The sequence below is a fragment of the Arvicola amphibius genome, chromosome 2 (assembly GCF_903992535.2).
Source record: "Arvicola amphibius chromosome 2, mArvAmp1.2, whole genome shotgun sequence".
In the NCBI taxonomy this organism is placed as follows: domain Eukaryota; kingdom Metazoa; phylum Chordata; class Mammalia; order Rodentia; family Cricetidae; genus Arvicola; species Arvicola amphibius.
The window spans coordinates 160,087,469-160,375,826 of NC_052048.2; the positions used below are offsets into that span (position 1 = coordinate 160,087,469).

The 288,358-nt window shown below is 37.5% G+C and overlaps 2 protein-coding genes and 1 long non-coding RNA gene across 3 annotated transcripts; 2 read left to right on the forward strand and 1 right to left on the reverse strand.

The window, feature by feature from the left end:
* Positions 1-38,652: 38,652 nt before the first annotated feature.
* Ndufa4 (NDUFA4 mitochondrial complex associated) lies at positions 38,653-46,423 on the reverse strand. Its single transcript, XM_038320452.2, has 4 exons — positions 46,266-46,423; positions 45,141-45,229; positions 44,254-44,314; positions 38,653-38,863 (listed from the first exon to the last, which is right to left on the reverse strand). The coding sequence occupies exons 1-4, from the start codon at positions 46,305-46,307 to the stop codon at positions 38,807-38,809; spliced, it is 249 nt and encodes an 82-aa protein (XP_038176380.1). The 5' UTR covers positions 46,308-46,423; the 3' UTR covers positions 38,653-38,806.
* A 302-nt stretch (positions 46,424-46,725) lies between these two features.
* LOC119808113 lies at positions 46,726-49,249 on the forward strand. The gene is made up of 3 exons (XR_005284402.1): positions 46,726-46,922; positions 48,488-48,527; positions 49,057-49,249. It is a non-coding gene; the product is annotated as an uncharacterized LOC119808113 (long non-coding RNA).
* Positions 49,250-71,712: 22,463 nt separating this feature from the next.
* On the forward strand, positions 71,713-201,824 carry Phf14 (PHD finger protein 14). Its single transcript, XM_038319737.2, has 18 exons — positions 71,713-71,899; positions 72,356-72,466; positions 78,749-79,503; positions 86,467-86,611; positions 98,034-98,193; positions 103,795-103,906; positions 104,775-104,912; positions 114,438-114,584; positions 116,118-116,388; positions 116,702-116,808; positions 117,973-118,068; positions 119,825-119,928; positions 121,811-121,942; positions 127,104-127,272; positions 139,000-139,050; positions 139,176-139,297; positions 171,378-171,495; positions 201,622-201,824. Coding segments are annotated over exons 1-18 (2,814 nt in total). The 5' UTR covers positions 71,713-71,898; the 3' UTR covers positions 201,697-201,824.
* Positions 201,825-288,358: the final 86,534 nt, after the last annotated feature.

Here is a 288,358-nt window from a genome sequence, read left to right on the forward strand (position 1 = left end):
GAAAGAGATCAAAACTGAGTAACTTAAGTATTACAGAGCCATACATCACATCAGGGAGAGACAGAGGCAGACAGACAGAGAGAGATCAACAAAATACATTTCACAAAACACTACTCTCTTTGAAAAGCTTTCATACAAGCAAAAAAATCTATCCTCATGGTCAAGCAAGCTAAGGTTATTTTATATACTACATATCTTAATGTTGGTATATACTGAAGGCTCCAGATAAATGGAATGATAAAGAAATATGTTTCATTTGAAATACAAAACCATTTTTACACACAACTACTGAAATTCACAGAAATTAGTACTTCACTATACCCATTTTGTGACAGAAATATATTTGTATCCAAAAGCCTAAAAGTCAAATTGGTAACAAAATAGGGCAAAATACACTTTATCAATGAATCAATAAGCAGTGTTTGGAAATTATGGTGAAACCAGACTGCTCTAATTGGTCATATTTTGTTATTTGATAAGATATTGCAATCAACTTCCAAGAATAAGTAGACTAGTTTTGACCCATTCCCTGTCACACCACCCTGATCTGCTTTTCTCATACTTCTCATCTTCATGTGGGTGATGATATTATATGCTTAGAGATAAGAACTGTGGAATACACCTTTAATCTCAGCACTCGGGAAGGAGAGGACGAAGATCTCTGTGCATTCAAGACCAGCCTGATCTTCATTGCAAACTCAAGGTTGCCCAAAGCTGCAAAATAAGACTTTGTCTCAAAAAAATCTTGTTATTGCCCACCTGCCACTCCAAGGTAAGCCTCATAACAGTATCTCATCTGTATTGTGCAATATTTCATCTCTAGCAATGTAAATATAATTAAAGTAGCATATAGGGATCAGAGAGATGGCTCAGAGAAAAAAAATGCTTGTTGTCAAGCCCAAAAATCTGAGTTTAGTCCCCAGAACCTAGAAGAAAAAAGGAGAGACCAACATCTGAAAGTTGTTATTTGACCTCTACACACATGTCATGGCATGAGTGCATATGTATACACAGGAACAAACACAGATAGATGATAGATAGATAGATAGATAGATAGATAGATAGATAGATAGATAGATAGATTGATAGATGATAGATAGATATAGATAGATTAGATAGATAGATAGATAGATAGATAGATAGATAGATAGATAGATAGATTGATAGATGATAGATAGATAGATAGATAGATATAGATAGATAGATAGATAGATAGATAGATAGATAGATGATAAATAGTTAGATAGATAGATAGATAGATAGATAGATAGATAGATAGATAGATAGACAAATGTAAGAGGAAGACAAATTATTTGTAAAAAAACTAAATTTCTTTTTTAAATGCATACTAATTTCTCATTAAATGTTAGCACAAATCTAATTCTTTTCTCTTTGCTACCAAAGTAAAAAGAGCATATCCTATACGTCTCCTATTGTCTCCTACCTGGTCCTGCAGCCATTCATTCTCAAAGAGACACACAGAGGTCTACATTAATTATAAACTGGTTGGCCTATTAGCTCAGGCTTTTTATTAACTAACTCTTACATATTAACCCATAATTCTTGTCTGTGTTAGCCAAGTGACTTAGTACCTTTTATCAGTGAGGCATTCTCATCTTGCTTCCTCTAGGTCTAGGTTACAACTACAGACTGAGCCTTGTCTCTTCCCAGAATTATTCTATTCTGGTCACCCCCAACCTATACTTTCTGCCTAGCTACTGGTCAATCAGTGTTTTATTAAACCAATAAAAGTAATAAACTTTACAGGTTACAAGACCATTTTCCCACAGTATTCTCTGGTAACCTTAGTTATAAAGGGATACTATGTTCTAATTTACTAGCTATGAAATCAAGAAAATGACTTAACTACTCGGTACTTCACTGTCCTTAGGAATACTGAAGTTGTTAAGATAATGAACTCCTATATATAAAATGTTTAGGACATATCCTATATGATAAGTATACCAGAAGGCTTAGCATGAACAATAAAGTGCTGTAGGGATAAATAACTGAGTTTTGATGTGATAAATACCTTATAAATTTAAATGCATTTTACTGTATTTTCAGAGGCCTTAATAAACCTCTGTGCTATTAATATACCTCTGTGAATCTGAAAAGAGAGACATAGTTGGGAGAGTTGCAAAACAATCCCCAGACATTCTTTAAAATAATACATATTATTATTATTTCTTAGAATACCAGCATTCCCAGAAGCATACTTTGTGAAGAAGAACTCAACTAGAATTATTTCCTAAAGCAAACACATACAAAGACCAAACTCCACTAAACTCCCAAAACACTCACAACTTCCTGTGAGTAAAATTGAGTGGAAATGAAAGGTATTTATTAATCCTTCTTTCTTTAAATATTTCATTTTATTCTTTTAAATTTTCATAGATTTATAAGAATTTTGTTTTTTTATATTTTTATTTTTATTATATTTACATCATTAACTTCTTCCTTTTCCTCTCACTAATCATTGCCATGAATCTCCCTTGCTCTCTGTCAAATTCATAGCCTCCTTTTATATATATATATATATATATATATATATATATATATATATATATAATTTAGGTAATATATATACCTAAATATTACCTAAATTCAAAAAGAAAACTTGTTCTGTCCAAATCATGTTACATGTGTTATATAAGCTTCAAGCTGACAACTAGTCAATGGATAACCAACTAGGGAGCTTTATCCTAGGGAAGAATATCTCTTCTATTTTCAGCATTTTCTAGTTGTTCCTTATACAGTGTATTTTGATTGTACCCATCCACCATTACCTCCTTCCAATTTCCTTTAGTACCCTTTCCTTGACTGTCCCACAATTTCATGTGGTCTAGGTTTTGTTGTTGTTGTTGTTGTTGCTGTTGTTGTTAATAATCCCAAGTCCAATCAGTGCTAGCTATAGGTACATGGATGTGGGCCCATCTTCTAGGGCACAATCAACCTACCAACAGCCATGTTCCTTAAGAAAAGTGACAGTCTCTCCTCCAGAAGCTATAAGTATCTCTTTTAGCTAGGAGTGGGTCCTCCCATAGATCAAAAGAGATCAAATCGCAGGGACCAATAAAGGTAGCTCCTATCAACAGGATACAGAAGAAAAAGGTGAATCAAGGTGGAGCCATGAGGTATCAAGAAAACATGAACTAAAGCAAAATTCAAAGAAACAAAGCTTTCATTAATACCACCTCCCAACTATAGGCATCTCAGAATCTCTATATCTCTATCAACAAAATCCCAAGACACCATATAGATAATATTCATACCAGTCATTGAGTGTTAACTAGGAAGAAGTCATTATTCTTAGATACCTTACACTTAGTAATATTCATTTCTATGTCCATTCCTATTATTCCAGTCTACTTTGCTCAGTCTAGATATGGGAGGGAGAGTCTTGGTCCTGCCTCAAAGTGATGTGATGTGTCAATCTTTGTTGACTCCCCATGGGGGGTCCTGTCCTTTCTGAGGAATGGATGGGGCAGTGAGGAGGTGAGAAAGGTGGAGTGGGAGAGAGAAGGGAGTGAGGATGGCTGTGTGAAAGGAGAAAAGATTGTATTAGATAGATAGAAAGGAAGGAAGGAAAGAAGGAAGTGAGGGAGAGAGGGAGAAAGGGAGGGAGGGAGGGAGGGAGGGAGGGAGGGAGGGAGGGAGGGAGGGAGGGAGGGAGGGAGGGAGGAAAGAAGGGATGGAAAGAATGAAGGAAGAAAGGAAGGAAGAAAATGGAGGTAATTCTATAACCAGGATCCTAATAACTCTTATTTAGAAGACAAAATGTTCAAAGATAAACTTTAATATATCAATATAAAGAAGTTTTAGTCAATCATTTAGTCAAAATAGGGGAGTTCTTAGTCATTTTGTGGCTTAAGTATGTGCTCAGATATGATTATAGAAGGGTTTTAATTTGACTTGATACCTCAAGATTGCACAGTGGACTTGGCTGACATTGATACTTTATGATTTTGTCGTTTTCTTTAGGCAAAATCTGACAACTCAGACACTAGGATGAGGACAGTTTCCAGCAATATCATGGTCCAGCTCATAGGGTAAGATCATTCCTAGATGTCATAGCAACTTTTGTTTATTACTGATAGCCCTATTATGTTGTTACTATTCATCTAGATCCTTTATTTTAGTGAACAAAAGCATGGCATACTTACATAACAGCATATTTTAAAATATACATCCATTATAGAATAAAGCAGCTACATTGGGTACCTTATCTCATAAATCATTTCTAAGTAAGATGGTATAAAATATAATCTATGGGTAATTTCAATATAATACACTGATATTAATCGCAATTACTTTGCACAATGCATAGACTGAAGTATTCCTGAATGTTATACCCAGTGACCAACATTTTCTTTACCCTACCAACTCAAGTTCTAATCTCTGATTTTATCTAAAATACACGGATGGGAAACAACACATCTACTTCATCAATAATCAGGAAGCATTGGTTCTGAGTCTAGCTAGGTACCATTCTCTGTGATCCTGACTAGTACTGCTAACATCCAAGCTATCTGACCTCCTGATGGACAGTTTTTTCCACCCAATGGGATGCTTGTAAAGACTGCAGTTGATGTACAGACACAGGGACCAAGAAAAGATAGTGACCCAAAGAAGATTGGGATGTGTTCCTATTCTCATTAACAACAACAACAAAAAAAAAAACCCTCTGGCACTTCAAACTTAATTTCTGTTCTCCATTTTGCACTCACCATCTACGTAAGCATGAAGTACAGATTTTTACATAACTCTGCCATGTTCCATCTCCTAAACAGGATTAAATACCGTCAGTGAAAGTGATCTGACTCTGTCTTTGAAAAACCCTTCCAGATAGTCTTTAAATACAACATAAACTAAAATCAGAATGAGCCTTTCCATGAAGGATCAGTTTTGTAGCGGTGACTGCAATGTTGGAGGAGTCTTAAGAAAGGGTTGCATCGCTTTCCAGTATGTGCCCCTCTGTATAGGCTTTGCTGTCTTTAGAATAGTGAAGATACTAGAACTAACTTTAGGAAATTTTTTAATAAAACAAAACATTTTTCTGTACAATTCCATATATATTTGTGTATATCCATCTATAGCTCCATGTGTATTCTATATGACATACTCATGTATTTTTATTACCCCTAACCTATGAAGTACCAGAGTTCCACTACACGGTCCCAGGTAAGATGCCAACAGCTTCTTCTTGTTATTGCTTGACTGACTGAGAGCCACAGCTGGGTTTCCCTGCCCCATGTCACTATCATACTGTATGTCACTAGCCCAAGAGATCAAATTTCAAAATCTGAAGTGCAGGTACAATTTTTGCTCAATGTACATTATTTGTACATCATCATAAAATTGAAAAAAGCATGTCTGCAAAAGGAGAACAAGAGATTTTAAGGAATCAGGAGGCAAGACAGTCCATGTGACATGAAAAAAGGAGGCTACTGGGGGCGGCAGGGTGCACAGTAGGATGAAAACTGGAAGAGAAATAGGGAAGAAGAAGAAAGCAGTTCTGAGTGAAAATGCCGTGATAAAGTCTAGTACTTTGTGTGCTAAGAGAAATCAATAGATCGTCGAAAGGGGGAACCATAGTTGAAATCACTGCAAGGTAGGGGCCATTTGTAATTTCCTTGGAGTAGGTCTGTAAGAAACCCGTAGTTATTTCCAACTTTCCTGAATCACAGCATCATGCATTTGTTCACAGTGAGTCTTGTTATTATCCTTATTATACCAGGATGTTTAAATTTGGTTGAAATTCATCAATTGAAAACAGTGCTATTGTTCAGACCATGCTCAGCAATCAACAGCTGTGTGTGCTTTTAAATAAAAATGAGGACCCCAGTTATCATTGGCCAAGTGCCTTTTGTGAAAATATACACACAAAATTTTATAAAAGTTGAATTAAAAGAAAGGTAATTAAAAGAGCCTTTGGCAGTAAAAGACCAAGACCCACTTGTCCTAGCTGATGTCTTTGGTATATTGTACCTTTAAAATTCAGTTTGGCACAGAACTGAGGACCTGGCTCAGTCTGCAAAGTGGTACCCACGCAGGCATGAAAATCTGAGTTTGATGCTCAGCGCCCACCTAGGAAGTGGTGTGGCAGCACACTCATGTAGTCCCTGCGCTGGAGGCCGGGCACAGAGATAGGGCTAGCTGCCTACCAGTGAGAGATACTGTCTTTAATGATGATGATAAGGGGCAAGTAACCTGGCATTGACATCTGACCTTCAAATATACAACATACATGTGTACACACACACATAGATACACATGCAGGAGCACACCCAGCTATACTAACCAAACCAAAAAAATCAGCTTGACTGTGTTATTTTCCAGCATAGTTTGTTTTCACTAAATTAGATGAAAAAGAATTAGATTTTGTTTCCAAACAGTTTCTAAGTTGTTTGGTACTTCAAAATGCTCCCATTTTACATTTCCTCACATACACTTGAATAGGTGGCCAAAATATTTTTGGTATAATAACCATAAGCAATTTCATCAAATTGACCCATTTTTTACACTCTTCTATAAAATATAAAATTGAAATAGCAGTAAATTCCATTTTAAGGTAAATTTTATATATAAATTTAAAATAACGGAAAACAAATAAAATGCTTTTAATAATGTAATGATACAAGAAAGCCTGATTCAGAGGAACAAACAAGTTGTCTCTTGTAGCTTCCAAGCTGCCCATATTCCTGCCTTAACGTTTGTTGCCCATTGCCACTCTTGTATGTGGCCTGTTTTAGTGGAAGGTCTGTTCAGATTTTGTCAGAGGACAAATGACTTATCCTCAGACAGCCCAAATTCTTCTAAACACGCCTTTATTCAATAATGTGTTGACTTTATACTTTACTGCCACTTAACTCTTCCATCTCCTTCATGGGGTACCAAGCCCTGGCTTTTGATTTGCCAGTCTTCCCTTTGTTTTAGTTCCAAAAATGGTTCAAAGAGAGTGAGTGCTGTTTACTTAAACCTTTAAAGCACTCTTGTTTATTTTGCTGGACTCTCCAGTTACTGAATAGAACCTTAATTCCAGACCCCTTGAACTTAGACTTCTGTTTCTGTGCTGACTATATGGCTCTCTAGGCAAAGACAAAGCACTTCTCTTGTTCAAGTTAAGGCTTTTCTTGCCTGTCCCTGGTTTCTGCTGCCCTCTAGCAGCCGGTAACAGAATGGCAGGACAAGAAACAATGTTTTTACTGATCTGAATTACTGGATAGATTGGTTTGATTTAATACAGCTACAACCTCCCCTGATCTTTATGAGGCATGTTGCCTTCTTATATCTACTGGCCTTCAGGCTATTCCTTTTAATATCTTGGAAACTTGGAGATCCTACAGACTGCCTTCAACACTACCCACTCCATACTATTGACGATTCCAATGTCCACATAGATGGTGCCCTATAATTCTGGAGTCTTAGTTATTTGATGTCTCCTTTTCAGTAATCTTATTCCTCCTCTGAATGTGCTTTCTGTAAGCATATATTTTAATTTTGGGTTTTTTGCTTTGTTTTGTTTTGTTGAGATAGGGTACTGTGTCACATTGGCTGTCTCAGAACCCAGAGATCTCAAACTAAGAGATCTGCCTACCTCTGCCTTGTGAAGTGCTGTGATTAAAGACATCCACCACCATGCCAGGATTTTTAACGTAGTCATATATATATATATATATATATATATATATATATATATATATATATATATGCATCACTAAAAATCGCTGCCACCTATCCCAACTGCCTGAAACTCCAGATCCAAGGAGATAAGACACCTCTGGCCTTCTGTGGCACTTGAACTCACATGTACATACTTATATACCAATTCATAGACATAATCAAAATTGAAATAAATATTTTTAAATGCAACTCCCCTCACAGTTTTGGTTTTATGCATTCCATTCTCTAACCAAGACTTCCTTTTTCTCTTCGGCCTACTCTTTCCAATTTCCTGACACTTTATCCCATAGAGACTGAAGTCAGTCAGTCTATGCCTCCTCACTCCTACTTTCTCAACTCAAATCTTTACTTTCATATGTGCCTGAATTAAATGGCATCATTTTGTATGTTTCTTGGTTATTTTTCCTGTTGCTATGATAAGAATACCCTGAGAAAAATCATCTTAAAGAGAAAAGGTTTTGTGTTGGCTCACCGTTGGAGAGTCCATCATTGTGACAAAGCAAAGTTTGTAGAGGGTTGTCACAGTTGTCACTTGCTTAGCCAGCTTCTCCTTTTAATAAAGTCCACAACCACAGCCTAGGGAATAAGGTTGACCTTCTTTATTTTGGATCTTCCAAGTTCAATCAACCTAATCAATATAATACCATGTGGCATGCCTAGAAGTGACTTAACCTAAATAATCTCTCACAGGTGCACTTGGAGTCTTGTCTATTTGATTATTTCAGAAACTAGCGAATTAAAAATCAATGCTAACCATCCCACTTTTAAATGTTCTATCAGTCTCTCGATGTCTTTTTTTTTTCTGTTCTGTTTCTATATCCACTTCATTGAACATGAATAGACACAAACACACACAGAAACACACATACTTGCACAAGCATACACTTATCTTGCTATTCCAATTGTTCTGATGCTTTAAGTTTGTGACAACTAGCCTCAAAACATTGCTTAGCTGCCCAGGAAGGAAGCTTCTAGTTTATCTTGATTTCCCTGTATTATTCAACCAAGGTGTGTGGTATCTGGTCCAAAGATGTTTGTTCAATCTGTGTTGTCCCAGAGATTTGATGTTTTCTGCCTTTAGGTACAGAGTGTGTGTCAGTCATTGATCAAGCATGTGTGCAGTGTCAGGAAGGCAGTTCATAGGCACAGTTCCACTTACTGACCTACAGAGAGAAAAATCACCTCTCCAGCGGAAACACTTTTGAGAATAAAAAAAAAAAAAAAAACAAAAAACAACCCTCACACTCTTAGGCAACCACTGTGTTTCCCAAAAGGACAGTCAACCCTCTTCGAGTCTCAGATTCCCCAGGTCTTCTGATTTCTTTGACAACTATACATCACAAGATGGTACTCAGCAGGATTTCCAGAACAAAGAAATGTTACTCTGTATCAACTCAAGTTAACTCTTTCTCAAACCAAGTTTAAAAGCAAGTCCTTCTGTGTTAATTTGGACAAATATTACAACTTTTGTCAATTTCATTGAAGATTGCAATGTTCTGAGATTAAATTTAGACCATGATCTTATTGAATTATCTATTTATGTTTAAAATATACACCTGTAAAAAAATTAATAAATTTTCCATTTGAAAAAGAACTAATCCAAAGTAACTTCTTACTTTTCAGGTTTTCTTTATTAGTACAGTTCTCTAGAGTAGAGTTGAATGAATGGGGCAATAACAAGCATCAGAAAAACATGAATCTCACAGACATCTTTACCCATTATCAGCACTGTAATCTTGGGCAAGTGTTTTTTAATCTTTCTGATTTTCCATTTCCTTATCCTAAAATTTGCATGCTTAATGAAATGCTTACAAATATTTGTAGAAAAAGAGAAAGGGGCTGTGGATGGAGTTCAGCAGTAGAATGTTTGACTACCATGTGCAAGGGCCAGGATCAAACTCTAGCACAGCACTAAAAAGAAGGAAAAAGGAAAAGAATCCAGAAAATTGCTAGCCAAGGTTGGTGGAGCATACCTATGGCCCCAGGACTTGGGAGATAGAGACAGGAGAGTCAGGAGTTCAAGATCATCCATACCTACATAGTGATTTCAAAGCCATCCTGAGCAATGAAATAGTCTACCTCAGAAACTAACAATATTTTAAAGGCACATAGGCCAACAATCAAGATACAGATAGAAATTTTAGTCCTTATTTTTACAGGTAATTCAAATGTAAACTCAATATGAAGTAAACTTAATTAAAGAAGAATATATTTTTGTAGCTTTCCTTCCAACTTATATTTTGGTGAAGTCTTACACATAGAATCTCATTTTTCGATTTTGCATTAGTTTATTTTGAAAAATGATATTATAGCATAATGTCAATGTAAAGATCTGGGTTTGACTTGGCATTGTTAATATTTATAGGAAGCATGGATTGTATAAAGAAATGACATTATTTCACTCTGAAATTGATTTGTATCATATGACATTTTATTTTGTTTGTGCACATTTTGTGCACATTGATTATATAATTTAGCTTGGATCAAATCAGCTTGGATTTTTTAGCCCTGCTCATAACTGAGGATAGCCACCAAATTGCTTTAAATTAATTTACATATTAAGTGTAAATAATTTTATTCTATATAAAGTATCAAATATAGGCATCTAAAATTTTAAAGAATTTAGCAATGTAAATTGCTTATGAATTACATGTACATTTGTATTTAAACCTTTTACTCTTTTATTAAAAATATATTATTTCTCCTACAATATACCCTGATTACAGTTTTCTGTTGTGTGATGTCTTACTCTTTTTGCTTTTGGGGGGCCCACAAACCAGGTTCCACACAGAGGCTTATTCTTAGTTATGAATGCCTGACCTTAGCTTGGCTTGTTTCTTGCCTCCTTTTTTTAACTTAAATTATTCCAACTACCTTTTGCCTCTGGGCTTTTATCTTTATTTCTGTATACCTTTCTTCACTTCTTTCTTCATGGCTTACTGTGTAGCTGGGTGACTGACCCCTGACATCCTCTTCTCCTTCCTCATTTCTCCTTCTATTTATATTTTCTGTCTGACAGCCCTGCCTATCCTTGCTTCTGCCTTGTTACTGACTGTTCAGGTCTTTTATTAGACTATCAGTTATTTTAGACAGGCAAAGAATCACAGCTTCACATAGTTAAATAAATGCAGCATAAACAAAAGCAATGTAGCCTAAAATAATATTTCCCAACACTCTATGAAGAAACACCATGACAAAGGAACCTTATAAAAGGAAGTTGATAGCTGGAGACTGTTTACGGTTTCAGAGAGTAAGCCCATGAGGCAACAAGTAAGAGTGTGGTAACAAGCAAGCAAGCATGACAGTGGAGCTGTAACTATGAGCTTATATTAAATCATAAATTTCAGGCAAAAATTGGGCCTTTTGAAACCTCAGAGCCCATCCCCACTGACCTCCTCCAAGGTACCACCCCCTAATTCTTCCTAAACATTTCCACCAAGTAGGAACCAAGCATTCAAAGATATGAATGAGTCTGGCAGAGGTAGTTCCCAAATTTTAATCAGAAATATTGCATCGCTGCACACATGACATTGATCAAAGACCCATCTGTCTTCAAACGTTTAAGAAAATACAGTCACACCATGGACACCACAGAAAGGATGAAGTAGAAAGGTTTTTTAACAGCAATGATGACTGCCCTATATTTCCCCTAACAGTTCTTCCACAAGAAAAAATATCTTACACCTTCCACAGACACAATCCAAAAGACATGGCTTGAAGCTCACAATTCAGTATATTTGACGTATATGACTGGATCAAGTATGTGGATTCTACTGATCAAAGAATGTAAGAACTAAAGAGTCAAAGTTATTTGTCCCACAATTCCAAGATTCAATTGTGTAGTAAGACAGGTTTTCCCAAGCAAGAACTCCCATGCAGAGGGTACAACTGGGAAACTGTCTTAGTTAGGATTTCTGTTGCTGTGAAGAGACACCATGACCACAGCAACTTGTATAAAGGAAAACATTTAATTGAGGTGGTTGCTTACAGTTTCAGAGGTTCAGTCCATTATCATCATGGTAGGACCTTATCACCAAGCAGGTAAGCATGGTGCTGAAAAGGAAGCTGAGATTTCTACCTTTTTCAGGCAAAAGGAAGTGGTCTGTCTTACTAGGCATGGCTTGAGCATATACGAAATCTTAAAGCCTTCCTCCACAGTGACACACTTCCTACAACACCACAGCTACTCCAACAAGGCCACCTCCTTTGAGGGTCATTTTCTTTCAAAGCACAACAGAGACTTACTAGAAAAGACACTGGTATTCAATGTCCCAAGGCAGAACTGTAAAAATCTTGGGTGATGATTTGACTTCTTGAAAATAATGCCCTTCTCGTTTTTCATTCTTAGCTTCACCCTCTGGGATGTTTCACATATACACACAGTCACACCTTCAGCACACATGCAGTCAGCACCAAGACCCCAAAGTCTGAGTTACTTTAATCCTGATGTTAGATGACAATTCTATTAAGTCAGAAACTATTTTACTATAAGCTAATGGTTTATCTGTATGGTTTTACATTTAAAACACTGCAGATTTTATTTGTTTAGCTGTAGTTTCCAGGAGACAATAGCCATTCCACAGTTTACTTCTAGACATCCTTTAATTTGTTTGTCCTGTGTTTTGGGCTTCGTTTTCTTACTGCTATGCTGCAATTGAATAATGAGAGCCAGGCTGTAAAGACTCTCTTGTAAACCACGTGGTTCTCTTTTTATCTGAGCAATGTTCAATGTAAAGGATTTGCTGAATTCTCCATTCAGGCATTCTTAAACTATAGCAATAGCTATAATGAGTAAACACTTGGATTGACACTGATCACATGGTTGGATTTTAATGGCTGTGTTATTTGTACTTAGTAGTTTAGACTGTGATGCAGTTGTTCTGTCCAGCCCTTCAAGTTCCTGATTCCTAGGTTTAATTCTGTTCCCTTTATTCCTCACTTATAAACAGACTTGTTCCTTTCTGAACTTCTAATGCCTTGATATCAAACTTAAATTAGGAGCATGATACCCTTATGTGGTAAAGGTGATATAGTACAGCCAGCAGCTTAGTGAATGACATCACCTCTTTAAATTAAGAATGAAACAAGCACCTCCCCTCATCCCTCTTTTATTCATCATCATGTTTGAAACCTTAGTAAAAGTAATAAATAAAGAGAAAGAAAAAATGTCATGCTATGAGTAGGTACTATCTTATATTTCTAATACTTTTTTTAAAAAACTTTCTCCCTGGGAGTTATAGAGTTATTTCATTTGTGGTTTCCCTTCTACATTGTTACTTGTAAGTTTCATTTCAATTCCAAGTGCTTTATTTGGTAGTGGGGGACAATGGAAGAAAACAATAAGTATGTAGCTCAGGCTGACCTTCAATTTACTACATAACTAAATCTGACTTTGATGGCCAGTTTTCCCAAGGATGTTCCCATTGCAATGCACAGATTATTATAGATTGTTGTCCTCCAGTTCCTAAGCCAGTACCATATTCTTTAGATCTTTATGTTGTAACAGTTTTGTTTTGGTACCAATATTCTATAGGTTAGAACTAGTTTCTGTTTTAATAACAAATTTGTTCATGAAATGAGATATATTTCTAAATTGTGTCAAGTATTCAGTGGCTTGGAAGAGAACTGATATGATTCTCTGCCAGACAGCAGCATCACCATGAGGGAGCTTGAGTGGGAGATAGGGAATGGACTCTTCCTGGATCCTCCTCACTCAGGGATTGTTGCTAACAGAAGTCTACTTGCACTTTTCCATCTTCCAAAATAGGAAAGAAAACTGTATAATATGCCCTAGAAATGAGTAATTTCATATCATTATTCAATACAAGTTACCCCATCTTACCTATAAATAAGAATATTCCATGAAAAGAAAAAATTAATTACTCTTTCAACTGTTAAAAATAGTCTTGAGACAAAAAAAAAAAGCTGCAGAGAAACCCTGTCTCGAAAAACCAAAAAAAGAAAAAAAAAATAGTCTTGAGATATAGAGATTTAAGGGCTACCTCTTTTTGGACATTCAGTTCTTCACAATTATTACCCCGGACTAAGTGTCTTATAGACAGAGTCTCTGTATCGTTCTATGCAGCCTGTCTTTAGAACTTCTATGCTCCTGAAGAGGAAGATCTGTAAGACGGAAGCCAACCTTATCTTGTCTTTTAAAAGACGCTATCTATATCTATATGATTCTGTGACCCCAAAACAGTACTAACTGCTTACTCAAAACAATCTTAAAAACTGGAAACAAAGAGGGGTCACACTCTTTGTCTCCAAAACTGACAGTAATCCAGACTACTGTAGTAAAAATGAGAATTTATTAATAAACTCATGAATTCTTGGACTAGCTGATTCTAAACAAAGGTTCCAAGACCAAACAGTAATACTGCTTCCTGCTTCCTGTTTCCTGGCTCACTGCCATAAGAAGACTCTGCCATTTGCTCCCACTGAACTCTATAATGCTTTCCCCTCACTACAGATTGAAATCTCTGCAACAAACCTGTCTTTCCTTAAGTTGATTTGGTTGGTTAATTTTGTCACTTTAAAATGGAAACAACTAATCCAAGAATTATTCCTAAATTCATAGTTAGCATGATATGATAGCAGCTATCTCCATGATAGCAGCTATCTCCATGATAGCTGCTATTCTGTAAGCTAATTAAAGTGTGTGTGTTACTTAAAAAATAAAATAATAAAAATATTTATCAACCTAGTTCAACATAAAATTGTTTTATGTCATAATTGTACTATAATGACATAATAAAAACATTAGTAAACTAGGCTTAAGTCCAATGACCAACCATTCCTTGGATAATATTGCATATTTCCAACTGTATTCTTACTTTCTCTAAAATTATTTGTCTACCACTTCCAATTCTCAATCATGTATGCTCTGTCATTTATACAAATTCCCAAAGTACCATGTCCTAATTGAGAATGTAATCAAACTTCCATAAGTGAATATACAATCTTGTTTCTTACCACATTCCATCAGCAAGGGATCTTACTTCCAGTTATAAGAAAAGCAAAACCACTTATTATGGAATGAATTGTGTTCTGGCAAATTTTCATTTATTGAGACAGGCATGGTGGTGAAAGTGTTTAATCCCAGCACTCAGTAGGCACAGGCCCAAAAGTCTCTAGTCTGATCTATATAGTGAGATCCAAACCATCTCAGACTATATACACTCTCTTTCCAAAAGCAGTTCATATGTTGAATCTCTGTTCCATATCCTATGACTATATTTGCAAATAAATCCTTTAAGTTAAGGTGATTAAGGTTACATGCCATTACAAGATGAAAAATCTAATAGGATTGGTATCTCCAAGAAGAAAAAGAGACCAGTGAGATTGCTATCCCCTCTCTGTCTGTAACAAGAAAAAAAATGTCATGTGAGACTACAGAAAGGCACCCACAGTCTATAAGGCAGGAAAGAGGACTCACAAGAAATCCAGTGTACTCAGTGGAGTATTACTCATCTGTAAAAAACAATGACATAATGAAATTTGAAGGTAAACAGATGGAACTAGGGAAAAAAACATCCTGAGTGAGCTAATCCAGAAACAAAAAGACAAACTTGGCATGTACTCACTCATAAGTGAGTACTAGATATAAAGCAAAGGATAATCAGACTACAATCCACAGCTCCAGAGAAGCTAGAAGACCCTAAGAGGGACATAAATCACCCTGGGAAGAGGAATTAGATGAGATCTCCTGGATGGGGAGGTAAAGGAGAGGGGAGGAGAGATGATAACATGAGGGAATGAGAAGGTGGAGGTGGGGAGAGGGACTGAGTGGGAGAGTAATGAAAGAAAGATCCTGATAGAGAGAGCCACTGTTGGGTTAGGAAGAAACCTGATGCTAGGGAAAATCCCAAGGTTCTACAAGGATAACACCAGCTAAGACTCCTAACAATAGTGGAGAGAGTTCTCGAACCGGACTTCCCTGTAATCAGATTGGTGAATACCCCAACTATCATCATAGAACCTTCATTTAGTAACTGATGGAATCAGATACAGAGATCCACAATCAAGCAATAGGCCGAGCTCTGAAAATTCTGTCCAAGAGAGGGAGGATGGTATATATGAGCAAGGGAGGTCAAGATCATAATGGAAAAATCTACAGAGACAGCTGAAGCAAGCTCGTGGAAACTCATGAACTCTAGACCGATAGCTGTGGAGTCTCCATGGGACCCAACTAGGCCCTCTGTATGTAGGAGACAGTGGTGAAGCTTGGACTAACTGAAGAACCCTGGCAATAGGACTCGGGTCTATTCCTGGTGCATGAGCTAGCTTGATGAAGCCCATTCCCTATGGTGGGATGCCATGTTCAGCCATAATGCAGAGGGGAGGGTCTTGGTCCTGCTCCCACTTAATGTGCCAGACTTTGTTGACTCCCCACGGGAGCCCTTATCCACTGGGAGGAGTAACTGAAGTGAACTTGGGGGAGGTAAGCGGGGCAGGAGGAGGAGTGGGAGGGAAAACTGCAGCTGGAATGCAAAATGAAATTATAAATTTAAAAAAAAAACAGGAAATAAAAGCAAAGAAAGAACAGGGTCAAAAGGAGAGGACAACAAAGGACAGAAGTGAGAAAGAGTAGATACAGTGGACACATGCAGGCTGCAGATTAAGAGAAAGGAAGGGAGGGAGGGAAGAAGAAGAGAGGGAGGGAGGGAGAGAGTGAGGAAAGAAGGAAGGAAGGAAGGAAGGAAGGAAGGAAGGAAGGAAGGAAGGAAGGAAGGAAGGAAGGAAGAGAAAGAAAGAAAGAAAGAAAGAAAGAAAGAAAGAAAGAAAGAAAGGAAAGAAAGAAAGAAAGAAAGAAAGAAAGAAAGAAAGAAAGAAAGAAAGAAAGAAAGAAAGAAAGAAAGAAAATCCAATGTACCAGCACCTTGAACTTGGACCTATAGTTTCCAAGACTGTGAAGGGCAAGAAAGCAATGAATAAACCATTCTGTGTATGGCATTCTGTTGTGGCATAAGGCTTACCAATAAATCATTTTAAAGGAATTCAGTCAGAATTCACACTCAGTTATATATTTGTTGAGTCAGTTACATCCTGTCTTGTTCTCTTGCTTCTTATGAAAAAACTGAAAAAGAAAAACCCTCACTTTCAAAATAATCCCTATTAATTGCCTTTCTGACACTACTTTCTATCATAAGTCCTTTCTGTTACTCCTAGTTTCATTGCCTTCCCTCTGGAACTAAGCCAATTTAGGACCCTAGCTTATTGAAGAAAAGGTTGTTTGACTAGCAAGAAATCAAAAAGATGGAAATATTTAAAGGATGTGGGACAATAGTGAATCTGAACAATTCTCCTTGCCCTTCAACAGTGGGTTCTGTAATGAAGAAAACAGTCTTTCCCACCAGACCCATCGACACTCTCCCTCTGAGCCAACTGCACTTACCTCACTGGATTCCTGGACTTGGCTTCTCTGGATCCGACGTTGACTATCATTTCCTGTTAATTAATTTCCATCTAGAGATAAGTAATGTAATTATAAACTGGTAAATATTCCATTTACTCTAGTATATGAAGTTTAAATTTAATTATGTTACAACTGTTTGCTTTATAATATGATTATGCTATGCCTGGAGACTCTTATCTGAATTCACTGTCTCTTTTTTCATTGTCCACTCATTCCTCAGCCAACTCCACAGAAATCGTTGCCATGATTGACAGTTTGCAAGACTTCGCAGGCTAATCTTTGTACTTTCTGATTAAATATTTTTTGCAGCAATAAACAGCCGCCAACACTAAACTTTCTTGAACAATTTTCCCACTCCAAGTTCACTAAATTACAAGGTGTCACCCTAGTGGCACTTCTCAGTATCTTTCCACATTGCTTTTCTACCACATCTCTAAATATTAGAGCACTTCTGAATCTGTCCAGGGTCTTTTCTTCTCTTGTTCTCTGTCTCTGTCATTCTGTCCTTCTCTGTGTCTCTCTGTTTCTCTCTGCCTCTCTATTTATCTGTCTCTCTGTTTCTTTCTCTCTTCATCTCTCTTTGCTACCAACCAATAACCAACTCATAAATGCCACCAACATGTTGATGTCATAAACGGACACCTCTAAGCACTCCTCTATAGAGTTAAAAATCTGCACAGCAATTGTTTACTTGACATACCAACTTAAATGTCTAACAAGTATATTCTATCGTAACTACTATAGTATGACTTCTGGCTTATACAAACTATTCCATGTGTTCCTGATCATAAAGGTAAGTATGTTAGCATTCGCTATATTTATGGTGTTGCTCTCTTTGTCAACTTCTCTCTTGTATACAAAGGGTTGGTTACATTTCCTTCTTCTTTGATATTAAGGGTAGCCATGTGACTTGAATTAGCCAATGAGAGAAAAGGAGACATGGAAGATCTCATCATTGGATAGAAACCATAAGAGGCACAATTCCTTCCCACTCCTATAGTGATTATGTAGAGTGAGCAATAATCTCACTTGAGGAATTCTTAGGATACAAGCTTTTTTTTAATACACAACAGGCCCTGCAAATCTCCTTGTTTGGACTGAGACTATTAAGATGTAGAATTTTCAGTGACAAGCCTAGAAAATACCTTGGCAAGCTAAAATGAGCTGGTCATCCTCTGAATTCAGAGGATGTTAATTATTTAAATAAACCATGAATAAGAATATCCCCCATAGGCTCATATATTTGAAAGCTTAGTCACCAGGGAGTGACACTATTTGAAAGGTTTAGAAAATGTGACCTTGTTGGAGAAGTGTGTCAATGGAGGTAGGCTTTGAGGTTTCAAGAGCCCATAGCAACCAAGTCCAGGTGCTCCTGCTCCCTCTGTCTCTGTCTCTGTCTCTGTCTCTTTCTTTCTATTTATTTATTTATTTATTTATTTATTTATTTATTTATTTGCCTGAAGATCAGGATGCAATGCTTTCAGCTACTGCTCCAAGACCATACTACCATGCTTCCCTTCAAGATAACGGACTAAAGCTCTGAATCTATAAGCAAGGCCCCAATTAAATTCTTTCTTTTGTAGGAGATGCCTTGGGGCAGGGCACAGGCTTCAGTCCTGAGAGAAGCACTGTCTTGGTAAAGCACTGGTACTAGCAGTTCGTGTTCAAAGTGAATGTCTATAGATACATCATGTACTTTTTTGTGTTGTTACCACAGGTTATGCTGATGCCTGTGATCTGAGCTCCACAGGAGGCCATGTGGATGTCCATGGTTCATGGTGACAGTGGAAACCATGTGGAAGTCCAGAATCTCTGCTACAGTGGCTATTATGGCAAGGAAGCTTCTTTTGCAGAGGTATCGATGACTGCAGACTAATAATTGAAATTAGAGGTATTAAAGGTTTCTGTGACAACCTAGCCCTCCCCCCCACACACACACCAAAGAAACAGCATAACAGTATAGACAGGAAACCACTCAAGAGAGTCCATAAAATTATAATAATGATGCTGAAGCCGTAGCTCTTCACCCTTGATGGCTTCTAGTGGCTGTGGGAGAGGTGGTGGTGACAGTTATCTTTAAAGGACAGGCCACTGGGAGTTTGGCAATGCTCCAGAGAATATATATAGGCAAGACAAATTGGATTTGGTCTATTTTTCCTTTTTTCTTTTTCTTTTTCCCCCACTGTTAGTGGAGGGCACAAGGGTGGAAGGGTGAACTTGGGAGGAATGGGAAAGGAGTATGATCAAGGAAAACTGTATAAAATTGGCAAATAATCAATAAAAATATTATATTAAAAAAGAATTGCCTTGGTCACAGTGTCTTCTCACAGCAATAGAACAGTGACTAAGACAAGATCATTAATGGCTTAAATTAAAGCATGAATATGATGAGGAGAAAAGCAAGCCATTGTGATTTTGCTGGGATCTGATTATGTTGGGATCTATATCATAAACTAACATCTCTCGAGAAACAGAGAAATTGGTACTTGCCAGACAGGTGCTTCCACAAGAACAAAACCTAACAGTGTGGCATTGGATCAAGGCAACAAGACATAAGGAAACTTTTTTCAGAGACTGAAGACATGGTTCCACAAAACCATACTATGATAACAAATAATCTGTTTATTCTTCCTTGGGTTATCTTAGAGTGAAGATGCCACACTGATGTATTAGAAGTCCTGAAGAAAAGGGCTGTAAAGATGAGTTTACCATAATTTGGTTACTTTTGTCCTCATTCATTGAAGTGTAATAAGTAAATAAACTCATGAAAATAATTACTTTATAGCGAGCAAGAACAGAGATTTAGAAAGAATATACAGGTTGAGCGGTAAGAAGTAACACTCCTCAAATTCAAGTAGTAAAGGATGAAACAGAGAAGACTGCTGGAAAGGTAGGAGTGACAAAAAGAGCTTTCCCATGAAGAACAAACCCGAAGTTCATAACGAAAATGAACTGGCCCCACTGTCTTCTTTCAGTTGGTCAAAATGGCCCAGGGAAAATAAACTTGAGGGTGCAGTTTAGTCACTGGAATCTGGTAAGTCCAAGATACATCAATTAAGATGAGGTACAGAAAGAAAATGATGAAAGTGAGAAGAGAGAAAAGGAAGGAGAGGAAGACAGAGAAGCAAAACAGGTAGTGATGATTTTTAAAACTGGTAAAATCTAAGTATGTCTGAAAGAGAGAGTGGGTACATCATTGACTCATGGAATAACTGGACTCAGAGTTAAACACTGTTAAGTTTTCAGAAACATTTTTATGTCAAATAAACCTGATCTTAACCTAGAAATATCCATAACTGCTTGAGGTTTAGAACAATCCCTGACTTTTAAGTCTTCTTCCTGTAGGAAGTAGATGAAGATAAAGTTACTCAGCCTCCAAGGATGGCACACTCTTCTGTGACCAATGTAGATGAAATCAAGAAGGGGACTGCAAAGGAAAGTTAATTATTCAGAAGGAAGACTAGAGAGCTACATCAGACAGAACACAGGGCTGTGTATCCTGGAGTATGTATCCAACCTAATCAAAGAACACCTCTACTCTAAGGTAGGGAATACTTGCAACATGAAGAAATTTCATGATATAGATATTGCCATAAATCTTACTTTCTGTATGGTTACTTATTATTACTAGTTTGCCCGTCTTCTACAATGATACACTCAGTATGTGAAATTAATTGCCTTATGGTTAATGTGGTTAATTATTTAAATAAAAAGAAGTTACATTTAGACCTGTTTTGAAATCCCTAATAAGATGATACCCAATCTGTCATGTCTAGAGTTAAGTGTAGTTCAGGCATCTTATGTTTAGGACACAAAGGAGGTCAGATGAGACCTCTGAACCAGTGTCTGAGATCTATGTGTGACTCCCATTGACACATTCCCTCCAACAAGGTCACACCTCCTAATCCTTCTAATCCTATCAAATAGTTCCACTTTTCCCACCCCTCTACCCAGCCTATGGGGGCCATTTCTGTTCAAATTACTATAGTCTCTGTGTTCTGTCATAAAACATATCTAATATTGGAGTAGGGGTGAGATGTTCCAGGACCAAGGCTGCCTGCTGCAATTTAGAAATTGTTATTCATTCACTCAGAGCCAAGATTCAGCTTTAAGATTAATTCCATATCTAGTCATGAGATAGGCAATGCTGACTGTACTTGAGAGGAAAGTGAGCCAGCCTTCAAAGTACCTTCAGAATGGGGAGCAGAATGGCTTTATAATAGACAATGTTTCCCTCAGTGACCTATTCAGAAAATGTTCTATAGTAAACACAAATATCAGTTAGAAAAGCCTATAAAGTTTGGTATTGTGCTTTAGCAGATGCAGCTAAAGTGCATATTCCAGTCTCTCTTACAATTAGTTTTGGATGCATGAATGAATTACTATATAAGGAGTGTGACAGAAGTAATATACTTGAACCGTTTTCAGGAATGGCCTATAAAATCTCCCATGCATGCTCTTCCTCCATTCTCCTTACCTGGTTATCAAATAAATATAAAGAACTTTAAGGTCCTATTACAGAGTGGAAAGAAGCATAATACACGTAGGTCCCCAAATGAGTCATTTTTTAAAAACTTCTTGCCATTTAAAAGAGCCTGTTTTATACTCCACTAAATCTTTTGTGTTAACCATGGAGATTTGAGGTTTTAGAGATTAATGTTTGTGTCCTTTACAGACTCATATATTGAAACCCTAACCCCAGTGTAAAAGTATTGGAGATGAAACATTTGGAAAGTAATTAGGGAAAGATGACTAGAAACGTCGTTCTTATAAGAAGGGACATTAGGAGGGTGTGATGGCACACACTTTAATCCCAGCATTCAGGAGAGAGTCAAGTGGATCTTGGTGAGTTCCAGGACAGCCAGGCCTACTTAGAGAGACCCTGTCTCAAAACAAACAAACAAACAACAAAGAAGGGAGACATTAAAGTTCTCTCTACATATTTCTGTTTCTCTCTACCTTATCATGTCTGTTCTCTCTTTCTCTCCTATGAGATGACACTGGAAGAAGGAAGACATGTTTAAACTAGGAAGAGGATCATGAACCACAAACCAACCATGCAGTTACTTTGATTTTGAACATCAAGCCACGCAAAAGTGTGACAGTAAATTTCTATTATTTAAGCTGCCTTCTGTATTATATTTTATGACAGCCCAAGATAACACAGAAGAATGTATTTTCTTTAGCAATGAAAACCCCTAAACACATATGAAGGGTAAAGTATTTTTCAAGAGGCCCTTCAACTAGAAATTCTTCCTCCAATATTTCTTTGTTCTAGTATACTACATCAAATTATGTCATGTTAATCCCCTAAAATCAAGACTACAATTTTATTCAGTCCATCACTAATAATCTTCAACTACCACAAATCCAATCTTGTCTTTTCTTTCTTTCTTGATTTGTCCTCAACATAAGTCCTTCCACTACAAGTTAATATATCTTATGCTTTAAACCATACACTTTATATATTCTATATACTATTTACTACTGATTAAACATATCTTTTGTTTTAAGAAATAAAAGTCTACTTTCCCATCACATACAAAAAGCATATGTGTCATGAAACAATCAAGATAATGAATTTAAAAGAATTAAATATTAGATTCCTTTCCGTACAGCTAACATGTACACACCGCCCTAGATGCCTTTCTGAATGGCACATATATACATTACAAGGGGAAATTTGCAATAAGGAAGATAACACTTTTCCACTACATGCAAAATGTGTAATATTTTAACATAGTGGTTAAGAGTGTGTACTCCAGATGATGAATGGGCTGAGAAAGAAATCAGAGAAACATTGCCCTTCACAATTGCCACAAATAGCATAAAATATCTTGGAGTAACTAACCAAACAAGCGGAAGACCTCTATAACAAGAACTTTAAATCTTTGAAGAAAGAAATTGAAGAAGACACCAGAAAATGGAAAGATCTCCCATGCTCTTGGGTAGGTAGAATTAACATAGTGAAAATGTGAGTCTTACCAAAAGCAATCTACAGATTCAGTGCCCATCAAAACCCTAGCAAAATTCTTCACAGACTTTGAAAGAACAGCATTCAATTTCATATGGAAAAGCAAAAAAAAAAAAAAACCCAGGGTAGCTAAAACAATCTTGTACAATAAAGGAACTTCTGGATGCATCATAATCTTTGACTTCAAACTCTTCTACAGAGCTACAGTACTGAAAACAGCCTGGTATTAGCATAAAAGCAGACAGGAAGACCAATGGAACCAAATTGAAGACCCAGATATTAATCCACACACCTATTGATACCTGATTTTCACCAAAGAAGCAAAAAATAAAGTGGAAAATAGAAAGCATATTTAACAAATGGTGCTGGCATAACTGGATATCAACATGTAGACGAATAAAAATAGATTCATGTCAATCACCATGCACAATACTCAAGTCCAAAGGAATCAAAGACCTCAACATAAAGTCAACCACACTGAACCTCATAGAAGAGAAAGTGGGAAGAACACTTGAATGCATTGGGACAGGAGACCACTTCCTAAATATAACACCAGTAGCACAGACACTGAAAAAAAATAATAAATGGTACCTCCTGAAACTGAGAAGCTTCTGTAAAGCAAAGGACATGGTCAACAAGATAAATTGGCAGCCTACAGAATGGGAAAAATCTTCACCAACCCCATATCATACAGAGGACTGATCTCCAAAATATACCAAGAAACCAAGAAATTGGTTATCAAAAGAAGAAATAAACAAAAAAAAATGTGGTATAGACCGAAACAGAACATTCTCAACAAAATATATCTAAAATGGCTGAAAGACACTTAAGGAAATGCTCGATATCCTTAGCCATCAGAGAAATGCAAATCAAAACAACTCTGAGATTCCATCTTAAACCTGTAATGTTAAACCTGTAATGTTAAAACCTGTAATGGCCAAGATCAAAAATACTGATGACAACTTATGCTGGAGAGGATGTAGGGTAAAGGGAACACTCCTGCATTGCTGGTGGGAGTGCAAATTGGTATAGCCCCTTTGGTTATCAGTGTGGAGTTTTCTCAGAAAATTAGGAAACAACTTTCCTCAAGACCTAGCAATATCACTTTTGGCTATATATACAAAGGATGCTTAATCCTACCATAAGGACATGTGCTCAACTATGTTCATAGCAGCATTGTTAGTCATAACCAAACCCTAGAAACAACCTAAATCCCCTTCAACCAAAGAATGGGTAGGGAAACTGTGGTATATTTACAAATGGAGTACTATACAGCAGAAAAAAATAATAACATCTTGAAATTTGCAGACAAATGGATGGATATAGAAAACACCATATTGAGTGAGGTAACCCAGACCCAGAAAGACAAATATCATATGTACTCACTCATAAGTGGTTTTTAGACATAAAGCAAAGAAAACCAGCCTACAATTTACAATCCCAGAAAACCAAAACAACAATGAGGACCCTAAGAGAGACATACATAGATCTAATCAACATGGGAAATAGAAAATGACAAGATATCCTGAATAAATTGGGAGCATGGGGATCATGGGAGAAGGCTGAAAGAGAGGGGAGAGAAAAAGAGGGAAGCAGAGAAAAATAAGTTCAATAAAATCAATTTAGAAAAAAAAAGTAAAACAAAGTCATTCTTAACTTCACTCCCCATAGAATTTTGTCAAGTTATGTAAGAACTAAAAAAACAGCTTTGTTCACAGAAAGAAATCATCTCAATTAGGGTTCACTTTATTGCATTCCTAGAGTTGGGATTGTACTTTAAGAGTTAAGTCTGGGCTCAGGGAATATCTCCCCATGTGCCTGGCATCTGAAGAACAGATCTAGTTGGAAAATGATATTAGATGGTAGATTATCATTAAGGGATCAGTTTTCTACAACCCTATGTCATAATATGAGCACCGTGTTGTAAAAGAACCTGAGTCCCCTTCACCTAGTTTGGAGCGTGTTTGTTTGGCTCAGACTTATGTGTATCGGTAGCATGCAGATAAAGGAATGTCTAACGAGTGAGAGACCTAATGTCTCATCTCACAAGACCAGGCTTTCTCCTTTGCTGACTTATAGTCAGACTGAACTGTGATACAGGAAAACACTAGACATTTTCCGTCAACATCTGAGAGTCAAAGGAGTACCAGTGTCTCGGGATGCACTCGAGATTACATATTGAAGAAGGGTACTTACACAATTGAAAAAAAATTAAAAAGAAAAAAGAAAAAGTGTCCCTTAAAAAAAAGTGTTTGCTCAGGAGTGACCATAACTTGTTTCACATTTTAATTCATGAATGTCTGCTCTACATAAGCAAATGCAATTATTGAACCTCAGTGATCTCATTTCTTTTTTTTTGTTTTGTTTTGTTTTTTGAGACAGGGTTTCCCTGTAGTTTCTAGAGCCTGTCTTGGAACTAGCTCTTGTAGACCAGGCTGGCCTTGAACTCAGAGATCCGCCTGCCTCTGCCTCCCGAGTGCTGGGATTAAAGGCGTGCGCCACCACCGCCCGGCCTTCATTCTTAAATTGTGAAAAGATAAATTTAAAATGTCCAAAGGTGATTTTTTTAAAAGCAAGTTATATCAAAGTTCAGACACCCCATAAGAATAGAAGGTTTAGAAAGTGAAAAGATATTGCTAATGCCTTCAGGACTCATAAGTGATAACTCTTGGGCTACTCCAGCAAACACAGCCACAAGTGCAGAGGCTTCCTCTTGTTAGAGAAAGGGCATCGTGTGGCAAGAACTGAATGGATGTGATAGCTTGATGCAATTGGACACAAATAACTGCACTTTTAAGCTGATAGTATAATTTGAAAACATTTCTTCAGTTAACCACTTTAAATATTATTTTTCTACATTGAAAAATCACCCACCCAATAGCTCTAATATAGGAATAAAAATTGGCATAACCCTTGTAAATAGCATTGTGCATTTTAACACAAGCTATTTCTCTTATTCTATACCTTCCGGAAACAAGCACAGAATTAATTTCACTATTTCCTTAAGCTTTATTTGTTATTATTCATTGCCTGGTTACTCAACATTTTTCCCTTGCTTGCTTTCTACACATCTTTTTCTGATATAGTATTTCATAAGATTTGTGCTTTTGAGAAGTCATATAAATTGGTTATAGTGTCTATTTTCTTACTAGTGAATTAATTCTCACTGTATTCTAATAAATTTATTATAGTGCATTATTTGTGTTTGTTGATGATCTATGATCATGTATATATATTGATGATCCAGTAAATGCACAGTCATTTCTTATTCTGGAAGCATCTACTTGAACTTAAAGCCATATCTATTTGAAACAATATTTCAAAAACAGGTCAAAATTGCTTTTGGATTAGCCAGTAATAAATGTTCTTATGTTTCTGAATCTGAAAATTATTAATGGGCATCCAGTTCTAATTTCTCCATGATGTGACTTATTCTCCTTATCCATATGTCCTTTGTTTCATTTGCTTGCAGTAAAAAAATGAAAGAAGATGTTTTATTCTCATAACCATTTTGCTTCAATATGAAAAACAAGTACATAAATTTATTCATGACTCGTAGGCACTGTGGGGATCTAGTAAAGCAAAGGGGGAATATTGCTACATTATAATGATGAACTATAAATGCCTATATACATTATTTTTCTAAAGTAATTCAAATTAATAGCTTCCATCTGCATGTGTCATATAAGGTGTTTATGTGGTAAACAACTGTCAGGAATTCAGCTTCTGTAACAGCTACTTCATTAGTGTCTTATATATGATCCCTTAGATGCCGAAGAAAAACATCTCACTGAATTTTATTTTCATTTAATAACCTATAAGTACTTGATTTTTTCTTCTAATCGTTTGTTCAAAATTCAGTTGTCATCTATGCGTTAAATTATGCCACCACTGAGAAAATGCCTCACATCAAAGGTCTCTGCAGTCCCATTGTGTTCCCTGTTCCACACCAGACACTGTCAGGATTAAAGGATACGCTGGGGAATGAAGAAGGTTACAATTTGTAATATGGATATATAGCAAACCTAAGTGCTATGCTCATGTGTGTGCAGTGTGGAAGCAGGTCTCATACATCAACTCTTCAGAGCTTTCGTAAATAGGAAATCTACGGCCATGTGCTTTGGGAAGTGCAAGGAAAAACATATTCCATATTGGTTGAAAATAAAATTTTGCATCCTAAAGAAGAAATAGAATGTAATATCCAATTCATAAATTCTCCTCTCCCCAACCCTTTAGGTGCATTTTCACAGCCCACATGGAATTTCTGAATTGAAAGTGAAATTTTCTCTCTCTCTCTCTCTCTCCTAGTCAAATACCCCAAGACACTTACTTGTCTGCCTACTAAAGTTTTGCTTCCAACCCAAGTGACTTGATACCTTAGTTTACATACCTAACATTATAGTATGTTTATTCATTCATTTATTTGTTCATTTATATCTTTTTAAGTTAGCATCTTTCAATATAACCTAGACTGTCAGAAAACCCAGAATTCTGCTTCTGTACCACAAGTGCTGGGATTCCAGCATGTACATTATCTATGATGGAAATTTTATAAATGAAATATGTATATAACAATTGTGTCTCTAAAGAAGGATGGCAATGTTGTTGGGGCTAGATATATGTACCAGAACAGCATAATATTAACTCATTTCACATGATATAAATATGTTTCAAAGTGATAAATTCACAATAGACCATTAAAAATTAGAAATTGTTAAAGGATGAAATTATGGGAAACCATTGGTTTTTCCCATTAAAACAGTTTGGAATTATTTCAAAATGAACCAGACCACCAGTGTAGCTAAGCACAGAGATTCCAATATCCTAGTAATCAGTTAGACTAAAACACCCATACATGCTGTGAGATATAGGTCATTGAAATTAAAAGTCAATGATGGAAACTATCATTGACTGGGTACTCATTTTCTGTTTTAATACTATTGAAAATCTATTCTTTCCTCATATAGTATATCCTATTATAGTTTCCCCTTCTTCTAATCCTCTAAATTCTACTACACCTCCTCTCCCTTCTGTAATCACTCCCTTCTGTCTCTTATTAGAAACAAATAGGCTTCTAAGATATGACAACCAAACATGAAAAAATAAAATATAATAAAAGGAAGCAAAAACTGTCTTACTGAAGTTGGACATAGCAATCCAACAGGAGAAGAGTCCCAAGAGCAGGCACAGAGTGAGAGACTCACTTGTTCTCACAGTCAGGAATCCCATAAAAATACTAAACTAATATCTATAATACATACAATATGTAACATATATGCAGTGGAGCTAATGTAGACCCACGTAGGGCCTGTACTTGCTGCTTCAGTCTCTGTGAATGCATATGAGCTTGTTTCAGAGGGCCTAGCTCTCCTGGTGTCCCCCATCAGGCTTTACAATCTTGACACCTCCTCTTCCACTGCATTACCCGAGCTCTGAAGGAAGAGATTTGATGGAAACCTCTAATTTGGGTTCTTTCTCACATAATGTCTGGCTGAAGGTTTCTGCATCTGTTTCCATCTGCTCTCAGAGGAAGACTCTCTGATGATGACTGCATACAGCACTCACTCATCTATGACTATAGCAGAATATCTTTAGGAATCATTTATTAAATTTTTTTAGACACGTCATATTTGATTTTGTTTGTTTGGTTGGTTGGTTGGTTTTTGTTTGGGGGGATTTTTAATTTTTTAATTGAAAGTAGAATCTTTTATTATATAATATATCTCAACTACAGTTTCCCCTCCCTCCAGTCCTCTTAGATCCCCCACCATCCCCCTTTCCCCCAAACCCACTCCTCCTATATTTTCTCTTCAGAAACTAGCAGGCCTCTAAGAGATGATAGTCAAATAAGACAAAACAAGATACAGTAAGACAAGGCAAAAGCCCTCATGTCAAGACTGAATAGGCATCCCAATCAGAGGAAGAGTCTCAAGAGCATGCAAAAGAGTCGGAGATACATCCTCTCCCACTGTTAGAAGTACCACAAAAACACCAAACGAACATCCATAACATATGCAGAGGAGCTAGTGCAGACCTATGCAGGCTTTGTGCTTGCTGCTTCAGTCTCTGTGATCCCTGCTTAGTTGATTCAATGGACCATGTTTTCCTGGTGTCCTCCATCCCCTTTGACTCCTTCAACCTTTCCTTCCCATCTTCCATGGGGTTTCCTGATCTCCTGGGAGAGGGATCTGATGGAGACCTCTGATTTAGACTTTCTCTCTCTCTACATAATGTCTGGTCATGGGTCTCTGGACCTGCTCACACTGCTTCCAGAGGAAGTCTCTCTGATGACAACAAGAAAAGGCACTGAGCCATGAGTATAACAGAATATCATTAGGAATCATCACATTGACTTTTATTTTTCTTTGCCAATCGTGTTTGGTTCTACCATAAGTATTTGGACCATTCAATCTCTGGTTTCTGGCTTTCCAGGCAGTGTAGGGCATGGGTTCCAGGCTACAGGCCTAGTATTTGGTTTTATTCTAGGTCATGGGTAACACAAGAAATCTCAGGTGTGGGCTCTGTCTCGTGGAATAGGCCTTAAATCAAATCAGACATTGGTTGGCTATTCCCACAAGTACCACCTTTAAGCTATTATATTTGCAGAAAGGATACATTGTAGGTCAAACATTTTTGTGGCTGAATTGGTATCCACATTTCTTTTGGCTGTAACCTGCAGTGTACCTTCCCAAAACAAAGAGTATAGAACATAGGGATGAGTATTCTATGTAGGAAGCAGCTTGACTTTTCAATGTTTGAGGTCTGTGGGATCCACGGGAGTTGTGGGCAGGGGGTGGGGGGCTACAGCCAGGGTTCTGTTGGAGCATTAGGATGAGAATAGGGGATTGGGTCTGGGGTGACTGAGTGCCTGAATACTCATTTCATTGCTTCTATCCTTTATTAATCCTAACAGTAAACAATTACTGAATTTCCACATAAGGCAAAATATAAATTGTGAAGAAGTATACCCAGACCAGTAAGAAAATGAGAACTAAGATGTGTTATAACTCTGGAAATAGAAGTTTTGAGAAAAGAAAAGAATGCACAGGATCTGAGCCTTTGCCTATCTTTCCATGTTTCCCACAAAAAAAATATAAAATAAAGCAAGAAAATGAGCACGATAGGACCAAATATCACACAGATATTAATGCAAGAAACAAAACCACAAGAGCAAGTGGAATGATGACCAATTTACAATAAGGTTAATACAGACCTCAGAAGAAATATGATCATCAGGGCAGTAGAATATAAACCATATAACCTGAAGAATAAATGTGTAATGAGAAAATGAAAAAAGACACAGTCAACTCTTTCAAATCGTGCCCATATTAACTGTTGATATTGCTACCGAAAATACTGTATTGACACTGCACTGGTGGGTACCACTGAAGCGTACAGGTGCAGATGAGTTTTCAGCTCAAATATAATTCCCAAACCAGATTCACCTTGGATTCACTTAATATTCTTTCACCTTTCTCTTCCTCAGCCACTGCTGTAGCATTCGATTCCAGGCAGTCGTCAATCAGTTTGGCAGAAGCGCAATCTGAACATCATATGTATATTACCTTGGACATTGTAAAATACATTAACTACATTTCTATTTCTGTGATAAAACACCATGACTAAAACAACATATAGAAGGGAGGGTTCACTTGACTTATACTTCAATAAGGGTAGGAGTCCACCATGAAGGGAAAGCCTGTGGGTAAGGGCTTGCCATGACATCTGGAACACAAGCTTAGAGCTCCCATATTAAACCACAGATAAGAAACAAAGAGTGAATAGCAAAGCGTTTGGCATCTCAAAGCCCACCTCCAATAGCTTACTTCCCCCAAGGTCTCATCTCTGAAACCTTCCCAAACATCACCAAATGGGGAGCAAGTGTTAAAATCAATGAGCCTTTGGTACATTTTTGTTCAAACAGAGACAAGAGGCATCACTTACCTATACGAGAGGTTTAAAAAGGGTACTTAGTTCTCACACATGCACAACTCAACAGAGTCGAAGGAATGGTCTTTACATCACCCTTGTCTGCAGAGAAGCCAGGGGAGAGAGATTTCTAGTCCCTTCATTCTATGACCAAAAGTTCTGTGAAGCACTTCGAAGGTTTCCCCCAAAGGCTTCTGGTAACATTAGAAACAGTCAGAAAAAAGAAAACAAACAAACACACGCACGCGCACACATACACACAACCCATTTTTTTCATTGACTTGTCTTTCTTCCCCATTTCACTACCCTTCTTTGCCATTTCTGCTCCTAAATCTTGCCCCAGGCTATGTTTTCTAGAGAGTTCTGAGCAAGATCCTACCAAAGATAAATACCTACTCACAGGAAACTCAACATAAAACCTATTCATTTCTAAGCCCCACGCTTTTTCCTCCTAGATTTTGACTTCTAATTGAGAAAATTAGTTCTCATTAATGATTTAAATTTCCAGTAGCTTGTTACTTCTGCACAATCTAAACACCTGCTGAAGAAATGCTTTTCTCAATTCCTAGGAACATCTGTTTGATTGTCTTCATAGAAAGGCTTCTCAGTAGACCTGCCTTTCTGTCTGACTTGGTATTTTGAGACAGGGTTTCTCTGTAGTTTTGGAGCCTGTCCTGAAACTAGCTCTTGTAGACCATGCTGGCCTCAAACTCACAGAGATCTGCCCACCTTTGCCTCCTGAGTGCTGGGATTCAAGGCATGCACCACCATGGCCGGCTTCTGTCTGACTTCTTTTCCCTTCCCTATTTCTCACTTCCTGCCTTGCCCTTCCTAAGATAAGGCGAAAACAAAATTCCATGGGGAAAAAAAGCTTAATTATGCTATCAAATATTGTTAGTCTCTTTTCTTTTTTAGTCTGCTTTACATATATTCTACAAAAAATATTACAAGTTGTTTTCTTTAAAATTTATTTATGTATTAGTGTTCTATCTTCATGTACTTTATACCAGAAGAGGGCATCAGATCCCCCTATAGATGGTTGTGAGCCAGCCATGCGGTTGCTGAGAATTCAACTCAGAACCTCTGGAAGGGTAGCCAGAGCTCTTAAACACTGAGTCATCTCTCCAGCCGCTAAAATACAAGTTTTAAAGGGGATCAAAACTTTCTTATAGAGTAGACCTTGGGGTATGTTGGATTTAGCTCCCATCAGCTCTTGACAGTCATGTTCTCATTTCTAGACAACTTATGGTCAGTAAGCCGAGGTGATAACATTGTGCCTTATCACCTCTGGTTTGTGATTTTTCTGTACTTCCAATTAACAAAATAACATAAAACTGTTGCTTAAGATAATACAGGTTTATTGTCTTAGAGTTCTATGGGTTAGAATTCTTGGTCTCATTGGACCATACTTCCTTTTTTATTTTTCTGTCTGCTACCTTTTTTCCTTTTTTAAATTTATTTTTTAAAATACAAAACTATCCTCTCATTTAGCATGCCAAATCCAATACCCACTCTCTTCCCTCCTCCTGCTCCCTCTACCTTCCTCACCACCCCTCCATTCCACCTCCCATCCACTCCTCAGAGAGGGTAGGTTTCCCATGGGGAGTCAACAAAATCTAGCATATTACTTTGAGTCAGGTCCAAGGCCCTCCCTGTTGTAATCTGTTGGCCTGGTCTGTCACCTAGATACCCTGTCCCTTTAAGAAACAAGCTCCGCCAAGTCTCAACCTCCCTCCCTTTCCCCCTTCCACCTAGACAAGCTGATCTCCAGCCTCCTCTCCAACCTGTGCGCTCTCTCTCTGTCTGCCCTTCTTCCCTTCTTCTGGAGAGGCAGCTTCTGCCTCTCTGCTCTCTCTTTTTTTCCCTTCTCCCTTTCCTCCCACTTCTCCCCTTCTCTTCCTTCTCCATAACCCACTAAATAAACTCTATATCCACACTCTCTTTCTGCATGGTGTATCTGTCTGTCTCTCACCCACCATAATCTCCCACGTGTCAAAATGACCCTCCAAGGTCTGCCGCTGCCTTTCATGGGACCAGCCTCCGGTGATCAGCATTATAAATGATAACAATGATAAGACTCCCCACTAAATCTAGGTTGAGCAAGGTATGGGTTCCACACCTCACTTCAATAAATAAATGAAGAATAATTCAGGAAGATACTCAATATGAATTTCAAGTCTTTGCATACATGTGTACACACATGCACATACATTCATATTACATAGAATATTTTTTTATTATTTAAAATGTTTGAATATGCCAGAGGGAAAAATAAGTGACCCGTTGGATAGTTTAAAACAGGTAAGTTTGCAATATATCATTACTAAGGATATGAGTCTAAATACCTCATTGTATTAACTCAGTTCTTTTCCTGATTAAATGCACAAAGAAAACAAAAAGTTATTTTCACTGGTGTGGATAGGCGAGAAGCATAGCTCATTTCTCTCACTTGCAGTGATTTGAGGAGTTCCCCTGAATGTTTAGGGACTTCAACCCAAGCCAAACCAGGAGTTTTGCTTTCAAACAAACAAACAACAACAACAAAAATCAGGGCTTGGCTGTAGGAAACAAAGCTGAGATTTAACAAAGATGTTTTAGTGTGGACTTAAGGACATTGATTAAGAAAGGAGTGAGACAGAAAGCAAGCCTGACATGCTTCCTGCTCTATGGGCACAGGCTTCTCTAAGAGAGTAGCATGGTACTGTTTTTACAATAGTATTCTAACTATGGAAGCTAAATTATCACTGGAGTAGCATGGTACTGTTTTTACAATAGTATTCTAACTATGGAAGCTAAATTATCACTGGGTGGTTTTGGAAAGCACCTGACAGGATTAAAATTGGTTAGGGAAAGTACAAGTCACCCAGATGCAGGAAGTTGGGAGTTTTTTTCCGTAAATGAAGTTGACAGTCCTGTTTGAGCTTCTGAGATAATGCGGAGGCAAAGGAATAGGCCCTGCCCAAGGTCATATACATACAGGTCTTAAACCTGGCTCATTGTTATTTTAGCCATAAACATCTATGAAATAATGTTATAGCCGGGCGGTGGTGGTGCACGCCTTTAATCCCAGCACTCGGGAGGCAGAGGCAGGCGGATCTCTGTGAGTTCGAGACCAGCCTGGTCTACAAGAGCTAGCTCCAGGCCAGGCTCTAAAAAAGCTGCAGAGAAACCCTGTCTCAAAAAACCAAAAAAAAAGGAAAGAAAGAAATAATATTATTTCTATGTCAAATAGCCTTCACAGCAAATGTCGACCATGTTGGAATTCTTGTTTTTTATTTAGCATGAGACTCAAACTGAGCTCCTGGGTGAGGGGCCTCTTTCTCTTCTTACATCTCCATTATTTTTTTCTATCTTTCTGTCCTGTCTTGGTTATTAGGTCACAGATGCTTGACTTTGAAGAACGAAAAACACAACATGAAGTGGGATTGAAAATAAATTTTCCCAGCTATTTGTCTTTCATATAGCACCATTTTTTCAGCATCAGGCCCAGGCTAATTCAGTGCTGGTTTCAACATAAAGAGATGACCAGCATGTCAAGATTTTCAGTCACTGAGTCATAATGTAAATCAAAGGGTTTAGGACATTGTTATGAATGCTATGTGTATAGACACTGAGGTAGCAAACATAGGGAGAAATACAAATCACACTTTTTAGTAACACAGCTGTGGTGTAAAAGGCAGTCTCTCCTTGTCTGTATGCCGAAACCAGTAATATATCATTAAATTTAACTGATGCCAGCGGGTAAACTTTTACCAGGACACAAGAAAGGAAGCAGAAACCAAGGAACAAAACAGTCATCCAACAAAGATAAACTCAGAAATCAGCACCTAGACCTATAATCACTTCAAACCTAGACACCAGTGTAAGAACACAACACTCAAGGTAATATAGCCCCATCAGAGCCCAGCTATCCCACTACAGCAAGCCTCAATAGTCCAACACAGTTGAGGCACACAAAAAAATCCTTAAGACAAACAATTTATGAAGATGATAGAAGTCCTTAAATAGGGAATGAATAAATCCCTTAGAGAAAGTAAAGAGAAAACAGTTAAAGGAAATGAATAAAACTGTTCAAGGCCTGAAAATGGAAATATAAACAAATTAAAACAAACAAACAAATCACACACATAAACAGGGAATTCTGGAAATGGAAAACCTAGGTAAGGGAACAGGAACTACAGACAGAAGCATCAACAAAAAGAACACAAAAGATGGGAGAGAGAATCTCAGGCAGATATGAAGCCTCTGTCAAAGAAAATGTTAAATCTAAAAGACACAGAACATCCAGGAAATCTGAGACACTATGGAAAGTCCAAGGAATAGAAGGGAACCCAAAGAAAAACAGATAGTTATCCTCGGGATATTGGAAGGAGACAAGATTGCCGGGCAAAAATTGGGAACTTGGAGGTGGGGTGGGATGGGACTAAGGGGAGATGGGGAGAGAAAAGTGTGAAGGGGAGGATGGGGAGAGCTTGGGGGAATGGGATGGTTGGGATAAAGGAAGGGTGGATATGGGAGCAGCGAAGCATATATCTTAATTAAGGGAGCCATTTTAGGGTTGGCAAGAGACTTGACTCTAGAGGGGTTCCCAAGTGTCCAGGGAGATATCCCCAGCTACTTCCTTGGGCAGCTGAGGAGAGGGAGCCTGAAATGGTCCGATCCTATAGCCATAATAATGAATATCTTGCATATCACCATAGAACCTTCATCTGGCGATGGATGGAGATAGAGAGAGAGCCCCACATTGGAGCACCGGACTGAGCTCCCAAGGTCCAAAGGAGGAGCAGAAGGAGGGAGAATATGAGCAAGGAAGTCAGGACCGCGAGGGGTGCACCCACCCACTGAGATGGTGGGGCTGATCTAATGGGAGCTCACCAAGGCCAGCTGGACTGGGACTGAAAAAGCATGGGATAAAACCGGACTCCCTGAAAATGGCGGACAATGAGGGCTGCTGAGAAGCCAAGGACAGTGGCACTGGGTTTTGATCCTACTGCATGTACTGGCTTTGGAGGGGCCTAGCCTTTTTGGATGCTCACCTTCCTAGACCTGGATGGAGGGGGAAGGACCGTAGACTTCCCACAGGGCAGGGAACCCTTACTGCTCTTCGGACTGCAGAAGGAGGGGGAGGGGAGTGGAGAGAGAGGGAGGGAAATGGGAGGTGGGGAGGAGGCCGGGAGGAGGCAGAAATTTTTAATTAATAATAATAATAATAATAATAATAATAATAATAATAATAATAATAATAATAGGAAAAAAAGAATATTAAGTTACTGGACAAAAAAAGAATCCCAGCTCAAAAACCCACAAAATATTTTCAATAAAATAAGAAATGTTTCTGAACATAAAGAATGAGATGCCTATAAAGGCACAAGAAGATTACAGAAAACCAAATAGATCAAACCAGCAAAGAAAATCCACTTGGCACATAATAATCAAAACACTAAACATATAGAACAAAGAAAGACTATCCTCCCTCCCTCCTCTCCCATTCTTTCCCGCCTTTCCTCTATGCCATCACCACTCCACTCCTGTTTCTGTTCAGAAAAGGTGGCAATAAAGCATAGCATATAAAATTGAGATAAGATTAAGCTCCACTGCCGGGCGGCGGTGGCGCACGCCTTTAATCCCAGCACTCGGGAGGCAGAGGCAGGCGGATCTCTGTGAGTTCGAGGCCAGCCTTGTCTACAAGAGCTAGTTCCAGGACAGGCTCCAAAGCTACAGAGAAACCCTGTCTCGAAAAACCAAAAAAAAAAAAAAAAAAGAAAGAAAGATTAAGCTCCTCTCATTGTATTAAGGCTGAGCAAGGCAAGCCCATATAATGAACAGGATCTTCAAAGCCAGCCAAAGCACTGAGGACAAGTCCTGATCCCACAGTCAGAAATCCAAATAGAGCAAGCTACACAACTGTCACACATATGTAGAAGGCCTAGGTGGGTCTCATATAGACTCCCTAGCTATGGGTCCAGAGTCTGTGGCTTCTATGACCCCGGTTAGTTGATTCTGTGAATTTCCTTGTGATGACCTTGACCTCTCTGGCTCATACAATCCTTCCTCCCTCTTTTCCAAAGTATTTGCTGAGGTTGTCCCAGTGCTTGGCTGTGGATCTCTGCATCTGTTTCCATCAGTTACCGGGTGAAGACTCTGATGACAATTTGGGTAGTTACCAATCTGATTCCAAGAGATGGCCACTTCAGGTACCTACCCACTATTGCTGAGTCTTACCTGGTGTCAGTAAAACAACTTCTGGAGATACCACCATGCCTGACTTTAAGCTCTGCTACAGAGATATAGTAATAAAGACAGCATGTTACTGGCATAAAAAGACAGATCAATGGAATCGAAAAGAAGACCCCAACATAAGTCTTTAAATCCACACACCTATGAACACCTGATTTTTTTACAAAGCCAAAATTACACAATGGAAAGAGAGCATCTTCGACAAATAATGCTGGCAAAATTGGATGTCAGCATGTAGAAGAATGCAAATAGATCCATATCTAGCACCCTGTACAAAATTCAAGCCCAAGTGGATTGAAGACCTCAACATAAACCCAGTTACCCTGAACCTGACAGAAAAGAAAGTGGGAAATAGCCTTCAGCACACTGGCCCAGGAGACCACTTCCTGAATAGAACACCAGTAGCACACTGACAATAAATGGGACCTCGTGAAACTGAAAAGCTGGGTGACCTGAGGCTAGAGAGCGCAGGGACCTAAGGCAAAACCAAATAACAGCCTAAAATATTGGTAAAATGTCTCCTAATGATATTGTTATACTTGGAGATAAGTGTCTTATTCAACCACCATCAGCAATGCTTCCTTCTGCAGCAGATGGGAACAAATAGAGACCCACAACCAGACATTTTGAAGTGGGAGATCAGGGAACACTCATCCCTAAATGAGATGTCTCTATCAAATCCTCCCCTGAGCTAAGGGAACCTGGAGAAAGAGAATATAAGAGTCAGGGAGTATGGAGGACACCCAGAAAATACGACCCTCTAAATCAAGAAGAGCAAAGCTTCTATGAACTAAGAGACTGAAGCAGCACTCATAGGACCCTCACAGGTATGCACCACGTTTCTATATATGTGCATGTGCACATGCATGACTTCCAGTTTTGTATTTTTATGGAATTCTTGTGTGCAGAGAAGTGGGTCTCCCTTATTCTTGGGCTCTTTTCCTTCTTAGTTTGTCTTGTCCACAAAGGAATGATAGTTTTTGTCTTGTATTTTATTTTGTTATATTTAAAGATAAACTTAAGGTAAAGGTTAATAACTCAATTGTAGCTTATACTTGTTGGAAGTGGGAAAATCAGTTTTCTCCAATGGAGTGACACAGGATATATCAACCATTCCACAGTAGGCCTCATGTTCAGCAGTACTGACCAACATGCAGTGAACTCCACAGTTTAACTAAGGCTTGAATATACTTCCCAATATCCCTTTATTTCATTTCCATTTAGAAGTTACCATGTGTGGGTCTACACACACACACACACACACACACACACACACTAAAGCAGTATAAAGTAAAATGCTCAAATACATAGAAAAATCCAAGAGATGGTTTGAATTTTAGTATTTTATTTCATATACCCTAGCCATAAAGTCCCATATGGATTTTCAGCATTAATTAATGACACGTTATCAAGTTTCAAAGATTTATTCATCAGTTTAATAAACTCCAAAAAATCAACATGATTTCATGCATTCAGAGGAGTATTTCCTGGTCAAGTGGAAAATTGTGCGGATGCTTCTGAAAGACCTTCATTATAAGCAGCTTTATGGTGAGCTTCATGGTTTAGAAGTCAGGGCCTTCTTTCTTCAGTTTGCTGTAGTCCACATTCACTGAGTAGAACTTGGGGGAAAAATATATTTTAGATCACCAAAGACAAACATAACACAAAAGTTTTATAATTTGTTTCATCTTTTTCAAATAAGAACTCAGAAAAGAAAATTTTAAGAATACTTAATTATGTAAATGTAATACACACACAAAAATACATTATCTAAAATTTTAGTGGTTATTCAAGGAGATGATTTTGGCAAAGTAAATAAAGCATTCAATCTATAGTTTAAGTATACTCTATACTAGTTAGATCTATAAGGATTATCCATTGCAAAATGAATAATTATTCTTTCTGATGCACATTTCTATCTCTAAATTTTTAGTTTGTATATATTTGTGTGTGCATATATAAACACCCTATGTGTGATATGTGGGACCCCAAGTCAACAGGAAGCAGGCTAGTAATAATAGTGTTTTGTTGCTTATGCAACTCTTCAGCTCCAGCTGTCCTTTTCTCATGGGTTTTCTGAATGCTAAACACTGCCAGTCACTTTTGGTGATAGATTTTAAGTAGTACGGCACACTAAAACATGTCTAAGATTTCCAAATATTTCAATTAAGATTCATCTTAGAAATATATTTTACTTGAGTACTAAACAATGTCTAACTCCTAGTGAGTTTGTTGCTGTTTTGTTTTTTGGTGATATGTTTGAAACGGGTCTAGAATTTCTACTGGAAGAAACAAAAATTCTAATTCTTGGACTAAAGAAAACTAAGAAGATAATGCTATAATTCCTTGAAAATGAGTTATTTATCTGTAAAAGAATTATAAGCATTTTCTCAAGAGTCTGTGTACTGGTTTGAATAAGAATGGCCCCCATAGGCTCATATATTATTAATGTTTAGTCACCCTGGGAATGGAACTCCCAATACTGATTAAAGGATTAGTTGTGGCCTTGTGGGAGGAGTGCGTCACTGGGGTATTGGGCTTTGAGGTTTCAAAATCCCATGCTAGACCCAGTCCTCTTTCTCTGTTTGTGCATCAGGTTGTAGCTCCCAGATACATTCTCCAGCACCATGCCTGATTGTTGCCATGCTCTCTGCCAAGATAATAATGAACAAAGCCTCTAAACCATAAGCAAGCCCCCAATTAAGTGTCCTTTTTCATATGAATTGTTTTGGTCATGGAGTCTCTTCACAGCAATGGAAGACAGACTGCATTAAAGGAGACTTCAGGGCTGGTATCTAGCTCAAAGTCACAGCAGTTGCTTATGTGCAGCCCTAGACTCATTCCCTTCCACTGTAAAAAAACATACAAACAAATGGTTCACAAATCTGTTCCCACAGAGATTTCTTCAAACTCCCCTTTTCTTCAAATATATACTTCTTTACTGTAAGAGGCAGGATCTCACACAGCCTCCATGGTGTGTATGTGAGGATGATCTTAAGAGTTTATACTCTCCTGCCTCCTCCTCTCCAGCACTGGAGTGACAGGTATATGTCACCACACTGTTTTAAGGGTGCTGGGGACTGCACACAGAGCTTTGTACATGCTAGGCAAACACTTTGACAGTTGAACCTCATCCCCAACTCCTTACTTGATTTTTTAAAAAAGAAAACTCTCCAAGTTATAAAGCATATCGCCATGTTATCCTTAGGTTTATAAACACTGGTCTACAGTTACTTGGACAGATAAATGTAAATAAACAAGCAATATTCTTTGCTCTGCCTTGTTAAAAATCAATTCACCTAGACAACAGAACAAGTTATACTAGTCTCTAACATGTTTGCATATTAGGTTATACTGAGATAAATATACAAGTATAATTATGTGTTAAGCAGAAAATAAACATCTAATAGATGCCAACATGTAGCTGCGGTTTATCTTAACCATCACCATCTTCTGCATTCTTATTGCTTTATAAAAATCTAATTGAGGATCAAATTATAAATTACTTAAAACTGACTAAACTAAAAGGCTGGAGAGATGACTTAGTGGCTGAAAGCAAGTACTGTTAATCTAAAGGCTCAGAGTTCAGGTCCCAGCACCCATGTTGGGTGGCTCACAAACCACCTTGGTAACTCCAGCTTCAGGGCTCTGACATCTGTAATCTCAGCAGGCTCCTGTACTCATAAATGGAATTCAAAGCAAAGAGAACAAATATTCAAAAACAAAGCCATTGCTAGGTGTCGTGGTTGTTACACACCTTTTAACCCAGAATTTTGAGGCAGAGGCAGCAGGATCAACCTTGAACAGGTTGAAAATCAACCTGATCTACATATCAAGTTTCAAGACAACCATGGCTACGTCCTTAAACCCACTATTCTGCCAAAGTAGTGATGCATGCCTTTAATCTCTCAGCATTCTGGAGGCAAAAAGGCAGGCAGGTATCTGAATTCAAAGCCAGCTTTGTCAACACAGTGAGTTCCAGGTCAGGACTATGTAGAGAGACCTTGACTCAACATTTTTTTTCCCTCAAAGCTAGTGGGCTTTTGATGTATTTGCTTTGTACTTAAAATTCTCTGGAAGTAATTTTGAAATCTGCTTTGCTTTTTTTCACATGCCTCTGCTGCTTTTCTCAACAGTGGTCACCTTGAAAGCACCCTAGATAGCGAATCTGATCCTAGCTTTGAAGCATTTCTTTCAATGATGTATTGCTGGGCCTCTAATCCTTAAACCTCATCTTTTCCTAATCTCTTGTAGTTTTATGAGTTTTTGCTTTGGGGAACCAGTAACTTCCCTTTATGAACTGAATATTCATGTCCTCCTAAAACATCTGGTGAAGTTCTAGCCCCAATAAGAAATGACATTTAGAAACTGAGAATATGGAAGGTAATCAGGTCATAAGGGCAGAGCCTTCACAACTAGGCTATTTTGTTTATAAGAGAAAAACAGAGCCAAGTATCCACCTCCTTTTCCTCTTGTGAAAGCATCCAGTAATCTTGTGAAAGATCCAGGATCTTCGGGAGAAACAGAACTAACTGGCTCTTTGGTCTCACATTTCCCACAATGGTGACACATTTCTGCTGCCTAAGCTTCCCTATCCATGGTACTTTTTATCATAGCCACCCCAAATCTTAGTATCTTAACACTATTAACTTTTAGTTTTTAATCACATTGCTGTTTCTAAGTCAAGTGCTCCACACTCATTTCATTCCAGTCTTCAGTTTGATGAGAAGCCCTTATTTGCCACTGTGGTTTGATGTAGGTGTGTCTTCTATCTATCTGATGATTTCATTGGATAATTAATAAAGAAACTGCCTGGCCCATCTGATAGACTGGCCCTTAGGTGGGTGGAGTAGACAGAACAGGAAGAAGGAAGTGAGGTAGATGGCTCAGTCAGATGTCACGCCTCTCCTAAGTTAGACAGACCACCGTGCCTCTCCTCAGAGAGAAGCCAGACGCAATGAAGCTCCAGCTCAAGATGGATGTACGCTAGAAACTTCCCGGTAAGGCACCACTTTGTGGTGCTACACAGATTATTAGAAATGGGTTAAAGCAAGATGTGAGTAAGAGGCTGAAAATAATGGGCCAGGCAGTATTTAAAAGAATACAGTTTCCATGTAATTATTTCAGGTAAAGCTACCCAAGAGGGAGCCGGGCGGGACGAAAAGCAGGCCTGCCCGCCGAGCTCCACACTACAGTGGTTCTCAAGGGAAATGGAAAGAACAGGGGGTCAAAAACTAAACAGTTTAAAAGTGGTAAATATCATCTTCCTACCTCATAGCTTGCCACATAGATAGATGATAGATGATAGATAGATAGATAGATGATAGATTGATAGATAGGTAGGTAGATAGATAATAGATAGATAGATAGATAGGGCGTATGATACGACTGAGCTCTACTGGCCAAATAAATATAATTCATTTAGATGAAGCCAAGAGTTTTGCACATGCTTTTAATCCCAGCATATAGGATGTAGAGGCAGGTAGATCTCTGAGTACAAGCCCAGCCTGGTCTACAGATTGAGTTCCTGGACAGCCAAGGCTACACAAAGAAACCAGTCCATCCTCAAAAAAGTTCTCTTTAGATAACAGAAAAATCACTATGGAGACAATAACCTCATTGCTTGGGTTTAAAAGCAAAAATAAGTAGACTTCGTCCATTCCAGGCTTAATGAACATCTAGATTGCGTTCTCTTCACTCTTACTACAATATAACAACATTTTTCAGTTTCTACCCTCTATGAGCCACAAGCACTCGAGGCTCAGGCTATGCCACAAACACCAGGGCCTTAACACAGCAACGTTCCACTTTCAGTTAACAGGGCCTCACATCAGCCCGTCATCAGTAACTGCACAGTAACTGGCACAACTGTTGGAATCATCTGGAACATTTCCTAAAATACCTATATAGAATATCCCAATATGCTCTTTGATCAAACAACCAAATTCTAGTTCTTTGTTCTCCCTTTTAATGCTTTTTTTACATTCAGATACATTTCCCCCTAGAATAACTGGTGCTTAAATTCCTAAAACAAAATAATGAATGAGAATGCCTGTTTATTATTTCTTGAGCACATAGAAGATGGTCTAGTTCAGCTTGGTTAGTGAATTTCTACTTCTACCATTAGAGGACAGCAGCTTGTGTACTTAGAAGCCAAATTAGAGTTGGGTTAAGCGAAAGTGAGTAAAGAGCCCGGTGGTGGCGGCACACGCCCTTAATCCCCACTTGGGAGGCAGAGGCAGGCCGACCTCTGAGGTCAGCCTGGTCTACAAGAGCTAAGTAAAGGACAGCCAGGGCTGTTACACAGGAAAACTCTGTCTCAAAAAAAATGAACAAACAAAAGGAATAAAAAGAAAAAATAAAGTGAGTAAAGAATAATCTTTAAAGTTGCTACAAATAGTAATGAGAACACGTGTCTACCACAGACACTTTCCCCAGGTCTTAGTGAAACATGGCTCAGCGTGACTCTTCTGGGGGGCTAAGGCTAACTGCTAGGTACTGGGGAACAACTGGATGCAGCAGAAAACCTAAGGGAGAATTAGGCACGTTAGTTAAATAGATTGTTTGGCATGAAAATTGTACCCGAACCCGAACTCTTGACAACAGAAGGTTTACATGCACAAATACAATACATAAGAAAGGTTAGGTTTGAGAAATCAATAGTCATGGTACATGAATACATTCTTTCAAAGAGTAGCTAAATAGACCACTCTTCTGGGAAGCTGTTATAGCTTATCTATGAGGCTCATGGCAAAATTTTATGTTTAACTGACTTTCATTTCTTCCTACTAAACCTCACCAAAAATATTTGAACCATACCAAGAAGAAACAGGCAGCCAAACCACCCAAGACCAGGCTGTCCATACTTCAACAGCAATGGCAGCAACTCTTCAAGGTTCATCATGATAATGGAGTTTTGCCTGCACATCCCATTTCAAGAAAAACAACCACACAGCCATAGATCTGTTACAATATGCTTTCCAGCAACGTTAACAATGTTGTACCTTACCTTATATTGTTCATTGGGACCCAGTTTGTTCCAAGGCTCTGGGTTATTTTTCCTGTCCCAGCTAAAATGAATAAAAGAGTATAATTATTATAGTAATAAAACACTACTTACAATAGTGTTTTGAAATACTTCCTTAGAAGTTAGTGTTTTGAAGAAATCAAACTCATTTTCTAGTAGGTATAGGATAGTATTACTTTCACTATGAGCTAAACAGAAGTAGAATTCATAGTTAAACAAGCATGCAACTGGTAAAAATCACAGTAACAGCCATTTAAGTTACCTGTCCTCATCCCTGTCTTTATAGCGGGAATGTTTGTATTTGGCTTTTATAAAATCTTCTATTTTTATCATTGAGGTAATATACAAAAGTTTATAGACTCCCCATTAATCATTTCCAACTGCAAAAAGAATCATTTTATTGTTCAAAAGATAAAACATTCACACAGGACAAGAATCACGGTTAAGTATTTTATAAAAAGCAATTATTCCCAGGCATGGTGGCATACGCCTTTAATCCCAGCACTAGGAGGTAGAGGACAGATCTCTGTGATTTCAATGACAGCCTGATTTACACAGTGAGTTCCAGGACAGCCAGAGATACATAATGAGTCTCTGTCTCCAAACAACAACAACAATAAACAAACAATTATTACCCCGAGCTTCAAAATGAAAGACTTAGCAATTCTACTTTACCAACAGGAAACTAAAACTCAGGGAAATTGGGTAAATTCATGAGACAGGAAAGGTAAATGTCAGCAGCAGAAAGTCCTGGGGCTGACTGCATGGCTACAAAATTGTAGTTCTTTCTACTGTGCTACCTCTCCCAGGACTGTGGTCCCCAGGCCAGCTTCCTCAGCCATCCAAGCTTTAAGCATTGGGAGACTCACCTGACATCTGGATTGAACAATGCCAGGCGCATCACATACAGTGCTGCTCCAGTACCTCCTGCTCCAATAAATACGAAGAGAGGAATCAACTAGAACAAAGAATAGACAAAACATAGTACCCATCATCACATTCCTTGATCTTGTCCAAAATACATACTACAATGGTTCCTACATGGTAAATTCCAAATCCATTTCGCTAACTTGTCCTAAAATGTGAACAAAGGTTGATTTTAGAAGGAAGCAATGTTTCTTTTCAATTGTATTCTAAAGGCATTAGGATTATTTTGGTTTTAAGAGTCTGACTTCTTGCTTGGCAGTGCTGGTGCACGCCTTTCATCCCAGCACCCGCGAGGCAGAGGCAGGCGGATCTCTATGAGTTCGAGGCCAGACTGATCTTCAGAGTGAATTCCAGGACAGCAAAGGCTATCCAGAGAAAGCCTGTCTAGAAAAAACTAAAAATAATAAAGATAATAGTAATGGTAGTGATAAACACACAATCTCTGTGGAAAAAAAAAAGGAGCGTAATAAGCTGGCAGACATGTCTGTTACAAGCACTGGTTTTAGGAACTAACTCTGGAAACGGATTTCTATTAAATTTCCTAAGTATTTGGAAAACCAGACTTAAGGCAAATATTAATTATCTTAGGGACTGTCATAGGGGGAGTTTCACTGAACGAAAACGCCATGTCAAGAAAACTTACATAAATTTTGCAAATGCAAGGTATCCAAGAAAAGTAAGGATTCCAGGATGAAGATTCCTTACATTTCAGAAGGCGTGGAGATGCAATGCAGTGGACATAAATGCCTCAAACGCCAACCTGACCTTTCTTGGATTCTAACCCACTCTGTGTACCATCCAACCCTCTTTGGAGCAACCAATCTGCAAGAGCGTGGCCAGCGTTCCAACACTCAGAATGTTTACCTTCCTCCCTGATGTGTGCCACCTTCTGTTTCTGGCAAAACTCCGCAGCGGAAAACAGTCACAAATAAAAAGGCTTCGAGCAGCCGGGTCATGCCAACCACAGACAGGGTAAACCCCAAGAACAGTGAAAAGGGAGCGTCCCCAGGGGACTGAGACAGGTGCACCAAATACAGAAGCCACCCTGGAAAAGACCATGAACTTACGCTGGGATGCTTCTTGGCTTGCCCGATGATCTGACGGAGCATGTTTGCGGCAGAGGCCTACCTCCACGGAGACAGGAGAACGAGCGCGGGACACACACCAAGCGGCTTCTGCAACCCGGCGGAGCGGACGTCCAAAGTCACCCAGGACCTCCTACCTGAAGGACCCCTGGCTCGGAGGGCAGCTTGCGGCAGGAAAGCCCGGATGCGGCTGTCCTCCGCAGTGCCAGAATGGCTCAGCCTTTGCGCGGTCGTGCTAACCTAGCCCGACTTCTGCATTCCACCGTGAAGCCCAGAATCCTTCAGTGCTTCCCCATGCATCCTCTCTGATGGCTGCATTTCGGCGTGGAAACCAGAACTTCTCGACTGATGAGACAGGCACGTGTTAGGACGACACGCGCATGATCAGGGTCAGCGGGCGGGCGCGGCTTCCCTAGCGGCGCTTCCCGGCCGGGGCCGCACGCGAACGCGCTTGGGGGCGCGCGTGCCGTGCACGCGCAGGGCCGCCCGGAGGGCCCGGAGGGAGCTGCAAGGCGCCTCAGTGGCTCCCACAGGACGCAGGTCCTGTCTGCAGCCGCCAAGGTCAAGGGCTGTGGTTTGAGACTGCTTGCAGCTGCTTCCTGTCCCCCACTGCGCTGAGGGACAGATGTTAAAAAACTGGTCAGTGACCTTCGTTTCTTCAGTGTGATCGCTAGACTCCCAGGTCCTGACACTAGCCTCAAAAAACTTCTGCAACATGCCACCATCCCTTCTGAGTCCAGCTATTGCATCTTCACTGGTCTGGTCATGTTCCTGAACTTAAGCGTTTCTACTACCCTATTTTCAATTTTCATATATTTCTTTCTAAATTTGCTTTCACCCCAAAAAGTCCTCCTCGGGACAGGGTTTAATGGGGCACATACAATCACAACTAACAATTTGAACCTTTTCCAACTCCCTACATATATTACAGTTTTCAAATAGTAAGACTAAAAAGAGGAGACATCTTCACTGGAATTGCTAAACTGAAAAAGTAGTATTAGCCGAGAGAAAGTTTCCAGTGGAAGTGTACAAGGAAGACAATTCAAGTGAAGGTCTGAAGCTCACTACCGCTAACATGCTGAAGTCTGTTATAGCTGGAACTTAAGACCGAAATCCGGGACTGGAGAGACGGCTCTTAACACTGCTTTTTTTCAGAAGTCCTGAGTTTAATTCCCAGCATATAGATATGGAGAGAGTAGACAACCTTGTCTTGTTCCTGATTTCAGTGGGATTGCTTTGAGTTTCTCCCCATTTAGTTTGATGTTGGCTGTTGGCTTCTGTATATGGCCTTTATTATGTTTAGGTATGTTCCTTGTATCCTTGCTCTCTCCAAGACCTTTATCATAAAGGGATGTTGTATTTTATCAAAAGCTTTTTTGGCATCTAATGAAAGGATCATGTAGTTTTGTTTTGTTTTGTTTTTTAGTTTCTTTGTATGGTGGATTGCATTGACAGATTTTACATATGCTGAACCATTCTTGAATCTCTGGGATGAAGCTTACTTGGTCATGATGAATGATTTTTCTGATGTGTTCTTGTATTTAATTTGCCAGTATTTTGCTGAATATTTTTGCATCAATGTTCATGAGTGACATTGGTCTGTAATTCTTTTTCTTAGTAATGTATTTATGTGGTTTGGGTATCAGGGTAATTGTAGCCTCAAAAGAGTTTGGCAGTGTTCCTCCTGTTTCTATTGTATGGAACAACTTGAGGAGTATTGGTATTAGTTCTTCTTCAAAAATCTTGTAGAATTCTGGGCTGAAACCATCTGGTCCTGGGCTTTTTGTTGCAGGGGAGACCTTTGAGGACGGTTTCTATTTCTTTGGCAGTTATAGGTCTACTTAATTTGCTTATCTGGTCTTGATTTAATTTTGGTAAATTATATTTACCAAATTAAAATTAAAAAGGAAAGTTGTCCATTTCTTTTAAGTTTTCCAATTGTGGAGTACAGTTTTTCGAAATACGACCTGATGATTCTCTGGATTTCCTCCATGTCTGTTGTTGTGTCCCTCTTTTAGTTTCTGATTTTGTTAATTTGGATATTCTCTCTCTCTCTCTCTCTCTCTCTCTCTCTCTCTCTCTCTCTCTCTCTCTCTCTCTTGGATAGTTTGGATAAATAAAGGTTTGTTGATTTTTCTCAAAGAACCAACTCTTTGTCTCATTGATTATTTGTATTTTTTCTTTGTTTCTTTTTTTTATTTCAGCTCTCAATTTGATTATTTCCTGCCATCTAATCCTCCTTGGGTGAGTTTGCTTCTTTTTGTTCTAGAGTTTTCAGGTGTGCTGTTAGCTCACTAGTGTGGGATTTTTCCAGCTTCTTCATGAAGGCATGTAGTGCTATGAACTTTCCTCTTAGCACTGCTTTCATTGTTTCCCATAAAATTGGGTATGTTGTGTGGTCATATTCATTGAATTTTAGGAGGTCTTTAACTTCTTCCTTTATTTTTTCCTTGACTCACGGGTGACTCAGGTGAACATTGTTTAATTTCCATGTGTTTGTGGGCTTTCTGGAATTAGTGTTGCTGTTGAATTCTAATTTTAAGCCATGGTGATCAGATAAGATACATGGGGTTATTCCAATTTTTTTTTTTGTCTCTTGAGATTTGTTTTGTTACCGAGTATGTGGTCAATTTTTGAGAAGGTTCCATGAGGTGCTGAGAAAAAAGTATATTCTTTTGTGTTTGGGTGGAATGTTCTATAGATGTCTGTTAAGTCCATTTGAGTCATGACATCTGTTAGTTCCCTATTTCTCTGTGAATTTTCTGTCTGATAGACCTGTCCAGTGGTGACCATGTAAGAGCCATGTGAGAACCATGTGAAAGCCATATGAAGACCATGTGCAGATCACATGAAGGCCACGTGAAGATCATGTGAAAACAACGTGAAGGCCACAATCTCTTGTTCATGGACACCTGCAGTTTATCCAAAGTCATTTATCATTATTTTCTCAATAATAAACCCTTTTTTATATGAAACTGAAAGGACGTGAAAATTTCCAATCATTTCTGGTATTCCATTGAACTACAGACTACCTCTGTCCATTTCTGTGGCCCTTGACAAGGAGCTATACCTGTAATGGGAAGTTGAAACAATCTCCATCTACTCTTACTCTGAGGATAAAATAAGAAAGAAGAAAAGACAGCTCAATTAAACCTAGATTGTTGCAGGAGGAGCAGGCTGCTTGTCTTCTGACCACCCAGCTAGCTTACACCTGAAATAATCACACAGAAACTGTATTAATTTAAACACTGCCTGGCCCATTAGCTATAACTTCTTATTGGCTAATTTTTACATCTTAATTTAACCCATTTCTAGTAATCTGTTTATTGCCACATGACTGTGGCTTACCAGCAAGATTCTATCCAGCGTCTGTCTCGGGCAGAAGATCCATGGCATCTGCCACTCTGCCCTTTTTTCCAAGCATTCAGCTCTGTCTACTTCGCCTCCCTAAGTTCTGTCCTATAAGCTAGGCCAAGGTGGTTTCTTTATTCATTATCCAATGAAAGCAACACAACATACAAACAGAAGGAACTTCTACACCACTAGATTAATTTTATTCAGGGAAAGAGTTCATATTTGAGTGTAAATTAATAACTGTGTTCTTCATGATGGATAGAACATGCCTGGATTCATGACCATAAATAGACACAGTAACATTAAGGTCACTGAACACTAAGAAAAGTCTATATCTAGATTGAAGTTCCAGGAATCAAGCCTCCTCCTCCTCCTCCTCCTCCTTCTTCCTCTTCTTCCTCCTCCTCCTCCTCCTCCTCCTCCTCCTTCTTCCTCTTCTTCCTCCTCCTCCTCCTCCTCCTCCTCCTTTTTCCTGAAACAAAAACTGGAATTTCATTCCTGCCTGAAACAACCTAAAGATACAAAATGTGTACAAGTGTTTCATGGCAGCAGATTTCAGCCAAGAAAGATAATGGTTCCAGAGAAACTGACAGCAAATGAGGTGTTCCATGACGGTCTATATTAACTTCTCTGACAGAATTTGTAAGCTTGGGACACAGAAGCCAGAATTAGTAAATTCAACATGTTATAGGAAAGTGAACAAATTCTTTGAAAGGCACAAACTCACCTGTACCCTGTGTGAACCTGTATGTATTAAAAAAAATTAAATTAATTCTTGAAACCCATCTGAAAATGAAAACTCTAAGACAAGACAGAGTCAAAGTACTTATAAAAACATTTAAAAAGAGGTAGACTCCCCAGTACATCCCAAATAAAAAAGTATTATTCATGTACTAACATCTAATGAAAATATAACAAACAGAAAATTGCAGAAATGAAACATGTTTCTGAAACATGGGCATACAATTTTAATCTGAATTAAAAGCTGAACCCAAAATTATATAAGTATATAACACAAAATGAATTTTTTTTATTTTTAACCTTATGATTCTTTATATATATATATATATATAAATAAATATATATATATAAATATATATATATGTCTTTGCAGGTAGTGTAGTATGGTGTGTGTGTGTGTGTGTGAGAGAGAGAGAGAGAGAGAGAGAGAGAGAGAGAGAGAGAGAGGGAGAAGAAGGGGCCATATCCAAACCACACACCACTCACACAAGGGTTTTATAAATCTCAGGACTTTGGAGAGTTCATCAAGAAGATTCTGTGGTTGAAAGATTTGCTTTAAAGAATAGAGTAGATGTTCAAAACATGAAAGAAGTGTGTGTGTGTGTGTGTGTGTGTGTGTGTGTGTGTTTGTAATGATTGGGTGGGGAGGGAAAAATCCCAGAGAAAACTATGTAGTACCAGCAAGACCTGATGGTTTGATGGATATGGGTAAGGAGAAAAGTTAAGAATGATATCAGAGCCAGGTTTGGTGACCCATTCCTTTGATCCCAGCACTCAGGGGGGCAGAGGTAGGCGTATCTCTATGAGTTTGAGGTCAGCCTTGTCTAATGTGCAAGTTCCAGGACTGCCAGGGCTACATGCGGAGAAACCCTGTCTTGGGGAAGAAAAAAAAACCAGAAAACAGATGTAGGAGTTGTTTTATTAATGGGAATTAATTTGTGACTGGAGATGGATTGAGGAAAGACTCAGAGATCATCAAACTGAAAAACTCCAGCATGTAATGCTTGTTTGGATAAAACCAACAAGTGATGTGGGACTTCCCTCTGTATGCTGTGATTACCATTAATGAATAAAGAAACTGCTTTGAACCTATAGCAGGGCAGAGCTTAGCTAGGCGGGGAAAACTAAACTGAATGCTGGGAGGAAAAAAGGCAGAGTCAGAGAGAAGCTGTGTAGCCCCGCCAGAGACAGGAGCTGGTTGGAATCTTGCCAGAAAAGCACAGCCACATGGAAATGCACAGGTTACTAGCAATGGGTTAAATTAAGATGTAAGAGTTAGCCAATAAGAAGTTAGAGATAATGGGTCAAGCAGTGTTTTAAATAATATAGTTTCTGTGTGGTTATTTTGGTTCTGGGCAGCCAGGACAAACAAGCGCTCCCCTCCTTGCTACAAACAAGGAGGGGAACATGGATAATATGTGGCGAAGGTTATGAATGTAAAGACTGGTGTGGTTTTCTTTCTTACTTTTTTGTCATTAATTCAGAAAACTTTTGCTAAGTGACTACTCTATACCAAGTACTGTTGCTTTTGCTTTTTTTTTTTTGACTGGCCTCTGACTCTTGTCTTAGCCTTCCAAGAGCTGGTATCACAGACATGTGCCTTCATGAACATCACTTAGCTTCTAGACATTTAGCATTGGAGAAAAAAAATACTGTGACCAAACAGAACTACCGTGTTGACTAAGAATGATAAGTAATGAACAGATAAGGTAACTTTAGAGAGTTATAGGCATGCCAATAAACTAGACCAAGAGTGAGAAGTGACATGGGCGAGAAGGGAAGGAGGTTACAATAGCTAGAGTGGGCGAGGAAAGAGCCTTTTGAGGATATCCAAGTTGAAACCTAAATGAAAAGAAGAGGCAACCAGTTAAAGATCTAGGAAGAACAGTCTAGTTAAATGAAGCTGCCCAGAGACTATAAAAAAAGAGCAACAGATCCAGGTGATGGCACACGCCTTTAATCCCAGCACCTTGTGAGGCAGAAGCAAGCAGATCTCTGTGAGTTCAAGGCCAGCCTGATCTACAAGAGCTAGTTCCAGGGCTGTTACATAGAGAAACATAGAGAAACCCTGTCTTGAAAAACCAAAAAAAGAAAAGAAAAAGAAAAAGAAAACATCAACAGAAGAAAGTACACAAAAGTAACTGGTCCATGCATAAACGAGGAGAGAAAAATGAGGTCACTTACAGATAGCAATCTTGCTAAAGTTTTATATACTATGGCAAAGAGTATGATCATTTTAAAAATCAGTACATAAAGTACTCAGGTATAAACAAGGGATCTACAATAGTGAGTGTAGCCAGGCTGGCAGAAAAAGAAATTACAAGATGGGGAAACCTTTTATTGAATATTTCATTTGGAATAAAAAACATTGGTAATAAAAAGTAAGTAGATACACAGAAATACCGTAATTCAAAAGAAAATAAAGTGCAGTAGTTTGCTCTTTTTTTTTATTTTGTTTTTTGTTTTTTTGCTTTGGACCATTGACCTAGTTCCAGACATAACAATAATATGGGCAGCCAGGTCTATATTCAAAATGTTAATGAGGCAGAATTGCATGATACTAACTATAACCAACAGGTCAAATTGTCAAAATTTAAATTTTGCATGTTAAATTTAGAGGAAAGAGAATGTGGCCTGTATGTTAAGTAGGGCTAGAGAATAGAGGTGACAGTTTAGAAAACCATGACAGAGGAGGCATTAAAAAATTCAATGTGAGTTTCAGAATAGGGATTTTCTATGTGGTAGATTATATAATTTCCAAACTCCTCTGGCCTGTCCTTAAAAAGAGTGGTCATTTAATTGCCTCATTAGCATCAGGTTTGGTAAGATGACATCCTTTAGTAGTAAAGGAAATGTGAGAAATTGCACTTGTCATGCAGAATTATTGGCCCCCTTGTGTGCTGTTCTCTCTTCTCTTTTCCCTCCATGACAAGATCAAGTTTTGGTCTAGACAGTGGTTGCTTTACTAGCTCGGGTGTGAAATTGAAAGCTATTTGGAGAAGAGCCATTGCTTACCTATGATGGGCACGTTTTGAAAGTAGGGAAGAGAATTTTATTGTTTCAAGTCATAGTACTTGTGATTAGCAGCAGAGTCTATCTCAAAAAGAATTACAGGTTTGGTCAATGATGCAGAGACTTGAGTAGAATCAAATAGAAGAGAAGTCGATTATATACTGCTGAAAAAATAAAACAAAAACAAAAAACCCTCTTAGCTTTGGGTTTTAAAAACCGAGATGTAAATTGATATTTCATTTCCCCAATCTTCTGGAGAAAAGAATCAGATAAAAAGATATGCTTGTGCTTATGAATTCCTTGCATGGATTCAAGCCAAGAATAGAAGAAGAGTGCTGAGAGAATCCACAGTAGTCAAAGACTATTTCCTACCTTAGCTCTGTAGCAGCTTACACACGGTGACATTTCAGAACCCGTGTACAGTTCTCATTCTCTTGCTGCATTAGAGCTTCACTATAGTTATCCACTCTCCAGTCTCTGTTCCACTATAGAAATTTGTTTTTTTTTCTTGTTTAGGACAATTAAAATAGTTATGAATTCATAGATCTTCAGACCAATCAAACGCAACTGTAGAAAACAACCTAGAAATCACAGTTTTGGACCGGCGATGTAACTCGGTCCTGCATTCCTCATACTTTATGTGAGGGCTGCCATACTTAGCGCTAAAATGGAAACAACAAGAAGATAAAATGTGTGGCAAAACAAGGAAGGGAAGAAAAAGTAGGTCAGGAAGGGCAGGAAGAGAAAAGATTTAAAAAAAAAAAGAGAGATTCCACAGCATCATTTGTGGATCATAAACTCTGAGTAAGAAATAAGGACAGGCAGGCGTGAGTGTTAGGGTCTCAGAGGTGAGTGGATTTGGAGCAAAAACAATCAAGACCTGAATATCTTGAATGAAGAGTCCTAAATGTTTGTAATGAAAAAGACAGACTCTGTTATATTGGCCATTTGTTCACATAAATATATGCTTTTTCTAGGAAAAATTATGTTTAATTCTACTAGTGACAATCCCAGAAAAGGTACTTGACTTGGAAAATGAGGCATGCAAAAAAAAAAAATAGTGTAAAAAAGATCACTGGGGAGATGGCATAGCACATAGCAAAAAAAAAAAAAAAAAAAAAAAAAACAACCTTACCTTTCAAGTATGAGGGTCTGAGTTTGGGTCCCCAGAAGCCATGGAAAACCATTTGTGGTAGCATGCATCTCTAGTACTAGTGCAGAGAACAGACAAACCCTAGAAGTTGAAAAGACAGTTGGTCTGGATATGTAATAGCACAGAATAAGTAATCCTGGTGCATGCCTTTAATACCAGCATTTGGGAGGCAGAGGCAGGCAGATCTCTGTGAATTCAAGGACAGTCTGGTCTACAGAGTTTCAGGACAACTGGGGCTTTTACAAAGAGAAACCCTGTCTTAAAAAACTACAAGAGAAAGAAAGAAAGAAAGAAAGAAAGAAAGGAAGGAAGGAAGGAAGGAAGGAAGGAAGGAAGGAAGGAAGGAAGGAAGGAAGGAAGGAAGGAAGGAAGAAAGAAAAAAGGAAGGAAGGAAGGAAGGAAGGAAGGAAGGAAGGAAGGAAGGAAGAAAGAGAAAAGAAAAGAAATCCTGTTTAAAACAAGGTAGAAGACAAGGATCAATCCTCGAGGATGTCCTACAATCTCCACATGGCAGCCAGAATTCATACACTCACATACATGAACCTTCACATACTCGGAAATATAAAAAGAGCAAATAATAAAGAAAACATTAAAATTGTGGCAAAGTATCATATCACATGGTATTATCGGGGAAAAGGGAACTTGTGGTTCATACATATAAAATATTCTTAACAAAGCAGAGAGGAATGAAAACTTATACTGTGAGTTCAACGTGTCTAGAAGGGGCTGAGTTTGGTGCCGTGGAACTTGGTTTTCATAGAGAGGAGACAAGGGAAATGAAGATAAAAGTCAACTCAAATTTGAGTGAGTTTAAGATTTGGAATTTTATCCTTTAGTTGGTGAAGACTCAAACAGTATTTCTAAACACAGAATGAAGTAACTACATGGCATTAGATCTTAATAATGGATTGGGTGCCTTTCAACCACTTCACTTTGAGATTTGTACCATGCTTATTTCTTGTTCTTTTGTTTTAATTTTTTGATTGATGTAAAAATTTAAAAAGATATAAATAATAGTTGTTCAAATTAAATGAAACTGTAGCCAGACATTGTGGCCTATCTCTATAATCTCAGCATTGGAGAGGAAAAGGTCAGGAGGTCAGCCTCCAGGCTAGCCTTGTCTACATAGTGTATCTGAGGCCAATCTAAACCACAAAAGATTGTGTCTCCAAACTAAACATCAAACAAATAGATATCATGCGGTAAATACCTCTAAATCCCCATCAATAGCACCCAAGATAAATTAATGCTCTTATATATAGTCCTTGAAGATGCAAGCCTAGAAAATTCTGGAAGTTATGGTGATTATGTGTTGTTATTAATGCATGACAGCAAAGAAATAGCTTCTTTTGAGAAAAATAATTTAATAAATGAGCCATAGAATACAATTATATTAATGTAAATTGAAGACAGAATCATATTTTTGTTCAGTTTGCATTTAGAATTTTAATTATTTTTCTAGTAGATAAATTGACAATTGGAGTTATTTTTTGATAACACAAATGCAAATACCTTCTCTTGTTAATAAAGATTCTGCAGCTATCCTTAATCTAAAAATAAATATGTTCATCTACTAGTAAGACAATTTAACATAAACTACCACTAATTATAAAATTTCTATTAGAAAACTGAAAGCATTTTCAAGTTTACTCTGACTGTTATAAATCTCAAAGCTTCACTGCTATAGTTTAAATTAAATACTTGAAATACTTTATGTGTAAAATTCAATGAATATTAAAAAGCTGAGCCACAGTAATTTAGCAAGTACTTCTTTTCAGTGAAACCTTATGACTACATAATATTTTAGAGAAAAAAATGTGTGTTTGTCTTATTTGGACTAAGACATCAGATATCTAATTTTTAGATATCTGATAATTTTTAGACTTTAGATTATCTCATTTTCATCTCTCTTCTTTGGTGCTATTTATTATCTACTTGGTGTGGGAAGTCCTTCTGTACATGTGTTGCTTTTATTGGTTAATGAGTAAAGAATCTGCTCTTGGCCAATGATTTAGCAGCGTATATCAAGTCTGGAAAAGACACGAAGAGAAAGAAGCAGGAGTTGCCATAAAGCCACCAGAGGGGGAAACATGAGCAGACAACTGGAACCTTGCTGGTAGGCCACGAGTCTCAAAATAAAATATAAAATAATGGAAATGGGCTAAATTAAGATGCAAGAGGTAGCCAATAAGAATCTAGAACTAATAGGCCAAGCAGTGATTTAAATAATATAGTTTTTGAGTGATTATTTAGAGTCTGAAAGGCCGGGAACGAAAAAAAATTGTGGCCTCCTACATTTATCTTCAGTTTTTATTTCCTCTATGGATTCTTTAGTTCAGTCAGTCATTTGCTCATGAACGTATATTGAATGCTTGCTAGGTACTATTTGCTGTGCTGAGTGGGTGGCTGATATACAATAACAAAGCTTTATGAGAAATACCACAACAAGAATTAGTATATAATTTAACTTCCTTTTATGATGTCTACTTAATTTACAGAAAATGAAATAATTATCTGCTGGCTGTGTGTATGGATTTGTGTGTGCAGGAGTATCAGAGGTTAGTGTCTAGTGTCTTCCTCAGTCACTGTGCACTTTAGTTTTTGAGGTACTCTCTCACTAGACTGGAGCTTGTGGATCTGGCTAGACTATCTTGCCAGTAAGCTCCAAGAGTCCTCCTGAACTTGCTTCCCTTCCTCCGGAACTGATAGGTGTATACTACTGCTCCCTGCCTTTACAAGGCTGCTAGAGATTGACTCGGGTCCCCATGTGTGTGCCGCAAGCACTTTGCCACTGAATTATATTTCCAGGTCGTGAAATCATTTTTGAAATCACTGAATCCATGATACCTGTTAAGTAACTTCAATTAGAGACATGTTAAATCAGGTAAGATGTGTATCATTCATGAAATCAATAGAATTTGAAAATGAAGAGCCTATGGATGAGAGTTAATACTGTGAAAATTTAGCTGGGCGGTGGTGGCGCATGCCTTTAATCCCAGCACTCGGGAGGCAGAGGCAGGCGGATCTCTGAGTTTGAGGCCAGCCTGGTCTACAAGAGCTAGATCCAGGACAGGCTCTAGAAACTACAGGGAAACCCTGTCTCGAAAAACCAAAAAAAAAAAAAATACTGTGAAAATTTGGTGTGGGAAGTCCTTCTGTATATGTGTTGCTTTTACTGGTTAATGAATAAAGAAGCTGCTTTTGGCCAATGCCTTAAGAGAATATAGCAGGCTGGAAGAGATATATAGAAAGAGTAGGTGGAGTCAGAGAGATGCCATGGAGCCACCAGAGGAAAAAGACACAAGCTGTCATCCAGAACTTTGCCAGTAGGCCGTGAGCCTCATGGTAAAATATAAAATAATGGAAATAGGTTAATTGTAGATGTAAGAGCTAGCCATTAAGAAACTAGAGCTAATAGGCCAAGCAGTGATTTAATTAATACAGTTTCTGTGTGATTATTTTGGGTCGGGGAAGCTGGGAACAAACAAGCGGCCTCCTACAACACAAACTGGTGAACTAGTTCACAACCAATATATAAAAGGAATGTGTAGGAGGAGAAGACACTCTGCCTAAGACTCTCAAGACTATGAACAAATGAAAATCAGGCCAATAATGATACAGTATAATAATCGGAACTGAAGTTCAATACATCAGTCAGGAGTCAACCAGAGACGAGGAACACCTAAGCCACATAGTAAAATATTTATCATAGGAAATTGCTCTGATACAGTCTGTGGAAACTAGCATTTCCTGTTCTACCTGAGGTAAGCAGAGGAGTCAGTAGGGATGGGATGAGACCTTCCAAACAAAATGACATTAGACACATGATAAGCATGACCACAAGAATAGAAGCCACAACACTGGTCTCCTGTTGCCTCCAAATTTCCGATATCAATATCTAATCCTAATATTATGGGATTCCCATGGAAGAATCTACAGCTCTTTCTAATAAAACTAAATAAAATTCCAACTAGAAGGATATCTAAGGAAGGAATCTGTCAGGGTGAGAGTACTAACAATTGTCCTAGGTGATCTCAGCATTCCGGATGTGCCCCTCCTTAACCCCATTGAGTTATGTGTCCCAATGTCCTCTTTGCAAACAGGTTAAGCCACATTAACTAAGAGCACAACACCCTATTTTCCTGTTTATTGACTGGCACGAATGGCCCTAAGTGAACAAGTAGCAGTCTAAGCTTTTAGTTTAATAAAACCATTGTTGTATATGCTGATAGAAGCATCCCTCCATTGAAACGAAAACGTCTATGCCAGCAGAGCTGTGTTACCAAGTTAAAAAGTGGTGATTTCACAGTGAGCTGCTAGGGTTATAGAAACAAAAACCGCTTTCATATATATGCCCTTTGTTTCTAGCAAATAGTAATAGGCACCATTTACTAACTTAGAATGTACATTATCTAGAGAAATGACTCTACCTCACCAAGGTATTGCTCTCAATTTGCACTGTAACTGTGTCTTCAAAATATAATCCCACCTATTGTATTAGGTGACTTCTTTATGGGGATAAATCATATGTTAAAGCTACCAAATTACACGAGTTTGATCCAATTTTCATATTTTATTTTTTAAAGTGAATTTATTAGAGAGAAACAATACTATGCCAAGAGGGAAAGCAAGTCAAATCCATGACTACAGTGTCAAGGCATTAATAACAAAGCAGGGCTTCTTTAAAGACCATTCATTCTTCCTTTTTCTTCCAACTCTTTGATGAGCATCCATTTGAAACATTTTCACATTCTTTGTCGATTTTAAAACTTTTTTTCAAGATAGGGTATCTCTATGTAATTGTCCTGACTGTCCTGAAACTTATTCTGAGATCAGAGAGAGCACAAACTCAGAGATCTGCCTGCCTCTACCTCCTAAGTGCTGGGATTAAAGGTGTGCAGGAACATTTTACACACACACACACAGAGAGAGAGAGAGAGAGAGAGAGAGAGAGAGAGAGAGAGAGAGAGAGAGAGAGAGAGAGAGAGAGAGAGAGAGAGAGAGAGAGAGAGAGAGAGAGAGCACGTGCACACACACACCTGGATGTTTTTCCGTCTAAATGGATATGGTAGGCCACTGCTGTAAGTGCTGCTTCTGGGAGGGTTATCTTTCACTATTGTTCAAGGCTAATCTAGAGTGGGACTATAATGATGTTGCTGCTTAGTTTGAGTTTAAAGATAATGTTTCATACAGATGATCATCTGTAGGTCACATTTCTTCCTTGGATTTTTGGAAATGGGAAGGTAGTAAGGGAATAGCCCAATGGCGGAGCCTTTGCTTCATCTCTCCAGGGCCCCGTGTTTAATCTAAAATACTAAAAACAAACAAACAAAACTGCATGTGGGAAACTGTTTATAGGCTCATATGTGCAGACCAAGAGGAGAGGAAGCACTGATAAAGGAGTATGGACTGTAGTTAGCTGGGGCATTTGCTCACCCAACTCATTCAAACTTTAAAAGCTAGAATTGGCTTTTTGCTTCTCTATGGTACCTGAATGCTGTTGTTTACATATAATCTTATGGCTTTATTTTCGAACAACACCCAGATTTTGATTTAAAAACATATGTGAAATGTTGTGGGTATCAGTGGAAACTTTGAATTACACATAGCAATTGAAGAACAATCTACATTGCTGCCTAGATCTATTGAAGAACTTTTATTTTGAGTCCTTTCCCAAACTAGCAGCATTTTGGCTTGCTCAGTGAATGTGTTAGCATACCACATTCAAAAGAGGTAAATGCTACTCAAATCCAAAAGAAAAATGAGGATTAATTTGCAAGGATGGCTCAGCAGTTAAGAGCACTGACTGCTCTTCCAGAGAACCCAGGTTTAATTCCCAACACCTATATGGCAGTTTATAACTGTCTATAACTCTGTTTTCAGGTGATCTGACACCTTCATACCAATGCACATAAAATAAATTTAAATTTATGAAAAGAAAAATGTGGATTGACTGATAAAGAATACGGAGTTTCTTTGGGGTGATGTAAATGTCCTAGAATAGTGGTGATGGTACTCTTGAACAATTCTTTCACCATTTTTGTTTTGTTTCGCTTTTGTTTCTGTTTTTGAAGACAGGGTTCTTCTGTGTAATAATCCTGGCTGTCCTGGATTCAATCTGTAGCCCAGGCTGGCCTCTAACTCACAGAGATCTGTTTGCCTCTGCCTCCCAAGTGCTGGGATTAAAGGCGTGTACCCCTCTTTCAGTATATTTAAAGCCACTTCACTGTATACCAGAAAAGAATTAATTTTATGGTATGTGAACTATATCACAATAAGGTTATTATAAAATCTCAGCCCTAAGTTGAGCACCCTCAAAAGTGAATCTTATTTTTCTAAAAGAGATGACTGGCTGGCTATGGCATGGAGGTAAAATGAAAATGTAGTTTTTTTTATGACACTTGTTTTAGCATTTGAAGTTTTATCTATCCTATGCATAAAAAATTGAGTTCTATATTTTTCAGTATTGTTCCTTTGATATATATGTTCCCAATCTCTCAGAGATGAGGCTTGAATCTTTTACTTGACCCTAATTTCTCTATCATTGTAAATTTCATGTTATTTCTCTCTGAAAGCACTTAGGATTTTCTTGAAGTTTAGAAATTCCAGCACACTCTGCTAGTTCCCTTTTTTTGGGAGAGGGTTGCTCTGTGTAGTCCTGGCTGCCCTAGAACTTACTGTGTAAATGAGGTTGGCCTTGAAATCACAAATCTGCACATCTCTGCCTCCCCAATGCTGGGATTAAAGGCCTGTGCCTTCACTTTGTTATTGTTCCTCTTGAATATCCCTGAAATACTAAATACAGCATGATTAAATCAGCTAGAGATTTGCTGGAAAGAATTTGTCTTTAGGGGTTTTGGAATGATAGGGTTTTTTTGGCTGCCTGCTGCACTTTGGGGTTGTCAAATTAGCTTAGCACTGTGAGGTTAGGGGGAAGAAATTATTTTGAGTGATGAATGTATCTATTTTTTTTACAAAGATTATCACTATGTAGTCCTGGCTTCCTTAGGAATTCAGTATGTAGACCAGGATAGTCTTAAACATAACACCAGTCTGTCTGCTTCTCCCCTAAGTGCTGGCATTAAAGGAATGGGTAACCATATTCATCTGAAAAAGTTTAATTTTAAAAGATTGCCTATCAGACAAGATATAGTGCACTATAAAGATGAACACTTAATGTTTAAGAAAAAGGATTTAATACTTTGGAAGTAGATATTTTAAAAAATATATCAATGATGTCACCAGAACAAATTAAGGAGTTTCCTCAGGAAAGTTGGCGTGAAGTTTACACAAGTGCCTTTGTAATTCACCTGTCAGGAAATTGGTTCATTTACTGCTTTTGTAGCTGCCCATATCATAGCCATGTATCAGCCAGGACACTCCTATCTTGGCACAGGAATAAATTCTTTGGAAGCTCCATGCTTGGTGTCTTGCCTGGTACAGTTTGCTGCCACACTACAGGAAGTTGGCTACTCCTTATTTTTTCAAGGTTTTTCTTATGGCCAAACATAAATCACATCTACAATCCCATTTCTAAGAGACTCTGAGACCTGTTATACAGATGAAGCGGAAAGAGATGAGTCTAATTTCAACTAGAAAGGAAGATCTAATTACATTGACAAAGAGAGGTTCTCTGATGTTGCAACCCATTTTCAATTCTTCAGGTATCTTTATCAATCAATATACTCAATGTTCACAAAGTGTCTACAATCTCAATCTGTGGTTCCAGTTCACTGGCTGTTGGCTTTCTTCATTGATTTTATAAGATGAGATTCTTTTAGAGCAATGATTCTCAGAGGCACAAATGGGGACACTGCTGTTGACTTTTCTTTCCAAGGGATATTTGGCAAAGTGTGGATACATTTTGAGTTGTCACAGCTTGAGTGAAGCTGAGCTGTTATTGGCATGTAGTGGGTAGAGGGAAGGAGTTGGAACATCTTACAAAAAGGGTCACCTTCTACAGCACACTATCTAGCCCAAAATATCCATAAGTGCCCACACTGAGAAATCCTAGTTTTGAGTAACAGAGAATCTGTACTTCTTTTTTTCTTTTATTATTATTATTATTATTATTATTATTATTACAAATTTTCACCTCCTCTCCTCCTCCCATTTCCCCCCCATTCCCCCTTTCCCTCCTTCTCCAGTCCAAAGAGCAGTCAGGGTTTCCTGCCCTGTGGGAAGTCCAAGGTCCTCCCCCCTCTATCCAGGTCAAGGAAGGTGAGCATCCAAAAACAGACTAGATGGGGTGGTGAGCGCAAATGAATCTGTACTTCTTGAAACAAGTTTTGAGACAAGAATTTAAAACTCATCATATAAACATACAGATATATTTAATATTATTTATTATTTAAATATATCTAATATTTATTATATTTGAATATATATTTATTCAATAAATATATATTTGAATATATATTCAAATATATATAAAGTTCTTAGAGTTGCTTTTCATTTCAGTTCAGAACACTTATTGTTTTTTGTTATTGTTGTTGTTGCTACATCTTGATGTTCTATTATAAGAAGTAATTGTTGCCCCATTGACTGTGATCAACAGGCATTTTATTTCAGGTGATCACATGTGATATTTAAATAATTATTTCTCACAACAATATTTTTTTCCATTGGTAATAAGATTCTTACTTTGTTTCAAGACAAACTATATCAAATGAATCTTATTTTCAAAGTGCTGGAATTTTATTTCCCTTTTCTTATTTTAAATTTTTAATTTATTCTTTTCTAATGTATTACATCCCAAACTCAGTTTCCACTCCCAACCCCTCTGCCACATACCCCACCTCCATTCATTCTTCTTCAGTTTCTCTTCAGAAAAGGGCAGGCCTCCCATGGATACCAACCAAACATGGCATATCAAGTTGCAGTAAGACTAAGTAGGCACCACCCTTCCTTTTAAGGCTAGACAAGGCAACCCAGTATGAGGAATAGTATCCCAAAAGCAGTCAAAAGAGTCAGAGACAGCCACTTCTCCCCTTGTTAGGAGTCCCACAGAGACCAAGGCACACAATCATAACATAAATGCAGAGCCTAGACCCATACAGGCTCTGCGATTTTCAGTTCAGTCTCTGTGCACCCCTATGATCCCAGCATACTTGATTCTGTGGTTTTTCTTGTGATGTTCTTGACCCTTCTGAATGCTACAATCCTTGCTACCCTCCCCCCCTGCCCATCACCTTCTACAAGATTCTCTGAGCTCTGCCTAATGTTTGGCTTTGGTCTCTTTTCCATCAGTTGCTTGATGATGCTCCTGATGATGATTGTGCTGGGCTCCTGTCTACACATATAGCAAAGTATCATTAGAAATCATTTCATTGACCCTACCCCCAACTCCCCACCTTGGTGTTTGGTTCTTTCCTGGATCTCTGGGCCATCCAACCTCTGGTTCCTGGTCCTCCAGGTAGTGTTCGGGATGGACTCCCTCTCATGGTCTGAGTCTCAAGCTTTATCAGCCATTGGCTGCCCACTCCTCTAATTTCTGCACCCCCTTTATTCCAGTATATCTTGGAGGCAGGACAAATTGTAGGACAAAGGTTTTTGTTGTTGGGCTGGTGTTCCAATCCCTCCACTTGTAGTCCTGCCTGGGGACAGGAAATGACTGGTTCAGGTTCCACATCCATCAGTAGGAGTCTTCACTAGGGTTACCTGTTGACAGAGGTTTCTGTCCAGCCCAGTTCTACAGCCATTCAGCCCAAAAAAACCCACAGAGGTCTATATAAACTGGTTGGTCTATTAGCTCAAGCTTCTTATTAACTGACTCTTGTATCTTTAATTAACCCATAATTTTTGCATGTGTTAGGCACGTGGTTTGGTACCTTTCATCAGATGCTTCCTCAGGATTTGAGTGACGACTATAGACTGAGCCTTTTCTCTTCTCAGAATTCTCTTATTCTAGTTTTTGCACCTATACTTCTTGCCTGGCTACTGACCAATCAGCATTTTATTCAACCAATAAAAGTGACAAATCTTTACAGGGTACAAGATCATTATCCCACAGTAGTCACTCTTATAGATTCCTGGAGGTTTCCATTATACTGGGTTCTAGTTTGCTCCCAAGATGTTCCCCTCAACTCCAGTTCTCTCTCCCTCTATTCGCTCCCTATTTGTTCTTCCTGTTCCCACCCTTACCCACCTTCAGGCCCAGGCCCCCTTTGATTTTTACTCTATTTACCCTTCTCAGAGAGATTCATGTGTTCCCCACTTTGAGCCCTCCTTGGTGCTTAGCTTCTCTGTGGACTATAGCATGGTTCTCCTTTACTTTATAGCTAATATCCACTTATAAGTGAGTACATACCATGTTTGTCTTTCTGGGTCTGGGTTGTCTCATTCAGGATAAATTTTTTTGTAGTTCTATTTATTTTCTGGGAAACTTCATGATGTTATTATTATTTTTTAGCAGCTGAGTAATTATTGTGTAAATGTACTACATTTTCTTTAATCCATTCTTTGGTTGAGGCACCTCTTGGCTGTCTCCAGTTTCTGGTTATTACAAAGAAAGCTGCTATGAACATAGTTGAGTAAGTGTCCTTGTGATAGGATGAAGCATCCTTGGGCATATGCCCAGGAGTGGTATACTGGGGTCTTGAGGTAGATAGATTCCCAATTTTCTGAGAAACTGCCATAATGATTTCCAAAGGGACTGTACAAGTTTGCACTCCCAACAGCAATGGAGGAGTATGTTCACCTTTTTCCACATCCTTGCCAGCAAGAGTTGTCACTTGTGTTTTTTATCCTAGCCATTCTGGCAGGTGTAAGATGGAATCTCAGAGTCGTTTTGACTTGCATTTCGCTGACGGCTAAGGACGCTGACATTTCCTTAAGAGTTTCTCAATCATTTGAGACTCCTCTGTTGAGGATTCTCTGTTTATACCTGTACTCCATTTTTAATCGTATTATATGGTTTGTTGAAATCTAGTTTCTTGAGTTCTTTATGTTTTGGAAACTAGCCCTTTGTCAGATATGGGGTTGATGAAAATATTTTTGTTATGATTTTAAAAAATGGCACAAAGAAAAGTCATATCATAAACAAGGTTCACATAGGAAGTTTATTGGAAAAGGAGAAAGAAGGGGGCAAAGAAGGGGGCAGACAGGGGAACAAAGACCGAGCCCTGGGGATAAGTGGGGCAGAAGAAAAACAGAGAGAGAAGGAGAAAGAAAAAAGAGAAAGATAGCAGGAGAGAGAGAGAGAGAGAGAGAGAGAGAGAGAGAGAGAGAGAGAGAGAGAGAGAGAGAGAGAGAGAGCGAAGAGGAAGATATGGGAGGTGGGCAGGCCCACCTTTTAAAAGGAAATGTAGCAAATATGCACAGAAGGTGCTCTTAGTGACTGCAGCTGAGGACATACCCTGTCAGGACCCTAAGGGCAGGCCAGTATGGATTCCTATATACTAACACTTTTTCCTTTCTGTAGACTACTGTTTTATCCTATTGACAGTGTCCTTTGCCTTACAGAAACTTTTTAGTTTCATGTGGTCCTATATTTTTATTGCTGATTTTAGAGCCTGTGCTATTGGTGTTCAGTTTAGGAAGTTGTCTCCTGTGCCAATGCATTCAAGGTTATTCCCCATTTTCACTTTTATCAGGTTCAGTGTGTCTGGTTTTATGTTGAGATCTTTGATTCACTTGAACTTGAGTTTTGTGCATTCTTCTACATGCCAACATCCAGTTAGACCAGCACTACTTGCTGAAGATGTTTTATAGTTTTGGTTTTTTTTTTTTTTTTTTTTTTTTTTTTTTTTTGTTTTTCGAGACAGGGTTTCTCTGCAGCTTTTTTGGAGCCTGTCCTGGAACTAGCTCTTGTAGACCAGGCTGGCCTCGAACTCACAGAGATCCACCTGCCTCTGCCTCCCGAGTGCTGGGATTAAAGGCGTGCGCCACCACCGCCCGGCTTGGCTTCTTATAAAAAAAAAAAAATCGGCTGTCTCATAGGTGTGTGGATTTATGTCTGGTCTTTGATTTAATTCCAGTGATCAACCTGTGTGTCAGACATTGGCATGTGAACTTGTAATTACCCAAACTCAGATGCCTAGATGCCAGTGTAAGAACAGACCTCGCAATATGGCATCACCAGAGCTCAGTTATTCTACAGCAAGTCCTGAATATTTCAAGACAGACGAAGCACAAGAAAACGACATTAAAACCAACTTTATGAAGATGATGGAAGTCTTTAAAGAGAAAATGAATAAATCCCTTAAAGAAATTCAGAAAAACACAACAATGGGAGGAAATGAATAAATTCCTGAAAGAAAGACAAGAGAAACCAAACAGGTCAAGGAAATGAATAGAACTGTTCAAGACCTTTTATTTCTTAAATATTTTTTTTTTTTTTTTTTTTGGTTTTTCGAGACAGGGTTTCCCTGTAGTTTCTAGAGCCTGTCCTGGAACTAGCTCTTGTAGACCAGGCCTGCCTCTGCCTCCCGAGTGCTGGGACTACAGGCGTGCGCCACCACCACCCGGCTTTTTCTTAAATATCTTAATGTGCCCATCAGGTTTTCAGTCTCAATGTGCTCTGAGACCTGGGCATTTCTGCTTTTAAACATCTCTGCCACCAACCCCACCCAGTTTAGATGCATACTTAACCTTTTGTGTCTGAATTGAAATATAAATTCTTCTAGAAAACTTTCCCTGTGTGTGTTTCCTTCTCTCTTAGTATGCATATTCTTTCTCTGGTTGCCCAGAGTAACAAACAGTATTTACCTGATTGTACATTCAACTGTAGCTTAAGTTCAGGCATGGGAAAGACAATAATAATTTTTTCATAAGGTACATATTCCCTCATTTTTTTTAAATAAAATTTTGAGACAGGGTTTCACTATAACTTTAGAGCCTATCCTGAAACTAGCTCTTGTAGACCAGGCTGGCCTCAAACTCACAGAGATCTGCCTGCCTCTGCCTCCCGAGTGCTGGGGTTTAAGGCATGTGCCACCACCACCCGGCTCATTTTCAACTTTTCAAAACACTTTATTTCCCATATTATACATGCCACCATTCAACATATATTTGTAGAATAAATGAATGAATATAGTAGATTTATTTCAAACCTTTGTCTAATATCAATAAAGAGTAAGTTAAAAACTCTTATACTGAGACTGCTTCAGATCCTAATATTTTAATAGCTTCTTTGGAATAGAATGTGACTTCTGAAATTGATAAATGGCTGCTGCATCTAGTACATATTTCCCTAATTTTTAATGGGCTTAAAATAATCTTAAACAATTTCCATAAATAGATGCCTGATTCTATTTGCTATCAGCGTAGACACACAGCCTGAGAAACTTCGCAAACTGGCCACGGTGGCACATTCTTGTAATCCCAGTACTTGAGAGGTTATGGCAGGATATTTCCTGTGACTTCAAGGTCAAGTTGGACTACTTATTGGCCAGACTGGCCCTCAAAAAACAGACAAACTCATGATATACTTGTGAGAAGAATTTTCTTTTGGTTGTGTTCTTTATGGTTTGTTTTTTCTTCTAATAATACTGAGTGTTGTGGTTTATTTTATGGAATGTCTTCCAATCAAAAAGTGGTTGTTCAGCCCCATTCCCTTCATGCCACTTTTGCACCAGTATATCTTACAGACAGGTTGCTTTTGTAGATCACAGTGTTTGTAGCTCTGTGATATTGATGATTACCATTCTCCCTGGTAATGGACAGAGTACCCTCTAGGACTGTGAACCCTAGCCATTAGGGGTGAAGCTTCTAGTTTAGCACCAGCTTGAAGAATCTGTGTTCAATAATATAAGTAAATGGTGTCTTCAACAATAGGGACTTCCCATCAGGTTGTAGAGGGCAAGTAATAATCTGTGATATTTTAAGGGTTCTTGGAACCTATTTTGCCATGAATCAATAAGATGTAACCCATTGCTAGTATTAAAGTTTTTACTTGGTGGAATAAGATACTAGTTGGGGCACTGTCTCCCTCACTTTATGGTGACTCCATTTAAACTCTTTATATACTGAGTATATATTAGTGTGCTTCTATAGTGATAGGTTCTATCATAACATAGCCCAAGTCTGTGAGGAGAATTCTGAGTCCCTGTGAGAATACTGTTTAAAGAAAAAAAGATGAGAGTCTTGTGACCTCTGTTTCTTCACTAACATGGAATTGTTTTTGAATTTATTTTTTTGTGTGTTCTCCTCCCAGGTGTAGTGGATAGGAGTGAGTTAACTTCAGAGTATACATTACAACTGGCTATTGTTTTTATGCCTCCATGGGAGAACATGTTTTTGCCATATGTGGATGGTCCTTGGGATTGCACACTACTCATGTGATTGCTTTTTACACCTCAGAATATAAATTGTCTGATGCTCTGAATAAGGTTGGCAACGGCATGAGACTTTAGTCCAGTTCATTTTTAGGTTTCGTTCTCCCAGATCCCACCACCTCCAGAGCAGTAAACAGGTTTCTGTATGCTTTTTTCAAAAGGCCTTTAGTGTTAGTTGTCCTCTCCATACTGCCCTATTTATCCATCTTTCCCACCCCCTCCTCATTTAATCTTCCCATTTTACTTTCCCCTTTATCTTTCTATAACACCATATTCTATTTGCCCTTCCTTGGGAGACCTCCACACACCCCAATCCCTTACTAGGTATAGAACCTCTGTGGTTATTTGGATTGTAGCATACATTTCAAAAGCTTAAAAGCTGACTACTACTTTGCAGAAAACATGGCCTATGAGCTGTAAGGTACTTGGTAATTAGGATGTCCACACAAGATTTGTCTTTCAAATGTATGAGGTTTAGTCATACAAATATTCCATATAATATGCTATTATAAGAGTTAAACAGACATCTCACCAAGCAGGCAACAGCAGTTTAGGCAGAAATTCTCTCAGGTAAGAAAGCTTTAGAAACTCGCACATTTGATCCTCTTTGACATACTTCAATTTTGGCAGGCTGGAAAGATGGCCCTGATGAAGGGCCAGGAAGCCTTAAGACTGATGCCCAGCAACTAGATGTGGGCCCAACAATGGTAACAAGGAGTTCAGCTGTGACCAAAGCCAGGGCCACAAACAGCGCGCAAAGTTCAAATTTTTGTAACATTTCAACATGCTCACAGCTCAGGGCTGGTTCACTAGCACTTTGAGACCACCTCTGGATTAGTTCATTATCATATCGAGTCCTGTCCTGGGTTTGGATTCTGTCTGAGCCAGGGGCTTGCTTCTGAGGCACAGCTCTTAGCAGATCTCTGCCTGGTGGCAAGCTCAGGTATCATGACTATTTCAAAGTCATATAAAATGGACTTTTTCTTTTTTTTCTTACCAGCTGAATAATATCCCATTGTGTAAATGTACCACATACTCATTATCTCTTTATCATCTTATGGGCATCTATGTTTTGAATTTCAGGCTATTATGAATAGAACAGCAATGACCATGGATGAGCAAATATCTCTGTGGTAGTCTGTAGAGTACTTTGGGTATATGCCCAGGAATGGATCTTGAGGTAGATGGATTCTCAGCTTCTTGAGGAGCCTCCACGCTGATTTTCACTTCCACCAGCAAGGACTAAGTGTTTCCTTTTCCCACATCCTTACCAGCATATGCTGCCATTTGTTTTATATCTTAGCCATGCTGAAGGGTAAGATGGAATCTCCAAGCAGTTTTAATTTACATAAGAGTTAATAGTAAAATGGGTAAATTTTCTCTCTGAGATTAATACTTCTTAAAACAGCAATTAATTCAAGTCTAATGTAAATTTTACATTTAATGGTCATGCAAAAACATAGCTCTCACCTCAAAGAGATCAAGAGATAGTTTACTCTGGGACTAAATATGAGTGACTATTATTATTAATGGCAATAGTACATAAATTTAGGTCCCTCTAAACACCATGTTATCATGTTCCAAAGAGGTAGTGATTGCATGAACTGCTTTTAGTAACAGAAGAAAGCCATACAGCAAGACAATTTTCACATACTTTGGTGGGTGTATCAGGCATGGCAAGATGGAGGGAACTCTGTAACACGCCTTGGATGCGATCTATCAACAATCTTAGCCCCTTGATTGTTGGAAAACTAGTGTTTTGTTCAGTTAGCCCACACCAAAATAACTTTTATCTGTTAGTCACACATTCTTAGATCTGACATGAAGGTGCAAAAGAAATGGCTATTTAGTAGCCCAAACATAGACTGGGTTAGTTGGTAATAAAGCTCTGGAATTAAAACTTCCCAATCTCTCCGGATTTTAATCAATTTTAATAAAATTATCTGAAGCAGTCACAGCTTTTTTTTTTTCTAGGAATTCTTGTTCAGGGTTTACCCTATTGGATAGACATAAAATTTTGCACATATGTGTGTGTGTGGGGGCATAACTCATTTATTAAATATTATAATGCCCCTTGTAGCTTGGAAGGCTTATTTATAGGTTCTGACAGAGTAGAGGCTGAGGGATAGGCAGGACAATTTATCTTCAGGAGAGAGGAATAGCTGGTAACCATAATTAAGAAACAAACTTCGAGGACACAGCAAAAGAATTAGTCATGATCAGGATCTTACTTATAAAACAATAACAAACAAGCAAAACCCAAACTCCTTTGTATCTGACATAAAATTCCCATTCACAAACCTTTGGCAGAAAACACAATTTTGCGCATTCCTATTTAAGAAGAACAGTTCAAGGAAGCAGTAGGAGGTGATGGGGTTGTAGATAATCAGTTATGGTTTTTAGTAGTCCTTTAACGAAAAATTTAAAATTTTAAAAAACAGAAACCAGACTCAGCATTGGTCTTACACGACTAGAAGGAGATGGGAGGACAGTTTCAGAGAGGTCTAGTCTCTCAGAGGCTATGGGCAGAGTTTCGGGGCTGTGCGCGAACTCAGTCTTGAAATTCCTCGGCTTCACTCGGCTTTCCTCGGCTCCCTTCGGCTATCTCCCGGGAAGGAGCGCGCCTGCGCACGCGCCCTCCGTTTCTGCCGCTAGTAGCGGCCCTTTAGCTCGTGGTTTTCACTTCCTTCTCCTCAGAGCCGTATCCGGGTCGTTGCTCTCCCTATTGTTTCAGCCCCTCGGCCTCAGACTGTGGGGATTCTGGGTCTTTTGTTGCTTCTGGTGCAGGATAATAAAGTTTTCTGTTCTTTTTATTTCTGTTTTTTACGGAACCCGCTCCCCTCGCACGGCGCCGGCCGGGCCAGGCGCCGCTGACCCGGGAGCGTGGGGGGAAGGGGCGGGGTGGGGGTGGGGAGGAACGGTGGCCCGCCCCCGGGGTCGCCCCTGCTCGGCCGGCGCACCGCCCCGCTTAACTAGCTGCTCTCGGACTGGTCTCCGTGGTCCTCCGCGCGTCCCCGCTGCCTCGCCTCCTGCAGCCTCTCCCTAGGTCTCCTCCAAACGACCACCTCACGGATTCCTTAGTAAGTGTATTTGAGGCCTCGGTTGGCCCCTCCCGATCCTTCCAGAAGTCAGGACTTGCGGAGCAGGGAGGACTGGGTGGGTCCTGCCTGACAAACGGACCCCTGGTAGATGCTGCTCGCTGGTCCCCGGGAGTGAGCCCTGGCTTCTGGGTTGCAGTGGGTGTACGTTTTTGTACGTTGCGGGGTCTAAGTGGGATTGCCGAGGAGTTACAGAAGCCTGTCCCTCGAAGGTGTGTTAGGCGGGGGTCTGCGAGGGTTGTCTGGCTTGGCTAGGTCGTGTTCGAACCACAGGGGCAACCTGGCCTTCTGCAGTCAGCGTCCACAAACCCAACTTCTCCCCAAGCACTGTGTTGAGAACTCAGAGCCCTTGCACGATGTCACCCCTACCGTCTTAAGCATCCCAGCTCTCCCTGTTCGGTGAGGTTGTAAAATGACTGTCATATTTTCTCTTAACAGTGGATCGCAGCTCCAAGAGGAGGCAGGTGAAGCCTTTGGCAGCTTCTCTTCTGGAAGCTCTCGATTATGATAGTTCAGATGACAGTGATTTTAAAGTTGGAGATGCTTCAGGTAAACGTTTCCTTCCTCCTGCCCCTTCGCAGCTTTTTCCGGTTCCGTGTATTTTTAACTTTAATTTTTGAACCAGTTTTGATTAAAATGCTCATTTACAGTAAAAGCACACATTCCATTTATTTTGTTCTTTTGATTTCCCACATTTTCCCGAGATCCTTTCACTAGATCCTGTTATGGTTATCTTTTTTTTCAAAGATGCAAAAGCATTTTTTTCTATCCTATACCCTAAAATGCATTTCTGCTTATATATTTCAGTGAAGAGTTGAGGTACCCCAGATATAGAAGAGTATAGATGAATACTATGGACCATAATTAGCCTTGCACGGGGTTATTCCCTTTTCAGCTTACATGGCACACACATGGAGTTCTATTTTGTGCCTTAGCTCTCTTACCCAATAAATTTAGTCCAAGCAAACCTTCTGCTTTAAAATAGATGCAATGCCTTGAGGAAAACATACACGCTTGCTCTTTCTAGTTAGTGGTTTAAAAGGTGATGAAAGTTGTTTGTACACATGTATAGAAGTAGAACATTATGGTTTTCCTGTATGCGTTTTCTTCTGTGTACTTAATGAGTACTTACTATATTAGGGTTTAGTTAAAGGAAACTGAGAAACATAAAATTATATCTGAAAAAGATCAGCAAACACATGAGCAGTGAAAAGTTTTGGTATTTCTGCACCTTTGATGAACATTTAGATAAAGCGAGAACCTTTCTACTTTCATCCCTTTCTCTTGAAGTAGTGGGCTCACACTCAGGACCTGGCTCGTGCTCTCCGGCGGAGCAATCCTCCAGGCCCTCTGACGTGTTTTTAGTATCCCATCATGCAGTTTGGCATTTTGAAACATCTTGCTCCCTTTCTCTGACTCTCCTCTGCTTCTAAAGGTAGTGAGAAGGCATGGAATTAGTTTGAGTTGTGTTACTTTTAATGGCATCAGCAAACAGTTTGCAATTATGCTTTAATGCAGAATCTCATTTAGATTTTATAGTAGCTCTTCGTGGAGATAGTTCTTTAGAGCCACAGGGTTCTGTACAGGGTATAGCACTGAGTTTGAACGACTGCTCAGGAGGTTATTCATAAACGGATGGACCCGCTGGGTCTGACTGTAACATTTCATCTTTTCCCTGTTCAGAACCTAAGAGTGGGTTGATGTAATCTCAAGTCGCTTGGAGATTGCCATAACTGATGAGTTCAGTCCAGCAAGCAACATTTGATAAGCTTGTCTTGATTAACTGTTCTCTAACCTTTCCTTTGCAGCTCTTTATCTCCTGTTTAGTTGATTCACTGGTGTTTGGTACTTTCAAAGAAGGAAAGGGGAAGGAGGTGAAATGCAAAAGTCTTCTTCCTAGAGAAGACTAACAGGAATATGCTTTACTAAAAGGTAGCATTAGTGTGTCAGGGAGACTCTAAACCAACAAAAATTCTTACCACTTAGAAGGTAGGAATTTATTAAACAAACTCTAAAACTTTCTTTAAATGTTCAAAAATGGTTTTGTTTCAATAAATTCTGACTTGATAGGTTTATTTTCTCATTTATTGAGGTGGAGTCATGCACAAGCATTCTCTTTACAAGGCATGGAATAATCCAGTTACGTTTATAAGATCCTTTAAAAATAATGTTTCAAGCCAAGTCAAGATTCCCGAACTTGATAAGTACTAATACTTGTTGAACGGATGTTATTATTTGGCTAATGTATATCTCCTAAAACCACTCAAATTTCATACATTCTGTTACTTGTCATATAATTCCCAGTTTTTTTTACTGCCCTGACTCCTGGCAGCATTATATACATGATCTTAAGATTTCAGGTCACAGATTTGTTTTTGCAGTTTTGGAAATGTTATTGTGAAAAAGAGCTAGTGGTCAATGATTTTATTTAAAATAATAGTCAGCGGCATGCAAGTCTTCTTCCCCATTTTTGCCTCAGGAATGTTGGTGCTCCTCACAGCTGAGATGTTGACTTACCTAGATCAGCACTACTTTCTCTCATTGTTGATTGATGGCGATGAAATAAACATGCTCTAAGACAGGGCACAGGCAAAATTATGGTACTAGCCACCAGAAGAACCGTATGTGGAAATGCTAGATGGAACTGCATACAAGTGACTGATTTTGTAGTTCTAAACCAGCCTAATACTGGACACAGACACTTTCTTTAGCTTAAGTAAAGCGTTTGATTTGAGTTGTGCCTGGGATTAGGGAAAATTTTCTGTTATCTGCATTGAAAGCTTTTTGAAGATGTGTGTATCCGTTCATTTTACTGACAATATAAACTAGTGGGTGTTCTGACCTTTCCCATTTTCTTTGCTATGCAAAACAAAATGGGTTACCTTTAGATCTTGATGGGTTATTTAGTTAATATAGTGAGGCCATTTTGCCTGGAAGTAATCTAACTAGAAGAGGCAGGTTGAGACTTCAGTAATAGTTTCTTTTGGTAGTGCTTTTTTGCTTACTCTGTGTTTGTTGATCAAGTTGTATTCATTAGCATTTAATTTTAACACTTTCCTGAATGTTACAGGGAAATCACAGATAAATAGATTGCACTTAATAAATGATGGGTAATACAGGGAGTAGTTGATTATGTATGTGGTTCAAGTCTTCTGGAGGAGAAAGGGTTGTTTTTGACTAGGTGGATAGAGGTCATCTTCATTGAGGAGCTAGGGAAGGAGCTGTGAACTAAGAATAGTAAAGAGTAAAACAGTCTTGGTGAGAGAAACAATAAATGTTAAAGATGCAGAGACATGGACATGTTACTTCTATTTGGGGTTAGGAAGAAACATGCCTAGAGGACAGTGAGACTATTGAGCTCTTATTTTAGATGTGGGTTTCTCAGAAAGCCTTGGCACTCTTGGCATTTTGTGTTGACTATTTCTTTGTTGTGGAGGTTTGTCCTGTGTAGTATAGTGTCAATGTTTAGAGTACCTTTGTCTTGTGTTTGATGCCAGTGTCTTCCCTACTTGTACCTACTGTATAACTGCCAGCGTTTCCAGGAGCTAGTGCATATTCTTGGAGAAAGAGTTACCCATCCCAGAGAAGCTCTGCTTTGGATTTACCCTGAAAATGCAAGATGGCACAGCCTGTAACTAGAGTCAGGAGAGAATGAGTTGTGTTGAGTGATGGGCTTCTATGAAAAGAAACCGAATTATTGAAAGATGATTCTAGGCTTTGTTAGTTACTGTGTTAGTTTATGCTGCTAATTCTTGCCAATGAAAAGAATAACTAAGGTTATAGAATTACTGGACAAAGGCTATATTTCTTAGTTGGAAATCTCTAAATTGTACTGATTTTATTATTTAATATTCATGATTAAGAAAATGAATGTTGTTGTAATGATACTTATTGCTGATTATTAAATTTATATTATCAAGTGAATATTGTCAAGGGAGTTTTGAAGTTTTGTTTTTAATTCTGTAACTAAAAAAATTTCCTTAACTAACAGTTAAAATGACTGTTTCTTTGAGTGATCCTGATATACTGTGTGTTTTGAAGGGTTATTTTCTTAATTCTGTAAATGAAGAATTGAATTTTAATTTTAAACTCACTTATAAATGTAAAAAAATTCATTGTAGATGTGGGTATTAAATAACTCTGTCCTTATGCTTACGATAGCTTTATTTGCAATATCTGGCTAATTTCTTCACACTTTTAATTTTCCTTCCTTCTTTGCCTCCTTCCTCTGTTATTTCCTTTCTGCTATGCAAAATGATAGATTTGGAAGGCAACATGGGGGATAGTTGTTCTTTGATGTTGTAGTAATAGCAGTGCTTTTTTTGCAACCTTTAAATATGTAGCCAGGTGTGGACCTCATTTCTCATTGTTGTTTTTTTCATCTGTGCTTATGAATAAATATATCTGTTCCTCAAATGAATATGTACCAAACAGAAGTAATGGCTAATCAGATGAAAAAGTTATTTTTCCAGCGATCCTGGCCCTGTTGTTAGACTATGACTAAGATGTTACACTTGGTGATGAAAAAGTTTGGCAATCACCTAGTATTTGAATTTGAAGAAAAATATAAAACAATTAAATTTTAAAATTGCACTGTGCTCAAACATGGTTATAAAACAAAGCAAGATCAAAGAACATTAGCTTACCCCTATATTTGAAAATAATTAACATTAGTATTGACATTAAAAATAAAATTACAAACTCTATGACATTTGTCAAATTTACCAGGTATTACAAAGTTTATTCTCATCGGGAACCCATACTCTGTACCAGGAGCTACTAGGAGAAGTTATGTATCTTCTGTTATGTTCTTGGTGTTAAAATACCTGTAGAAGACTGATTTAGAAGACTAGGATCTTCCCCTTTAGTCTTCACCTTTTAGCTTCTTGGTTGCGGTGTTACTTGTGAGGTGCCATACTTTTCTTTAGCTAATATGCACACGGGATCCTTTTCTGCCTCTGAAGTATTTAGTGAATTCTGCTTATTTCTTAGAGTACCATTATTTAGAAATTTGTAGAAATCATTGTTGATTTTAGCTAGGATTGATTTTTCTTTGTAGGTTAGATTCAGTTATTGTGAGTGGTTTTACACCAAATTTTCTTAATGGTTTATAGAACTGTTCAACTGAAATCAAGTCACTCGTTGGGAATGATATTGAGTCCATGCTCTTTAAATCTAAAAAGCTGAAAGATCTTGAAGAATTTCTTCAGTTTGGCAGAAACTTGTTTTACAGTAAAACCGGTCTAAAACAGACAGTTGATTTGTGTCATTTCTCACATTGTGAATATTTGTACTTTACGTTGTTTATTATATTTGATAGCAGGTTAGGTATTAATGTGGTATTAATGTAATATATTATTTATATTTCAAATTACCTTTGTAAAATGTGATCTTTCCTAAATTTTAGCACATATATCTAGCTCCAAAGGTCTGAAACCTAGAGAATTGTTAGCTTGGATGATAGTGCGTGTTTGCCCTGTGTAAGATTATTTAGAATAAGGGCAGTTTTTGTTTTTTTGTTTTTTTCCTTCAGAACACTACTGAATAAGCGGATAGTCTTGAGGTTGATAGTGAATTCATTGGGTCATTCAGCATCTGTTGTTTTCATTTCTTGCATGAGTTAACTAGCACACAGGATAGTTCTGTTATTAACCATGTATGTGGGGCTTCTGAGATGATTGAGCTGTACTAACCTTTGCACCTTCAATTCCCAGTTAATTTTAAAGGTGAAAGAAAGTTAAATTCATTGAAATTAAAATTATATAGAAACAGTAATTGTCTAACAGTTAAAACAATAAAGTAATGCTTTGCACTATTTTATCATTTCCATTTTCTTGACTATAGATGCAGACAATTTACTTTCCTATAGATTTTATAATTGGCATAAAAACCGTTTCTCCTTCTTCTTTCTCCATTTCCCTTTATCCTCCTGTTCAAATATTTAAAAGTTTTACTTTTGGCTTGTGTGCAGACAAGACTAGCGGAAGTGCTGGGTTGAGATGGACTCGGCCGCCCTTGGTGGGCATGGAAGCAGCTTGCTAATTGTAAGCTTGCGTGATCTACCCAGTAATCATAGTTCACTTGTTCAGTAGCAGGGAGCTGGGCATTTTAGGATCGATTCATTTCTTCATGACCATCTTCCATTGTAGGACACTTAATAGTTAGAACTTAAGAAAGCTTGCATGACACATTTATTGATATGGACAATATTCTACTAAGCAGAAAGACTGAAATTTTCTTTCATCTTCCATTTTCTTATGTGCCATTGGTTTTGTCCATTTTCATCTTTGTACTTGATGTAACATTGTCTGCCACAAGTTCACTATCAAATGTCTATGCGTGTTTTGATAGAAAAAGGTTTAATAAATCAGACAATTTTAGAGGGCTAAATTTTTCTTGCTTGATTTCTGATTCATTAGTTTAAGTATACATATTTTATGAAAGAAGGATATAAACAAAGATTATTTAAATTACATTATGATAAGGTTATAATCAAGTGCCCATTAAAACATACTTTTAGACAATAAAACTATCTCTAGGACATTATACTGTTATTAACTTTGATATAAAATGGTAGTACTATTCTTATAGTATATTCTAACTTACATTTCACATGTCATCTTCATTAATTCATTGGATTAAATCATATATCAGCTTTGTTGACTTATTATTTAACGAGGTTGGGAATGTCTACCATCCTTTGCTGTAGATTTGTTTATATTGTTTTGCAAGTTATTCACGAGTTTTGGTGGTTTCATTTGTGTCAGTGTTGTGTGTGTGTGTGTATGTATATACATATGTGTGGTTTTTTTTTTCTCATATTTTCGACAGATTCTGAAGGGAGTGGTAATGGAAGTGAAGACCCTTCAAAGGACAGTGGAGAAGGCTCCTGTAGTGATTCTGAGGAAAACAATTTAGAAGAAGAATTGAGTGAAGATATTAAAGTAAAAGAAGAACAGCTTAAAAATTCTACAGAGGAAGAAATAGTGCCATCAGATAAACAGTTACTTAAAATGGAAAAGAAGGAAGAAGAAGAAAATGGAGAAAGACCTAGAAAGAAAAAGGAGAAAGAAAAGGAAAAAGAGAAAGAAAAGGAAAGAGAAAAGGCAGCAGTATCTGATAGCGCAGCTGCTTCTGCTGCCACCACCACAACCACAAGTCTCCCTGCTGTCACCTCCCCTTCTGTCCCTGCCACCACCACCACCGAGGAACAAGTCAGTGAGCCCAAGAAATGGAATCTTCGTCGCAACCGGCCCCTTTTGGACTTTGTATCCATGGAAGAGCTGAACGATATGGACGATTATGACAGCGAGGACGACAATGACTGGAGACCTACTGTAGTAAAGAGAAAGGGGAGGTCGGCGTCTCAAAAGGAGGGCAGTGACGGAGACAATGAGGATGATGAAGATGAGGGAAGTGGGAGCGATGAAGATGAGAATGACGAGGGCAATGACGAAGACCACAGCAGCCCTGCTAGCGAAGTGGGCTGCAAGAAGAAGAAGAGTAAAGTTCTTAGCAGAAACAGTGCTGATGATGAGGAACTGACCAATGATAGCCTGACCCTATCTCAGAGCAAGAGTAATGAGGTAGAGCAACCCAATTTTTATGATATCTGTCTGTCTGGGGAAAAGGGAACTCTCTCACTACTTATTTATAGTAAGTGGCTTCCTTGAATTTTTATTAGTTGTAGGTATGAATGAACACCCTAGATGTAACATTTATTCGTTTGGTCAACAAACTTTTAATTACCCACCATTTGTCGACATTCGCCAGGAGTTTGTAGTTTCCATCTCCAAGGAGAAGAATATGTAGAGAAACATTTTTATATCTCTAGACTTGGGAAACGATAGTTCTCTATTCTCATTTTTCTCATCTTCCTGTTTATAGATGCTAACTGGCACTGAGTGCGTTATATTAGGAGAGACTTCTTTTAGCATAATTTTGTCCATAGCCACATAAAAATAAAAAGCTTCTGAATACTTTAGAAGAGAACAGCAAATAGCTCATTTTTTCTCAGATTTGTAGAGTTGTATTAAAGGGTTAAGTCATCACCTGTAACAGTCATCAGCATAGTCACCAATGCTTTGCTTTATGTGTGTGAAGGTAAAATGTACTTTTAAAAACATATTTATTGAACAAATTCTCTGCAAAGAAGTAAAAATGAAAGCAAATATTTCCCCCATATAACAAACGTTTCTATCCTGAAGCAACAGTAATGACTTCAGTCCTGCCATTGAAGTTCTACTGCACGTTAGGTTTATCCATTGGTCCAGAGGTGCAACGTTCAAGACTTCAGTTAAATATATCTGTGTCTCTGTCTGTGTGCCTATATGTTTTCCTTCCAAAAGAAAGATTGAGTTGCTGTCTTACATGTAGATGTATCTGTTACATCACATGTAGAACTGTATTAATTCTGTCATTTCCGTTACTGTGTTTATGTCAACAAAATTTTCTTCATCATTTTTTTTGTTTTTCATATCATTGAAGTAGATTAAACTGGTAGATTTTCTTTATGCTTTATTTATTCTTTCATATTTTTCTGCTTACAGATTTACAGAGTAGTATTTATCTATTTTAACCAGGCTTATTATCAATTTTGTGGGTTTCTTTTCCTCTTAAATAATATATAGCAAACTCAGGGATTCCATGTCAGCAGAGGTGAAATAACATCTTATTATTTGCCATATAAACACCGGTTAATTTCAGGTTTCTCTCATTCCTATGAAGAACATTGCCTGCTTCCAATGCTATGCTAATTTTTATCTTTAGGTAAAGGAAAACTCACTTGAGGAGATAGTGTGGTACTTTTTAAGGTTGTAGCATAAAGTGTTCCATATTGCTAATGCCATTTTGGCTTATTTATTGTTATCTGTTAATATTTAGATTGGGCATTTATTTGTTTAGTTTATTTTTATAGCACTTAGCACTTATTTTAGGTCTATTGATTGAACTTACTTTTGGTAGCATCTCTTCATGTTCCATGTTTATTAGGTTAATATCCACAAAAGTAATTTAACGATAGAGGGCACATGGAAGGAGATTCATAGTAATTTGTGGGGACACTTGCATATGTGTAGAAATGTATTTATCTTTTTTTTTTTTTTTTTTTTTTTTTTTTTTTTTTTTTTTTTTTTGGTTTTTCGAGACAGGGTTTCTCTGTGGCTTTGGAGCCTGTCCTGGAACTAGCTCTTGTAGACCAGGCTGGTCTCGAACTCACAGAGATCCGCCTGCCTCTGCCTCCCGAGTGCTGGGATTAAAGGCGTGCGCCACCACCACATTTATCTTTTAATAACCTCTACTTGACAGCAGTGTTTTAATAGACTTAAGTTTTATAATACATTTCAAGATCATATATGTAGGTTAGTTTTATTCCCTTTTGGTGAAAAAAAATTAAAAATTCTGGTAATGGGGCCTATATTTAAGTGTCCCAAGATATTTCTGGGACAAGATTCCAAAGTATTCTCAGGAAAATGCCCATATAAAATAACTTGCAGAAAGCTGATCTCTGTGAGAATAGCCTCCTGCTTAAATGCTTAAAGACTTAAATGCTTTAAAGACTTAAAGTCTTTGTCTTTCCAAATATTTTAATTCTTTAAAATTTTTTGATGATTTTAGTTATATTTAAATCATGTTAAACTAAACTAGACATTCAATTTTAGTTAATAAATTAGTGTTTAGATTTTTACTTACAAGTCTAAATTTTCTATTTATATGATCTTGTATTTATAGAAAGATGTTTGAAGTTTATTCTTGCTGCCTTATGGGTCAATCTTACTAGTCCTTATAGCTAACAAGTACGTATTTGAGGTTTCATTTTTTCCATTTTCCCTTTAAGTGCCAGATTCCCCTTTGTAGTAGAAACAGCAGAAAGTATGGCTTTAGAAATACAAACAAGAATATCATACTTAGTTTTTAACTGAAAACCTTTTCTTGGTTGCAATGTCAGGTGGATTTGTAGAGAAATGGTGTGTGTTGTCTATACTTAAACGGTGCTCTGAAACCTTAACAATTTTCAGTTTTCATAGGGGAATTTACATTTTTTGACCAGGGGCCCTTTTATAACTCATTTTTTTTTGGCTTTAACATGCCTCATGCACATAGAGGAATGCTTCTAGAACATTTAGGTTTTTGGATTCCTTTATCTTAGATGTTATTGAAGACTTGCTGTATTATTTAGGTTGACAGTGTCTATTGACATTTGCAGTTTCAAATTAAATCTTAGAAACTGTAAAGAAAACATAATAGAGAAGCAGACAAGCTGTTAAGTTGGTAACACTGACTTTAGGTAGCTTCTTGAACACTTCACTCAGTCACAAGAAAGAGGAAAAAAAGCAGGTAGTATATTAATAGCATCATGAGAGTAGTCTTTACGTGTGCACTTCCTGCAAGAGAGCTTCCTGGGACACACCTTTGCTGCTTGAGCACAGGTACTTGGAGTCACATTTTCTGCAAATTGGTACCTGTCTTTTTCCCTGGGCATTCACATTTGCATGTTTTAAATCAGTACAGTCTGGATAACGCCATTGAGGTATGGCTCTGTCCTTTTCAGTCCTTTATTTTGAAACTTTTAAGTGTCACTAATAGCATTTTGCCCACCCATTGATCTTCTTACCTAAGTTTTTAAAAGAAGGGTAGTGGCCAGGTAGTGGTGGTGCACACCTTTAATCCCAGCACTTGGGAAGCAGAGGCAGGTGGATCTCTATGAGTTCAAGGCCAGCCTGGTTTATATAGCAAGTGCCAGGACAGGCTCCAAGGCTACACAGAGAAACCCCATCTCAAAGGAAAAAAAAAGAAGAGAAAGAAAAAGCAAAAGAAGGGTAGTGTAACATTTTCAGAAAATGTTTCTCATTTTGAAGACTTTGAACCTAGAGTAGATGAGAATTTATACAATGCAGAAATTCTTTCAATAGAAATGGCAGTCTTGTTTTATTAAGGGCCCAAAGCTGCTTTCTCATTGAAGATCTCTAGAACAATTTGGCTTTTGGACTACTGTTTTGATAAGTACAGCCTTGTATTTTTGGCTTAACAAAAGTTTTTTTTTTTGTTTTTTTTTGGTCATACAAGGCTCTTTAATGACAAATGTCACCTAATGTTTGGCCAAATTTATAAATACTTCCAATGGGAAAATATTAACTCTTTCTCTTGAAAACATGATTTGTGTTTTAATAGAGCAAGTATAATTCTAAGAATTATAAGTACTTTCATAGAGTAAGTAATTCAAGCACACTTAGGATGAAATGAATATAAAAACTCAAGTTTATTATCAATTCTTTCTAGCATACTTCTGAAGATATGTATCTGTTTGGAATGTCTGGATTATTAATTAGTTATCGCTGCACATTTTTGAGAAAAAAATTGTTTTAAGTCCTGTTAAAAGCAAGTGTTGTAATATTTTATAAACATTTGAGAGCCTTATTATTTTTATTTTTTCGTGTTTTTGACATGGGGTTTCTCTGTAGCCTTGGAGCCTATCCTGAAACTAGCTCTTGTAGGCCAGGCTCGCTTCAGACTCATTTGAGAGTCTTTGAAGGAAATCATTGGTGAAGAGTTGTTGATCACACTTGTGGTATACTATTTTTTCTCATCTTTTAAAGCTGCTTTCATGTAAAGTATATCGGAATTTTTTCTATTAAATCTTAATACAACAGGTAAAATTTAGTGCATTTGTGTATGTTTTATAATCATCTTAGAGAATACATGGCAAGTGAACACTAAATATATTTCAGAATGCAAGAATATTGGGCAATGCTTCATTTTTAGGCTAATGTTTGTTTGTTTTCAGATTGGTAATACTAAGCATTGGGGTTTGACCTAATATCTTCAAACATGCATGCCATTATACTTAAGTTCTCAGTTGCTTCCCTCTCTATTCTGCCTGGTTCCTCTCTTCTCTCTACCTGTGTCCGGCACTTCAATTCTTCAGCTTAGCTTTTACTTGTAAAACCATTGCCCTGTGAATTCTCACCTTCCTTAAGTTCTTTTCTTTAGGATTAACTTTACATTCCAAGGGGAATTATCGCTATAGTCCCCCTTTTCCCTAATTTCTAGGTGAGTTTTCTTTTGTCTTCCATAACTTTCTTTCCTGATTTCTATTTTTGTATAAAACTGCATTAAATTTTTTGTTCAACATTTTAGCTTGTTCTTTGAAAGAGGACACATATCTTCAGAAACATGGTAACAAGTTCATAGGAAACTGGCCTCTATTATTTTGATCATAATGATCATAAATCATACTTAAACATTAATGTATGTTTGCTCTACTAAAAAAAAACTTAGCTCATAATTTTTTCAAAATTTGGTTTAGATGTTTCTGCTGAACCATGGTGGCCAGCTGTTTGTTTAGGTGGACACTGTAAGGTTACTGTTCTGCTCTCCTCTGCATTACAGTTTGAACAACTGTCTCACTGGGATTGGAAGGCCAGGAACAGCAGTCCCTGCTATTGTCTCATTCTCGTGCATTAGAGAAGAGTACATGTAGAGAGAAATTGGTGTAGAGAGACAGCTTAGATAGATACTTTTTCTGAACAAAATCAGAACATAGTGGAATTAGATCCTCCCATTGATTCAGTTTCTACTTCAAGAAATTCTCTTTTTAGTCATTCACAGTTTTACTCATAGAAATTCACTTACTTTCTGTATTAAAAAGCCATTTTCAGAGGCTTAGAAGTAAATCTTTCAAAGAAAAGTTGACAGTCCATTAACCCAGGTAGCCTATTAGTTGGCAAACTCTGCTTTACTAGGTCATTTTCTAGTCTGTGATATTTAAAAAAACAAAAACCAAAAACAACTTAGAAGTGATAGTCTATGAGATAGGGTGGGATTACCAGTGCCCATTCATGCCTGTAATGTGGTTTACCAGAAGACAGCCCATCCCTTGCCTCATTGTTAGATGCCAGTCTATGTTTCTCTTTTGAATCATCTGCAGGGAGTGTAGAGGAGAGCAAGAACTACGAACAGTGCAACACTGATTACCTTTATTATTTCATTAAATCTTTCGACAACCTTTCTGTTGCATTTTATTGCTGTCATTCTCATTTTTACAAATAGGAACATTGTATGTTCAACAGCTGTGAAGTGAAAGCTGAGAGTTAAACCCATGATTTTCATGAACTATCAAATACTATGAAACTTGAGTTTTCTTTCAGGATAGTCTCACCTTGCTTGGCAGCCATTTTTTTTCTAACTTGTTTTACAGCTGTAATTGTAGATGTTATCCATAAAATCTATTGAAAGAACTATTTATTGAAACCTGCAAGGATTTTCAGTGGGTGTAGTGGCATGTGCCTGTAAGCAGAGCCTTTGGGAACTAGAGGCAGGAGGATTAGAATATCAAGGCCATCCTTGGGTACATAGCAAGTTCAAGGGCATCTTGAGTTACATAGTGAGATCTTGTCTCAAAAAGTTCCTCTCCCTCCCAAAATTTGAAATGTCATTTACAATTTGCATTGAAATGATGGTTCCAAATGTTATCTTTGAGAGTGTAGATAGAATCTAAAGGGATAGAAAACAGTAAAATATTAAATATATGAAAATATATGAAATTAAATATATTTAGTGACTTTGGCATAGAACTTACAACAGTTTTGTTTTTACTGTGGTTAGGTTTATAAATGAAAATATACCAGAATGCTACCCTGTAATGTTAATTGTTATTTATAAAAATAGCAAAAATTTTTGTCTTGTTCTTTGAGGTAGGGCCTTTCTGTTTCACTCAGACTGGTGAGTTAAACTTCCTAGCCTCAAGTTGTCATTTTGCCCCATCCACTCATGTAGCTGGAGCTATAGGAATGTGCCACTATGCCAGAATGAATTTTTTTATTAAAGTTTACATCCATAATGCACAAGGTTTACATTAAAATAGATAGGCCTCCTTTTCTTGAAATTTTATCTTTTTTATATTTGTCTGCTATTAAAGCTTTCCTCTTTTATGTTGTTAGTAGCTGGCTGTCTTTATTACCACTTTGCACTAGATCTTTCTTGACATAAATGTAAGGAACACTCTTTTCCTAGCAACTACTTTTTTTTGATAGCTAGATATGAAGATTATGTGTTCAGGCTTTTTCAGAGTAGTTGGGTAACTCAGGACCTTTTACACTTTGGAGTCTAGAGTCTCTCAGACATCATATTTACACTTGCTCATACATTATCCTTAACTTACTCCCTCCTGTTTTGTATATGTGTGTCATGTCTTTCCTGGTAGTAACTTTACCAAACATAACTACAAAATAACAAGAGCTACCTACATCTTGTTACTTTGAAAATGTCTATGTAAGATTGGTGATTCCTAGAGGATCTGCTGTTTCTTTCCCCTAATATGAGGGAGAAGTCAAGTGCCAAAGCCGATTTCTCACTTTGTAGAGGGAACGCATGGCACATGGAGGGAAGTGGCAGACAAGACGCATAAAAGAGGCGGAGCGTGCTTTGAGGCTCCTAATAGAATGCCACATAAATTTGAAGTATGAGAAATAGAATTTTAAAAAAAATGAGAATTGTGAGTATTAAATTACTTTTTTATTAAAATGTGATTTTTCTGATGTATTTTATATTAGGACTCGCTGATTCTTGAGAAGAGTCAAAACTGGAGTTCCCAAAAAATGGACCACATTCTGATTTGCTGTGTTTGTCTTGGAGATAACAGTGAAGACGCAGATGAAATAATTCAGTGTGACAATTGTGGCATTACCGTTCATGAAGGTAATCTTGCTGTTTTTCTTCTGTTAGAAATGGCTGGTTGACATCTTGTTTAAAGGAAGTTTGAACTTTTTTTCATTTATGCTTGTATAAGGTTTTACTATACTATTAAATGATGTGATGGTTCAAATGAAAATAATTTGAGTCCTGAAATATGTTTATTTTGTATGTATATGTCATATATGCATGTGTGTGTATGCACATATGCACTCATGCATGTTTGCCTGTTCATATGTGTGTAGAAGACAGAAGCTGATGCTGAATATCTTAGATTTTGAGACAGGGTCTTTTACTGAACCTGATATTTGCTTATTCCACTAACTGTCTGGCAGTTGAGTCCCAGGGACCTGTCTATCTTTGCCCAACCATGGTGGCAATACAGGCATGCACCACAAAGCCCAGCAAACATCTGATACACAGAGTCACCACCATCTTTATTTTATTTTGTGTTTGTGTGTGTGTTTGAATCAGGATCTTATATAGTCCAGGCTGGCATTGGGCTTGCTAAATAGTAGAGAAGATGACCTTGAGCTGAGATTCCTGCCTTTGCTTCCTAAGTACTAGGATTACAGACTTGGTACTCCACACTTTGCCTAATGGGCAAGAGGGTAATTTTTATTTCTTAAATTGAGCCATATTTTAGGTTAGGTCATTTGTCCGTGGATATAGTTTTTTAAGGCCATGACAATAGTTTAAGAAATTGAATTGATTTCTGACATTCTGATGCTAGGACATTTTATTATATTGTGTAAATTTTAAAACATTTTATTGTTGCCATTATCATTGGCTTTTTTGAGACAGAATCTTAGTAGTCTAGCTGTTTATCAAACTTACAGCCTTTCTCCTGCCTTAGTTTTCTGAGCGCTAGAATTATATGCATGAGGTATAATTCTAGGAAATTCTCTTGTACCCATTTTGTATTTGGAAACTCTTTGAAAGAAGTTCTGGCATTACTTGGTCCTCATTTTCTTATGTCAAAAATCAGTTGCAGCTTAGTGTATTCTACAGTCTTTAATTTCCTCTGACTTACTTAATCAGCTACCTAGTCTGTGGAGGTGAGAGAATATACAGCTTCTCATTTACTCTGTACTTTGAGGGTGAAGATGCCTTGAGGTTTCAGTATTTTACCTCTGTAATTCTAACACAAGTTTTGGTTTTTCTGTTTTCAGGGTCTCAAGTAATGTAGTCCAGGTTGGTTTTGAACTCCCTGTAGTTGAGACTAGCTTTGATGAACACAGATTTCTGTACAAATACCATGTTAGTCCTGCTGACATCTTTAAGGTTAATTAAAGGTTCATAATATGATCTATGTTTTAGATGAGTATCCTCATTAAAGACAAATGTACCTTTCTAAGGTAGCCCTGAATTTTAGAAACAAGTAAAACGCCAGTCTAAATCAAGGCAGATAAATTAGATGATCAACATAAGTAGCAATGCCATACCCATAGTGAGGAAGTCAATTACTACAGGAGCTATGTTTTATCAGCAGTCAGGGGCCAAACAATGAGGAATGCTTGTAACCAGTTTATTTTCTCATTTTTATTTAGTCCCAGTCCCCAGCCCATGGAATGTTACTTTCCACTGTTAGGGTACCTTATGTCTTCCTACCTCACTTAGTTACTATAGGTACTCAGGGTGGTTGAGATCCTGTGTAGTTGGTATCAGTGTAACCCCTATTCTTCAAGTACATGCTTCCTAGTCACAGTTCTGTTTCCACAGATGGAAGAGGGGCACAAGAAAGCATTCAGAGCTCCTGAACTGAGAGCTAGCTACTATTTGACTTATAAAAGGAGGACTGTAGTTTTCTACTCTTGAGTAAATCTTCATGTTGCATAATTAATTAATTGATACTATGTTTGAGCATCCTAATTGAACAATTTTAAATGCAATATAATCTTTTTTCATTATATTTTTTATTATTAACACTTATGACTTGTACAAATTAAGAATATTCTCTGTGTGTTTCCAGGTATGCAGAAATACTCATTGATTATGCCCATTTCTTCTGATTTCTGCCCTCTGGTACCTTGCTCAATTCCTGTAAATTCCTCTTCTATGTTCATTCCAACTTCTCTTAAGTTTCCACAGATGGTTAAGAGAACATGGTCATTCTGGTTTTGGCTTATTGCATTAAATATAGTATATTTCTTTTCTATCACATTAAAAGACTTTTTTGTGACAGCTTTTTTCATAGCTGAATAGTACTCCATTATACAGATATATCATAGTTCCTTGCTGTTAATTTATTGACAGGATCTATACAGAGTATATATTAGGTATTGTGACTAGTGCTATAATAAACTTGGCATACAAATAACTCTTGATGCTGACCTCATAGTCTTTGGATGTATAGGTAGAAGGTGGGTAACTGGATTATATAATAGGTCTACTTACAACAATATAGAGTTGTTTCATTTGTTTCAATATCCCCACTGTATTTTCTTTAGTTTATTTTATGAGACAGGATTTCTCTGAGTTGCCCTGGCTGTCTGGATTCTGCTTTGTAGACTAGGCTGGCTTCAAATTTAGAGAAATCTGCTTGCCGCTGCCACCCAAGTCTGAGATTAAAGGTGTGCACCACCACCAACTGACTTTATTTTATCTTTTTATTGCTATTTTAGCTGGCATAAGGTGATACCTTATTGTGGTATTTGCACTTTGCTATGGCTAGTAAAATAGAACATTTCTTTCATATATTGATTGGCTATTTGTATTTCTTCTTTAGAGAAGTTTCTATTTATGTCATTTTCCTATATGTTTTAGTTAGAAGTTGGATTACTTGGATTTTGACTGCTGATTTTTTTATATTATGGCTATTAGACCTCTGTCAGATGAAAACATTTGGCAAATATCTTCTTCCTTTCTGTTGATTGTCTCTGTACTCTTATTTTATTGTCTCTCTTTGTGTCAAGAACATTTCCTTTGATGTAATCCTATTTGTTAGTTTTTGCTTTTGGAGGTGTTGGACTCAGTCTTAGTTATTTTTCTGTTGCTGTGTAGAGGCACCATGTTCACGGCAGCATACAAATGAAAGCTATTAATTTGAGGCTCATGGTTCCTGAAGGTAGTAGAGTTCATGGTCATCATGACAGGAAGCATGGCAGCAAGCGGGCATGGCTCTGGAGCAGTGGTTGAGATCTTACATCTGACCCACAGGCACAATGCAGGGATGGGGGAGAGAGGAAGAGAGTGTGCACTAATTGGGAATGGCGTGAACTTTTGATACCTCAGAGCCCATCCCCTGTGATCCACTTTCTTCAGCAAGGCCACACTCTGCTAATCCTTCCCAAACAGTTCCACTAACTGTGGTTCAAACATTCAGATATATGAGACTATGGGGCCATTCTCATTCTTATTCTCACAGACTCTTGTCCCAAAAAATCATTGTATCACTATCTTAAAGTGTTTCCTCTACTAGTTTTTAGTTCTGGGTTTTGCATTTAGACTTTTGTTTTGAGCTGAGAAGTAGGAGTCTGGTTTCAGTTTTCTGCATGCATGTTTGTATCCTGTCTCTCAGCAACATTTATTAAAGATGCTTTTTTCCCCTATTTTGTGCTATTGAAACATCGGAGAATTAGCTGAATGTAGTTGTATAGCTCTACAACTCTTCCTTCTGGATCTTTGTATCTGTTTTTAGGTCAATCATGCTGTTCCCATAATTATGGCTCTAATATATATTTCAAAATCAGATATTGTGATGTCCCAGCTATAATCATTATACTTAAGGTTGCCTTGGCTATTTAGGGTCTTTTATATTTCCATATTAATCCTGGGATTTTTTTTTTTTTTTTGGTAACTCTCTGAAAAATGTCATTAGAATTTGATGGGGGATTGTATGGAATCTGTAGTTCACTTTGGGTATGACATGCTATGATTTCTCCTGTACAAAATCCATTGCTGGTATGTAGAAAAACTATTGCTCTTTGTGTTTTCATTTTGTATCTTGTTATTTTAATGGAGTTTTTAAATAGTTATTGTTGATCTCTGTAGATACCTTTATATAGAGACATTTTATATGTCATATAAAACATAATTTTATTCTGTTTTTCTATTTGTATAACTTTTCTTTCTATTTCACACATAGTTGTTCTTCCTAAAGATTGTAGCACTGTGTTGAATAGAAGCAGTGTTTAGATTAGACACTTTTGTTTATTCCTGATCTTAGAGAAAATAGTATTAGTTTTTCCATATTCATTATGATGTTGACTGTTATACTAGCCTTTATCGTATTGAGTTGATCCTTATATAGCTAATTTTTTATAGAGTTTTTGTCATGAAGAGATGTTCATTATTTTTTTCTATATCTGTTGGAATGATTTTATGATATTTTCCATTTTTTATTAAGTTGATTGATGTTTATTTACATGTAATTGTACCTGGGATGAAGCCAGCTGGGTTATGGGGTATGAGTTTTTTTGATATGCTCTTAAGTTTGCTTTTCTAACATTTTGTTGAGGATATTTATATCAGTGTTCATGTATATTTATATCAGTGTTCATGTATATTTATATCAGTGTTCATGTATATTTATATCAGTGTTCATGTATATTGGGTTGCAGTTTTGTCCCCCACCTTTTTTCTTCTTCTCCTCTCTCTCTCTCTCTCTCTCTCTCTCTCTCTCTCTCTCTCTCTCTCTCTCTCTCTCTTGCTGTGATCTTATCAGGTTTTAATTTCAAGTTAATTGTGTTCTCATGAAATGCAATAGATGTCTACCAACAGATGAATAGATGATGAGAATCTGGTACATATATAAAATGGAATATTATTCAGCTAAGTCACAAAATTTGAAGGAGAATGGATAGACTTAGAATGTATAATAGTAAGCAAGATCACTCCATTTCAGAGAGAAAAAAACCTACATGTTCTTATTCATATGTTGATTATAGCCTATAATATATATCATGTATATATGAAAACATATGTAAGTATGTGTATAGTATGACATTTAGAAAGAACAAGAAAAGTTAGTATTAAATGATGAGGAAAGACATAATGTAGGTAAAAGTGCATAACAATTTAGTTGATAAAGGAAGTGTGAAAGTACAAGGGAATTTCTATGACTTTAAAATGACTATTCTAACTACACAGAATTCCATTGAGATATATAGAGTTTGGGTCTAGGAGAGGGCTTATTGGTGGCTACATTAATTCAGCTACATGGTAATTTTGTTCATGAGTTCATTATAATAAAGCAAATTTTACACATAAAGTATTGAAAAAATAGAACCAATTTGGGAGAGTTCTCTCCCTTTCTATCAGTTTTATGGAATAGTTTGAGAAAACATCAGTGTTATTTCAGAGTATGGTAAAATTCGTCAGTGATACCATCTAGTCCTAGTCTTTTCTTTTTTGGGAGACTATTTTTGCTGTTGTATGTTCATACATGTATATGTAGTGTATGTATGCATGTGAGTTTGTGTGTACATGTTGGTGTATGTGCACATGCACTTATATCAGGTGCACATATGTATTTTGTGTGTGTGTATGTGGGCCAGAGAGCTACACTGAATATCTTTCTCTAGTCCATTCCAATTATTTTAAATCCGGATCTCTTTCATACTGAACCCGGGAGCTCACCAGTTTCCCAGTTCAGCTAGGCTGGATGACCAGCAAGCCCCAAGATCCCCCTATATGTGTTGTTCCAACATGGGGATAGCAGAACTGATCTGCTCTGCGTGGGTGCTAGAGTCTGAGATCAGGTTCTCGTGCTTGCTATGCATGTACTTTATTGGCTGGACTATCTCCCCAGCATTATGACACTTAGTATTATTGACTTAATTTCTTTCTTTGTTGGTCTTCTCAGAACTTTTGTATCTTCTGGATTAAACGTTGGCATTCACATGTTTCCAGAAATCTTTCAGTTTCTTCTGAATTTTATTTATTACTATATGTTTTTTCAAAATAGTCCCTAATACTGCTATGAATTTCTATTTTATCAGATTAATTTGCCCCCTCTCGTTGTGAGTGTACACTATAAATTTATCTCATATTCAGTGAAACTCAACTTGCCATTTCATCTATCCTTTCTTTCTTTTGTTCTTTTAGACCTGATTTATTTTTGTTTTGTTTTTATTGTTTGTTTCTGCTAATTCAATGTTTGGCATGGTTTGGTTTCTTTTCTAAGAACTGAAGATGACCATTTGCTTTTTTTTTTCTTGTCTTAGTTTGCTGTGTTTCCCTTTATTTCAAGGACTTCTGATTTTATGTTCTGATTTCCTCAGTAATCCACTGTTCTGTTTTGTTTTAATATGTTGTGCAGGGCCAGCAAGACTGCACAGTTGTTATGGATGCCTTCTGTAAACCCTAACAAACTGAGATTGATCTCTGGGATCCATATGTTTGAAACATAAATCTAATTAATCTTATCAGTAAAAACCAGGAGTCAGATATTGGGATAAAAATCTAAATGACCAGAGAAGCACAGAGAGAACCACAGTCCCTTCCTAGCTCTTCGGTTCCTTTTTCCAAAAAGGCTGAGATCCTTTCTATGCCCCACCTTATCGAAACTTTCTGTCTCTGTACAGACATCCAGACTTCTATGGTTAACTAGTGACTAGCCCTGCCCTCTGAAGCCATGCAAACTTTATTTGTCACAACATAAACAAAATATCATACAATATGTTAGTGGAAGAGAACTTACTCCATGGGTTGTCTTCTTACCTCCACATACTTATCATGACACATTTATGCTCCTGTACATCTACACACACACACACACTCACACTCATTTTCAATAAATAAATTTGATTAACATTTTCTGTGTGTTGTTCAGACTCTATATTTGTAATTTCCTGTTCTTGCTGGTTTTGAGTTTCATTACATTGTAATTAGATAGAAAAGATACATGATTTCAGTGTTTGAATTTCTCAAAATAGACTCTTTGATCTAATTAGTATTTGGTTTATTCTAGAGAAAGTTCTAAATACTGATGAACAAAATATACATTCTGCAGTTGTTGGAGAGTATATTCTAAATCTTTAATAATGTCATTTGATTGTAGTGGCTTTCTCCCAATCTGTAGGCTGTTTCTTTGCTTTGTCAGTTGTTTCCTTTGCTTGCAGAAACTTTTTAATTTCATTCAGTCCCATTTGCCAAGTCTTAGAATTCCTTTCCATGCTTTTTGGTGTATTTTTCAAATACAAGTCTTGCTTGTTTTTCTGAGCTGTCCTTCTTCCCACACTCTAGCTGTCCTGTCACTTCCTTTGTGATTTCTGATGCTCCTCCAGCATTTCTGTGTGTGGTGCTCTCTAGTTTTGCTACTCTTTTTCTTGTTTCCTGAGTATCTAAGAAGATACTGCCTAATTCTCCATTTTACCCCGCAATACCATCTGGTACATTTTGATAAGTTAAATGTTTGCTTTCATTTACTTCACAATATTTTAAACTTTCCTTGAGATTCCTTTTTTACAAAAGATCCACATCTTTGAAAGCATGCTGCTTAATCTCCAATTAGTTTTCATATTTCCTGCTGTCTTTCTGTTAATGGTTTGTAGGTGTATTGGTTAGTGTTCTCTAGCGAAACAGAATTCATAAAATGAATCTGTCTTAGTTACAGTTGTAGTGCTGAGAAGAGACACCATCACCAAGGCAACTTTGCTAAGAGAAAGCATTTAATTGGGGGACTTGCTTTCAGTTTCAGAGGTTTAGACCATTGTCATCATTGTGGGGAATGTGGCGCCATGCCAGGTGCTGGAGAAGTCGCGGAGAACTGTGCTCATCCACAGGCAGCAGGAGAGAGTCACTGGGCCTGTCCTGGGCTTTTGTTACGTGAAAACCCACCCCCCAAACACATTTCTAACAAGGCCACACCTAATTCTTTCAAATGGTTCATCAATGGGGGAAATACGCATGTAAATAGAGACCTGTGGGGGCCATTCTCATTCAGACCATCTCATTCTCTCTCTCTCTCTCTCTCTCTCTCTCTCTCTCTCTCTCTCTCTCTCTCTCTCTCTCTCTCTCTCTCTCTCTCTCTCTGTGTGTGTGTGTGTGTGTGTGTGTGTGTAAAATAAGCAAGGTTTATCAGAGAGGCTTACAGGTTGTGGTCCTGCTAGTGCAGCAATGGCTGTCTCCAGACCAAATCTAAAACATAGTAGTTGCTCAGTCCAGGAAGCTGGATGTCTCAGCTAGTCTTCAGTATACTGCTGAATCCTAAAGACATACCCTCTAATACCAGTCAGTTAGAGCAAGAGCAAACAGGCAAAGAGAAGTTTTTTCTTCTATGTTTTTATTTCGCCTACCATCAAAAGGTGTGGCCCAGAGTTAAGGTGGATCTTCCTACCTCAGAAGATTTGGATTTAGCATGGGTCTTCCCACCTCAGATGATTCAATCAAGAAAGATCCCTCAGAGATACACGAGCTGCTCGGGTTTAGTTAACTCCAGCTTTAGTCAGGTTGACAACCTAGAGCAGGCATCACGTCACATATGATATTGGAAACTAAGTGTTCCACTCGTTTTCTCTCATATTCTGGAAAGAATTCTGAAGTGTTTGATTTTCCTTGTCTTTCCTGCATTCTCCTCCTTGGGATTTCTAGTTGTTGACTAGGCTTTAAATTTTTTCACAGTTTTTAAATTTTTATTTCGTTTTCAAAAATATTTTTCAGCAGCATAAACTACTGACTTTCTGTATTAAAGAATATTTCTTATTTTTTCTTCTAACATTTTGTTGCTCTGAACAAGGTATTGCAGCTATTAATGTTTTTCTTTTTCCTTTTAATTTTTTAAAATAAGATTTTTTTCTTTATTGAGAATTTCATATAATATAACCTGAGCATAGTCTTTTCCCTCTTCCAGCTCTTCAGAGTCTCTCCAAACTTCCTGCTTACTTAACTTTGTGTTAGTTCTTTCTCTTAAAAAAAAAACAACAAAAACGATAAAACATTGGTGTCAAGTTTGTGTTTGTTGACTACTCCTGAACATAGAACCTGCCATAGAGTGTGATTAATATACCCATCCATTATTCTCTCCCAGCAGCTATTAATTGCAAGTAGGAAGTAGGTTCTTTTTTTTTTTTTTTTTTTTTTTTTTTTTTGCGTGGGAATGGCACTTTGTCTTATTTCACTTTCTTTATGCTGGGATTTTTCTTGTTGGAGCTTGTACAGGTCTCATGCATGCTGTCACAGTCTGTGAGTTCCACATGTACATCTGCTTTGTTGCGTCTGGAAAATACCATTTCCTTGAAGTCATCCACCACAGCTAACTCTTACAGTCTCCTACTACCCTCTTCCCCATAGACTTCTGAGCCTTTAGGGATGTGTGTGTGTATGTGTGTGTGTGTGTGTGTGTGTGTGTGTGTGTGTGTGTGTGTGAGAGAGAGAGAGAGAGAGAGAGAGAGAGAGAGAGAGAGAGAGTACTAAGCATTCAGAATTCTCTATTCTCTGCACATTGAGCAATTGTGGGTCTCTGGTAATTACTGTCTACTGCAAAAAGAAGCTTGTGTGATGAAGTGATCTGTGAGTATAGTGAGATATGGAGTTATTTTACTGCATGTTCATTTAACAGAATAATAGTAGTAAATTACTCCTATATGTGGTTTTTGGTGTATGTGGGCGGGATATGTATATGTGCACATACATATAGTAAGTATATTTGCATAGAGGCCAGGGGTCAATGCTAGATGTTTTTCTTAATTGCTTTCCACCTTATTTTCCAGACAGGTTTCTTAGTCAGGAGCTATTGATTCAGCTAGATTAACTGGCCAGTGAGCTCAAGGGATCTTCCTGTGCCCACCTCCTCAGTACTGGGATCATAGACATGTGCTGAAAGACCCAGCTTTTTGCATGATGCAGATTGGGACTTAAGTCTTCATGTAACTAACCCATGTTATTTGAACAATGTTATTTATTTAAAACGTTTTGGAGGAATATGGATTTTGTTGTTAAATGCAGTTTTTAAATACAAATTAAATTATTGTGACAACTTTTGTGTTTTTTTCTTAGTATCAAGAGATATGATAAATGTTGGTAAATAATACACGTTACCAATAAGATTGCCAACCCTCAGAGATTCAGTCTGTGCAGAGCTACATGGCTAGAAGGCAGAAGAGTATTTGGTCTCTTTAGAAATCTGAATTCTACTAATTTGGGTCATGATCTCTGTAAAATTAAAGACAATTAGACATTTTATATAATACTTTCCTTAAATGTGGTTTACATAGATTATTTTTATTAAATGTGTTTTTGAACTTGAAATTAGTTAACATACATGAGTTTTTGCTTATAAATGTTTGAATTTTAACGTTTTACCAGATGAAAGAATAGTTTTATAAGCTTATGTTTTGAATGAAAGAAACACATATTTTTAAATCTTTCTAGTCATGTATCTAGTCATTAATTGGATTGAATTAGATTGTCTTGGTATAAAGTGCCAGAATTTTGGTTTAGAGCTCAGTAAATACTAAGAGTATGACAGAAAATATGGCGGAATAGCAGGTCAAATGGTAAATGCTGAACTCTGAAGACACTATGCATCAGATTTCTGGGACAGTGAGCCTGACAGAAGCTCTTCTCATGTACCGGATGTCCTTGGACTAGGAGAGTGCCAGTGTTGTGGGCCACAAAGGAAGACTGTCTGCTATGAAGTGCAGAGCCATCGGCATGAGTGCTGTAGGTGTTTGAGAACTCCGCAGATATTTGCTGCATGCAGCATGCATCTTTAGAAAGAATTGAAACCACGTTAAACATGTGGATTGCTGCGAAGTGTCCTGATTTTACTGAATAAAGTTAGTAAATTTGATAGCCTCTGGTGGCCATTCTTACCTTGCTAATTGTCTACTTTGTATACAGATTTCTTCTGGTTTGAAATAATTTGCTTTAAAGGAACACAATTTTGTAAAGAAAGTAGATTTTTCTCCCTGTAGCTTTAGAATGCTTATTGAGAAATAATTTTATTTTTATTGTTTCCTTTATGATGTTTCTTTGAATAGATTTTAGTTATTGCTCTTTTTCAGATAACAGTAACTGTAGCAACTAGGAAATCCTAAGTCTTTTCAGTTTATGATTTAGTTTTGCAAAATTGTGCTTACACATAAGCAATGAAAATGGTGGTTGCTGACTGAAATTTAATATTAAAGAAAGGAATAAGTTTTGATCCCTTTGCTTGTGTGCTAACTTAATTCCTTTAAAACTGTTTCTTTGATACTCTCTTATAAGACTTTGAGTATATTGAAATGTGTTATTATAATACTTTGGGATAGCATAGGGCTAACAATTTTTATTTGAGATGGATTATGTAAGTCATAACTGTAAGGTGAAATAGTATTTTTGCAAAACTATTTTATTTCTATTTTTATGCTAGTTATAAACCATTGCTTTTTCTGGAATTTTTTTGTACTTCCCTTTTTCTTTTTCCTTTTCTTTGGATTTTTACAAAAGTGAGTTTAAAAAATAATCCCTATTGAATCATAACTATTTCTTTTCTTTTTTGTAGGATGTTACGGAGTTGATGGGGAGAGTGACTCTATTATGAGTTCGGCTTCTGAAAACTCCACTGAGCCTTGGTTTTGCGATGCCTGTAAATGTGGTGTTTCTCCTAGCTGTGAGCTGTGTCCTAATCAAGATGGAATTTTCAAGGAAACTGATGCTGGAAGGTTGATGTCCCATTATGTTGTATTCATATGCCTTCTTTATAACATGCCTGGTTTGGAGCTCGCTTTTCTTCCCTTTATGACTTTTGAGTCACACACTTTTCGTCCCATCTTGTGAATTGACCAGTAGGTTATAGATTGATGAGGGGAATAAGAAAGATGACCTCTCAAGTACTTGGATTCGTTCTTTTTATTCATCATCCCAATTATTTTTAATGAGCCTGTGAAGAAGCAGTGGTTGTTTCTCAGATTATAATGATAGTGTTCAAGACTCACATCATTTAAATTCTGTATAAGCACAAGTCTACAATCTGGTAAATAGAGAAATCTGAACCCAGATCTGTCTCACTTCAGGAATATAACATACAATGGTTAAAAATGGAGAAATTTAATAATAAGCATTATTAAAGTTATGCCCTAAAAGTATATGGAAGTTATAAATTAGCTCCTGAAGGAAATTCTAGGGATGACATAGATCAAGTAATGCCAAAATGAAAGGAATGACCTCTTTCCTGACATTGGAGTTTGGACTTTGTCCCAAGGACTAGTTGTAGTCTACTGGTTGCCAGAAAACTTTTCTGCTTTATCTGCCAATCTTCAGCTCTTAAAAGTAGGTGCCTGCAGGGGGAGCTGCAACTTTGTTTTGAAGCCTGTTATGTATGCTGAGAGGACAGTGAAAAGTGATCTCAAGGCCGGGCCAGGCTTGTGAGGTCATCAGGTCTGAACATGTGGCTATACTGTAGCAGATGTACCCTGTCTGTCCTGTTGAGAAACTCATCCCTTCTGCTGTGCTCTGTACTGCTGGGTTCCAGTGCCCAACTGTAGTGATAACAAATCACACTCTCTGAATGACAAGTGCTGAGGGAATTCTGACCATCACTGCAGAGTAAATACTAAAGCATAACTGTGAAGCCGAGCAACAAATGTCCTGAGAGTTGGCACAAAGACCTGCGGCCTTTTTTACTGTAATCACACTCACGGTCACTGCCGCATTTGAACAGTTATCATAAAAGTGTCGACATCATTTATATTTGTTTTCCCTATGAGACTAGGGGTGATTGACTACAGTATAAAAGTTATTCCCAGTCTTGTGTGTTTTGAAGATTATCTACCTCAATGCTGTCAATTAGAGAAGAGACACTCATGTTTTTGTTTTTATTTTGACAAGGCATAAGAATTTTAAAAACTCACTTTTTTATAATTTGAAAATTATGTATATTAAGTGTCTGTAGGTATGTGCACATGAATACACATGCTTGCTGAGTCTAGAAAAGGGTTTCTGATTCCTTGGTGCTGGAGTTAATATAGATGGTTGGAAGCTGCCTGATTTGGGTGTTAGAAACCAGACATGGCACTTTTTCAAGAGCAGTATGTGCTGAAGTGCAGAGCCAGTTCTCTGTCACCTAGGATGTTTTATATAAGAATGTTTAATATTTTAATAACAGCAAGAATTACCAAACAACATAATATTCATCAATTTTAACACTGAAAACATATATATAGTCCACAAATAAAATCTAGACTTCGATGTAATAAGTTTACTTTAGTGAAATTAAGAAAAACAACTTTCTCATTTTGTTTCAATTAGTAACCAGACTCTTGATAAATATAGCCTTGATAGATTGCTAAGATAACATAGAATCTACTGTGAGATCTTAGTGGACCCTGTGTGCTCAGGATCCAGACAACTCCTCATCTCCTAAGAAAAGAAATGAACTAAAATAATAGCAAGTACTTTTTATATATAGACTAGAACTTGTTCGTTTTTATACATGGAATTTTTGGACTGTGACCTATAACTGTGGACTTAGTAAAGCATTAAGAAATATGTGTTTTCCAAGTAGTTTGGCCTTATTTAGATTTATTTGTTTGCTTGTTTTTGTTTGTTTTTATCCTACCATGACTTTAGGCGAGTTCATTAGCCTTGTCGCTATGCCTTAGTTTTGTAGTACCTTCACAAAGCTTAAGTGATACCACTCCTGTAAGACAGTTCCTGATGTAGTTGGTGGACAGTAAATGTCCCCTTATTGACTATCAGTGCTGCTGCTACCTCTGCTTTCTTCTGAATAGGCGCTGCAGTATACATGTCATTTGGTAACTTCTATCTTGAATATTGAGACTTTGAATACTTAGTTGTGGTGAGCCATTTTGAAAAAAGAAAACAAGACAAACAAAAAACAACAGAGCTTCCTTTGAGGAAGAGAATTCATTTTACTTGGTTTTCCTGTTAATTTAAAAGTTGTATTGACAAAGTGTCTTTCTGTGCTGTCATGCTCTGCAAAGTAACATGTAATGTTTTCCAAAAGAAGACAAAAGAAAGCACTTTAAGCATTGATATTAAAGGGAAAATATTCATATTAGCGACTGTGCATATTTCATATACAGATTAGGTACTCCATGGGCAGAGAGGTACAGTTCTGTAGTAGACTATTTAAATGCTTGTGTGTTTTGTTTTGCATATATATATATATATATATGTGTATATATATATATATATCTCCAAAGTCTCATGGAGCCCAGAGGCCAGAATAGAAATTTTGGGCATTTATGTATTTATGTATTTTGCAGCATGTAATGCCAGTTTGATTTAAGACCAAAAAAGAGAAAAAAAACCATATAAATTGGACATGTCCTTTATTTTTATGGACAGGCTAAAAGAGTTTTGAAATCAATTTATTGCGTGGATTTAACTATACATTCTCCTCTACTGATGTGATTCATAATATCTATGTGGAAAATGATTTAATGTGAGAAAATAGCTGTGGAATTCTTGAAATAAAAATTAAGTTTTTACTTTTTTTGTAGTTTTTCGAGACAGGGCTTCTTTGTGTAGCTTTGGTGCCTGCTCTGGCACTCGCTGTTTAGACCAGGCTAGTCTCAAACTCACAGAGATCCACTTGCCTCTGCCTCCCGAGTCCTAGGATTAAAGACGTGTGCCCTCGCAGCCTGGCTGAATTTTTACATTTCTTAAATAGAAGATTTTGCAGATCAGTGGTTAAGAGCACTGCCTGCTCTTCCAAAGGCCCTGAGTTCAGAACCACATAGTGGCTCACAATCTTTAATGAGATCTGGTGCTTGAGAAAGAGACCTGGTCAGTCATCCTCATCAACTTAAAAGCAGGAAACCCAATATGGACAAGTTCAACAGAGCCACCATGTACCAGCTGCCCATGCATGCTTCAGCATTGCCAGGACATAAATTTCATTCATTCGTTCATTCAATTATATGGACTCCATTTTGTGAAATATAAAATATATTTATTTTCCTGCTTCTACTTTAAACAGAAGTTTATTTAACAAAGCAAAACAAATAATATATACTCTAAAATGAGACTGAGTGGCTATTGTGGAAGAAAGAGCAACCTGTATCTGCAGCCTCTGTAGGTTGTCGTCCTCTGTGTGTGGAATGCAGGATGACTCTGAGCCATTGGCCTTTTCTCTGTGCAGTAAGCATTGTCATACATAGCAGTAAGAGACACTGGAATTCTTCAGCCTCATTGTTTCCCTCTACTGGATTTGCTGTATTTGAAGACATCAGTCCTCTGAAAGCATGATTTGCAAAATGAGAACAATTGCCACCCATAGGAAACAGTCAGACGTTTTTATTTTTCTTGAAGTAAATGTTCCTTGATGAAGACAGTGAGCTTCACACTGCCCTAAGCACTTGAGAAACATCTGAGTTCCAGATTGTCTATGTAATGCCCTGTTCCTAGGAGAAACTTAGTCATTGGCTTTAGAATGAAGGAATGGAAGTAACATGCTGTCGATATTTTTAAAATATTTTAAAAATATTTTTAAAATATGTTGTACTACACAAAAAATGTACTTGAAAATTATTCCATCAGTGTAGTTTCTACTGTGGGATAAGAGTTTTTCCAAGGAAGTTTATTGCTACTTACAGTTGCCTGCCTATAAACAATATAGGAATGTAATTGGACACTTTGCCGCTCTAGAATGACAGCCTGCCTCTGTCTTTTGGTGGTTTTATGATACTTGTTTTCTGCTCCTTTTCCCAATCAACATCTGTCATCATAGCTCCAAGCAAAATGGATGATAAAGTAATAAGAAAGATTTTCTTGTTGTTTTGATTTCCCAACTTTATTACATAAGTTCTAAAATATGTGAACAAAAAAGTGCTTGAAGGGCTAAATTGTTTTAGTGATTTTCAGTGATTTTGCTGCGTGTTTTAATAAGGACTCATGTTGGTGTCCTCATGTGCATCTTGGGCAGAATGATACATTTGTGTGCCAGTCACACAGAAATCTCCACTACTTCTGTGGCTTGTTCCGATGTATGCTAAAAAGGTCAGTATAAAGCAAGCAGCCAGCTGTTGGGTTTATCAGAGATAAACTCCTGTAGAGAACAGCCATATTTGATACATCACTAGAGCGTGAAGAAACCACACAGATTAAATTGAGAAAGCGGCTGCTTGTTGAGATGCTATCTTTATATTGAACTCCACATAATGAATTTGGGAGATTGGATTAAAATGTTCTATCTAAAAAAAAATCTCAGAACTATAGATAGATTCTCTTTTTGCAAAAAATGATAAAAAGTTAAAGATTTATAACTTTTTAAAATACCTTTATAGAGTGACTCTTAGTTGTTTAAAACACATTACATATTAAAACCAGAACTTTTAAAGATGAGATAAAGCAAAATTTGTTAATATATTCACAAAGTTCATAGAGACTTGCCATCTAACTCTTACTCTTTTTCTTACACACACTGCGTATCTGCTGTTTAAATTTCAGGCAGCTATTCAAAATTTTGTTTGACTGCAAGCAAACAGATAGATATGTCATCATGTAATAATAGCTGAGAGCAGTTTAAAGAAATCAAAACTGACTTATTTTTCTTTTTCAGTATGCTAAAGTTGAACATTTTTTAAAAGTGTTAACAGCTTTGTGCAGAATTTATACTATTCGTTGTAGGTGACGCTTGTAGACTTCAGGTCTTAGGTTATGTAGGGAACAGATGAGAGACATGAAAACATGGCACTCCTCCATTATTCTCACTGTGCCGTGTGCCTCTTCCCAGCCACCCTTTCATCCTGAGATGAAAGTTAACGTGCTACCAAAACTGTCTAAAAATAACATCCATAGGGATATTTAACGACTTTGTGGGAACGGTAGCAGTAAAGAACAATTAATCTAATTATTGCAAAATAACTTTGTAGTCCTTAAATTTGAGTCCTTAATTCTAAAAGTGCTCACAGTAATGAATGTGAATATCTTTCCTGGAATATGAGAGCGATGTTTTGTTATCCTTGAATAGCAGTCTTATGCAAATATTTAAGAATACCAGGTAAGACCAAAGTGCAGTGAGTTGTAAGAGCAGAGCAGCTATGGTTGCTGGACCTGCATTTTGACTAGACTGACTTCTGGAAGAGCACTGATCATGGCACGCATGTTTTCCATAATGGAGCATCACTCTATAGGTGTTCTGTGTTTTTCAGTTAAGAGTCTGAGATGAATTTTTTTAAAACCATCTGGTTGTTGAATGCTTTCTGTAGTATTTTGAGGTGGAGCATAGTTTGTGTTCAACTTCTGTGTGAGAATTTCAGGAAAGCATTTGATAGCAGAATTGCATCTTTCTCTTGCAGATGGGTTCACATTGTTTGTGCCCTATATGTTCCTGGAGTAGCCTTTGGAGATATTGATAAGTTACGACCTGTAACACTAACAGAAATGAACTATTCTAAATATGGTGCCAAGGTAAGATCAACTTTAAGATTAGCTAAAATTGATAATTTTATTTGTTTCTTTACATAGCTTTTTGAAATAATTGCGAATTACTCCAGAGGTGTTTAATAGCAAGCACATTCCCCAAGGAACTCTTAGCACTAAGTCATTTATTATTATATCATTCAGTTATTTTGTTTTGCTTTTGTATTTTTGAGGTAATATCTCACTGTAGCGTAGGTCAGCCTCAAACTTACAGTAGTCAGCCTGCCTCTTCCTCCTTAGTTCAAGGATCAGGTATGGTCATCATGTTTGAATAATTAGTTGATAGATGCTTCCTCAGAGGACTAATTTATTGATTTTTCCATATGGTATAGCTTCAGATAACCTAAGTTGTAAAAATGCATATTAATTGATACTGTTTCTGTTCTCTGGGACCCAGAGAATACCTTGTTACACAGTTGGATTAAATAAATTTTATAACTTTGAAATGAATTTTATTAAAATTAAGAAAAAGAATGTAAAAACCACACTTTATTTAGAACAGGTGTCAGCCCATTATTACTTCAACATTTTTAATGTAACAAGAAAAATTACCAAATTGATTTTATCTCTTAGTATATGTAAAGCATTAAGACGACTAAGTGCCTAACACCTAAGAACTCTTTTAACATTATCTCTTCTTATTACTACTCTGTTAGTCTACTCAGGCTGATTAGAGCTGTGTAAAGAATTCTCTTTTTTATCAGAACTTGATCGCCTACAGTGTTTTTTTTTTTTTTTTTTTTTTTTTTTTTTTTTTTTTTTTTTTGCATTGGTAATATTTAGGGGGTGCTTCATGAGAGGATAGTTTTGCTTCAGAAATACTTTTGATGTGAGAGTTTTCCTGTTACTTTCATAGGAGTGTAGCTTTTGTGAAGACACTCGCTTTGCTAGAACTGGAGTTTGCATTAGCTGTGACGCAGGGATGTGCAGAGCCTATTTTCATGTGACCTGTGCGCAGAAAGAAGGCCTGCTTTCCGAGGCAGCAGCAGAAGAGGTATGTTTATCTACCCCATAGTTGCTGTGTTCAGAAGACTTCTCATGTCTGCTGTGCCCTGTAACAATTGCAAAGTTTAAGGGAAATGTCATACTCTATTCTTAAGTATTTGACCAGACCACTATAGGTGGCATATTTTATACAGGAATACGGCATTTTCTTTAAGGTAGCTCATTCTCTGAGTTTAGTTTTAGCTTCCTAGCATTTCTTCCAGACTTACTGACTTTAGATTAGGACCCTATGCTTCAATTTATTTTTATAATAATATAAAATATGTATTTTTATGTTCTAAGCTTTGGAGGTCTCTAGAGATTACATGCAACATAACAGTGTAACCTTGCATTGAAATTGTTTTGCGAATCCTGCTTTTACATTATGATATTAGTGTTGCAAGAAAACTACAGCCCTTCCCACTAAAATTTCTTGCATAATGCCATAGTAGCTATCTTAATTAAAAATACATATTTACTTAATAGGTTTAAGATAAGTTAACTAGTATTTAAGAGCACTGAGAGTTTTAATTCTTGCAATAAATTTCTAAAAGCATAACTCATAAATTCTTTGGCATTCACAAATACACACACACACACACACACACACACACACACACACACACATAAGTATTGGTTTTTCAAGACAGAGTTTCTCTGTAGCTTTGGAGCCTGTCTTAGAACTAGCTCTTGTAGACGAGGTTGGCCTCAAACTCCCAGAGATATGCCTGCCTCTGCCTCCTGAGTGCTGGGATTAAAGGCGTGCACCACCACTACTTGGCAGCATTCACAATAATTTTAAAGAATTTTAAGGAATCCCAAGAACAGGTGTAATTAATTCCTTAAGCAGTTTTTCTGGAGAGATAATTTAGTAAACTTCTCCTTTGTATTCATGATGCTTTATGATAATATAAGCCATTTCATTTATTTGATATATAAAATTTTATTTTCTCAAAAAACATTCGATATACTTTTAGCTAGGAAATAAGTAATCTAATGAAGAAAAATTTTGAAAAACACTTGTAGAATGTATTTTATTTTAACTTAAATAGATCTTAATTATGAAGGTTACATTTTAATATGTGCCTGTTTTGTTTTTTGAGTTCTGATTCTGAAGGATTGTGCTTTGATGGAGTACTGGATGAACCTTGAGAGTTTTCACCGCTATGGAGCAGACACAGAAGTGTAGTGGCAGTGTAGGGTTATGTGGAGTAATCATGACTGATGCTCTGGGTGATGGGCAGTGGTCCAGAGGGGCAGTGCAGTAGGATTAAGAGGGCTGCATAGGTCGCAGGTGAAAATGAGGGAATTTGTAAGTTCAGCTCACTTGTCTCCTTATGGGTAACTGAACTTTATAGTCAGGTTGTTCCTTTTGTAGACACTTTCAGTTTTATTTTTGAGAGATTGACTCTTATATTAACATCATTTATGTGTAAATGTTCCAAACATTGGGATGTGCAATGATTTGGAGATTGTGTCTCCCTATCAGAAGGCATGCAGATTAATCCAAAACCAAAATCAAGTCTCTAGTCGCTGTACCTAAGAGCTGCTTTGGGGAAATGTACAGGGCACCCTGAAATAATAAAGTTGGTAAACTGGAACCTGAGGCCTCTTCCTGCCCTGTTGTTTTCTTTTATCTATTTGGTAAATGTGCTGGATGCTTCCTTGCTCAGTGCAGAGGTTTTGCTTTTGTGGGGTTTTTGTTTTGTTTTGATTTTTTTTGAGAGGTTGGCATTGTTGTTAAAGCACATTTTTGTAAGTTTCTAGTTTCTTGTAAACACTTAAGAGAATTGAACTTCTTTTGTTCTTTGCTATAGGAACTTACTAGGTATTGCAGCTGATGTGAAATTCACTGCACAGCCCAGGCTAGTCTCAAATTCAAAATCTTTCTGTCTCAGCCGTCTCAGTGCTGTGATTACAAGTGTGTGCCACTGTAGCCAGTGAGAACTGGAAATTTATAAAAGATTCCTTATAGAGTTTCAAAACTCCTTGAATTGTTAATATGTCAGTAAGATTTGCTTTTGACAATATTTATTCTATTAAAATGGAGGAGTTATTTGTAATAGTTGTACACTTACACGTTGATACATAAAAGAAACCCTCTCTGAGACTCGGTCTCATTGTGTAGTCCATGGTAGTCTCAGTGATTCTGTTCACGCCTCTGAGTGCTAAGATTATAGGCACGTGTGGCCACACACACTTTAGCATCTTTTAAATTAAAGTGGATCTATTGTTTATAAGGACATTTTGTCTTCTGCTTTAGTATTATGTTCCCTTTAAGTTTCCTAGAAAGCTTTTATTTTCTCATTTATACTTGTTTATCAAGTTGGATATCATACTTTTCCAGAGTTATTTTATGTAGATCGTAAAAGAAAGCCTGAAAGTAGAATTAAGCACCTCAGTTTCATCCAGTGATATTTATCATACTGTCAAAGTTTTGAGAGCCTTTGGATGTATTGCTTTCCACATTGGTGAAGATCCATTAGAAGTTTGCATGCTTTTTTTTTTTATCTACTTTGTTAAATATTCCAAATTACAATAATAGTCAAATTGTGTTTTAAACACAGCTTGCATTGTTCATAGATGTTAAAACAGATACCTACACCACGGAAATTTATGTTTCATATTATGTCTTAAAGTTACTTGTTGTCTAACTAAACATAGTAATTTCTTCTTTGGTTAAAATATGGTTTTTGCTAGTGCTAAACAGTTATTTTTTTGAAAACAGTCTCTAAAGCAGTATAAATTGTTTATAGATTCTATTGATTCTTAATACATATTTTTATTCTGAGAATTTCATACATTGTATTTTGATTATATTTGTCTCCCTTCTCCTGAAGCTCCTCCAAGATACACACTTAATTCCATAACCACCCAATTTTGTGTCTTTTTTTTTTCTTTTTGAAAGCCCATCTAGCCCATACCAGTGGTTATATACTCTTTGATGTGCGGCTGTGCACTGGAGCACGTTCATCTTCCAAAGGCCATGTGTATAAAGAAAACTAACTCTTCTTCCAGTTGCTATCAGCTACCACTGCCTTCTCGTCAAGAGTTGAGGTCCACTCCCCTATCCATTCTGGGATTTTTCTGGCTTGTTTGAAGTTTGCAGAGGCTTGTGCATTCTGTTACTGCTATGAGTTCCCAAGAATAGCTACTCTCTTCTGCCTGGGAAATGCATCGACTGCCTCTTTTATTCTGCCTCTTTTAGTCTTTCTGCCCCCTCTTCTATATGGTTCCTGAGTCTTGGGAGGGAGGAGTATGCTCCAGATGTCTAATTAAGGCATGCATAATTTGCAGGTTCTTATTCTCTGTGCCTTAGCCAGCTGTAAGCTCTTTGTTAATTCCTAGCTATTAGAAAAAGAAACTTCTTTGATGAGTTTTGAGAGGATGCACTAAGTTATGGATATGAGGATAAGACATTAGGAGTACATTTAATATTACGTCCTATGAGCAGAGTTAATAGTAGTAGGTTTTTTCCCTACAGCCTGCAACCTATCTAACTATAGATTCTTGGCAAGGTATGGATTCCGTCTTGTGGGGTGGACCTTAAATGAAAATAGAATTGGTTGGTTATTTTCATGGATTTCATTCCACAGTTGTAGCACAGGAATATTTTGCTTGGCTCTTTGTTGGCTCATAGGATTCACAGTGGGATAGGATTAATGTATGAGGCTTTATGACATATGCCTTTCTTATTCATCTTTTTCCAGAGGTTGTATGCCTCCCAAGTTTTTAGTCACGTAATAGAATCTAAATTACTGTGGCCTAAATATTAAATTAATTATTTCAGAAGATATGAAGTCTAAGCAGTTCATAGGTTGACTTATCCACAGTTTTTTCTACAAATACTTTTCTCTCTTTCTTTCATTCTTATCTCTATCCTCCCCTTCACTCCTTTCCTCTTTTTCTCCTTTATGTATTTTTTATTGCTTTTGTTGTTAAAACCTTCTTGTTTCCTGTTCTCAGTATGACTGAAGTAGCTCTTAAGTATTTTATTCTTACTTGGTAGCATTTAAAGCAAGCAAGCAAGCAAACATAGAGATTATTTCACTTGGAATGAACGTTTCTCTTCCACAGTCCAGGGTGAATAGCTTTTGATCACCTTGTATCCTAGAATGTAGGCACTGTTGCTATGAGAAAGATGGGAAAGTAAAATCTACACTTCCAGCTTCTGTCACTGGAAACAGTACAGAGAACCCACAGTCAGTAGCTGACGCAGCTCGACACAACCAGCCTAGGAACCTGTCAGCTGACTTCAGTTCATTTGTCATACCCATGTGCTTATGTCAAATGACAAGTGTTTATTATGGGTATTAAGAGAAAAAAATGATGAAATAGATAGGTATTAAGAATAAAGAAAAGAAAAAGTTGGAATGTCATATTTCCTAGTTTTCTTTTGGATGCTTCAGGATAAACCTCTTCACTTCTCGGACATTATATACCTGGGCTTCACTTTTTAGGGTGTTGAATTTAAGAAATCACAGCATTACTCATTTATTATTCTTGATAATTAATAATTATGTTACAATGGATCACCTAAACACTAGTATGACTTTAACTTTCTGTGCAAGTAAACAATGCTCTTGATTGAAAAAAGTTCATTGTGACTTACAACAGTGTCCTATTTTTAGAATCAGCTTCTAAATGGTTATATAATTCTACACAGACCCTCAAGGAAAAATACACACACACACACACACACATCTTATATATCTGATTTGATATATATCTTTTCCCCATCATTTTATTTTTTTTTTTAATTTCTCAGGATACAGAGTCGTTACATTTCTTACTTAAATTTTAAAATTAGTAGGTAAACATTAATTAAGATTATCTTAGTGCTAGGGTGATGGCTTAGTTTTTAAGGTGTTTGCCATGAAAGTCTGAGAACTTGAGTCAAATCTCCAGGATTTTTGGAAGAAGCTGGATGTGGTAGCACATGCCTGTAATCCTAACCCTGTGTTGCCAGCTAGTCTTGCTGAGTTGTTGATCTTTAGAACCCAAGAAGAACCCTTTAATAACAACAACAGCAACAAACAACAAAGCAGCAGAAGCGTCCACACACAAACATAGACATGTGCACATGCATAGAATATACAGCCTGGTTTTGGATGATTTAAATATACATAAATAGCCTTATTAGGTTAAGTGTAGCTAGGATAAACACATGTCAATTCTGTTGTTTAAAATAGTGATTATATTGTTGTTTTGAAATAATTGTGTTAGGTGTTGTATTAGTGTTCAAATCGCTGTCTACTTATTCAAATTTTTATCTTACACAGTGCTATATACTTTAGTATCTGTGAGTATCATATTCCACTTCTTTTCTCTCAAAAACAGCTATTATTTCTTTAATGTGTGCGTGTGTGTTTGTGTGTGTTACTAAATATGTAAATATAGCCTGCTCCAATATGGTTACTTGTATGTATATGATTTCAGGGCTGATTACTTGGTATTGGATAACCAGTTTTGGGGCACTTGCCCAGGGAAGACTAATTCTCCTGCTCTCAGTATTTCCTAATGCTTTTTTTTTTTTTTGTCTAGGGTTGAGGCCTATGAGGTTTACTCCTGTTCTCTTTAGTATGTCTGTGTTATCTTTGTTTAGGTCTTATTTAGGCAGCTGTATTGATGAGACTTCACAGGTATTATTTCTAGGAGATGAAATCTTATAACAAATTATCCTGTTCCTCTGTTTCTTGCTGTGTTTCCTGTCCCTCTTAAACTCTGATCCCTGATCAGGTACAGGAGTTGTGTTGTGCGTGTATCAGTTGGGGGTATGGTTACTTGTTCTCTGTATTTTTATTGGTTGTAGTTTTCTGCAATGGCCTGTTGTTTGTTGCAGGGAGATGTATCTTTGATGAGGGGCGAGATCTCAACTTGGCTGTAGGTATAAATATTTATAATGTAGTTAGGATTATACAGGTTTAGTAAACTGGTGCTTTTAGGTTCTCTTCCAAGATCCATGGCTTCACTGCCCCTGGTAGTTGTCTAGGTTTCTAATACCAGGCATGGTTCTCCTCTTGTTGAGTACACGTTACATTCAATTAGAGCAGTGTCAGCTATCACTAAGGTATGCATGCCATCATTGCGCCCTTTGGGACCCTGCTGTCCTTGTTTTAGTTTACAGGTGTTACAATTGGGTAGGTCTATTGGTTGCTTCTCTCCTTTGGAAGCTTACATGGTACTATCTTGTATCATGAAAGTTAGTCCTCAGGAAGGAGGCTTTCAGGTCAGAACCAGCTTGAACTGTTTGGGTTCTCTGTCTGAAGTACAACCTCTAAGAGACAGTCGAGGGCAATTAAAATAGTCTGTGTTTTCGTAGTCTCTTTGACCACCCTGACCAGTGTATTAAAATGTACCCTTTTGGGTTTTTTTTGTTTTTTTTTTTTTTTTTTTTTTTTGTTTTTTCGAGACAGGGTTTCCCTGTAGTTTCTAGAGCCTGTCCTGGAACTAGCTCTTGTAGACCAGGCTGGCCTCGAACTCAGAGATCCGCCTGCCTCTGCCTCCCGAGAAAATGTACCCTTTTGTAAATGGAGTGGCTGGGCTGCATCCTGCCACCCGGCTAGCTTTACACCCGAAATAATTACACGAAAACTGTATTCATTTAAACATTGCCTGGTCCATTAGTTTCAGCCTCTTATTGGCTAATTCTCATATCTTACTTTAACCCATATTTAGTAATCTGTGTCGTACCATGAGGTGGTCACTTACCAGGAGAGATCTTAACCTGTGTCCATTTTGGAGAGGAGAGGCATGGCGACTGCATATGGCGACTGTCTGAAGCGTCTGTCCCACTGCCTTCTACCCAGCATTCTGTTCTGTTTACTCCGCCTACCTAATTTTCTGTCCTATTAAAGGGCCGAGGTAGTTTCTTTATTAACCAATGAAATTAACACAAAGACACTCCTCCATCACCCTTTGGCTAATACCATGTTCCCATGTGAGATATTAGTTATAAAAGGATAAAAGGGGGAGTACCTGAATTTTGTTATTGACAGTGTCTGGCCTTCCTCATCTATTTTGTACAGGATAAATATTGACAGAGGTTTTCTGTCATACCCAGTCCTGCAGTCGTTCTGTCCCAAAGAAATACACAGAGGTCTACATTAATTATAAACAGGTTGACCTAGTAGCTCAGACTCCTTATTAATTAATTCTTACATCTTATATTAGCCCATTATTCTTATTTATTTTAGCCATGTGGCTTGGTACCTTCATCAGTGAGGCATTCTCATCTAGCTTCTTCTGCATCTGGGTGACGACTGCAGAGTGAATCTTTCTCAGAATTCTCCTCTTCTTCTTGCCCCACCTCTACTTCCTGCCTAGTTGCCCCGCCTATACTTCCTGCCTGGCTACTGGCAAATCAGCATTTTATTAAACAAGTACAAGAAACAAATCTTTACAGGGTAAAACCATTGTCCCACAGCACTTCCCCCCTTTTTTTTCAAAATAAGAACTCTGTATTGAATCTCCCTTGTTTAGCTTTCTTCCTGACTATTATCTATACAACTTGTAACCAACACTCTAAACAAAGAAAAACATCCATAATCCATTTTTGGGGAATGCGGGCATAGTTTTACAGGTTACTTCCTGCTGATTGGGGGCGCTGATAATCTTACAGGGACCTAAAGAAAATTTAGAATTACGGTTAAGTACTGACTGGAAAATTCTGTGAGGCTTAATCATATCAGCTTTCACTCTTGAAACTGTTCTGGTTGTAGAACTCAGAGGAAACTCCAACAGAGGTCCTCTGAAGCGTTGTATCATCTGGACCATCCACTCCTATCGGAGATTTCTCAGGGGGTCTTCCTTGATCAACTTGTTATTTTTAACCCAGAATGAGTCGAGAGCCCCTCATTTCCTGTGGAAAACAAAAACAAAACTTCTTCTCCAAAGTAAAATATCTTTTGACTTAAATGTTGAAGTCCAAGCATTTTCAAAATATGTATGCTGGATTAATCCAGCAACATTTATAATCAAATGTCTTTTAGCAGCTGTTGCTCCTTTCTCAACAGTCATACAATTCAAAGACACCACATTAACATACAGTATTCTCTGTGTGTTTTCCATCTTTACATGGCTTTGTTTTAAACTCTATCTCTTATTTTTATTTTTAATTTTTGTGTTTTTGAGACTAGGTTTCTCTGTTCATCTTTGGCTGTCCTGGCACTCACCCTGTAGACCAGGTTGTCCTTGAATTTACAGAGATCCTCCTGCCTCTGCCTCCCAAGTGCTGGGATTAAAGGTGTGTGCCACCACACTCAACTACTCTCTTTCTTTCTTTTTAAAGGACTTTATCCTTTTTCTTTTCTCTCCCAAGTCTACATATGTTTTTATACACACTGTAAACCATTTAGATGTGTTCTTTGTCTTTGAATCTATCTTTACTGTATATCTCTCCTTTTCTGACCACAAGAGTCTTTAATTTGTTAAACCATATAGCTAGGATTAAAGCTGTGGCTTTGACGGCTGGATCCAGCCCATTCCTTAGCTTTCTAGCCTCATGGTGGAGGTACCAGCGGGAGCCATGTTTATTGCCACAACTCTATGGCGTTTCAAGGTCCCTGCCACCACCAAGAAGTATACTGTATGCTATTCATAAAAACCATTTAATTTTTTTCTAGTGGATCCTCTTAAAACAGCTGAAAGGTTTTAGCAGTTAATGCTAAATCAGGAAATCTCTCTTAAATGAGACATGCTTGCCTCAAGCAAACAGAGCCCACCCAAGTAAAACCTGCTACCAAGAAGCCATGTTTAACTCTTCTTTTGTGTGTAGAATTACTTCCCAAGCTCTCTCAGGTTTTATATGGATGCAGTTGTCCGCAATGGCGCCATTTGTTGACAGAGTTTTCTGTCATGCCCAGTCCTGCAGTTGTTCAGTCCCGAAGAACTACACAGAGGTCTACATTAATTATAAATTGGTTGACCTAGTAGATAAAATATATGTGTACAATGCCAGTGGGTTAGGAAGGTTTCACTTACTTGTATTGGCTTGTCTTTTATACACACACACACACACACACACACACACACACACACACACACACAAATGCATATATGTATTCACTGTTGCTTTTATTACATTTATGTAACTTTAGTATTTGCTCATGATTCCTCCCTAAGGTTATTGAAATTTTATGTATCGCACAACAAATTTTTAAAAGGTACACAAACATACCCAAATAACAAAAGTTTTTTTTTAATCAGTATTTTGTAATACATATGGACCTTTATTATTTTGCATTGCTGGAATGAAATCCATCCAGGTCTTGCTCATGGTAGGCAAGTGTTGTATGGATAACCTGTATTTCCAAGCACAACAAAGGCCTTTAGAGAAAAACAAATATTGGTAATTTGAGGCTGATAGATTGCATTTCAAATGCAGTAAGTAATTTTTATCATGATGTATGAAAATTACTTACTTAATATTTTATTGATATAACTATCACTAGCAGATTTGTCAAAAATATTATTTGGTGATTGTTTGATTTTGAAATGACCCACTGGAGTAAAAATTTTTAACTTTTTTTTTTAGGATATAGCAGATCCATTTTTTGCTTATTGTAAGCAACATGCAGATAGGTTAGACAGAAAGTGGAAAAGAAAAAACTACTTGGCTCTACAATCTTATTGTAAAATGTCTTTGCAAGAGAGAGAAAAACAACTGTCCCCTGAAGCACAGGTATGGAAATCACACCAAATCTTACTGTTTTCTTTTCAGATCTCATGGGTGTTTTTTTGACATGTGATTGACACTGAAATCTAGCATATAAATGTAGCTTTAAAATTTTACTTAAGCAGTGGTTTATGATTAAACATAGTAGAGTTTCTTTCTGAAGTTATGTTTCATCATATCTATGGTGTAGTCATTTGGAAAGTATTATTTCCATGTTGAAAAATTTGGTTGAAGACGTTATGCAGAGGGGTCTAAATTAGAGATCTCCATCAAATCCCTCCCTTCAGAGCCCAGGGAACCCTGCAAAAGAGGAGGCAAGAAGATTGTAAGAGTCAGAGGGGATGGCGGACACCAGGAGAACAGGCCCTTGGAATCAACTAAACTAGGTGCATATGAGCTCACAATCCTGAAGCAGCAAACAAAGGGCCTGTATATATATTATAGCTATTAGCTTAGTATTTTTATGGGACTCCTGAATCTGAGAATGAGTATGTCTCCACTTTTTTACTTGCTCTTGGGACTCTTTTTCCCCTTGTTGGGGTGTCGTGTCCAACTTTGATATGAAAGTTTTTGCTTCATCTTATTATATTTCATTTTGCCATGTTTGGTTATTATCTCCTGAAAGCCTGTTCTTTTCTAATGAGAGGCAAAAAGTGTGTTGATCTGGAAGGTGGGATGGAACTGAGAGGAGTGCCGGGAGGGGAAACTATTATCAGGGCATATTGTATAGGAAAAGAATCCATTTTTAATAAGAGAAAATAGTCTTTTTTTAAAAAAGAATACAAGATTCTAAGGGATTATAATATAATAAGACAAAATAAAAACTAGCACTCTGAAATAGGACAAAACAAACAGAAGAAAAAAAAACCCAAAAGAAGGCATAAGAAACATCCATTTTTTATCACACACAGGAATCTCAAAAAAGCTAAATTGGAATCCACATGCCACTCTGTATATGCAAAGGTCCTGTAGGGTGAAAAGAGAGATGAAAAAAAAACATATATATATATATATATATATATATATATATATATATATATATATATATGCATGTATATATATATATATGTATATATATATAATTGAAATTAAAACATAATACAAAAACTTTCTTTAAATAAAGGGAAAGATCTGGCATGGTACTATAATACAAGAATCCTTTGAGTTTGTTTGACCTTGGGTGTGTAGCCTATCCTTACAAGTGGTTTGTGTCCTCAGTGAGATTGCCTTGGAGCAAACTAGGTTTTCATTCACAGTGGTTATCAATTGGAGATTGTTTCTGGGTTAGGGATGCAGGCTCCCGTCCACTTCTCCTTCAGCTCTAGGACCCCATCTGAAGGCAGCTGTTACGAGGTGTGAATCCATTTAGTACATCTCTGGACTTACATGATATATCTTCAAGACCACTGATGAATCTCATTTGCCTTAATTGTAAGATTTAGTAAGATTTTAGTATTGTTACCTTCTCTGAGCATAAATGTTAAAGTTATGGGGAATGTATTCCATTTTTTCTGTCCAACTTTCTGCATTTCTTTATAGGCAAGGATCAATGCCCGACTACAGCAGTATCGTGCCAAGGCAGAGTTGGCTCGATCTACCAGACCGCAAGCCTGGGTTCCAAGGGAAAAGTTACCCAGGCCCCTTACAAGTAGTGCTTCGGCCATTCGTAAACTGATGCGCAAAGCAGAACTAATGGGGATCAGTACAGATATCTTCCCAGTGGACAATTCAGATACTAGTTCTAGTGTGGACGGAAGGAGGAAACACAAGCAGCCAGCTCTCACTGCTGATTTTGTGAATTACTATTTTGGTCAGTATAGACACTGATGCATGCACAGTTTCCCTCAGAATAATTTATTGATGACAGAATTTGATATACTAATAATATTTTAGAAAATTGTTCTTATGTTGTATATGTCAGAGCCATGTTTATTTTCCTAAGTTGTAGCATTTTGTAAATTCCAGGCTCATGTTTTGTTTTCTTCTTAAATATACTTAAAATTGTTTGAAAAAATGTAGGTTTATCCAATTGATCATCTCTGTTTCTAGTTTGATTCTTTGTGTATGTTTTATATTAGCCTTTACTTTATACTGAAGTAAAATTGGATATTTAATTTAAATAGAGAGGAATATGCGCATGATTCAAATTCAGGAAAATATGGCTGAACAAAAGAATATAAAGGATAAATTAGAAAATGAGCAAGAAAAGCTTCATGTAGAATATAATAAGGTACGTTGGCTATACATACACGGTATTTAGTAGATTGTTTGTAGTTCTTTTGTTATTTTATGCATTTCTATGTTTCAGTGTGAAATTCTGTAGCCCGTAGGCTCTTTTCTGACCTTCGTCATCATTGTCATTATTGTCATTCTCTTACTCATCACCTTCTTATGCCAGGCACAGTTCTGGTCTCTACACATAGTAAGTCATTTAGTTCTCTCCTTGTCCTTAGTGTGAGTCATCATCATTATTGTTCCTGTTTTTAGGGGTCGGAACTGAGGTCTGAGGAGGTGACGTGATTTGCACATGGCTTCATAGTCATCTGGTCTCAGAGGTCGTGTTTGTTTCTTTATTCTTAAGTGCACAAAGTATTATAGACCTTTTTAAAGATAGGATTGAAATTGTAAAACCCACTCTTAAATTAGTAGTCTTTCTTTTTTATATTTTGTTTTCTTTTTAGCTTTTCGCGAGACAGGATTTCTATGTGTAGCCCTGGCTATCCTGAAACTCACTCTGTAGACCAACCCTTGAATTCACAAAGATTTGCCTGCCTCTGCCTCCAGAGTGCTGGGATTAAAGGCGTGTACTAGAAGTCTTTCCTAAATTAGATGGTATTTTTGCTATAAATATTTTCTAATTTAAAATTTTATTGTATCTCTTTGTTTAATAATATATATTGCTGAATTATTAGGTTCTCAGTTGCATGGATATTTAAACTGGTATCTAGTTACTGTTCAAAAAACACTTAAAAGAGTTGAAACTAGTAGGAAGTAACATCTACTAATTGCTAAAGATTGTGGGGAATAAAGATAGGAGATCTGGAGATTTTTGCTAGTTATTTTGATCTTAGGCAAATCAGCCTCTGAGTCTTAGTTTTCTCATGAGAAAAGTGATGGAAATATGAATGATAAAGCAAAGTATGTGTCAAATTATTATGTGCCAAACTATAAAGAAATATATTGATATGTAATTATCATCATAAAAACACTAGAATAACAGAAAATGTTTGTCCTCTCTTGAACATATCATCATGCTAGCTAAGAATAATAATATATCTTTGTCTTTCAGTAGTTATCTGACTTGAATACATTCTATATGGAAAATAAATGTGAATATTCTTGTTTACATATTTGTACATATAAAAACTTACTAGTTTTACTTACTCGTTTTTAGCTCTGTGAATCTTTAGAGGAACTGCAGAATCTGAATGGGAAACTTCGAAGTGAAGGGCAAGGAATATGGGCCTTACTTGGCCGAATTACAGGGCAGGTTAGTTTCTTTTAGTAACTCTCTTCAATTCTTACCTTCTTTGAAATTATCCTTAGTACATATTTCCTACACAACAGCCACTTTGCTAACTAAATAATTCTGTTCGATCAGAGCCTACCTAATTCCCTGGAGTAATGATTTCTATCTGAAATACTTCCAGACTACTGGCAGCCACTGCCTGCTGAGAACCTGTAGCTTAATTTGGTTCTTTCATCAACTCTCTTGATGGCATTTTTTCCCACTTGCTCAAATTGATTGACCTGTCATTTCTGATGAGCTAAGATATGAAGCATGAGTTTTCTCTAGTATATTCTTTATTCAGTGGTTTTAGATTCTTCGCCATAATTTTTTCTTTTCCATTCTTATGCCCTACTTATTTCTTCAGTTTGTATTTAAAATTAAAAATTCAAACCACAGCCATGATTTTCATGTTAATTTGGTTTTCATCTGAACAAGAGATACAGTATTTGAAACTTAGATATTAAAAGTGTGCTTTTTTTTTTAATCCGTTGGTAACTATTAGTTGTAGTTATAGGGCAAGCAAAAGGAAGGCCCTTTCTCCTTGAGCAATTGTAGTTTGTTCATGTGCTTCATATTAAAATGAAAAACATAATAAAATGGAGGTTTTTGGATGTCCTTTTATATATTGTGCAATAAATGATAAGATTTTTGTTTCAGATAATTTCAGTTATTAAAAATAGGTGATAGAGACTCCCTGTTTGTGGTTCTTTTTCTGTAAAAGTAGTTTGTAAGACTTTTAATTGTATTCATCTTAGACACCTGTAAAAATCAACTTCCGGAGATAGTCTATGTAGATCTAAAGTAATTCATGTTGAATTGTATAGTACCCTGTTGACTTTGAAGAAACTTCTTTTGTGAACAGATTGCATCTCAGTGGAACTACAAAGAATAATTCATTTTAAAAGGCAAAGAGGAAGAGTTGCCTTTGGACTTATTAACTCTTGTTTATGTTAATAGGTAATTAATAGATTTTAGGAAGGTTATGGTATTTGGGGAGTGTAAGAGGTTGCTTGCCAATCTAGCATTTGTTTTGGATTGGTTTATATTTTTTCCATAAAAACGTCCTCTACAGCTTAAAATATTATCTACTATAAAGGACATTTTTATTTATTAAATAACTTCATAGAAGATTGCAAACTGCATTGTGTGAAGGTGGCATGCACAGACATAAAATTCACGTTTATCATTTTGTGATGTTTTTCCAGTTGGCTGAACAGATGTGGGCTCACTGGGCCACTAAGAAATGACTTTGATAGATGGTTGCTGTCTCTGAAGCCAGCATACTATAGATTAGTAGGGAGCCAAAGAGAATCTCCTCTGCTTTTTTACAGGGTTTGGTCCAATAAGATAATTTTTCTAATTAACCTAAGGAACAGCAATATAGCTTGGAAGTTACAAAGAAACAACACTATGTTTTTGCCAAAGTGTAGTGTGTTAGTTAGGTTGTTAAGCCTTCTCTACTGAGCCCCTATTTTAGGGTTTTCGAGCTGAAGTAGTATAATTCTCATACTATCAAGTGTGTTTCTAAGAACTGATGAGATTGTGCAGTTAGAGTTTTCTAATAGAAGCAGTTGTGATTTAAAACTGGTTTTCTTTCTCTTTGCTAATGTATCTGGTAAAGCAGATTTGCCTCTCTGAACCCTAGCTTATTTAGTTACATCTAGTAGCAAATGGGGAAGATGTTTCTTTTACTCATCTTTAAAGCAGCATCTACTGCCTTTGTTCATATCAATAGAAGCTGAATGTACCAGCAATCTTACGAGCACCCAAGGAGAGAAAACCAAGTAAGAAAGAAGGAGGCACACACAAGACATCTGCTCTTCCTACAGTACTTTATAGGCAAGTAATAAAATCATAAAAGATAATATTGTTTATTTTTCAACTAATATGTACTAGTCAGAAGCTGCTTTACATATCTTGAGAGCGAATTATGGTCCATTTCAGAATTCCAGCTAAGTGTGTTTCAGGTTCATTTGATCAAAAATGCTTTGTAGGGTGGATGATACAAGAGATATTTGTTATTCATCAGAAAGATAAATCATGTTCTTAGGAACTGAGAATAAATTTTTATATGTCCCATGGAACAGAATTCTTTTTAAGAAATTAGAAAATACCCAGATGAAATAGCTCAGTTGAGAGAGTGTTAAATTTGAAGAAATTGCAAAATTAGGTGTTGTGCCTGTTATGTTAAATTTAATCTTTTAAATTTACTTATAATCAATAATTAAGTAATTATTATGTTAATGAACATAATAAAAAAAGTGAACATTTATATTTTACTTGAATGAGTTGTAAAATTTTGCTTTTATTTAAGTAGGGATGAATGATAGTGGATAAAGATGATTACTTTTATATTTTAATCTGTTTGTACTTTTTCTCTCCCTGATCAGTTGTAATAATTTCTTTTCCAAACATACTTTTCTCCTTTATTTCCTTTACTTAGTATTTTAACAGTATTGATCATTGTACTTTTTCATGACAATTCCACTTTCTATAAATAAAGTCCTCATTTTTTCTATATTTAAATAAGATATCACTTTTTCCTGTAACGTATTAATCACAATAAGTGAGAGTTTAGAAAATGCTGTATTTATATCTATTTATATGCTCTAAATACACATATTAATAAAATGCCTGTATATGCACATTTACATGTATGTATATATGTGAAATATAGAAAAGCACATTGTCTTAATTTTTAATGTGAACGTTAGTGTATACCCAGAACTGTTTTCCCAAGTGTGGTTGGTTCTTTTGAAAATATTAGGCATAGCACTAGACTTCTGGGTTTTATGACTACAGTTACTTTTTGCTTCAGAATATGTTTAAACTGATTTTTGTTTAAGATCAGGCATTTTGTTTTTTGATTACTACTGTTCATTTGTTTTATTATTACAGCTTTACATAGGTGTTTTCTAGGAATATTGAAAACATCTGACATTATTATTCTTCAATTTGCTGTGCATTCCTGTTTTTCTTATGTTCTCAGACAACTTTTCCATCATTCTGTATGTCCCCAATTTAAATATATGCTAAGTTTTCAAGCCATGGTGCTCATTTTCTTAGAAGTAAAATTTTGTTTTCCCATGAGAAATGTTAACTAAAATTCCTGTCACTTGTGATATTATCACTAATATCAATTAGTATTTTTATTTTAATTCAAGGTCTGGCGTTTGTGAAAAGAGACATAGAAGTGTAGCTTATTTATATGTTTAATGCTATATGAAAGGTTTGCAGTTAATAATAAAAAATTGTGAAATAATTTTTTGACCTTTTGGGTAGTTTTCAAAATTATAATACTGTTTTTCAAATTTTTGTTTCATAGTTTATGTTTCTAAAGAAAAATTGAGCTAATAACATAAATTTTAAATGATAATCAAAAGGCTATGTTGAGAATCTTTAAGTATTCCCATTCTTTAATGAGTTTAGTGTTAGAAAACTTTAAGCGTATATTAGAACTAAGCTATTTTTAACATTCTGTATTTAGCTCTAATAGTTACTAGTGTTGTTAAAACAATGGGTACTATGAAAAACATAAGTTGACTGCAGGGTCCTTCAGCATACACCTGTTGTTCCTACATGAGGTCAGGGCCATATAGCAAAATTCAGTCTCTAAGGACAGAAATAACGTTAACAGAAGACGGTTGAACTCAGAGCTGCTATAGTGAAACTGTTTCCCTACGGATATCAGTGTAATTCTTATTTGCTGCTTTTATTGAAGTTGTGGAATTTGTAAGAAGAACCATGATCAGCACCTTCTTTTACTGTGTGACACCTGCAAGCTGCATTACCATCTCGGGTGCCTTGATCCTCCCCTTACACGGATGCCAAGAAAGACCAAAAACAGTTACTGGTGAGTGATGCAGACTGCTTGTGGTTGGAATTGGTTTTCTATATCACTGATTCATAGTAAAGTATTTTTCATACTTTTGAATTGAATATTTAAAGTCTTTCTATTACATGAATAATTTTTGTAGAAATTAAATTTTTAATCTTAGCAGTGTGTTCTTTCTTACATAAGCCACCAGGGATTTTTCTTTTTATGATTTGGTATTTCTCAAATTCATTAATTTTATTTTGAAGTTAAACAAGTTTTAAGTTTCATCAGCCATTCTTTGAAAATCCAGAAATTTTGAAACCTTTTTTTTTTTTAAGACAGAATCTCATTTTCCAGTCCTATATTGAAGTCATATATATCTGGAGATAGCCATCAATTTCCTAGCCTCCTGCTTCTCCCTCCTGAGTGATGGTATTATTGGCGGGGTAAACATGCTGTTTATGTATAAGGGACTGAACCCAGGGCTCTTGTGTGCTTAGCAAACACTCTACCAATTTAACTACATCCCAGCCATGACAACCATTTCTTAATTATCTTTTCACTGACTTAGTCATGTTGGATCACTACAGATATTTTATTGACGTTTGTTTTCTTGTTTCTGTGATGTAACACCCTGACAAAAACAACTTAAGATTGAGAGAGGTCCTATTTGCTCACAGTTCAAGGTACAGGCCCTCATGGCTGTGGTGTCAAGGCAGAGAGAGCTTTGTCTCATGCCTAGGTAGTGGTCATGCAGTAAGATGGGGTTTTCTGTGTCACTTAACATAATCCAGATAGTGCCCACAGGTGTATCCTTAGAATCTCCCAGGTGATTATAGATTCTGTCAAGGTGACTGTTAACAGTAACCATCCCAGATGTAGATAATGAATTTTATCCTAGGTTTATTGTAAGGAGGAGACAGATGCTCAGATTTTAATAGACTGATTGTTGCAGTATTTCAGGAAGGGAAATGCAGGCAAGGAAAAGCTATAAAGTGAATATGAATATTATTTTTACGCAAAAGTAATTGTTCTGTGTAGGCAGAGGCTGCTTTTTTGTTCCAGGCCACCCAGATCCCCAAATAATCACACAAAAGCTATATTAATTAAAACATTGCCTGGCTTATTAGCTCAGGCTTCTTGTTAACTAACTCTTACATCTTATGTTAACCCATTCCTTACCATTAGACTCATGGTTTACTAGTAAGGTTCTGGGGCATCTGTCTCCTTAGGCAGCTACATGGCGTCTCCTTGACTCTGCCTTCTCTCTCTGTACATCTCTGTTATTTTCTGCCTAGCTTTATCCTGTTAAGTTATTGGCCAAAAGCAGCTTCTTTATTAACAATGGCAATAAAACAAATTCACAGCATATACAGAGGGGAATCCCACATCATTTCTAGTTTTAGAAAAGAAAAGGACCTGAATCCTAGCATTGCAATCTATTAAAAGGCTCTGGCTTTAGGGGCCAGAGAGATGACTCAGTGGGCTACAGTGCTTGTTGTACCTGCTTGAGGACCTGTGTTTGCATCCCTACAGTCAGAATAAGAAGCGCTGTGTGGTTTCAGTGTGTGTAATCTTAGCCCTTGGAGGCAAAAACATGAGACTCCTGGAAGAGTCATAGCTGGACCTATGAGTTCCAGGTTGAATGAGAGAATCTGTCTCAACAAATAAAGTGGATCTGGGATGAGCTGGGGGAGGGGAACACATGAGCAGAAATATATTGTATGAAAAAATTTTTTACAACAGCAACACAAAAATAAAATGGAAAACGGTGGAGGAAGACACAAGGTATCTGCCTTCCTCTGGCCTTCACCTACACACAAACAACATGTGCAAAAACATATACAATTTAGACATATGCATATATGGGAAAACATGTGGCTTTTGTGAGTTGTGTATTTTACTTCTCTTCTGTGCATTCCAGTCTTTTTTTCTGCATTTTTCAGAGGTCTGGTCATAACTTTGATGAACTTCTAACTCTCTTCTTTTCAGGGTATATGACCCTTCCTCTTAACTGGTCATAGGCGTGCATCTTTTTGTCTTCTATCCTAACCAGAAATAACCATTGGTGATTATTTGAGGATTTTTTTTTTCCAAGCCAGGATTTCTCTGTATAGACCTGGCTGTCTTGGAACTCACTCTGTAGATCAGACTGGCTTTGAACTCAGGCATGTCTCTGCCTCCCGAGTGCTGGGATTAAAGATGTGTGCTACCATGCCAGAGTTGAAGAATGTTTTTTAAGAGATGATTTGATAGTGGTGCTGGACAGAATGTGTAGCAAATTGAAAAGGTTATATTGGTATTTCAACATGAAAGTGAATATTGTTCTTTTGCATAATTCCTCACATGAAGTTTTGTTGTTCAGTGTTCAAACTTTATTTTATTTAATAGTTTTTAAAAATATTTTTCTTTTATTTTTGGAAGTATAATATAATTAATCATCTCTTCCTTTTTTCTCCTTCCAAACACTACTCTTGCTTTTCGGGCAAGGCGGCTTCCAGGTCAGCCCCAGCTTGGGAGCCTCTGAGCCCTATGTCTGCAGTGCTTAGTGTTTTCAGCAATAGGGATTTACCTTCCACCTCCAGGACAACTGTGGGCAATAACAACCCATATTTTTGAAAGTCCATTGTACAACCTTGGACTACAAATCAAAAGAGGGCTTCCCATTCATGGTGTTGGATCTTTGAGGGGGCAGTGTCAGCTAATAGTTTTGATTACTTCAATTATTTTAAGATTTTTTTTTTTGCACAGGAATTACAAACTGTAGGACCTATCTCTGATAGAATGTATGTATTAATATATAGATGATAAGGTGAGTTTGATTAATATGCTTATGTATCATAGTAGTGCCATAGATTACTAAATGAATTCGGGTACATGCCTTTGACATTCCAGGATAATCATCACATTCCAAGTGTTCTGTGATCTCATTGAATTAGATATGCTGTGACTTTTATACTAGACTGTTACGTAGATATCTTAAAGGGTGTTTGAAGGTGTATAATGCAGTGTATAATATATTGTCACAAGTAAAAGCTGCCCATCTGTGTTAGGTGTATATGGCATGACTCATGGCAACTGCCTTAAAATTGGAATATATGTTCTTTATTGTCAGCTACAAAATTTTCATGATATTTTGAGATTTTTGATGTTTTGGGGATTCACAGCATGACATTTTTTTTTGTCTGAGTCTTCTAGAACAAATTAATTTGTCACAGTTTTTAGTGGGTTTGAGAATGAACATAACAGAATGTTGTAATGATGAGTAGTCGTTACAGAAACAGAAATAAAATGACATGTTTTCATTTACAAACCTGATTACACACTTTTGTACCTGTTTTCATATTGTAGGGACGTATGCATTTTACAGTTATATGGGTGACAGGGGAAAGGCTCAGTTTCTACAGTGCTTACTGCGCAAGTCTGATGACCTAAGTTTGATATCCCTAAGCCATATGAGCCAGATCTGATGTTGGTGCATGATTGAAATCTCAGTATTGCTCAGGCAGAGACTGTGAATCTTCAGGGCTTGCTGGTCACACTGTGTATCCTAATCAGTAAGCTACAAGCCAATAGGAGACCTAAGGACCAACCCTCAGGTTGTCCTCTGCTCTCCAAGTGTACAGGTCACTGCCCATGTGTATACTCGTGAGTGCTAGCACATGTGCGCACACACATGCACACACATACACACACACACACACACACACAGACACAGGGTTGGAATGCTTGAGAAACTTTGACATTTCAGTGATCCGATGAAAATGATCAATTTGTTATTAGTTTGTATAATTTAGAGATATAAAGAAGAAAAATGATCCATTTGAGACATAATTTGATATTGTTTGCAGACTTATTTACTTAAATGGCTGTGGTATTTTATTATTAAAAACAAAAACAAAACCTTAGCATTTAACAGTTTTTCATAATTTTATTTTTCTCTTAGAATATAGCTACTATTTAAATTCTGGAGTTATGTAAGGTATTTATATAGTACCAATATCAGTTACTGATGTCTTTATTTAGAGAAGTATAAAGGCACTTTAGTTTATTATTGATTTGTTATTGTATAAAACATCTTTAGTTGCCTAGTAACATACGCATATGCATTTCTAAGTAATTCATTACTTAGAATAACGCTTTGTTTTTCTCACTGGTTATTTTGAATTGTAGCAGTTAATATGATCGCATCAGCAAAACAAATGGTACTTTGTATTTATGTTGTAGAGCCGAGAATTTAAATATCTCAGTTTTGAAAATAAAGCTTCAAAGTAAATCTGTAGTATTGATATATCAAAAATAAAAATTTTGATGGAGAGCTAATTAAGAGATAAATGTTTAGAGATGTTTGAAATTTTAAGTTACATTCAATGGTACAAACACCAACACATAAATATCATATCATATACCACAAATCAAACTTTTGGAAATATACTTTTTTATTCTTTTACTTTTAATAGATGGTGGTATTGTGTTTTGCTTGTTTGTTTTATTTGTTTGTTTTTTTGAGGCAGGGTTTCTCTGTTACAGCCCTGACTGTCCCGGAACTCTGTAGACCAGGGTGGCTTCGAACATTCAGAGATCCTCCTGCCTCTGTTTCTCAAGTGCTGGGATCAAAGGCATGAACCACTATGCTCAGCATGGTTGTAATGTTTTAATGGGCACATACATCTGGCAGAATAAATATTTCAAGGTCTTCAGTGACAATGTAGTTTTTACTTGATCTACCAAGTAAAATGCCTACTCTCCCCCAAATTCAACAAATCTCATTTTTTTTTTTCCAAAATAGTATATCCAGCACACTGTGTCAGTAAATACAATGAAAAGGAATGGTAAAGGAATATAAGAATAGAAGTCCATAAAAGATTTTTTAGTATATGTCACATTAAAAAAAGGTCATCGTTTCCAAAGAGAAGATGCCTTCTTAGTCTGTGATCTATGAGTTATTTGGTTCACAATAGCATTGTTCCATTTGTTTTTGTAGTATGTGGATACATTGAATTGTTTCTATAATATAGTCCTGTAGTCATTTTCGCAGGGGTAGAGGTGGGTTTCTGTGTGTTTTCATTATCATACTACCTGTGTGTATTTGTGTATGTGTGTATTTGTGTACGAATTCTTTCTGTATTTATAGAATTTGTTGCTAAAATCAGAAGATAATAAATATGTGACCTCATTTTAACAAAAATTTGTTCAGGCAGTGCTCAGAGTGTGACCAGGCAGGGAGCAGTGACATGGAAGCAGACATGGCCATGGAGACCTTGCCAGACGGAACCAAACGATCAAGGAGACAGATTAAGGAGCCAGTGAAATTTGTTCCACAGGACGTGCCACCAGAGCCCAAGAAGATTCCAATAAGAAACACGGTATTTATTCTTCCTTTATTTGTCTTAGTGACATTCTGATGCAAAATTTACAAAGGTAAAGGATTTATAGCATAAACATACTCTCAGAAGTCAAACAGGTGTCCATATTGTGCTTGGTTGTTTCTAAGAATTCAGTATTCAGTAGCATGTTGTATTTACTGAGAATCTAGTTTATGAGTTCTGGTAAAAGCTTACTGGCGAGTACCAGTATATCTAACACTCCACTTAAAAATAGGACATTACTGAAGCCTTAGACTCCTATGCCTGCCTCAGCAAGCTCACAGGTATAACAGATTACCCTTCTTCTCAGTTTTGGATCTCTCATCCCTAATCTTTGGAATTATATTTCAAACCTGTGTAGTCATGAACAGTACTTAATTTAGTCTGTCAAGTTGGGAGTTTTGTGTGAATGGAGAAATCAAACTTTTTCCTTCTATAGCATTATGTTTGTTTTAGCTAATTCTGTAAATGCCCCCTGTAGTATGGTACTGAGCATTTAGAGAAGATATAGATTTGTTGAGTTGCGGACTGTTTGAAATTCGCTAAATTTCATTCCTGGCACTCATGAGATGGAAAGAAAGGAAAGGACTGAACCACAACACAACACACACACACTCAAACACACAAAATATAAAGACAAAGTAAATGTAGGTCTTCCAGGAGGTTGGAGGCCAGCCTGGTCTACAGAATGAGTTCCAGGATATCCAAGGCTACACAGAAACTCGCTCAACCAACCAGCCAACCAATAAACAAACAAACAAACAAACAAACAAATAACTTTTCAAATAATAATAAATTGTTATGTGGGGTTTTTTAGTGGATTTTTTGAGACAACTTAACTTTAAAATAGTAAAGGCTCTTTGAAACAAATTTAAATTAAAACAAATTAAAAATAAAAACAGTCCATGAGGAGCAGAAGGAGAGAGAACATGAGAAAGAAAGTCAGGACCACGAGGGAACCTCCACCTGGCGATAGATGAAGAAAATGACTGAGCCCCACATTGGAGCACTGGACTGAGCTCCCAAGGTCCTGATGAGGAGCAGAAGGAGAGAGAACATGAGAAAGAAAGTCAGGAACGTGAGGGGTGTGTTCACTCATGGAGACAGTGGGACAGAACTAATGGGAGATCACCAACTCCAGTTGGAATGGGACTGATGGATCATGCGACCAAACCCGTCTCTCTGAATGTGGCCAACAGTGGGGGCTGACTGAGAAGCAAAGGACAATGGCGCTGGGCTCTGATTCTTCTGCATGGACGGGCTCTGTGGGAGCCTTCTCAGCTTGGTCGATCACCTTCCTGGACCTGGGGGGAGTTGGGAGGACCTTGGTCTTAGCATAGAGTAGGGAACCCTGATGACTCCTTGGCCTGGAGAGGGAGGGAGTGGAGGTATGGGTGGAGGGGAGGGGAGGGAAGGGGGAGGAGGAGGGGAGGAGATGGAAATTTTTAAATATAAAAAAATAAACCATGAGAAAAAAAATATAACAATACAAATAAGAACACTAAACCTAAAAGTATATATATCCCTCAAGGATAAAGTTTTTTATTTTCTTGAAAAAAGGTATGTCTTGGCACAAGAGAAAAAAGTAAAAGATATCTCCCCTAAAAGTCATAAGTGCAGGTCAGCCCTTATGGGTCTGTAGAGAAAATGTATACCACTGATGTAAATAAAAAACATACACAGAACCCTTACTTAAAACAGTTGCCTGTTGAAAGAGATCCTCATGCACCTAGTAATAATAAATAGAAATGCTTTATAAATAAACTCTTTAAATTTTGAACTCAGAGTATTTTCAGTGAGCTCAAAGAATTGGCAAGAGTTATATATTCATTCATTGAAAAGTAAATATAATAGACTAAAACCATACAAACAGATGCCGAAAGTCATCGGCAGTGATTCATGTGATTGTGCATATATTTCCATGCATCTGTTTGGAGAGTAGTACAACAGTGGGCACAACTGTGAAAGCATGAGAACACTATCCATTCTAGCACAAATACAAACGTGAGAAGCACAGGAGAAATCCAGTCTAGGCAGTCTGAATTAATTTCTCATGTCCTCTTTTGTGGTCTGCACAATGGAAATATAAATGATATGGTTCTTACACATTTGGTTATTGTTTCCCTTACTTAATAAGTGAGATATTGCTCTCTCTTTTTTATTTTTCAGTTGTTTTTGTTTTGTTTTTTTTTTTTTGGTTTTGTTTTTTCTTCTTTTGTTCTTTTTCCATTTCTTTGATACAGGCTCTCTCTAAGTAGTGTTGGCTGTCCTGGAGCTGACTGTGTAGACTAGACTGCCCTGGAACTCTGCCTGCCTCTGCTTCCCTAAGGCTTGCATTAGAAGTATGAGATATTAGTTCTTTTTCCTTTGATGCTATATTCTGATACCAAGATGGTATTTTCTTTGGTGTCCTTAAGAGTAGTGTCAATGTGAAAGAAAGCCAGACATATGTTTCTTTAGATGGTAATTCTAGTTAGCTTTAAATGAGTGAATTGACAGAAAATATTTCTAATTTGTAATGTGTAATGAAATTTGTTATAACTTTTACTAAATTTAAACCAGAAGTAGCACTTCACTATGACTGCTATAGGATTCTTACCTATATTAATTTGTGTGATTTTTACATATTTAAGAATCTTGTTCTCCTGGGTGGTGGTAGTCCTCATCTTTAGTCCCAGTACTTGGAAAGCAGAGGCAGGCAGATCTCTGTGAGCTCCAGGACAGCCAGAGTAGTTAACAGAGAAACCCTGGCTTCCCCCTCACCCCAGACAGGGTTTCTCTGTGGCTTTGGAGCCTGTCCTGGAACTAGCTCTCATAGACCAGGCTGGCCTCGAACTCACAGAGATCCGCCTGCCTCTGCCTCCCTCGTGCTGGGATTAAGAGCAACCCTGTCTTGAGAAAGAACAACAACAACAAAAGATTAAAAAATAGAATCTTGTTCATGTGAATCATATAAATATTATTTTTAAATATAAGCAATATTTTTGTTAATAGATAGTCACTTTTAACTGCACCATTTACAAATATTTTTGAGAACAGGGTTTCCAGTCTCAAAAGGCTGACCTTGAACTTTTGAACCTCCTATTTTTAACTCTCAAGTGTGCACCACTGCTTACTGCTAGAGAATGGAGCCTAACAATGAGGTGGACTAAAGGCTCACGCAAGTCACCTTTATCCAGAGCAATAAACAATTTATACTTCAAGGGTTAAGAAGAATCTTGTGAATAAAGTTCTCACAAGTTCAAGCTGTACAAAATCTCAAGGACAAACTGAACGTGGCAAAAACATGCTTCTCATAGAGGCATATAAGCAAATAGCAGTCGCCAGTTGTAATGAGTAATCTAAAGTCAACTCACTCCTTTCTGCTACACCTGGAAGAAGCACGAAATCCATTCTAGGAACATTTGTGTTATTGAAGAAACTGGGGTCACAAGATTCTTGTCTTGTTTTCTTGGAGTCTTCTCACAAGCACTCAGAATTTCCTCACATGACTCTATTCCTGGACCATGTTCAGACATTACCACCATTCCTAGTTTTATATGGTGTTGAGAACTAAACCAAGAACCTTCCATTATGTTAGGCAAGCACTCTGCCTACTCACTTATATCCTGAATGCCCATTCTGTACATGGTATGATACCTTTAACCATGTATTTAGTATTGCATTGGAGTCCTATAGTCTATTAGGTAGAGAAATGACACACCTGCCTCAAAATACTCAAGATGCAGTGGTTAGAACTTGTGAAAACATTCCCTTGGGAAATGGGCTTTTACAGATACGGTTTTGTTAATAGACCTTGGGGTGTGGGGATTAACTGGGAATATTATGTTGTTCTAATCTAAACAAATAAGTACCTGAAAATAGAACTTTTGCCATCAGTCTAAGAAATGTGGTCACAAGCAAGGATTCAGAAGGGAAACAATGTTGCCTCTGATGGTGGAGGAAGAGGATTATGAACTAAGGAATATAGATGATCTCTAAAAGTTGAAAAAAAGAGCATATATTGTTCCCCCAGCATCTCTCTAATAGATTATAAACTCCAAAACTTAGATTTTAGCCAAAGAAAATTATGTAGAAATCTGAGATACTGGATTTGTTTTACTTTAAGCAGTGATAGGAACAAGTATATCTGAATATCTTTATATTTCTTTTAACATTTGAAACAAATGGGAAATTATGATAACACTTGATGATTTTTACTTGAAGCCATATATATATATATATATATATATATATATATATATATATATATATATATATATGAATGAGGCAATTCTAATAGGGTTGTAGTTAATTTATACTTATAAAATGCTTTCCTGTTAAGAGATAGGAGATATTAGATGGATTTTATAGTCCTTAATTACTTTATTTTATAATTGATGGAAAATAGAACCAAATTTGCAACTTGTCTTTTAGTTTTTATATATATGACTTAAGTATAAAATTTAGCCATTAAGCAGTAATGGGAGATTATTTTATTATATTTTAATCTTTATAACAGTTTACTGTTTAGTTTTGGCTGATTTAAAAAATAATAGACCAAATGAAATATTCAAATGCCATTAATTCATCTATTTAAAATATATGTAATTCAGTGGTTTCTAGTACATTTATGGAGTTATGTATCTATTACCATAATTTCAGGCTCACGTTTATCATCTTACTCTTCAGAATTCTGTATGTTTTAATAGTGACTGCCTTTTCTCTCTTGCAATCTCCCAAAACTGTGCAGCTACTCGTCTGATTGATATAGACTTGTCTATTTGGGAATTCTATGTAAATCACAGATTAGTTTCTTCAACTTAGTGTGCCTTCACCTTCAAGATTTATTCATATTTTGGCATATATCTATACTTTAACTTCTATTATTAACCAATTCTCCCTCTGTAATCATTTATAGGTTTCACTTAACTGTTGATGTAAATTTTGGTATGTTTTGCTTTTTGGCTGGTATAAGTCAGGTTACCATGAATGTTCATAGATTTTGGATGGACCAAGGACCCATTTTTAGATATTATCTACAAGGTGGTTTCTTTTTTTTGGTTTGTTTGTTTGTTTTCCTTTTTCGAGACAGGATTTCTCTGTAGCTTTGGAGCCTTTCCTGGAACTCCCTCTGTAGACCAGGCTGGCCTCAAACTCACAGAGATCTACCTGTCTCTGCCTCCCAAGTGCTGGAATTAAAGACTGCCCTACGAGAAGTTATAAAGCGTATTATTAATTCTCAGGATGCTTCTGCTTTCTGTTAGGAGTAGCTGAGGTCTCATTTCATATTCTAGCCTTTGTTATTATCTGTCTTTTTAATATAGCCATTAGGTGTATAGTAATATTTCATCCCTTCCTTACCAGTGTTGATTTACATTAGTGTTCCTATTGCTTATTGATATTTTAAGAGAAAATATTTTATCTCTGTTGTTTTTACTGTGTGACATAGTTCTAAAATGACATTTCTATTTGTGTTCCTTTTTTCCTTTCATTGAAAATAGAGTTTTTCTTACATATCTTGATTATGGTTCCCCTCTTTCCACTCCTTCCAATTATGTTCCACTTCCCCTTTCTCTGACTCATTAGAAAACAAAACGGCTCCCAATGGATTGCAATAATACAATACAATATAAAAAATTAATACATCAAACAGGACTGAACAAACACAAGGAAAAGAGTTCAAGAAAATTAAAAAGAAACAGATAGAGATATAGAGATCCACTGGTTCTCAACTCAGGAATTTCATAAAACAGTTTAGTGTTTTTTACATTAAGCCATAATGTATACACAAAAGACCTATAGGGGAAAAAGAGACTATGGGGCAAAAGAGAATATGTGTGGGTGTGTATTCTATGTATATATGTACTGTATATATAGTACATTCACACACATATAATAAAAATTTTAAAGACTTTTTTGTATTTTATTTTTATTAAAAATTTCCATCTCCTCCCCTCCTCTCACTTCCCTCCCCTCCACCCATACCCCCACTCCCTCCCTCTCCAGGCCAAAGAGCAGTCAGAGTTCCCTACACTATGGGAAGTCCAAGGTCCTCCCAACTCCCCCCAGGTCCAGGAAGGTGAGCAACCAAACTGACAAGGCTCCCACAGAGCTCGTCCATGCAGTAGAATCAAAGCCCAGCACCATTGTCCTTGGCTTCTCAGTCAGCTTCCACCATCAGCCATATTCAAAGAGTCCGGTTTGATCACATGCTCCATCAGTCCCATTCCAACTGGACTTGGTGATCTCCCATTAGATCTGTCCCACCATCTCAGTGGGTGAATGCGCCCCTCACGGTCCTGACTTCCTTGCTCATGTTCTCCCTCCTTCTGCTCCTCATTAGGACCTTGGGAGCTCAGTCCAGTTCTCCTGTGTGGGTCTCTGTCTCTATCTCCATCCCTCACCAGATGAAGGTTCTATGGTTATATGCAAGATAATCATCAGTGTGGCTATAGGACAAGGCCAGTTCAGGCACCCTTTCCTCTACTGCCCAAGGAACAAGCTGGGGACATCTCTTTGGACACCTGGGAACCCCTCTAGAGACAAGTCTCTTGCCAACCCTAAAATGGCTCCCGTAATTAAGATATATACTTCCCTGCTCCCACATCCACCCCTCCTCCATCCCAACCATCCCATTCCCTCAAGCTCTCCCCATCCTCTCCTTCTCCCTTCTCTCCCCCATCTCCCCCTATCCCCATCTCACCACCACCCCCGTTCTCCCAACCCCTGCCTGGCAATTTTATCAATTTCCAATATCCAGAAAAATAACAATATGTTTTTCTTTGGGTTCACCTTCTTATTTAGCTTCTCTAGGATCATGAATTATAGGCTCTATGTTAAAGACAATTTTTTAAAGGAAAAGCTTTGACATGACGTTGTGAGTCCAGGTACCTCTATATATGCCATTGAATTCATTTATTTGTTGTTGTTGGCTATCTACTGCTGGGCATGCAGCCTAACCTTAAGAGTAGTTTATTCTCCCAGTGAGATTCCCTTGAAGAAAATGGGTGTGTGGTCAGTATGTCTGGATATCTGTCAACCTGGTGATCACCAGAGTTGATTTGACTGATATGGCTGGCTAGGTGTGTGGCCCCTTTATCCTTCATTGCTCCATGTGCTCCTCTGTTGGAACCTCCAAGCATGATCTATTTATTATTTTATTTTTATTTGAAAATAGATTATTTTCATATATAATATATCCTAATTACTGTTTTCCTTCCCCTCTACTTCTTCTAGTTCATCCCCACCGTCCCTCCCCTCTTCATCCACTCCCTTTCTGTCTTTTATTAGAAAAGAACATGCTTCCAAGAGGTAATAACCAAACATGACAAAATAAAACATAATAAAATAAATCAAAAACTTTCATGTCAAAGTTATACAGAACAGAATGGGGGAAAGAGTCTCAAGAGCAGGCATAAGAGTCAGAGACCCACTTGTTCTCACAGTCAGGAGTTCATTCATTACTGAGCAAATAGCTATAATATAGGTGCAGATGACTTGGTGTAGACCCACATAGGCCCTGTACTTTCTGCTTCCATCTCTGTGAGCTCATATGCACCGTGTTTAATTGATTGAGATGGTCGTGTTCATTAGACATCATTTCACTGCTTCCACAAGTTCTGTGCCACCACTGATAGCATATTTTGCAGGTAGGACAGCTTGTAGGTCAAAGGTTTGTGACTGAGTATTTCTTCTTTGGTAGTCTAAAGAGTACCTTCCTGCACCAAATAGACTAAAACATATGGGTTGGCACCAGCTCCACTTCTCAGTGTCCAATGAATTGTCTGGGTGTTGTCCTTGGTAATAGGGCTCTGTTGTGAATTTTCAGAGAGCAACCTCTTATCTTGCCAACAGCCTAGATTGCTTGGGGATTTCCATGGAACCTACTTGGCCAGAAACTCAATTGAATATAACCCAGTCCTGCCACTGGAAATCTTCAGTACCCCTCTCTCACCAGTAGACAGGTCCTTCAGGCAAAAACTTATCAGAGAGAAGTACTGTAGGAACAGATGTTATAAACTAAATTGACCTAATTGCAGAACACTTTACCCCAAAACAGAAGAATATGCTTTCTTCTCTATTTATATTCTGTTTATTTATTTATTTTTATTTATTTTTTTTCTCATTTTTTTTATTAAAGATTTCCATCTCCTTCCCTCCTCCTCCCCCTTCCCTCCCCTCCCTTCCACCCATACCCCCACTCCACAACCTAGATGCCCTTCAGTGGAAGAATGGATGAAGAAAGTGTGGAATATATACATATTAGAGTACTACTCGGCGGTATTTAAATTCTTTTTTAAAAAAGTTTCTTTATATTATGTGTATTGGTGTTTTGCCTGCATATACCTGTACGTCACATGCATGAGTTATAGACATTTTTAAGCTGCTATATGGGTTCTAGGAATTCAACCTTGACCTCTGGAAGAGTAGTCAGTGATCTTAACTATTGAGCCATTTCTTAAGCCCCCTCTGTTTATATTCTTTTTTTTTTTTTTTGTATTATTAAATCACTGCTTGGCCCATTAGCTCTACCTTCTTATTAGCTAACTATCACATCTTAATTTAACCCATTTCTATTAATCCATATATCAGCACATCTGTCTCCAGTGGCGGCTCTATGGCTTCTCTTTGACTTCACGCTTCTTTTTCCCAGAATTCAGCTTAGTTTTCCCTGCCTAGCTCTGTTCCCATATAGCTCTGCTATAGGACCAAAGCAGTTACTTTATTAACCAATGGTAACCACAGCATACAGAGGGGAATCTTACATCATCCTTCCACATGCTCAGAATGGCTATTCCATTAAGAATAGGATAATTGGATAGTTCAGTCTAACAAGCAATATATAACTGCATCTTGCCTCCTCCCTGGGAGTTCCAAGATGTAGTTACCATGTGGAAGGTAATTTCAAAGGAATTAGACATATTTAGAGAACAGTTTGCATATAAGAGAAACACATAAATGTCAATAATGTGAAAATGTTAAGACAACCACACTGTAGGCCACCCAGCATTTCCCTAACCTATGTAAGACCGGAGGAAGAAAATACATCTAAAATGTCTGTTTTCATTCACCAGAGGATATAAACAGTATCCTGTTTCTGAATGGCAGCTTTTTCTGAGGTCAAAAAAAAAACATATATGGGGATCTATAGATGACATTATAGAAAGTCAAAGGTCAACCATAGGACTTGTCTGGGGACATGAATGGTAGCAGCCAGGAAGCTGTAGCTACTATACCCCTGTACCTAAAGTGGGTTCTTTTTTTTTTACTTGTTATTTTTATTTATTTATTTTTATTAAAAATTTCTGCCTCCTCCTAGCCTCCCGATTACCCCCCTCCCTCCTCCACTTCTCCTCGCTCTCCTGTCCAGAGAACAGTAAGGGTTCCCTGCCCTGTGGGAAGTAGAAGTTCCTCCCCCCTCCATCCAGGTCTAGGAAGGTGAACATCCAAACAGGCCAGGACCCCCAAAGCCAGTATGAGTAGTAGGGTCCAAATCCAGTGTTATTGTCCTTGGCTTCTCAGCCATGTTCAGGGAGACCGGTTTTATCTCATGCTTTTTCAGCCCCAGTCCAGCTGGGCTTGGTAAGCTCCAAAAGGATCAGCCCCACCATCTCAGTGGATGGGAGCACTCCTCGCAGTCCAGACTTCCTTGCTCATGTTTTCCTTCCTTCTGCTCCTCATTTGGACCTTGGGCGCTCAGTTCGGTGTCCAGTTGATATAAAACTAGTCAGTCAGCACAGTAACTCAGCCAAGTTAAGCTATTCAACTAACTCTTCTGCTAGCACCTTAACTCAGCTTTGCGCACATGCTTCGTTACATCCCTTCCTTACCAGTGCTGAACTTGTGGGTTCCATGCTTGTTGAAATGTCACAAAATCTGTTTTTAAAAATTGTTCTAATGTTTTTCTTATACCAGTTTTTAAATGCTAGTTTGATCATAGAAAAGCCATTTAAATACGACATATTTGAGAAGAGTCTTGTTAATTAAACCTAGTTGAAACTTTAGAAGATGTGTATATCATGTGTAAATCTATTTTCAAATTTGTCCTTAATTTTTTCCCATAAATAATTATTGTTGTAATTTCTAGTTTGATACTTGTAGACTCATGGACTCAAATGCTGGGAACTGGTCCTGTTCACCTTCCTACTGTTTCTATTTCATGGATGATGCTGTAAATATACTGTAAAGGCAGCCTGGTAGCACTTCCTTCCAGGCCTATATTACACAGATGTTTTCTTTGCATTGTTTTTCTGTGGAAAGTATCTTCTTCCTTTTAGGAAAAGAAATTGCTTTTGAAACAAATGAATGAGAGTGTTCACGTCCCTTTTGAAGTTACTTTAAAAATGATATTTGTACTTTTGAGCATGTTTTCTAATAACTTTAATGTAGCTTGAAAGCTTTCTGATTTTTTCATTTCTTTATGCTCTGTGCATCTGGTGCCCGAGGGCTTGAGACCTGTCCTTTCCTAGTCTTAGTTCACACGTGCTTCGGCTTTACTTCCTTTGAAATCCTGTGATTTTTATTTCCCATGACTCATAAAATTTTGCATTTAAATAATGTATTTTTAAAGACAGTGAATACAGTAGTCACAGTACATTTTCACAGTCTTGACTGATCCTAGTGTTTTCCAGAGAACACTGCTTCTTTTACATCATTATTTTGGTGAGGGGAATTTGCAAATTTAATCTATTTACTTTTCTTCACATGTGATTTATTAAGCAAAGGGGCGGTACATAGTATTCATTTGTTTTATTAATTAAAAAATTTTAAACTAACATAAAAAGTAATGGATTTATTGAATCTTATACGTATGATTGTTATATTTGCCCTGCCAGTGGTAGTCTTTAATTGAGAAGAATGACATATCCTAGAGTCTACTGATGTTTTTGCTAGTTTTACACAAGTACAAATTAGCCTTTTAATAGTGTTAAGACTGCAATGTTAAGAATTTGAGTAATGTTTTTGGTGAATATCTTTAAACATTAGTTTAGGAAAACAGTCTACTAAAATGATTAAAAATGAAAACTAGATCATGGTATTCAGGAACATTCTAATAGCTTTGGTGTCTGTTTTATCCCATTTTACTAATTAAATATACTGTGGACAGGACCAAGAGCCAGCTGATCTAACTGGCTGAGGAAGTCATTCAAAGCTAGATGAATTATAGTTACTTGGCTATCCCTCTCCCCACAATAACTGTTATGAAAACTTTTGAGCATTGTGTACAGAAGTTTGTGGAATTTAGATGAGTAAATATTTTCTCTTTAATAGACTTTTTCATTCTGAAACTTTACTGAAATGGCCTATATATGAAAGTTGTGATAATTAAATGAGTACCATAAAGTGAAAAATAGTTGAAACTTTGCAAAATATTGTGTTTGTATTACATATTGTAGTACAATCATTTATTAGGTTTAAATGACCCATTTATTATTTATTTTATTCAAACACAATTTCTGAGTCTTTGGATGGAATAAACATTGTATTGCGTTTATTTGGGCATAGAAAGGTGAACAGAACATGAACAGAAGTATGAAATGTTGAAGAAAACCCTTTAGAATAGTTTTGGAAACTTAGTTTCTTTTCCTATGAAATACTTGTGTACTTTTTAAAAAGGTATAATTAATGACACAATTTTACCAACAAGCAGTATTCCAACTATAACTTAAGCCATAAAACTTAACAGAAAATATTTATGTTTGTCATGATTTAAATCTTAAGTATCTTTATGGGTTTTCTTTCCAGAGAACCAGAGGACGAAAGCGAAGCTTTGTTCCAGAGGAAGAAAAACATGAGGTTCGAATGAGTTAGTTCTCTTTACTTGTCTGAACATAGGGAGACTGTCTTGCTTAGGGTGTTTTCCATTTTCATCCTACTCAGAGTTTGTTTTTTTTTTTTTTTTTTTTTTTTTCTCATGGCAGGAAAGAGTTCCTAGAGAAAGAAGGCAGAGGCAATCTGTGTTGCAAAAGAAGCCCAAGGCTGAAGACCTAAGAACTGAGTGTGCAACCTGCAAAGGGACTGGAGACAATGAGAATCTCGTCAGGTAAATCGAACACTGAGATTTTGTGTTATATGGGGCTAAAGTCAAATGTCCATCATTTTTTTAAAAAATACCAGATACAGTACAAAATAATTACCAAACAAGTCCTTTATAAAATATTGCCTAGTGACAGTGGTGCTTCAGAAATAGATTGTATACACTTGTTTACCTGCTATACATGCTTATGCTCCAGACTTAGATATAAATCAGATTGACAATATGAATTTTGAGGAAGAGAATTTCTTTTCTCTTAAGAATAAGTTGGTAATGCTTTATATAAAGAAGCTGTAAAAGTGTTTGTTCTGACTAAGATGATTATTTTATCTCATCAGATCGGAAAGTTTCTAAAGTCTCTTAGTGTGTCATAAAAGTTGAACTTTTCTCACATTGGTTATTACAGACTTTGATTGGCAACAACTTAATTAGCAGTTCCTTATTGCTTTCCAAAATAAATGTGTTAAATGCTTCTCTGTTATGAAATAAAGAAAGGTGAAAAGATGGCCTAGATAGACTTGATTTTTTTTTGTTTGATTTTCTTCTTTGTTTATTTTGTTTCATACTTTTGAAAAATTTTAAGTAGAACATGATGCAGGAACCCCGGCTGGTGCTGCTCAGTGGCCACTCAGGGCTCAGAGACTTCCTGTGTTAGCTATTTGCATCTTTGGCTAGAAGAAGGAACTACCAAAGTGCTGAGTGTGGTGGTGGTGGTGGTGGTGGGAGCGGGGGTAGAAAGCAAAAGGTGCTCACTCAGAGTTACTAGTTCTTCAGAGGACAGCCATGCAAAGGGTCACTCATATGGATGGGAGCGTTTTCTGAGTTCCTTCAGAAATTGTGTTTAGCAAATCTATATTCAGTTAACTGGGAAAAAAGAAAGTAAATTTTCAGAAAGAATGAACTTAAATTTGATAAAACACATATTTGTATTGTATGAGTTAGTATTTACTTTTAAAATGCTGTCATGTGTTTCAGTTACTAAGAATATAATTTGGTTGTGTTAATTCAAAATAATAAGTAATTAAATATAAAATAGAAAGTTATCAGGCTTTTTGTTTCTTGCTTTTTACTGATGAAGAATAGGAGAAAGTAAAAATGCCACTGAAAAAGTAAAACATTAGGAAACTGTTACTAGCTAATATTTCTTTGAAGCAGTTCCTTACCTTGTAGGAACAATTTCCTTGTAGGAACTTGTAAAGATTAACTCCATTTATGGCTAAGTTCTCCCAAGTTTAAGAAATACACAGGAATACTTGTCTTCCCATTATAATTTTGAAGACTATCAAAAGTGGTCTCCTAAGCATAAATACAATATAGTGTGTACATATTTACTATGAACATTCTTTCAAATGACAGCCTCATATAATTAACAAAATTTAAGCAAAGGTAATTTCCTGGGGGCTGGAGGTAAGGTTGAAGAGATGGATGAGCTTTAGATTGTATAAGATTTAATGCTGGTGACTGTCCCGCAGCTGTTTGCACTCATACACGAGAGTATCCTTCTTTTGGAGATACTCCATTGAGTCTGATGCATTTACTTAGGATCACTAGATTTTTACAGGGATGAGTTATTTTTGGATATACTTAACATTCGAAATGAAAACAATTTTTATTTCAGAACGACTTTATTCTAGTGCAGTTCCAAACCGTCATGCTATAGTTGTCTTTTCAAAAATAGGTTTCATAATTTTCTAGAGTTGATAAGATTTTAGAGCTATATGCCTTGTTTATCTCATGACTTTCTTTCATGACTTTTTATTATAAACTTTTTATTCCTAGTCACATTATTGCAATATGCAGTATCTGAAATTTTGTCAGTCTCTTGTAAGGCAAAAATATTTATGTTATTGTAGAATTGATGAAAAAGTAGCTTTTTTGGTTTACCTTATTAAAAGAAGAGAGCATGAATTACCTGTAATTAAGGAACAGAAATTGATAAAGAAGCAATTAAGATGTTTTCATTAATATTTTGAGATTAAGGTGGGTATGATGTAATATCACAAATGCTTTTAGTTGTAATGTTATCTTTATTGTACAAAATATGTTCAGATTAGGCACTACTGTTCTTGGATTGAAATTTTTATGTACAATTCCATATGCTTAGTAAATTAATTTTATACTTAATATTTGTTAGTTTGCCTGGCATCTCATTTATTTTATAATTGTCACCATTATTGTTTGAAAAAGCCTCCAAAATCATTTCTGTGATCATATTGTACCTTTATCATGCATACTTTTTATTTTCAACTCTAATTTTAGCATATTTAATTTATTATTTGAATACATATTAATTTATTTATCTGTAATCATTGGTATTGAACCCATGGCTTCATGAATGATCTTTTAAATATGTCTTTATTTTTCATAAAAATACACTCAAGGGCCGGGAGCTAAATCAATAGACTTCGTGCCATACTAACACAGCAAAATTAAGTTGGATTTCTGTTATTCAGAAAAGCTGGGTGTGGGGTTGTGCAGGATTTTGCATATAATCCTTTGATAGGGAGGAAGAGACAGGCAGGTCTGGGGGCTCACTGACCTGCTGCTGCTATAGCTTCACCACAGGACTTCAGATCTCAGTGCAAAACACTGTCTCAATAAGTAGACAGACAAGCACATGCAAACCAAAGGAGACAGCACTCTTCGCTTGGCTGCTTCTGGCTTCCACGTCTATACCTGCACATCCATACATCCACACGCAAACATGTGTATCACTCCAACATACATATACAAAACATCTCTCGGTGCCTTGTTAGACATTTGTTATTTTTCATTGTATTTGTTTTATATTTTCCTGTAAAGCTTAAGTGCCTTGGAATCTTAATATTATTTTACTGAATGTAGTTTGTTATTTTCTCAAGTTTCTATGAACTAACATCCATAACTCTGTAGGGGCGGTTGCTTTGAATTTGAAACGATATCTCTTTGTAATTTAGGCTGTGCACTAAAGTCCTTCACATTTATTTTCTGTTCTCAGTTAAATGTTTTAATGTTGAGTTTATATGTGTAATTTCTCAGGTTATTTTATATTTGCAGTTTATCAGTCAGCTATAATTAGTTGGTCCTAGCTGTTATTTCCTGCTTTGTCTGTAAATTTTTCTCAGGTGTTGGACAAATTACTTAGCATTTTTGTGCTTTAGTTTTTCCCCTCTATTGTAGTTGAGCAGGATTGTACTTTGCTTTAGGTATCTTGTGAATAAGTGCTAAATGGTTGTAAAATTCTTTCTATGTAGCTATTAAGACAGTAATCTTGTATAGCATTGCAAAGGATGTTTATGTAAGTGAGTATTGTTGATTGGCAAATGCGTTTTCAGTGGTAAGTACTTCTGAAAATATGCATAAATATCAGAAATTATACATACCCTAGTTTTGTTCAAAAATATTTATAGAATATGGGGGCAAAAAGTTTAGAATTTGTCATTATGTATTTTCTAAAATGATTAGATTAAAATATTTCCACCAGATGAGAGAAATATGAGAATTATCAAGGTCTTTAAAATATTTAACTTATCTTTAAAGCAATCTTATGGAATTGGAATTTTTTAAACAATACTTCCATTTTACCATCTGCTTTTTTTTTTTGTTGTGTTGATCTTTTTTGTTGCATGTTTTCTCTGTGGCTTTGGAGCCTGTCTTGGAACTAGATCTCATAGACCAGGCTGGCCTTTAAACTTAAAAATTACCTGAGAACTTGCTCTTTAAAACTATATTCCTTTATGTTCTCAAAAATGTGCAGTTTAAATGCTAAAGGCCTACATGAGATTTGTTAAAATTGTGGTATCTCTCTAAGCATGTATCTGCCTTGATAATGTTCTATATTTACCTTGCCCACTTCCCAGTAATTAATTTGCCTTTATTTCCATTTATTACGCTCAGAAATACTTGATAAATGAATCATAGATACTTAATAAGCTTCATATAAGTATTGGCTCTTTTAAATAAAATCTCTGTGATTATAAATGAATCTAAAAGCAAATTGGGCCACGGTATAAAGATACATATTTAGTAGATACATTTCAAAGGCTTGCTGGTGGAGAAATGCTTTTCAGTAGATGAAGTACAGTGAATACTTGTATGTGTATGAGATAAGGAAAGAAACCTGATACATCCATACAAGAGTAGACATGTTGTAATCCTATTTCAAAGTATTTGATTCTTCAAAAGATAAATTTTAGAGCCAAGAAAATCTGTCTTCTCCATGAACTTTTTACTCTTCTCTTAAACTGAGAGCAAGATGAACTATACGCCTCATAATTAGCATTAATTAGGTAAACACAATATGACACCTACTGAGAGAGAGAGAGACCACAAAAGTTTCTGAAAAAAGAAGTTTCTTATCTGTGAGTTCTCTTAAGCTGGTACTTTTTATTTTATTTTGCTTATAGTTGTTAATCAGAAGCATAAGGATAGAAAACAACCTGACACTATTTTAGTTTTATAGCTAATTCTGTACTCTTAAATGTATGCTGGAATTTCATTTGAGTAAGTGGCAGCTTATACAGATATTGGACCATTTGGGCCAAAAACTTAGAATATTAGCCTTATGCCTAAATAATGCTATGAGCACTTTTATTTTCTTCAGATTTTAAATGTCTTGCTTCTAGATTGTTTTTCTTAAACTAAATTTGATTGTATCGTAAACTATTAGTGGCACCAGAATTTATGTATAATAGATTTTTATTTCAAATATTAATCTCTAATGAATCTTAAGTTTTTAAATTTTAAATTTTTTTGTCCTTACCAGTGTGCAGGACTGCAAATTTCCTGTATCATAATTGAATTTTTCTCTCAGAAATTTGTTTTGACTGATAGTGAAGCTAACTTTGGCTGTCAGTTAGTTACTATTTTCAAAGATATTTTTTCCTGTTCCCTCCTGGCACATACTAGGCAACTGCCCACATCTGAGTTACAGCCTCAACCCTATACTATACCATGCTCAGCATTTCATGTCACTTAATACCACTAAAGCCGGATTACTCAAATTACTTAAAAAATATAATTTGCTTTTGTTTCCTTTAATGAAAGGTAGAATTACATTTTGTAGAATTTTTAATTTTACTTTTTTTTTATTGTGGACGTGCTTCATTACTGACTTATTGGAAACCTCTAATACAGAAATTATTATTTTTCTGAATGTGTATTGTATGTATAATGTACTGGTGAGAAAGCATGGCCTTGCTTGTGCTGTCAGACGCTCTGTGACTGAACTCAGCCCCAGACTCCCATCTTTCTTTGTTGTTGTTTATTTTGAAACCGTCTCACTAAACTGCCTTCTTGCATGTTTTAACAAATTATGTTAACAAATTTGACAATGTATTAAATATTTCAAGTTCTCATGGTAGATTGAATATAAAAGTCACAAGTTTCATAGCAAGATCCCTCTCATAACTCATAGCCTAAAACTGTCTTGTTTAACTCTTTTAACAGAGTTCATATCAGAGAGGAAGAAAAATCACATAGTCCAAATCTAGGCTTAATCATAAGGAATTGTTTGCATTTAAACAAAGGTTTATAAATATGGTCATCTTGTAACTTTATTTTCTTGTATTTTTAACTTTTGACTTTGTGGGATGTGGTAGGGTGAGTATGAGACAGGGTTGCCTAGGCTGGCCTGGGAATATAGACCAGATGGGCCTTAAATAGGCAGTGATTCTTGTTTTGCCTCTAGTTCCTATTTGGAGGAAGGACAGAGTTGAGAACAAGGAAAGAGATATTTTGATTGGGCTCTGGGGTCAAATTAAGCTCTTCATTTTTGAACAGCAAGTTTTACTGAATGAGTTATCTGCCCTACCCCAAAAATTGTTTCAAAATATCCTTTAAGTCTCATATTCCATAATTTTGTAATATTGTGTGTAAGGAAGAGAAATTTGGATATACAAAATGTTACTCAGCTGTAAGAAATTCTGAATACGAAAAAATTAGGTGATTTCTATTTTTAATATTATCAACTCATTTTTTCTCATTTTGATCTTACATATTTTACAGATTGTATCTTGTCAAAAGTCTGAGTTAATTATAAGGCATTCGCTTTTTATTTATTGTTTATAAAAAGGTTTGTAGTAGAATTTTGCTTTAACTTGACAAGCTTGTCATCTTTGTTGAAAACAAAATAAGCTGATTATAAAAACACAATGAAATGTTTATAGACAAACATGACTTTGTTATCTTGGTTAGGTGTCTCATATCTTTTATTGCCTGTATTGCTACAACTTTACTGGGTGATATGAGATTGCGCTTCATTTTAGTTCTTAACGATGAAACAATTTCCAAAAACAATCACAGAATTAGCTTTTCATATTATAGTACATCTAATATAATCTAAAGATAAATATTGGCGGCCCCTATATTCAGCAGATACCTTTGTGAAAAGAGCTCCCTCTTATTTTGTTCTCATTTTCTAGAGTGACCTCACGTTTTATTAAGAAAATGCATAATCCAGTTTTGGGCGGGTGTTGTAAGGCTGCTTAGTAGCTGGCTTTCACCACTGCTTGTAAACAGCAGTTATTCTCAATCACAGCCTTACTTGCAGCCAGATAACCACCAAAGTCACTGCTCTGTGGTTTCCTGAAAATGCCATAATCCTTCAAATGCCGCATTAAATTGAGAGCGAACCGTGAGTGCCTGCACAGTTATGTAAAGGATGAGCATGAGCTGAGTGAGATGTTCTGGAAGAGAGTAACCTTTCCCGGATGTGTGCGTTTCCCATTACATTCTTGACACAAAATGTTGCAAAATGATTTAATGGTGACATTTTGTTTTGCTGACTTTCCTTTTTTTCATTAAAAAGAAACCAAAGTTAGGTTAGAAATGTAGGGGAAGAGTAACCAAGCACTGAATTCTATAAGAATCTGTTTTCATAGTCAGTTAATAAAAATATTTAGAAATGTGCTTTTCCCCCTTTTATGTTGCAGTTTTACCAAACAGAATCCTTACCTCAGTTGTATTTCCAGGTTGCCTTTTCTACTGTTTTTTTTTTTTTTTTTTTTTTTTGTCAGAGACCAGCTTAGACAAAAATATCACTTACTAGGGTAGGGGCATGGGGATTAGAAAAATATGTAAGGAGAAGGAAGATGCCAGTGAAAAAAAACAAACAGAAACAGTGATAGTACTAGGAGGGAGTTCCAGTGAATACTCAAATTGCTTAACATACTCCAACCCCAAAAGGTAGGAGTGAGAAAAAAAACTGCATTAGCATGATACAAGGAAATGGACAGGCCAGTTGAAGGTTGTGGACTACATTCTTAGTTAAACATTTTATTGCTCTAACAAGACAAGTAATGCTCACACTCTAAACCAAAACATTCTGTAGGCAACCCATGCCCTGGGTGAAATCCATTGTTATCTCCCTAAGGGAATAGGAATTTAGTTGGGTCCTTAGACTTTTGTTTGAGGTAGAAACAGATATACTTCTCTATACCTAAAATACAAGGTCTAGATATTAGCCACACCTGTTGACAGAGAGAACAGAACTCTCTGATCTAAATCTAGGTGTGACCTTTGTTTGAGATAGAAACAGACAATAACCTTGAAGGAACAGAAGTAAATTCTAACTGTGACCTTTGATAAGGGTGAAATGGCAACAACTTTGAGCAAGCTGAAACTCTCTGACCTTCAGACAAGGTGAAATAGGCTCACATTTTTGTCAAGTAACTGTGATCATAAATATCATTTCAACAAATCAGGAAAGCTTTATAGCTTTATTTAAATTATTAAAATTATTGCACAGACTTAACCTGTTTCACGTGCCTTTGTTTCTTACTGTGCTACCTGTGACTACAGCAGTGGGATTGTTTGCACAGACTCCTTTGTCTAAAAGATGGGTACCTGATAACATTGAGAGTCACATTTACGTTGGGAATAAATGTCATTATCCTATCATGTCATACGTAATGTAGGACAGAGCAGATATAATTGGATGAGTTTACTCGGCAGACTGCAGTTTGTAAGGCACTTACACTCACATTTTTGTCTTGTTGTTGAGATGGAAAAGCTCATTGTGTGCCCCATCACATAGCTACTTAAAAAAATGAGAGTTTGTCGTATGTGCATAATTTTAGTGTCTCCTTTTAGGAAAACAGTGCATCAAATTAACTGAACATTCTTTTATCTTTTTGCCCATAGATTGTTATAAAAATAGTACTTTGTGAAAGGTGGAGTGTCTTAGCTACAGTGCCACCCGTTCTTTCTTTTCCTCTAGCAAAGATTTCAGCAGGAGACTTCATTTTTTTTTCCCTAAGAACTCTGGTGGAATTAGATTGCTGATGAACATTAACAATTGCTTTTTCCCCCAAATGTCTTAACGGAAGGACTTAGGTTTTGTTTAGAAACTCATCATCTTCTTTAATTTCATTTAAACTGTTGTCTATATAAAACTAAGATATTATATAGTGTAGCTATATGAAACTTTACAGCTTCAACTACAGATTACATAAGCACTTGTTAGTGATGTGAATTCACTGTGCCTTTGGTGCTGAGCAGGCACACTGGAGTGCTGTCAAGTAAAAAGCCTAATTCCTAAGCAGCTCTATAATCTACATTTATTCAGTTTCTTCATTAAAAGACTAGTTGTTTTTAACTGTTTCTTGTAGGCATGATGCTGCGACAGTATAGAAATTATTGCCTAGGAAACTGTAGAGAACTGATTGTAATCTGGACTAAGGTTTATCACTCCGGCTTGAAAACCCAGACAAGCACATGGAAATTAATGGTACCATGTATCATAGTTGTAGAAAAATAAATCTGTTGGTCCAGAGTCCCTGTGCTCCCAGTTTTGTTCTTAAAAATATAGTAGCTGGGCAGCTGCGGGCAGCTGCGCGTAGCTGCACGGAGACTCGCGGAACACGTGTGACCAGGGTGGCGGGTGAACAGGCGGTGCAGCGGCGGGTTAATGGCACAGACACAGAAAATAGACATAAAGCTTTATTAAAGGGGAGAGGGAGAAAGATACGGGGGGGAGCAGAGAAGTGGGGAGAGAGGGAGAAGCGAAGCTGCCTCTCAGAGAGGAAGATGGAAAAGAGAGTGAGCTCAGGCTGGAAGCTGAAGATCAGCCTGCCTCAGCCTATGGGAGAGAATGGGCGTGGCTTCTCTCTTAAAGGGACAGGGACCAAAACCATAACATTCCCAGGTCTTCCTTATAATAAAAAGCAGGAGATTAGACACCACAGTTTGAAGGAATTGGGGCGGCGAATTCTCAAGACTGCTTCCTGCTGATTGTGGGCGTCGTCTTTGGGGGGGAACCCGAGAGAAGGCTGGGTGCTGGTCACATCCTGGCATAGCTGGTCTCTTTGCCCCGTTTTGGGGCTTAGCCATTTCACTCCTTCATCTTTGAAGTGTTCAGCATTTCTGTTCAAAAATTAAGTGAGACAACCTAAACTCAAGACAGTTTTTCATTTCTCTTACATGTGGATTCTAGTCTCTAAAGAGTGTGTGTGTGTGTGTGTGTGTGTGTGTGCATGCATGCATTTGCACATGCATGTGTAAATTGGGTAAAGCCTAAGTAACTAAAAGAAGACCAAGTGAAGGTAATAAGGAAGTTATGAAGAAGGACAGTGGTAGCAAAAGGACACGTGTGACATGAAACAGTAAAAGAGCCTCACAGAAGTGACAAGGTGGTTTTGAGTTGCAGGGGTGGGGAAGATGAGAACCTCTTAAAATATACTTTGTTCAAAAATCCCTTAGCCCAGCTGGACTGGGACTGAAAAAGCATGGGATAAAACCGGACTCCCTGAACATGGCGGACAATGAGGGCTGCTGAGAAGCCAAGGACAATGACACTGGATTTGGATCCTACTATGCATACTGGCTTTGAGGGGGCCTGGCCTGTTTGGATGCTCACCTTCCTGGACCTGGATGGAGTGGGGAGGAACTTGGACTTCCCACAGGGCAGGGAACCCTTACTGCTCTCTGGACAGGAGAGGGAGAGGCTGTGGAGGGGGGAGGGGTGTAAATGGGAGGCTGGGAGGAGGCGGAAATTTTTAATAAAAATAAAAATTAAAAAAAGTCCCTTCCTAGAGACCTGTAGCAGTAGCTCAGTCGTAGAGTGTTTGTGTAGTGTGCCCTAGGCCATAGGTTTTGTCACTAGCACTACATGGTGCTGCATGCCCATAATCTCAGCATTTAAGTGGTGAAGGCAGAAGAATTGGGACGTTACAGTAATGCTGATTATATTGCAGAATTGGGGCTGGCCTGGGCTACAGCAGACTCCAAATCAAAACAAACAAACAAAAAGAAACTCCAAACCTGATTTAATAGCCTTACCTGCTAGTTTAAAAAGAGAAAGCTATAGTTTTCGTTCTGTTATTCTGTCATGTTCCGTTTTCCCTTCCAAGCTCCCTCATGTGTACTCCTCCCGTCCTCCTTCTGAGCTGCCAGTTTCTTGAATTCTCTCAGTCCACTGTATGAAAATCAGAAAGCTAAACAAATTTAGAGAAATTAATTCTATTTCCTCAAATATATGGGTATGTGTGTATGTGTGTGTGAATGATATAGTTACCTAGTAAATTAATTGCAAAAGTAATTGATGACCAATGCAAATGAGAGGGGTTGTAAAAGGAATAGATAATGTAAGTTATGAGGAAAAAATGGAGCAAGGCGTTTCAGAAGAGTAGAACTCTATAAGCATTTCCAGGAAGATGGAAAGTTAGCACAAGTCAAGAGTGTTCTGAATAAAAGAAGTTAATTAGATGTTTGATTGATAAAATTTGTTTTGTGTTCATGGTTTATGCATGTATGTATGTGTATATTCACATGCACTTCCTGTGTAATATGTCATTCTCCATGTTTGTTTGCTTTTATAATTTATTTTGCCTTGAGTAAACCACATTTTTAATTGTTGATAATTTCATTCATGCATACTTGTTTTGATAATGTCCACCCCTTCCCTCCCTCCAGCTTCTCCCCTCTCCTTTCTGTATAGCCTTTTCCTTCCCAACTTCATGTGGTATTTCTTTTAAATCTGCAGAATCCACTTAGTGCTGCCTGTATGCATATATATGTATAGAACAGTGTGTTGGAGCTTGGGGAGCATAGGGCCCTGTCCCTGCTACAAGGTAGAAAGTGAACTACAGTCCTGAATGGTCTGGAAAGATTTGTCTACTGAGGATGCAACTGGCAAGAATTGGAGCAGTAATCAACCACTTTCAGGTGGAATTTAAAGTCCACCTTATTTTGGAGACAGTATCTCACACTGGAATTCACTGTTGCAGTGAGCTTTGGAGATCTTCCTATCTCTGTCTAGCACTGGGTTATAGACACATACTTTATCTGACTTTTACATGGGTGCTGGGGATCTGAACTCAGGTCTTCGTGTTTACTCATCAAGTATTTTGCCTACCAAGCTGTTTCCTAAACCATTGTTAGGTTTTGGTATTACTGGTTTTTTTTTGTTCTGTTTTGTTTGTTCGTTTGTTTGTTTTGGTAACTTTATTTTAAAGGTTGATTAAGGGTTGGCACAGTGTGTTAAAACATATATTAACTTCTAGGATTGAATTTAAAAAATTACTTGTTAATTCCACTAAGTTTTCTTCTTTGAAGAAGTAAATTGCATTAGTTTTTAGTAGTCTCCCTTAGCTGCAGTTGCCTATAGTTATTTGTCTGATTTTTTTAAAAAAATGTACCCTAATGTCACTATAAGCATTACTGATTGTGATAGTTCCCTGCTAATGAAAATTCATTTTTCCTGTTTACTTTTATCTCAAATTGAAGAAACGAGATGAAAATGTATTAAATAGTCTACTTCAATGAAAAATGTTTTATTTTCTTTTAGACATGAATATGTGTTAATGGCATGGCAAAGATTTTTTGCTAAGCTAATGAATATAAATTGGCATTTTGGTTGTGATTTGTATTTATAAAATTGACAGTTCCTTACTGATGCCATTTGGATTTTATTTCTATATCAATGTTTCTTTTTAAGGGGAAATTTAATGATATTATTATAAGTATTAATTTACATATTGAACACAATTTCCCCTCCCTCATCTCCTCCCAGTCCCTCCCTCCCAACCCCTCCCCCCCATCCATTCCTTCAGTTTCTCTTCAGAAAAGGTCAGGCATCCTATAGATATCAACTAAACAAATTGCAGGAGGACGAGGTAGGCACCACCCCTTGTATTAAGGCTGGACAGGGCAACCCGGTTTGAGGAGTCAGATCCCAAAAGTTGTCAAAAGAGTCAGAGGTTGCCTGCTCCAGTGTTAGAAGTCCCACAAGAAGATAAAGCTATACAACTGTAACATATATGCAGAGGGCCTAGGTCAGTCTCATGCAGGCTCCCTGGTTGTCTGCTCAGTCTCTTTGAGCCGCTCCCAGCCTAGGTTAGTTGATTCTGTGGGTTTTCTTGTGTCCTTGACCTCTCTGACTCCTACAATCCTTTCTCCAAGGGAATTCTTTTGAATGACTTTTACTATATAGCTTTGTAGACATTGCAAACACTTTTTTTAGGTTGGCGAATTTTTTCTGTTTGTTTTCTTTTGTTACTTTTTACAAATTGAAATTTAAATCTCTATGTTTGAAAAGGGGAAAAGTGATGTGTTGTTATTATAAAGTAGCTAGCTAATATAGATTACTTAGGTAATGAGCATTTTTATCTCTTCCTGTGAAATGGCTATGTGTAATTTTGTGTGGCATATTTTTAAAGATCTGCTAAGGCACTGTCATTTAAAATAATTTTTATCACATATTATTATGCCACTTTTTCCCTTATGAGAATATAAATCATGTTTTTGATTTAAAACAGCTTACTGATTTTCTTTAGCCATTTGTTAACTTGAGTGTATGGATACTAATTTCAATATATGGCAAAGCCACTTGCTGAAATGTCACCTTTTGTATAACATTTCGGCTTTTGAGAGTGTTGAATATGTGTTCTGTGCTTGAGTGTAAGTGGGAAGATTGTTTCCATTGTAGAAATCCAAATTGCAAAGTAAGTGTATGTGTATTTTCCCTTTTATTTTCTAAGTACTTATCTTATTGTCTTTATTTCATCATTTATTGTCAGTGAACAGTCTTCCTCCTTAATACCTCCTCTTTTCTTAAAATCTTCACAATGTAGCTTTCATTTTGTTTTAACTCAGTGTATTAGTAGCCAAGCATGGGGACTGAGGTAGCTGGAAAAGAATAAAATATAAACAGTAGTGGCTAAATGCTTAGATTCCAGTGTTTACTTTCAGGTCTTTGTTCCACACTTACTGGGTGTGACTTTGATCTGGCTACATAATCTATGCACTTTTGTTTTTATTTGTAAATGCAAGATTGTAGGTTTCACCTCTAGGATTATAGTGAGTAAATATATGGTACATTTCATAGCTTTCCTGGATTGTTGCAATAACCTATAGGCAGACTCCTTCTGTTTTTTAAATACAGCTGTCTTCCTAAAACATGATCTTGTTTTTATTGTTCTTAAACTTGTCAGTGGATTACCCACTTCTTGCAAGGTAATTCAAACTTTACAACTTAGCCTTCAGGACCTCCAGACCTGGCAGCAATCTTTCTTTTGTTTGTATAGCCTTAGGTGACTTGTGTTTGGATCTTCCTAAATCTGTCTAGGTGTTTGTATGCCATGTTGACTTGAGTTTATATTGTGTTATTTATGTGAATATACCCCCTCAAACCTATAGACACATGAAGCCAGCAGGTCCTCTCCTGTGTCTTTACTCTTATTTTCTTCTTGAAGAAGCTTGTCTTCCTTCTCATACCTCTAAAACAAATGTAGTTTCTTCAAGATCCAGTTCAAATGCTTCTTTCTTTGGTGATATGAAAACTTTTCCCCTCAGAATGACTCCATGATCTAGTGAATTCTCGAAACTTTTGTATACGCTCTACTTATTTTGATGATTGAATACCTGAACATTTATCAGTGTCTTTAAAAAGTAGGACACAAATTAGAATATAAATTAAATTTAAATTTAGTGAAGACATAAAATTTTGGAAGGCTAGTGAAAATACTTTTTTTTAATAAATAAGACCTTGAAAAGAATGATTAAAAATCCTTACTTTGTGTGCCCAGTGCTATACATCAAATTTTACTCACCTTTTAAAGATGAATACATGCAGACCATGATACAACAAGGTCCTTCATAAAGCCAGGCAACTTTGTGACCCTTTAGTAATCAGCAAGACAAAATAGCAAGAAAAGAGAGCAGTGAGTGTAAAGATTTCAGTAAGTGAAGGAGAGGGAGTGATTTATGTAATTGGTGGAAGGTGACTGAATCCTATTGATTCCATCCTGCCTAGGCCTGTCTTTTGTCTTCAGATGTGTTGATCTGATTCACTGAGCCATTATAGGGATACCCTGACAATTTCATTTGAAGCAAACCTCTTCCCTGTGATGTTCTTTGTAGAGAATATATTTAAAGAATTTCTTTCATGTAGTTTATCAGTCAGTTATCATAGAGCTCAACTGGTTGTGACTTACTGACTATGTCACATTTATCATCCTTGATATTGTGCATTAACTTAGCACTTAAAATGATGAACACACACAACGAGTACCTGAAAAACTGCACACTAAAATCGTAAGGTTATAATTTCAGTAGTGTGGTTATGAGCCTCTTGTTGGGGAAGAGAGGCCACTTGTTGGTTCCCAGCTGCCCGGCTAGCTTAGACCCAAAATAATCACACAGAAACTATATTAATTACATCACTGCTTGGCCCGTTAGCTTTAGCTTCTTATTGGCTAACTTTATATTAATTTAACCCATTTCTATTAATCTGTATATCACTACGTGGCTGTGGCTTACCAGGTAAAATTCTCAGTGTCTGTCTCCAGCAGCTCCATGGCTTCTTCCTACTCTGCCTTTTTCCTCCCATGCTATAGGCCAAGCCAGTTTTCTTTATTCATTAACCAATAAAATCAACACATAGACTGAAGGACTTCCAACACCAGCCTCTTTAACTTACCTCTCTTCAATTTACCATAGTTTTATAGATGAAATTTCTTAAATATTTTAGAAATATGGAAATATAAAAATATAGTGTTTAAAAAAGATGGCAAAAAACTAGGTCATGAAACTTTAAATATTTTCATAAACCTTTTTTCTTTCTTTTATCAAAGAACTAAAGTATGGGTAAAAAAAACAAACTTTGGTTAAATATTAAGATACAGTTGTCAAGGATAAATTTTAATATAATAATGAATTTGTGTAACTAAAGCAAGGTACTGTCTGAAGTAGAGATAATAAATTCTAAAAATCATGGTTTAATTTTCTGAAACCAGTATAGACAGGGTTGCCAATTGGTCATCATATTTTCTATAAAAACTTAGATTAAATCATTTTACGTGGCTGTGTAAAACTCCATGTATGTAAAATATTAATAGATAAAAGTTTACTTACCAGGTCTGCCATATGTTAATAGAAACACTGCAGCAACCCACTAGAGCTTCTAGAACACGGCAGAAAGCTCAGAGCAGTGTACCTCATTAAATGCCTTTGCACACCAGAAAAAAAAAAAACAAAAACAAAAATTAGTTCCATTTTTCCTCAAAGTAGAAACATCAGACAACCATTACCTTTAAAAGGACTTTGGAAGGTAGGCGAAAACACATTTGGTAGTAGTCACTGGTGATAAAGGCCATCGTGGTCAGTATCTATGAAGAAGGTATGGACGTTTATGTTGGTGTTTCTTGTGAGGGCCTTGAGTTCTTTATATATTTTGGATATTAGCTCTCTATTGTATGTATAGTTGGTAAAAATCTTTTCTGTAGGCTGCCTCTGTACAAATGAAGGTGTCCTTTGGCGAGCTTAAGCTTTCCAGTTCTTTGAAGTCTGTATTAATTGTTCTTAGTACCTGTGGTAGCAGTGTACTGTTGAGAAAATCTTTTCCTGTGCCAGTGAGTTAAGGGTTGTTCCCCACTTTCTTTTCTATCTGGTTTATTGTATCTGCTTTTATGTAGAGGTCTCTGATCCATTTGGAGTTAAGTTTTGTGCAGGTTGGTAAGTATGGATCTATTTGAATTCTACATGCAAGCCATCTAGTTTGACGTGCACCAATTTTAAGGATGCTATCCTTTTTCTAGTGTGTATTTCTAGCAAATATCAGCTGTCTATAGTTATGTGGGTTTGTGTCTAGGCCTTCATTTCAACTTTATTGAACAATGTGTTTGTTTTGTGCCAATACTATTAAGTTTTATTACTATTACTCCATTTCAGATGGTGATACTGCCAGCAGTTCTTTTATTATTTGAAATTGTTTTAGCTATCCTGTTTTGTGTGTGTATATATGTGTGGTATGTGTCTCCATATAAAACTGAAGATTTTCCCTTCAAGATCTGTAAAAATTGTGTTGGAATTTTGATGGGGATTGTATTAAACCTGTAGATTGTTTTTGTTAGGCTGGCCAGTTTTACTATACCAATCTTACCGATGCATGACCATGGGAGATCTTTCCATCTTTTGATCTCTTCATATTCTTTCTTTACTCTCTTACTCTTTTTACCTTCTGAGTATTTGACTTGTTTGATTAGAGTTACCAGATGTTATTTTATATTGTGAAAAGTGTTATTTTCCCAATTTTTTTTCAGTCCATTTGCCATGTGTATACAGGAGGGCTACTGATTTTTGTGAGTAAATTTTATATTCAGAAACTTTGCTAAAAGTGTTTTTCAGCTGTAGGAGTTTCCAGATGGAAGGTTTGGAGTTACTGATATATGCTGCATGTCATCTGCAAATATCAATCTTTGACTTCCTTCTTTCAGTTGGTAACCCTTGATCTTTAGATATCTTGTGTTGTAGCTAATACTTCAAGTACTATGTTGAATAGATATGGCAAGAGTGCATAACTTTGTATTGTTCCCAATTTTAGTGAATGCTTTGAGCTTCTCTCCATTTAACTTGTTGCCCACAGCCTTGGTATAAATTGCCTTTATTCTGTTGAGCTGATCTTAAAACTTCTACCTAGAAATCCCTAAAACTGATAAATTATTTAAAAGCAGTGAGTAGAAACATGTTTTTTTGTTTTTTTAAGTTTTGTTCAAACTAACAAAAATGCAATGTATATTTGTGTGTGTGTGTGTATACATACACATATATGTATACATAAATGTTTATATACATATATACAATATATTTACATACATCTCTGTGTTTCTAGAATTTGGAGAAGAATTTTTCTTTTTAATATACACTGCGTGTATTATAAACACTCTTAAGCTATATATGTGTTTACACTCAGTCTTGTATATATTAATATATATTATATATTTTAAATAAATACAAAATAAACATAAAATAATATAAATATAGTAATATAATAATACAAAATTATATATTTCCTTTTTCTACCTTCTTTGGTGTTATGTCTCCCCCTTCTCTGTCTTTTCATGCTGCCCTCCCTTAATTAAAGTCTGCTACTCCAGTTTTTGCCATTTCTTCTCATAGCACTGTGTCCAACTGTGTGCCTTTATTAGTGTTATTCTGTCCATGTCAAAGGTGCTTTATATTTCCTGGATTCTGCAGTTGTTACAGGTTATATATGTTTATCTAAAGATTTACACCAGGGATCCACAAATAAGAGAGAATATATGGCGTTTGTCTTTCAAGGTCTGTGTTATGTAGTATAACTTTTTCTAGCTCCATTTGCTTATCTGCTATTTTCATGATTTCATTTTCGTTACAGGTAAGTGCAATTGTGTTGTATATATGTACCATATTTTCATTATTCATTTATTGAAAGATATATAGTTTTTTCCATTTCTTTGATATTTTGAATAAAATAACAATGAACATGGCTTCAGCAGTTACCTGTGAAGTTGGATGGCAAGTTATTTGGACATATGTCAAGGAGTGTTGTATGTGACTCACATGAAAGATCATATCTACTTTATCTGAGAATTCTGCACACTGATTTTCATAGTGGTGGACACTGGAGAAAAGAACAAATTGACCAAATGGTGCTGGATGTCCATGTATAGATGAACAAAGTTAGACCTGTGTCTAGTATCATGTATAATAATAAACTCCACATGGATCGAAGACGCTAGGTGAAACACGAAGTGCTGAAATCGGGAGAAGAAAACATAAGCAGTACCCTGCAAAATATAGATGTGGAGAAAGGACTTTTGAATAGAATTCCATTCACCCCAGAATTAAGACCAACAGCTCACAAATGGCACCTCAGAAAACTGAAGAGTTTCTGTACAGCAAGTGAAGACAAAGTCCACAGAGTGGGCAAGAATTTTTGCCAGCTGCACCTCTGATAGAGCACTAATATTCAAAATACACAAAGTACTAAAAAAAATAAGAAAAACAAACAGGAAAGGAAGGGATGGAGGGAGGAAGGGAAAGAAGGAAGAAGGGAGAAGAGAAGAAAGGGAGGAAGGGAGAAAAAAGAAACAGAAACAAAAACAAGGAGTCAAGGAATCCAGTGACCCAATTAAAAAGTGGCCTCTGGATTTGAGCAGACAGTTCTCAAAAAAGAAATAAAAATGGCTAAAATATCTCAGAAAATGTTGAACATACTTAGTAATTAGGGAAAAAGCAAATTAAAAATACTTTGATATTTCCTCTTATTCCAGTGAAAATAGTCAAGAGTAACAAACAGCTGACAGCCATGCTGACTGAGATGTTGGGGGAGAGGACTATCATTCACTGTTGGTCAGTTTTGGGTGTCAGTATGGAGAACACTTCCATTCTGACTGCTAGTCTTTGCCCGAGTTCAGTGACTCTGTGATACCATTTCCTATAACGTCTGGGCCTTTCTTTTGCTCAATAAAATATTCAGGATTTGAGTTCTGTGTATTGGAATTATTGAGGAAATTTCCCCAGTGCCTTAGCTGCTGTGCAGATCATGTGCTCTCCTTTGTCATCCCTGTCCAGATCAGCAGTTCTTCACTGCACTCTCTAAACATCTTTATTCCTAAGCTCCTTGAATGTTTATTGTACAATTTAGAACAAAAGAAAGCTTATAGCACAGAAGAGTGCAAAGTTTAGTACTGGGTTCGTTTCATTGCTCTTTTTAAACATTTTTTTCAGTATCCCTTCCATTAGGAATTTTTCTTTTGCTTTTAATCTGCCTTGCTTTGTAGACATTAATGCTTTGTGATTTAAAGTCGACATCTTTAGAATTAAAGTTACGTTTAGTAGTGCATCATGAAAAGACTAGATTCTGAAGGAGTTAGGAAGTCAGCGGAATTCCCTAAAGAAATCCTTACCCTTAAAAGTAATTTTTAAAGGATATGTTTCTGTTAGTAAAGACTGGAAAAGGACTATTCCAGTTCCAGACCTCCACAGTTGGATATGAAAGCTGCCACTGCATTATTCTTATTAAGGCTTCTAAAAAATTTGGGCTAAAAGCAAAGCGTTCACTTACCATGTCTTTCCCTTCTAATGCTCCTAATTGAGTTGAATTTGGTTTGAATTTGAATATTGTTAGACACATACAGAGTTAACCTACCTCGTTATGTATGTAATATTTGCAGTATTACTTAATTTTGTTATATACTCTTATCCTTTTAATGATTCCAGTATAAATTTAAATTATACAGGAAATCTAAACCATTAGGTAAATTTGTGTAACTCATATTTTTAATTTACCAATATTTATATTTAATTTTTCATGATTGTATGAAGTGATAGTAAAGCAGGCACATATGAAAATCACAGAAGCTTGTATATGGTTTACATATACATAATTGCTTTACTAGTGAAATATGTTGTTCCTAGGATATTAAATTGTAAATAGGAGAAAATATTGTTTTCAGCCACATTTAACAGTGAAATATTTGTTTTATTCATTTATCTATATATCTATTCAATGAATTGATTTTGAATTGTAAACTTATTTTTTATTGTAGTATATTTATATTGTTAACTTACACAAGACTATTACATATTACGTATAACAATGACTATATGAATCATATAGCAAATGTGGTTCTCCTTAGGGCTGTAGAGATCTCAGTAAAATGCTTCTTATGTAAGGATCAGAACCTGATTTCCAGTCCTCAGCACTCATACACAAACTAGTGTGGTGGGGTGTGCCTGTAATCTGAGCACCAGAAGCCAGAAACAGGGTCCCGGCCAGGCGCTTCCTGGCCAGCCAACTTGTATGATTAAGTGAACAACAGGTTTAATGAGAAACCCCGTCTCAAGACATACTCAAACATGCAGAATGGAATCTCTAATCAGTTCTGTTACTGACAAGGTTCATGACCTTGAATTCAGTTACTTCTAGTCATTTTCTCATCTGTAATATGAAAGTTTCAACCTTCTTATTTTCAAACTTTGAAACATTTATAATTTAGAGATTCAAAAAGGAAGTAATATCCAGGTCTGCAAAGAATCTGGAAGTGTATAGCCTCACCATTCATTTAGGACTTGCACTGTCTCCCAGCATTGACTAAGCCTGAGAAAACCAATTGTTAGAGAAGGGGATTCAGACCTCTGTGTGAAACAGCTTAGTCAGAAGTGGACAGTTTCTTTCCAAGTGAGCCACCATGTCTTAAAACTATCAGTCATCAGAACCCCGAAATAAGTATTGTCCACCTTGTAGTATTAGAACCCAACTACATCGTTTTCTTGTTTTATTTATTTCATTTATAGAAATTTAATAATCTATTTTATATTATTCATATAGCATGAGTTTTAATTTCTATTGGTTTTGTGTTTTGCTGCATAAAATACATCATATTAATCATGTAAGAGGTGAACAGAATGTGACAGAAGGAGAAGGCACTCGGTAGAGTTGAGGGCGAATTGTGCTTTTGAGAAAATGATGTATTGTAACAGGTACAAAGGAATGTTCCTTCCAAATATCTTTGGCCTGGAAATTATAATAATTCCATATAGATTCTCTGTCCATGACTTTCTTCTCTGCATGGACTGTGCCCATCAGATCTTGTAAGACTTGTGGGATGGGCATACCTTCTTTTAGATATAAGTGATTTGTGCCATGGAAGGAACAAACAGTGTGAAATTGGATTAATCCAAGTATATAGTAAAAGTACAATGTATGAATTGTTATATATTAAAACTTCTTTTCCAGAAACAGAAAACTTCTCTTTTTTTGTAGTGTTTGACAGGTCTGCTGGTTTAATGCCAGTTCCCGAACTCATTGTGTTCCTGTCATGTTGCTAGTACTTTCCATATCTATTTGAATCTCCACAGCAACCATCTATATGATACAGATAGGAGATAGAAACTAATTTTATTCCTATTCTGTGAGTGAGGAAGTGAGGAATTCCTCTAAGATCGCATACTTAGAGTATGACTGAAGTGCATATTGAATATAAGCCGTCTTAATTATTATCTGTGACTTAGCCAAGCATGGTAGATACTTCTTATGCTACCAGAGCTGATACAAACTGCAGAACACGTTTATAGTTTCTGGTTCATCCGCCAATTCTTTAAATCCGTGAAATTCTTTAAAAATATTTTTTCTGCTGAGTGTGGTGTGTACCTTTAATCCCAGCACTGGGAAGGCAGAGGCAGGCGATCTCTTTGAGTTTGAGGCCAGCCTGGTCTACAAGAGCTAGTTCCAGGATAGGCTCCAAAGCTACAGAGAAAACCTGTCTCAAAAAACAACAACAACAAAATTGCTATGTTAATTGTAAAGGAAACTTACTAATTACAAGTAAAGTAGCTTCTGGGTAAAACATGATCTTTGATATAAAACATTACAGTCTTTTATCTTGACATAGCGCAGAAGACAAGTTACACTACTTATTCTGGCATTTAGACTTAAAATATTAGATGGAATTTAATATTAAAGGGAATATTAGGATTAACATTTGGTTTCCCCACAGCTAATTTTTGACTCGGATTGAATTGGAGTTTTAAATGGATTTCCTTGATATGTTATGTATCCATATTCAAAGGACTATCACAAGTAATTATCGATTTCTTTTCAGTTAATTGTTAGTCGCCATTATTTTGTGCATAGTTTATATATATGTGTATATATATATATATATATATATATATATATATATATATTTACATTATGAATGGTTACCTCTGCTAGAATGTATTTTCCCAGTACTGCTTAATGTTCAAACAAAGTAGCCACCAGGTTCCCAGTGTGCTGAAAGCCCTTCACATGGAGACCAAAGTCCTGAAAAATTTAGGACAGGATTTCTTCTTTGGCCAGAGTCCAGCTCTTACTATCGCTTCCCATTTATTGATAAGTACAGCATTTCTCTTAGCATTGTTTCCCGTTGTACTCCTTTCCTTGTAGAAGGGTTTTGTTTTCACTTTCTTTGTCTCGGTGAGTTGGCGTGGTAGCTCTCCTCAGCACTGCTTTATTTCTCTGTGTGCCTCTTTTCACTTTCTTGTTTCTCAGTGGAACTTAGAAGCATTAAACACATCCTTCTAATAGTTAAATGAAAAATGAACCTTTTATGATGTGTAACTATTTAGCAATTTTGTGTCATCTAAACAGCTCTAAATATGTGAAGAAATGGTAAACTTCTGTTTCTACCATTGTTAAAAAATATCACTTCTAACCTCTAAGCCCTTAAGATTTCTCCCCTAAGAATCAAGACAGAAAGTTTGCAAATAATGTTAGCCATGCATTTTTAATAGTCTTTTTCCAAGGAAGCCAGTGGAGGAAGAGATGTAGTTGCATGTTTCCTCAGGCATTGTAAAATTGCCATTCTCAGGGATGTAAGCAGCACACTGCTATTTTTAAATATAGTAATTGATTAAATACATTTTCCTTTATGTTTAAGCCATTCTTTTATACAGAAGATTTATTTTGATAACCATAACTATTACCAATAATACAAGACGAGGCAACTCAGTGCTCAAAAGATAAAATATTCACTTGTAATCAGTGAGAACCTGCCCAAGACCATGGTATTTAGAGTGAGGATTTCTGTCTCTTTGTTATTTGACTCTACTGTGGTGTTATTAGCATGTTTCATAGGACATAGTGCAGAGCTGCTGTGATCTTTAAATGTTAATGCTGTTTTCTTATCACTTTACTGTGTAGATACCCTTCATGAGACCCAACTCTGCCACAGCTCATCCTCGGAGGCAATCCCGGAAACCTCTTTTATAAGTGTGATTTTAAAAATGTGGATAAAACTCTCAATAGAGCATATAACTAAAGGAGAACAGCTATCTTGTCCTTCCCATAAGCTTATCACTGCAAAAAAGTGCTTTTGCTTGTCAGGTTTGGATAGAATGTAATTGATTGGTCTGTTATATGGGTAGACAAGGCAGTTAATTTGCCTGTGGATCTTTTTCTTTTCCTTTTTTCTATTTTCTTCTTTCTCCCCTTCTCTTTTTCTTTTCTTTCCTATTCTTTTTTTTGTAACAATACTCAGAAAAAGTTGGTGTACACATTATTAAAAATTACAGTGGGTAATGTCTTGTCAAAATTGTTTTAGTGGGTAAATGTCTTTCCCTCTTGCTTCTTTGGCACACGACGATACAGTATTTGGACTCAATGAAGACTGAAGGAAGCCAGTGGGACTTACATGCTCTGTGCTTCCCTGTGCTTGAACAATTACATCTGTTATTTGTTTGTAAAAGGACAATGCTTGCCACTCATCTGCAAGTCTGTATCAACTTGTTTGCTTCATGTATTCACACATGAAAGAAATTCTGCAATGAGAACAACTCTAGATTCAAATTTAATATTATTCCTACTTGTGATATTCAGCAAAAGTGAAAGACTGGTGAAGAGTACGACTTTCCGCTGTTGAGCAGTACGAAAGCACTTGCTATTAGCATGGACGTTTTATAACTAGAACTTAAGCTCAAGTAAACGTACTATCTGTGTTAGTCTGTAGGTACTCTTCTCAGAAGTCATCAGATTCATTCCTTATTGTTTTATTTGATACGAACTCTGTGTGCTCCATATAATTTTACTTTTTTGCACTCAAATGTGAAGCTGTGAAATGAGGGAGATACAGAGCTTGTTGACTATACAACCCGCCTGCTGAGAGATCTTCACAGCACCTGTGTCCCCTCAGAAGTGTACTGAGCTTACCTTTGATCTTCACGCTTTACTGGCCCAGTTCTCAGTCAACGGCAGAAATACTTTGAATATTGTACCACTAAATCTTGAACTGATTTATAAGAGACTGCTGAAGTTGAAATGCACATACACATGTAAATTGTCAAATTGTCTCTTGGAATTCTATTGTTTATCATTGTGAGTTTGGATTTTTCCAGGGTTCGGGGCATTTGGAATAGTTTAAACTATAGGAATAGAAAAAGACAATGCTGTAGCTAGCCAATGTATGTGTAATTGTAAAGTCGGTGTCTCTAGTCATCTGTAGTAATAGGAACCATATGATTGGATAAAATGTTTATTGCACACATAGGAAATAATATATAAATATGCTATTAATTTATTGGTAAATCTTATGGCACTGGAGAAAATATCCATAATCCTTAGGAAAAGCAATATGCTTTCTTTAAGTATAAGGAAGAACCAACTGTCATTACTTAATTTCTGGAAAAGTTGATGAATTCCAGCAAATTTTATAAAAAAACATGACAGTGGCAAATTAGCATTTGAATAGAACTGTGCTTTAGGCCAACTGTCTTTTAGTATAAGGCAAGAAAACATTAATGGATTTTTTTAATTTTTAATTTTTAAAAATGATTTATTTAACTTTATGTTCATTGGTGTGAAGGTGTCTGATTTCGTGGAACTGCATTTTCAGACAGTTGTGAGCTGTCATCTGGGTGCTGGAAATTGAACCCGGGTCTTCTGGAAGAGCAGTCAGTGCTCTTAACCGTGAGCCATCTCTCCAACCTTTAATGGATATTTTTTTAACTTGGCGTTTCCCCCCCCCTCCCTTTACGGGTTTCTGTTTTTTTTTTTTTCCTTAGAAATCATAGGTAGTATAGTTGCAATGATGACAGTGTTAACCACAAGCCCTTTCACAATGGTTAAACTGTAAAAAGTCCAATTACCTTCTTCATATTTTAGTTTTCAGTGGTAGATTTTGTTCTTCCAAGTTTGGTAAACAACCCATGTTACATGCTTTCCACATGTTACAGATAGAAGTTGCACAGTTCCTACATGATAGATTCTTAAGAGTCTCCATCTTCTGAAGAGAACAGATTGAAATGTTTCCCTTAGTAAACAATAGAAAGTTAACTTTTGCCCATTGCTATTAAAGTTGAAATTATTCTTTATCTAAGAAAATATTTCAAGATGATTTATATCTTATAAATATGAGTAAAAGATGACAGCTCAGGTATACGACAGTTATTTGCCACAGAATAGGAACTGGAAGAAGCATTAAAATAGAAGGAAGGCTTATTTGGTAAAATGTGTATAAGCATGAGGACCAGTACTTATGTGAACAGCCAGGTGTACTGGCTCACACTCCTAATCTTAGTGCGTGCTGAGGCAGGAGGCTCTCTGTGGCTTACTGGTTAGCCACTGTGCAGACTGGGCAAGTACCAGGCCAATGAGAAACCCTAGCTCAAAACACATGGTTGATAATTCTGAAGCAGGAAGGCAGACCAGTGCACCCTCGTGCAGGCGCGCGCACACACACACACACACACACACACACACACACACACACACACACACCATGTTACCTAAACAGTTTTGGGAAGGAAATTAAATGCCTCCAAATACACAATGGATGATATGGTAGTGATGCATTAGAGTCACAGAAAGCATTTGTTGAGACTTTGTTGGCTATCATCTTCTCCTTGCCCCTCTGCTCCACCAGAACTCCTGTTCTCCCTGCCTCTCTGAAGTTTTTAATCCTGTAGTTTTCTGATAAGATGCAAAAATATGAATTTGTAACAGGTTCAACTAGTCAGGGACATTACTTTGAGAAGAATTAATGTAGTTATTTGTTTAAAATAATCATATATTCAGTATTGATTAGTAATGAGTGTGGATGTTTTAAGGGGCTCATATTTCTCAAAATATTTGTTTCCAGACAGAGGGTTTGTAGAAAAGTAATTTCTTCCCAAACACATAAGATGCAACTTTCTTTATATTTAAAAATTCATTTAAATATTTATTTCACAAATAGAGCAGTACTGCATGCCCAAAATGTCATCGACCTTTTGCTTTTAGAATTAGTATTATGTAGGATATTAAAATAATATTTAGCTTTAGCCTGTATTGAGTTTTAAATTTAGATATTTATGCATCACTTATGTATCATTGTAGTTGTGTTTCCTGAATGTTTACCCAGTAGTGTATGTGACATAAAAATAGATGTCTGACAGATAATATTTATTTTGTTGCCCTACTTCCCAGTTTGTACATCCTATTTCTTAGTGAAACACCTTTTAAGCTTTCAAAGTTAAACACACACATCATCGATATGTTTTACTTAACTCACAGTATGGAAATATTTCACCAAAATCCGTTTAAGAATTCAGAAGGACTCTGTAATATGTTAGAACATTAACAGTTTTCAAAATATTTTTGGCTTCTGAAATTATTTTTGACTAGTGAAAACATATGGACAGATATTGACAAAATATATGAAGTCAGAATTTATCCATATCTGGCTGAACCATTGCTTTGTAAATTTAGATAACAGTAAGGATTGTAAATAAAAAATCAGAGACTGGTTTTACCAGTGACTTTTTTTTTTTTATTAAAAAAGTAGGTTTCTTTCCTGTAGTGATCGCCCTAGTGTAGACCTGCCAGCGAGATTGACTGCTGTTCAGGTACATAAGATGTAATGAAATTGAATGTTCATGCTGGGCTGGGTAAATAAAATGAGGCCGACCCCTAGCCATTATCTCATTTACCTGATTTGCATTGTAGACTCAGGATCTACACTATTGATTGGAGTATAATTAGTTAATTATGAACAGGGAAATACACAGTTATGTGGCGCTTGAACACAGCAGGTTATAGTGCTAAAATATTTCCAAGGGCATGAGCAAATGTAGATCAATTTATTAAAGAACAAAGCAGACGTGTTTCAGGTATAGAAATGTCTAATCATTCTCTCATGCTGTGAAGAGATACTTGGCCTTATTGTGTATTTTCATATGAATTGCCTTGTTTCATGTTCTTCTTTTTAGGTCTTATTGTTGGTTTTTTTTATTTCACTTTTAAAATTACAAGCTGGCTGTTGCAGATATAGATAATGAATTGAATCCACTCTTTAAGTGGTCTTGAATTAGGCTTTTCCTAAATAGTTTCAATTTGTCTATAGTCACTTGTAATGAAAAATTTTAGTCTATCCTACCACCCCCTCTTTCACTGTCATCTGTGAGAGAAATCCCCAGTAGCATTAATAAAACAGGTTCACGTGTTTCACATTAGTATGAAATTTGTGAAATATTATTTAAAATATATTTTCTAGTCAATTTGTATAGAAAATGCTTGGGTAGTGGCTTACACTAAAATTGTTAAATGTTATAAAAGATAAAATATTGTAGTTATAAGTCTTATACCGTTGATAGAATGTAAGAGTTTTGTGACAGTTCATATTATTTAAAATTTTTAAGGGGTCTCAGTGTATATTCAACCTATTAAGACATTTAATTGAAAGGATTAGTCACTGTTCACTGAAATAACCTATCATTGTAGTTGCTAAATTTGTGTTTGAATTGCTAGTAAGGTTTTATTTAAGCAGTGTTAATATTCAAGACTAATTGATAGGAAAGTCAGAACTCCTCACCCCATCTTTTCTCTTTATACTCTTATTTCTAAGCGAAAAATGTGATGTTATGTAGTTTTACAGACAGTTCTTTATCCATCATTGCATAGACTAGGAAGGAATGCCGACTTGTTGGAGAAGGCTGCTTGTTCATTTCCCAGCCCCCCAGACTCCCAAAATAATCAAACAGAAACTTTATTATTTGAATCACTGCATGGCCAATCACTTAAGCATATTGCTAGCTAGCTCTTATATCTTTGATTAACCCCTTTCTATTATTTTGTATTTTACCACGAGGGTCATGGCCTACTACTGGCAAGGTTCCAGCTGGCAGCTCACACATCTTTCCCCTCTGGCAGCTGCATGGTGTCTCCTGACTTCGAGGTCTTTCTCCCAGCATTCAGTTTAGTTTTCCCCGCCTAGCTCCATTTTCCCAAGCCATTGGCCAAAGGCTACTTCTATTCATTAACCAATAAAAGCAACATACATACAGAAGAACTTCCCACACCTCTGAGTACTGTGGTTATTAAGGTAAAAAATATCTACAACAATCAACACCAGTGTGATCCTACAACAGTACATCCCCTTTAAAGTCTGAGCCACAGATTTTGTTCTTTCCAAGGCCAGTTTATCATGTAGTCTTAGACTGTTTGCTTAGGAGATGTACTCACTTATTTCCTCTAGTTATTTTTAAGTAGTTACTTAGTATATGCCCCAAATGAACTTATTAATTGGAAATTTAAAAAGTTAAATAAATCCTTTAGGACAGTGGTCCTCAACCTTCCTAATGCTGTGACCATTCAATACAGTTCTTCATGTTGTGGTGATCTCCAATCATAAAATTATTTTTGTTGCTACTTCATAACTGTATTTTGCTACTGCTAGGAGTCATAAGTAAATATCTGTGTTTTCCATTGGTCTTAGACGACCCCTGTGAGAGAGTCATTTGATTACTAAAGGGGTCATGACCCACAGGTTGAGAACCACTGCTTTAGAGCTTTGACTGAGTTGCCCTTAGGTACAAGAGAAAAATAAATCAGTTACATATTTTTGTTTGTTTCTGCATTGTCAATAGTCACTCAACACCCAACCTAATGCTTGTGTGGATCTTAGCACTTATAAAGATCAATAATTTTCTCTGCTTTGTCTAGGGTGCTATACTTAATCATAATGCTAAGTAAGTATTTTAATACAAATAGAGCTATGTTTATTTAGTCTCTATGTTTTGCTAAATCAGTGTGCAAAAGACCATATAGCTTCTCTGTCATTAGTATCTATATATCAAATATGAATGTAGTATGTAGGAAGTTGTATTTCATAGGTATGTAAGTAATTAGTTTTTGTTTTACATTATAAATTGGCTTTGTTTCATTTCATTAAGCTGTAAATTTTAGGATACTCTGTAGTCTAATGTTCACAATACTTATTAGATGCTTTAAACATACTTTAAACGTCGGGTTTATATTTTATTTAAAGATACATTCTTCATATGCTAGTTTTATATTCTCTTTTCATGTTTAAGGTACTGCCTTCTTTTTAATTAGAATGTGCTATTGGTATAATAATGTTTTATTACACACACATTTGCTTAATAAAGTATGTTGTGTTATATCACTATTTTTGTGGGTCATTAACTTCCTTTGAAAACGTATTTTTATTTATTTATCTTGACAAATTAAGTATGTGTATTGCTACAGTTGAAATGTTTTCAAGTACTTAATAGAAGTGGAAACTAAGTAAAATTGATAAGTAACTGTTTTTACCCTATTATAGTTTCCAGGGTATAACCATTATAGACTTAGTTTTTGAGCTTTAAATATATTTGAATTTTCTGTGTAGCCAAAATTTGCTAGTTACTAAGTTTTGATAAAGATTTTATAGTGACGTGTGCATGTGATGTATAGTTTATTATTTTAGTCTTCTATATTTTGTGTTTTGAGAATTTTAATGATATCTATGAAATTTATCAATGGCCTTTTCATTAATGCAAATTCTGCTAGATCTAACCTCTGATGTTTAGGTTATAATTGTTACCAGTACCTAAAATTATGATTCTATTTTCAGCTTAACAGAATTAATGAATTTTTCTATATGCAAATAACTTGTAAAATTCCTTTGGATATCTTACATTTATTATTTACTTGGCAAACCTGTTAATTTCAAATGGGGTGTTTCTCTCTGTCTTTTTCTTTCTGTCTCTTGGATTTTGGTGGTTGCTAAGGGTAGAGACCACCGCTTTATGCTATTTAAACTTGGAGTTGCAGCTTTTACTTCCTGGTGAGTAAGCAAGGACCTTAGAGAACTATCCTAACACTCCCAGTTGTCCACCATCATGAAAAAGACGTCCTGAAATGGACCCTGATGAAGGTATCAGGAAGAATTAGGTCATCTCAAAAGAGCAAATGCTTCACAGCATCTTCTGAAAGAGCTTCCAATACCAGAACAGGTATTGGATCATTTAAAATTTTCAATGTATTTTTAGATGCCTCATCTCAAACATTGTCAGTTTCACAGTCTTAATACTTTTGGTGGTCTGAATTCTACACAAGACGTTTCTTCGAGAAAATTGTTGTTGTAAAAAATATACTGATAATATTAGGAGACAATGGCTCGTAGTTTTTAAGCAAGTAAGAATTCTAAAAATTTGAATGTAAGGGATCAGGCAAAACAGCAGCTGAATGATATTTTAACTACAGAAATTTGACAGAGAAATACAGTACCAACTGTAATTCAGACTGATGATCCTAGTATAGCAAACGAGAAGAAAATATTTTATGTATTCAAATAATGATATGAACCTAATAATGATATTCTTTATAAACTTTCTATCAATCAAGGGTTAGTGGCATATCAGTCCCTGTACTTGAAGCCTTGTTTCCTTCCTAACTACAGCTCTGGACCTTCTCTTCAGCTTAGAAAAAGTCATACTTCAAAGGTTTCTGTACCCCAGTATTTACTGGAATGGACATTTTAGCTACTGAAATGTAAATTAGTTCAATTGAGAAAGGAAGACCCTAAATTTTCTGGGCTTCCTATATGGTATTCTTATTTTACATTTGAAATTAGGTATATAATCTTATTTTTTAAATTCCAGAGCAACAGTATTTGAACATTTAAAATTTGTAATTTATTTTTGGCTTTTTAAATTTCAGACAATGGTATAATATATAGCATTTATTAGTTCTGTTTCATTTTATTTGCTCCTGTAAGTGAAATAACAGTAAATGTATATATAATTAATTCTTTGAGTCTCAAAGGTTTGAGAAAAGTTTGTTCACTTGCTTCTTTGCTAAGGAATGAGTTGTGGAGAAATAATGAGTAAGCAGTGGCAAGTAACTGTCTCACACTGCTTGTGCCTCGATAGCTTGGCTCTTGAATCCTGAAATGGGTTCATGAGAGGCTAGGTTTTTGTAACATGGTAAGACATTTTTACTAAAAATATAGATTATCATTTACTGTATTGTGATCATTTCTTGAAGTTAGTTTTTTTCCCATTCTGTGGCATATGCATAAGATTATTCGTTTCTGTATTTTCCCAATGCTTATTAAATAGGAATTTTATATTGTATTCAAGAAGTGTGCTTAATAAATTTCTTTCTTGGTGTTTTGCTTGTAAATTAATTGACTTTTAACACACTAGTGAAAAATGAGTAATAAGGGAACTCAGTTGGTTAACAATAGTATTTCTTTTTAATCTAAAGCACAAAGAAAGTCAGGAATATACCCCTTCTGTAAGATATATACAACTTGGTATTGGTTGTTAAATTTTAGTCTTGTTATTCCAGTTGATGAAAAATTCTTTTTAAAAACACTGAAATAATACAGATTTTTCTTCATTGTCAGCAGGATGAGAGTGTCTGAAACGAAGAATAGGTATGGTAGTTTTCTTAGATTATGTACATCATATGAGGCAAGACACTATAAAAACACATACCAGGTATAAGATATCCTTGGAAGTACTCGAGACACCAAGTGTACTGAGAAGTTGGCAAAAACTAGTAATATTCAATTCTTGAAGTGGTTTCTTCCTGTATATTTAAATATTCTGTTACTTAACTTACAAAGATTGTATTTGCTGTACGTTATGTTAGCATGCTATAAATGTCAGAAAGTTCATTTACAGTGTACTTTAACTTGGAAAAATACAGAAATGAAGTATAATTTGTATGACAATAATTATAGCTTAGACTTCTGTAAACAGTTTGCTGGATAAATGGCTAATTCTATTAGTTCCAATCTGAATCTTTGACTGCTAGTATTTTGCACATATGATTACACATATATATTTATTCATATTTTACCTTTCATATACTTTCAACATTTTGCTATCATAATGTTCTGAGTGACATTTCCTTGAAATGTTTATGATTGCTTCATGTTCCTCTACGAATTTACTTCAGATTTAGATCACCTTTATTAATAAACATTAATTTTAGAATCTCCTAAGTTAAGTGTTAAAGTAGTAATGTATAACACTTTGCCATTTGTCTTTGAAAGAAATGTTTTCAATATTTAGATACACTGTGAATCTGCTTGCCCTACAGATGTGATGAATGCAGACTGTGCTACCATTTTGGCTGTTTAGATCCTCCTTTGAAAAAATCTCCTAAACAAACAGGCTATGGATGGATATGTCAGGAATGTGATTCTTCATCTTCTAAGGTAAGGCCAAAAGTCTTGAAGAAAAAAGGCTGGGTCCTTTCTCTGGACAACTTTTCTATATCACAATATCAACTTTCTAATTTTAAAAATGAAAAAAAAACCATTATTATTATTAGCTAAATATAAAAGATAAAATTCAAATAAGTTCAATAGTTTATCTTCTAAAATAAACTCTGATTTTCTTCTTCAAAATATCAATATTACCTTAAATTATGGCAGTTTATAGTTTTATTTTTTATTTGCTTCTTTACTGTGAGTGAAAGAATAACCAGATTCTTGGTCCTTGTATTAATTTTACAAAAGTCCTAAATATATTTGAACAAGGACATTCTGATCAGCTGTGTGTTACCAATATTATTATTATTTCATACAAAGATAATGGCAGTAAATGTTTATTGTAGTATGACAGTGATACTTTTTAAAAAAATAAATTGAATCAATACAGGTTAACTCTCATGTTATCAAACCAGATATTCATGGGTAGTCAAGATTTCTTCTAGGTTGACACAGAGGCCTTCTGAAACTTTTGTCTTTAGGTTCAAATTTTTGGTCACTTATGGATAGTATTATCATTAGTTAATGCTATGTGCCTAGAAAAGCTGTATATTTTCTTCTGACCTATGATTTGTGTTCCCCTGCATTTCTACTTCCATCTACTTACTGAAACCAAATGCCCAGCATCATTCAGAAGCCTCCTCATCCTTATTTGACATAGTGAATCACCTCTGAGTCTTATAAGTGCTGCTTTCCCTGCTGGTGCCTAAATCTAGTGCCGTTAGTGTCTGGTAATATTCCAGTTCCCTGTGCTGTAGACAGCATCTGAAGAGCCGCCCAGATGTGCTGCTCTTTTAGTGTTCCTTTCACTAGGGATCTCCAAATGAGGTGTGAAACAAAGTGACATTTAACTTAATTCTGTATGGTATTCTATTTTAATGTCCATGTCTGAATACGTTTTATAATGTGCGTAAAAAGTTTGAAATATTTCTAGACTCTAAAAATTACGCTTATAAAAATACAATTAACTCTTATACCAATTTTATCACAGCTGACTTAGTTTTGGTAGGTCTACTTACCTAGTTGTATATTAGTGAGGGTTTGTGTATGTGGGATTTAGCACTAAAGAATAGGTACATAAAATTAATTGACAAATATAATGTTTTTAAAATTGGTGAATAAATTATTTATTTCATGAATATACTTAAATTGTAAACGTCCTGTAGCAAAGTAGTCTTTTTGAAGATACAATCACATCTCTGTCTTAAATTTTGTAGTGTTTAAATATTGTCCTATATTTACTAATATAACCAACCATCAAAAATAAGAAAGCTTATATTGATGCCTTCCCATCTAATCCTTAGTTTTACAAATTTTCCATCTCAGTAATGGTCTTTATTACAAATTGTCCTGATAGGATCATATATTGAATTTTGTTTTCATATTTTCTCATCTCTAGTTATGGACTCTTCCTAAATTTTCCTTAACTCTCACACTTACCCATTTTTATTAAACATAGAGCATTTATTTTATATAATGCAACTTACTGATGTTTTCTTTGTATTATGCCTCTTCACTAAGAATATCACAGATACAGGGCTGGGGAGGTGGCTCAGTAGGTAGAGTGCATTGCTGTTCAGGTAAGCACAGGAACACAACCTCAGACCCAGGGTAGGGAGAGAGCATTGCTGTGCAGGTAAGCACAGGGACACAAGCTCAGACCACCGGAATTTGCAGAAAGCCTAGCACTGGCAGAGCCAGAGACTGGCCAGACATTCTAACCAAAATAGTGAGTTCTGGAGTTCATGAGAAAGTCTGAGTGGTAGGGAAAGATTGATGACATCAAACTCTGGGCTCGACAGGTACACACATAGGTAAGTACATGCACTTACATGTATGATGTATACTAGGCTTAGTATCGTGTTCTTAACAGTATTGCACAGTTCTTCCCAGGCCATCCTTGATAGAGATCTCAACAGCTTTGTCAACATATACCCAAAATGAAGTAAATGGATCTGACATGGTTTAATGAACATAAACATTTCTTTTTTTAACTTTTGTTGATTTTGTTGAGCTCTACATTTTTCTCTGTTCCCCTCCCATCCTTTCCTCTCTTCTCCAACCCTCTCCCATGGTCCCCATGCTCCCAATTTACTCAGGAGATCTTGTCTTTTTCTAGTTCCCATGTAGATTAGATCCATGTATGTCTCTCTTAGCAATATTTATTTTATAGTAACTATTCCAGGTCTTATTATTCACTGGTCCCACTGCAGATTGAGGTACAAGTACAGTGACTGTGTCTGTTACTTTCCTATCTTTTTATCCTTGTTCCAATTCTTTTTTTAGAAACAGCTGTAGAGTTTACATGACAGCTCACTATCTACTTCTATAAGATGAGCTGTCTAAGGGTGGCAACTTTGCTTTCGTTCACTCTTAGTTTGTCTTCCTTGTGTGCTACACTTATGCACAGTTAAAATGTGTATAACCGTAATAAATTCTGAACTTTCATGCATAGAAATTTTCTTCTAAATTCTTATGTTAGAGCTTCTAGAACCAATATCATTACATACCTGATACAGTTGGCATTTCTTGATGGTCATTTGGAGTAGAAATGTCAAAGTAGGAGAAGTACAGTTGTTCAGATATTTTATTTTATACATTTTTTTTGCAATCAGTAATTAAAATTCTACAACTGATATATAAAAATAAAATATCAATGTATTCATTTTCAAGTGAAATCGTTTTGACATTTGTGCCTCTTTGGGAACTTAATAGAACAGTCTCCCCAAGGAGTATCTTGCCACAATACATTAAACAAGCACATTTAATTGAACTTAGTGTATGGAAATTTAATGTCTGAATTTTATGTATTGTGAAGATTTATGAAAAATATAAAATTAAAATGATATATCCTTAAAAGTTCTTTTAAATTTGAAGCTTGTAACAGACCCATAAAAAAGGATTTTCTAATACTTTTAACTATTCATTTGACCTCTAGAATTGCAAATGGATGCAGGCTGGATTTTAACTTTCTAACTTTAACATGTCTGAAAGAAATAAAACACCATTTCACCATCCTGATGTGGTTCTGGCATTGGACACAATGATTAGACCTTATTGAATGTTCTTCACTAATATTTGCTGAGTTTTCATTTACCTTCTCACCATTCAAGATATGGAAAAATCTGTTAGAGAGAGAGAGAGGTTATTTTTTAATAAAGCAATGTGAAATTCTATTTCCTGCTTCCTACTTTGCCTTTTTACATGCCAAGTAGAGTTTTCTTGTTTCTTTCAGAGTTTCACATTAAGTAGTATGAGGTTATGTGTAACTTTACATGCAAAAATAGTGTGGGAAGTCCTTCTGTCTATGTGCTGTTTTTATTGCTTAATGAATAAATCTGTTTTGGTGAGTGGCTTAGCAGAATAGAGCTAGGCAGGAAAACTAAACTGAAGACTGGGAGAAAGAAGGCAGAGTCAGAGAGACGCTATAGAGCCATCAGAGGAGAAAGACACCAGCCGCCAGCCAGAACCTTGCTGGTAGGCCACAAGTGTCGTGGTAAAATATAAAATAATAGTAATGGGTTAATTTAAGAAATAAAAGTGATCTAGAACTATGTATAAACTAATAGGCCAAGCAATGTTGTAATTAATATAGTTTCTGTGTGATTATTTCTGTTCTTTGCAGCCAAGAACAAACAAGCAGCCTCCTTACAACACAGAAAAATATCAATTTCTTTCTAGAGTTAAGAGGCCGTGGTAGCTATCCTTATAACTAACACATTTTAAAACTAGGACATCGATGTTTATCTTAACTACTAAAATTACATACTATCCTATTAAATATTTTTCGAAATGTATATTTTTCTGAAAGGTTGAAATTTTTTCGTCAGTAATTTATATTTTATATTAAATATAGGATGGTGATCCTCCGAATTACTTAACAGGTCATGATTTAAGCAGTGGTTTTGTCAGATCTTAATAGGAATCGTAGGAAAACATCTAAGTGATGTGAACGTAAGAGGAAACTCAGAAACTATTCTATTTAACTGAAAACATGCTGCTATAACAGGTGATGGATATTTCAGGACCAGGGGAGCATATTAGCTTTTTCACGTTTCTTGAATCTTTAGCGAGAAACTGAAATGAAAAGATAAAATACATTAAATTAAAAAATAGTACCAACCAAAGATGGGTTTAAGACAATTTATCAGGGGCAGTGAGATTGCACCCAAAGGCACTGGGTGTGCAAGCCAGACAACATATCCTTAGGTTCTGTCTTAGAATCCATGGGAAAAAACCAGACACTTGAGAATGGGTCTGTAAGCCCAATATTCCTACAATGAGATGGGAGGCAGGAAAAGGAACATTGCCTGGAAGCTCACAGGCCAGTTAGTGGTATGCAGTGAGACAAGACTAGCAAGAGAACCCCCCCTCAGCAAGGTAGGAGGAGAGAGTCTACTCCTGAAAGTGACTTGTGATTTCTACCCTCAAACCTTGACAGGAGCATGTGGTAGGTGAGCCATTACGTCCTAGTTTGTAGTTCAACTCAGAAACCATCTGCAAAATGTTTCTCCCTTCTCTTTTTTCCCCTCCAAGCCCTCCCCTTAACCTTCACATCATCTCTTTTTCAAATTCATGGCCCCTTTTTTCCTCAGTTGTTATTGCATTCATATATACATTTCTGGATATATTTATCTTCTATGTATGTTTTCAGGACTGACCATCTGGCACTGGACAACCAGTTGATGTGATTTTTGCCTGGGGAAGATTACCTCTCCCGCTTCCCACTCTGTTCCATTGTCTGTAGGTCTTTGGTAGGATTTTCTTCACTGTTCAGTTTGTCAGTCATAATTTTTCTTAATTTCAAAAAAGACCTTGTTTGTAAATGAACTAAATGTTTATATAATGCCATTCTGGCTCAATTGGGTTAGCTTGTGGTATTGTGTTAAATTGTTTGTTCCTGAGTCATAGTGTGAAATTTTCATCCCACCTATAAAAAGTCAGATAATAGGCCCTATCTTTTGTCAGCCAAAACTATATTTATAATGTTTTCATTCTATCCTGTTCACATCTGTGTCCTAGCTCAATGACATTTTTCTGATATCAGATATCCTTAAATTATAGGTTAGATGTGTTGTTCCTTTATTTCCTTAGGACTTTTTTGTATGCTCAACCTAATCTTTGATCACTGAAGATGCAACCTCAGTGTTTTTTCTAATGATTCTTTTAAAGGTTTATGTTAGGGTTGCACCTTCATTGAAATTATGGCTTTATTAAATGTACCTTAAATAATAGCTACACATGATTATCTGCTTCGTTGGTTTGAGAACTCGTACAGTATGCTTATAGAGGTGATTTTCTTTCTTTCTTAGAAACATTTTGAAAACTTCAAGCTGCATCAAGGCATTTTTGTCAGCAGTATATTCTTTTCTCATTTCCTTTCTTTTTTTTTCATTTTTTTTGTGGGAGGGTATTGTTTGTTGTTTCCTTTGAGAGATCACCTTATATAGCTCTAGGTGACCTTAAATGTGTATTTAGTTGAAGATGACCTTTTACCATCAGCTCCTTCCTTCTCTGCCTTCAGAAAGCTGAGTTTATAGGCACTTACCTCATATGCAACCATTTCTGAGCCAGTTCTGAGTCCTTAAAAGGTTTACTGTTTTTTCAACTTTTAAAATCAAATAATATTTTTGTTATATTTTTAAGTTAGAATTATAAATTCAGGTTATTAGTTGTGTTTGTAAATCTGTTCTCAAGATGTTTAGGTAGCATGTAGCAAGTTGTGAGTATAAGGTATTGGGTTTTATTTATTTTGTTAATGTAATTAGGCAGCTGCAAGAGCCCACTACAACAAAATGCTCTTTAATAAGTCAGTTAATATGTGGGGAAGTGCTTAGTCTTATTGCAACTTGATATGCCTTGTTTTGTTGATACTCTGGGAGACCTGCCCTTCTCTAAACAGAAATGTAAGAGGAGTGGATTGGGGGGTGGGGACAGGGTGGGAGGGACTGGGAGGAGAGGAGGGAAGTGGTGTAAAATAATAAATAAATAAGTTTATTTATTTAAAAATAAAAGAGGTTCAGGGTCATAACAGTGGCATTGTTTTGCTGTGGTGGAGGAATCTTGTGGTAGATGGCATCACAGAAGCAGGAACTCACTAGAGAGAGATCTGTGAAGAGATCAGAAGCTGGAGACTCTAGAATCAGACTTGCTCTTTCATAGCAGTTTTCTCATGAGAATTAGCAAGGATGAGAGAACCGCATAACCTACCTCTGGGAGCTGTGTGCTCAATGGCCTAAAGACCTTAAACCTTAATTGTTGGAATACTCTTTAACACTGCCAAGCATGAGCATAGGGACCCTTAGATGAAAAAAAAATCATGTCTAAACCATGGTAGATATCTTAAATCCTAGTTTGTAATCCTCAGGACTGGACTGAATTTCTTGTATGCTTCTTCTGTAAGGCTGTTCGTTTTGGCATTCAGCAGGGGTTTCTTGGCCCTGCCATCATTTGTGGCCAGGTTATCTTTACAAGCTAGACTGGAAACTCCTATGGTAGGGTTTTTCTCTACTCCCTCAAAGACAAAGAGCCAGGTGGTTAATACACCTTTTATAATATTTTAACTGTCTGCTTCTCCACAGTCCTGCGTTAGCTATTCTTTAAATTACTTTTAATGCTTACTTTTGCCAAAAGGGAGTATTTAAGTAATACGTGTCCTGGATTGTGCTTTAGGGGCCTGAGGCTATTTATTGGTGCACAGAAGATATCTGGGCATAAATCTGTGCCAGCCATGACCCAAATATGCAGAAAAGATGAAAGAGAAGAAAATATCTCTTCAGCAAATTTAAAAATCATGTCTTTAGAATCATTTCTGTTACTACCTAGTTTACTCAGCATTTCTGTTAATATATAACTTGATTATAGCAAATACTTTTAAAATGGAAATTTAATTTTTTTACTCCTGAGGTGAAGAATACCAAGTTTGTCTAAAGGCACATAATTAACCTTGGAGGAAAATGTTTTCTGCGGAAAATTGTAGAGGAAGCTGTAGTCCATTTATGTGTTCCGGTATTTCCTTGTCTTTGCAGACGTACTGTATGTTTATATGTGTCACATAATTTGTTGGCTAAAAATTACACATTATTCTTAACTGTGCAGAACCTTCTCTTTTATGCTGGAATATAGTAAGACAATTATATATAAATCTTGACCCTGTAAATTTATTCTATAGCATTTCTGTGAAATACTATCTAGCTGCCATAGTTTCCTTCAAATGTTTATTATCCATAATTTGTTTTTAATTCTTGGAGCCAATCACAATGCTTCTGGTCCCTCACTTCCTGCTGTACTTTATTTGTACCTTCTAATTCCATGTAACTCTTAAAATCTACTATCATAATTATACATACATGTGTTTTTAGCAGTGCCTAGGATATTCCAGTCATGAATTAGAATTTAAAAATCTTTGCTATAGTTGGGCTAAATCATATGAAAAAGATTTCTTGGAATATTTTTCTAAACTTAAGATGAGCAGTCCATGGTCTGGAGAGATGGCTCAGTGGTTAAGAGCATTGCCTGCTCTTCCAAAGGTCCTGAGTTCAATTCCCAGCAACCACATGGTGGCTCACAACCATCTGTAATGATGTCTGGTGCCCTCTTCTGGCCTGTGGGGATACATGCAGACAGAATAAATTAAAATTTAATATTTTAATTAATATTTTAAAAAAGATGAGCCGTCCACCAGTGAACTAGCTAATGTCTAATTTGTTTAGAAACTTTCATGATAGTTCTTTTCATTTTCTGTGCATGCAGGTACTTGTGTGTGTGCAAGTATATGTGTGTAAATATATATGCACATGTGTAAACACCAGAGGACAGCCTCATGTATCCATTCCTCGGGAGTCTTGCACCTTCTTTTTTGAGGCAATCTCTCATTTGTACTGGAGCTTGCCTAACAAACTAGATTGCCCCCGCCCCAGCTAGTTCCCTTACATGTTTCAACTCCCAAACAGGGATTGCATACCCTGCAGGCTTTTAAAATGATATTTGTATAATATATTTTGTTAGCTATGACTTAATTGTATGGAATAATAAAACTTGCTTTTTCTTTTTAGAATAAAAAAGAGGGAAAGAAACTACTGAGTGTATTTTATTGGTACTTATATGCTTAAAGAATTAGAATATAATCTAGTCCAAATGCTTTAAATTTTTTATTGGTAAGAAAAATTAGCTTAGAAATTCCTGGTAACCACCGACTTACACAATCGTTAAAGACAGAATGATGTCCAGGTCAGCTGTGGCCAGTGAGTGCTCTGGCTGCCAACATTTATTAGTTGAGTCTATCAAGATCTTCAGAAGTAATGATCTTGTTACTTGATGAATCTAATGATTAGCAGCAAGTTCAGTGCTAAAGTATAGACCTGTGGAACCATTTTGTGAAACTCGCTCTATAGAAGGAAACATGCCAATGTCAGGTCGAGCGGAACAAAGCTAAGTAGATCTTGACAGAGACAGAAACCTTTCTTACTTTCCATGTTCTATGAGTAGCCGCACAAAACTGGGATTGGCACTGACAGGGAACTCACCCTGAATTCACTTGGTGACCCACCCCTCTGGTCTCTCACCTTGGTTTTATTCTGTATTACTTAGTTTGGTTTTGTTATTATAGTTTGGGTTTTTGAAATAGGGTCTCATACTACCCAAGCCGTCCTCAAATTGAAACCAGAGAGGTTTTGAATTGCTCATCTGCCCTGACTGTGCCTCCCAAGTGTTGAGATTACAGGTGTGTAAACACTATGCCATCTTTGTATGATGTATTATTTCTAAACAGTTTGTCTCTTGGATACGCTTTGTGCCCCTACACTAGTCACTGTGCATGTTCAGTGGTAACAGTGTCAGAACCAAACTGTTGAGAAATATGTGTAAGAGAGTAACTGAGGTCCTCTCTCTGCCTCGGTCTCCTCGTGTTAACACGGAGGATGTCTACTTCGTCTAGCTTTGTTTAGAGTCTAGAGAGAATGAGGGTTATGCTGATAAGTCTCTAGGTTCTATCTGACTGCCTTTGTCCATAAGAAAACAAATGAAATGTTTTTTCCATTGAGATTAAGGTAGAAATATATACTGATAAGTTGTTTAACACTTCCTGTGTTTTTACAGGGTTTTTTATTTGAAGGTAATTTTAATTTATTTAAATATTACGTTGACTTAACTGTTATTATTGGAAATGCTCTTTGTCTTTTTTTTTCCATTGTAACTCAAACTTTGTTAAGGAACAACAATTTTCTGTGTTGGCAATGTTAAATGTAACCTTAGCTTTCAATTCATTGCTGCAGTTATATTTCCAGAGCCTGTTGTAGGAGATAAACCCATTGCAAATGAAGACAGCATTCATTTTCCTTCTACCTCAGGCCAGACAAAATTGATTGGGGTAATAAAATGACAGCAGCTTGTAATATACTGAAGCCTCTTTAATTTGAAAACCAGTTCCAACCTGATTCCAAGCTTGTTTAAAGCTAATTTATGGCTAACATAATTTTCAGCTGGCTGACCAAGGTAAAGGATGATGTATGAAAATTGATAAGGAATTAACTTATGATACATTCAGATGTGTCTTGTTAAAGTCAGATGGTGTTAAAAACAGAAGGCAGAAGAGAGGGAGATAGAAATAGTAAGCAGGCTTTTTTTTCTTTTTTTTCGTGGGTAGCACCACTAACATTAATTTGTCAATATATTTTGTCATAACTAGCTTCCTATCTTTTCTTTGTAAAGTCTGTTCTATTTTGTGGTTTTTGTTTTTTAAATTCTTCATTTTTTATAGCATTACGGTCAGTTTGATAAGGATGAACTCAGCCAGCAGCTGTTAACTTGCACAGTGCCGAGACAGTATGGTAGGTAAAGGCGAGGCTGCTAGGTAGTTCAGTCGGCCAGTGTTTTCATGACGAGTGTCTTTCTCAGATCAGACTGAAAGAATTTCAAGCTCTTCAAATTTATATCAGCTTTGTAACTCTGTAGACTGTTTCATCTCTTTATTTTACTATATTTAATCATTGTTACTGACAAATAATAAATCCTCCTCGTTAAGTGCTCTGTATTATGAATGGGGCCAGGTGTTCAGAATTGTTGTCAGCATTCAGGACTGGAGAATAGATGGTGCAAATAATTTACATGGTAACTCTGTTTTACCTTCTTAAAAAAGACTGGGGATTGGCATGGTTAGGGTGCTGTTTGTTTGCTTGTTTTGTTTTTGCCATTTTGCCGTATCCTATCATTGTAACATCCTAAAAAGTGTAGACTGGATGTAGTGACTCATACCTGTAATCCTAAAACTCAGAGGCCAAAGCAAGAGGATTACTATGAGTTCCACTTCAGCAGGGGCTACAGAGTGAGATCGTGGCTCAAGAAAAAAAAAAACAAAGCAACACCAGAACTCTTTAGTGGTGCAGTTGTCATTTTTAGCTGCTGTGTTGCAGGTGTGTTGACACTAAAGAAAATAGTAAATAAACCAGTGTGTATAGATATTAGCTATGGGGTTGGAGAAATTCTTAGGTTTCTGCATTAAAAGTTGTCTCAACCTCCCTAAAATTGTATTTAGTCATGTTTAACCTTGTTCACAGCATTGTAATGAAATAGTTAAGGTTTATATATTTTTATATATATGAAGTTCAGTTCTACAAACAATGCATAAATGGATCGTTAAAATCTATAGCAGTAAAATTTCAGAGGAGAATATTTCTTTAAGAAACGTTTGAGGTGATAACCGAAGGAAGAAAGCAGGTAAGAAACACTGGCATAAATAACTTTGATATTGATATTTTCCTTCATATTACCTTATTAATATTTCCTTAATATTTAGGTGTTAAGCTGGTTTTTTCCCCTAAGCCAGTTTTGTGTTCTGTACAGAGTGGGCATAGGAATAACTGAGAAGTGAATAATAGATTCATTTGTTACTATTGTCTGCTGCTCTCTATTGGGATAATAACCTATACAAGCTTGGAGAGCTAATTCCCACTGATGATTTCAGTTTACAAGTTTTTGACGTTATGGCAGTGTGAAATAGTTATACATTTAATATAAACCTTACTTAGAACTGTGAAATTTGACCTCTTACTGGAGTGACAGTCTATAAACACTGTCCTGATGCTAGGCAGAGGTAGCAAGCAGCTGGCAGCTCCCACTCAGCCACATTAACATGAACCAGATAGTCTTCAGTGTGCCGTGCTCCTGAACTTCAGTGTTCAGTAAGTAGATTTGGTGTATTGGTACATTTTTGACAATGGATTTATTAAGTTCTTAGAGGAAAAACTATACAACAATCCACAAATGCCAAATAAGGTTTCAGATCACTTTGTAATTATTGAAAACTCAACATTGTGTCAACCATGTAACACATCCATACAAGGAGACCAACCCTTGACAGGATTCTAGTTATAACATTCCTTACAATGTACTTTGGGGATCTTTGAAATAATAGGAACTTGGCATTTACCAATAGCCTTTCAGGTTATGTTTCTCTTTCACGTATTTCTGGAGTATAATCTATGGCAGACATACTTCACCACCTTTATTTTATCCAGCATTGAGTTGTAAAGCTTCAAAAACTGAGTCAGGCAGATTCCTTCCTTTTGAGCAACTTTATCTCATTAGAAACAAAATCAGTTCAAAACTCACATGACTTAACACTATTTCTTTTCAGTCAAGCTTTATGATATTGTAGAGATAGAGAGGTAAACCAATTATATAATGATCAAAGCAAATAAATGTTTAACAGAATGAAATATAACAGCAATATTTCATAACATACATTGCATACTCATTTCTATGCTAAATATTTAATTGCTAAAACATTTCCATTGTAGTTTCAGCATAGTATCCAAGAAAAAGATATGTACTGTTGAGTTTTAGTAGGAATAGCTCTCCTTTTGTTTGTTTGATGAAGTCCTATGCATCCAACGCTGACTTTAAGTTCACCCTGAAGCCTAAACTGACCCTGAGCTTGCCACGTGCAGGCTGGTCTTTCTGTGATCCTTCTAAGCCAGCGTCAGTACTGGGATGGCAGATGTGACCAGCCCCAGCCTACCCTGGCCATATTTTTATTGCTTTTACCTTCTTTGACAATCTACAGGCTTCAATCCTGAATTTTACATTCAGCCTCACTTTCATAGGGTTCATTGCCACTAAAATTTAAACTAATACTGCTTTTGAGATTCTTTTTTCAGTCTTACATCTCTTTAACTAAATTTCAAAACCCATGATTTGAGTGAACTTGGAATCAAAGCACCCATCCAGGCACAAATAAATGATTGTTACTTTCCCTTTGTAATTTTAATTTCTTAAGAAATATGTTTCTAAAACAAAGGTGTATTTTTCCTTCACTCTGAATTTTTTAAAGTTTCATAAAAGTGAATTTTCTAGAGATATTCTTTGTTTTTTTCAGGGAAATGAGAATATAAAAGGTAACATTGCTGATTTTATGTAGATGCTAATACACACACACACACAATATATATATATGATGAGAAAAGACTGTAGAAAACTTTTCAGATACGTTCTTCCACTTTCACAGAAACTGACTGGCTTGAGTAACTCTAAAATTCCCTCAAACATTGAAATGAGTTATTTTTTTTTTTTTTTTTTAATATTTATTTATTTATTATGTATACAATATATGCCTGCAAGCCAGAAGAGGGCACCAGACCTCATTACAGATGGTTGTGAGCCACCATGTGGTTGCTGGGAATTGAACTCAGAACCTTTGGAATAGCAAGCCATGCTCTTAACCGCTGAGCCATCTCTCCAGCCCCGAAATGAGTTATTTTTAAAGTAGCAAATTAACTACAGAGAAATATTAAAATAATTTTGGCATTGTTTTTAAAAATTATATCTTTCATTTTTGCCCTCCAGAGTTACTGTATTTCAATAGGTACTCATTTCTTTCTTGTGCTATTTAGAGGAGAGTTGACACATGACTTAGTGTCATGTTCTAAGGGATTAGTTCTTCAGCTCTGTTCTTGACTTGAGTAACTTTCCATGTGGACATATGAAAGAACAAGATCAAGTTACCATAAATAAGTGAATTAATTGTCACACTCTGGTGGATTTCATACTGAAAGAGAAATAAAGATAAATATAAATCATTGGTTTAAAATTAGATTGAAAGGATTTTGATGAGTTGAATTGTATTTAAAAGAACAGTGAATTATTTTCACGCTAATCCTGAGGGATTGGTAATTTAAAATGTTATATGGTATATCGTATGCCAGGAATTTTGTTATTGCCTTTAAATAAATGAAAAATAAATGACAACGCATAAGAAGTATAATAGATAACTTGATATCGTGTAAGATTCTAACTTAAGGCACATGATTGCAGAATGTGGGAGACTTGGTAAGTTTTCCATAGAATATGGATTAGCTCATTGTTCCTAGTAAGGTATTAATGTATCATCGTGAACAGGAAGTCACAAAACTCTACTTGTTTATACATTGATACGTGGTATAGGCACACTGGAATTTACCCTTCTCATCCTTCCTGTGTTCAGCTTCAGCTGTTCTGGATCATCACCTTTAAGCAAATACTCCGAACTCACTACATCCACATAGTTGTCAAGACTAGGACGTGCTGGCTATTTGAGTACAGTTTACATATTTTTCGTGGGTTTCCGTGTATTTTAATTTAGACTGACTGATCATAGGTCTACATGTTTTTATGGGTTTCTGTGCATGTTAATCTGACTGATCATAGTCTACATGTTTTCCATGGGTTTCTGTGCATGTTAATCTGACTGATCATAGTCTACATGTTTTCCATGGGTTTCTGTGCATGTTAATAGAGACACAGAATGAAGGAGTCATGATCTAGGAAAAACTAAAACTTCTTTTGTTGCACATTTTGTGTAGGTAGATTTTTCATTTTATTGTTTGGAATATGTCAGTATAGTAAATCATTTTTATTGGTTTGATACAAAATAAGATATTAAATTTTCCTTGCACTGTGTTATATTGCCTGTAGTTCACCAAAACCTGATTGGCTATATGGTTGCCATAAGAAGAACAGATTTTATCATTTGAAATTAGATTCATGTTGCATCAGTGCAGTGATACAAATATCTACCTAATTATTAGTATTTTCATGTTTTGATTTTTTTCTCATTTTTTTTTAAAAAATTTCCATCTCCTCCCCTCCTCCTCCCCCTTCCCTCCCCTCCCTTCCACCCATACCCCTACTCCCTCCCTCTCCAGGCCAAAGAGCCATCAGGGTTCCCTTCACTATGTTAAGTCCAAGGTCCTCCCAACTCCCCCTAAGTCCAGGAAGGTGAGCAACCAAACTGACAAGGCTCACAGTGAGCCCGTCCATGCTGTAGAGTCCAAGCTCATCGCCGTTGTCCTTGGTTTCTCAGTCCTCCTCCACCGTCAGCCACATTCAGAGAGTCCGGTTTGGTCCCCTGTTCCATCAGTCCCATTCCAACTGGACTTGGTGGTCTCCCATTAGTTCTGTCGCACCGTCTCAATGGGTGAACGCACCCCTCACGGTCCTGACTTCCTTGCTCATGATCTCCCTCCTTTTGCTCCTCATCAGGACCTTGGGAGCTCAGTCTGGTGCTCCAATGTGGGGCTCTGTCATTTTCTCCATCCAACGCCAGGTGAAGGTTCTATGGTGATATGCAAGATATTCATGAGTATGGCAATAGGATCTGGACATTTCTGGCTCCCTCTCCTCAGCTGCCCAAGGAACTAGCTGGGGGGTCTTCCTGAACACCTGGGAACCCCTCTAGAGTCAAGTCTCTGCCAACCCTAGAATGGCTCCCTTAATTAAGATATATAATTCCCTGTTCCCACATCCACCCTTCCTATATCCCAACCATCCCATTCCCCCAAGCTCTCCCCATCCTCCACTTCACACTATTCTCTCCCCATCCACCCATCCCCTCCTCCCACCCTACCCCCAAGTTCCCAATTTTTGCCTGGCAATCTTGTCTACTTCCAATATCCAGGAGGATAACTATATGTTTTTCTTTGGATTCACCTTCTTATTTAGCTTCTCTAGGATCACGAATTATAGGCTTGATGTCCTTTATTTATGGCTAGAAACCAAAATTTTAAAGGGTTATAGCTGTAATATTTAAAGAGCAGAAATGGCAAGGATAAAGTAGGTAATTAAGCAAGTACGTTTTCTGCCTATTAATTTTCAGTTTAGAGGTGTTGGTGTCATACTGCATTATTACTGAATTTTTCCAGTAAATGTTTTAAACATTGTTTATTAATAAAACTTGGAAAACAAATACTTAATACCCCAAATACATAAAACTGCCAATTTTTAGTTTTCTTGGCATCTTTAGCCGCCTTGGATTTTCAAGCGAGTAGTAGTACTCAATGACCTTCTCTGTTTTTAGAGTGGTGTACAGTACACCATGATGGATCATTTTTATCTGCATCTGGCATCTGCTCTGTTTATATAGAATAAATATTTATGTTTTCTCAGTTTTCAGGGTTAGAATATTTAGATAGAATAGGTTTGAGGTATCAGCTATAATTCATTGCTTGAAGAAAAATCACTAATACTCACCCTGTGTGGAGAAGAAAACCATATAAATCATCTTACTTGCAAGTTTATAGCTGTGATAGCGTCACCAGTTCTTTCTTGAGAGGATATCTTTAAAGGAGGAAAGCACTGAAATAGTTAATGGTCCATGGTTTTCTGCATAAGTTCTCAGAACAGACTGTTACCTTGTTTACCATGGTGATAGCATTACCTACTGACTGACATAATGCCAAGTGTGTGAGTTTGAAAATCTACAGTGCCTTTACCCTCAGTCCAGAAAGTGTATCCCTATCACCTAACTACTGGTAGGTTTCTGTTGGACAGCTAGATGTCTGTACAGAATATGAGCATAACTATATTATTACTTAACCCGTGCTTCTTAAAGATTTAGGAATAACGTCTCAGTTGTTTTGAAAATATTCACCTTGTATTGAGGTTTTAGGTTTGCATTCCTTGACTATGGCTTTATATTGGCTTCTCTAGGCATAAAACACAATTTTACTAAACTGTGGTATGTAAATTAAAATGCATTCCTATGTAACTTTTTAAAGATAGCATGCTGTAATCATTTGCAAATAAATTATATAGTTTAATAGGTTCTCTGTAATAACCATAAACATTAAATTTGTTGTATTTTTTCATATTCCTTATTTATGGTTTTAAATTAAGTGGCAGATTTCTTTCAAAACTGGGTTTTGATGTGTTATTTTGTTCAAATTTTTTAGGTAACACATGCTCACTGTAAATGATTTGTACAATGGGGTGAACAAGTCAAATCTATCTCCCAGAGGTTACTGCTGCTGTGGCTTGACTGTCGCCCAAGTGCCATGTGTTAGGACCTTAATCCCGAGTGTCACGCTGGAGCCGCCAGTGATTATGAGGAATCCGCCTCCATCAGAGAATTAATATTCCCATTGAACATGTGGGATTTTGTGAGAAGGGCCTTGTTATAAAATTGTTAGGACTGCATTGCTCTTATACACTCTGATACGGAATATCATAGCAGGGTTGCCTCTGACAATGGTCTAGAACCAAGAAATAAAATCATGGAAGAACCCAAGATGTCGCATATTCCTCCAACCCCAGTTCTTGTGTACAAATAACCTTCTCATATGAAGATTTTACATCCTTTAAAAAGTCACGATAGTGCAACTATAAATTTCAGTAGATTGAAACTTCAATTCCCATGAATGCTGATTTGTCAGTATATCTGAAAGGTATTTAGCATTTTGAAATCATTTTACAATAGTATATTATTGTTGATTTAGTTGTTAAAGTTTATAGGAGCACAGCTTTTATTTTAGCCCTACTCTTGCTTAAAGGAGTTAATGCATTTTTATTAGGAAATTTTATTTTATTATTACTTTTTTGTTTTGGGCTTTTCAAGACAGGGTTTCTCTGTGTTACTTTGGGGCTGTCCTGGAACTAGCTCTTGTAGATCAGGGTGGCCTCAAACTCACAGAGATCCGTTTGCCTCTACCTCCCAGTGCTGGAAGTAAAGGCATATGCCACCACTGCCCGGCTTAATATCAGTTTTACAACACTGTGCATAAATACACTTGATTTCACCAAAATTGTAAAGCAATTACTTTTCTAATCATTTATTTGTTTGTGCCTTAATGAAATACACAAAAGAACATGAAAAGAAACTTCCTTTATAGGTATTCTGGATATCATAATAATTATTATCAATAAATTCACATCATATAACATTAAGCATTTTTCCATTTTACTCTTTTTTATTTCGGTTGGATACATTAGAATTAGTACATATTGTATACCAAGATTAATTTTTAAAGACGCAGAGACACTCTTGAATGAGTTGAAATTGTTTTTTTCTTTTTTAAAAGTTATGATCTCATATATGTGGGCATTTTTCCTGCCTGTGTGTCTACATGAGTGCAGTCCCTTAGAGACTAGAGGAGGGCATCAGAACCCCTGAAACTAGAGTGTTAGGTTGTGAGCTGCTTATGTGGCTGCTGGGAATTGAACACAGGGTCCACTGAGAGAACAGTCTGTGCTGTTAACTGTAGAGCCATATCTTCAGTCCTGAACCTAATTTTTCCCTAATACATTAAGTTATTAAAATAATGTATCTGCAGGTGTTTATGACAGTACAGTTTATTTATGCCAACTTACAGCATTTTATAATAAATATTTGAGAATCCCTACAGTAGACCTTGACTACTTATTAGCGTGCTTCTGGCTAACTCATATCTTAAATTAACCCATATCCGTTAATTTCTGTATTTCCATGATGCTGTGGCTGTAAAGTTCTGGCGTCTGTCTCCAGTGGGACTACATAGCTACTCTCTGACTCCACCTTCTTTCTCCCAGCATTCAGTTTAGTTTTTCCTGCCTACCTAAGTTCTGCCTTGTGCAGGCCTAAGATAGTTTCTTTATTAATCAGTGCTATTCACAGCATACAGAGGGGAATCCCATATCACAAGTGGTCATTGTTCACGACATAAGAGTTTTTTATAAAGCCAAAATGAGATGCCGAAATATGTTCTTACAGTAATTGCAGTCAGCTTACTCTGTTCAGATCAATGCCATGACTTGTTTTCCTTTTTTCCTCAAGCTGAAAGCTGTAAACCCAATATAAAAGGTCTCTTATATGTTGCTTAGGACTGGAGACATAATTTTATGCTAAAAGAAAGTTTGAGTAAATATAAGAGATATAAATCATAACTTATCAGCCACCCAGGCATATCAGAAGTGACTTTATTATGATTCTTTTGGTTTTCTGCTATGGTTCAGAGTCGGCAGCTATTGCTACAGTTATGATACTCATGTTGCTGAAACTAAAAAAGCAAAGAATGGGGACTGTGTAGATGGGGACTTTTGGGATTTTTTTGTTTTTTTTTTTTTGTTTTGTTTGTTCAGCACAGTGTCATCACATAGTTATTTGATCAGGGATTGCTGTACAGATGGCTTACATACCTTTCTTTTCAAATGAGATATTTGAAAGTTTCATTGCATGGAATAATATTTTCTTTATCTTATATTCTAGATTATAAAACTTTGAGAAGTACTTTATACCAATAGAATCATTAGCTGCTTATAGAAACCATTGGTTAAATGATGCATTGTCACATAAGCTTTAGAAGTACTTCGAATCTTGCCAACTGGCCTACATTTGTGAACCAATTAAATACATACCATAGATGAGTTCATTATAGTAACAACTTAAAACAAATGATTTTAAAGTTTAATTTTAAAGCAACTCAGTAGCAAAGAGATAATCTGTAAATCCAGGAGATAAAAATAGAACTAATAAATTTGTCCTGATAATAAAGTGCCACTATAGCAGATTTTTTTCTTGAAGTACAATATCCTCTTTTTATTCCATAAAAAGTTAATGTGCCATAGGAGATATGTTACTTGGAAATCTAATGAGCTATTAATTTCTAATAAAACAATGAAGATTAATGGACTCACTCTGGAGAAAATATCACTCAAGTGAAATAAGTATATTTGAGACAATTTAGTCAGATCATTTGAGACTAAAGTTTTTATAATTTGCTTCCTAATATGTTTATTTCTAAAGGTTTAGCCATTGAAGTTGAGTTTGTCTTAATAAAGGAGCAGTTTATGTTAGATTGAGAAATGGCTTGAAGATTCATGAAACTGATCTTTGGAGAGAGAAAATTGTATATTTTTTATATCATAGCCAAACTTTGTACCATATCAATCATTAAAAACCTGACTTCCCCTACATGATACAATATGGTTAAAATATATTCCAGATTCTTCTAAAATGAGAACCATATTTAATCAATACGAATCTTGTCTGTAAGTTAGCAGCAACAAAAAGGAAAGATGGGTTTTTAGCAGTTGGCTGCCAGCATTTTCAAATAATGTAGAGGCTGTTACTGTGTTTAAGTGTCTCTTTTCCTCTGTATAATAGGCATTTTGAAATACTCCATTCAAGGTATTAAAGTAAAATATCATTATTAGTGTGAATATCTGCTAGCCACAGAAAATATAGTTGATAATAAAACATGATTGTGTTACATGTTTTACAATATAGTTGAACCATGTTTTAAACTTTAAGAAATAAAACATATGACAGTGTGTTTCATTGGTAAAATATTACTCAGTAACTTTAATTTTCTGGCAGGAAGTAACTACCAATTTGTAGTGTAGTGTTGTTGATACTGTGTAGATGCCTAAGCTTCATTATTCATTACTGACTACTCCCAAGTTGTCTTTGAGGCAGAGTTAAGAGTTTTGTGAGGACATTTTAAATACAGATGTTATTAGAAAGAGAGGAGTTAGAGAAAGAGTAAGGCACACCCATTTGGGCATGGGCATCTCTAGGAGGATTTGCCCTAGGTGTTATTTCGATAGTAACTTTTTTTTTTTTTAAACTATGAGATTTTTTTTAAACTTTATTTAACTTTATTTCATGTGCATTGGTATAATGATGTCAGATTCTCTTGAACTGGAGCTATAGACAGCTGCAAGCTGCCATGTGGGTGCTGGGAATTGAACCCGAGTCCTCTGGAGGAACAGTGCTCTTAACCACTGAGCCATCTCACCAGCCCCTTCGATAGTAACTTAAGATCAAACTATCTTTACTTCACAGTGTTTGCCGTTCATTTGCCTTTAGTTGTAAAAGTAGTATAGAGAGTTCCTATGTTTTTGCCCAGCTCCTTGTGAACAACTTAGAGAAGAGTTACCAGCCATAATACAGACACCTTAGCACAGTCCTCAGAAGTAAATGTTGGTGTTTATTAGATTTTTCCAGTGTTGCCACTTGTCTTTTTTTTTCTCTAGACAAGGTTCAGTCAAGGCTCACTTTTGTATCCTCAGTTGGATCTTGTTAATCTCTTCCATTTGGTGATGGCTCCCCAATCCACCCTTCCCCGTGACTTTGACACTCAGTTATTTTGTACATTGTCTTTTCATGTGCATCTTTTTTTTTTCTAGGCAGGGTTTTTCTGTGTAGTACTGGCTGTCCTAGAACTCACTGTAGACCAGGCTGGTCTCAAACTCACAGAGATCCACCTGCTTCTGCCTCCTTAGTGCTAAGATTAAAGGCCTGCACCACCACTACATGGCTTCCATTTGTGTTTTTCAAGTATGTTCTCTTGATTAGGCAAGTTGTATGTTAATGAGAAGTCTCTGGCCTGTGTGACCGTCACTCTCAGGGTGAGGCATTGGGATATAGCCTGTGCATTCCTCGTGATGCTAACCTGACTATCCTCACTCAGTTGGCATGGTATTTGTGAGGTTTTTCCATTAGGAAGTTACCATATTTCCTTTTCAGAAAGGAGTTTCAAATCCTTTATATGTGGAAGACAATCCAAAGAGTTGTTTTCTTTTAAGTCCCCAGACAGTTCAAGTCTAGAGAAGAAATTGATTTCCCAGTCTTGACACTGTAACTATTATGCACTGAAGCAGCCTTGGAAACATTTTAGCTGTAATTACTTGGTGACTAAGGAGAAATGTAAAAAAGTGAAAGAGATTTTCCATACATATCACAGTTACAGATTAGCGGAGAACTATCTTTGAGTGTGACGTGTAGCTTTTGCAATGAGTAAATTAAATATTTAATAAAGGCATTGTATACTAAAGAAATTCTGAATTGAGATTGTTTATGAGTTTTCAAACAGATAAAACCTCTTAGTTGACTATTTAATTACTTAGATACAAAGTTGTTCTTTAACATCAGAATTATCGTATAAAATATTTACAGTTATCTGACTTCGATAGATAACAATATTTAAGGAATTTAAAATATTGAAGTAGATTATCTCTAAACACACATACACCTGAGTAACACTGCTAAAGGACTCAGTGTGTGTGTGTGTGTGTATGTGAGAGAGACAGAGACAGGAGACAGAGACAAATAATTATAGAAGATGGCATGAATATGAGAGGGAATAGGGGAGAACATAGGATTTAGAAGGGATAGAAGTGGGGTGAATATGATACAGATATGGTACTCATGTATGAAATTCTCAAAAAATCAAATATTAAAATGCTTACATTTAAAGTTGTGATGGTTTTTTGTCTGATTTTTAGGAAATTGGGCTTATGCTCATGAAGAGTCTTCTGTAGCTTAATTGCTATTATTTCATACCATTTTCTTTCTTTCTCCTACTTATGTTGGATCGGTAGCTTCCACTGACTGAAAATTCATTTCCTTCAGTTTAAATTGTACCTCCTTAGATGGGTGCTCCAATTCTTAGAGCTTTTCTTCCCTGGCAAGTCAGATTCCTTCTTGGTACCACATCACATAGGAAAAGTTCAGAGTCTTTTTTAACTGTCCCATGCTTCTGCCATCAAAAGTTACCATTAGAGAGAACATGAGAAAGAAAGTCAGGACCGTGAGGGAACCTCCAGCTGGCGACAGATGGGGAAGGTGACTGAGCCCCACATTGGAGCACTGGACTGAGCTCCCAAGGTCCCGATGAGGAGCAGAAGGAGCGAGAACATGAGGGAGAAAGTCAGGAACGAGAGGGGTGCGTTCACTCATGGAGACGGTGGGACAGAACTAATGGGAGATCACCAACTCCAGTTGGAATGGGACTGATGGATCATGCGACCAAACCCGTCTCTCTGAGTGTGGCCAACAGCGGGGGCTGACTGAGAAGCAAAGGACAATGGCTCTGGGCTCTGATTGTTCTTCATGGACGGGCTCTGTGGGAGCCTTCTCAGCTTGGTCGATCACCTTCCTGGACCTGGGGGGAGTTGGGAGGACCTTGGTCTTAGCATAGAGTGGGGAACCCTGATGGCTCCTTGGCCTTGAGAGGGAGGGAGGGGAGGTATGGGTGGAGGGGAGGGGAGGGAAGGGGGAGAAGGAGGGGAGGGAAGGGGGAGGAGGAGGGGAGGGAGGGGGGAGGAGGAGGGAAGGAGATGGAAATTTTTAAATATATATAAAAAAAAACCATGAGAAAAAAAAAACAAAAAAAAAATAAAATAAAATTAATAAAAAAAAAAAAGTTACCATTAAGAAAAAATAACAGGAGGACCTTATTCTGCAAGGGCTGCTCCAAAGTTACAAATTAGAGAGGAGTACAAAAAGTACTTTAAAGAGGTTTCAGTGTGTTGTCAGAAATGAAATTAGAAATGCCCTACATCTCTTTTTCTGTTTAACTTGTAGCTAAAATAAAGGATATACTTTTGTGAGGTTGAGTAAAATGATGCTTTTACTGTCTTTTTCTTGAAAAAATAAAGAACAGAAGTGTAAAAACTTGACCAGTCCTGTAAAATCCTGATGGTCCTGTAGCTCCCGTGTCACTAGAAGACCATATGTGAGCCAGGAACTAAGCTGGAGACTTAAAAACACATAGAGAAACACAGAGAGTCAGAGACTCGGACAAGGGGAGAGACACAGGGACAGGGGTCATCCTTGATACAAGAATGCCAAATGCCTGGTGTCAAACTTTATTATGCTCGGGGGCAGCTTATATAGAAATCCTTAGCCACGCCCAGCTCTCTGGATCTGTCAGCTGCAGACTCATCAGCGTGCATCAGGCTCTCGTGCTCAGAGCAGCTGCTGGCAAAGAAAGTCAAGGGGCCAGGGACCTATAGCTCCCAACACAGAAGTAAAATATTCCATCTGTTTTTGAGATGTTCAATGTGCTAGGCAAGTGCTCTACCCTAGTCCTCCATTCTCTTAATGACAGTTTTAGTTGAACTGATTTTTACTAAGACCATCCAATGTTACTTTAATTTTATAGTATGTTCATAGAATTTTTAATTAAGTATGCAGCTCTGTCGTAAGAAAAATCCATATACTTCTTACAGTAAATTTAATTAAGCATTTCTTGTAAGTTCATTTCAGTGTCTACCATGGCCCACTAAAGTTGGAATTCAGTTGTAAAATGGTAGATTAATTGCCTTTTGTATGGAATGAAATAAGAATCTCAAATATGCAAAGTCAGGAAATGTAATTAGAGTCCTCAATTACTTATTCAGTGCATTGGAAAACTGAATGCAGATGTACAGAAAAGGGGACAAAGGTTGTTTAATGTAGCACAACACACACGTTTTACATTTTACTTAATGACCCAAGTGTTTATTACTATGAGGTAAATGCACCATTTAAAGAATTATGGTGGAATTGTAAAGCATTAAAAGCTCTAATTAATGTTAGTCTGAAGTATGCAGTGTGTTCATTTTGGCTGAAACATTTTCATTATCATCAGTATTTTTCCAGTTATTAAGATAAATTTTTCCTCATTGTGCAGCACTAGCATGTTGGCTATAGTAAACTGAGGTCTTCTATACTGTTGAGAGTTAAAACTAATGGATGCCCCCCACTACATCAAAATAAACACAATAATAACAACTTACGTGAAATTAATAAAAGAAAGTGGTGTTTAAGTGCAATTTGAAGTAATGTGGATGTATTGCTTTTCTTCACCTATGCCTACAAACTTTTTAAAAATAAGTTTTTAATTGAAATAGAATTGCATCATTTTCTCCCCTTCTGTCCTCCTCCTATCCCCAGCTACCTTCTTTCTAATTCCTCCCATACCCCACTAATCTCAAGATGATAGCCTTGTTTTTGTTATGTTGTTACATACAAACACATGTATATATGTATGTATAAATATATATTAATATAACCTTCTGAGTCTGTTTTTGTTTGTGTGTATGTTATCAAGCCTGACCATTCTTCATTGAGCAGACAGAAAATAGACTCACTTCTGAGAGAAGCTAATTCTTCTAGCTACTGTGAGTTTTTAGAATAGTATGTCTTTAAAAGATACACAACTTACTTTTAAAAACACATCATATTAAAACATTTACATATTTGTGATTATAAATTTAAGTTCAATTTCAATAACTATTCTCTGGTTAGTCAAAGAAATATTATATAAAAGTATTTTTTTTAACAAGAGAGAAACATTTCAAGTTAGTCTTTGTCTGCACCTCACTTGGATTAACTGCAGTAGCAGCAAGCATCCTTCCTGTGAATAGCATGGTTGGGAAAGGAAAAGCAACTCATTTTACTCTTTCTGTATGGCCGAACTGTAAGAGATATAAGATACATGTCTTGATTAAAGACATGTTTTATAGTTAGGAAAGTAACCTCTGCTCACAGTGGATATATAAGAAAGCACAGAATCCCACAGACAATAAAATAAAACAATAATATCACATAGCAGTTTGGGTCCTTAGTGAAGAAATTTTTTATAGAGCCATAGGAAGAAAAAGTTATTTTTAGCTTTTTAAGTATAGAGGTGTGGATGTCTTGGTGTTTGTGTTTTTGTTTTGTTTTCCTCATTAAAAATATCTTTCCCATGTTTTATATACTCTACTTTTATCTAAAACACTAAGTTAATATTATAGTTTAGAACAAATAGCTATTTATTTAATATTTAAGTGTTTTTACTTCACAACATTTTAAGTTTACAGATAACAGGACAGACAATTCTGAGCTCTTTTTTTCCAGTTAAGTGAACTGTTTCTATCTTGTGTACCCATTGTTCAGTTACCAGAACTAGAATGTTACCACCCAATGATTTTAGTGACAACCCTATGGTATGTTTTCATTTTCCCATTGGTACTTTTAAGGTGCAGTATTCCACGCTGGAATACTTGCCACCTTAAACTTCTGTAATTGTGATGCTTCAAAGTTTTGTCATCCCCCGACCTTGGCGTTTTTGCAGACTGCTGTTGAGTTGTTTTAACATGCTTAGCTCAAGGAAAGGCCCTGCAGGCTGGAGGCCATGTTCCCTTCTTGGTGCATCACATTGGTGTAGTGATACTAAGTAGGTGATATTGATCTTGATCGTGTGGCTGATTTGGTATTTACTGGGGTTTTGGCTATAAACTTATGTAAAGAAAGAACAAGGAAATTGTGATTCTTTTCTATAATTTTACTTTTAAAAGAAAACCTTTAAAACATGGCCATTAACAAGGTAAGCTTAATGTCTTTATTTGTAAACTGTAACTTGAGTTCACAAACTTATTGAGCAGTAAAAATTTTCAGATAGTAAATAATTGGCCTTTTCTTGGAGTTAAAAGAAAAGAAAAGAAGGTGAGTAGGTTTTATTAATTAACAAAATGTCTTTGAACTATTGTCCAAAAAAAAAAAAAAAAAAAAAAAAACCAATGCATTTGTCAGTGAGGGGAACTAGGAGTCTCCATTCCAAATAATTGGCACAAGTTAAATAGCATTTGAAGGAAATCGTGCAAGTGCTATACAGTAAATAGTAAAAATTTTCCTTTGACAAACATGAGAAATGTTTTTACATATTTCTCTTCCACAGTAACTCTTCATTCTCTGCCACCTAGAGCATTAGACCATTATTACATGTCCCTGGTGTACCTGGAAATGATGGCTCCCCTCCGTTTCATCCTGTCAATAAAAACAAACAACAAAAACAAACAGTAACCAAAAATAAGGAGGCCACTGAAACATATTTAGTTGTTTAGTGTTATGGATGTTACTGTCAAATGACTGTACACTTTTCGAAACTCCACATCTGATTAAAGGAACTACGAGGTCATTGGAATCAATATGTTTTCTGGAGTTTGAATAACAAGCTTAAACGTTAAGAGCATGCCTTTGCTTTCCAGTACCCCCAAAGGGTATGTTTTCTTGACAGTTGCTTCAGAGATCCTTCACAAAACAAATGTCAAACTTGTCAGGACTGTCACTAAGAAAATGATCCGTGTAGCAGGGGTCTTCTTTCATTGGGAAACAAGCAGATGTCTTAGCTCAGCACAGTGAAACCCCTGGCACGAGAGGCAATGTCTGCTTGCGATTCCTATCAAGTAGTGAGGAAGTGCTGTGCCGTACGCCTTCCTTCCTTCGCAGTTTCACTTGTTCTGCACTTACTCATTAATGATACTTGATCTGTTGCCTGGATGATTTTGTTAGTCTTGAACTATATATAAAGTTCTTATAAAATTGGCCTACAATGTTAAATATACACACTTCCAAAGGACAGTACCATTAGAACTTTACAGGATCAAGCTGAAATGGTTTTATTTAAGATAAAATCTATTACTATTATTTTTATACTGTTATAATATAGCAATTTCATTGTTACCTCCCAGCAATTAAATTTGTCTTTTCCTTCCCTCCATGATCCTTTGCTACACCTAAGTCACAGCTGTATTGATATAAAATCACAAATAGATAGGCTTGTAATGGTTATATAAGTGTATTAAAAACATAAAAAGGCAAAATTTTAAAGGCAAATTTTCAGAATAGAGAAAGGGAGGAGACAGTTGTGTATCTGTCCTAACAGGAAGCAGTGCTAGAAGAAACATGACTTTGTAACTGTACTTCCTGATTAGAAAAGACAACCAAAGAAGTCTGCTGTTGTATTAATGTGTTAAGTTGAAATTTTACTTCTGTTATGTGATATATATATATATATATATATATAAATATATATAAAACTCTTTGTAATTTAATAGAAATTACAAACATTTATTTAACAGTATTCTCCTATAGTTCCTAAACATTAAATATATAGATAGTTCCTAGACTTGCGGTTCCCCAGGCTCATTACCACATCTCTACATCTGTATATTTAATTTGTTTTTGTGCATGGGTGTTTTTGTATATGTTTGTCTCTGGTGCCCACAGAGAGCAGAAGAGGGCAACAGATGGAACCGCTGAAACTGAACTTACAGATGGTTGTAAGCCTCCATGAGGGAGTAGAAAACTGATCTTGGGTATTCTGGAAGAAAATGCTGTGTTCTGTTGGGAACTGCAGACCCTCAGACCCTGAATTTTCTATGACCCTTTGCCTGCCAGAGTAAAAAACTTGTTTTCCTATTCTTGGAGCTGCTCTGGGCGCAAGACCCTCATGAGTTCCTGATAGCAGGGGAGTGGTTTCTGGTGGGCTTGCAGCTGAAAAATCCTGAGAGTTAGGGTGTGGCCATTAGTCAGGGAGCGTCCTATATAAATGGCCCTGGATGACAATAAAGGGGGCATTCTTTCCTCTCCCTCTCCCTCTCCCTCTCCCTCTCCCTGTGTGTGTGTGTGTGTGTGTGTGTGTGTGTTTCAATCTCTAGCCCCTTGCCCGACTCGCGAACTGTCCCATAGCATACTACAAGTGTAATACACTAACTGTTCTTAACTGCCGAGCCACCTGTACAGTCCCTTTACATTTGTATTTTGAGTTAAAGAGTAGTGTCAAAGTTGCTAAAGTTAGATACAGTTTATTAACGAACATATTGGTGTGCAAACTTAGTACGACTGTTCAGATGATAAAGTCTTCATTTGTCTCTCAATTTAAAGGTTAGAGTTTAAAATGCCTGTATTGGGGATTGGGACAGTGCCTCAGAGATTGAGAGCATTTACTGCTCTTGCAAAGGAACTGGCTTCTGTTGTTAGCATTTACCTTATGGTTGACGACCATCTGAAATTACAGTCTTAGGAGACTTAGGTAATTACAGACTTAGGAGACTTAGCACTCTCTTTTGTCCTCTGTGCACACAGGAGTGAGTGTGGTACACATACATATATGCAGGACACTCAAACATGTAGAAGTAAAATAAATCTAAAATGTATGGCTATTTTTGACACAAACTGCTTTATGCATTTTTGCTTTCTTTTTTTTATCAGTGCTATTACTGTAAATCAAGATTGCTGGAGTGTTACTCCAGAGTAAGGAATGATAATATGCCTTTTAAAGTATGTATTAGTTCATACAACCTTATTTTTAAACTCAGATATTCCATAAAATTCAGGAAACATTGATTAGACTCCAGTTGTATGTTAACTGTACCCATACAGATGGTAAGACTATAATATAAAGAAGAAGCCCTGCTTTGAGAGCGTCTTGACAGATTTGGTGCTGCCTGACAGAGTGCTTTGCCACTGCTTTAGTTACATTTCTATTCCTGTGATAAAACAGCATGACCAGGGCCACTTAGAAGAGGAAGCGTTTCATTGGACTTAGAGTTTTAGCGTGTTAGAGTGTGTGACGGCAGAGCAAGGGTGTGGTGGCATGAACATCCGAGTTCACGTCTTAGTCCACAAGAAGGAGGCAAAGAGGGTACACAGGAGATGGGGCTAGTCTTTTGAAACCACTAAGCTACCCCAGTGACACACTTCCTACAGTACCACACTTCCCAGTCTTTCCCAAAGAACTCCATCAACTGGGACAAAGTATTCGAACATACAGAGTCTGTGGGAGTCATTCTCATCCAAACCGCAACAAACTCTTTCCCAAGTGATTTTATCCACTGTCACTGTTCCACTACAAGAAGACAATGGAAGGCAGAGAACTAATATTGAATTTTGAATAGGATATAACAATAATATAATTTCTGGGAACTCTTATCTAAAGAAAGCAGCTTCCTATTTAATAATACCTCTTCAGGTGTTGCTTGATGGAAAAGATCTACTCATTAGAGATAAGTTAGGAAGAAAGTTAAATAACAAACAGTAGTAATTACGAAAAATATACAAAGTTGTATTACCAAGATGATATTAAAATCTTTTTTCTGGTGTCTTGTATATCTATAATGCTTCGCAATGGTTGGTAATATTGATAATTTCTCTACTTTTCTCCGGTTGACAGAGGAGGCTAGAGACAAAATATAGAGGATGCGTTCTTCACTTTACTGATTGTAGAAAAGAGTTTGTTATTTATTGTTTGTTGTGTTTGTTTGTTTTGCCCATAGAAAACAATTGCATATACTTTGGTTTTCATTGACACTAAGAAGAACTCAAAAGTAACTTGATTTCTTAAGTTTAGTTTTCTAAAATACTGAGATACAAGATTATATTTTTGGTATTAACTTTATTTAAAGATACTTGAGAATTTCTGCCTCTGCTTTAATTAACTCGGTAATAGCTTAGGCCGTACTTTTATTTCAGTTAATAAAAATGAAAGATCATATGTGATAAATTTTAAGTAACAGGAAAGCAAGACTGTTTGGTACTTGGACATTGTTGAAGGAATATGTGTAAGAGAGGTTGCCAATTATAGGAAGAAATATTATTCCATACTCATTATTTATACTTTGAAGGTCACCATTTAATATTAACCACATGGTGCATTTCATTCCTGTGGTAGCAGACATTATGATGTCACTTCATTATCCACCATGTGCCATTGGAACTGATGTGAATTATGGGGCCACCATTTAGAGTCGAAGCTGTAGAAGATTGTAAGCAGTCTACAGCATGACGTGCCATGTTTCCTATTTTAGAACTGACTGATCTTCAGATAACATATGGTGGTACAAGTAATTGGAAAATTGACAGACCTGTCAAGAAAGTATACTAGATGAGACCAAAATGCCATGCTGGAGCACATAAAGTGTCTTAGAAGTTAAATTTATTGTTTTTTATCAAAGAGCAAAGGAAAGCTAACTGGTTCTCTTACCACAGAGAGCACTGTTAGTAGCAGGTGTTCAGAAAGTAATTTTTAAAGCCTGGATAAAATTGATTGCTTTGAAAGGCAGACAGGAAGTTTTAATCAACATTGAGAAGAAAATACCATGTGCTATTATTATATGTTAGTAACTTTATAGATATATAATCTTTTCCTTAAGGTTTCTGGAATCAAAACAGAACAGGACATTGTTTTTAAATGTATTGTTGGACTGACAACTTCTGTGAAATTTAGAATTTCATGTCTGCTAAAATTTATTTTGCAGGAAGATGAAAATGAAGCTGAAAGAAAAAATGCATCTCAAGAGTTCAGCGTGGAGCAGAAAAATGCAAAGAAATAAAAACTTTCTGTTCTAGAGAGTTTACAACTCATGCTGAGACAAATAACATTTCTAGTTTATAAAATGTTAATTGTAAAATCTAATTTGCAAAACTGTTCTCAATAAAGTCCTTGAAGTGGGTGCTTGTATTTGGAATTTATACTTCTTTTTTAAACAATTCAGCTTTGATTTAAAAGCCAAACCTTCAAAATACATTTTGTGTGATTTTTGTTGTTGTTTTCTTGGTGATGGTAGGTTTTGTTTTTCAGTTTTTGTTCTTTTAAGACATGGTCTTATTGTGTGCCCTTGTGGGCCTGGAGCTCCCTATGTAGACCAGGCTGCTCTCAAATTCACAGACATCTACCTACATCTGCCCCCATTGTTGGGACTAAATAGTTGGGCCACCATAACAGCCTTTGAAATACTTTTAAAAGGAAGAAATTGTCCAAAATACAAGAACAGGATTTTCTTTTGCCTGTGACCTAATATAACACATCTGGATAGCAAAAATGAAATGTCTGAGTGCTTACTCTTCTTATTAAGTTTGTTGTCATCTTTAGAAAGGGCCTTACCAGAATTCCAGCTGTCAATAAAGAAAACCCAGTGTTCTGATTGGCTTTTCTGTTCCTATGATAATCACCATAACTAATAACAACTTTGGGGTTGGGGGAAAGGGATCACTTCAGCTTACACTTCTGGGTCTTACAAAATCATTGAGGGAAGCCAGGACAGGACTGAATGAAGAGAAGCCATGGAAGAACACAGCTTACTAGCTTGCTTGTCAAGCTTATTCTGAGCTAGTTTTCTTACACGTCCTGGGCCCAACTGCCTAGGCTGGTGCAACCCAGCAGTGGGCTGAACCCTGCACTGTCAGTCAAGGCAGCTCTCACAGATATGGCTAATGCCAGTGTCATCTATGTGCTTACTTAGTTGAGGTTCCCTCTTCCCAGGTGAGTCTGTATGTTAAACTGACAATAAAACTATCTAGGACAACAACATAATTAAAAAGAGAATAGGAATCGTTCGGGCATGGGAACATGGAGAACCAGCCACTGTCACATGATACTCTTGTTTTTTTTCTGGCTCTTCTAGACAGGGTTTCTCTGTAGCTTTGGAGCTTGTCCTGTAACGTATTCTGTAGTCCACGCTAGCCTCGAACTCACAGAAATTGACCTGTTTCTGCCTCCCAAGTGCCGGGATTAAAGGCATGTGCCACTGCTGCCCAGCCCATATGATATTCTTAATTTGTAGAGAGGATAAAAGTAGTATAACAGTTCTTGGTAGAAGATAGAGTGCCATGATTTCTAATTCATAAAATATTTAAGAAGAGGACTGGAGAGATGACAATGGTTAAGAATGCTTACTTCTTATAGAAAACTGGAGTTTGGTTCCCAGCACCTAAGTCAGGAGGCGTACAGCTGCATCCAACACTTCTGGCATCCACGGCACCTCAGTTCCTGTACGTACACACACACACACACACACACACACACACACACACACACACACTCAAACACATACACTCACACATACAGAATCTTTTTAAAAAATAGTTAATAAGGACCTATTTATCTGTCCATACAAACTTCTTAACTATTTCAAAAACCATCTCTTTGTGTTCCTTTGACTTAACAGTCTTCCAGACTATCTCTGATCCGTATTTCCATTAGGGTTTTCTGTATCATTCTCCTCTTCTGAGCTGTTATTTGCCAGTTCCAGCAGGGAGCAGTTTGCAGAACCAAATATTTCTGGCCAGTGTCTTTGCTTGATTATTGAAGGCAGAGTTGCTTAAACTAAGGGGCAGAACTTTGGGAGGCTTATAAGAGAATGCCAGCATACAATGTCCTCTCTGTGAGAGTGGAATGGGTGTTTTTCCCAAGAGTCATATTTTATCACCTGCATCTGACGAGCTCAGTGAATGTGTGACAGTAGGATGCGCTGGCAGCTGTGATAAAGTTAGTGGAAATGGAGAAAAACTGCAAGGAGTTAAGAAGTTCACTGAAGGATAGCCTTTACTCTGATGGGAGATCAGGAAAGCAACTAAAACTTAGAAAGCAGACTCCCTGGGTGGACTCTAGACTGTGCCAAAGACCGAGAAAGCAGCTAAGAGTCTGCACACGGCGTTTGAAGTAAGCGATGTCAAAATCACTGGGACATTTTTTTTCTCTACATGGATCTATTTTAGGATACCCATATTGACACATTGATGTTTTATCAATATTGTCACTGGTTTATTGTTTGTTTTGCTTTGAAACAATGTCTCTCTGTGTAATCCTGCCTGTCTTGTAGTTTACGGTGTATACCAAACTAGTCTTGAATTTACAGAGAGCTTCCTGTCTCTCTCTGGAGTGTGGGGTCATGCCACCACGTTTGGCTGTCATTCTGAGTGGAGTAATGATAGGTGCCTCATACACTCGCAGGCACAGTGCAGGATTTGGGATTATGCAGGCAGCTGTCCTGGGAATGTGAGATTGATGCAGCTGCTTTCCCATTTTACTAATGCTCAATGTGAGGCTTAAGGGAAATAAAGGAGCCAAAGCTATGTTCTCTGCATTTAACAGTGAGAGTTTAAACTCAAGCAGGCTTACCCCCAAATCTCACAGTCTTTGCACAATCGCCACTAATACTACTCTTCTTTAGATCCACATGTGTTTCTCTTCCTTCTAGTTCACCTAAAACTCTTGGCGCCAACTTCTTAGGATTTTTATTATTTTTAGATCTATTTTTATTATTTTTAACTGTGTCTGTGTGTGGATATGTGAATGTGAGAACAAGAACCTTTGGCGTCAGAGAGGTCAGATCCCATGGAGCTAGAGTTGCATACAATTGAGAAACAATCAAATGGGTGCTAGGAATCAAATTATTTTCTACAAGAATGTTACATGCTCTTAACCTCAGAGCCATCTCTCTTGGGCAGCTTTTATTTATTTTATGACTTTTATTTAAGTGAATTAGAGGAAATAACAAGTACTCCATTTTTTATGCTCCAGATTAGAATCCTGTGTGTAATGGACCAACTATGAAAACACCTGTCGTTTCTCTGTGACATTCCAAGAAATCAACAAAGTTGATTCAATTTTTGCATCAAAATACTGATGCCTGATCTTATAAAGTAGCCTGTTAGTGTGAAAGACACAAGGAGAGCCATTTGGTAGGCACATTAAGTATTTCTATTTAAGTGATATCTTTATTCAAAATTCTTTATGCTGTTTCTTTAAAAAAGTTTTTTCATGGGCCAGCAAGATGGTAGAATGACAAGGGGTTTTTGACTTTTGCATTGCTGGTGGGAATGCAAGCTGGTACAACCCCTTTGGATGTCAGTGTGGCAATCTCAGAATTAGGAAACAACCTTCCTCAAGACACAGTAATACCACTTTGGGATATATATCCAAAGGATGCTCAATCGTGCCACAAGGGCATGTGCTCAACTATGTTCATAGCAGCTTTGTTTATCATAGCCAGAAACTGGAAACAACCTAATGCCCCTCTACCAAAGAATGTATAAAGAAAAACATTTACACAATGGAGTACTATACAGCAGGAAAAAATAACGACATCTTGAATTTTGCAGGAAAATGGATGGAGCTAGAAAACATTATTTTGAGTGAGGTAACCCAGACACAGAAAGACAGTTATCACATTTACTCATAGGTGGTTTTTAAACATAAAGCAAAGAAAGCCAGCCTACAAACCACAATCCCAGAGAACTTAGACAACAATGCAGACACTAAGAGAGATTTCCCATGTAGAGATCTAATCTACATGGGAAGTAGAAAGTAGAAAAAGACAAGATCTCCTGAATAAATTGGGAGCATGGGGACCTTGGGGGAGGATTAAAGGGGAGAGGGGAGAGTCAGAGAGGGGAGCAGAGAAAAATGTAGAGCTCAATAAAAATCAATATAAAAGAAAAAAGAAAAAGGGTGTTTGCTATCAAGTCCGTCAGCTGAGTTTGATCCCTAGGATCCATGTAATGGGGAGAGGAGAAGCAGCTCAGGCAAGTTGTCCTCCAACTTCCACACATACACATACACTAATATACAGTTTTCAATTGTCTTTTTAAAACAGTATGTATCGATTACTTTAGGATAGTGAATGGTAGAGTAAAAGTCCTTAAATTTCCCTTGGGATAAAAGTTGTGTGTGGATGAGGCAAAAGCTTAAGGCCCAAACTTGCATCCTCCATGTTAAAATATATGGTATTGTTTTTAAGATTAACCTATTTTAAAAATGGTCTCTCTGTGTGTGTTCTGTGTGAAGGTGTGTGCTATTGTATGCATTAACTGTAGAGACCAAAGGCATTAGGTTGTCTGGACCCAAAGCTAAAGGCAGTTGTGAGCTGCCCAGCTTGAGTGCTGGGGACCAAACTTGCATTCTCTGTGAGAGCAATGTGAGTTCTTGGCTTCTGAGCCACAGTTCCAGTCCCATATGTAAATCTCATAGTGCCACAGGCAATTATGTGACCGTCATTATTAACTTTATTTGCATGTTATTTATTTTCACACTGTATACATATTAGATCAGTCTGCCCTAACAAAATACCCAAGATTGCGTATGTTAAAACACAAGACATTAATTATTATAGCTTGGTATGTCTAGGATTTCTGATCAAAGTTCAGTAAGGTTTGCTTTCCAGTGAAGCACTCTCCCTTGCTTCCCTTTAGTTGTATTAAGGAACATTGTAACAGTATCTCAATGAGGTTTCTATGGCAATAGATTCTATTTACAGAAAGTCTTCATAAAGGTTAATGATTGGCATATGATCTAGAAGTTGACTTCTAAAGATTGTCCACTGTGCAATGAAACCTGCCTGTTTTCATTATCCATTTAGCCCTGTTCCTTAGCTCGTTTCCTGGTCACTACCAAACATGAGCAGCACTGTACTGAGACAGTCTGAAACAAACAGTGCGAAATGCCCAGAGAACACAGCTTCCTTTTACCTTATGATGCGTGTAAACCTAGCCATTGAAATGGATTGTGTTCATGCTAGATTCTGAGTTGTATTTCTTCACAACTTCCAAGAATTTAAAAATAAAACACCCTTTTATTAGTGTGTCTCTATCACACTCAGCAACAGCCCCTCCCCCACCCCCAACTATTTACTTTACACTCCTCGCTTAGGTCTAGAGTACAAAGAGCAGAGGCAGACAGGGATGTTACACAGCTGGCTGCCAAGTGGAAACTTCTAGCTTCACGTTCTTAAATTCATTAAACAAAACTTTAGTGAACCCCCTATGTGCCATGCATTTTTATTAAATGTACCCATTCAGATATGTAACTCAGTAACTCTAGACAAAATGTATGTCCATGTGTATTACATGGGAGTGTTCACAGGAGCAGGAGATGTGGGGACTCATGGTTATGGATTGACCTACACAATAGGGACTAGCTCGCTGGGCAGTGGCTGGCTGCACAGTGGAAAAGATGATCCAGTAGCTGCTTGGACCTCAAAGCCGAATGTCAGCAGTCCCAAAGCAACAGTGGGAGCTGGAAGATCCCTAGGGAGCCACTGCTATTCAGTCATTGGAAAGCCAAAGAGACTGGAGGTCAGGAGAGGACAGCAACGCAGCAGTGGACTCCCTCAGAAAGAAGCAAAGACAGGCAGGCAACACTGCTTCCCTGCCCCCGGCCCCCCATGTATCTTCCCATAGGAGCCTCCCACTGGAAGGTTCCACCTCTGGGGGAGACTGTAACCCATTTAGTTAATCCCTTCTAGAAATGCCGTCATAGAAGAGCCCAGATGTGTGTCTTCTCATTGATTCCAGACCTGTCGTGTCACTGGAATTAGCATTTCCACCACTCAGAATATCCTTTCTTGTAGTTTTGAAGTCACACAGCCTTGTCCCTGATTCACCTTCTTTCTTGAAGTTTTGCCCAGTCTAAAATTTCACACAATAAAATCACAACATACATAACTTTTGTGTTTAACTTCCTTCACTTAGCATAGCGTTTTTCAAACAATCTAATTTATTCCTATTTATTGATAAATATGGCTTCATGTAAAGGTACCACAATTTGATCATCTGTCTTTTGAGAGATATTTAAACAAACATAAAATTATAGAAACATAAATTATTAAAAGCACATAAAATAAACATTAATAATTAGGAAAAGGCTAATTTTAAAAGTTAAAATTATAAACCCATGAAGTGTGTGTGTGTGTGTGTGTGTGAGAGAGAGAGAGAGAGAGAGAGGAGAGAGAGAGAGAGAGAGAGATAGAGAGAGAGAGAGAGAGAGAGAGAGAGAAAGAGAGATTCACTAGTTGGTCACTCCTACCTATTGAACAGTTGAACTAGCGCTACTTCAATTTAAGATGTACCAAATTTTGGAACTGTAGTAAAAGTAATATCAATATCTCAATACTTGGCATTCTGATTATGTGTTGAAATACTTCTTCAGTAGATTCATTTGAATTTTAAATTTTCACTTTTTAAGCCGTAATCACTAGAAAATTTGAATTTTCATACTGTGAATTGTACTGGACTACTGAACAGTGGTCTTGAACTGTAACTGTAAATCTATAAATGAATCTTAGCCATATACAAAAAATAAGATTAAAAGTTTCATATATTGTTGGTGGAGATATAAAATATTAACCATGGGCGGGAAAGTTGGCTCAGCAGTTAAGAGCACTGACTGCTCTTCCGGAGGACCTGGGTTCAATTCCAAAAACCCACATGGCAGCTCACAACTGTCTGTAACTCTAGTTCCATGGGATCTGACACCTTCATACCAATGAACATAAAATTAGAATCCAAATAAATTTTAAAAATATTAAATTATTCCGAGCAAGAATTTGGGGTTCTTTTATGAAGTTAGTCATACTCTTAGTACATGACACAGTAATGCTACTTCTACAAGAGTCTATCCAAGGGAGATAAAAACATATTTACTCAAAGATCTGTACATGAATATTTGTAAGAGTCATTCATAATGGTGCCACCCAGGAGCCAATTAATGTTTCTATTCAGCTCTAAGTCACACTAAAAACTAGTTATTCCTTTCACCTATGTAATGCAGTTCACAAACTTAGGGAATAATTCTTACAACTGTAGCAATAAAGTAATAAAATAGTAACTCACTACAAGTCCAGTGGTCGTGGTGCATGCCTTTAATCCTAGCCCTTGGGAGGCAGAGACAGGTGGATCTCTGTGAGTTTGAGACCACCCTGGTCTACAAGAGCTAGTTCCAGGACAGCCACCAGGACTGTTAAGCAGAGAAAACCTGTCTCAACAGCAACAACAAAAAAATCACTAATTAACTGCTATGAAAGGTTAAATAGGAATCTAAATAATACACAAAGGACCTACAACTTTTAACATCCAGAAAGTGATGATGTAGCTTATTTGAAAATATTCAATAGAGTCAAAGCTTTTCTAATGACTACATATTCTATTTTTACTTTATTTAAATGTGGCTATGCGTGTCAGTAAGTGCTACCCATTTTCCTTGGGCTTAGAAAGTGTAAATAAGAGCACAACAGACATGTGTACCTATTACTGGATATTGGAATAGGTGTTAACTGCCTTAAGTCTTATTTCCACACACATCAGACCGAATAGGGCATGCTCTCCAGAGGGCAGTGACTTCCCTTCGCAGCTTTCTGATCTTCCAGATAGAATGGGAGTAGGGGCATTAGCTCTTCTTTTTCTATTACTTTTAAAAAGAGATAATAGTGTTCATTTGTCTTGTACATTCTTACAAATGGACAAAATGGTCACTAATGTTTTTCCTCTAAGCAGAAACACTGAATGTATCCATATTCTCCCACATATAATATAATTGTCTTGTTTTTCTCCCACTTGCAATAAATGTTTGCTTTCTAAAATTGGATGTGAACAACTCTCAAACAGAAGACTATTATTTCCTATAAAAGTTCCACATGGCTATATCAAATAGATTGCAAAACCTGTTGGAAAAGAAGCAATGCATTCATTTGCGTTGTCACTTCTCCAGTGCCAGTGATTCCGAAGGCCTGTGCGGGATTCTGCTGATAGAGTTCTGATACTCCTTGGGACTATGGCATCTTCCTCCTGATACCAGACTAAATAAGCTTCACTCTGAACTGTGAAAGTTGATTAGAAAACTACTCCATTTTCTATTACCTTTTTTTACATAGCCATGGATGAGCAAATTTCTTCTCCATTCCAGACTATCCTGAGCAATCATAGCAGGTAATAAATGTCTTCCCATGGTGAATTTGATGTGGAGTCCTTGGCTTTGTTATCTGGAGAGGAAGTTAAGCACTTAAAGCAACAGTGTGAAAACACAAGCAGCTATGGTGCATAATTCTGATTTGTTTTAGAAAACTCTTAATTTCCTAGTTACAAAGCCAAATAAGAACAACCCTTTAAAACTATTGAGCCATGAAATCCATTCTCCTTAAGGGCTTTAAATTTGGGAGCACACTCATGAAATTTATAGCTTTGATGGGATATATTTTGCCTGCAGTCAAGATGAGAGCTAGACCATTGGTTTCCCAGCATGACACCTATGTGTTCCTGTGTGCACAAGATTGCATTAGGCTGATAATAACACAGCCAACAGCACATTAATGTTTACAAGGTTACTTTTGTCACTTTTACATCTTCCATTTACACCTTCAGCATGCTAAATAGCTCACTCGAGAAAATAAGACACTGCCTACATTGCCATTGTCAGGAGAGTGAAATAAAACCGCTGCTTTCACATCCATGGTGCTCAAGCCACAGACTATCAAAAGATACACCTTCTAGAGGTAATAGATAATTGGATCAGGCCAGAAGCCCATGTAAGCCGGAATGTAGTAGCTCTCATTGTTTACACTTGAAGATCAGAAAATGTGGCAGAAAAGTTCTGACTCTGGCCATGTGAGGCAGAGCCTGATCTAAAGGAGACATGAGATTTATTGTTGTTTTTAAAGATAGGTATAATTCTTCAGGACAGCCAGACTCAGAACAATTAGCAAGGGAGCACGGTAAGTAGAACCTAAGGGCGACCACCTCCACAGGAGTCTGCCATCTGCCTCACATAATGTAGGAAGAAACATTATTTGGAAATGGTGATGTTATTTTTCATTAGGAAGTGAAATTCTGTGATTAAGGAAATCAGTCCTGTAAGCTGTGTTCTTAAGTTTGTTAAAAATATCTAAGGTGTTTTATCTGTGAGTTTACTATTCCCTCTACCATTTACTAATATTGACAGTCTCAGACACAAATAAAATGAGACAGAGTTCAATGAGTTTTGTGTACTCTGGAGTGATATTGAACAATTATTGATATTTTTCATCTTTAGTGAGATGTAAGAAGATACCTGTTTTGATTTTTAGTGGTGATTATATGTAATCACCATTAAAGAACAGACTCTGGATTCATATCTGTAATTTTGTGCCTGGGCAAAAATATAGAACAACTCAGAGCTATAAATCATGAATACATTTCAACCTCCAGTATATGGTTGAACTAAGATTTATAATTATACTAACAAGGACTAAGACTGGTGCCTTAAAAAAAACGTTGTTTTGTTGGTAAAATTAAGTTAACAAAAGGAACATTTGTTTGGAGTTCTGATTCTTTCTCTGGGGAATACTTTGAGGCTATCTTTTTGGCCTGCATTGATTTGACCTTTATTATCTGATGGAATCTAATTCTAAAAGTCAGGAATAGGCTCATGGAAATTTCCTGGTACAATGTTTGTCTTCAGGGTCCTTTAGCACATTTGTTCTTTTATTGTTCTTATCCTACCTCGTGAGGAAGAAAGGTTCTCTTACTTAATAGTCACTGCTGTCTGATAGCTCTGTGTCACTTCATCGCCAGCAAACGATGCCTCTACACTATTGAACAAAACAATCTTCAACACCACGACTCTGTCCTCTAAAGGTTTAACTTCTTCGTTTTGAAAGCTTCATTCAACATGTTTTGATCACTTTGAATTCTTTCTTTTCTATAAACCCACAAAGATCATTTTGTGCTGCCCAAATAATTCCTGGATATGGGGTCTCCCCCTGCCTTGGAGCATGGACCGATACCAGAGGCTACACTCTCAGAGAAAACTCTTCCCTCTTCTAGCAGCTAGTAGTTTCAAAATAATTCCCATCTTTATGCTGGAATTTGATCTAGCTCACGCTTGAACAGCTCTTGTGCATGCTTTCACCATCACTGTGAGTTTGCATGTGCTGTAGCCCTGTTGTACCCAGAAGATGCTATTTCCTTGTAATCACCCACTACTTCTATCTACCTCTCATCTACCTCCTTTATAAGAGTTACCATGGTCATGGTGTCTCTTCACAGTAATCGAAACCCTGAGTAAAACAGAAGTTAGTATCAGGGAATGGGGTATTGCTGTGATAAGCCTGACACATATAAACACACACAGACACAGACACACACACACAGACACACACACGCACACTTTACCTTCCACTTCCCTGCTGCATTTTAACCTTTCTGATGTATTATTCCCCTTTAACCCTCTATACAAGTGCATTTATTCTCCCACCCCTTTAAAAGTCCCTAATCACAACCCCCTGCTAATTTCTTGATCTTCCTATATATATATATATATATATATATATATATCATGTAAATGAATAATGCAGTTTGTCATTCTGTGAGTGGTTTATTTCTCTCAATAGACTTTTCCCAAGGTTCTCCCATAGTATGTCATGTGACAGGGTTTCCTTATTTTCTGAAGATGAATAATTCCATTGTTGACATATCACACTTTCTTTGTTCATCTATCAATGGAAATTTACTTTACTTCCATTTAGTGATGATCGATATTTTTTCCCCACTCATTTTCTTGGTTCTGTTACCTCTTCAGAGAACCCTGACAATACATACCTTTTATTAAAGCTGTAATTTAACAGTAAGCATAATTTGCTGGTGTCATGTCCTATTTTCCACTATATTAGATGTATACAGCTGGAAGTGACATTGTTGGGTCATATAGTAATTCCATTTTTGTTTGTATGTTTTTTGAGACAGGACCTCACTATATAAAACATGTTGATTTGTAACTTAAGATATTTTTGCCTCAGCCTCCCAAGTGCTGGGATTATGGTTATGTGTCTCATGCTTGGCTTTACTTTTAAGTGTTTGATGACCCTCCCCATAATTCTCAAGAGAAGACATGTCCTTTTATATCTCCAACAGCAATATATGTAGATTAATATTTCTTTCATACGTGTTTCAGTTGATCTTTCTTCACCTATAAGCACTTCCTTCAGCACTTCAGAGCTCTGCTTACTCATGGACTTCCTCCCAGCTCTCTCTGCCCCTCACTGTCAGCTTTCATTGTCCCTGTGCCTCACAGAATAACTGCTTATGCTTAATCATGTGACTTACTCCTCTGCCACTTGCCAACCGAAACCCAGGTGAGTCAGTCAGTGCCACTAAGCAACCAACTTATGCAAAGTCCGTGTCAAGTACAGTCGAGTTTTACTAGCAATGGGATGCTATGGCAGTATAAATGTTTACTTAGACTTCTCTGTATGTCCACAAGCCACAAGGTATATGGAGGTAGTAACCAAGCTCTCTCAAAGCCTCAAGCATGTTTATAATAAATATTAAAAGAATATTATGTATATATTTATAATAAAGATTAAAAGAGTATTAAATATATATTATATAGTATATTTATAATAAAGATTAAAAGAGTTTTGTGTGTGTGTGTGTTTGCGTGTGTGTGTGTGTGTCAACTCGTCTGTCCTGTACCATCAGATATACTTAATAAAGGCAATAACTTTGTAAAGACCATCATTTATAGTTCCTTTACTAATTTATCATCCTGTGAACCCATGCTCATGCTGTATATATTATGTTGCTTGAGTCCTGGTCACCCAATTATACAATCCATGGTTACAATCTTAAATATCAGTAACTGTTCCTTAATTTGCTCATCAAACAGCCTCTCCTGTGAGCTACACTCTGTGTGATGCGCTCCCTTGGCTCCCAGTTCAGTCTGGGTGCAGACAGATAAAGAGAGAGAAGGTTGTCATGATTAAATGGTCCTGTAGAGGTTGATAAATGAGGCTACGGAACACAGAGTGGGGAAGCTAAATAAGCTTTGGCTTTAGGAAAATGATCTTAAAAAATAACACTTGAGTTTGGCTTTGAAGGCATTTTTTTTTAAACAGAAGTAGCAGTTAGTGTGAGGAGTGCTTTAAAGAAACAAAATGACAATAGACAAAGGCGAAGTCTGCAAAGGCTAAAGATAATTTAGCTTCTCTGAATCTGAGAAAATGCCAGACAGGAAGTGTTCAGAGCACAGTCTGAGGAGACAGAATGAGACTTTTTCATGAAACATCTCTGGGTCTGTAAAGGATTTTTTTCATTAGTTCCTTAGAACTGGATAAGTAGTTAAATCACATGCAACTGAAGAAATAGCTGAGGTGGCTGTATAGCATTGTGAATGCCATTAATATCACTGAGTTCCATAATTAAGTGATTAAAAACACATTTTATATTACAAAGTTTACCATAATTTTAAAAATTAATAGTAGGGTACAGAAAGGGGCCATCGAAGTAAAAAATATGGAATATATGAATTATATTTTAATAATGTCGTTTGAAAAAATGAGCCCCTAAGAAACACACCACGTGGGAAGTATTTAAAGCTCTGATAACTCCGTGCTCTGGTCAATTAAGTCCGGACGTCTGGAGGTGGGCTGAGCATCCCGCACCTTGTAAAATGCTCCAGGCAATTCTAATGTGCAGTCACACTCCAGAAGCCCTGCTGTAGGCAATAAGGAACCAGGGAGGAATTTTAATCGAGGGAATAACCTGATCAGATTTGCATTTCAGGAATGTTCCATGTTGTCAATCACATGGAACAGAGATCATCAGCTTTTCGACTCCACATGAGAAGCCTTGTGGGTGGCAATAAAATGGCATAGGGACTATATTGGGAGTAAACATCTGAAGACAACTCAAATGACCACCAGACAAAAGCTAGGCTGTGTTCAAGAGAATCGCTCCTCAGGATGGAGCAATCCCACCACCTGGTGGTACTGACTCCAGCAGCCTCACGCTCAGGTTACTGAGGGGGAAATTGCCTTTGTTTTCTTTGAGACCTGTCTGCTATTCAGCCATGGTTACTGCTAGCCTCAGAAGTACCAATGTCTGGTCATCATTCAATCCAAAAGCCTTATTCATTATCTTTCATTCCTAAAAATTATGATATATTTAATTTAATTTTCACACTTAAAATGTGCATATTGGGTATGTTTAAGAACACACACTCAGGTAACACCAGCAAAAGGAAGCTTGACAGTAACTCCACAGATCCACCAAGTCTGTGGTTTCTACATTGTTAATTCTCAGGGTCTCCTCCCAATTTCAATCTCTGACAACACTAATCCATGTTCTGTCTCACAGTTTTCCCACAATGTGGCACAGGTGAAATCATATGGTGTGTAGCTTCTTCCACTTAAATCATCTATGTTGTTATGTATACTAGCATCCGTCCCTTTCTGTCATCTATGTTATGTACACTAGCGTCCACCCCTTTCTATCATCTGTCTTGTATGTACACTAGCACCCATCCCTTTCTATCGTCTATGTTGTATGTACACTAGCACCCGTCCCTTTCTATCATCTGTGTTGTATGTATACTAGCACCCATCCCTTTCTATCATCTGTGTTGTATGTATACTAGCACCCGTCCCTTTCTATCATCTGTGTTGTATGTATACCAGCACCCATCCCTTTCTATCATCTATGTTGTATGTACACTAGCACCCGTCCCTTTCTATCATCTGTGTTGTATGTACACTAGCACCCGTCCCTTTCTATCATCTGTGTTGTATGTACACTAGCACCCGTCCCTTTCTATCATCTGTGTTGTATGTACACTAGCACCCGTCCCTTTCTATCATCTGTGTTGTATGTACACTAGCACCCGTCCCTTTCTATCATCTGTCTTGTATGTACACTAGCACCCGTCCCTTTCTATCATCTGTGTTGTATGTACACTAGCACCTGTCCCTTTCTAACATCTGTGTTGTATGTACACAAGCACCCATCCCTTTCTATCATCTATGTTGTATGTACACTAGCACCCGTCCCTTTCTATCATCTGTGTTGTATGTACACTAGCACCCGTCCCTTTCTATCATCTGTCTTGTATGTACACTAGCACCCGTCCCTTTCTATCATCTGCCTTGTATGTACACTAGCACCCATCCCTTTCTATCATCTATGTTGTATGTACACTAGCACCTGTCCCTTTCTATCATCTATGTTATGTATACTAGCACCCATCCCTTTCTATCATCTGTCTTGTATGTACACTAGCACCCATCCCTTTCTATCATCTATGTTGTATGTACACTAGCACCTGTCCCTTTCTAACATCTGTGTTGTATGTACACTAGCACCTGTCCCTTTCTATCATCTGTGTTGTATGTACACTAGCACCCATCCCTTTCTATCATCTATGTTGTATGTACACTAGCACCTGTCCCTTTCTAACATCTGTGTTGTATGTACACTAGCATCCTTCTCTTTCTATCACTGAGTGATTTCAGCTCTCTACTTATGCCGTGGTTAGTCTTCCCCTCGTCACTGAGTTTTCCAGTTCTATTACTTGCTCTTCTGCTGCTGTTATAAAACACCATGACCAGTGAAAAGGAGTCTACAATGGCCGCTGCAGGGATGACAACAAATAACAGGCAGGGGCTGGGCAGTGGTAGAGCATGCCTTCCATCCCAGCATTGTGAGTTCAAGACCTGACAAGTCTATGGAGTTAGTTCGAGGCCAGCTAAGCTACACAAAGAAATTCTGTCTTGAAAAAGCAAATTAAAATTAAACATAAAAAATAATAAATAAATATGAAAAGAGTCATGGGAGCAGGAACAGGAAGTTGAGAGATCACATCTTGAGCTGCAACCACAAGTCCGAAAGGGGAAGTGGGGTCAAAAGAGAACTAGGTGAGGCATTTTACTGATAAATCCTGCCCCCCCTGACATACTTTTTCAGCAAGGACATGCCAGCTAAACCTTCCAAGCAGTATCACCCACTGGGGTCAAATAGTCAAATACCCAAAGCTACAGGAACATTTATTAATCAAGCCACCATACCAGTTTTTAGGGACTGTAAATGAAGTTGTTATAAATATTTGTGGAAGAATCGTCACAAAGACATAGGTTTTTTTTTGGGGGGGGGGGACTGGGACTGAACGAGCATGTGATCAAACTGGACTCTCTGAATGTGGCTGACAACTGGGGCCGACTGAGAAGCCAATGATAATGGCACTGGGATTTGTCTCTACTGCAGTAGATCCTAGTCTATTTGGATGCACACCTTCCCAAGCCTGGATGGTACCCTGCCCTCCCTTATGACTGGAGGGGAAGGGGGGAGGGTGAGTGGGGGAGCAGGAGGAAAATGGGAGGAGGGGAGGAAGTGGAAATGTTGAATGGTATTATTTATAAAGCAATAAAAAAAGGCAGAAGGGGCTTGAGGAAAAAATAAAAAAAAAAAAACCCAAAGACATAGTTTTCATTTCCTAGTATCTTGTATGAGTTGGATCACTAGGTTCCATGGTGTGATGGTTTGAAGGAGAATGACACCAATAGTTGTATGTATTTGAATACGTGGTCCCTAGTTGGTGGAACTATATATGAAAGATTAGGAGGTGTGACTTGTTAGCAGGTATGCCACTGGGGGTAGGCTTCAAGGTTTCAAAAGACTCTCAGTGTCCTCTCTAATGCCGTCTTGCGATCAACATGTGAGCAATCAACGAACATGTGAGCTCTCTGCTATTCCTGTTGCCATGGCGTTACTCTGCCGTCATAGACTCTAACTAACCCTCTGATACCATAGGGCAATTAAAAGCATTTTAAAGTAAATTGCCTTGGTTATAGCTTTTTAAAATAACAATGAACACCTTAACTAAGACATATGGGAGCGTAGATTTAGCTTTTAAAGATACTACTCAGGCAGGCAAGCACAACCATGCTTTCCTTGAGCTTCAGACACTCTCCAACAACCCAATTAGAAGCTCACGATATCCACTCACATCAAGCTGCTCACACACCTCTTTCTAAATAAAACAACTGGTCACTATCTTAAAACTTGTGGCAATGGCTTGGTAACTACTACACTGCAGTCAAACACTTTCTAAAAAAAATGTCCCCAATTACTTTTACTAAGAAATATGAAGCAATTAATTGTTCTTTTATTAAAATAATTAAGTTTTTTTTCTCATATGGTATCCTGGTTTTCTACAACTAGTAGCATCTTCTTGTTAAATTAATCTGTCTTCCCTCACTTGGGGACATCCTATCACAAAACTGATGTTTCCAACTCCCTCTCCGCCCCTGCCTCCAGGAAAGCACCAGATCCTTACCTTCAATGTATAGCTTTCATCCTGTCCCACATAGCTCAGACCTGAATTTAGCCAAGCCTGTCTTATGTTGTTTCTACTTTGTTTTCCCAAATATTCTTTTCCTTTTTTTCTCTCCCATCATATGTGTTGCTTTCAACAGTCTAGCAGTCCTTGATTGTAGATTCAGATACTGAGAACAGTAGGATCTATGTATGTAGGGCAACTATTAGTGGTAGTAAATTTCTTCCCTGCAGGCTTGGATAAGAAAACCTTCAGATATTAGCATCGCTGCTTCCCTTTTGTGATGTGGATACTTCTTCCAGGAAGAAGTCTATTATGATCTTAGGACTGTATCTGTGCTTGTGGGGACTAAGACTGAAATAGCTCATGACTCTCAGGGATCCTTATACTCACTCACATTCTTTCTCCTTGATGTTTGCAGGGCAGTTGCCCCCATATCCTTAAGAGAACCCAGTGCTCATTGGTCTGAAGGCTCTCTAGTCTTTTTTCAGCTGAGCTTCCTTTAGTGAGATGGACACTCACTAGATTCTGCTTCACACTCACCCTTAGGTCCACTAAGACCTGGCTATGTTTCATGACTTCCTCACAGCTAGGAAACATGAGTTCTCTTAACACTAGTTCTTCCAACAAGACTCAGCTCCTCCACACACTTAAATCAGGTGCCACTTAACTTTTCTGCCTTAGTTTTACAGAATTTTCTTTTTATCCTTCTGATTTTAAAATTCTTTATATTTCTGTTCTGTGGTTTAACTGAATCTTGTAGAGAAAGCAGAGATTAAAAACAAGATGGTATTTTTTAAAGTTAACAATGTAAATTATTAAATGTATCTTTAAAAAATATATAATTTTTTATTTAGATGTATGTTGTAATGAATAAAAAGCCACTGGAGCCTTTTTAAACAGAAGGAAGATACAGTATGCAGGTGAAGCTGCTTACAGAGGGCCAGGTATTCCAAATAATATTGTGTTAAGATGTCTAGGAAATTTTCTTCAGACGTGAGTGGGCACTACCTAGTCATTAACACATCGTCAGGGGTCAGTTAAGCATAATGAACTATCTACTTACAGAATTAAGAAAAATAATCTAGTTTAAGATCCTTTTTTTTCTCTCTCTCTCTGTTTTAGTTAAGGTTTCTTTTGCTGTGGTGAAACTTGGGGAGGAAAGGCAATATTTGGCTTATGTTTCCACATCCATAGTCCATCACTGAAGGAAGTCAGGACAGGAAATCAAACTGGGCAGGAACCTGTAGGCAGGAGCTGATGCAGAGCTCATGGAAGGATGCTGCTTACTGGCTTGCTCATCATGGCTTCCTACGCCTGTTTTCTTATAGAACACTGACCACCTGCTCAGATATAGCACCACCCACAATAGGCTGGCTCTTCCCCCATTAATCACTAATTAAGGAAATATACATTTGCCTGTTGCCTGATCTTATGGAGGCATTTATCAATTGAGACTCCCTCCTCTCCAATGACTCTAGATTGTGTCAAGTTGACATAAAACTGGCCAGCACACTCTCTCTTTTTGAATTCTTAGAGAATATGCTTCTGCGTTTACCATAACAGCCCCGATCCCATACAAAGACTTCTACTAATTCTATTATTTCAGTCATGTTCCACCAACTCCAACAAGTCATGAACAGAGAGTAGTATACTGCAAACAGTAATCTATAGCCACTTGAGAAAGGCATTTCTCCTAGACCAAGATCTTAAAACCCATCTAGTATCTAAAAAATCATGGAGAGGACATTATCTGGTATGTAATAGATATGAAATAATGTATTTTTCTTAAACTTAAAAATGCATGGACTATCTATTACATCTCATCAGTTATGCTTTTATTAAGACATTTAAAATTTTTAATTTAATTTTAAAAATTTTGAAATTAAGATACATCATTACTCTCTCTCCACCATTATTTTGTATGCCCTTTACTCTCAAACTTATGGCCTCTATTTAATTGCTTTGTATGTGCACGTGTTTCCTAACTATATAAATATAACCTACTCAACCCATTGACTGTTAAAATATTACACACACACTCACTATCTATATTATATAACTATATCTATATCTATCTATCTAACTATCATCTATCTATCTATCTATCTATCTATCTATCTATCTATCTATCATCTATCTATCTATGATTTCAGGGCTGACCTTTGGGGTTGGATAATCAATGAGAGGTTCTACCCACTTTTAGCATTTCTTAGTTGCCTGGGTCTTTGACTAGGGTTGAAGCATCAATGAGATTTATCCTGAAAATTTTAAATTATAATTTACTAGGAAAAGAACACTTAGTAAGATTGGCCACGTAGTGAGGGGAACTTGGACCATGTATAACAGGACAGTATTCTCTGAATGTGAAAGGTATGGAGGGACAGGGCAGAGGCCAGATATAGCTCTGTACCTAGCACTCAGACCAAGACCTGACCTTATTGACACAACTAGAGGAACATTACAGGGAACAACCTGACGCCAAATTCCAAGTCTGACTTGGAGTCAAAATTGCCTAAGGTGAGACTCATATGTGAAGAAATATTCTTGATAACTAGGGTCAAATCTCAGAGGGTAAAACAGTTCAATACAAATGATGAGTAAAACTGCCTATGCAGAATTTAATTTTATTTTAAAATTAGAATATTACTTGCCCTGTGAATCACATTTCTGCAAAAAAAAAGACAGAGTCATCAAACCCCTTTATCCTTTACAATATGCCCACACTGAATAAAACACTCTTGACTTTTCACCAAAAATAATAATTTTAAAGGTACTGTATTGTTATTTAACAATAACAGAATTGAGGTAGTTTAGAATAATAATGATAATATAAATATAAAGAAAAAGTTGTTGAATGCCTGCATAATCTGTAACCAATGCATCTTCTAAATGGACAAATTCAGTAATCGTGCCATTTCTAAACTCTTTAGATAGTTAAGCACAGATTCGTCTCTTAGTATTCTAAACACATCTGAGGAAGTTATATTTCTCTACTTTGTAAAGGTTTGCATTTGTCTGCAGTTCAGTGAACATGCAAAATGTCAAAGGAATATCTCAGCTTGTGGTATCTGTTAATGAAACTGTGAGGGACCTTGGCGGGTTGAGTCCAAACCACGGCGGGTGAAGGACACACACACCAGGAAGACAAAGCTTATGTGGGGAGTTTTATTTTGGGAAGGGAAGAGAGTGGGAGAAGGAAAGGAAGGGAGAGAAGAGAGAGAGAAAGGGAGAGCAGAGTGGCCTCCTGGGAAGAAGGGGGGAGAGACAGAGGTATAAAGAACTAGAGAGAAAGAGATGCAAAGAGGCAGAAAGCCAGAGAGAGGGGGGATGTCAGGGAGGAAGAGGAAAGATAAAGAAAAGGAAGGAGTAGGTGGAGTTGAGCCTTTTAAAAGGATGGTGTGAGCACAGCAGGCCAGGGTACTGCCTGCTATGCTCACAGGGGTGATGCAGTCTGCCAGGTCCCCAAGGGGTGGGGCAGGTGTTCCCGGTGCTATCAGTATCCACACTTCACTTTTAGTACACTGCAGAACATAATGGATCTGAGTTTCCCTGGCAAATAAGACCAAACTCTTCCATTGATTGTCCAACATTGATTAGGGGCTACTTAGGGCTATTCTCAACCTGTAGTGCTCTCTCTCTCTCTCTCTCTCTCTCTCTCTCTCTCTCTCTCTCTCTCTCTCTTCTCTCTTTGCCCCCTCTCTCTTTCATGCTCTTCATCTCCAGCCCCAGGCTACCCGAGAGCCTAAGCAATCAGGAGCTAGAAGTGGTATATCCTTTATGATGGACACTGAACCTTCATTGCCTCCTATGCTGCCTAGGAATCAGAGGCAATCTGGCTACAAGTTATATTATGGGCTTATCCACCACATAGCATGGAATCTCTGTCTGTAATCTTTTAGAGGGGAACCCCAGTTAGTCTCATAGGCCTGAACTCTCCTCAGAGTCTCCCCACACCTAAGAATACCCTTAATAAATCTCATATAATAGACAATCTGCTCAGTGTCTTCTTTGAAACCTGTCTTTCTGAGATCTTTACATCCTGTAACACGAACCTCTTACTCTGGACTCATTCAGCATCAGCGTATACTTTTCACCCTGTACAATGCTTCATAATCCAGGAATGGCATTTGCTCATTGAGGAGATGAGCTCCAGAAACATTCTTGGGAGACAGGCAGAGGACCTGGCTTTTCAGGGTAAGAAGAAAGAGGTCTGAAATGCTAGGATCCTCCTCATGGGAAAACACAAAAGGTAGGCCTGGTCCTTAGTGGCCTATGCTTGGGTCAAGGGTGCTACACATGTGCTATTCCATGTCTATGTTCAGCAAAACCTTGGAAGGATCTACAATGCTTAGTGCCTTTGGGTTTCCATTGCCGTAAAGAGACACCATGACCACAGCAATTCTTATAAAGGAAAACATTTAATCGTGGTGGTTTGCTTGCAGTTCAAAGGCTCAGTCCACCATCATTATGGTCTGACATGGTGGCATGCAGGCACACATGGTGCTGGAGAGGTAGCTGGGAGGTCTACATCTTGCAGAGGCACCAGGAAGTGGTCTGTCTCACTGGGTGTGACTTGAGCATATCTGAGACCTCAAAGCCTAACTTTACTGTGTCACACTTCCTTCAACAAGACCACATCTAATCCAACAAGGCCACACCTCCCATTAGTGCCACTCTCATGGGGGGGGGGATTTTCTTTCTTTTTGTGAAGTACAAAAAAAGGATGGATTCTATAGAGCACAATTTCAGTCCTTCTTTGTGTTCATTAACTCTGCTACCTCAACTTTGAGCAGAGAGAGTGGATTCTCCTGATGCCTCAAGAGGAAAGGATAAACTCATACTGAGGACCAATGAAAGGAAATCTTTCATAGTGTGTGTGATTGTTTGAATAGGTATTGTTCCCATGTGTTTGAATGTTTGGCCATAGAGGGTGGCACTATTAGAAGGAATGGAATTGTTAGAGTAAGTGTGGCCTTGTTGGAGGAAGTATGTCACTGTGGACACATGCTTTGAGGTCTCATGTGTGCTCAAGCCATGCCCAGTGTGACAGACCCTTGCTCCTTATAGATCAAGATGTAGAAATTTTAGCTCCATTTCCAGTACCATGTTTGCCTGCATGTTACCATGTTATCATGATGATAACAGATTAAACCTCTGAAATTGTAAGCCACCCTAAATTAAATGTTTTCTAGTATATGAGTTGCCATGGTCATGGTGTCTCTTCACAGCAGTAGAAACCCTAAGTCATTATGTCACTCAGTTACACTTAGTCTATCTTTTGGGAAGACTGAAAAACATTTTCAATGTCTAAGGCAATTATACCTTATAACCAAGAGAATTCCTGCATCCCACCAATCATACAGCATCTACATCCAGACTGTACTTTATGCCCTCTATATATGTTTATACTTTTGGTTTTTTCAATCACAAAGACTATTAGTATTTTGACTGTTGTTAATTTAAAGTATATACCACTCTTCAGAGACAGATCTATAATAGGAGAGTGCTAAAAACATTTTACAAACAGATTCATGGAAGGTTAGAGTCTGAATGAAAAATATAATGTTGGCTACATCTCTAGATTTTAGTGAACTACAGTCATAGAGTTCCACAGTCCAAGACTTGTATAGTCATAGAGAAAGAGAGCCAGACATTTGTGCAAATGGCAAGCGATTGTATTCAAGTTACTACAGTAAAAACAGAGTCAACTCTTGATGTGGGATTCCTCTCTGTAAGCCATGAATATCATTGGTTAATAAAGAAGCTGCTTTCGGCCAATGGCTTAACAAATTCCTACAAATTGGCACCCAACCTGGTCACTGTATCCATGTAAAACCTGAAAAATCTTAAAAAGGAATTCTAGACACACACACATGATGGGGCAGCTGACCAATCCCTTGTCTGAGGGGCGTGGCCACTCCGGGCAAAAAATACCTTTAAAACATCTGTGTTTGGGTAAGCTCCGCCCTCTTGGTTCCCTGCTCTTCGCTGGAACCCTGGCTCTGTAAGTTCCTGCATTTTCTTCCTTTATTAAAGCTGATTATTTTGAAAAAAATAGGAGGGATTAACTGATCTGAAGGGATGATTGATATTTGTGAGTTATTGTTTTTAGAAAACTATATTGGTGCTGATTCTTGTATATTGATATATTGAACATTGTATGAGAGTATGCTTCTACCTCTGTTTGAAACAATTGTTATATTGAGATATATACCATATTGCAATGTACATTTCTACCTCTGATATTATTTATGTAATGACATTGTTTACCATATTGCAATGTACATTTCTACCTCTGATATTATTTATGTAATGACCTTGTTTACATTGAGAAATCATTGTCTTCATTTATTGCACAGTTGTTTATTCTTTTAGTCTTCAAGTTAGATAGGTATTGAGAATTATATGTTTGTCATATTTATATTTAGGATAATCAGGTCTTTTAGTTACATGGAGATTATATTTAGTATAGATAGTATAATCTTCAACCTCTTCGAAGAGCTGTAGAAAATGGCCTTTAATCTAACCTAGAGTACTTATGAGACACAATCACTCCTGGCAACACTGCTCCACTCCCGAGAGAACGTTGAGCACCAAAAGCACTCCACTGGGAGCTTGTCTTCTTCTTGGCAGAACTGGCCTTTGGGCAAAGAAAAGCCCATACCTAGACTACTGACAAAGATACAGAATATCCATAAGTGGATAAAACAGGATTGTCTTATCTTGCCAAGACAGGGTAGGATAGTTCTACTAAAGGTTCCTTGCCTATGAAAAATGGTATGTCGGTTGTGTTAGGCCTTAGCCAAAGTTGTTTGCCTCAACATTTCTAACGAGACTTTGTGTGATTGTCCGGGAAGTCAGTTGTCTCTGTTATCTGTTGCACATTTTGGAAGTTTCTTGTTTGTACTTCCTGGTTGTTTATGTAATATACTTCCCTTCTCAGATCTTTGATGGGGTTGAAGATTAGATAATTGTAGCTACCCTCTACATTATTTAGACTCCTTGAAGTAGAATGTTTAGTAAAACTTCTGTTATATGTTCCTTGCTTAATATTGTTTGCTTCTTGTAATTTTATATTATCTGTTCCCATTGTATATAGTTGTATTTGGTTTTTGAATCTGTCTCATTTAGACAAAAGGGGGAGATGTTGGGGTAGCTGACCAATCCCTTGTCTGAGGGGCGTGGCTGCTCCAGGGCAAAAAACACCTTTAAAAGATCTTTGTTTGGGTAAGCTCCGCCCTCTTCGTTCCCTACTCTTCGCTGGAACCCTGGCTCTATAAGTTTCCCCCATTTCCTTCCTTTATTAAAGCTGATTATTTTGGTCAAGGCTAGTTTGGTTATTTCCCATTGCCGGCTGACCACGCATGCTACATACACATACACACACACACACAAACAAACAAACAGAGTTTAGTGCAGTTTCTTGGTAGCCACAGTTTTTTATGGATAGACTCATGGTGAGCAGGGATACATGGCTCCTTTGAGAGAGTTGCAGTAAAGACTGCATCACTTCTTTAAAAATGGTGGCTTCCTGGTTCACTAACACAAATGGCTATGACTCTTTTGGGAGGTCTGGCTATAAAGCATTTAAATGGGGTTTGAGAACAGAGTGTTACAACTTGCTTAATAGCAACAAAGACCCGTTGTGTACCTGAAAATGGGGCAATGTGCATGGCTCTCAGAGGCAGTGAACATGCCTCTACCATATTGGACTGGGCAGAGCAAGCAGGCAGGACCTTGGAGTTGGGCCTAGCCATGCCCACTTAGCATTAAAAAAAGGTGTTCCTGATCAGAAAATAATTACAAAGAAGGAATAAAGATAGATTCAGAGGAAAAAGATCTCTAAATGGGTCATAGTATTAGATAAATATATATAGGCCCAAGAGAGACAAAAAAGAGTATAAACAGTTATAAAAAGTAAAGTCTTTAATAAGACAGAAAACAGTCATAGATTAAAAGAGTAAATATAATAAAATAAATATGAAACTTGTACAAAAAATAATAAAATAAGAAAAATAAGCCATGTAAAGATGGAAAATACACAGAGTCTGGATTATGTTTATTATTGTATTTTCTTTCAATTTTTGACTACAGAGAGATATTTGAGTCTGGGGGCTGCTAGGTTAAACCAACATATATATTTTAAAGGTATCTTGACTTCAAAATTTGGGTCTAAAGATATGTTGCTTTGAAAAAGAGGTTCTACTTTTGTTTCCACAGATGATAAGAACCTGTGGAATCCTTTCAGACTAATGTAATTTGATCGAACAAGACCTCTGAAACAATGGCCCAGATTGTCCAACATCCATGATGACTTCAGGACTGCTGGCTGAGATAGACCTACCACACAGCATACCCTATGACAGACCTGATTAACAGTGCCTCCAATCAGCAGGAAATAATCTAGACAACAAGGCCCACATTCACTAAACGATTGTTTATAAATATGTGTTTACATCTAAAGGGGAATATGTTACAGAGATGGATAGTTTACATTGGTATGGATCTTAATTTATTGATACAAATTTAAGATCAATTTTGTTATACATGTATTTCTGCTCTTGATTAAGGTATTGTGTTTGTGCAGCTCATTTAAAAATGTAATGTATAATAAAGAAATACAGGTTAATAGTCATTTATAATAATCAAGTTTGTAGTCATGTTAGTAAAGTTTTCTAGATATATAAATATATATTTCACTAGATAATCTTCAAACCTCTCAAAGACCTACAGAATATGACATTTAAGATGTTTAAAGAACTTAGGACTTTTCATGACAATGAGACACATCTGCTCCTGGCAGCACCAATATCCTTCAAAAGGATGATGGGCATTGAAGAGGCCCTTATGGAGTTGGTTAACCATTTGGGCAAGAAACTTCCCTTTCCTGGACTGTTTGATGTTATGCTGTATGAACTGGACATGCAGGACCCACAGAGAAATGACTGCTGAACTTGCCTAAAGATGAGAAGATCTTTCGAGGTTCCTGCTGCATGAAAGAGTCTGCCAGACATTCTGCATGATACAGAAGAAAGTAACTGACAAATTGCCAATATAGGCAGAACTGCCTTTGAAATTTCCTGCTTCATGGAAAAGCCTGCTGGATACTATGGGCCTGTAGGCTGAAGACAGGTGCCCCAATGTTACAAAAAAAACTTTGGGTGACTGTCCAGGCAGCAAAATGTCTCTGTCAATTCTAGAGTTTTGGAAGTTGCTTAGAATGCCCTTGCTGTTTTCTTTGGTGATATTATATCCTTCTGGAGTCATTAATGGAGTTAAGAATAGATAGTTATAGTTTTCCTTCATTATGAAAAAAGATAAAATAGATTAAATATTATAACTGTAATTATTGCTTGACACCTGTTTTGTATGTGTAATTTTACTATGTTAAAGTTAAAATCTTCCTTTTTATTTAGTCAGAAAAGGGAAGGTGATGTGGGATGCCCCTCTGTTTGCTGTGAATACCATTGGTTTATGAAGAAGCTACTTTCAGCCAATGGCTTACTTAACAGAATATAGCCAGGCTGGAAAAATATATAGAGAGAGTAGGCAGAGTCAGGGAGAAGCTATGTAGCCCCTTCAGGAAACAGATGACTTTTCCGGAGCCTGCTGAGTCTTTGCTGGTAGGCCATGACCTTGTGGGAATGCACAGATTAATAGAAATGGGTTAGTTTAGGATATAAGAGCTAGCTAGAAACACGCTCAAGCTATTGGCCAAACAGTATTGCAAATAATGCAGTTTCTATGTGATTATTTTGGGAGTCTGGGCAGCCGGGAAATGAACAAGCAGCCTTCAATAACAAACTGTACCAGAAAAAAAGAGCAAGAGACCCTTTCAACTTTGCAGTGTGTTAAGAAAAGATGGTAAAGGATACCACAAGATGAAGTTGCCAGTCAGTGTGGTTTGGCCATTTCTGTGTGCTAACTAGAGTTTTATCACTTAAGCTCCTGCTCTCCTCAGGGACTAGGAGACAGTGGCTCCATCTATCTCAGTGATTGCATTTTCTCAGTCTCTAGGAAAAACAAGCTTGCATTGTAGATTTGTATCTCAAAAAGACAGGAAAGAGCTTTTCACATTTTCCAAAGTATTGTAGGTCAGGCCTATAGGCAAGAATAAATGATCAATAACAGCAAATTTGGCTTCCTCAGGCAGGTCATTGTCCTAGTGACATTGTCTTGAGCAGATAAAAGCCATGGTAGAATATGTTGAAGTCTCTTTGTCTGGATAGTGGCAAATTTGTTTGTGTTATCAGAGTTACATTTTGCAGCTCTATGCTTCCTACCTCCTGATATTCATGGCTTTGTTATTTCCCTTCTTTTGAATTTAGTCAAGAGCTATCAGGGACTTCTAATCAACCTAGATTTGTTACAAATGAAAGAATGAGCATGATGGCATGCATGTTATTATATTATGTATGATAATAACATTACTCTTAAATCCAAATCCTTAAACTGAAATCCTAATGTTCAAAGTGGTTGTATTAGGAATTGGGACTATGGGAGATGATTAAGTCCTGAGGCAAGTGCCATAATAAGAGTGAAAAGAGGCCTCAGAGAGCTACTTACCAAGTCTATCTTGTGGAATATTCCTGCACACTGTGTGAATATATGTCACCGTGATTGGTTTAATAAAGAAGCTGACTGGCCAATGTGTGAATAGAATAAAGTTAGGAGGGAGAGCCAAACTGAGAATGATGAAAAAAAAGGGCAGAGTCAAGAGGAATCTGAAGCAGATAAGCAAGATGGGCATGACTTACTTGGTACATGAGAAAATGTACCAACCATAGATAAGAAATACGGGTTAATTTAAATCTAAGAGTTAGGTTGTAATAGGCCTGAGCTATTGGCTGAACATTCATATTTAAAATTAAGCCTCTGTGTAGTTACTTGGGAGTGATTTGTGGGGCAGAAACTTCTACCTACTGTAACAAAGTGAGAACATCTTGAGAAGGTGACATCGTGCACCAGAAATGAGATGAGACTGAATCTGCTGGTTTCTTGGTCTTGGGTTTCTCAGCCTCCAGAACTGTGGAAAATAAATTTCTGTTGTTACAACATCCAGAGTTGACAAAGACAAGACTATTCCCATTTGCTGCTGTGGCTCTGCCTCTGTGCTTCTTCCTCAGGATCATTGGCTGTGGTCCATGAAATGGGAAGGGAGCCAAAATGAGAGTGAGCAGGGTCCAGCGGCTTGTGAGACAGTGGAGACAGCTCTCCAAGAAGATTGTTAAATGTTGCAGTTACAACCACTTTTATTCCAGAAAGAAAAGGGAATATAAAGTTTGGGGACAGTGACTGGGGCATCACAAATTTTCATTAAGGGCCATACTCTGATCATAAGGCACCTTTTACAATCCGTGCTACTACGTGTACTATGGTCCTGTAGCACCTATACTTCCTGAACTACGGTACTATGCCTGTAGCAAGGAGTTTTGAGATTGACAAACAAAAATACAGAGTGACAGAGATTTTGATCATCCCTGAATTCCCCAAGAAGGCCCCATTTATTTTGTTCCAGGGCAGTTTATATAGTACCTTCCCTGACCAATGGCCATGCCCTAGCTCTCGGGTTCCTTCAGGTACTAGCACCAGAAACCACTCCTCTGCCATAGAAACTCTTGAGGGTCTTATGCTCAGAGCAGCTGCAAGCACAGGAAAACAAGCCTCTTACAGGAAATTCAGGGTTTGGGGGTCCATAGTCCCCAACAACACTAGTATGTGCATTAAAGAAGGCTTCAAGCAGGAATCTGTGCCAGGGTTCAAGCTAAAAATAAATCAGGCATGTGGCTTATAGACAACTTTCGGATAAGGTCAGCCCTCCAGACCCAGGAACTTTTTCCAGATAAGGGCAGGCAGAGGCAGGAAGTTCTACTACAGAGGGAGAGGTTTCCATGTTGCCTAGCATCTGAGAAAAGCTGCAGGCCATGATACACTGCATCCTCGATCAGCCAGCAAAAGCCTTCCGAACAGCTTTGGTGAAAGATCACCAAACTGCACGGAAGTAAACAGGCTAAAGTAACTGAAGATGGTTTCTAGACAGCAGCAAGCAGGAAGGCTCCAGGTCTTATTGTGCCACGGAAATGAGCTCTGTCAACAAGTGGAATGGGTTTGTAAGAAATCTTCTCCAAGTAGCCTGTCAGATGAGAGGTCATCTCAAGGCAATATGGTGGTTACTAGTCCACAGAGGACTCTTTTTTGACCCACATATACTGTACTCAATGGCTGTGTGTTATTTTTAGCTAAGTTTGAGGCACAGCAACCATGTCAATGGTTGGTATTTCTGAAGTCACGTTCAGTTGTGTGTGCTTCTCATTTCATTCTTCCTCAAGGGGAAAAGGTTTTCACATGCAGATCATTCAAATGTTGCATTCTGTATCCTTAACCTACTGAGAGAGACATAGCATATTCTCAAAAGAAAAAGGCTAAACATGAAACTTTGTGAGGCCAGAATTGCCCTCTGTTTTCGCACCATAGAGCTGTGGTCATCGAAACTTTTCCTCACTGTGACAGAATACCTGACATGAATACTTTTAGGGAGAAAAGATCTATTTTGACTCATAGTATCAGAGGTTTCAATCCATGGTCAGATGGCTCCATTACTTTCAGGCCCATGGAGAGGAGGACAATGGGGAAAAAGGACAAGATGGTGGAAACTGTTCAGTTTATAGTAGCCACGAAGTGAAGAGAAACAGGAAGCACCAGAGCCAAGACATGTCCTTCAAAGGCTGACCATCAGTGGCTCAGTTCTTCAGCCAGGCTTCACCTTTTACAGTTTCACAAGTGTTTCTTAACCCAACCAACTGATAATTTAGATTGACCGTAATTGTCCTATTTTAGATTCTAACAATAGCAAATGTGTTTCACCCTTATGCAGCACATGGACAAGTTAAATGTGATGCATAAGAGTCAGTGCTCTTTTGTCTCTCAATGAAACATGCCAGGAAAGAAGTATCCATGAGAATCTGTGATTTCTCTAGAAATTTCTTATGAAACTGCAAACAGAGAAATGTATGATCCACCTATGTAAATGTATTCTTTATATCTTCATATTGATGATTTTTAAAACAAATGCAATACAATAGAAGGGAAACCAGGAATAGATGAAATATAAGTTAAGATCCAATAAATATAATATTGGAGGATGGTAGTGAAGAGAGGTAGGTCCTACTGTGTTATTAAAGTCAAGTCTCAAACTTGCCTCTGAGATTCCTGGAGGCTAAGCAGCTAGAAATTAATGGGTAGTCTAACAGATTTTGATGTTATCAGTAGGAGAAATATATTTTCCATTAGCTGCCTAATTCTTTAATACTTCATACAAAATTCCTTTGCAGATAAAGTTTAAATACGAAAAGTTTTGTGCAAAGTAAAGGGATTGCTAATTAAAGGAAATGCATAAAGAAGCATGTTTACCATGGTGTCTCTCATGAAAAACTGATGGCTTCAAAAAACACATTATGATAAGGAATTGGGTTTCAAATGGTTCCCAGGTTAATCACGGTATGGGGTGGGGGGTAACCAAAAGCCTGCTGCTTTGAAGGTTTAATCCAAGATGATTATCCAACCTTTTTGTTGAACAACCCTTGCGAATATGGCCTCCTCGGAAGATTCACAGCATTTCCTGTGGGAGTCTGAAATGTCAGCAGAGCATGCTTTCTGATGATAGGATCCAGGCAGAGCGTCCTAACAGTTGGGGTGGAGGTGGAAGGGGATGATAGTAAGATTGTGTGGTTCCCTAGAATAGCATAATGCTATGCAGTATAATAGCCTTTCTGGGGATGTTGCTACGCATAACTTGGGGAGAAAACAAAACAAATAAGCCAGAGAAAGCAAACAAGTTGGCTTGATGAAAGGCAGCTGCGCAAATCCTCAGCAATTACTGGTGTTACTGGGTTCCTTTCAAGAGGTTAGAATCCCGACTTTCACACAGATGAAAAAAAAAAAAGAATGCATGCTAAAGATCTTATTTAACTCATTGTCAAAAAGATATTATAGTGAGTTCAAGGGAGAATCCAGAGACTAGACACCATTTATAAATCAGGAATATAGAAATGAATTTTCACATAGACTCAGGGGGGACTTTTCCCATGGATTAAATGGGCTTTCCCTCCACCAGTCAGTTCGTTTGTGTTTCCATTGTTATGTGCAGCATATTTCACCATTGATTATAAAATAGCTCAAAGGTAATGAAAGGTTGTGATCAAATAACTGTGGAAAGGTTTTTGGAATGTGAGGATTTCTACTGGGGATGCAATGGAAAGTAGGTATCTTATCTGATTTAACAGTTTCCATTCGCTCGGCCTTCCCACTGGTGGCAGAGAAAGGTCACTAATTTGCCACACTTGTCCCCAGCTTCCTTCAGTCACAGCTGGCTAGGTGGCTGAATTTGGGCAAAGAACTGAGTTTAGCCATGATCATAGCACTTCCAGACCCATACTGTCTCACCCAACCCTGCCATTAGGATGTAGAGGACTCAAGATCAGCACAAGGCACACACCTGAAGGCAAAAGCCACAAAATAATCCCACACGAGTTCAGAATTATGATTAATAAAAGGTTATTTATTTAAGGGAAACTTAGTGTGGTCAGTTACTAATAAAGATGGTGACTTTGGCTTGTCCTTGATCTTGTGTTGGAAAGGGATTCTCAACCATGTAATCCCACAATGGACAAGTCTCCACAAAGCACAGGATGCCACAATGAACCATCCTCTGGATTAGGCCCTTTTTACCTTCTTTTTGAAAAATGGATTCTTTCCTGCTCATAACTTGAGAGTTTTGCGCATTTTCCCATGTGGGAAGCACATAAGCAACAAAGGCAGAATACTGAGTCAGATTCCACTTTCTGGGAGCCCTGAAGCAGCTCCATGCCTGACATCCCTCCTTTCTGAGCCAGTCCTATAATTTTTCCAGAAACCCGTTTAGCCTATGCTGAGTTCATATAAAATAAAGAACCCTTATAAGTAGCAGGCTCCCAAGAGTTTGTTTTATTAATTAGACTGTCAATACTTTAAATTTATGCAAAGAAATGACTGCCAAGCAAAATGGATCATGACTGTAGGTTGGTTAGCTCATTGCCTCCCCGGAGGACAGCGTCTGTGTAAAATCCAAATGATGATGATGGAAGCTTCCTCCACTAGTGCCACGTCAGGATAAAGGGAGTAGGGCGATCTCAAGGCTCTCTTCTGACAATCTATGGCACTTCAGGGGTATGATATCTAAGTAGGGCAGAACAAGTTTGCCAGCTAAACAAGGCCCCATTCCTTTGCAAAATTCACAGAAATTTAGAAAAATTCTTTTCTCCTTTGAACTTGAGCCTTTGTCAGCCATCAAAAAGTGCTGCTCGCTTCGCCAGATGCCATGCCATCTCTGTGACCTTGCCTATTGTCCAAAAGTCAGGTACTGACACCTGCTTATTTCTAAGTTTTCTATTGTAAAAAATTCTCCCTTTCTTCTGGAACTTGACAGCCTACTTCAATTTCCTTGTGAGATACTCCTGTTTCTGCCCAAATTTGAGTTTAATCCCCTCTTTCTCAGTATCTTCCCTTTGTGGTAGCACAAGTTGCATGTAAGTTGTTTCTTCTAGCTTATGGGTTCTTTGAGGACAGGGATTCAATATCACCCTTCATGTGTATGGGGCTTTGCGTGCTCATATGAGTACATATGAATATGACGTGTGTGAATGCAGATTTCATCCCCCAGTTTTGGTACTCATGAGCCAATCACATTGTTTGTTGGGGTAGTGTCTCTCATTTGATCTAACTCAGCTGTTAAGCTAGGATGGTTGGCATCAAGCTCCAGGGATCAACCTGTCTCCATATCCCCAGGACCAGGATCATGTCTGAGTCTCACCATATCTATGTTTGAATTTATGGAATTTGAGTCCTCATGCTTGCATAGCTGGCATTAAGTTGACTGAGCTATCTTCCCAGCCTCATGTTCGCATGCTTAAAAAAGAACAGAAAAGAAAGTTCAGTGTCTAATATAATCATGACAAATAGTGGATACAAAAAACACATGTTGGGTCGTCTTGTAGGTATTAGCATGAATTAGTGCAGTTTAATTATTTTATTAATTACATAGTGTTGTGCTGCTCAGGACTTTCCAGGTCACATTTGACAACACATCAAAACAATATAAAAAACTGAGGATGAAGACCTCTTTGGCAGACCTGATTAACCAAATGGCAGGGATATAATGGAGGTTTGAGGACAGCTGTCTCAAAGGTCAAGGGCATCCCTGATTTCTTCTGCCAGTCCTTTGTCCCTGCATCCCCTCCAAAGCTCACTGCAGACTTGCATCTTCCTTGCACTGGGGAAGGGGGAATACTGACAAGATGAGGACTCCACGCTGCAGAATGTTAGATGCTGACAGGGAACTGAAAATCCTGTCATAAGATGGAAACTTCCTAAGGAATAACATGCAATGAACCGTAACATGGGCCTCTTTACACTTCTTGCTGAATCTTTTTTCTTTGATTTTGACCGAGAAGCTCTCTTCACAAAAGACAGTGGAAAGAGCGGTTTGCTGGTTGGGAGCCCTGCATTGGGAGGCCTCTTCTTTGCTTCTGCCTGTGCTGCTGTTTTTTGGCTGTTCCCTATGAAAGGCATGGGCAAGCCAAACCTTGGGCACCAGGAAAGGAAACGAGACACAAATGCCAGAGATGCCCTGCTAGGTGTCAGCCTTATCTGCTGGGCTTCCCCTTCACCTGTTAGCTTGGTTGTATAACTAAGCTTAACTAATAACTGTAGAACTGACTCCAGCTGCACTCACCGTGCACCCCTTCCACTGCACGAGAAGAATGAGCAACTTGTGTTGTGAACCATGAGTGGTTAACTCGAAATTTTTGTGGCACTAGTTCATAAATAAAAGTTAAGTCTCAGATTTGCTACTTCTGGTCATATGACCTTGGGCAAAAGGCTTCCTCTGTGTCCACTTCTGTACAATGGAGATAGAACATTGCCCAAATTGAAGAAATTTTGTGATAATAAGAGTAGTTTTAAAATGTACAATGCCTAGCACATAAACAGTAAGATGTTTTAGCTATTGTGAATATTACTACTCTCTCACACTTCCGCTCACAGACAACATTAACTAGACAGTTGGAAGGGGTCCTAAGGACCGGCCTTACTTGGGAAAGTGTGACCATCTTTGGGTCTCGTTCTGTGTGAACAAATGGGCTGAGAGGCCCAGAAGAAGAAAGCAGCTATGATTTAGCAAGATGGATGTGATGGAGGCAGTGTTTCCCGGGAGATATGGAAGTGGATTCCACAGTAAGATAGGAAGCAGATTGGGCAAACAGATGAGAAAAATGCACTCTGGCCATTTTAATTACTTCTCCAAGCACAGTTTCACCAGCTAACAAAGAAACACAACAAATGATTTTGGATACCAAGTCCAAAGCAAGGATTGCAAATGAACCCTATCCCATCTGTTTACCAGCCATTTTGTCTTAGGAGAATTTTACTTAAATTCTTTGAGGACTAAAAACAATAATTCACAAGGAATATAATGTATTATAATGTATATAATAATATATGAAAAAAATAGTATGGAACCTGACATGCATCCAGTACTGCTAGGCACGAACAAAATGCATCAACTGTTGTGTGCTTAATACTAAACATGCTTGTGTCTTCAGTGTTCCCCCAGGAAAAGCCTCAGGAGAAATTGTGATGTTTGAATGGGAAATTCCTTCTAGTGTGAACTTAGAACAAAGGGGTTGTTATTAGAACCTGCAAATGATGAGCAATGAAAAATGGGGACATTAATTGCCTTTAATCCCTTTGTCTTTTCTGACTGATCCTCCTCCTTGATGCTAGAAGCAGTGAGCAGCGCTGTGCTGTCATTAATTGAGTGCCTGGAAAGGCAGGTTTCCAAAAATAGACATTTGCAGGGAACTGTTCATTTCTCCCATTCCATTCTTAAGAAAGGTAGGTAGGTAGACAGGGAGAGACAGAGGACACACACACACACAAACACATAGGAAAGAGAGAGGCACACACACAGAGGAGAGAGAGAGGGAGAGGGAGAGCAGAGAGAGAGAGAGAGAGAGAGAGAGAGAGAGAGAGAGAGAGAGAGAGAGAGAGAGAGAGAGAGAGAGAGAGAGGGAGGGAGGGAGAGAGAGAGAAAGAATCTTCATTAGTTTTCTACCCCAAGAAAGAACGACAAGCAGTTTCCTCTCCAAGCACAAGCACAGGGAAGAACATGATGATCCACAGGTTCAAGTCAACAGAGATCACAGTCTGATGAAATGCATTTTCCTGCTTTCATACCCATGCCTGGCTGCAAACAGACATAACCTCTATCTTGCCTAGAGGAAGATGAAGATGTGTCATAATGGGCTGCCATTACGGAGCACTAAAAGCAACTGTCCTTTGTCACATTTCATGCTAGTGTCAGGACACTAGGGAGGAGAAAGGGAATTCATGGTGCGTGAACAGAAAAATTTACCCAGGGGAAGTCATACAAGAAAAATGGATCATGTTGTTGTGGGGAGTTCAATAATCTGCTGGTCATAATTGTAGATACATTTTCTGGATAAATTAAAGCATTTTCATTTTGGTACGGATATGTTTGAACCTGTGGTGTACTGGAGTGGGGACAGGGGCAGAGGGAGGTTCTAAATGGAGAGCAGTGGGATGGAACATGCTGTTATGTTGCTGAATGTCAGGACATACTACAATTGTGTGCATGGTGGGCTGTTCTGGTGCTTAGTGATTAGTTCATCAGAGGTGACGGGAAACATCAGCCGGCTGGGCATCTCAGCATGGCCACGGAAATGCCACTGCATTTACCATCCGCAGGAGTAATTGGTTAATTCTCAGCCTGGAAAGGAGTTGCAAATGGTTATGAGTGTGCCGTGATCAGGCACCTCAGTGCTCTGAGCGTACAAGGGCTTTTGCCAGTGGCTTTTTAGGAAAGGCATGATCAATGGCTGTTTTTGAGAGATCTTGATTTTAGGTAAATTTACTTTCCCGTCCTGAGTGCCATGCTATCAGAAAGACAAATTAATTTAACATGAATGACTTCCTGGTCCCTTATGAATTACTTTCCAATTGTTTTTAATAGCATCTCTTTATCTCCCACACAAGAAAACACAGTTGACCTTTCACAGCCTCTTTTATAAATGAACCCAATCTCCGTTCAGCTTCTCTACTTTCAGATCTTTATCTTGTGGCACCTTGAATCCAGGCTCATTTGGATGCAGGTCCAGCTGTCTCTCTAATGGTATCTATCCATTAATTAAACACTCCGTGCTTAACAGCTTGCAGACCGGCAGCTGGGAAGGATGAGAAGGCAGTCCTCCTTTAATCTACAAATATTTATTTTCTTTTGGGGGATTGGTTGGGGAAAGATTAAGTGTATAGCAGGATAACCAGCTTATGGAGAATATGTGTGCTGTGGTGGAGATGTCCTGTCGCGTCACATCAGGTGCAGTTAGTAAGCAGGAAGGCTGCCTCCTAATCCCCACAATCATAAATTATGAATGCCGGTTAAAGCAAGTATCTTCCTCCATCTGGGCTAAGGAATGGGTCTTTGTTCTCTGAGTGTGTTAATATATACATGCAAATGAGTTTTCAGGGAAGAGTGGGCATAACTCAAATGGAGTTGGGCTCTGATATTTATGGGAGCCTGCTGACACGAGAGCCAGGTCACAGCTTGGGTATTCTTATCCAGCCACAATGCATTATGGGGCTTCCTACAGTCCATTTACAATTTCCCTGTGTTCTTAGACTCATTTATCACTGTGCGCAAACATCCCTGGAATAGCAAAACTATAGGCTGATAACTGGACGCAGATTTGGCTTTTAAAAAAATCCCCTTTGGATATGGAAGCAGTGTATGTCATAGAGCATTAAAAAATACTGTCAAATAAAGTTAAAAGAATAAAAAGATATTTCAACTATTTTAAAATTTGTGTTTCATTGTATGTTGTTCCAGACTGTGTGTGAATGTGTGTTTGTATAAAGTGCTTCTTTACATAGAAATAAAGGCATTTTCATTTTAGTATAGTCATATCTCAGCAAATACCAGACTGTATTCATATTTCTATAATTCTCTAAAAATGTCATTTATTGCTCTTAAATAAGTATATCTCTTTCTATGTGATTAACACATTTTTACACACTGATTTGGCAAGAGAGTATAGTTTCTGGAAACTGTTTATGGGTTACTTTGGGTTCCTCTGAAAGCATAACACAAGATACAAACTTGGTTGCAAGTAGCTTTTGAAAGGAAGGCCTACAAGGTAGATTCAAGGAAGTGGGGAGACAGAAAGGAGCAGCTCAAAGGGTGTGGGGTGCTTGATTGAAGTTAACACTGGAAATGATAGAGGGCAGTTCTGGCTGAGAAACACCCAAAACGTTTCTGGAATTGCCCATCTGAGAGATAGCAGCCAGGGGATTTAGACACCACTCCCCAGCGTTGTGTGGGATGGGTTTATACAGGATCACTGTCTTTACTGGGGGACTTGAAATCCTTCCATCCATCTGCAATCAGAGGCAGGCTCTTAGGGTGTCACAGGAGATTAGGAGTTTAAAATATGCAACGCTGACTATATAGTTGGATGAATTTTGAGAAAGAGTGCTATGCCGATTAGGGACAGTGGTCAATTTGGCAGAATCTGGAATCTGGTAGGTGTCCAGCACCTCGGTTCTCACATGTGAGAGATTATTTAGAGGAGTTTAGACTATGATCATACCCGTGAGAGATCATACTAAGCAGGTGGTTTAGGAGGGAAGATCTACCCTATGGAAGGCGACACTATTCTCTAGGCTTTGGGCCTGGAATGCATCAAAATGAAGGAGCTATTTGAGTGTGAGTATTCATAATCTTTTCCTTCTTGACTTCTGATACAATGGCGTAGGCAGTTGCCTAAAGTTCTGCTACCAGGACCTCCTCCCCTCAATCCCATGCTCAAGTGTAGCTTCGCACTGTGACTATCATAAAACCATTCTCTCCTAAATTGCTTTTATCACAGTATTTTTTTTATCATAGTTAACAGGAAAAGTATCTAAGCAAAATGGGTTGAGTATAGTTCTTTATATATACTTATACATTTCAAATTATGTACTAACACCTTTATTTTATTTTCAAGAGATTAGTTCATTAAATATACATTGAGTACTGGGTATTGAGGTTAGTACTAGAAACAATTTTGCCTTTCAAGTTCGCATATTTTCTAAAATAAAACATCATGGTGCTATGGCGTATTTGGGCCATCTATGGAATGTAGAGTTGGGTCCAGCAGGAAGTGATCAATTTTCTAGAGGGAGCAAGGCAAGAGAGAAGAGGGGAAAAAAGTCTGCATGATGCACCAGTATAGGACTCTGAAACAAAAAGACTAACTCTAAATTCAGAGACATTGATTTCAAAGGTTGTAAGCATAGACAAGAATAATTTTGAAAGAACTGAAAGTCATTCAGTGTGATTGGAGGGTGGGTATGAATGGGTGAAGAGGAAAGGTTGCATAATGGGGAATCTTATATCCCAGATTAGGTACTATCTTTCATGTTGACTTTACACAGAAAATGTTGGGATGCAGCATGCTCAAATGTGTTCATGCTATACATTTTGTTATATAAAACTGAATAAAAACAGTACTGACAATTTTGTATATAAAGACAAGTCCAAAAGTGGCTACAGTTTAGTTAGTGAAGACCTTAGTTGTACAAGCCTACTTTTTGTATGTTTTCTGTTTGATATAGCTATTTTTGTAAGTTGTTATTAATTATATTAGTTATTAAATGTATGAAGTAGAAATAGTGGTATAGCCTAGTGACTGCCCATTCCTGTAGAAAGCAACTGAGGACTAGCTGTCCAATGTTGCCAATAGGGCTACTGGAAAAGAGAGTACTCGTCCACTTCCCATCACCAGTTCTTTAGAGATTGAAAAGACAATGTAGCTCGTCCTGTCTGTGGCATCCAAGTTCTCATAACAGTCAGTGCTAGTAGGGCAGCATCTTCAAGTCCTGGCAGGCAGCATTTGCAAAAGAAGTAAGCAGAATAAATCAAAGATAAATAGCAGATGCCATAAGCTAAGTCTATATACAAATGACAGTTTGGTGTGTGAGCATTTTAGCACAATTGTGTAGGTACACTCTAAAGTAACTAGAACTAAAATTTCAGGGAAATGCTGATGTAGTTGCATTCAATACCATTGAAATCAGCATTATCTTAGATAGTGTGAATGTTATGTGTTTCTACATGAGGGTAACCCCTGGAAGATGTGGGTTGCAAGCCAATAATAACAGAAACAAGCATGTGCCTATCTAAGTCCTGGTATTCAAGGCTCTTATTCCTCACCTGAAAAGTTCTCTTGCATGTGTATATCACAAAGGTGGCAAACTTCTCTTCGTATTCTACTGAAATATGGAGTATTTTCATGGGTTATGCCATGAAGGCTGGAAGCCCCTTCCTTTCATATGACAAGTAATTGTGCAGAGAGGCAGTCCTACCACTCTTGTCTACTCTTTTCTGGCTGGCTTATCTCACGGAGGTATTGATCAGAGTTAGGGGAAGAGGCTGTATATTCAATCCTTCTGCCAAAGAGGGGAGATTTATCTCAGTACAAGTAATGGAAGGTGGCAGGAAGAGGGGAAAATATGGCCAGAGATCAGCTACATTCAATGAGACAGTGATGTCTGGAGGAGTCAGTGACAAAAGAGAAGACAAATCAGAGCACTGTCACTCTGCAGAGCAGGACCAGCAGCACCTGAGGGTGATGTATGGTGACACAGGCCGCTGAGCACTACCTTCCCAACCTGCGCTGCAGATTTATTGGACTGTCATTGGTGCATCACTGAGCAGAGTTGTGAGGGATTCTGGGTAATAAGATCCCCATCCCCTCCCCAGCCCTGTTTGAACCCAATAAACTGCCTTCTTTATCTCAGCAAGCAGAAGACACAGAGACAAAGAAAAATTGAACTCTGAGATTGCCTATCATCTCATCCTCCTGTGTCCATACAGTCTGTGGTGCACACTGTTGTAAAAAATAACAGAATAAAAATAACCCGAGGTACAATCATGAATATGTGAATATATTTGCTCCTGTCTTTTTTAATCCTCTTATATTTTTTTTTACAAAATTTATATCCATATTTATATTTTTAATAATTCTGAAATAATAATGAAACATATCTGACCTTTCTTTTTTGTTAATAATATATCTCTGAAGAGGAAGCTTGTTCTCAATGAAGAGGGGAGTATTCACATACCCTATGGTTGGTAAAGTCATTAGTTTAGTGTTTTGAAGAAAGTTTGGAAACAGTAGAATTTAGCTTGTGGATTATGTTTGATGGTGTGGTTTTATGAGTTAGTGGATTTTCTCTATTGATATGCCTGCATAAATGTGCAAAGAGAAATGGTGACTGAATTATCTACCTGGGAGTAAAACTTGGAAACAGCCTACAGAATTTTGTTTACATTGTAGTATGCAATGAACTATTTTCTCAGTGATTAAATGAATTGGGAAGAGCAAGCTTTAGAACAATTCATACAGTGTGATTCCATTTTACAATGTGTGCATGCGGGTATGCGGGCATGTATGTATATGTGTGTGCTTGGAACGCTTTTGGCACAGAATTAAAAACCTTGAACAATAAATCTGGAAAATTCAACTGATATTAGTTGTAGAGGTAAGAACTCGATACTTTTGCAAGGAGAAACAATATATTACAAGCAGTTTTGTTCGTGTAATAGTTAAACACATGCAAAGACCAAAATCCAGAGGGAATGTACTTGTTAGGAATCTTATAACACAGCCTGGTAATTAGCTAAGTGGCTGGCTCAAAGATGATGAAGAACATCTTTGTTACTCAATATTATCCTTATAAAGAGTTTTTCTTCTTTCTAGCTGTGGTCTATGCATGACTTTTGCACTTGAAAAATGTGTAAAGAAATGGGGGAAAGGCTAGGCAGCTGGCTCAGTGGGTAAAGCACCTGCACCGCAAATGTGAACTCCAGAGTTCAAATCCCCAGAACTCACATAAAAACTGTGCAGCTGTGGTGGCTGCCTGTAGGAAAACAGAGACAGGATCCCTGGAGTAAGCTGGCTAGCTACACTAGCAGAGATCCCTGGAGTAAGCTGGCTAGTTACACTAGCAGAGATCTCTGGAGTAAGCTGGCTAGCTACACTAGCAGGGATCCCTGGAGTAAGCTGGCTAGCTACACTAGCAGGAATCCATGAGCTGTATTCAACAAGAGACTCTGCCTCAGTAAGTGAAAGAAGGAAATGATCAGAAAAGATACTTGATATCAATTTCAGGAATCTACACATGTTGTAGGAGGGCTGTTAGTTCATTCCTGGCTGCTCAGCCCCGAAATAATCACACAGAAACCATATTATTTGCAATATTGTTTGGCCAATAGCTTTATTTCTAGCTAACTCATATCTTAGATTAACCCATCTCCATTAATCTGTGTATTTCCATGAGGCTATGGCTTACCGGGTAAAGTTCTGGCATCTGTCTCTGGCTGGGCTACATGACTTCTCCTGACTCTGCCTTCTTTCCTCCCAGCATTCAGTTTAGTTTTCACCCCCACCTCTGTTCTGCTCTGCTATATGTCCAAAGCAGTTCTTTATTAATCAATGGTAATCACAGCATACAGAAGGAATCCCACATCATACACATATGTACACACATGTGCAACCACACACATGTGACTATGCAAACATATGCATGGACATCACACACATACAGCATGTAAAAATAAAATAAAAAGGCATGGAAGGAAAAGAAGTAAATTGAAGCAGTTATGTTGAATGATGAGAAGGTACCTAGAGATTGTGGACACGGTTCTTGTTGGCAGCCATCAGCAATCAGGAGCACATACATCACTTAACTTCAGCTGCCCTTCCTGATTGTTTTGGCAAAAAACTATTTCTGATACTAGTGTAAGAAACTCATTTGCCATTTATGTCCCTTCTACCCTAAAGAAGTGAGACTTGGGTTGCTTCTTGCTCTTCTTTTTATCTAAAACATCACTCATGTTATTGAAACTGAGGAGAAGCCGGAATGTCTGGGAAATAGGCCTTCAGTTCTTGGGAAATGTGTGAGTTGAGAGTCCACCATATCCTGAGACCACACATCTATTCATGAGACCTCTATGTAACCGTTATCCTTAACTTTTATTGATTGAAGAATGCTTTATAATATTGACCAAGTTCATTCATTCACTGCCATTTTAGCATTTTATGACGCTTTATTTTTTGACTCAGTTCCTACCAGATACTGAGCATATAAAGATAGAGGAATGTGTTTTCATAGAGTTTACAGTCTAACCAGAAAAGTAAAAACATGACTAAGGAGTTATAACAAAGACTATATTTGCAGTACAGCGAAAGGTACAAGTTCTAGTAAGCCAGAACACACACTGATAACTATGACTGGAAAACATTTGCGGTCTGGTGTGTTAATTAGGGCAAAAATATCCAACTTATAGACACCATTCTAAGCATTTACCAAGATGATCTTTATGGTGTGGTAAAATCAAAATTTAATATTGAGATTTTGTTCATGGGGAAAAGTAAAGCACTGAAGAACTTTGGAGGCCTACTTATAAATACATTCCATTTTTATTTTTGAGAGGTCTTTTGTGTCCATTTAGCATCACCATAAAAGTATCAGTGTCCTTTTGAGTAGTTTTTTTTTTAATTCATTGGGTTGCAGTATTCAGACCCATGAATTAACGGCAGGCCATCTACTTTAACATATTTCCATTCAGATTTGCTCTCACTGCACAGTAAAAGGAGAGCAGAGGGAATGTGATGGTAATTTTAGGCCAATGTTTAGTAAAACAGAATGAAATTATAAAATAAGGAGCACAAATGTTCTATATCAATTTTGTTTGCTCTCTGGGTGTCATCAATTTCCTGAAGGCTGTAGAGACAGTCTCTCGCCATCTGCTGGACTGAAGCAGGGTATGCAGTGTATCAGACTAGGGTTTGGAAAGGATTCCTGGGCACATTTAATGCTTTTACTCCTGCTGGCTAGATAGAGTACATCTTTGTTTTTCAGGTTGTAGTATTTTCCTGCGAATGCATCATATCTTTCCTTTGTCTGTACTGCAACCAGAAAATTCCATTTACGTTTCAAACTTCGGTGTGTAAAATATGGCCTTTATACACGAATGACATCCAGAATATAGTGATCTCTATGGCCTGAGCATCACCCTTATGTTTATGTAGGTGATTGTGTTCAGCCAGGGGACAAAATAAGCTAAATAAGTTAGACTACTCTTGTCTTCTTTCCTTTTCTCTCAAATATCGTGTAGATAAAAGTGTTTACACAAGGTTGATTCTGACGAATGAGCTCTATGTGACCTGAGAAAGAAGGAGATGCCTCAGTCAAGAAGTGGACGAGCTGAACAATGAACATTTATAATATTAGGTTTATTGTAGAATCAACACTTGAAATTATGGCTTTTGTCATAGTATTTGGGCTGATTTTAAAATCACAGAACTGTTTAGACACCTCCCACGCGTGATGAAGCTCAAGATTCCTTCATCACGGTATGCACACTGAAGTACACAAGTACTGCTCTAGGGAAGGGGATCATGAGTGAGGAGCCGGTGCCCTAGGATAAGAGGTACTTCAAGGATTTTAGAATTATAGTTGCGGGTGCATTCTCATGGCAAACAAATGTTGCCATTATTTTGTTTCTTCGTTTGATTGATTTTTTAAAATATTTATTTATTATGTATACAATATTCTGTCTACATGTATGCCTGAAGGCCAGAAGAGGGCAACAGACCTTATTACAGATGGTTGTGAGCCACAATGTGGTTGCTGGGGATTGAACTCAGGACCTTTGAAAGAGCAGGCAATGCTCTTAAACGCTGAACCATCTCTCCAGCCCCATTTGATTGATTTTTAAAAGTTAGTGTCTTTCTCTGTTGGACTCCTGGGCTCAACTGACCTTTATGTCTCAGTCTCTGAGGAGCTGTGCCTACAGAAGCGTGTTGCCAAGCCTGGTCGGTGGGCATGATTTCTATGCTAAAGAATTGCTATCAGTTTTTAATTTGTTTTCTCTTCTCTTTTAGTTTTCTTTTCTTTTGGAGATGTTTTTTACTTTGTTTTCTCTTTCTTTTACTTACTATAGCTCAGACTGACCCAGTACTTACTACATAACACAGGCTAGTCTTAAATTCAAGGCAATGCCCCTGCGTTATTCTCCCAAAGCCTGGGTTTGTAGGCAGGAACCACCTCATTTTATTTATCTTTTGCCAGATTGTGGAAGCAGCTGGCGTGTTTCCCATTAGACATTGCCAGCTCTGTGTTAAGAAGTGTGGTTGTCTGAAAATAATTGGCACACATAAGCACATAGTGAGTGGTACTATTAGGAGGTATGGCTTTGTTGAAGTAGGTATGGCCTTGTTGGAGGAAATAAGTAACTGTGGGGATGGTCTCATATATGTCCAAGTCATACCAAGTGTCACAGTCCACCTCCTCTTGTCTTGTGATCAAGATGTAGCGAGCACCATGGCTTTCTGCATGGCACCATGCTCCCCACCATGATGATAATGGATTGAACCTCTGAACTGTAAGCAAGCTATCCCAATTAAAGATTTTACTTTATAAGAATTGCCATAATCCTGGTGTCTCTTCATAGCAATAAAAACACAAACTAAGACAACAAGTGAGGAATAGACATGAATTTGAGACAAGAGTTTTTGGGAACAGCAAGTCAAAAGCAGGCTATCAATTCACTCTCTGATGTAGAAGCTCAGGGGTCAGCAGGAAAGGCAGCTTGAGAGAAGAGCATAGGTCTAGATGCTGGGGACCTAAGAACTGACAGCTTGCTGCAATTTCGTTATGTAAGACCAGTTGTTCAAGAGCAAATCTGCTAAATCTCACATTTACTTCTTGTCTGTCACAGGGGTTAGCCACTCTCACAGATGCACATGACAGGAGGAAGGCAGCTGTGACGAAAGAGAGTGTTTCATCTCGGGAAAACTTCTGTTAGTGTCCATTTTCAGTTAACTTCAGTGCTGGGCCCCATGAGAGATGTCACCCAAACAGCTCTCCATGTTCTGTAACTTTCATCTTGTGGGGAGTTGTATGAGACTTAGGGAGGAATTAGAAAATGCGTGTTTGAACAGCGATGGGTGAAAGCTCTTAAATGAGGCCATTTCTAAATGACACCTACTATTTGAATAATTCTCAACTTACTTGGGAGAGTAATAGCAATGACACACTATCTATTAAAGGATAGCACGACCTCTGTCTTTACTGATAGCTGCCACTGCAACCTTTTATGTACATCTGTGGCATCTTAGAGCAGTGGTCCCCAACCTTTCTAACGCTGTGACTCTATACAGTTCCTCATGTTGAGGTGACCCCAAACCATAAAATTATTTTCATTGCCACTTCATAAATGTACTTTTGCTACTGTTATGAATTACAATGTAAATATTTTTGGGGTGTAGAGGTTTCCCAAAAGGGGTGAGACCTACAGGTTGAAAACTGCTGCTCTGAAAAGCCCTTTGTAAGAACAAACGGCAGGAATGGGGCACCATTTCTTCTCTTCCTGACATGATACATTGTGCAGTCTGTTTTTGCCAAAGCTGTTCCTCTGTGACTACCAATGAAATTAAGAAACCTTCTCTAAATAATCCACCTACCTGACATACACGTTATAGCATTTGTGGCCATCCTCAGCTCCAAAAGCAGAAGAAAATATGCTGACAAGGTATGGTCAAATGACAAGGTATGGTCAAGCTAGGTATAGCTTCTTGTCACGTCCTATACCCTTTGTGCCAGAGGTACTTACCTGTAATGACTGGAGATGGATGGGTTCATAGATTTCCAAGATGAGAAACAGACTGAGTACCAGGAGCTCTGTTCAGGGAGCTGCTGGGGATGCTCTACGGCTTGTATATGGAAATGCCTAGAATGGCAGGTAAAGGTAGATTAAGTCTCCAATGCCTCATAGACTCTCTGTCTGATTTGGACACATGATGCTCCTGGTTTTCCTACCCCCAAGTCTCTGATTCATGAAGATATAGGGAACAATGTCAGTATAGTCACTTCACCAGGGCCCTTTACTATGCCTGTCTGACATTTAGTTGAGGCTTTTCTCTCTACAGCTCTGTCTCCTCTCACCTTATTCAGCTGCACAAGCGCATTAGCTGGTCTGTAAACATGGGACACTCATTCCTGACCCAGAGCCTTTGTTGTTTTACTGCCCTGGTGAGAGTGCTCATGTGATTTGACTCTCTGATCTTACCAGGTCATGGGAAAGGGCCTCCCTGAATTCTTTAGGATTCTGCTTTCCCTCCATTTTCCCCATATCTTGTTGGTATTTTTCATATCATGTGGCTATTTTGCTAGATGTCTTTATCCCAGCATTTCCATTGTCAGAATGTAAACTCAGAGAACAGAAATTGTCTAATATGTGTAATTTTCTCCCTATTCTGAGGATGCTTGACAACTTCTTTGGAATAAACATTTTTCATAAAGGCTGCTTAAAAATTCCTTGACCCACTGTCATCCCACTGGCTGAGTAAAGTCAACCCAAAATCTGATCAAATCACGCTTGTTGAATTAACACATATTCATATTTGGCGTATGCTATACTTTCAATTATTAGCAAGATACGAACAGACTATACAAGTCAAACCTTGTATAGAAGTATAGTGGAGACTTCTGGGGAGACACTCATCTCGTAATTGAAGGGTCCAGCAGAACTTGACTCTCATGTGAACTGGGCCTTGAGGATGCTCTGAGTGGTCACAGCATATAAGAAAGAAGAATCAACAGAAATAAATGTAACTGCAGGTGATTAGAGAAAATGTTCCAGGGGGAAACATAGAACTGAGTCAAGAATAGATTTCCCTATTATGCAAACTACTCTACTGTCAGTTTAATTGTGAAGAAATAGGAAAATCAGAGGCTCTTAAATGGAGAAATAATACAATCATGCCCGCATTTTAGAAAGAGAGTACTAGCAGTGGGTGGTGTGGGGACTGTAACAATACCATAGGGATTAGAGAGAAGAGGGAGAAAGCGCTGGGGGACTAACAGAAGTGCCTCAGGTGAACACAGAGAGAGAGGGGGGAAGAAAAGATGTCCTGAAATCTAATCAGAAGGATGTGGAGACAATGTGTATGAATAGATGGCTAAAAGCAACCCTTAAATAACCAGTCTTTCTTTAGAGTGCTGGATGGGAGAAAAATCTAACCAGATAAGCAAATACTTTAGAGGCAACTAAGGAAGGGGGACGCCTAGGGCCCAGTCTTGAGGAGCCAGCAGTGGGACAACAGGAAGTCAACAGTTAGTGAATGAAGACAGAAGCACAGGGCTGCGCATGTAGCTGGTACGCTTCTTTGGGAGAGGGCGATCATAAAATGAATACCAAGAAAAGATCGGAAGGATGGTGTCAGAAATAAGATAAAGAGCTTGAAAATAAGGAGAAAGATTTTAAATAGTAGTCAACACAACAAACTGACTTAAAAATGCATGCTTATATTAGTGACACACACCTATCCCACATTCATTAAGATTGTTACTGTTAGGACTATCTGCTTCGAAGTAATCAAAGTCTGATGACCTCTTACTAACTCAGATGTAATTGCGAAAGTGAGCACAACCCCACTCTCAGAAATGTAAAAATATATAACAAATAAATAAAGAAGAATAGGGGTAACTGGCAAGAAATCAAATAGAATAGCGACAATAAATGTTTAGGCTCACTCAATTCTTCTCGTCACCTGCAGTAGACAGTTACATCTGGGGCGCTTTCACTGGAACTCGTGAGGCTGATAAGGACTGTAGCCTCATGAGACCTTCTCAAATAAGACTTAATGGTGAGAGGTTCCCTAGATGGGGACATTGCCCATGAGGCAATGGGAGGGCACAGTCAGCAGAGACAGGCTTCTAGACGGTGTCCAATAGGATAGTTGTACCAGCATCTAGCCGTGATCTTCTAAAGAGCTGTCCTCTGGAGTCACTTGTCAGCAATATGATTTTATTTGACAATGACTTATTCACTCCTCTAAAACATTTTATATTTACATTTTTATTTGTTCAAATGTGTTTATGTGCTTCTGCCATGAAGTATGTGTAATGATCAGAGGAACTTTTGTGGGAACTGGTTCTCTCTTCTGCATGTCAGTTGTGGAGATTGAACTCAGGTCCTTGAGTTTTACACTAAGTACCTTCACCCACTGAGCAATCATACAGGCCTGATTTTTTTCAAATTCTTAAGACCTACAAATAAGCAGAGACTTGGCTGAATTATGTTCTGAGATCATAGTTGAATAGGAATCAGAAACCATGTCCACACATGTATTTACGGCTACATAGAGCCCATCACTCCAAACAGAGATTTACCACACACTTTAAATCACAAGTGGTGATAATAACTACAACACCATGAAACCAAAGCCAAACAACCTCTAATATCTAGAACAGAATGTGTTTAATATGGCTTTTCTTGACTTTTCACCAACATGAGAAAATTGCTAGAAAATTCCTCTCTGAAGGTAGTTCATCCCAGTCTTCCTGGCCTCAGATTTTCAGTTTCAACTGGTCAGTGAATAACTGTCGCTTGCTTCTTTGGAAGCCGGGTCTTATATATACAGTGAGGGCTTGAAGACTTCAAAATCAGTTCCCCCAAATAAGTTCCCTCAGAAAACTTTTTTTCATATCACAGTTGTGAGACATAGTGATTTCTAAGAACAATACCTTCATCTTTGTCTTCATCAAAATATACTCAAGCTTCAAGGGAGCAACAAAAGAAATCTCCAGAAAGATTTTTCTTTAATCAATTTTATTATTTTAATAACTGTGGTTGCAAGATTTTTTCTTCTCTGGAACATGAATCACATATCCCTAGGAAACCTCAAAGAATCTACTTTCTTATGTGTGAGCATATCCATAGCTCCCATTTTCATATTCATCTGATGTATACTTTAGAGTCCCCATGACTTCAGTTGCTAACAGAAGCTCAGCTATATATACATAAATTTGGCTTCAAAGTATTAGAAAGGTGGCTGTGAAGGGCCTGGAGATCATAAATTGTAAATCCATCATTTGGAAAAATGAAAGGATAGTTTAATTAATGTGGTAATGTATACATATGTTTTGTGGGGCTTCAGTATATTAAAAAATCAGAATCACTTAATACATAATTCAGTTGGTAGGCATCTTGAGTCATGGGGATTTAGAACCATGACACCATGTGTATGGAACGGGTTGAGAAAAGGTTTTTCTCCTGCCTCTTGAAGCTTGCTATCCAGACGAGGAGTCAGACTCAAACCTATCAAGACTCTGGTCATGATTTGGGAATAATTACCATTATTACCCCCAGATGAGGGATAAAGAACTATGAAAAGGTAATAATAATTCTGAGCAGAGTAATTAGAAAAGGCTTTGTGGAGTAGGTGGCACTGGAACTAGGCTTTGAAAAATTATGGAATAAGAATTACAGCTGATGGAGCAGCAGCATACTTGCCATATTCGGGTCAGAAATAATGCAGGGCTCAATGAGGCCACAGGGAACAGAGAGGTTCAAAGTTCCATCCAGGGAATAATCTATAGCGGTATGGGCTGAGGTGTGGAGTTTCTGTGATTAGACTTTTAATCTTATTTAGGAGGAAATCAGAAGCCACTTCTGGGTGCTAAGAATGGCAGAGACAGAATCCAAAGCATAATTTAGGCAACTGTATTTAAATTTGTAGCTGGTGGCCCTGGGTATCGATATGTGAAGGTCTACAGATGCCTCTGAATACATTTTCTGATCCCCAGTGGTTCTGTGAGTGGGTATGGTTTCAGATAATTGCATGACATTTATCTTGAACATTCATTTCCTTCAGATTTTTTAATTGAGTGTCTGGTAATTGCTCTCTTCACACCAAGGTCCCAGGTATAAGCACTGGTGGTTGTTCTTATTCACTGATAATGCTCCCTGTGTTGCAGGGATTTGGCCCATGAATTATTTTTGAAGATCTTTATTGAGTTTCTCTTACTGCTTTGGGGAGAACAGCAGCAAGACTAGCCTTGCTTATACACAATCATTAATTCTGCTCCCATTGCTGAGTCTCTGTGGCTCTCCTTTTGTAAATTGCCTGTTTGCTACTTTAGGTTTAATTTTGGTCCCTCTCTTTTCAATACAGTTTTTGTGAGGATGAACCTAGGGATAGCTTTATTCATCGACAGAGAGCAGGATCTGTTTAGTAAAGAATTAAAGAAACCCTACCTATCAGAATGTGGATGTTACTCAGATAGGAGGATACTATTTTAGCATGTACAAAGTACTGGGTCCCAACTCTAGTCTGACATATAATAGAATATGGAGGTGCATGTCTGTAATGCTAGTACTCAGGAGATGGAGGAAGGATGATCCAATATAGGCTATGTTTCTTTCCCAATCCTGGCCTCCAGTCCAAAATAACTGACACAGAGGCTTAATAGGAATTATAAATGCTCAGCCAGTAGCTCTTGCTTATTACTACGTAGCTCTTACATTTTAAGTTAACCCATATTTCTTACTTACACTCTGCCATGTGCCAGTACTCCTGTGTCTGGCTGGTAACTCCAGACTGCATTTCTCCTTTCCAGCATTCTTAATTCGACATTCCCACCTAACTTTATCCTGTTCAGCTATTGGCCAGACAACTTCTTTATTAAAGCAATCACAGCAACAAATCTTCAGAGTGTACAAAAGGATCGTTCCACAGCAATTAGAAATTCAAGATTCTCCTTGATTTCTTTCTTTCTCGGGGAGGGGTGTGCTTTTTTTGAGACAAAGTTTCTCGATGTAGCCTTGGCTGTCCTGGAACTCACTTTGTAGACCATGCTGGCCTCAAATTCACAGAGTTCTCCCTGCCTACTGTAGATGAGAAGATTGCAGACTTTCAATATGAGATTATAACATTTATAGGGGGTTGAATATGGAAAGAAAAAGGATGAATATAAACTATATTGAAGACAGTAATAGATTGATTGATTGTTGAGTAAATTCGCATTTCCCCTTTCCCCCTTTTACATCTCATTGTTATTGATGCTGGGCCTCGCATGTCATCTACCTGGACCCCTGTTATTGGATAAAATATAGGTGAGTATTTGAAATGTACCTTTATGGTGGCACTTCTGTCATTGCCAGGATCAAAGCATATCTTGGAGAATTTACTGCACCTAGGAGAAGACAGACGTGGATCATAGCTTTCTCAGTTCACATACACACTTGCAACTTGAAGCTTTCACCCAGGTGACACGAGAAATATGAGCTTGGGAATAAAGGCTCACTTAGAGCTTTCATGCCATGAAAGCTTGGGGTTCTTTACTATATCAGCAATAGTGGACTGACAGAACGCAACATCCTAATTATGGGCTATGTACTGAACTATTTGTCCAAATGTCGAGACGCATGTCTGAGAAAGCAGCACATGAGAGGTTGAGGTAAGAGGGTTGCTGAGTTTGAGGCAGCCTAGAATATACAGTGAACGTCAGACTAGTCTGGAATAAAGAGACCTTGTCTCAACTCCATCTACACTGTTCAAAATTCTGAAAATTTTAGTTCTGATCTTTTTCTACTATTGATCCTGCTGTTAAAAATTGCTGGTTTTGGATGAACATGCTCAATAGAGGCCTCTTTCTTTTGCCTGTGATATTTGAGAAAGTAAAAATGTCTGGGCTGGGGCCTTGTTATGAAGCTCAGAAAACTCATTTGGGCTTCTCAGCTATCCCACTATATATATATATATATATATATATATATATCAATGATGTCTATCACCCTTTACTTTTCAAAAGTTATTGAGAGCTTGCTTGTCAAACTAAAGGATAAAATCTAAAGCGTTTGCTTGGTATAATGTTCAGCTTTACTTATCAGATTAATACAATCTAGATTCACATGGAAAGAGAGGGTGCCAGTGAGGGTTTAGCTAAATTACATTGGCCTGTGAGCATGTCTGTAGGGATTGTTTTGATTCTGTTAATTGTTTGGGAAGACCCAGCCTAAAAGTGAGAGGGATCATTTCCTAGTTTGGATCTTGAATTGTATAAGAGAAAACTAGCCATGCATTCTTTTCTATGAATTGATCTTTCTCTCAAGCTGGTATTTTGCAGGTGGAAAGCTCTGGGTTCAACCCTGTTGGAACCTACATTACACGTTAGTATTTGATTAGTGCATGCCATGGAGGAGCTACAAAATCAATGCTTCCTTCCTTCCTTCTTTCTTTCTTTCTTTGCTCTGTTAGTTATTTCTGTGCTTGTTTTCTAGTGAGGGGGGGGGAGGCCGGACAAGGAAGGTAAGGACGTAGTGACTTACTGAACTACAGAACCTATAAATCATACATCCCTCCCTCCCTCTCTCCCTCCCTCCTTCTCTTTTTCCCTCCCTTCCTCCCTCCTTCCCTACCTATTCCATCTGTTCCAAGCTACTATAACAAATGATTTTAGTGCAATAAGCTCTCTATCCAAATACCAGGGTTTTATATTTGCTGTTTGCTTATGACTTTTTATGATTTCTACTATAAGAACTGCCTTTAAGAATTAATTTTTAGGACTTAGGGGGAGCTGGGAGGACCTTGGACTTAACATAGTGAAGGGAACCCTGATGGCTCTCTGGCTTGGAGAGGGGTGGAGTGGGGGTATAGGTGGAAGGAAGGGGAGGGAAGGGGAAGGAGGTGGGGAGGAGATGGAAATTTTAATAAAAAAATAAGAAAAAAAAGAATTAATTTTTAACAGTCACTGACTCATTTAACATACTAACAATCAGCATGATTTACCCATTTTCTATCTTGTGGCTGACACCACAGGTGGTTCTTTATTGAAGTGGGGTATGCTTGTTCCTGTTCTGCTGGTGCGGTGTGCTTGCGTGTGGGGATGAGGCAGGTGTAGACACTTTGTTCTAACCCTTCAACTCAAAAAGCAACACTATGGTGCAGATTGAAGCTGAGAACAGAGCCCTCCTTGTTGATGGAGATATGAGTGCCAGCACACTTTCTGCCCTGTATCATTAAAGCTTAACCCTGACTGCAGATGCCCAGGGTTATCCTTTTTTGCTTCATGCCTCCTATGGTTTGTGCAGGCTAAAAATCACACCTAATCGTTATAGGAAGCCAGATCTATGGCGGCTGAAATTTTTAGTTTGTACACGGGAAAGCTGATTCTCAAAGGCATTAGGTCAGATTTCCCAAGGCCAGTGGCCAGTGAGTAGTGGAGCAAGATCTGCTCATTGTCTGACTGCAGACAATTTTATTGCACTTCTGGTGCTTAGAAACATGCTATCCGAAATAGCTCTGTAGTATGGAGCACTACCGTTCTGGGAAATGCGTTAACAGTGAAATTTGAGGCCACATTGTATAATACTGAATCAGAAGCTCCTGTTTGTGTAAGATGCCCAGGTGACTTGCATGCAGATCAAAGTTGAGATGTACAGAGGTAAAGGATAATTTGTAGTTAATAAAGCATGAAAGTACCAAACATTAAAATGTGTGTGATAAGTCAGAGAGCTCCAACATCAATCATTAGGAGATCTTTAAGAAACACAGGAAACAAAGGGAGGGATTCTTTTGAAGAAACAAAGAATAGATATTTTGTTTAGTAAACAGGCTGCAAGGATTTGTTGAGTTGTAGGCACGATAAAGGAAACAATACTACCTCAGACTTAGGCAAATGTCAAACATATTTCAGAATATATAGAACAAGTCAGAAGATGGTTAAAAATTCCATAAAAAGGAAATAAATTAATGGTGGTACCTAAGTTGGATAATTATCTTAAAAAAAATCACATGCTCTGAGGATATGGGGAAACAGGGATCTTTGTTCACTGCTGGTGGCAGTGTAAACTGGTATGGGTTCTGGGAAAATTGATTGGCAGTTTCTAAAGGAACTAGAACTCCATGTGACTCAGTATACTAGCTCTGGGTATATACTCACAGGTGTAGCGGCGGTCGGCGGAATTTAGAAATAACCGAAAATAGTCCTTTTAGAATAAATCAGTTTTAATAAAAGGAGAATAAGGGAACTTACAAAGCCAAGGCTCCAGCGAAGCAGAGGGTGACGCGGGGAAAAAACAGGGGCGTCTCTCCCCCACCCGGTTCTTTTTAAAGGTACCTTTCTCCCTTGGGGCAGCCATGCCCCTGAACGCAGGGATTGGGCCAGCTGCCCCAACACACAGGAATCTGTATTCTACCAGAGAGGCATATCTGTGATTACTGCTGCCCTATTCATAGACAAGGGAATAGAATCAGTCCAGATCTTCACCAGCGGATTAACGGATAAGGAAATGTGTACACACATATAATGGGATTTTATTCAGCCACAGAGAAAAATAGATTTTTGAAGCTTGCAGAAAAAAGTGCAATTCTTCAAATTACATTATTAAATGAGACAATAAAAAAGACAAATACAATATATTCTTTCTCATATAAGCAAATCCTAATTTTGAGGTTTTTTTCTCATTTTTTATTAAAAATTTCCATCTGCTCCCCTCCTCCTCCCCCTCCCTCCCCTCCCTTCCACCCATACCCCCACTCCACCCCTCTCCAAGACAAAGAGTCATCAGGGCTCCCCTCACCATGCCAAGTCCAAGGTCCTCCCAGCTCCCCCCAAGTCCAGGAAGGTGAGCAACCAAACCGACAAGGCTCACAGTGAGCCTGTCCATGCTGTAGAGTTCATGTTCACTGCCATTGTCCTTGGTTTCTTAGTCAGCCTCCACCATCAGCCACATTCAGAGAGTCCGGTTTGGTCCCTGTTCCATCAGTCCCATTCCAACTGGACTTGGTGGTCTCCCGTTAGATCTATCCCACCGTCTCAATGGGTACACGCACTCCTCACGGTCCTGACTTACTTGCTCATGATCTCCCTCCATTTGTCCTCATCAGGCCCTTGGGAGCTCAGTCCGGTGCTCCCATGTGGGGCTCAGTCATTTTCTCCATCCAATGCCAGGTGAAGGTTCTATGGTGATATGCAAGATATTCATGAGTATGGCAATAGGATCTGGACATTTCTGGCACCTTCTCCTCAGCTGCCCAAGGACCTAGCTGGGGGCATCTTCTTGGACACCTGGGAACCTCTCTAGAGTCAAGTCTCTGCCAACTCTAGAATGGCTCCCTTAACCAAGATACATAACTCCCTGTTCCCATATCCACCCTTCCTACATCCCAACCATCCCATTTCCCCAAGCTCTTCCCATCCTCCACTTCAAACTTTTCTCTCCCCATCCCCCCATCCCCTTATCCCACCCCACCCCCATGTTCCCATTTTTTGTCCTGCAATCTTGTCTACTTCCAGTATTCAGGAGGATAACTATATGTTTTTCTTTGGGTTCACCTTCTTATATAGCTTCTCTAGGATTTTTTACGAATTATAGGCTTGATGTCCTTTATTTATGGCTAGAAACCAATTATGAGTGAGTACATCCCATGTTCATCTTTTTGGGCCTGGGTTACCTCACTCAGGATGGTGTTTTCTATTTCCATCCATTTGCATGCAAAATTCAAGATGTCATTGTTTTTTTACCGCCGAGTAGTACTCTAATATGTATATATTTCACACTTTCTTCATCCATTCTTCCACTGAAGGGCATCTAGGTTGTTTCCAGGTTCTGGCTATTACAAATAATGCTGCTATAAACATAGTTGAACAAATGCTTTTGTAATATGATTGGGCATCTCTTGGGTAAATTCCCAACAGTGGGATTGCTGGGTCCTGGGGTAGGTTGATCCCAAATTTCCTGAGAAACCTCCACACTGCTTTCCAAAGTGGTTGCACAAGTTTGCATTCCCACCAACAATGGATGAGTGTACCCATTACTCCACATCCTCTCCAGCAAAGGTTATCATTGGTGTTTTTGATTTTAGCCATTCTGACAGGTGTAAGATGGTATCTCAAAGTTGTTTTGATATGCATTTCCCTGATTGCTAAGGAGGTTGAGCATGCCCTTAAGTGTCTTTTGGCCATTCGAACTTCTTCTGTTGAGAATTCTCTGTTCAGTTCAGTGCCCCATTTTTTAATTGGGTTCATTAGCATTTTAAAGTCTAGTCTCTTGAGTTCCTTATATATTTTGGAGATCAGACCTTTGTTGTGGGGTTGGTGAAGATATTTTCCCAGTCAGTAGGCTGCCTTTTTGTCTTAGTGACAGTGTCCTTTGCTTTACAGAAGCTGCTCAGCTTCAGGAGGTCCCATTTACTCAATGTTACCCTTAATGTCTGTGCTGCTGGGGCTATACGTAGGAAGCGGTCTCCTGTGCCCAAATGTTGTAGAGTACTTCCCACTTTCTCCTCTAACAGGTTCAGTGTGTTCAGATTGATATTGAGGTCTTTAATCCATTTGGACCTGAGTTTTGTGCATGGAGATAGACACGGATCTACTTTCATTCTTCTACAGGTTGACATCCAGTTATGCCAGCACCATTTGTTGAAGATGCTTTCTTTCTTCCATTCTATACGTTTAGCTCCTTTATCAAAAATCAGGTGTTCATAGGTTTGTGGTTTAAGATCTGGGTCTTCTATTCGATTCCATTGGTCGACTTCTCTATTTTTATGCAAATACCAAGCTGTTTTCAATACTGTAGCTCTGTAATAGAGTTTGAAGTCAGGGATGGTAATGCCTCCAGAAGTTCCTTTATTGTATAAAATTGTTTTGGCTCTCCTGGGTTTCTTGTTCTTCCATATAAAGTTGATTATTGTCCTCTCAAGATCTATGAAGAATTTTGATGGGATCTTTAAGGGGATTGCATTAAATCTATAGATTGCCTTTGGTAGTATTGCCATTTTTACTATGTTGATCCTCCCAATCCAAGAACAAGGGAGATCCTTCCATTTTCTGGTATCCTCTTCAATTTCTTTCTTCAAAGACTTAAAGTTCTTGTCAAATAGGTCTTTCACTTCCTTAGTTAGAGTTACCCCAAGATATTTTATGCTATTTGTGGCTATCGTGAAAGGTGAAGCTTCTCTGATTTCTTTCTCTGCTTCCTTAGCCTTTGTATATAGGAGGGCGACTGATTTTTTTGGAGTTGATCTTGTATCCTGCCACGATACTAAAGGAGTTTATCAGCTGTAGGAGTTCTTTGGTAGAGTTTTTCGGGTCGCTTATGTACACTATCATATATAACAACGAAATGCAAATAACGAAAGTTTAACTTCTTCCTTTCCAATTCGAATCCCCTTGATCCCCTTGTTTTGTCTTATTGCTGTTGCTAGAACTTCAAGCACTATATTGAAGAGATAAGGAGAGAGTGGACAGCCTTGTCGCATTCCTGAATTTAGTGGTATGGCCTTGAGTTTCTCTCCATTTAATTTGATGTTAGCTGTCTGCTTGCTGTAAATAGCCTTTATTATATTTAGGAATGACCCCTGTATCCCTAATCTCTCCAAGACCTTTATCATAAAGGGGTGCTGAATTTTGTCAAATGCTTTTTCTGCATCTAATGAGATAATCATATGGTTTTTCTCCTTCAGTTTATTTATATGATGGATTACATTGATAGATTTTCGTATGTTGAACCAGCCCTGCATCTCTGGGATGAAGCCTACTTGATCATAGTGGATAATTTTTCTAATGTGTTCTTGGATTCTGTTTGCCAGTATTTTTTGAGAATTTTTGCATCGATGTTCATGAGTGAGATTGGCCTGTAATTCTCTTTCTTGGTTGAGTCTTTGAGTGGTTTAGGTATCAGGGTAATTGTAGCTTCATAAAAGGAATTTGGCAATGACTGTTCTGTTTCTATATTATGAAATACCTTAAGGAGTATAGGTATTAGGTTTTCTTGGAAGTTCTGGTAGAATTCTGCATTGAAACCATCAGGTCCTGGGCTTTTTTTGGTAGGGAGGTTTCTGATAACAGTTTCTAATTCTTCGTGACTGACAGGACTATTTAGAGCATTTACCTGGTCCTGGTTTAACTTTGGTATATGGTACTTATCATAAAAAGTGTCCATTTCTTTACATTTTCCAATTTTGTGGCATACAGGCTTTTGTAGTAAGATCTAATGATTCTTTGAATTTCCTCTGTGTCTGTGGTTATGTCCTCTTTTTCATTTCTGATCTTATTAATTTGTGTGTTCTCTCTCTGCCGTTTGATTAGTTTGGCTAGGGGTTTGTCAATCTTGTTGATTTTCTCCAAGAACCAGTTTTTTGTTTCATTGATTCTTTGGATTGTTTTCTGTGTTTCTATTTTGTTGATTTCTGCCCTCAGTTTGATAATTTCCAGTCTTCTACTCCTCCTAGGTGAGTCTGCTTCTTTCTTTTCTAAAGCTTTCAGGTGTGCTGTTAAGTCTCCAATGTGAGCTTTCTCCGTTTTTTTTAAAGTGGGCACTTAGTGCTATGAATTTTCCTCTTAGCACTGCTTTCATAGTGTCCCATAAGTTTGAGTATGTTGTGTCTTTATTTTCATTAAATTCAAGAAAGACTTTAATTTCTTTCTTTGTTTCTTCCTTGACCCAGGTGTGGTTCAGTAGTTGACTGTTCAGTTTCCATGAGTTTGTAGGCTTTCTGGGGGTAGCATTGTTGTTGAATTCTAATTTTAATCTATGGTGATCCGATAAGATGCAGGTGGTTACTAATATGTTTTTGTAACTGTGGAGATTTGCTTTGTTACCGAGTATGTGGTCAATTTTTGAAAAGGTTTCATGAGCCACAGAGAAGAAGGTATATTCTTTCCTGTTTGGGTGGAATGTTCTATAGATGTCTGTTAAGTCCATTTGGTTCATTACCTCTATTAAGTCTCTTAATTCTCTGTTAGGTTTCTGTCGAATTGACCTGTCCATTGGTGAAAGAGGAGTGTTGAAGTCTCCCACTATCAGTGTGTTTGGTTTGATGGCTGCCTTGAGTTCTAGTAATGTTTCTTTTATATAAGTGGGTGCTTTTGTATTAGGGGCATAGATATTCAGGATTGAGACTTCATTCTGATAGAGTTTTCCTGTAATGAGTATAAAGTGTCCCTTTCCATCTCTTCTGATTGATTTTAGTTTGAAGTCAACTTTGTTAGAAATTAGTATGGCCACACCCGCTTGTTTCTTAGGTCCATTTGCTTGATAACCCTTTTCCCAACCCTTTACTCTGAGTAGATGTCTGTCTTTGTGGTTGAGGTGTGTTTCTTGTAAACAGCAGAATGTTGGATCCTGTTTTCGCATCCAATCTCTTAGATTGTGCCTTTTTATAGGTGAATTGAGTCCATTGATATTAAGTGATATTAATGACCAGTGGATGTTAACTCCGGTTGTCATTTTTTATTTGGTAGTAGAGATTGTGTGTTTCCTTTCTTTGAGATGTGCTGGTGAAGGGTCGCTAGATGTCTGAGTTATTTTGGGCAATGCTGGACTCCTTTGTTTGTGAATTTCCTTCTATTACTTTCTGTAAGGCTGGATTTGTGGCTATGTATTGTTTAAATTTGTTTTTATCCTGGGATATTTTGTTTTCTTCATTTATAGTGAATGAGAGCTTGGCTGGGTATAGTAATCTGGGCTTGCATCCATGGTCTCTTAGTTTCTGCAAAACATCTATCCAGGACCTTCTGGCTTTCATGGTTTCCATAGAGAAGTCAGGTGTTAGTCTGAAAGGTTTACCTTTATATGTTACTTGACCTTTTTCCGTTGCAGCCCTTAATATTCTTTCTTTATTATGTATGTTTTGTGTTTTGATTATAATATGGTGAGGGGATTTTTTTTTTTTTTTGATCCAGTCTATTTGGTGTTCTGTAAGCTTCTTGAACCTTAATAGGAATATCTTTCTTTAGGTTTGGGAAGTTTTCTTCTATAATTTTATTAAGTATATTTTCTGGACCATTGAGCTGTAATTCTTCTCCTTCTTCTATGCCTATTATTCTTAGGTTTGGTCTCTTTATTGTGTCCCAGATTTCCTGAATGTTTTGTGATGAGAATTTGTTGGATTTGCTGTTTTCTTTGATCAGTGCGTTTATTTTCTCTATGGTATCTTCAGAATCTGAGATTCTTTCTTCTATCTCTTGTATTCTGTTGGTTATGCTTGTTTCTGTAGTCTCTGTTCGTTTACATAGATTTTCCATATCCAACTGGCCCTCAGGTTGTGTTTTCTTCCTTGCCTCCATTTCAGTTTTCAAGTCTTGCACTGTTTCCATTATCTGTTTGATTGTTTTTTCTTGGTTTCCTAGAATATCATTTACGGATTACTCAATTCTTCAAACTTTTTGTTATTCTTCTCGTCCATTTCCTTAAGGGAGTTTTCCACCTCCTGTTTAAGGGACTCTATTACTTTCATAAAGTCAATTTTTCTACTTCTTCTTGATTAGTGTGTTCAAGTCCTCCTGTTATAAGTTCGCTGGGTTCTGGTGCTTTCATGTTGTTTTTCAAATTGTTGGAGGAATTCTTGCATTGGCACCTGCCCATTTCTTCCTCTGAATAATCCCCTTTGGGTCTTCTTTTAGAAGTTCAATTCACCCCAATGAATTAAATTCACTCACCCCAATGAATGATGGATCTTCTGGTAGACAGTCAGGTCTCCTTGCTGGCCAAGCGGCTCACTGACAAAGGGCCTACCTTGCTGCAGGCAGACTATTGAAACGGGACCTCCCACCGGCCTGGGTGCACTCAATTCCAGGTCCCTGGCTCCCAAACAGGCTGAGCTCTGGGATTTTGTGGCCCCAAAGATGGGAGGATAAGGCGGGGGGGGGTGGTTCTGGGTGCAAGCTGGGAAGGGACAGGAAGAGAGAGGCAGTATCCGGGGAGAATAACCCCTGCAGGAAGAGCAGGAAGTGTGCATGGGTGGGGGGGGGAGTTGGGGAATGTCGGTGGTCCCTCTCTGGGCAGCTACCGCGGTTCAGGGACTCACTCACCCAAATGAATTATGGATCCTCTGGCAGACAGTCAGGTCTCCTTGCAGGCCAAGCAGCTCAGTCCTAATTTTGAGTTTTTATATGTGAATGTGGGTATAGGTCTCAAAGTAGAAAGAAGACCATGAAAGAGGACAAAGAAGTTTTGAAGAAAAGGGCGGAGGCAATCGAAAGGTATAAGGGGTCTGGGGCATGGGCGAGCAGAAGAGGAAGGAGTATCAACAAAACAAATTATTATGCAAATGCCATAGGGAAACACATTTTTGAAAAGGCAAGTAGCAATGGAATGAGAAACAGTTATAAATGCAGGAAGAAAACGAGACAATACAAAAACTGAAGGGAAATGCATTTGAATCTGTCATTACTAGTTAATCTGTTATACACAGTCAAGGGCAAAGTAAATACACATTCACTGTGGAGGTGGAGACAGGAAAATGCCAGAGATTTAGAGATTAGCTGGTGAAATCTGGCAATTTTCACTGGGAAACCTTGTCTCAGAAATAAATGACAAATTAGGAAAAAGTACTAAAATTCATACAGAAACACAAGGGACCACTGGTAGGCAGAGATATCCTAATCAGGAGGCTCATAGCCATAGTTACCACAATATGTGTTCTCAATCTATACTACAGAGCCATAGTGATAAAGCCAACATGGAACCAGGACAAATAGAGACATCCAGACAAATGCAACATAATAGAGACCCAGTGACAAGCCATCATAGCTTTGGGCGCCTTACTTTTGACAGAGGCTTAAAAAATAAACATGGGAAAAGACAGATTTTCAACATACAGTACTAGGAAACTGGGTATTGATTGGCAAAATAATGAAAATAGATCCATATCTTTCACTTTACACAAAAGTCACCCCAAACTGAATCAAAGACTATAATTTAAAATGAGAAATTCTACAACAGTTATAGGAAAACATCTACTTTACACAATTCCAAACAAAGTAATTATGAAGGTGAACTCCCAAAAGAAGATATAGTAATCCTCCTGGATATTGGAAGTAGACACAATCGCCAGGCAAAATTGGGAACTTGAGGGTTGGGCGAGACTGGGCCAAGGGAAGATGGGGAGAGAAAAGTGTGAAGGGGAGAACGGGGGGAGCTCGGAGGAATGGGATGCTTGGGATACAGGAAGGGTGGATATGGGAGCAGGGAAGCATATATCTCAATTTAGGGAGCCACCTGAGGGTTGTCAAGAGACTTGACCCTAGAGGGGTTCCCAGGTTTCCAGGGAGACGCCCCCCAGTTAGTTCCTTGGGCAGCTGAGGAGAGGGAGCCTGAAAAGGCCAGTTCCTATAGCCATACTGATGAATTTCTTGCATATCACCATAGAACCTCCACCTGGCAATAGATGAAGAAAATGACAGAGCCCCACATTGGAGCACCGGACTGAGCTCCCAAGGTCCTGATGAGGAGCAGAAGGAGAGCGAACATGAGAAAGAAAGTCATGACTTTACTACTAACTGTCATTAACATGTTATTCAATAGATTGCTAGAACTTATTATCCAGAGGGTTAATTTTCAAATAACACAAATAAAGAAAATTCAACCTAGACTCTGCTGTTTAGTTGTGTATGTATTTGAGCATACCATCTATATTCCATGGACCTTAGTTCATGGTCTATAAAATCATCATAATAATAACTTTCAGTTATTAGTATCAGATAAGGAATATAGAGGACCTGACAGAATGTTACAATCAATATCAGATGTTGGCATGAAACACTATAGATGTCCTTGAAAATACATATTTAAGCTTGGAGACATTTTAAATATTGATATTGTTGGCAATTTATGATTAATATGGAACCTACAGGTCTAACAGAGAATAAATAAATTAGTGAACTTGCAAATATGAATCTAAACATTAAAAATCAACCTTAAAGAACGGTCATCCTTTTTTCAAGAACTGTTCCAAATGAGGAATCATTTACTATGAACTACACATCTACAGAATAATTAAGTCAGCTGCTTTGCAAAACCACATATGTTAGAATGGTCCTTACTGACTCTTTTATGTAATGAGGTTAGGCTGAAATACAGAGGAAAACAGATATTTATGTTTCCATATACAGATGTTTGTATCTCCAAATATATTTCACTGTCTCACTTTTATGCCAGTAGTAAGCACAGCAATTTGGAGGTGATTGGTGACTAATCTCTTTTTAAAAATCACTGTGCATGAAATTCATCAGTTTAGTCAGACATCAAAAGGCTTTATGACTTCCCAAAATGTGGGCAAAGATGGAAAGGAAACCATAAATTTTTATAGAACCTTTTCAGAGACCATGGTTACTATTGATCTCCTCGGACCATGCTGACTTCAGCACTTTTAAGGTATACTACCGAAGTACTAGCCCACATAGCAGCAATTTGGATGAAGATGCTTATTTTGGCTTAGTTGCCTGTACATATCTATTTTTTTTACATTTATTTACTTAGTGTGTGTGTGTGTGTGTGTGTGTGTGTGTGTCCATCCATTCATGGAGACCATAGGACAGCTTGTAAGAGTCACTTTCCTCTTCCTACCACATGGCTCCGTACGGCTGAACTCCGGTCATCAGGCTTGGTGGCAAGTGCATTTACTCACTGAGACATCTCATTGGCCCCATGCCCAAATTTTGAAAAGATCAGCTCATGCCATATTATCTACAGCCAAGAATTCTCCATGTCAAAACATTAATATGGTTTATCTGAAGGTACTGGGATAGTTCAGTTTTTTTCCTCTTTGCTTATCTGTTATTTCCAATTCTTCTATGAGAATGTGGATTATTCGTATTAATTTTTAAGGCAAGAAAAGCTTCTTTTGAATTGAACTTTATCAGCTATATTCAATGTGAAATCCTTTTAGAGCTGATAGAGTAAAGAAGATTAGGTATGGATATTCATTTTAAAAATCGCAAGGCCAGGATTTTCTTTATGCACTCGCCTTTTGTTAACTAAATAAGAACGAAGATTGCTGGTGAGGAGATGTGGACTGGAAAGAAACAGGATACTATACCCGTAGAGTTCTCAAACTGGTCATTAGACAACAGGGAGGCACAAGGGCTAATTTTCATCTGCTTTGACAAGGTGGCATGGTGGCTCTAGTCTGGATATAACAGGCCATTAGTAAGTCCCAAATGTATCTAGGTCAGGCATAAAGGGTTTCTGAATATTTGGTGGGTCTGCAAAAAAAAAAAAGAGTGACCTTTCTGACAGATGTGGAGGTGAGTCAACCCCAGCTGACTCTGATTCCCAAATTGCCAGTTATTTGAACTGTGACCTTGTATGGAGTCTTTAATCACGTCTCAGGTTTTTCTCCTCTCCAAACACAGAGCCTCAATAATATTTAGTTTGGAGAATGCAGACTATGGGACAAGGACAATTGTTAGAGCGCTAGTTCTCATGGACACCAGTCAGATATCTCTGCTCACTAGTACCAGGCCGTTGGTTTCTGCCCTCAATAAACTTGCCTTTTGGTGGGTCTTAGGAAAGCAGCACTGAATCAGATCTACTTCTGAGCTGGTCTATCTGACATCTTGTTTCTCCACTGTTTGTTGATGGCTGTTGTCCTTGATGTATCTTTCGAGCCTTTCCTGCCCTGCACACTCCTTCCTTCCTCCACTCAGATCATCCTTGACATAAGTTTGCTGCATCTGATAGATGTGCTTGGAACAGAAGTACTGCACGAGGAAGCTAGGAGCACAGCTGAATTTGAACATGTGACACCACTGTTCTTAAAAATCCCCAGGCTTACCAGTGTGACTAGAAATTTCTCTCTGATATGTTTGTTCATGGATCCTTTCTATTTGATGCTAGGAGTTTTCTGAGCTATTAATACTCTTTTTCTGTTTTTCAGCTGCTTGGGAACAAGTCTCTTGGCTGTATCACACAGTTCGGTCCTTATCTAAGTTATCTTTGTACAACTTCCTCAGCAAAATAGGTTTTTCAACTCTTCATGTCTCCAGGAACATAGAGTTTGAGGCAGAAGTTAATTTCTTTGGAAATGAAAATTCCACCAATCTAGTGCTACTGTTAGTCAGAAACACAGGGGCTGCATCCCCAGAGCAGGCGCTGTGAAGACAAGTTGAGATTTGCTGGTTCCCTGCTGAGCAGTTTCTCTTGCTCTGAGTTGAAACTGTAAACTCTGTAATTTAATGGAGCTTAAATATTTGTTTCTTCATTTCTTATCTCTCCACTGATTTTTGTCCAATGCTTTGTACGGTTTAACACAGGAACACCATAAATTTGGTTTGCTTACTTCCTTAGGTCTTCCAGACATCAGTCTGAAACAAATCGACATCAGCAAGGCCTGGAGGCTGCGTTTCAAAGGACAGTGGTGGAGGAAAAGAGGAAGAGATCCCTTTGAATAGCATTGCCAAGATCATTTCAATTCCTTGAAAACACCTGAGAAACAACTAGAAAACAAAAACAACAGCACACTGAAGTCTAGAGAGGGTTGGGAAGCTGCCAGCAGGTGAATCAAATGTCAATTGGGTTTGCACCATAGGAGACAATCTGTGCCAGCAGTTCTTGGACTCAGAAAGGGAGAGATGGGTAAGAAGCTGTCCTATAGGAGATGCATTTACAAGGAACAGAAGAAAGCCTGCCAACTGCCATGCTCCCGAGGGGCAGGAGTGTGTGCATTACCTATGAACAACACAATGGTAGGCATTTTCTTTTACTGTTAAGGGCATGATTATTTGGAAGCATACTGCCTGACTGGATGCTTAAAGCAAACACACATATTGTAAACTCAGCAGCAGAGCCCTAGTAAAACTCTGAGCTGGGGTTATGGTGCCAACCTAGAGCATCACTGGAAAAGAGCCAGTAGCTTTCTTAGGCTAATTGCTTCAGATGATCTCTCAAGCCTTCAAGATGTTCATGCCTTTGTGAATGAGACTTCCAATTGTAATGACTTTTAGAGATGAAACAAACTTTATATTTTGTAAATACTTAAGTAAACCACACCAAATCAAGAGGGATTTTTCACTCCTGGTGATCCTGCACTCTTTTAATTAGAAGTTGCTGTAGTCATGGGAGCATGAGTTACTGTAGTCATGGGAGCATGAGTTACTGTAGTCACGGGAGCATGTGTATTGAACATGATTATCTTGTTATTGCTAAACTCTCTTGACAAAATGTTGGCTCAGAGACACAGCTAGAGGTGCTTTCTCCCTTAATGCTTTGCTTACAGAGGTCGCAGTCAGAGACAAGTAAGATCTTTTCCCCCCTAGGTGCCTAAGACAATGGGCATGCATGATTGGAATACATGTACCGAAGATAGGAAAGTCTGGAAAATGGGAAACTGTTCACCTAAGGCAGATGCAATCACCTGTCCTGTAGCAGAACCTCAGGTTTTATTAAAATTAATGAAAATGGAGGAATATGTAGAGGCCCAAAAATGTGAGTCTATTTTTACCTTGTCTGAAGGTCAGAGAGTTTCAGCTTACTCAAAGTTGTTAACAACAAGTGTGGCTACACACCCTGTCCCTAGGGTGTGGTTATGTGGTGTTTGTGACACTAAGATGGCCCATAGAGTTGTATTGTCTCCACTCTGACCAAAGGTCAGGGAATTCAAGTATACTTTTGCTCCTTCTTTTGAATTAAGAGGTCTGACCTAGAGAGTGTCTAGGATGCTTGGTCTAGGGTGGATTCACTGCCTAAACAACAGAATGCTTTTCTCATGAATTAATGGCTTGATGTCTCGAAGTATTGAAACAAGCAACTGTTCTAGTTGTCTTTTGTATCACAATAAAGGAATCCTTTGCCTTCTTTCCTCCTTGCTGTATTGGGGCATAAAAGTATATGGAAAATTAAGTGTGGGCAATTGTCAGTATTCACTGGAACTCCCTCCTGGTACTATCCTGTTTCTCTTTTATTATTTTGACTCATGTCTTTGCTCTCTTTACTTATTTTTCTCATGTGCCTAACCTAGTAAGTGGTATACTTGTCAAAACTGGTCTGTTAGTACTTTCCACCCTAAGTTTTCTTTTATCTGAAAAACTTTACAACTAATGATATGATACTTCCAGCTTCCTCCCACTGTGTGTTCAAATGTGTTTGTAAAAATACTTAACTACTTATATAGGAATAATAGCTGAAATCTCTGTGTCCTCTTCTAGTCCTCCCTGGCATGAATAAGATGGCACCGTCACCACTGTAACCTCGGCTGAACTGCCAATGAGATGTGCACAGATTGTCAGTTGTTCTTGTTTATAGTTGGTGTTATTTGTGCTTCTTTCTACCGTGTTAAATTCCCTTGTGAAATGTCTTTCTGAGAAATTGAAAAGAAAAAAAAAGAAACAAATGTTTTGAGCACTGTATGGTGGGTAGGGGAAGAGAAAGGGTCTAAGATGGCTTGATGGAGCCAACTAAATTCCACAGTGGGTATAAAGGTATTAGGATGTGTTTAGTTGAAGAGGAGCCAAGTGAGAAGCCTATAATAAACACATTTCTAGGAGTCAAATGATAGATCTAGGCAAGTTAGGGACACCATGAAAAGCATAGTCTATTAACAGTAGCAGAAAGCAAATATAGGAGGTGCAATTTATAGACTGAAAACAAAGACGATGGCTATTTCAGACACTTTAGTCTTCAATCTCCTGTGCAGGCTCTTCCAGTGTTAATTTATTTCACTTACTCAAATTTCATAAAGTAGTAATAAAATGAAAACTAAATGTTCCAAAATGTCTCCATGCAACAGATTTGGCGTGTGCCAAGCCACAACGGTTTCCGTATGATATATTTAACTATGTTATCAGAATCATTATGCCATTATTGGATGATTGGTTGCTATATGGGTATATTTATAATGAGTTGAAGCTGTTGGCAGCATTTAATGAGGTTTCCTGTTTTTCTTTCATTCATTTAGCATTTAGTAGTGCTAAAAGTGTTCCTTTCACTGGCCTGCCAACAAAGGGTTGTTGCAGGAAAGAATACCACAAGACTGCGCCAGTCCTCAAAGGAGCTGCAAATTGAGGCTTTCAGTAGCATCTCTTCATTCACTCCCAGCCCCTTTCTCTTCATGATGGTGTGTGCTCTGTCATAGTGATAACCTTGGATTTCTTTTTGTTTGTTGATAGCTTGCCAAGGAAGCAGTGTTCCAAGGCAAACATCTACTTTCTTTGAAGTGTTTGCTTTGGGATGTTTCAAAGCTGAGTTCACTGTTGGCAGCCTCTTCAATATCTCCTCAGAGTTCTCTCTGTCTCTCTCTCATCTCTCTCTGCATATGTAAATGTACATACTCTTCGGAATTGTAATGTAAAAGATAGAGAGAATGTTATTCACAGACTATGACTACGGTGCTTTATATTAATTGTTCTGCACTATTAATGGCTGTATTATTTTTTTCTAAGAAAGTATGTGTATTCAAGGCACTAAACAGCCTCTTCCATGGTTCTACTTCAATTCCTTCTTCCAGGTTCCTGTCTTGACTTGCTGCTCTGACTCCCTTGGTGATGAACTCAAACCTGTATGACACATAATAAACCCTTTCCTACCAAGTTGTTTCTGTACAGTCTTTTCTATTTTTTTATTTTTGTTTTTACCACTAATGGGAAACTAAAACAGTTACATTATAACTTGTAATATGAACTACAGAAAACGAAAGATGAATAGCTTACTTTATAAAATTAATCACATCAAAAGGTAGTCTGGCATTTGACTATGCTTAGTGCTAGAATGTAAAAATTTTATTTTAAAGATTGATTACTATTAGGGCAACAATTAGATTCTATGCACCGGTGTATCTTGTAAAATCATATAGAAAGTTTGTAAAAATGTTTTCATTGTTCTTCAAAGATTTCTGAGCCATCTGTCAAGCATGTATAGTTCTCAGATATTGACTATATTAAGCAGAAGGTAACAAAAATGTAATATGCAGTTTTGTTTTGCTTTGCTTTTGCCCTGAGACAGGCTCTTTGTGTAGCCCTGGCTCCTAGAACTTGCTCTGTAGACCATGTTGGCCTAGAACTCAGAGATTCCCTTGCCTTTGCTTTTGGAGCACTATCATTAAAGGTATGTGCCACCACAACTCAGGGAGTGGGCAGTTTTGATGTTCAGGAATTTAGTATTTTTGGAAAATTTTTATGCTAAGTCTAATGAGTTGATGCAATATTCTGAGTACAGTGCAAGCATTTTCAGTAAACTCTGAGAATCTTGTGATTATTTCTGGTTATTAGCACCATAAAGCAAACTGCTTTGAGTCTGGGGCCATTCAGACATTCATCAGTCTGACTATGAATAAATTTTATCAAATGAAGTCTTTATTAGATATTAACCAGGTCCGTACCTGAAACTCATGTTTAGAATGAGTCATGACATCGAATAATATTAAACAGGGGCCAAACTCACAAGACTATGTGCTTCCTGCCTTCATGCAATCAGTGGCAAGCACCTATTTTGAGGTCCTTCCTGCCTCTGTGTAACCAAAGCACACATCCTGTGCATTCAAAGCAACCAAGCTTATTTACGGAATCAAAAACATGTGCTTTGTTATCTTCTCTGAGCAACAGCTCTCAGCATTCCAGGAAGATATAAGTCCTTGGGCAAGTGTGGCTTACAGGCCAGAGGTGTTTTGTTTTATAGATCTCATAAGCACGGTAATTTAAAATTAAAATATTCCGTTAGCCATCACACAAGCTAGATTTTCTTTTGTGCCCTATTATTTGCACCAGACTGCCATGACTCTGGGCTTTCTGCTTTCCTAGGGCAGCTACTGGAACTTCTAACAGGAACAATTTGTCGCAGCGGAGTTGCTTCTGTAGTTTACACATTCTTCCTCAGTCAGTGTTTTGATAACTGATTTCACTGTTGTGATTCTTTGCTGAGGATGAGAGAAGCTTGTCAGCTATGTCTGCCGGCCGTCATTAGAACTCTGGGGATCACTTTCTCCTATGCTGAAGACAGTTCTTTAGCTTTTCAATTTAGACTTGCGTGTGAATCTTTTGTGTGACCCTTTTGATGTGCACCTTGTATGCTCAGGAGAAACTTAGGAGGACGCTACCAGTAGAGCAACACTTTATAGAAATTTCCTGCTGTGCCATAAATCTCTCTGAACTCAGTTTTTCTTCTCTGTTCTTTCTCCTACTCCCGACAGTGTTCCCAGCCCCATCCTTGCTATTTCTGCCAGGTCACAATATAGGCTTCTAAGTTGTTCCCTCCCCCAGTTCCATTCTGCTTAGTCTCCTGTGCAAATGTCACTTTTCAGAGAGCAATTCTGAGTTTCCAATGAAAACAGAACTCCTTTTTACTACCTTGCCTCATTTTTCTTTGAAAGAAATGTCTGCCATTTAAATATACTTGTCGATCCCCTTATCCTCTAGAACATAAACCCTATTGGCTCCCAGACTTTGAATTAATATTCTATGCTGAGCCCATACAATATTACTTGTTTCTGGGACTGAACTAGGGTGATCCTAATAAACATGTTAAATTTATTTTGGAGTGTTGGCCAACACTAAGTGGCATGACCTCCCTTTTATCCATAGAATATCATTTTTATTGCTTAGTATTTATTAAAATGTTTGAAGAACTATTGCCAATTTGCCAAATCCCTACTTATTTTTTGCTTACTTTTTAATGAAATGATATGTTCTATCATAAGATTTGATCATTTCCTTATTTTTATGTATGCTTTTCTGTCCATACTATTCTTATGACTTTTCATTGGATCTATAAAATTTTCCACTAAAATGTTAGCATTATGATGTAGTTTGCTTAACATTCTTGACTAGTAATTAAAAGAAACATTTTGGTAGAGGGATTTTTCATGCTTTGGGAAAAATTTCTTTTGTACTTATGTAAATTGTATTTTTATTTTCAAGTCAGGATTTATTGTGCTTTTACATTTCCAATTGCCCTTAGAATCCCTGACCACTTTTTTTCTTTTAAAAGACATTAATGTTTACCCAAATAGAATGCTTGAAGTTGTCTATCTTGGATAGCAACTTCCTCAAGGAAAGATAACTGTGAATATATTCTCAACGGGAAAGTGATTCTGAAGAGCTTTCTACCTGCGAGCAGATCAAAGAGATGATGGGGACAAGGGACAGCAGACACTGTTGTTAACCCTTCTTAGTCACAGAAATCCCACCACTTATTTAATTATGCAATGACCTTTTCAGTCTGTTACGCATTACTGGTCAGGACAAATGCTTACAACAGCAGTGTTTTTTGTGGCATTACCTTGTCAAGTTACACAGTTCTAGCAAAAACTGATGCTATTCCTATAGCCATACTGATGAATATCTTGCATAATACCATAGAACCTTCACCTGGCGATGGATGGATGGAGATAGAGACAGAGCCCCACATTGGAGCACCGGACTGAGTTCCCAAAATCCTGATGAGGAGCAGAAGGAGGGAGAACATGAGAAAGAAAGTCAGGACCGTGAGGGGTGCATTGACCCACTGAGACAGTGGGACAGAACTAACGGGAGATCACCAAGTCCAGTTGGAATGGGACTGATGGAACATCCGACCAAACCGGACTCTCTGAATGTGGCTGACGGTGGAGGAGGACTGAGAAGCCAAGGACAATGGCGATGGGCTTGGACTCTACAACAAGGACAGGCTCTGTGGGAGCCTTCTCAGTTTGGTTGCTCACCTTCCTGGACCTGGGGGGAGTTGGGAGGACCTTGGACTTAACATAGTGTAGGGAAGCCTGATGGCTCTTTGGCCTGGAGAGGGAGGGAGTGGGGGTATGGGTGGAGGGGAGGGGAGGGAAGGGGGAGGAGGGGAGGAGATGGAAATTTTTAATAAAAAAATGAGAAAAAAACCAAAAAATAAAAAATAGAAAACACAAATATAATACAGAAAAAAAACTGATGCTATTGTTCAGCAACATTCTCATCTTCCACTTGAACATGTGAGATACATCAAGATTTCCACTCAGCACCAAAGAAACATGAATCAAGTTCCTGAGAACAAAGGCATCCTGTGTAAGCTCTTTTGGCTATTGCCACTACAGCTGATAACATTTTCTTAGGCATTTATAATCCAAAATAGGAAACCAGTCTCATAGGGATTAGGTATCAGAATTAGATACTGTAAGACAAGTGGTCATTAGCTAGGCATTTTACAGTAGAATCCAATGGCAAATTACTTCTCTGCTTACAGATAAAGGCCAGTGTGAACTCTTGCAGAATCTTGCAGGATCATTTGTAGTTAGTTTTTTACCTCGTTTTCAAATTCTGTCATGTTTGTCCCCAGCTGATCTCTCTTGTCCTGCTGCAATCAATGAGGATGTTTTCTGCTTACAATTCAATTCACTTTTTGGATGACAGCCAAGGCTTTTCTGAGAAAAGTGACCCGTTGACAGTTTTCTTGGCCTTATTTTATTTTTGAAACAGAAAAATAGCAAGTTTTCATCCTTCTTTAACTTTTCTTTTCAGGGGTGAGAATGCTAAATGACAGCTGTGTGGAGCATGTCCAGACTTTCCCATTGTGGGAGCTGACTAATGGACCATCTGATGAAAACGCTGTTGCCACTTGCACATCACAACAGCTCCCCTCTTCCAAACATCACCCAAACAGAGATAAACAGAAACTAGGAACAAAGAGAAAGTTGTTCAGTGCTCAACATGTCAATTTATGCCAACATCTTAAGTCTTTTTAAATAAGTATGGTGAACAGAGAAAGAATCTAAAGGTAGAATGATTGTTTTGTCCTGTACTCCCAGCCAGAACCTACAGGGAAGATACAAGAGGATCACTACAAGTTTAAGGCCAACTGGTCCATGTAGCAAGTTCTAGGCCTACCAGGGTTACATACTCAGGCCTTATCACAAACAACAAATACACAAACAGATAGAATTGACAATATAGTTTCCAAAGAGAACCAACTGCAATAAAGGGCACTTAGAAATATGAGGCTGCTAAATACATTCAGTCCCTTTTATTCATGTAATCAGGCAGTCAGTGTCATTATGTAACACTAAATGTGTTGAGTGTTTTGTTATCAAATGTAACTGCTATTAATAAAAAGTAATTGTTTAGAATATCCTTTTCCACCATATATATAAATATATATCCAATTGTGAAAATTTATATAGAGATGACTGAAATCAATGGGACTTAGAAATGCCATAAATCAAAATAGTAATTGTATTTTATTAAAGAAGACATTTGAGTACTATAGAATCAAGTTGGAGTTATTCTTGACTAATTTATTTTTATTTTATTTTGTTGAATTTAATTGTCTCTGTTTAAATGTTAACATTTAAAAAAATCAAGATACACACAAACATACGTAATATAGGTTGATTGGGTAAATGGACAATCTCATTTCCTTTTCACAGAGAACTTGGGAATTATTATTCTTAATTACTTTTCATATTTTACTTTCGTTTGTAAATGTGCTCCTGTAAGTTTTTGTGACCATTAATGTACAAGATCTCATGGAGACAGGAGAGGGTATAGATTTCTTGGAATTAGACAGTTCTTAGCCACCATGTTGATACTGGGAGCTGAATTCTCTTCAACAGCAACAAGCACTATTAACCACCAAGCCATGTCTCTAGATCCTGAAAATTATTTTTAAAGAAAAGGAATCTGCTAATTTTCATGAATAATTACGGTATGTCATACTATTTAGCTCAGGAAAACAAAGGGTCCATCTTTGTTCTTGGTGTTTGAAGCTGTGGGGTGTGAATTACACTGAGAATTTATAACCTCTGTGTTTCCTGCTGGAGTCGTCATTAAGTGACATGAAGAGCACAGATTACATTGTATCTAATGCTAAACTTCAGGTTTACATGACCAGAGATGCCAAACTGCCTCCTAGAAAGTGTCAACTACTTATCAGTTTCTCTAGCAGAGAATAGGACAACACAGAAACCAATCACCCCAAGTATATCTGCTTTGGTTATGTTTTCCATATTTAATTTCAAATTGTTATCAAATGCCCTTGACTTTTGAATAATAATCTAAAAAGACAGAGATAGAACATGCAAAAAAGCTTGCTCTAATCCCACGGTAGCTTACAATAAAGCTTACAAGGGGTCCCAGCAGTATAGGTAGGCTATGCAGTACTTGGTTGTAAACATGAAGCAGTTAATGTTACTTTCAAACAAAAAAGGCAAGGTTTTTGACTGCAATTGTCTAGTATGTATTTAAAAAATCTTCAGTGATCATACTTCCTTCAATATCATAGCACCAGTTTAGAATTTCTGATCATAGGAAAGACTCACATACTTTAGAATACCAAAGTCTAGCCTCTAACATGGAGGGTTTACTTCCACACCATCTGCTCCTGCCCCTAATTCAGCATATCAAGAGTATAAAGATTCTGAGATGATAAGTACATAGTTTTGACAATGCCATCTTTGTCACTGGGAATATCTTACACACACACACACACACACACACACACACACACACACACACACACATATATATTTAGGGTGACATCACTCCTGAACTAAATAATTCAGACCTCTGTGAATGGATCTTTTGTGTTCCTGGATCAACTAGGTTGCATTGTACATGACAAATAACACCATGGACATATGATTGAACATATGATCAACATATTGTGTGTGTGGGAGGACAAATGGACCAACGAGGAAAACAGAAAACCTCTAGTATTTAGTCTAGATGTATTTTGCTTTATTAATTCATAAAGAAGATGTATAAGGAATATTTGGGCATTAATGGTGGTAAAAAAAGCAGCTGGAAGTTATTATATGATAAATTCTTAGCTATTTGTTGCTCTGTAATATTCATTCATCTATTCACTTGATGTCAAATTTTTTAAATTGGGAATGTATATAAGGGCATGGCTTCCTCACGAGGATGAACAAATGTGAGAACTGACAATGTTGATATGAATGCAAAGGAATATAAAATAACTGAGACAAACAATAAAAGGCGAAAGGATGTTGTTAAGAGTATGCAGAGGGAAACTTGGGTGAGAGGGAGTAAAGGGATAGACAATGTTTCCTGAGAAGTCAGTAGGACGAATACAAGGGTTATAGAGTTGGAACATGTTGGGAAGAGAAGAGGATGTGATTTTGACTCTGAGGTTATTCTTGATGCCTAACATTCTAGCAATTATTATTACCAGTTTTCAGGAAAGAAACTGAGTCTTGGAGAAGTTATGTAATGATGCCAACTCTCACATGATTTAGCACGTAAAAACTGCAATAAAAATCTCTTTTGTTCTGTTTGAAGCTATGACTTCCCCTTTCCATTTAACTGTTACTGTATTTCAAAGAGGAAATAAGAAAGACTTTGTGGGATTTGCTTATAGAAGGATGCTAGGACTCAGACGTTTTAAACTGTAGAAGAAGAAAAGGGAGAGGAAGGAATATAAAGAGATTTCCATTCATCATTGCTCTCATGGATGTGGAAAAATGCAGGTAGACAGAGCCCATCATGGCAGAAAAGCATAGTGAGAAACTGCTGTGGAATATTAATTTCAAAGCTGTTACATTTGTTTATGTTGTGGAATGTTTGTAATGATGCAAAGATATGCTGCATTTGTTTACTGGGCTACTTTGCCTGTATAAAACATACCTGTTTCGTCTAATAAAGAGCTGAACGTCCAATAGCTAGGCAGGAGAGAAGGAGAGGTGGGACTGCCGAGCAGAGAGAATAAATAGGAGGAGAAATCTAGGCTTGAAAAAAGGAGGAGCAAGAAAAGGAGGAGAGGAAGATGCCAGAGGCCACTCCGCCACTCAGTCAGGCATGGAGTAAGAAAGAAAGAAAGATCTGTAGAATAAAGAAAGGTAAAAATGTAGAAGAAAAGGAACAGGTTAAGTTAGAAAAGCGGGCTAGAAACAAGCCAGGGCAAGACCAGGCATTCATAAGTAAGAATAAGTCTCCATGTATTTATTTTGGAGTTGGGTAGCTGGCTCCAAAGAGTAAAAACACACAAACAAAACAAGAAACAGCAGCAACAACTACAGGAACTTCCATAATTCAATTTCTCTTCCACAGAGAAAATGCAACTCAACACTACCTGTGAAGACATTGTAGCGCCAAAGATTAAAAGTTTGAAAGATGAATGCTGGCAATTCTCCTCACATGCCCAGTCAGGTTAGTGTAGACCCGGATGTAACTGGAGAATGATGGTGGATTAGCAGGGGCTTAATCAGGTGTTAAACTTGAGGATAGTTGCCCGTCTTCTTGAGGTCTTCTCTGAAGAGAAAACCATTACATCCAGTTGAACATGTTATGTCGTTACTAATCTTGTGACTGTTTTCTTCCTTTGCTCCATAAGCTTAGAAACAAACAGAAAATGTGGAAACCATTTGTTCTTACCCTCAAAGGAAAACAGCGTATTCCCCACTGTTTGCCTTAGGGGCTGACCAGTTGTTTAACTCTCCGTCACAAATTCTGCTTAAGAGAATTTGGCTGTCTCAGAGCCTCATTGATAACATATTGGTTTGTATTTATTACATCCTGGTAATACATGGCAAAAAGAAGCAGAAAAAAATCTTGGAAGAGTTGGAAAGAATGGGTGCCAGACAATGCAGATAAGTATCTCTATAGGACATAGCACGTAGGACTCTTAGCTCTTCAGAGTATCCAGAGAATATGAAATTTTCTATTTTAGAACAAAAACTATGTAGTTATTCACCAGGCTTGCTTCAAAAGAAAACATACCATCTCTTCGGCACATGTGTGTGTGTATTCGTGTGTGTGTGTGTGTGTGTGTGTGTGTGTGTGTGTGTGTGTGTAGCCATGTGTGTGTGTTTGGTGTTTTAGAGGCAACACATTTCACTTGTGCATTTGTTTCGTGACCTCCAAGTTTTCCAGAGTAAGGTAATGAACTCAAGCCAGTAAGGAGCTGTGGGACTACTCTGCTTTAACAAACTGCCATATCTAGTGGTAAGGAATTCTGTAGCAGGCTAAGAAGCTGAATAAAGCTCTCAACATTTAGGGTCGAGGAGCAGAGCATTCAAGTCCAAACCTTTCCCACCGAGCAAGCACTCATTTGGACAGGCAGTTTTAATTTATAACTGACTCGGTAAAGTCCACAAAGCCACAAAAGGAAGTGGCAGGTGCTGAGCTGTCCTTTTTTTTCCTCATTTTTTTTTTAAATTTCCATCTCCTCCCCTCCTCCTCCCGCTTCCCTCCCCTCCCTTTCACCCATACCCCCACTCCCTCCCTCTCCAGGCCAAAGGGCCATCAGGATTCCCTTCACTATGTTAAGTCCAAGGTCCTCCCAACTCCCCTTAAGTCCAGGAAGGTGAGCAACCAAACTGACAAGGCTTACAGTGAGCCCATCCATGCTATAGAGTCCAAGCCCATTGCCATTGTCCTTGGTTTCTCAGTCCTCCTCCACTGTCAGCCACATTCAGAGAATCCAGTTTAGTCGCCTGGTCCATCAGTCCCATTCCAACTGGACTTGGTGGTCTCCCGTTAGATCTGTCCCACCGTCTCAATGGGTGAACGCACCCCTCACGGTCCTGACTTCCTTGCTCATGATCTCCCTCCTTTTACTCCTCATCAGGATCTTGGGGGCTCAGTCCGGTGCTTCAATGTGGGGCTCTGTCATTTTCTCTATCCATTGCCAGGTGAAGGTTCTATGGTGATATGCAAGACATTCATGAATATGGCAATAGGATCTGGACATTTCTGGCTCCCTCTCTTCAGCTGCCCAAGGAAATAGCTGGGGGCATCTTCCTGGACACCTGGGAACCCCTCTAGAGTGAAGTCTCTGCCAACCCTAGAATGGCTCCCTTAATTAAGATATATAATTCCCTGTTCCCACATCCACCCTTCCTATATCCCAACCATCCTATTCCTCAAGCTCTTCCCATCCTCCACTTCAAACTTTTCTCTCCCCATCCCCCCATTCCCCTATCCCACCCCACCCCCATGTTCCCAATTTTTGCCCGGCAATATTGTCTACTTCCAATATCCAGGAGGATAACTATATGTTTTTTCTTTGGATTCACTTTCTTAATTAGCTTCTCTAGGATTTTTTACGAATTATAGGCTCGATGTCCTTTATTTATGGCTAGAAACCAATTATGAGTGAGTACATCCCATGTTCATCTTTTTGGGCCTGGGTTACCTCACTCAGGATGGTGTTTTCTATTTCCATCCATTTGCATGCAAAATTCAAGATGTCATTGTTTTTTACCGCCGAGTAGTACTCTAATATGTATCCACACTTTCTTCATCCATTCTTCCACTGAAGGGCATCTAGGTTGTTTCGAGGTTCTGGCTATTACAAATAATGCTGCTATAAACATAGTTGAACAAATGCTTTTGTAATATGATTGGGCATCTCTTGGGTAAATTCCCAACAGTGGGATTGCTGGGTCCTGGAGTAGGTTGATCCCAAATTTCCTGAGAAACTGCCAAACTGCTTTCCAAAGTGGTTGCACAAGTTTGCATTCCCACCAGCAATGGATGAGTGTACCTCTTACTCCACAACCTCTCCAGCACAGGCTATCATTGATGTTTTTGATTTTAGCCAATCTGACAGGTGTAAGATGGTATCTCAAAGTTGTTTTGATATGCATTTCCCTGATTGCTAAGGAGGTTGAACATGCCCTTAAGTGTCTTTTGGCCATTTGAACTTCTGTTGAGAATTCTTTGTTCAGTTTAAATGGTGTTATATTGCATCAAGTTGAAAAGTAAATTGGAGGTGAGACTTGTGAACATCATACACATTGAAGTCTTCTTGGAGGAGGACAATTAAGCCAGTGGAGAAAGTGCTTGTGATGCCAATGATGAGGAATAGTCACTTGGGTTCAGTGATAGTTACTTTTTCTTACTTGAAGAACCTGGCTATGGCAATTATTGAGCTACCGTCTATGATGAGAGCTTTCATTACTTAGTATCTGATTTGGTAGAAATACTGTGAGACCGTCTTTCTCACTTAAACACTTTAAAAATTGGTATTTTATTATTTCTTTGTGTATGTTGAATGTATTAATTCTTTTCCCACTCTCTCCACGTCTTTTCAACATAGTTTGTTATTTATTTTTATTTTTTTAATGTCTCTCTTAGTGTCCTCATTGTTCTCTGTATTTCCTCTTTGTTGTATGTCCCCCTTTTCAATTCTGATCTTGTTAATTTGGATATTCTCTCTCTGCCTTTTGGTTAGTTTGGATAAAGGTTTGTCTGTTTTGTTGATTTTCTCGAAGAACCAACTTTTTGTCTCATTGATTCTTTGTATTGTTTTCTTTGTTTCTATTTTGTTGATTTCAGCTCTCAATTTGATTATTTCTTGCCATCTATTTCTCTAAGGTGAGTTTGATTCTTTTTGTTCTAAAGTTTTCAAATGCTGTTAATTCACTAGTGTGGTATTTTTCCAGCTTCTTTATGTAGGCATTTAGTGCTATGAACTTTCCTCTTAACACTGCTTTCATTGTGTCCCATAAATCTGGGTATGTTGTGTGGTCATTTTCATTGAATTTTAGGAAGTCTTTAATTTCTCCCTTCATTTCTTCCTTGACCAATTGATGATTCAGGTGGGCATTGTTTAATTTCCATGTGTTTGTGGGTTTTTTGGAATTAGTATTGTTGTTGACTTCTAGTTTTAAACTATGGTGATTTGATAAGATACATGGAGTTATTCCATTTTTTTATTTATTGAGGTTTGTTTTGTTACTAAGTATGTGGTCAATTTTTGAGATGGTTCCATGAGGTGCTGAGAAGGTATATATTTTTTTGTTTGGATGGAATATTCTATAGATGTCTGTTATAGAGTCATAACGTCTGTTAGTTCCCTTATTTCTCTGTTCATTTTTTGTCTGACTGACTTGTGCAGTGGAGAGAGGGGAGTGTTGAAGTCTCCCACTATTAGTGTGTGGGGCTTAATGTATGATTTAAGCTTTAGAAGTGTTTCTTTTACATATGAAGGTGCCTTGTATTTGAGGCATAGATGTTCAGTATTGAGATTTCCTCTTGATGGATTTTTCCTGTGACTAATACGAAATGACCTTCTTTGTCTCTTTTGATTGATTTTAAAGTCTATTTTGTTAAATATTAGGATAGCTACACCTGCTTGTTTCTTAGGTCCATTTGATTGGAATATTTTCCCCAACCCTTTACTCTGAGACTATGTCTGTCTTTGAGGTTGAGGTGTGTTTCTTGTATGCAAAGGAAGGATGGATTCTGTTTTTGTATCCATTCTGTTGGCCTGTGTCTTTTTATAGGTGAGTTGAGTTCATTTATATTAAGGGATATTAATGACCAGTGATTGCTATCTCCTGTTTATTTAGTTTTCATTGTTGGTGATATTAATTTGTGTGTTTTTCCCTTTTTGGGGTTTTGCTTATAAGAGACCATCAATTTTCTGTGTTTTTGTTGGTGTAGCCAATTTCCTTGGGTTGGAGTTTTCCTTCTAGTATTTTGTGTAGGGCCGAGTTGTAGCTAGGTATTGGTTAAATCTGGTTTGGTCGTGGAATATCTTGTTTTGTCCTTCTATGGTGACTGAAAGTTTTGCTGGGTATAGTGGTCTGGGCTGGCATCCGTGGTCTCTTAATGTCTGCATAATGCTTGACCATAACTTTCTGGCTTTCATAGTCTCTAATGAAAAGTCAGGTGTAATTCTGATAGGTCTGCCTTTATATGTTACTTGGCCTTTTTCCTTTGAAGCTCTTAATATTCTTTCTTTTTTTCTCATTTTTTTATTAAAAATTTTCATCTGTGCATTTTGAACTGGAATGTGCATTATGGTAGCAAGTATATTGACATATAAGTCATCAAGAATGAAACCTTTGGGATCAAAGAGAAAGTGTCAGAATATTGTTCTGCTAAGTTTTACTTTTTAAATAGAAAAATGGATAAGTATTTCATGACAGTGGAAATGAAAAATGTAACTAACATGGTAGTTTGAAAGAAAGTGGCCTCCAAAGGGAGTGGCTTATTAGGAGGTGTGACCTTATTTGAAGAAGTGTTTCACTGTGAGGGTAGGCTTTGAGATATCTTTTGCTCAAGATTCCATCAGTGTGACTGTTAGCCAGCTTCCTGTTTCCTGCAAGTTGTAGCACTCTCAGCTCCAGCACCTTGTCTGCCTGCATGACTCCATGCTCCCTGTCATGATGATGATGAACTGAACTTCTGAAACAGTAACAAGACCTCTTAATTAAATGTTTTCCTTGTAAGAGTTGCCATGGTCATGGTGTCTCTTTATGGCAATAAAAACCCTAAGAAAGATAAAACATGATGCCTTAGATCCCTCTTTTATACAATTGTAAGCTTTAAAAAAAGGCTAAGCAGTCTAGACAATGACACTGATGTTTTTTATCCTATACTCACACTTTTTCTAGTCTACTCAATTAAAGACATTATATATCTAGAAGCAGTTTGTAGAAAAACAAACCAAGAAGACATGGATCAAGGCTAATGACTTATCAAAACTTGCTAAGAATTTTCTACTAGTCTGCTTTATAAGAAGACTGCACAGAGTGAGCTAGGTACTTCATATCATAATCAGAGTATAAATCATGACAAGACTCTCCCTTGGGAAAAGCATTTATGGTATTATAGACTGTCTGTTGTCTCCATTTTCTATACTTTTACTACTTGTGCCTGTTTTTTGTCATTGTTTGTCTGTTTTTACATATTTTGTTTGCAGTCAGTGAGTGATCTCTCTGTCAAAAGGAAAACATTTCCAGTTTAATGTGTCTGAAATAAATTCATGCTTAGTGTCAGATTTCTTTGACCTTATTCTTTAATTGCTTAGCCTGAACTCTGGCCAGTGAGAAAGTCACTAAAATTCATGTCTGATTGGCAACTGAATGTCTTTCCCTGTGCTTAGGTAAAGCCTTTTGCTTAGGAAGCTGGAGAATATACATAGAAGTTACAGGATACAGTATCAAATGGCTAAACAGCCCATAAGCAGTCAGGGGAATGTGTATGCAGTATATATTTCCAGGCTATTTCCTAGACAAAATATACAGCTAAAGCTTTAGAGTTCATTGACAAAGATTAACAGGTGATGAAGAGAATATTTGAATATCGAAGACTAAGAATATAAGTTTTTGAAGTGTGCATTAACATTGCTTATTTTAATAAAAAGGTTTCCTAGTTTATATGCTATGAGTCACAGTAATAAGTCACATGCAATGGAAAACACAGGCATAGTCATCTGGTTCCAAGAGTTTCCTAAGTAGCACAAATGTTGCAAAATGTTGGCTCAATGCGAGGTTTCAAAGAATACATACATTGGAGAAGTCTAGATAACTAGAGAAGTTTTCTTTTCTACACATTGCTAAAGAATATGGAAATTCAAATTAGACAGCACGGTAAATTAGCTGTTCATTTTTGTACGTATTTGTCCACAGTTTTAGTAGGTAACTGAAGTCTTCTCTTGTAGCACAAAGTTTAGGTATAGGTTAAGTGTACAGACTTGGACTCAAGGTCTGAGTTCAAATGTCATGTCTATTTAACAATGTGGCCATGGACAAGCTCCTTAACTTATTGCTTCTTAGTTTCCTCGCTAGTCAAGCAGATCATATTAATTATTGTGTATTTTAGGACGATAAACATCCTTGCTATTCTCTTAACTCTGTTTAGAAGATTTTCTCGGTTCTATCATATGTTTGGTTTACTGATTTAATGTTGAAGTAATGTATATGCTTCTGGCCTTCACAGACTTGTGTACTAATTGTTATATCTCCCGTCTATCTTAGATATGATGGTACCAAGCGTTGTTCAGGGTGAATCATCAGCCCCAGCTGGTCTGTACTGACCAAAATAATGAGTCATAAATAAATCACTGCTGCTTTAAGCCATAGAGATTTCAGGAATGTTTGTTTCCATAAAATATTTTCATATATTTGATTGATATGTATGGTCTCTCTTTCTCTCTCTCTTTCTCTCTCTCTCTCTCTCTCTCTCTCTCTCTCTCTCTCTCTCTCACACACACACACACACACACACAAACACAAGTGACATGGCTGTAGCATGAATTATATTTCGTCTTAGTAATAAAAACCAAGACTCAGACATTAGGGAGTGAAAGTTGAAAGATCAGAGAAACAGAGAAGTTAGGCACTAGTTCTTAACTCTATGAAATCTTCAGACTGAGTATGGTATCCTGTCTCTACAAGTCCTCAGACTGAATGACATGAGTTCCTGTATCCTCCAGTCTTATATTCCTCTCCAAAATGAGCCTTATCCCTTCCTGTCTCTACCTCCCTAGTGCTGGGATGAAAGGCGTGTCCACCTCTGCCTGGCTCTGGTTATCTTTTAGGTTGGATCAACTCTGTGTAGCCAAGGGTGGCCTTGAACTACAGAGATTCACGTGCCTCTGCCTCTGAGATTAAAGGTGTATTATCCATCGCTACCTGGCCTCTATGGCTAACTAGTATGGTTAGCTCTGTACTCTGATCTTCAGGAAAACTTTATTTGTTTATGCACAAATAAAATATCACCACACATAACCACAATCTTTGGTGAATGTTAAGTACTTACAAATGTTTTATTGTTATTATTATTATTATTATTATTATTACATGTTTGTGTATGGTATATTTGTACAATGTCTGTAGGTTTAATTGCCCATGCACATATGCAAAGGCCAGAAGAGAACAGGTGTCCTACTGTTTTACTTCTTACCTTGTTCTCCTGAGACAGAGTCTCTTAGTGAACCTGGAGTTAGGCTGGTGACTATCAAGCCCAGTGATCCTTTTGTCTTTGCTGCCCTCCTCCAACACAGAGCTGGAGTTACAAATATTTCCAGACCCAGAGTTTTACTTGGATTATGAGCTTTTGAACTCTGCTCCTAATGTTTGCACAATTTTTTTTACCCATCTCTGCAACCCCAGTAATCTTGCTACCTGAAATAAAGAATTGATGATGAACATCATATGATTATAGCCTGTTTGTATTATTATCAAGTAAACTACTGTGTTGTTTTGAATGAGAATGTGTCTCATAGGCTCGGATATTTGAACATTTGGTTCTGTTGGTGATGCTGCATGGGAAGTTTGGGAGATGTGAATTTTGATGACTGAAATATATCACTGGGGGTGGACTTGGAGAGTTTAAAGACTCTTGACTTTTCAAATTCTCTCTCTCTCTCTGCTTCATTCTTGAAATTCAAAATATGAGTAATCAACTTTCTGCTCCAGCTTCCATATCTGCCATCCACTGCCATGTTGTCACCACCATTATGAACTCGAACTTTCTGGAACTGTAAGCCTAAATACATAGAAGCTGTCTTGGTCATACTGTTTTAACAAATAATCAAAAAAGTAACTATTATGAGTATCTAGCTTAATTTTTTTGATGTATTCAGACAAACGTGGTCTCCTTTCATCACTGGAAGAATGATCAGCCATTTTCTTGCCAATCTCTGTCCATGTCTGAGCTGTGTAAAATGTGTGAACAAGAATATCTTGCCCCAGATTGTCATGCTTCACCGAGCTCACTTCAGAGCCACGGCTGGGCATGTGTGAGTGGTAGGAACTGTGTTAGCTGAGGGTTGGAGTAAGGTACTGATGCCCAGGAAAGGATCCATATGCAGGGATGAGTTTTAGACTCAGAAGAGTTAAATACAGAGGTTGGTGGGGTTGTCATGGCATGTCTGTGGATATCGCTATGCTCGGAACATCTGGTGTCCAGGCCTACCAAGAACAGAGGATCTGGACAATGGCATGTGGATGAAGTGTTATGATAAAAAAGGGAGGAGTTAAGGAGGAATCTCAGCATGAGGAGCCTAACTCAGACTTGAATGAAGTAAACAGAATAAATCTTCATGACTCTCAAGCTTGGGCTGGGTGATGGACAGGGGAAAACTGGTAGACTCTGTTTTATAAACCTGTTATTTAACCACCTCATACTTCATTTATAGGCTTTGTGATAAGAGGCCGAATGATATCAGACAGACATCATAATGCCATCCTTTAATCTTCTGTTACTTTTGGTCCTATTCGGAAGTCATGAAAACTCCATTTTTGAAAGCTGATAAGTCCTGAAAAATAAGTTTAAATTGCAGCTGATTACACTGACCTAGGAATCTCGTCATCTCTAATTCTTGCATGAAAATGTAACTAGGAAGATGACTCCTGCTGGTTTATAATATGCTTATTTAAAAAAAGGACCACTTGTCAGCACAGGGCCTTGATGTGGATATTTGAATATTATGAAAATGAATTCATAAGCCAAGTCTGTCTGTCAGATGTTTTTAATTTAAATGTCCTGATGGATGATGAGACTCAGTATGAGGGCATACAAAATTGTCTTGTGAAATTTAAAGTCAGGGAAGGAGGTGAAAAAAATTTGACACTTAGTTCATAATCATGTGCCTATTCAGAATTGAAAGTTTCTGGTCAAGAAGGGTTTTGATTTTTCAAATTTGAATTTTACCATTTAAGGATCAAGTGTCTTTTGATTGACGTTTTCTTTCATAGATCACTTGTGGAATGTTAGGTCAGTTCAGTAATCTCACAAATATTTTGCAGCTTCTGGGTTAGCTTTACTATAAATGCTGCTTTCTAATTGTGCACAGGCAGCCAGAGGCCACCTTAATGTGGCAATCTTAGAACCAATTTCTTAAATGTATGTTGAGCTTCTCATGCAACACTGTGCTCTGGTGAATGACTTTTGACTTGACAGTGGCATTTCTCGATGGCTCTTGCCTATTTCCTTACATGGACTTTTTGCTTGTGTCCAGGTGGTTTGTAAATATAGAATGGCCTGTGACCAGAGAACTATGGCCCATTCTGCCTCAGTTCAAGGCTAGTGAGTCCTGTGTTGCTTCTTTTCTAGTTGCTACAATCTGCCTGTTGTCATGTCAATGGCTTCCTTCCTAAGACTGTTAATTGGGATGAAAAGTACATAAAGAATTAGTTGGAGGTGGTAAGGGTGATAATAATGTAGTCTGTATGTAAATCAAGCTTTGTCGATATACATCAACATTAGGTATGCAAATTATTTAATATGGAGTCTTCTGATTTGCCTGTTTATCTATCCCTTGGAGTTTAGCCTTCTTAATATTAGATCATTATTAATTTCTTAAAGACTATCCATATTAAAGGTTCTCTTATCATCTGCTATAATCTTTTATTCCATTTTTTTTCTTTTTTCTTTTGTCATGTGTAGTTTTTTTTTTTTTTTTTTCTCTTTCCTCTTTGGGAACCACCAGCCAGTTCCCAAATAAATACATGGAGACTTACTCATTTTTATGGATACCCAGCCTTAGCTTGGCTTATTTTTAGCCAGCTTTTCTCAAATTATCCCATTCTAACTTTTGTCTCTAGGCTCTTACCTTTCTCTATGCTATAGTATCTTTCTTTACTTCTTGCTCTGTAGTTGGCCGTGTGGCTGGGTGGCTGACCTCTGGCACCCACCCCACCTTCTCCTCTACTTTTTTCCTTCCCCTATTTATTCTCTCTGCATGCCAGTCTTGCCTATCCCTTTTCCTGCCTTGCTATTTATTAACTGTTCGGCTCTTTATTAGACCAATCAGGTGTTTTAGACAGGCAGAGTAACACAGCTTTACAGAGTTAAACAATTGCAACATAAAAGAATCCAATACATTTTTGCATCATTAAGCAAATATTCCATGGCATAAACAAATGTAACATCTTTAGCTAATATTCCACATCAGGTATGCTTTTTAACATCTGTTAAAATTTTATCCCATCAGACTTTTGTGCTTCATTTACAAACTATAGAGCTAAGCAATGACTGAAAGACAACCAGTTAAGCAAAATACAGTTAGATAGAGGACATTAGATCTACATCTGGCACACTGAAATAGCATGGGCAGTATCAAGAACTGTCTAGGGTCTGATATTTTACCTTACATATAAACTTAACAAGGAGACCTGTTAGTGACGAGAAACTCCATTTTCAATACTCAGCTCATACCAGGTTAGTGCAGAAAGTTTGTACATAGTAAGTTAGCGTTCAGGCCTCTTTGAAAGAAAAGTAATGCTTGGAGGGGTTTCAACGGCCATGGCATTTCTGTGAGTTGAAAGTACTCAAGGCTGTGAAGATATGAAGAGGTGTGGCTTCAACTTATCACCTACTCAACACCTACACCATATGGTTGGTCATTGTCCATGTGGTGCCGAGTGTTCATTATTTTAAATGGTAGTAATTATAGTATGTGTTCAACAGTTTCACTGTTATCATCTATTACCATAGGGATGTCAGATAAAATCCCCCACATTTATCTGCTAGGCCCTGCAATATATCCTCAGTATATAAAGGTTTATTTGTACTGTCAAGGGTCCCAAATGCAAAATTCTTGTGGGTAAGAATGATCAACAAAAGACAATTGAGTAAAGAATTTTTTAAGATGTAAAAAAAAATGCTCCTAGTATGCTGATGATAGTAGAATGGATGATGGCTCAGATGATCCTCTGCCTAGATCCTTCCTCTACCTATGACTTGGAGAAAGAAAGAAAATATTTCCTGGCTTTCAGAGATAAACCATTTAAGGCTGAGTTTCAAGAAGGGAAAGAATAGATTCTGTAAGTGTGGCATAAGTAACATGCAGCGTTATAGCATGAACAACTTTCACTTGTCCTGCATGGCCACCGTGGATTGAGTACACCAGTGACCCAAATGAGGGTGGAGAAGGTTGGACAGATGGCTCTTTCTCACTTGCTAGTCTCTGTTCTCCAAGTGTGGAGAACAGGAGCGAGGGAAACCTTTAGTAGATAGGCAGGTAAAGCATATATGAC

Coding starts and splice junctions, on each gene's coding strand:
- Ndufa4 (XM_038320452.2), bottom strand. CDS start 46,307: ATGCTCCGTCAGATCATCGGGCAAGCCAAGAAGCATCCCAGC. Junction 45,230..46,265: donor AAGCCAAGAAGCATCCCAGC/GTAAGTTCATGG, acceptor TCTTTGTTCTAG/TTGATTCCTCTCTTCGTATT. Junction 44,315..45,140: donor TTGTTCAATCCAGATGTCAG/GTGAGTCTCCCA, acceptor TATTCATTTTAG/CTGGGACAGGAAAAATAACC.
- Phf14 (XM_038319737.2), top strand. Junction 104,913..114,437: donor CCGAGGCAGCAGCAGAAGAG/GTATGTTTATCT, acceptor TTTTTTTTTTAG/GATATAGCAGATCCATTTTT. Junction 118,069..119,824: donor TTGGCCGAATTACAGGGCAG/GTTAGTTTCTTT, acceptor TCATATCAATAG/AAGCTGAATGTACCAGCAAT.